Source organism: Antedon bifida, chromosome 6 (assembly GCF_963402885.1).
Source record: "Antedon bifida chromosome 6, ecAntBifi1.1, whole genome shotgun sequence".
Lineage (NCBI taxonomy): Eukaryota > Metazoa > Echinodermata > Crinoidea > Comatulida > Antedonidae > Antedon > Antedon bifida.
This window is the reverse complement of record NC_136231.1, coordinates 7,121,332-7,346,645: the sequence shown is the minus strand read 5'-3', so window position 1 is coordinate 7,346,645 and position 225,314 is coordinate 7,121,332. Positions and strand designations below refer to the sequence as shown.

Below are 225,314 nucleotides of genomic sequence, written 5' to 3'. Positions count from 1 at the left end.
TACCGGTGTATAAGGAGATATATTACGTAATTTACACGTTTGCAACTGTAGGCCTAATTATTAAAGAACGTTATTGGGCATAGCAAAGCATGTACTGTTTCTTTGCTTTTATGGTAGTAATATAAACTAAGACATAGGCCTACCTGCTGACATCAGCGTAAAATAATTTATATGATTTAGTATAGCCTGGTTGTAATCTATTATATAACATAATGTTCGAAATTGTGTCTTCAAAACTTGATAGCTAGAGTTGGGCCCTTGGACAGTAACATTAGAAAATGAGTATTCGAAATCAGATATTCTGTTTATAATCTTTCAAAATTTTTGATGTTATGTTTATATTATTATTTATTAAACAAATAATATATATATAATAATAAATTATTAACTTTATAGGCCTAAGAATTATATAATTATAATCAAATTAATTACATTTGTCTACCAATATAAGTTCTTTCTGTAATACCCATGGCACTGTATGAACAAAGTGACAATAAATAAGTGCTCTCTTCTGATTGGCTAAATCAATTTCCGGTTGAAGTTCATGGTATAAATAGTAGTGAAAAACTAATGCAATCACTATAATACGTTTGACAAAGACTGTATAGGTCTATATCATTTATTACGAAGTTGAAGATAAATTAATTAATTAACTATGTTTCGATATATCCAACTATGTATGTGTTTAACATTGTATCTGAGTGTAACCAGTATGCCTACTAATACTAGGCGTATTACTAAAAATAAATGTTCGGAAGATATACGACTGGACAATATTACGCGGAACAGTTTAATAGTAAAAGCAGCCGTACGAAAAGTCGAAAATAACATTTTAAAAGTCAAAGTCCAAAAGGAATTCACAACCAAAGGATTGAAATCGTTTAGCATAGAAGTATTTTCGCAAGAACCAATTTTGGATGCATGTGGATCTAACATAATGCCAGACAAGGCGTATTTATTTTTTATAGAAGCGATAAATAATTCGAACACAGAATTTGAACTTCGAGGACCCGTGTACCATGCTTCAAAGCAGATTTTGCGCAAAATTCGCAAGATAGCCGCTGAATTAGAAGGTAAGATACACTGATGTTATTCACTTTTATAACCCAGTCACATTGACATTGCTGATTAAATAGTGGTAGGCTCAATGTGTCTGAAAATGAGGATCGAAGGTGAAGTGTCATAATATGTATTATAAATAAACACACCAGGGGAGAATGTAAATATGTAATGTTTTGCTTTAATCGATGTGGTTTTGCTGTTAGCTTTAAAAATGTTTGAGAGTTTACCGCCTTACGCGGTTTAAGTAGTTTTATGTTGTCGCGAGGGCATAGTGCCTTTTACTCTATATTGTACCTGCTTAATCTAAGTACATAGAATGCTTGTGTGAAGGTAAATAAAAGAATCCCCTATTATCAACATAACATTCCATAACCATTAGCTGTATCGATTAGTTTAGTCCTACCTTAATAGTTTGATATCTTTAACGCCGCATGATCTGTATTACGTATACCTCAAGGTTGAGTCGAATGCGTTACCATAAACGCAGTACGCGTTTACTGTGCGTGTAGACTATAAAACACATAAAGTAACTGGTGTGTGCGCAACGCGCACTATCATTATTTCGTCATACCTGAACAACTTCCGAAATTGCAATATAACTGTATTATAATGCAATACCAGCCAGGATTGGTCTAATACAAACAGATAGCATGACGATAGCCTTTTCAATAGCTTAATCAAACCTTATTAGGGACGACCTTCTCGCGAGCTTTCAATTGAACAAACCTACGATTAACTGTCACGAAATGATAATATGCATATTTACCTACGCCATAAAATATATTTATTTTTATTTTTGTAGTCCTATAAAATAATGGATTCATTATATTTAACTCTACATGTCATCTTCTTGAATATATCGGTTACTATGGGTACACAGTATGTACACTATGATATGTTCCTGAACCATCTAGAAACACAATTTATAACAATAGCATGATATTTTAAAGAAGCCCATATCCAAGGCAATCAAACACTTAGTACAACCACCATTGATAGTAATTGACTACAAATTCAATTCAAGGCGCTGGTCTTATAATATACAATGATAGTAATAAATGTATTTCATGTTGTACGTTTACACATGCCCCGATAGGTCAGAATGTCCCGTGGGGGTTATTTTCCAAATCTATGGCAGGGGATGCATACTGGACTTTCCACGTGATTCTTAAATTAAGAAAATGATTGTAAATAGTGACTAATAATGATGTTTTTGCTATAATGTTTAAATTAATGAATTACGTATTTCTTTTCATGCTAATCGTGCAACCGAGGCTATCAACTTTGTTTGACAACAAAGACTAGGCAGGGGCGTCCCTCAAGTTTTAGCCTAGCATTATTGTTTTCTTTTGAAAACTTCACGCTTGTGACTATGGTGAAGTTACAGTAAAGACCGGGGACTTTCCTTAAGTTTAATATAGCATAGGAATATTATTATTACTTTAATTAATCAACGGCTGGTGGTAGGGGCTTTACAAAATTGTAGTAATTAATGAATTTAAATCCATCTCAGCATAATCACTATTCACACTTAGGTAGGGAACACTTAACACACTTTAAAAGTAACACAAATACGGTCAATCTATAAGAGAAATACTTTATATTTACTACTACTACTTTACTACTGTACTATATTTATTGACTTAAAGTTAAATACTTAAAAGTTGAGTGAAATATCTCATATGTGATTAGTGGATACGGCCACGTGATTGATTAAATGGGGAAGCATTAGCATATTTTAAAAAATAGATATTCATTAATTGATATTGTTTAATTTTAGCTGTCAAAAGTGGTGTATCACGCGGGGTACTGTATGTAATACTTTAAATGGTCATGCATAAGAGTTCATGTGTTATAGATAGTTTTACACTTAAATTAACTACTATCACGAAACAGAAAATCACATCAATTAAAAATAGTAGGCCTAATAATAAATATTGTTTTTAAAATGTATTAAATATGCATTTTTTTCTAAATGATCTAAAAAATCGTTAGAGTAAAATATAGAATAAAACCAGAAACGGTATTTAAAAAAAAACAAGAATAACAATGTAAACTAGCACATAAACTAGTGCCTACGTGCTTAAATTCAAATATTTTTAGAAAAAAAGCTTTAACAAGTACCTAATAAAACTAACTAAGGTACACTAACAATGTGCATTACTCTTTTAAAGGTTTACTTTAACTTATATATGGTATTATTTAAGACTTTTTATACATCTTCGGGAATGTATGTACGATTTGATGTCCTTTCATTCGGCAGACTAATAAAATTTGTTTTGATGAATTTTGAATAAAATGTGCCGTTTGGCCGGCGTCAATAGGAAAAACTATTGATACTATTCCGTGGAGGAAATTCAAAATTATCTAAAGTTATTGTATTTTATTGATACTTCAAGAAAAGGAATTACGATTGGAATTTATCTTTTAAAAACATAATAACCTCGTTAACGGGTTATTTGTGTGTTCAAGTGTTTGTAATAATGATTTTTAAAATGGACAGGAACAAGATTGTAACGTGTAAACAACATTTTCATTAAAAAATCCTCATGAACTCGCGTGGCAAAGTGTGTCTGATGAGCTCAAAGACCACCGGGTTCAGTTTCAGACAAGTAGTGTATTGCGCATGACTGAGCGTAAAGTTATAACATAAATAGCCAATCACAAACGGCTTCTCGGTGAAAAGTTGACGTGCACATAGAAAAGTCCTGTCTTTTGTATTCATCCGCATTTCGACGTGCGCGTTGTATTGCCTCATGACGTCAACTGGTTACTTAAGAACATACTTAAAATTGTTTTTCGTTGTTGTTGTTTTCATTTTGTATTTATATTCGTTGACCTTAGTAATAATTAGCATAACATTACGCAGGTGTCATAGCTCGCTGTGAATTAGAGACACCTGTAAACTGCATACAACACATTCATTCATATTTTGACAATTATGGTAATTATTAAATATCAGTTAAAGTGAATTATGACGTCAGAAAAAAGATTATTTTGAAATTATAATAAAGAAATAATGCTGGTCTTGCTAATAACATGTGTAGGTAATCGCATTACTGTGTTTTCCAGTATGTTTTCGATCAGTTTCCTAAGTTTGAAATCACAATGTATTTTGTGCAATATAACTTCGTAGATTTACGAATACCGATGGATACTAGACATTTGGAGGTACGGTGTCGGTGTAGTGTAAAGGTGTAGTAGACAGTGATGCAATGACTGTGTATTTTTTAATTTGTAAATATCAATTAGCAATATATCTGCATATCAAGCAGAATGTCCGAGTTCGAATCTCGGTTAGGGCGAATTTTTCTCATTGTCACAGATTTTCTCATCTTATCGTTTCAAATTAATTAATTAAATTTCAGTATATCACCGGGCGGTTTATAATTAATGTTCTATGCCTAATGTGTGTATTTATATGTTTATTTTACGGCATTAGTCAAACCAGCCAGTAACATTGAATACAAAACTTGTAATATTAATTTCTAATCTAATTAAACGATTACATATTAAAAAATATATATTATTAGCTTCGTAATTTTTAAATAATTATTGTCGGTTGTTTCGTAATAATATTTACATCATCTTCAGCAATAAATTAACCCTACGTCATGTATCGCTGGTTGCATTTTTTTCAAACAAAAGAGAGTAATTTTTCCCTTTCAAACGTGTCTCCCACTATTATTCCTCTCGCATACCGATGTTATTACTATTATACTATTTAAAATTATATACTTGTAATTTCCCATAAGATTGCAAGATCATTATTTTGTTGTAGTACAAACGATTTTAGTGTTTAAATAATAGATGAGATAATAGAGGCTTAAAGAATTATAGGATTTCTGTCTTTATTTTTAGTAATGCGCATGATTATTTTTACTTATCAAAATATACTAAACATAGCCTTTTGGTATAGGTTTTATTATTATGGGTTTTTCTAGAAATTCCAGCGTGGAAGGCTCTTGGAAGGTGGTGGCGCTGTTGCTGCTTTAACTAAGCCAGAGCTCTGAAGAGTTTTAACTTTAGGACTTAATGATTTGCATTAAAAAGGCAACTTACTAAGGTTGGATCATAATACCTCCATGGTTTGATAAACTTAATTCTATATTGTATTATTATCATTATTATACTATAATCCTCAGTTCTTTTCGGAAAAACAATTTACACGACACTCATATCGAGTAAAAAAGAAAAACTTTTACACGACAAGATTGGCTCATCCTTCTCACTTTGAGGGATTCATTCTTTGCTATTTATAAATCAAATGATTTCCCTTATCCCACGGTGCAAATGCAAACATTATATCTAGGTCTATTTCTAATAATCACACCACACTTAATTCTGTATCTGATCCGTATCGATTTGTATTGGATATAATACTTTCATTATTATGATGGTTAAAACGGTTAAATATGGTGTAATGGTAATTATTTTCACACGGTGGTTTCTTTGTATGCGCGTACTTGTACCCTGTATGTCTAATAGCAATGTCAATCTTTACTTCCTCTCTTTTTGTTTCTTTAATCAAAAGTTTATTATTATCGAATTATTTTAATAAAAGTAAAATATTTCCAATGATGACTTGTAACAAAGTGACAGACTGTCGTTGTCTACATTCCGATAGCGTTTTGTCCTTTTTTTATTCATACTATTGTTTAAATTCAAAGGGTCTTAACCCCTTTTTTCAGTAAGATAAGCTGATATAATGTTATATGTGGGAATTTTTGTTAAGTCTATAATGAAATCGATTGCTCAGTATGATTAAATGTGTTCTTTGTCACTTAAGGTTGTCACCAACAGACGATTATTCTGCCAACTAAAATGCCAAAAACCGTTACTTTTGTCATCATAACTTTACGATTGTGGAACCAAAGAATAATAATATAAAACAATAAAACAATTCTACCCCGGCGGCCAGAAGCTGTCAGGTTGATTGGTGTAAGCTATAACAAACTTCTGAAAAATAAAAATTATCATTTTTAGGTAAAATTATATATGAATTTTTAGGTAAATTTCAGGGCATGATAAACTCAAAATGGAAACCAACAAAACTATTTTCACAACCTCTTAATTTGCATTAATAAAATAGCTGTTAAAATCAAATAATCATACATTTTAGGACGTTAGGTCTATAATTTTTCCAAAATGGCCGACTTATGACTTTTCAAAGCTAAGTGGCCGCAATCTACTAATATGTGCACCACGTTTTAAGGACGACTCTAGCTGTGTACTTTGTAACAGGTAAGGTATATAAAGGTATTAGAAAATCATGGTATACAATTTAAAAGAACAAAATGTATACGGATTTGGGTTCTTCTTGATTCTAAGCTTACATAATACCACCTTGCTCAGATGAAAAAAATTCTGATGTCACACTATTGACTGCGCCCTAATTAATTAGAGGTACCATTCAATAGCGCTAATTTCGCACATTCCAAATATTTTCTTAAAATCCCTGTTCTTAAACAATATATTATTTTTAGAATGTTTGTATACTAGGTTTATGTATTTAGAATATTTATAGAGTAATTTCGATTCTATTGTTCATATAAGTAAGGGTTTATTCTGTTCGACATGTTCTTTCGTTCTCTTTATTAAATTGGTATGTGAGGTCTGAATACAAGGTCTGTTTTCGTCATATTTTGATGTGTCAGTTATTTGGGATTTGTTGGTGTTATAATTTCTCACGGTACATTAAAAGTAAACAAACAATTACATTGCGTAACACTCCTACTAGGTCTACTTTGGCGCGCTACATTACGTATGGCGTGCTGCTGTATATCGTAAACGCATGTCATAGAATACATTTCATTGATGGTCTTCGGTTCCGGACGACAGTTACAGTCTGTCTATTTATGGTTTACACGAATGCTTACTGAACCGTCCCACCTGGGCGCAATGCAAAGACGAAGAGCAACGTTAGTGATTTGACCAATCACAAGCGATAAATTATTTGAACTGTTGCTTGTCATTGGTCAACTCGTTTGCGTTGCGTATACGTCGTTTTGCATGGTGTATTTAGCGGCTACGGATACGTAGCCTATAGCACTAGAAATTTTACCTAATATACAGTATCAAATTTCAAAGTAGTTTCGTCCAATGATGCGTTGGCGTTAGTCTTTTTGTTCTGGCGACAGTCTGTCCCGGGAGTTTCAACATCATCATCTAATGCAAACTTGTACTTCCTAGTAAAGTATACACAATCTAATACAACAAACCACACAAACAAAGCGAATCCTAACATTATTATATCGGTAAACATTACTACAGATAAATCGAAGCCGAGACACTCAGATTTAAGTCATTCTTTTGTTAAATTTTGTAAAGATTGTTGAATATATTGAGTAGAGTGACATTTGAGGTGGTAAGTATGTGTTGCAATAACGCTTCAGATAAAACAAGTTCGGGCTTGAAAGGATAGAGACGTCCTTTTGGAAATTACAAAAATAAATCTATTGCGTAATTCAGGAAGCATCGCATGTGTATCACAAGTGGTACCTGTATCATAAGAGGCTAGATTAAAGGTTGGTCTACGATACAGGCGTTATATATGAAACACATGCGATGCTGTATCACGGGATTTGCCTATGATACTGGACACATTAGATACGATAATCGGCTACAAATCTTTACTTATTATCATCACTTATGTCTAATAATAGTCTGCGATATCCTCCTAAATGTTATGTTGACGTGTCACTGATACGGTAGACGGGATATGGTGCCAACAACATAACATAATAAAATCATTTAATTTTTGTGATACAAATATCATGACGTCATGCCTAATGTGAGAGTTCCCATTTTCGACGTCATCACTCAGAGCAATGCCTAATAGGCCTAATGATAGTGGTACCTCATAAAATAATTTAACATATTTGTTAATGTGGTATTATCACAAATATGATAAAAACATTGTCTGCACATGAGATGACGTAGTCCTAATGTGGGAGTTCCCCCTTTTTGGCGCCATCTCTCTCAAAGCAAAACCCGTCACTCTAAAAGAACCTAAATTATAATAGCAAACAACAGATGTTGATTTTTACATGCATATTCAAACATTATTTTATCGTTTTTGTTTTTCCCGGATGTGGAAGTAAGTTTCCGTTTTAACGCAATGAATGTAAATAATATAATAGTATAAACAATTAAATGTATTAATAGAGTATACATCAGTTGGTTGTACGCATGCGTGGGTGGCAAACTGAGCTTATATTTGGAGGTGTAATGCGGTTTGAAGCATTATCACCTGAAGTAAGCTGAACGTGTCAACTATTTAACTACAACATTTTAGTCTTTTGATATATCTCGTGAGCATTATGAATATTATATGTAAGTTGTGTAAAATTTAACATGTTTTCTGCTATTCATTTAAAGTGTTCATTCGTTTTTAAACAATATTGAGACTCTGAAATAGGAAAACCTATACTGTTAGGAAGGAAAGAATGTGACATGGAATGATACATTCTGATACTTTATATACTTGACGAATCTAATTGTTTAAAAAATGTTTCTTTCTCAAGTTTAACAGAAAATATTCTTTCTTTACAGCTACAACACTAGCTGCTTCAGCAAAAACTATCGTCCAAACCACAGCAACAACGTTATTAGAAACGGCAACCAGTGCAACCACCGATATCTTGCCTACAACTACGATAGCTGCCATTGAAACTGTACTAAATCCGATGTCCCGTCCCTGTGTGAAAAACTTGCTAACGTGCTACAATGGTGGCACATGCTACGAAGTGGCAGACAGGCCACATTGCATGTAAGTATTATTGGGGCCTACGCTTTTCTCTCAATAAATAGAAGAGATTTGTTACGGTATACCGGTACTAGAGCTCGCTTAATAATAATTGTCTTGAATGCGTTAAGCAATGGCATTATTAGAATGTATATAACCTCCAGACTTGAACCTAGTAGGCTTACTATATATAATAAAATATCTTTTGTTTTTCATAGATGTACAACAGGTCGTAAGGGTCACCAGTGCGAGCTATTCGACGTAACGTTAACGTTTGAATCAACGTCAACGGATGGTGAGTAAACCTTTGTTGATCATTAACGCATTTTTACATTATTTCGATGAATCCAGTTTGCAATACGTTGAGAGCACGCCATTTTTGTCCAACTACATCTTCACACTGCTTGCCTTCCCTCGTCGATCATTGCATTGTATTTCACCATTTCAGAGATCATCATCATCAAGAAACATGAATGCAATTTGTTACCCGAGTTAACAACCCCCTCTTTTAAACCAAATTCAAAGATGATGAACCTCCACGTGACCCTTCAAGTTGATCCAAGTAAGGTCGTCTGGGTCCTCTTCTTGCTATAAGTGTCCACACTCGTATATCCATGGGTGCAGATTATGTCAAGCAGAAAAGAACGGTGCACACACCTATGCGTGGGACTTTGATACAAAACATGGCTTAAACAAATCGCAGTTTTGTCGGCGTTTTAGTGGGTGTAGATCTTTTCTTCTTGAAAGCATCCAATCTGCACCCATGCATGCACAATGTGATCTCTGCTGCTTTCCGTCAAATCTTAGTTTACTAACCATTATCCATTAATACCATTATCATTGCTGCGTTTTGTGAAAGATGTTGTCTGTTACCGTCAGTATGTCACGTGATGAATTGTTTTCATTATAACTAATTATAACATCTTCTCTCATAATTTCATCTATCTGAAATCTAGTGATACTTTTATTATATAAAATTGCAACCAAATGCATTCATTCATAATAAACACTATTTATGTTTTTTTTAAAAAATATATTATTTATTTTGTATTATTAAACTGTAAAACCTCAAAAATAACCCTTTAATTGAATATACTTGATAATTGTTAATCTCGAAAAAAGGGTAGGCCCTGTGTATCATAAAGCGGATTTGTTTGTAATCCAGTTATGTTTACATCGAATATTAGCCCCATTCAGTTGTAGTTGTTTGAAAATAAGCCCATCTTTTGAGGTTTTACGGTATCGGTTTATGTTAATCCATGCAACTAGCCCGACTATATTCTTTCACTTCTACACTCTCCTTTTCAATACAGATTCCTTCTTGGATTTTACCGAAGCAATGATTGCTATCGGAGTTATTTTCGTTATAACTCTCCTATTAATTGTTCTTGGCGTGTATATCTACTTGAAACATAGGTCAGTACCTGTTGTGTTATAACAGTATACGGTATTATACAATATATGAACTATATAACAGTGATATATTGTTATATAGTACGTCTGTCATATATATGTATATATTGTACACTGTAACATTATACGATTTTAATATTATTTTAACATTGAACTAAAGGCATGGTTATTGCATGTACCCGATTGCATTGCTATTTTATTTTGTGGTTTATGCATTGTGTACATTATTTCTTGAAACAACAAAGTAGAAAATAGTTAATAATAGTTTATTATTATAATATAGAAATAAAGGTGGGTTTTGCAATAACATTTGATGAAATAGTTGCTTAAAGCTAATGCACCTATCAACGTATTGCAATCTGAGATTGCGAGTAGATTGCGAGTAGGTCTAAGCAATAAGGCAGTCTAACAACAATTGTCTTTTTTAACACTGTTTTACTTTATCTGTATACAAATATGTTTAATAAATTACCATCAAACAACAACCTTTATTAAATTATACACTCAATAAATAATATTCAATCTCCAAAATACACGGATTAAGTTGGTACGTTGTGTCAGCTAAAATTCATATGCATTTTATGATTGATTTCAGTATTGCTAAGCAGCCTATTTTCCCTCTGCCGTTAAATCATGGAGAAATATTATTATTTCTCCATGGTTATGTAATTTATAAATATATACCAGTAGACTAATTTTACTAAATGTAGAGTATAATTATTACTAAATTATATTATAATTATGGGTGTACGAAAATATGGCTTTTGTAAAAAAAGATCACATTGTTGTTGTGCGAAATCTTTATTGTTTTTCTATTTTGTTGTTTTGTACAGAAAATCTATTGAACAAAGTCAGATAACAAAGCCCGAAGCCGATCATATGCTTTCCCATACGACGCAAGTATGACATGCTAATGATGACAAATAGTTGGTACTGAAGCAGCGTATAATCATCGTCAAAAACGCATTTTGAAAGTACAATCCACTATTTGTATACGGAGAAAAGGGGGATTTAATGTAGACGTGGAGACAGTGCAATATTTATTAAAGTAGTGGAAGACATGAAGTGTACTTTGAAGAAGAAGAAGGAATGCTGCTTGATGACGCATTGTGTGTTAATCGTTAGAACAATGCGTTGTATAGCGTCAACAAAAACACCTTGATTTCAGTTAGATCTATTATACTTCTTTCTAAATATTAAACTGAAATATTTATTATTTGCTAAGTATATTTAATTTATAAATTTGTACGTATATAATATACATGTTTAAGTATTATACTATGTATATTATTGTTGTTTGTTAAATTGTTTAAAACAATAACTAAGAAGACTTAAAAACAACGATGATGATACTCCAGAAATAGTGTTTGACATTTCCTAAGTTAATTACCGGTTGTTGATTGACTAATTTAGACTGAATTAATAAATTCATACGATCAAGTTCAAACATTCAGTGGGTTGTCCATTGATGGTAGATTATAAGAAAAATGATATTTAAAAGGTATAAATGTGTAAAAGCTGGTAGCGAGAGTAGCTACGTACGCTCGACTTTCGTGAACCAGGTTCTATTGTGAAACATTCGAACACAAAAATGGATAGCTATACCAGTTTATTATTATAAGTCACATTATTTTTCCCTTTATTATAACAGGGTGTTTGTTCATCATTATAAAGCACAATAAAATACAAAAAAATCAGCATTCATTGAACTTCGAAAAGCGAAAGTAGAAGATAGTATTCAACAACAAAATGGTTCATTTCATAAACGTTTTATTTTTAGTATGTTTAGGCTTATACATTTCCCGAATTTCTATTTGATCAATTTAGATATGTGGACAAATTCATAGAAATTATTGATATTGTGTATTTCACCATTAAAAATAAATTTCTTTATAAAGTTCTATCTACACTATCAAACTTTGTGACAAAAAAAAGTTATGTGCCCATATATGGACATGACACATCACTACCATATTTTGGTATATCACTATGATATATGGGCACATCAAACTTCTTTTGCGAAAGTTTGATAGTGTAGATAGAGATTATTATATTACTTGGAGTGAGATTTTAATCTTTTCTGTTTCACTAAATTATAATCATAATTAAAAATTTGAAAGAATTTGTAGACCAATAATTGATTGATTTCAATTATGATGAATTTAAATTTAATTTTCTTTATATTATTATTATTTATTATATTTGTATTATATGTTGACATTTATTTCCAATCAGGGACTATATTAATTGTAGAATCAAATATGCCACAATAGTCCATTTTGAAATTGTATTAAATTGTACCGATAGTCGTTTGTAAAGGCATATATAACGTTGATTGAATAACTTACCAAATGATAAATTTAATATATTTATATATATTTTTGAGTTTTATTAGAATAAAAGTGTGATGTTTTTTAATAAAAAATTCCACTAAATAATATGTTGTTGTTTCTTCAGTTGAATTAAGGCTGTCTAAAAAAAGTAGAAGTTTGGCCGATTTTTGAGAAAAACATTCCTGTACTGTAGGGCAGGGATTTTCTCTTGGAAATATTGTCAATACATATTATATCAATACATAAGTGTTCCTGTACTATAGAATGGGAATGTGTTTTCAAAAAGGGGCTAAATTTCAATTATTACCTATGCGATATTATATATTGCTTTATTGTGTTATCATCAGCTTGAGTCAGTATAGTAACCAGTTATGTCAAAAGATAAAAGGACCGAAATTTGCCTATTTTGTGAAGAAAAAAAATCCATTTACTATATGGTAGTAGTACTTACAGGGATTTTGTTTAAAAAAAACTATCTGTTGAAAATGTAATTATTATGCCATAATATTGTCATGGGCCTATACGCATCATCATCTTATAACGTTATAGTAACCAGTTATGTCAAAAAATAAAAACATCGAAATTTGGTGTTTTTGTGAATAAAAATCCCTGTACTATAAACAGAGACATTTTTAATGGCCAAAATATCGAATTAAAAGTTTCAAATAATGCGATATTATTTCTATATGCGCATATTGCGTTAGCATCATCATCATGCATACTTATATCGAAAAATTAAAACGTAGAAATTTGGTGCATTTGTGATCAAAATCCTTGTACTACAGAAATTTTGTTTCTCAAAAAATGACCAAAATATCGACGTTTTAAAATTCAGTTATACGATAATATTGCAATATGTGCATATTATTGCGTCATCATCATACAAAATGTATGTCAAAATAATAATAATAACAAAAAATTGACATTTTGTGAAAAAAAATTACCTGTATTTTAGTAGGGGGATTTTTTTTCTTCAAAAAAATTGCTAAAATATCGACAGTTATGCGATAATATTATTAATTAATATACGTATTATTGTTATTATTATCATTTTAGACTCATAGCAACCAGTTATATCAAAAAATAAAAACGTTGATATTTGACCTTTTGTGAAAAACCACTATACTGTAAGTACAGGGACTTTTTTTAATGCCAATATCAACTTTTTAAAATAAAATAATTATTAAAACAATAGTATTTTAATAAAATGCGTACATATTGTGTTATCGTCCTCATCATATTCATAACCAGTTAATGTAGGCCTATGTCGAAGAATTGTTATGAAAAATGGCCGAGCGGATGACAGAGGCGCCGTTTACCGTACCTAAGAGCCAACAACATCGGCAAGGGTTCGATGCCGACTCGCGCCTAGTTCTGGTGGTGGAACAAGTCTTCTCGGATAAGGACTATAAACCGTAGGTCCAGTGTACACAGTTATAACCTGTGTGCACTTTAAAGAACCCAGTTTATTATTCGAGAAGAGTAGGGGGGTTACCCTGGTGAACTGGTTCACAAAATAGCCCTGTATCAGGGGGATTACCACCTATCTGATAGGAGAGTGAATAATTTACTATTGGTAATTCTTGGCCACATGTACAAAATATAAAATAAAATAAAAATAAATAAAATGAACTTATAAGTAACTGTAATTGGCCAATTTGTAGTAAAATTCCCTTATATTAATTTAATACAGGAATAAATAAAATAAATAACATTATTTTAAAATTTAATTTTAGAATTATATTAATAGAAATAGTACTTATCTTATGAATGCCTTTTTATTAATGCCTTTTTATTTATAATACATATTTTCCTATTTTACATTTCGTCCTATTAATTACCAGGGAAGTATTTTATGACTATTAATATGCAATTGTTATAGGTACAATGTTCTATTGAAATTTTGAATTGATTCATGGGATTTCCCTCTTGCAACGCAACACGAGCGAATACAATGGACACAAAGATGTTTATTTTTATATCGTTTTATATTTCAGGAGGGTTATTGTTTTATTCACTGACTAATGTATAAAACCTATTACACTATTCCCTTCCCTCCTATGTTATATAGAGTCCCTGATTATTACCAACATACATACAATTACTCTATTGTGGATGGTATGCATATTTAACAGTGACGTAATAATGTGGTCTTCCCCACTTTCAGTGTCACCCAAGCAACTTTTTTTGTTTTGAAATTGGAGACAATAGATGTTTATTTACTGTTTTACATCTATTGTGATGCTGAAATTTGCTTTTTTGTTTTTTAACCGGACTTCACAAGTTAATTTTCACTTGATACCACACCGAATATGCCAAATATAAATATGGGCCTACACTTTTTATTATAATTAGAAAACACGTCAGTTTACGTTGGTTTGCACATGCGTGGAACATAACATATATACTGGCGTATTAGCAGTGAACAGCATACTTGAAGTAAGCAGTTAATGTGTCACCAGCAACCATTTGTATTTAATTGGACCACAGAGTTTTATTTTAACATAAGAATTATGAATAATATAAGTAAGTTATGCATTAATTATTATCACAATTAGGCCTATTATTAATTCATTATTCTTTTATATGTAATTTTATGAACTTAAGATTCCAACATAATTATCAACAATTAGGTTTTAAACAGATTATCATATAGGCCTAATTGAAATATATGTTATAGACTTCGCCGACCTGCACTAATTAATTGATAATGTAGCACATAGCGATGATACTCATAGGTATGACGGGCATACCAAACTAGTTACCGTAAACTGAGGTAACATTGGCATGCAGGGGTAACTTTGGCAGGTCGCACATGCAAACTTTGTCGGCTCGTTCGGAATCTTTCTATTCAATTGATTGGCGAATGATTGGTATTAACTTGTTAAGAAATAACTAATTTGATTATATCATGCTTGACCTTAAAAAAAAATTGATAGGTTTTAGAAAAATATAGAAAAGGCTTTAGGGGCGTGTCCTAATTTTAGGGGTCATTAAAAAGAAATTCGAATAAATAAAAGAAAAAAAGAATCGAAGACAGGTCTTATGATAACGCCCTCTAGTTGTGTCTAATGTAAAGAAAATCGTGTGCAAAAGTCTTTACCGATCGAACATTTTTCGCCAAACACTTTAGAAAAATCAAAATAATTCACAAAATTTGTGCCTTTGTTATAGCAATTTTGCTTGACCTTGAACGGTAAGTCAGCTATACATGAGTTAAAGAACATATTAAGTGTGTGATTACCAAAGAATATAGTGTAATTATGTTTTAAAAACATGTTTAAGCTTCTAAGCATCTAGCAATGTAGCTAGGCCTAGGCCACGACATACACATGAGGCATCAACTACCTGAATTTCCCAACTAGGCCTAGGCCTAGGCCTACCTGGCCTCTCTGTGCCTGACCTTACACTCCTAGGCCTAGTCAACTCTCGCTAGCCTAGGCTAGACCAGATAGGAGAGAATATTTAGCCTAATTTATGGTTCTGAATACCCACCAAAGTGTATACAAATAATTTACAAAATTAATAAGCCTAAAAAAATAAAAATAATAAAAAGATAGGTAAGCCACCATTAATTTAAAGGCCTAAAACCCGGAAGTAAAACCCGGAAGTAAAATGAAAAAAGTTTTGTTGGGGTAGGTAATATCAATGTAAATTTAAATAGTAGACATGGTTTTGGTTTTTTTTCAAATGTACTTCATCATCCATCACCTCACAGTACATATATGAAGGCATACAGATAATTATCAAGTTAGCTTTCATGTAATTACTGTATCCCCCCACCAACAATTTAAAAGTGTTTGATAATAAACGGTTTCAATTTATATTGCAGTTCCACCATGGTTCGTAATTACAAGAGAGGAAATGGAAAGAGGAAGTATAAATCGTTCAGTGATGATGATTTAAAACAAGCAGTAGATGCAGTCCAAAATGGAATGTCCCAAGCTGCAGCCAGCCGAACTTTCGGCATTACTAGGTCCACTCTACAGAACAAGCTGGACCACAAGCATAAGAAAGATGTAGGACGACCTACAGTTCTGAGTGAAGCAGAGGAGAAGATTCTTGTGCAAACGCTCTCAGAGGTGGCAAAATGGGGATACCCATTAACCCCTCACGATATGAAAATTATTATTCAGACATATTTGAACAACCAAGGGAGAGAGGTCAAGGTATTCAAGAACAATATTGCCGGAGACGAATTTATTCGTTCCTTTGCTACAAGAAACAAAATGAGTTTAAGGGCTGCCGGTAATATAAAGCGAGCCCGTGCAAGAGTTAGTAGAACTGATGTGCAAGAGTATTTTGACAACCTTAGTGACATTTTAAGTACAGTTGACCCAGCACACATATTCAACTATGATGAAACCAATGTGACAGATGACCCCGGATCCAAGAAGGTGATTGTACCACGTGGAACGAGAAGAGTTGAAAGAGTTCAGGAGCACTCGAAAGTGGCAACCTCAATCATGGTGTGTGGGAGCGCTTCTGGGGAATTGTTGCCCCCATTTGTGGTATATAAAGCTTTGAACTATTATGAAAATTGGACTAAGGATGGTCCTGACGGTACCAAGTATGATGCCACCAAAAGTGGATGGTTCGATATGGCCACCTTTCATCGGTGGTTTTTTGAGGTCTTCATCGTCCATATAGCAGATATGGAAGGGCCAAAGCTATTAATTGGCGACAATTTGGCATCGCACTTCTCACCGGAAGTGGTCACTGCTGCCAAGGAGAATAATGTTTATTTCACTGCTTTGCCGCCTAATTCCACTCACCTGACACAACCACTTGATGTTGCGGTATTCCGACCAATGAAAGTGGTTTGGAGGAATATCCTGGACAACTGGAGGAAGACTTCTCGTCGCCAGGGTACTATTCCAAAGGAAGTATTTCCCACCCTTCTGAATAGACTTTGGAATAAAGTAAAGGAAAATGTGGCCTCAAACCTGAAGGGTGGATTTCGTGAAGCAGGACTGTACCCTTTCAATCCCCAGGAAGTTTTAAAGAACCTACCTGGTGCGGAAGAACGGGACCATGACGAAATTGGTCGAGATTTGGATGCATCCCTTATTGAGCTTCTGATGGAGAACCGTGGGCAGGACAAGGCTCCAAAACGAAAACGTGGTAAAAAAATCAGGCCAGGTGTCCAGATACAAATAGAAGACTGCCCATCAACGAGCCGTGTTGGTAATGAGCCCGGTACTGAACAGACCATTACAGAAGTTTATGACGAAAATAAATGTGCTACCTGTCACATAGACTATGACACATATAGTGGAACAGAATGGTTACAATGTGTCTATTGTTTAAAGTGGGTTTGTGGACAATGCAATGGTGGTGAATATAAGCCTGAATTTAGTTGCGATGAATGTGACTAATGGGATTGTAGCGAATATGATTGTGTATTACTATACAATACCTGTAATACTGTATAAATATGATTTTTTTGTATGATTTCAGACTGCTTTTAACTTCTGTAGGTGCTATTAAAGTTGATATTTGCTTGCCAATACAATTCAGCGTATGTTTGTCTATTTTATTCTCAACATTTATATAATTTCATTGAAAATATCTCGAGTGCCAATGTTGCCCCAAACATCGGGTAACTTTGGCAGCACCTGTATGGCCCCCCAGGGAAGAATTGTATGTAGATTTTTAATTTTCTCCGACATCAGTGGCAACAGTAACCCTCGCGTGTATATAATATGGTAGGAAGAAAAAAAAATGCAGTTGTTTTGGTGGAGACATTGCCATTATAATGTAAAAACCTGCCAAAGTTACCCCATTTTACGGTACTAGAATTAAGAAAAAGTGCTGTACGTACGCGCAACGCATGTTGCAAATTTGGACCAATCACAAACGTAGTTAGGATGATCCGTCACTTGTAAATTATTTTAAAGTTCCGTGTACTAGTTGGAACTAGCTTTTGATTGGTATTTTGGGTCGATCCGCCATACGTGACTGTGTGGGAACCCGACTTTAGATTAAATGGTTTTCCGTTTCATTACAGCCACAACCCTATCGACAGCACTAGTGAATGCGACAACGACATTATTGGACACGGTGACAGCTGGAACCGATGTCTTTACAGAAATTGGAACGGTAACGGAGCTGACGGAAATCGTATTAAACTCGACGACGACGACAGCCTGTCGTCTTTGCAGTGTGGACAACCTAATTACATGCCATTTCGGTACATGTTGCGAAACGAATGGACTAGCACACTGCGTGTAAGTATGATATTTTACTAATGCACCTTCATAAGGTATATTGTAGTATCAGTATAAATATTAATGTGTTGTTAATTGATTAGTGTTAAGTTCTGTCTACATTATCAAGCATTATGTGACACAAAAAAAATGTGATGTGACCATATGGACGATGACGTCATTTGAATACAAATTTTGGGCACATTATTATTTTGATAGTGTAGACAGAGCATTAGAAAAGCCCTGTCTACACTATCAAACTTTATGCGACAAAAAAATGTGATGTAGCCGTATGGACATGATGATGTCATATCACTACCATGGGCATATCACTACCATATTTGGACACATCACACTTTTTTGTAAAACTATTTTGATAGTGTAGACAGAGCTTTAGTTAGACAAATTTGTGTAGAGTGTAGCTACCTATAAATGCTTTCTAATATTCTTGGTAATATGTTTAATATACACATTTCTTGACCGACAGATTACACCGGTGCAGATTAACCGATGTGTTGTTGTTAATACTTTAATCATCTGTTTTTTTTAAGGTGTGAAGACAATTATACGGGTAAACATTGCGAGTTGTATGATCTTACAGGCATATTTTTTCATTCTAAGTCATTAGGTGAGTACAAATGTATAGCTGTTGATAGAGTAAAACTATAATTGTTATAATAGTCCCCATCGTTCGCTGTCCCATTGATTGAATTGGCTTGCCCATTCGTAGCTAATACATTTCCTTTTGTATTTTGTATACCCTGCTAACATATTCGGTCTGCACACTGTATAATCTGTTTAGTTTATTAGACAAATGCCGTGACATGACATCAGTGACAGGAACATGTCAATATAATGCTATATAGGTCTTATCCCTCTCACAATACTATCTTTCCACAGATTCGTTGCAGAATGTTAACAAGACAATGGTTTTTATTGGAATTATTTTCGTTGCATCTCTCCTGATAACTGTTCTTGGTGTTTATGCCCATTTAAAATATAGGTAGGTCCATTATCAAATTATACTTATTGTATAAAAAATGGGACCAAAAATGACATTATGTTATATTCATAGGAAACCAGATAATTATAGCCTATGATATAGGTCTATGTTATTATTAAACCTCGACAAACTCTCTGTCACTAAATGAAAATAACAACGTTACTCTTTATTTTAATTTTACAGAAAATCTATTCGAAATAGAATAGTAGAGCTTGGCACAGTTGAAAGAAGTCACGTAGTCTTTGAAATGCTTCCCAGTGATGAACAGAGGGCGTCAAGCAAGCCTACAACCCGTAAGCATGCACCCCGCATGCATGCACCCCGTAGACCTATTTATGCTCCCCGTATGCACGCACCCAGTATGCCAACGCAAGTATGACACGGGTACGATTGTTGCTGCATCGTTGAAAACGCGTTAGAATCAACGAATGTATGAGAAGTTTCCAAGCTAATTTTATCTTCGAATAGTGCAATTTAACTTATTTATTATAGTAGTGCAGGGTAAAGCGATATTTGTGAAGAATAGGCCTAGCTATATGAGGCCAGGGTACGACGACATAATTCAAGTAATCTAAACGATCGATCGTGTTTTGTGTTTATACAGGCTTCATTTTTTCAGGCCTATATTATTATATTCTATTAAAGAAAAACTAAATTTAGGTCGGCTATACACGAGACAAAACATAGAAAATAGAATATATTTGTTAATGTTAAACATTTTATTTAAAATATATATATCATATTATTTAACATGTTCATGCTATTATATGAATAAATTGGAAGTATAAAAATAATTTAAATTTGTTTTTCAACGAGACTGAAGCATTTTAAATAACATTTATTTGAAAAAAGAAAACCCTATTTTTTAAATATAAAGTGGCGAAATAAAATAATAAACAATATCTGCACTGATGTTAGAAATCAGTAATATTTGTTATATTGCTCATACTTGTATTTGAGCACATAGCCTGTATTATTATTATTATTATGACCGGAGTGGACCTTCCGATTGCTGCAAACACCATAGTTAAAAAAGTTATATACAAGGGCCTAAAATCCAATAAGCTCCATTCCAGTACAGTACTGTTAAAAAAAATAGGCTTTACATACTCTTATGCCTAGACCTATAATGAATAAATTCAACATAAAATCTCAAATGTATGTAATAAACATATAGTTGTAATAAATAAATACCTCTCTATTCATTTAAAAGTTTCGTTTTGTATTGTATTATTTTGGATAAAAATATTTGTAAACATTCTTTGCATTATGATGTACAAGAAAAACCCAGCGAAAATATTATTTGTATCCGCGTCAAAACGAAACTTTACACCACCGAAAATTAGCGTAAACTATTTAAATCATGCAAATCGTAATCTCTCTTGAATTAAAAAACAGAAACTTGTAGCATGACGACAGCAAAAAATAATGAAAACAATATCGACTGGAAGTTGGCTTATGTTTGCTTCAGTAGTATTATGTTCTACTGCAGTAAAAAAAACATTATTATGGTGGCCTGTGTCAATACAGAAAACCTTCATAACTTTGTATTGATAACATACATACGGTGTATGGCCTTTAAGTGCCAACAAAACAACAACTTTGAATTCATATTTGCCGTGGTATTTCAAAAGTATTGCCGTGACCACGTTTGCATCAGATAGTAATGTTGTATTGAGAACATACATACGGTGACCTGTAAGTGCCAACACGATAACACATTTGAAACTTTGCCGTGGCTTTTTGTGAAGAAATTTGTAAAAATGTTGCCGTGGCATTTTGAAATTTTGCCATGGCGTTTGAAAGTTTTGCTTTGACACGTGTAGGCCACAGTACAAACATTTTGGAAGTTCTGATACAGTCTATAAAATCACACATTGTGAGATAAAAATCAGGGATGGTCGGCTGTCTGTCAGTTTCTGTTTCCGCCAATGTTATCACAATGTTACTGCGAGACAAAATCACAAAAATAGTCTGTCAGGTGATGATTTAACTGCAACCATCTACATATTTGTCATTTCAGCTGAAAAAAAATGCAATAAAGTTCATGAAAACATATGAATTAAAAGATTACATTTATAATTGAATAATTCACATCAATTTCTTGAATAATATATAATCATAATAAAAACATACAATAATGGAATGAAGAGGTTCGCCCTTGAGGTTTCTAAAAATGTCATCATACAACTTTTACCATTATTTATTTATGGGTAAAATCAGGTGACCGGTCATGTGCGAGAGAGCGTTAGAGTGGATAGTGCTTTTATGACGACGCGATTGTTACCACTTCGTGGGAATAAAGTTGATTGCATTATTAAACATCGCTGATTGCGGTGCTAAGTAAATAATTGCTATTCGGAAGAGTTTTTTTTTTTGTATAATGATTTGGTATTTCCATGTTGTACGGTATGACGTCAAATTAAAACATAAAACTACAGCTTATGAATTGAATGATATTGATGGACAGGTGAAAGTCAAATATAAAGTCTAAATGTCGTGTTCAATGCACTCGCTGCTAATTAGAGGTCATCTCCCACATTCATCAAGATGCTCTATATAGGCCTAAACTATCTTGGAAATAGTGAAAAGAAATATTAAGTGTAGATTGGACCACAGACCCAACACATTTTTTCCTTAATAGAAGTGTCGCCTGATAGGGGTTTGCCGGTGGTAAAACATTTAATTCGTTTCATGGGAAAGTGTCCCTTTAATAGAGGTGTCCCTGAGTAGTGGTGTCGCAAAGGAGGCATTCGACTGTATACACTACAATTAATCGTATAAACTCTAATTTTAGATCTTAACAGGTATACTGTTAAATTAACCGGTGCCTAACATAGCCTCAAGCATGGCTCTAACTATACCAGAAATAGGCTTGACAAATTTTTCACAGTCAATTTCTATCATTGTAGTGCTATTAATATCAATATCAACACTTCATCACGTTCACACTTGCCTTGTTATTTCGTCTTTTGTGTTTAGAGTTGGTTGACCGTAATTTGGATCTGTCTACACTCTTTTCATGGTCTATGTATTATACTTATTATTTCTATTGTACTGTCACATATATAGTTTCCGGTAGCATTGTGTCTGTACTCACATTCTATACTGGAAGATGGCACTGCGGGGAAGTCTTCTTTTTGTTTCACATTTTGTGCTTCATCTGAACTTTGTACCTGCCGGTGTTTCTATTAAAAGTATTGATTTTATAAAACCCTGATGACAATAATATAAAAGTAGGTACTTGTGACCTGTCTCGCCTACTTGGAACTCCTCTATGATATAAAGTAATAAATGTCTGCAGGTTGAATGTCTTTAGAGGGCGGATTATAATAGGATGTGGGTGCTTCACCTCTACAAGAACCCTATATTCTAAAATTGTTGTTTATTTTAACCTACCATTTATAATCAAATTATGCTACCCGGCATTTTCTTTTACTTTACTGTTATTGTTGTATTTTGTGTATTGTATCTATTCTGAGGTCCCAAATGATCAGCAATTGCTGGATGGATCACCCTCATTAAATATGGTTCAAATAAAAAAAAATAAATAAAAAGCAAATTAGAGATCTAGGCCTATACAACACATTGTTTATTTATGTCAGGCGCAGAGGGAAATGTGAAAGAATGGGTGGGATTTCCAACTTACAAATTTAAACTACACCATGACCCTATAAAAGCAAAAAATCATTTTGGTGAATATTTTTTGCCGTACTAAGTATGTGGCTATACACATTTTTTGAAGAAATCGATATTTTACAATCTTTAGCAAAAGATATAGGACTCTAAGTATTTACTCTTAACGTGGAATACCATTTGAATGAATTGGGATTCAACCTAGGCTAAACGCCAATTGACCAGTTACTTACGTGATATCGATCAAGAAAAAATCGCATTAAGAGAAAAACTACGGGAAGACAGACTTGAATCTAAAAAAAAATAATTTGAAATCAATCATTCATACAAATATTGTATTTCATTTCATACTTTTTAATTTTAAGAGTGTTGTAACAATATGAAAAAACGAAAATATGAAAAAATGAAAATTTGCTATAACAGAACGAAAAAATTATCATACAACAGGGCATGTGTTATTTATCATGAACTATTATTCTATACATGCACTGTATAATTTGATTTTATTTGCAACATCGGTAAAGGATTATCTTGTCTCACATTTAATAAATAGCAGGCACTTAGAAACATAAGTTGAATTACTGATAAATATATAATTATAAACCTAATTGCGTGTTATGAATTACCTGTTTACGAATTGTATATTATGAAAATATAGAGCTTTCGGTTCGTCACGAAGTGACATACTAGTAATCAGAAGTTCATTGTGCGGACATTGGTGTATATGGGGTGGAGCGGGGGTGGGGATTTGAGCGTGTGCTTTCTCACTCAATAAGCTTAGATCCGTACGAAAGCTCAATAATAATAAAATAAACAAAATGTATTTACTATTAACGTTTTTAGATCTTTACTTTGCAAATTTTAGAGTGAGCTTAATTTACATAAATTAGGAAAATTAAAATATCATTAGTTTGAATAGCCTCCAATGTATAAGTATAAATCTTTAACTTCAAATATAGGCCTAACTTACTCTTGTGATTTGTGTCCTTTTTAAATTAATGCATAATCCTCGATTTTAGTATCTTTAATTTTGTAAAAACCTATAACGACGATTTAAAGATGTATTGTCCCCCTGATAAAATAATTCTTTTTTTGTTGAATATGCAAATCCGAAGTCAAACTCAATCGTTAATTAGTTATTATATGCTAAAATATTAGAAAGTCGAACATAAAAAATAGACGATTATATGATCAAAAATATATACTGTATGCATAATACAATTGTACCTTTCAAATGACGCATATAATATAAATTGATTCAATATATAATTAATTTAAATGTGTACTAGATTTATACAAAAAGATGGAACATGAGTCACACTTACGATTTCAAATGTAACAGCATCGAAGGTCCCGGCTTTAAATCCGCACAGAAATGTTAATAAACTGAAACATAGATATTTATATATGTAAACAATTCAATTCCAATTTAGCTTTAAAAAACCTAAAGAAGTTTTTTCAAACTTTTTTTTTCTCCAACATAACGGGAATGATCATTAAAGATGTATTGTCTCCATGAAAAAATAGTTTTTTTGTTGTTGAATATGCCATTTTAATGTCACATAATAGTTATCCACTTTGAACAAAAATTGAATCGAAACAAATTTATTTACCTTAAAAAAATGTAATTTAAAGCAAAAAATAGTCAAATTGGCTACCAGTCAAGAGGTTTTTGGTTGACTTTAACCATTTATTTTGTCATTTTATATGAGAAAACATTATTTATTTCTTTTTTTACGGAAGTGATTAACTTTATTAAAACTACAAAATAACCTATTTAATTAATCATTTTTCATGTTTTTTGGGGACAATACATCTTTAAGTAAATTGTTTTTGTTTTTATTGTTGCGTCAATGAATGAGGGACATTAAAAATAATGGCCTCGGTACATACAGCGCCCAAGACTTTCAGTGGTTTTGGCACCACGAATCACAACCCACACAATCTCAATCCCCCGCGTACGGCCCTGAGCGATAAACTTGTTTTCTATTATCATAGGCCTAGATTTAATGTTTTACTTTGAAGCACATTCACAACAAATTCTAAAGACAAGCTTCTTAACTGTATTACCTGTACTTTTTTAATATTTTGTACATACTTTACATACTGCATGGAAGGCGTTTTCAAATAAATTATAATTATTATTCATGGGCCTAAAGGCTTGTATAACCTATCAAACTTTATGTGACAAAATAGTGCGATGTGTCCAAATGGTAGTGGTATGCCCAAAGATGGTTGTGATATGACATCATGTTCATATGGTTCTTTGTACTGGGCCAGATCCAGAATTTATGTCCTGGAATGGATGTGTATTTTCGTGCTAGTAATATGTCACTAAAGAACAATGAATTTCATAGTATCATATTTTACACAATAGTCGGCGAACCGAGTGATACTAATCAAATTATGATAGGGAGATAACATTCTCCATTTTCTTTTAACTTACCTTACAACTGGGTATATGGAGAGAATAATAAGTGTACGCGTGAAGAAAAACTTTTGATTTTGTTGCAACTTACGAGCACATCTAAAAAAAACAATAACACTTTCAAAGCAAACTATTTTAAACCGTGGGCGCTTGATGGATTTAATTATTTTGAATTAATATTTTCAATTAAAAGGACAGATGTATATAAACCGCAATAGCTGCACTAACTACTTACCCATTTAAATGTGCAACTCCCCACGTACAAAGTAACGACACGGTTGAGATAAATAGTAAAAGACAGCTTATTTGAACTGCTACATTTTCATTCCTTTCAAACGTCTTTAAATATATAAAGAAATAATATAAAGTTTTAGTAAAAACTACTGAGACTATTGGTTGACCCAACACAGGGATCTACGCGTACCGCAAGTAATTTGACCTTGCGTCCAAGTGAGAACCAACTGTGAGTAGGCCTCATTTTAATTGATAAAATTAGTCTGTTAGTCTCCTTATTATTCGTTTAAGTACTTAATTTGCATTCTCATTTTGTTGTTAAATGACTTTATTTTAAAAGTAAATGTTGAATGAACTAATAATTATACCATAACAAAACCATAGCCTCCTTAAGCGCTAAGAAAGTGGAAAGAGATTTGAGAAAGTGGCAACAGTTTTGCACGTTGTGTATCGTCTTTTTGACAAACAAAAGGAAAGAGTGATATTTCAATCTCACTCTTTTTATCAATATTAATCTTTTCAATCTTAATTATCATAATTATCATAATCATCAATTAGTTATCGCATGGCCTGATCGGTAGCAGGTTAAAATGTTTGCAGTTATATAAAAGCCCAGACAAGTTAATTCTTCGGAATGCAATCTATAAAGCACCATTAAAACCCGCAATTGTTCAATCCCACAGTACACTATTGAAATGTCATGGATCAAGCCTAAGAACACAAGTGACAATCAGAACTATCGGCATTTCCTGTATAACAATGTCACTTAAGCTGCGGTAAAAATAATGACAATTCATTTCTACACTTGATATGCCGCCAGAGTCCCCTTGAGGATAACTCGTGTACATAGGTAACATAAAGAATGCTGGTTGACAACAAAGGTGTTGGTGGTGATCTGTGCAGACCACTGTTGACACCATGCCCCCGATTCAATCACAGTCGATGCAAAAGAACCATTTGGTTTCCTCTTTCCCATGGTTTCCTCTTTCCCATGGTTTCCTCTTTCCCATGGTTTCCTCTGTCCCATGGTTTTCTCTTTCCCTGATTTTCTCTTTCTCCGATTTCCTCTTTCACTGGTTTCCTCTTTCCCTGGTTTTATCTTTCCCTGGTTTTCTGTTTCTCTGGTTTCCTCTTCTCATCTTTATATTAGGATCTTACTTCTCATAGAACGTTATCAAATAAAAAGGATGTATTGAGAGGTCGAAATTGTTTAATTAATATAGGCCTAGTTAATAGGACGTGTATTTCAGTTTTTGCCCATTTGGCGTTCCATACAAAAACAAACTGGTGTGCGTGGGCCAACATTCGTAACATATCTCATCTTATTCATCATTTGGGCTTAAAAGTTTATTATGTTTTCATAAATAGAATTGATTTACTAACGGAAATTAAACCATTCTTTACACACAATAAAATCAATTTATGTAGGCCTCATAACTATAGAATTTTCGGAAATTAAGTAAAGTAAAGTCTCCTAAAACCCAGTTTCTTCCGTTGCCAAGAGGGTTTTTATATTATTCACTAAATTTAGATAGACAACGGTAACTCGAGGGCAAACCTAAACATAGCGTTTATATATATAAAATAAATATTTATATTGTGTTGTTCATTAAATTAATATTCGGATGAGAGAAAATACGGAATGGCAAATCTTGTTATACATTCTGCAACCAAGCAAAATGATATAATGTTAATAATTTCCAATAGGCTGATTATCAAAAGAAATGTAATCAATAGTAAATAACGTTGCATGTATCTTCAAGCAATGATAACATAACTTATAATTCGGATAAAAGTTTGAAAGTTTTCAATTAAGTGCTATAATTTATACACAATTGAAAGAAAACAATAATAACAAAAACGGTGTTAAAAGGTTATGTTGTGGTTGAGCAATCGTTGACTTAACCGATCACCGTCTTCCTCACACCATTTCTTTCATATAAATAACTACAAAATATTCAAATTGCCTAACTACCTTATTACCCTAATTGATTTATTATTCTATAGCAAAGAAATTTATAAAATTCTCGAGAGAATTATTAAGCTACTAAGTTAATACGAAGTTAATTCGGCGTAAAAATTGACAAGAAAGGCTAGCGGAAACGTTAACTCCTGATCAAATGCCGAAATAATTAGAGATTAAGTTTTTTTATGAATCTTAAATAGAAATTATAAAGGCGTGGACTTGGATGGTGACCTGTCATTATTCATCAAATTTCAAACATAAATGCAATAATTATTTTGTTTTATTGTATAAATAATCAATTATATTATAAGTAAAAGGTAGATTTGAATTTTTTACTTTTGACGAATTATACAATTATTTGACGAATTATTAAACAATTTTTTCAGGCAATAATTTATAAATATATAACAATAAGTAAATAATATCAGTAACGATTTTAATTTAGAGAAAACGAGGAAGAATTTCGAGCTGTAAATGAATGTAGACCTCTGTCTACACTATCAAACGTTATGTGACAACAAAAATGTGATGTGCCCATATATGGACTCAATGATGTCATATCAGTACCCTATTTGGGCATATCGGGTACCATATTTGGGCATATCACTACCATATTTAGGCACATCACACTACAAACTATGAGAAATCCATTTAAAAAAATGATAAATCATGATGACGGTGAAATTCATTCATATCTCAATTCAATTCAATTTCAATAACATGTATTCAATATTGGTAAGACAAATAATACAAGAATAACAAACAATAAGAAATATTAATACAAAACAAAAACAAGAAAAGGTAAATAAGAGAAAGGAATGCCATCATTGGGGTCATGATTAGTAGTAAAAAGAGAGAAAAAAAAGATATAAAAGCTACCTTAATGAATGCTATATAAAATTATTGTTGGTACAAAATGAATGGCTTCCAATAAGGTGGCGGAGGTGTGGTAGTGTTCATAAGGGTCTATAACAATTTACAGTACGCCTAATTTGCATGCACGTTTGTTGTACGTTTGATGTTATGTCACATTCATAACAATATCACCTAACAAAGATTTCGATACAATAACCGAACAATAACGGTGGACAAGTAACAAAGCTCAGATCATCATAACTATCATCTTTAATAAACTTCGAAGTAAAATATGGGTATAGATAACATTGTATAGTTTCCAATAATGTTAAGCTCCTTTTGAGAAAACTGAAAATGCAAAACGAAAGTTTTAAGCTGCTGGCCCAGATATAGTTTGTGATTGATAAGCCCATTATTTAAATAATAGGGTCTAATCTTAATGACATTCCTATATATTACTTTATGAATAGGTTAATATTTAGGCCTATCTATCATTCATTTTAAATGCTTAACCAATGATCTGTATCATGCCATAACACGACTTTTAAGTATTCTTTTATGTGTAATCAATGATTGTGACAAAGTCTGTCATTCCATTTCGTATTTTTATTGTAATTATATATACATTATTAAAAAATGACTAGGCCTAAATGGCGAAAATGTCCTTACTCAATAATCATTATCATATCATTATCATACCATTAGGAAACTTTCAGAAGACATTTTTGCAAATTAAACGAAATTTTATAATAGAATTTTATAATAACGTATCTTCAAAACCAGATGAACATTTTCAATCATAAACGAAATTCGATTATATTTCAAAACAAATTATTATTTTTTTGTTACGGTTGAGACATCCCTGGAACCGGCACTGAGAATATGCGTTGTGTTTCGTTTTAAAATGGTTGATTTATTCACCGCTTATACGCCTTTTGATATTGCTTTCTTTTTTGGAGACTTATGTTTGAAAGTGCAACCTTTCTACTGTAGGCCTATGTTTGTCAAGCTGTTGTGTTCCTAGGCCCAAGGGATAGGTGCACGTTCAGGTGAAGAATAGAGCGTGTGCTGGTCGGGTGGCATTGTTTGTCACTCCAGCTCTGGAATGTTAGCAAATACTGCTTTCTTTAGGCTGAAGAAAATTGTCATTGCTTTAAACACAATGTAAATAATGTATAATGTATACTAGCTGTATTGTGACCTATGACGACATTCCTCAGAACTAGGACTTATTATTAATCTAGTAATTTCCAACGTCTGTGACACTCTATAGTGGACGGAGGCCTCATGTATATATTTTTAATTCTGTAAATTTCCGGTTTACCTTCTAACCATGGGCCTCTATATTTCCGGTTTCACACGGTATAATGAAAGAAACGCATATCTAGTCTTTTTGTGACAACAAAAATCACGTGGGTATGTGAACCATTGCAGGTATTCTAAAAATTCATTTTTGCTTTTTGTTTAATTTGAACAAGATTATCATTTCTATTTATGTTGTAAGTAAAACTTTACTAAAATTAAAACAAGATTGCGCAATAGTTACGTCACATTGTCGGAATTGAAAGTTAGATAAAATAGGCCTAATGCGTATGCGTAAATAAATTGCACCAGGGAAGAGTAAAGTATGTTTACACTTCCATGCAAATTTGTTGGAACTCCAACAGATAGAAGACAATTATAATATCGTACCGTTGATGGCAGTATATCACACAACGTTGGATATTACAGTAAATCTTCTAATAGTAACCCACACTCTAATAGTAACCCCCCTTCTAATAGCAACCCACACTCTAATAGTAACCCCCTTCTAATAGTAACCCACACTCTAATAGTAACCCACACTCTAATAGTAACCCCACTTCTAATAGTAACCCACACTCTAATAGTAACTCCCCTTCTAATAGTAACCCCCTTCTAATAGTAACCCACATTCTAATAGTAACCCCCCTTCTAATAGAAACCCACACATTCTAATAGTAACCCCCTTCTAATAGTAACCCACACTCTAATAGTAACCCCCTTCTAATAGAAACCCACACTCTAATAGTAACCCTCCTTCTAATAGTAACCCACCTTATAAGTCAAAACAACCCACAAAAAAATTTGGATGCAGCCGTATTTTGAAAATAAGGAGATAATGTTGATCTCGAGAGTGGGGGAGGATTGAGTGTTTTTGAGTTTATAAAATAAAGCTAGAGTTCAACCAAATTTGTTTATTCGTACTGTTTTATTATTTTGCTACGAGTTGCTGACCGAAAAAGTCAGCAACTCATTAGTAATAGTAACTCACTACTCTAATAGTAACCCCCTTCTAATAGTAACCCACCCTAAAACACAATCAAAGAATAATAATACAGGGTTACAATTAGAAAATTTACGGTGGATAGATAAAATATTTATCACTCTATTTGATTTGTACGTTGTAATGGCGCTATAGAATAAATCATTATGAAACAGTGGCGGTGGGCACGAGTCCTCCAACAATATCACCTAATAAAGATTTCGATACAATAACCGAACAATAACGGTGAACAAGTGACAAAGCTCAGATCATCATAACTATCATCTTTAATAAACTTCGAAGTAAAATATGGGTATAGATAACATAGTAACCCCCTTCTAATAGTAACCCACACTCTAATAGTAACCTCCTTCTAATAGAAACCCACACTCTAATAGTAACCCTCCTTCTAATAGTAACCCACCTTATAAGTCAAAACAACCCACAAAAAAATTATGATGCAGCCGTATTTTGAAAATAAGGAGATAATGTTGATCTCGGGAGTGGGGGAGGATTGAGTGTTTTTGAGTTTATAAAATAAAGCTAGAGTTCAACCAAATTTGTTTATTCGTACTGTTTTATTATTTTGCTACGAGTTGCTGACCGAAAAAGTCAGCAACTCATTAGTAATAGTAACTCACTACTCTAATAGTAACCCCCTTCTAATAGTAACCCACCCTAAAACACAATCAAAGAATAATAATACAGGGTTACAATTAGAAAATTTACGGTGGATAGATAAAATATTTATCACTCTATTTGATTTGTACGTTGTAATGGCGCTATAGAATAAAATCATTATGAAACAGTGGCGGTGGGCACGAGTCCTCCCTAAATCATTTTATGGGCACACTTTATCGTATAATAGGCCTATACGTACCGTTAACTTGTACACATACTTATTTGTCACACTTTGTAAAAGCGATATAGATAAAGCTCGACTCATTCAATGGTTATGCTTTTTATGTTATTTTAAGCCTATTTATTTATTCTATCGAATTCCATGAATTTATCAAATATATTAGGCTATAATATTTTATTGAAGTTAAAGGGTATTTCCCGAAAAAATACTTTTATAAATCCGATAGTTAAAAAAACACCATACGATACAAACGACACCTTATTTTCTTCAACGAGTCGTGCACATAACCAATACTATACTTAAATCGAAACTCAAGGAATGGAATGATTTTTATTAGCTTTTTTGTTCTTATACTCACCGAATTCCTTCTAGACAATACATGGAATAGTGAACGTATTAGAAATATTATATGCATATTACAGAGAGGCCCTTAAATGTCTGCCAGTTTAACCCATATATGTCAAGTGTCGTTGACTTGATTGGTTGGTATTGCATCACGTGTCGTGCATTATTTTCTTCCATTTCAACTACTAATATTGCATGGTCAGCTTGTTTTAAACTGCTCTGCCCCACCGAATGTTTGCATGGCATATTAGTCTTCTACATGAGATTATTTCAATTGAATTGAACAGTAATATTTTTTTTTTAATTCGTTGAATTGAGTGACTACCTTCAACTCATGAAAACATCCTCAGCAATCAACTCTTTCTAACTATTTACTATTTCTATATCTAAACTTGTATTTTGTATACGCTGCAGAGAGGGGCAAATTGTTTTCAAATTGCTTACGTACGTAATTAAATAATCACGTCACGAAATGAAATGATTTCACTTCAGCACTATTTCACACTAGTTATATACACATTACTGAGTTATTGTAAAATAGGCATGCAGTATGATCGATTTCGCTAAATAGAAAAAGAAAAGGCTGGAATTTTTGTATAACAATAACAAAAGGGAGCTTCTTTCGATTTGCGATGACCAACGATCAAACTACGTCATGTTAATTCATTGTGCGCATTCGGGGATATTGGGACGTGAATCCTTGTTCCCCACCTCGACACAGATTTGATGGTTTCTAGGCCCAGGCGACGACCGACCACATATTGATTGACCTGACCCCCGACCTGACCTAGGTCGTAAGTCGTCGGTCATCGAAAGCTACCAATGGAATGTAAAATGACTTACACTTTTACTATAAAGAGAGACGAGTTTGAAATTAAACGGGTACACTCCAACGCACAGCAGAGTCTGAAAATAACCAAACAATTAGATATTTTATATATTATTTTAAATATAGATCAATCATGGAGTTATAAATTACCTCCATGGATCAATATAGATAACAAGTATGTTTTTTTAATTGTGAAACTTTCTCACGTCCTATTATTACACCGTACAATACCTGAAATACCAGTATCAATAGTAATTAATGCATACAGATCAATATCTCAGAGACCATAAATCATACTAGGCCCGTTATTTCACAGTTTAGGGTTTTCGCACTCCCACGAACATTCCGCTTCATTTGTTATATTTGTAGTTCATGGTATTAACTTGTTTTAAGCGATTATATAAACAATTTAATGTAGGTACAGGAGGTTTTAAGAGTTTAATAAAGCTCATTTTTCAACCTCAAAATTACGATAATTGACATTTTTTGTTTATTCTATTTATTGGCATTATCATCATTATTCATAATCATTCTATTATTTTCTTCAATCTTTATAAGCAAACTAACCATCACCATAAATACATCAATCATAAGCACTCTTCACGAGTCAATCTGCGCATGCCCCCGTGATTGTTTAATGACTTTTTGACTGGAAAGCTGCGTAGTCATGTGGCGCGTCATTTACAATCAAGCTTGGTTTGCACTATAGGACGCGACGTAACGACGACGTAAGCACAACGCAATTAAGCGTGGTTCCCAACGCAGTTACGTATCGACGCAACGTGCTGCATTGCGTAATCACAAGTGGGAACCGACGATGCAACAGTGCTGCAAACATCGAAGGTTTGATTTCACGCAGGCGGGGGCAAACACAATTATTGGAAGGGCATTTGCTTACGTTGCGTAGATTGCGTTACGTTGCGTCGCTAGTGGTAACCACGCTTTAATCTGATTAACAAATTACTTTCGTTGCGCTTCCGTCTTTGCGTTAGGTCCAGGTGCGAACCAATTTTTACCAGGTCGCATGTCTGTTATTGGTGCCGCAATCTTTTCCGCCTGGTCGTCATCATCGTTATAAGTCAGTCACCGTCATAATTACTTTCATCCACTTCTGGTGTTATCATTCTCATTCGCACTCTCCTCATCGTTACCGTCGTCGTTTTCCTCGTTGTCGGCATTATCATTTATATCATAGTTTTATTACATCATGTGTTTTGCAATGGCCGTCATTCAAATTGAGGGGGTAGTTTGTTAATCAGTATAGTTCCTGTGTGAAACCGTGGAAACTTTACACTCAAGTTTACCTTAAGTTTATAGCTAAGAAAGGTATGCTAAAATGATTATGTTAAGAAATGAATATGTTTGAGAAAATGAATACGTTAAGAACTTAACATTTAAAGAGATGTACTGTATATGTTAAGTTATGAATATTATGAAATGAATGTTTTTAGTAATTTAGAAAAGAACATTTTCTGTGGTTGTACATCGTGACGAGAAATTTGGTATTGTTACGTGTTAGTGCAGCTTGTAGTGTATCTTCGTTATCTCATCAAGGAACGATCATCATCAATGCCGTTATGGTATCCGTCAAAGGTTCGTTCGTTATTTCTGTTTGCATCGTCAAACGCTCAATCAGTATATCATAACATTCTCTATTTCTATAACATTAAATCGTAATATAAATCTTACCAACTTATTGAACATATTCATTGCACGAGAAACCGCCACCACTAACTGAAAATGAATGATGAAATGAACATTATACCAAAGATCGCCTAATTGACAACTTATACACAATCCGCAATCAAGAGGGAGTTTTTGGCATAATAGGTAAAAAACCTCATTTGAGGACACGTTGTTGTTGGCATTGACATATACACAACTTTATTTAAACTGAATAAATGCACTGGTTAGGAAACGTTTGTGGTCCTGTCCAGGCATTTACTTACCCGAGTAAGTTGGTGCAACTCACCAAAGTTAGAGATGTACCCGGTTAAATAATTTTGAACGGGTCATATTATATAGTATTATCAATGTGGTATATAATAAGGTGAATATTAGTACACTGTAAAAGTACTTACATGGTTAAAGATGGTGTAATGGACATACCAAATCATTCCTGAAAGTTGAATAGAAAAAATTAGCTTTAAGTTTGCCGTGTAGGCTATTACTGATCTAGTAGAACAGAAAATAAATGCACTTGCACCGCACATAGTACTACTGAATTAACCATAGAACCTGGTTAAACATTTACAATATTGCAAAATGGTAAGCCTGCGCGCAAAGAAGTTCGTTAATATTTTTTATTTATTTCAAAATCATTAATTTTAAAAAAAAACAACAATATTTAAATGTTTATCTGATGACGTAATCAACTTACCTATTGTTATGTAAGTGGCCGCGTATGATAGTAGTAGCTCCGAGTCGTCCTTCAGTGTTGTCCTCAGGTCAACTTGTAAAGTTTCAGAATTTGGCACAACGGCAGTACTACAGAAAACATGCAGTTCAATTAGTAGCCTTTAGAGCAACGAGATAAATGTCAAGGCTCCTAACGAGAAATATTGAAGTACACGTGCTTCTTACGTTTATAGGTACAAGGCTATGCGGCATAACTATTGCCAATAATAATAATAATAATATAGTACGATTTAAAAAATAACTCACGTGACATCAAGGATAATTAGAGTTGCAACTATGGCAAAAACACCGTCAGAAAAGTCTGAAATAAGAATGAAAATTAGTAAATCCAAGAAGAACCGCCATGATTAAATCTAAAATTAATAAAGGTCAAAGCTTTGAATTGTTCTTGTTGGTGTTGTTCTTGTCTGTTGTTTAAAATGCATTAAATTATATTAGTGACGGGCTCCCCGCTGTCGAATGAAAATTAAACAACTGGGGAAAAGAAACAAGATTATGTTAAGGAAATCTTCAACTACCTAGACTGAGCATGGAGGAATTTTCTCCATTGACTGATAACAGCAGTAATAATGCAGTACGGTAACGGATTATGAATAAGTTTGGAAAGTTTTGTACGGAGAGGGCAGTATTCAAAATAATACGTATATCAGGGTAAACGCACACTTGGTTAACTTTCATACGTAATCTATTGGATGTGAGATGTGAAAATGTAGACCTACAACTCAATATTACGTAACGCCACATTACAACTAGTCGAAGCTATGAGAATACCCGTAAAATTCAAAGCTGTACGTATACCTGTTATAGGGAATAGGTCTATGAGATAGCGTTTTGTACGATTAGACACATTGATCTTATAAAGTATTTGCTTTCTTTTCATGGGTTTCGGTTAGTCCAAGTTCTAGATCGAAATTATTAAACAGATTTTGCCACACATGGCGTTTGGTACGTAAAAAACATGAGCTCGTATTTTTTTATTTTTTTTTTCATTTTAGGCAAATTGCCAAGGATAACCACAAGTGAATTCATTCACTATCCTTCTCAAATGTGGAAATCCCTTTTCACAAGACAAACATATACACAAGATGCTCTACATAAACAAAGACTTATTATTACAAGTCTTTGGGTGTGGAGTTGCAAATTGTCATGAGAAAAAATCCTGACATATGACAGGACTTGAACCCAGGACCCTTGTATTGGTAGCCAAGCATCATAACCACCAAGCCAAAACATTTTTGGACAAAAATCGAAACGGCAACTGCCTGGTGAAATAAAATTTTAAAAAAAACACAATAAATACAGACTGGGGGAAAGTCTATGGTTCCGTTATGTGGTCTACTACTAAACGGTATACACCTCCCTCACAAAAAGTATAGGCCTACGTAAATGTATCCCTAATAATGTTGTTATACTCACTGTGTACGCGTTCACTTGGGAGATGTTCACGGATGCGTTTATCCATCAGATAAGACAAACATGATTTAAACCTAGACTCCTCGTCGTCTCGTCCTTCAACTGAAACAAAAAGAAAAGGCCTCCTGTAAATTACACGAACAAAAATCAACATCCGAGAAACTTACGTACGTATGAAACAGCTATGGATTTTTTTCGTCTCCACAATCTACTTAAAGTACAGTAAATTATGTATAAATTTCTGCTGTATTACAGGAATCGAATCGTGTTTTTAGCCAATTACCGTTACCGTTATCTAAATTTGCAAATTCCGTTATACATTGTTTCACATACGACACCTGTATCATAGACACTAAACTCCCATCTTTCATGACACAGGCACCATGTGATATACATGAGATGCTGTATTACGGACGTTTCAGATACAGTACAGTGAATTAGAATTAAGATGCCAGTTGAACAAAGAGTTAAGTTTAACATTTTAGTTCAAGTTTATAATTGCGTAAATGGGCAAGCACCGGTTTACATGTGTGACTTAATTAGTAGGTACAATTGTCAAAGAGCAGGTCTTAGGTCAGAACACGATCCGGCTAAACTCAATGTTCCTCGTGTTCACCGATCATCTGGTGAACATTCATTTTCAAAGCTAGGCCCAGACCTTTGGAATAACCTTTCAAGCACAATTCGTGACTCATCTTCAATTATAATTTTCAAAAAACTCTTGAAAACCCATCTTTTCCCGAAATAATTATGTTCACCAGATGATCGGTCATTGTAAAGCGCTTTGATCCTTGTAAAGGCGCTATATAAATTGAAATGTTAATGTTAATGTTAAAGATGACTTACATTTTCTACAACAGATACATAAACCTATAATGAAGTCAGCGATGAACCCACAGAACAGCATCAGAACGAGAAATACCCATGCCTATAAGTAGAACAACAATTATTAAAGTAGAAGTTATAGCATCTTCCCTAAATTTTCAATTAACATAATATTACCATACCGTATAATTTCATATTACAGTACCGGCATTTGTGAAAACAAGCTAACGAGAAAGTGCGAATATTCGGAAATTGAATCTCAAGATATAAATTGCTTTAAAATGGCCATGTTCTCCCGATAGTGATCGTTCACACTATCTTTAGTACAAACGTGTGGACAAGTGCTCTTAGTTCTTTCACACGTTGAAGATAAACCACATGTATCAAGGGTCGATAAAATCGTGTACTGTATTGAGGGTACCGATCGTATCGACTGAATTTGGTGTAGTAGGTCTACCGAAATTAATATCGTGTAGGCCTACTGCTTTGGGCCCGTACCAATATTATTACCGTTTAGGCCTACCGCATTGGGCCCGTACCGATATCATTATCGTGTAGGCCTACCGCATTGGGTGTACCGATATTATTATCGTGTACCGATCGTGCACGAATACATTGAGATTTGTTATCGTGTACTGAATTTTGTATAGCGATTTTTTTCGAATACGAATACTACATCGGATATCGCGTATCACATCGGTAATATGGATATCGTGCATTGGGGATACTACCGACACTACCGATGTTATCGCGTACTCTGCATTTGAGACCAATCATGTAGTACACTGAATTACGGACGCTAAATGCTACATATTTGTCATCATACTTACTGCGGGAGGTGAAGCTTGTGCACAGCTAATGGCTAATATAGCACATGATGCTTGCAACGTAAAGGTAAAATAGTAACGAGTTCGGATGCTTGGCTAAATTAATAAAGAATAATACATGTTACTACCATGGTATTGAGTACTAACACGATTCATCATCATTGTCATCAACATTTTCATTGTAAACGTCATTGATGCCTTCAACGACAATAACACTAGGTAGGCTATAATTATCTGAATTGTCATAAATATACCATGATCTTTATGATATCGATATGTGATTTCATTCGCCTTTGTCGTTGTTGCCGTCAATTTAGAAGAGTAATTGAGTATCCACCGCTAGTTGGACCAAAACATATATTTTAATTTATATAATGAATAGATATCTAGACCGCTAAATGAATACTTGTACTGTCTAATAATAGCACAATTCAGAGTTTACAATCAACTTCTTAATGTTATAGTAATGTTGCAGTATTCGATTTATTAATAGCATACTTACTTGTTCAGATGATGATATATACTCAGGCTCAATCATTTTAGGCCGACTAAACGCTACAATAACAGTCAGTGCCTAGAAGAACGAGAGGAATATTTAATTTATTGGTAGAAAGTTATACTGTCCCTAATCGGATTGTGTTAATTAAACAGTATCAACTAATTACCGGAAAATTCTGTTTCTTCTATTGTATGTGAATAATGTACAACTAAATTTCAACTAAGTTAGCCTATATACATTAGCCCTGACGAAGAAATTGTGCTTTTTTACACATAAGTACAGTATAATATGCAATTTGTCATTTTGATAGACACGTCACCGGAATGAATGGCTACATAGATGTACAACGCAAACCAAATGCCGATATAACTAACTAAACTTAACATTGACATTTCTTAATTTTGTTTGTATTACGCTCGTGATTAATGTTTGTAGTGGCAATCATATCAAAGAGTATTGAGAGACACAACCGGAAAGACAAGTAGACCTACATAATATTTATAAATCGGATAAAAGAGAGGACGCAAGGGGAGAAAAGTTTGATTCCTAAAGCAACGCAATGGGTGGTGATTTTGACCTCCCACGTAACGCAAGGACGGACGTAAGCGCAACGCAAGTGAGTAGACAAGACAAGCGACAGTTCGAATAATCCATCGTTTGATTGGTCAAATTACTTGCGTTGCGTTTACGTCCTTGCGTCATAGTGACCCACTGGCCCAGTCAATAATGTCACACACGATGGATCATCCAAATCGGCGCTTGCTATTGGTCAGCATACTTGTGTTGTACGTATGTAGGGCCTATGGAGAACTGAGCGTATATTGGGTTTCCCCTTCCCCACCCACAGCAAGCCGAACTCGAACCATTTTAAAGTGATACTGCATGCTATTCAATACAAATACCTATAATGTAGTCTATACACAATTCTCAGATATATAAACAATGATTGTTTCACATGATTCTGTTGTACTGTATTATCTTCACATTACTCACAGAAAGCGAATTATATCGATTTTTAACAAATATGTAAAGAATATTGTACTCACTTCAAGGATGATAATAAGTAGAAAACAACACCCTTGTAAGATGAGTGCCAAGGGTTCAAGTGGAAATTCACCAAGAAGTGTTGACTGAAAAGAAATCGTTTATCAACATCCGTAAAACACCTTTTAAATTGAAGGAGAACTTATATAGATTGATGAACTGTCAAGTTTTCGTGGCAAAATTAACACATCTATCATCGATCTTGAAGTTGCTGTTTTGGTCCTGCAGTTTGATTAATTAATTATCTATGTATTACCATATGTAATGAAGGTGGACTGTCTGTTGAACCCACAAATTTGGTTGTTTTTACATTTGTAGGCGTTTTCACATTTTGTGGGCGTTTTCACATTTTGTGGGTTCAATACTGTCCTGTTTCAGTGAAGAGACTTATCATTTAGGCCCTTGATAAACAGACAAAATATTATAAAATACTGAATATTAGGCCTACAAATACTATTATATAAGATATAACAATCTTGGTATTTTTACAGTCATTTCATAATTGGATAGTTACGTACAGGTTCTGTGATGTGCTAATTAGTCCCATTAGCATCCCCATTAATTCGATGGAATTTAACACCAAATGAGATGCACTGATAAACAGACAACTGCTTAACTACGGGGTTTGTCATACACATCCTTCAATTCAGCAAGCAAATGACCAATTATACAATGTATAAACTATATCTCGTGCTTATAAACCAAGTCTCATTTGAGGCTAGGGAATGAAGAAACAGTCGTAAGCTTGGATTAGAAGCCAAGCACGTAACCATCAAGCCACAGATCCACTATTAAAACAAGGTTAAATACTTACAAAGAAAGGTATAAGGCTCACAACAAGAAGTAGAATCTGAAAATAATAGATACAAAATAAGATGATAAAACATGATTTACTTTAATGTACCATACATTCGATTATTCGAAAAACCTTGGAATTTCTCACCTGCTACTTTTTAAAGTCTATTTTTTCTACCTCAAACATTCACGGCAATTAAATTAGGGAGTATCGTACATCGTTTTAAAAGTAGGGAATGTGCTTTTAGGAGCTCTTGACACTAGTGGTAGGGTGGCCAGTTCCTTTTCACACTTTTCACACAGCCCCTGTTTTTTAACCATGTACTCATTTACAGATGAGTGCACTGGAAGTTGCGACAGAAAGATGGTATTGGGGGAGAAAAAAAGAGGATAAAAAAAGAGATAGACCTCGCCACTGATATCTACGTTATTGTTGCCCTTTCTGCATATGCCTTTCGTTTATGATTAGCAAATAATTTATAACCATCAAAACACTTATGATATTTGTGTTCAGGTAACTTAAGGGCACGTTAATTAAAGTTAATGAAGGATTTGTTGAACGTAAAAAAATGACTCGTAAATTTAACAATTTATTTGATATTGTTTACAATAAGTAATTGTGAAATGGTTCACTAATCAACGACAGTATATATTACATAGTAAATTATACTTGTTAACACATGTAAACATAACCCCTGTTATAGGGATGTTCTAAAGTAGGATTGCTAATTTGGGGAACTATTTTTGTTTGAAAGGATCTATGCCTTAACCACGTCCATTCGTCATAGTACATTAAACAATAATTTAATTGAAGAGTTATTGTAAATTATTTGATTTGGATTGTGCAATATTATTATATAGGCATAGAGACAATATACTTACAACATTTAGTACAATCGCAGTATCTCCAATATTCCTCATTGTACTAAATATACTGAAAAAGGTAGAAATCGAAAATAATAATCAGCATTAATGTTATCACAGGTTAAAACACATTGAAGGGACACCTTCGGGAACCAATAAAGTATCCTCTTAATAGGGGTATCTTCATCCTCCTCTTTTTAGTCGCGTGGACGCGACTCTATAGTTCACTATGTCGGTCGGTCTGTCGGTCTGTCTGTCGGTCCGGTATCACTATGCGTTTTAGCACGCGACTTATGGCTGTTTATTTGATGGCCAATAAAGTATGGCATGCCTTTACTAGGCTGTTGGAGGATGGGTGGGTGTGGTGTTGGAGGATGGGTGGGTGTGGTGTTGGAGAATGGGTGGGTGTGGTGTTGGAGGATGGGTGGGTGTGGTGTTGGAGGATGGGTGGGTGTGGTGTTGGAGGATGGGTGGGTGTGGTGTTGGAGGATGGGTGGGTGTGGTGTTGGAGGATGGGTGGGTGTGGTGTTGGAGGATGGGTGGGTGTGGTGTTGGAGGATGGATGGGTGTGGTTTTGGAGGATGGGTGGGTGTGGTGTTGGAGGATGGGTGGGTGTGGTGTTGGAGGATGGGTGGGTGTGGTGTTGGAGGATGGGTGGGTGTGGTGTTGGAAAATGGGTGGGTGTGGTGTTGGAGAAGGAGTGGGTGTGGTGTTGGAAGATGGATGGGAGTGGTTTTGAAGAAGGGATGGGTGTGGTGTTGGAGGATGGATGGGTGTGGTGTTGGAGGATGGATGGGTGTGGTTTTGAAGAAGGGATGGGTGTGGTGAAGGAGAAAAAAATGGGTGTGGTGTTGGAGCAGAAATGGGTGTGGTGTTGGAGAAGGGGTGCGTGTGGTGTTGGAGAAGGAGTGGGTGTGGTGTTGGAGGATGGGTGAGTGTGGTGTTGGAGGATGGGTGGGTGTGGCGTTTGAGAGGGGTGGGTGTGGTGTTGGAGAAGGAGTGGGTGTGGTGTTGGAGAATGGGTGGGTGTGGTATTGGAGAAGGGGAGGATGTGGTATTGGAGAAGTGGTGGGTGTGGAGTTGGAGAATAGATGGGTGTGGTGTTGGAGAATGGGTGGGTGTGGTGTTAGAGAATTGGTGGGTGTGGAGTTGTAGAATGGATGGGTGTGGTGTTGGAGAATGGGTGGGTGTGGTGTTAGAGAATTGGTGGGTGTGGTGTTGTAGAATGGATGGGTGTGGAGTTGTAGAATGGATGGGTGTGGTGTTGGAGAATGGGTGGGTATGTTGTTGATGGTCAACTTACATTGCGTGTTCCTCCCATATCTTCACAACTATCATGAACGTTATCATATAGATAATGAAGTTGTACACGTCATCATTGAAGCTTTGCCATACTTTCTAATATAGTAATTAAAAAGAGTAGGTAGCATAAATCGACAACATAACAATGCAGTATTATCTTTTTGATTAGAATCCCGACAAGAAACGATCCACACAAAAAATAAAGAAAAAAAAATAAAGAAAACCATTGAAATGAGTGGACGCGTCGAATAAAACACTTTTTTATTTGGCGCCATGTAATCTCTAACTATATTGAAATGAAGATTATTACTAATATGAAATAAAAAGTGCAATTGTAATATTCGATATAGGCCTATCCCAATAATATCAACGGAATCTGTCGGCATTATAACAAATTATATAAATGTAAATCGTTATACAGTAATTTAAGAAACACAGGGCCTTGTTGTCTCCATGGAAACCATTATAGAAACAGAAATATGCAAATTAGTTGTGCTAACAAATAAAGGTATATGTTCTTACCACGTTTGGGTCATAGTCATCTACAGATGCAGACAACGGTACAATCTAAAAAAAAGAGATACACAATTAAATTCGTACGCTAGCTAGGTTCATAAAACGGGTCTAGGGCCGATCGCAACATCGCCTTTTGCCACCCGGTCATTGCCACTTATATAAAAGGTGCACTTTTGTCAACCTTAGGCAGCAGTTGCCACTTTTCTTCTTTTTCATTTTACCACCTATGTCTTAATAATTAATAAACCCAACATATTTTTTTTAATGTGTGTCAATTAAAGTTTATGTTGAAAACAAAAATGAGGCAGGGTATGAGGGGTATGGAGGATATTGAAACTTTGCCGGGAGTCCGTGACTTGCCGGGAGTCCGTGACTTGCCGGGAGTCCGTGACGAACCGGGGAACTTCGTCAAAGACGCATAGCGTCCCTGAAACCAGGCTTTTTTTAGGCCTAAAACTTTGTTTTAATTCAATTACTAAACTTTATTTACGGAAGCCTATATCAAGTCTTGTCGTGCGCTTGCTACAAATATACAAATACATTTTTCAGTAAATCAGTTTATTTATAAATTATATATACCGATGGACGAAATACGGGTTACATTTTAGACATTTGTTTTCCAATTAAGTTTGTTACAGTAGTTTGTTACAATCAATTTAGACAGGCGCAAAATCGCTTCACGAGAAAACGGAAATATAGTAGGCCTTACAAATAATTTGAGCGAAAAAGCGATTTATAGGGTATGACGCTGAGTAAACTGTAAACATTTAATAATTCGACGTAGGATCAAGTTTAAATTATACAGTACAAAGATTAATCACATTATCCCGCGACCTTCGGCTTGGATATGAAGCGGTTGATACTTAAGGATTAACCTATTAACATTAATGTGTAATTATTGTAATGTAATTAATACTTATGTTTTTAATTGTAATTCACTAAAGTCGAAAATAAACACCAAGACAGTCGGCTCACTATGATCTGACAAGGTAAACTAACTTGTTTTGATAGCTGAGTGTCAATAGACAATGATAAATATACAATGTTAATGGTTGCTAAGCTGTTATAGCCCCAGAGCAAAATCAAATATTTTAATGCATTTTGATCAACCAATCAAATGAGATCAACTTTAATTAAAATGTAACACAATATAACCTCCATTAGGAAAGCTTCAGATTTCCTGATATAATAGACAAACATTATTATTTTGGTAAAACGAAATAGGGCATTAAAACGTTATGTCATTTAGTGAAATCAGTTTCATAATAAGAGAGTCATTTGAGACGAAGGCAATTACATGCAGTATACATTATATTTACTTTAAAAAATCACAAATAAACTCATTTAATCAATGAGTAAAACTAAGGTAAGCTCTGGACATTGAATAAAGATTGGAACTCATGGTCTGGCTGGCCGAACTGAACCGAGCTTGCCAGATTGCTGGCCGAATTGATCTGAGCTTGCCAGATTTCTGGACGAATTGATCCGAGCTTGCCAGATTTCTGACCGAATTGATCCGAGCAAGGAGAAATTAGTTAATTCTCAATGATCCGAGCTTGCAAGAACGTTGGCCGAATTGATCCGAGCTTGCCAGATTTCTGGCCGAATTGATCCGAGCAAGGAGAAATACGTTAATTCTCCATGATCCGAGCTTGCAAGAACGTTGGCCGAATTGATCCGAGCTTAACATACTTCTGGCCGAATTTACATTATTAAATAAATTTAAATTATTAGATAAATTTAAAGAGGATTGGTGGTGGGGTAGTGCTATGGTTTGATTAATTTTATGTTATTGATTATCTTGCTTCTTCGCAATTTTACCTACTTGTGTTAATTTTTCTTTTCATTTGTATTGTTATTTTGAAGGATGCACCTTTGTATTTGAAGTGTGCCACCGATGTAAAGGTGTAAATCCAAATAAATATGAGGTTAGGCTCACTAGTGATCGAGGTTAGGCTCACTAGTGATCGAGGTTAGGCTCACTAGTGATCGAGGTTAGGCTCACTAGTGATCGAGGTTAGGCTCACTAGTGATCGAGGTTTATATTACCTACTTCGTTTAAACATTATATCATTTGACCAAACGACTTTCCCACGTTGAAAGCATTTACTTGTGGAACAGGTAAATGCATATCGATCAGAACTGTTTAACATTTAGATTTAATATATATTTAATATATTACATTTTAGATAAGGTATCAAATATTGCACACAGATAAGCGGCCGATCCGATAATTCTTTCTAGGTCAAGAAAGTGACCGTGTTCTATTGATAACATTATGATAGTGTTTAATTAAATAATAATGAAAGATGTCATGATAAATAAATAAATAATTAATACAATAATACTGTATTTGTCCATAGTTATGAGACAAGTATACAGACTTCATTCACATTTATCCATGTGACGTATACTCTAGTACAAAAGATTACAATACGATCATACCTAGTCGCTTTAGGCCATGATCAATACAATTATTAGGTTTAATTAACGTTGGTTTTTCATTTTTATTCTTATGATTTGGAAAACACTATTCGAGAAAAAACAGTCTGCATGATAGAAACGACGATATGAAAAATTCGAAAGAAATTTGAAAAAAAATAACATAATTACAATAAATCGAGGTAGCGTTTCTTTTTAGGCTATACCGGTTATAACTCATAGGCCTATATGTATTTTTTATACCTTTTGTATGTATTTGCTATGCATTTTATTTGCGAAATAAAGTTTTTATATTATTAATGTGTAATACTGCCTTTATTAGTATTTTGAAAACAATTTTTAAAACCATCCGGCCTTAACCAGTACATTACGTTAAGCCGGTCTGGGCGCATTACATATCCTCGTTGGAACACTGAACGCCTACGTAGATCCTTTCTCCCATCTGCTATGAGGCATTTTAATTTAAGGTGGAAACGATAACTGCAACAAGTATTTTAAATCTGTATTTTTTAAACCTGCCATGAGGCATTTTAATTTAAGGTGGAAATGATAACTGCAATAATTATTTTAAATCTGTATTTTTTAAATCTGTATTTTTAACTCAATTTGTACTTTTTGTGTCCTCTTTTAACTTTTTTATAACATCTTGTTCTCTGTTTATTTGATTTTATTCTTTTTTACTGTTTGTGCGACAATGTTTTTAGACAATTTTAATGTGTGTACTTTCAGCCAAAGTTTCAAGCCATTTATGAGTTTGACAATAAAGTTTATTGAATTGAATTGAATTGAATTAATAAAAGTGCGTCCTCTGCATATAAACAGCATATACCTATTGATGTTGTCTTGTTACGTGCATCTTATAATATAAATTATGTACATATTTATTAGCGACTCAATGTGTTACAAAAACATTTGTATTCTTTATGTTTATGCAAACAAATGTTTAAAATAGGTCTAATGTTTTCATAGACGCTACAACACAAAGGTAATACCTCAATCCATCAATATTAATAGGATACTGGGGTATGACCGTGTCTCCAGGGCAGGCGGTTGCAAGGCAGTGGGCCAAATGAGTGGTTCCGGGGGTCTGAAGGCTCCAGAAGCATTACATCGTAATATCAGGAAATAAATATAATTTTATGTTATTGAAGAATAGTGAATCATCGTTAGGGTCACTTTCATCACATCGAATACCGGTATTGTATAAACCAATTGTAAATCGTTTAAAAGGTATATTCTTATTATACAAATGAGAAGGCTAGTGGTTATAACTCCTGTAAAACATACTGTGAACCAATTGAAGGAATTGTAACTTAAGTGACCAACCACTTTATTCTCCGTCATTTCATTTGGATAAGGAGTCAACAACAGATGATAATATCAACATGTTAATTTTCCTCGGAAATCATAAAAGACAAATATGTCAAATATTACGAGTAAATAATGGATTGGACTATTAACGTGCGAAATATAATCAAAGAAAATGGTATTAGTCAGATACAGGTAAGGTGATCACATCTCATACAATAAACATAACCGTTCTCGACTTTTTATCTACTAAACCAATGCTCTACGTATAAACGGCTACCGCTGGTCTATATTTTAGTAGTGACATTGACGCGTGGTGGTTGATATATGCTTGTTTATATACCAATCGAATCTCGGAGCTTTCACAGTGCCTGCCTTGTCTTGCGGGTGGGTAGGCCTGTACGCTTGATTCCCATCAGAGGACGCACTGCGTCGTTATGTTGAGTATCGGCAGGCAGTTCCCTTCGTTGCGGCATGATTTAGATGTAATCTTCGATAGACATAGCGTGCGGATGTAAATATTTATATTAATATAATGAATATAAATATAAACTGGTACGAGAGAAAAATTAACACAACAATAATACAATGGTAACTGGTCATATTGAGGACAGCAGGACTACACGCGTTAACGATAAACGATCGGACGGCTGATGTAAAATATAGGAGAAGTGATAAAGACCAGGTTGCAGGCAAACCGTTTCAAAATGTATCATGTAGTTTTCCCTATGTTAAACAATATTGTGTCACACGACACAAAAAGGTGAGTTTGGGGAGATTAGTGTCTAAAGTCCCTATTCTTTCACAAGTGTGTTTAAACATTATTTCTCCATGGTTTAAACAAAGAGGCATTTAAAAAATGGAAAATAAACGTCGTGGCAATATTTTGTTATCAGATTAATAAGTAATAACTTATATAAAATATTATTAAATAAAAAACGTAACATTTTAAAATTTACATTTTTATCTATTTTTTATTCAACTTTATATTTCTATTTTTGCGCTATATTAAAAATCATCTTCCATATCCCCAACATGTATTGTTTTCTGGGGATTCACCATATCAGGTTGTACAAACTATTTAAATATTAGAAATTACTGTTGTTTTTTCTTTAATTTGTGTACATTTAGGTCTAACCAAATGCGTTATTTAAACTCATGCCTAGTAGTAGCCGAGCTTTATATTGAGCACGTCATAATGTTGTTTAATGTAATGAGTAATATTTATACAGGCCATACGATAATGTTTGTCCAGACTCCTATATTCGCTTGTTCGATCCTACTGTCAAGGTCCTTGATGTTTTATGTATGATGGTTAACATTCGCGCCCGATAATCTGTATCATGTGACATCATCTGTCCAGTATTAGGAACATTTCTTAATACAGTGTCACACATCAGAGGTCACACTAGGACGCAACGCAAAGGCGCCAAGCGCAACGCAAGCAAGTTTACAAATGACTGTCGCTTTTTATTGGTCATTGCGTTGCGTAATGCGTTTACGTCTTTGCGTTGCGTTCTCTGTGGGAACCAAGCTTTGGGCCTATGGCCTATGAAATAGTGGTCACATATGATACACATGTGACCAAATTTGCCTATGATTGGACAAATTATAGATACAGCAGCAACGAGATCGACTAACATGTTAGCCTGCCTTTATTACAAATTGGTAACAAAGCCTAGACATTATTACAAACGTTTGATAACTGCTAATTGTATCAAATGTATTCATTTTATTTTATTTAATCTAAACCAACAGTGATAAAAACCGCCACTAACAGGTTTGATAAACCACCATAAAACATAAATATTATATCTAATGTAGAAACATGCAAAACAATAAACCAAAAATAAATCAAACATTAGCATGACATAGACAAATTGATTATGCATTCATTTGTGAACAATGAACTGCATTTTAAAAGAAACAAGCTAATTACAGAACATATCAATGTTATTGCAGTTTAAATTATTAAATGTACAGTAGGCCTATACGGTAAAAATAAATGTAAAAACATTCGCATCCTGGTACATTCAACAAGGCTACATGCGCGTGCGACCTGGTACGTTATAGGTCGTGTTTCCGCAGCCAATTAACCGATAATTAATCGATAAAAATTAACCGATAATTTAACAGATAAACTGCCTGTGGAAACGGGGTTTAACCGATCCTACTCGATAAAAATTAACTGATGATTATCTCATTCAAATCAGATAATTGTCGGATAAATGCGATAATTGTTAACCTTTGACCTGAAGGACAAATTGTTGCGATGTGATTGGGTTGTTTGGTAATTACTGATCATGGGCACATTATTGGTTAAAAAATTAACCGATAATTTTTGTTTTGGCTGCGGAAACACCGCCTAAGTTAAACAAGGCCATATACATGCGAAAATTTGAGTTAGTGTTTACCGACCGACCAACCGACCGACCAACCGACCGAGCGAGCTGTAGAGTCGCGACTAATAACGAAACGACATCAACGACAATAATAATCAGAATTCAAGACATGGTATGAAACGGACATCCTTCGGCGCATAGACTTAGATTAAATAAATAAATAAAGAATCTAGGACAATTATAAGACAAAACCGTAAAATCTTTCGTTGTACCGCGTCGATGCAATCGGCCTGACCATGGAGGAATTATTTAAATAAATCATTTCTCCATATAATATTTTAATATGGCCTTCAACCTGATTTGTATTTTGAGTTAATTAGTTGTATTAATATATAGATAACTAATATAGTGGTACCAGGGAAGAGTTAAGTTACTCCCCTGGTAACATTCATTTGGTATTCGTTAAAGGAAAACGTTTTTAAAAGAAAAAAAATCAAATCGATATTATATTTTGGGGTCACGCCCGCTAGTGACCCATTGAAACATCATGTATGTAAAAATGGATACAGATGGAAATGTTTGTCTTATATATTTCAAATGATATGTCTGAAGTATAATTATACATTTATTTGGAATGTACTGGTAGGAAAAACTGTAAAATAGCATAACCTATTGCCCTCCGTGCAATCATACATAAGGGCACTTTGGTTTAAAAAAAAAACCCGATTAGCCTTTGTCCAGAGTAATTTCCATCTATTATTCAAATTTAAACTAGGCCTACTGTATTGCCATTTGGTGCAATCATAAGGGCCCTTTCGGTTGAAAAGACCATCGGTCTCATAAACGGGGTTTTACCTCCAAAATGGAATATGATATACACTGAGATGGGAGGCTGGATGCAGGATGCATATGGTAACCACAATTAACAAAAGAAAAAAGAACTTATTTTAATAATAACACAATAGATCAAAACAAAGTAAAGTAAGATCATACCATTTAGTTTAAGAAAACAAATTGTTGTTCGAGACTGAAATTATCTACTATGGCACAAAACATATCTCAAAATTGTAAAATTTTGACAATAAAGTAGACTTGTATCTTGTAATTCTGTTACATGCATATTCATAATTTTTAATTTGATATTTAACTTCAAGAGAGAGAGAGAGGGAGGGATAACTTCCAAATCAATTTACATCATGTATAATACGTATATCTATTTTCTTTTGTAAACACATTTTGTAAATACAGATAGTAAGTGAATAGTTTATTTACAACTTTATTTAATAATGTTTTAATGTTTTTTGTATTTCAGGAAAATATTTTTTTTTGCAATTCGTTTGTTAAATCGTATCCATACTGGTTGGACAACAGTACATAATAGTAACATGTTGCTCATCATTCTCAATACTTATACCACAATTGTCACATATAAAACTCCTTGCAAGTTTCCAGATTTGTAATCGTTTATTACAAGGTAGAATTCGATGCAACAACTTATAATTAAACTGGGCAATTTTTGTGTTATATTTCATACAACTCACACGGTTATTCCAAACTTCATCCCAGTTTATATCATTGACATTTATCTCCAAACCCCATTTCATTTCTTATACTGGAGAAATACGTTTGCTAATGATCAAATGATTATAATAGAAAATTGCTTTAACAAGAAATCACTATTGCTTCTATTATTGGGGCCATAAGAATATGTACAATATTTTGTCTCTTTTAGGAAATAGGTGTTTTAGTTCTATTATACTTGCATTACATATCAGCTTAGATATTGCTAAAGGTTTTTTTTACAATTATCTTTTCCAAAAAATATAAAAATCTTCTTTCCCAGAAATGTAAATTGTTTTCTAAATGGGTAATCTTTTCAACACAGTTCTTTTTTACACACGATTTTTTCATCGTATCCTACATATTCCGAGAAATTTAATTTAATAATAAAATGTCTATTGTCCAGGTGATATTCAAAAGTTTAGAAATTGTATTTTTATTCGAACCTATCCACATGCATTTGGTTTAACCTTAAACCAGATTGAAGCATCACAAAATGCTTCAATTTCATCAAAGAATCAGTGGTAATTTTTTTAAGGGTTGGTTATTAGTTGCCCCAAGAGGGATACTTTACTGGGGGGAGATGGGGGTGGAGGGGGGATGGGGGTGGATGGGTGGAAGGTAATGAATAATCTATTCATTTTGTTATACTGCACTCACTGAGTCTAGTTTCAGTTTCAATTTATTTTTTGCAATCAGTCTCTCTCTCATCTTGGTTTTACACGCCCTACGTTTCTCTGAAATCATTACGGTAAATTGATACATGCAATTATTTAAAACGAATAAATCTGTTCATGCTTAAATCATAGGACTAAATTAACCTATTTAATTAGGTATAATATTATCAATATTATTATAATTAGTAACATCTAATTAAACCATCCTCATTACTATATTACTGTATGCATTATGAATTGGCATGTCTTAACAGCAAGATTTAACCCGGGGCGTATACAAATCTGTCAGGTATAGAGACAGTAACGTGCGTTATATTGTTTAATAACAAACAACGTAGATTGACCTGTTGCGTATATACTATAGGATAAATAAGACTTGTGTTTACGTTATCAGTTCCTCTCATTTTAAAACCTGTCCTTTCTCAAACATATAAACTGTGTTAAATACATATATTTAATTATTAATAAGGACTGTTTACACGCGATATGAATTATCTTTAGAACTCAGTCACTGTGAACTTTGGTTAAATAATTATACTATTAAATATGAATGACAGATCAACGAAGCGTGCTTCACCGCAATCTTAATTATTGATATATTATATTATATGCCTATTATAATATCAGTTAAAACATTAGGTGTTGATTGACTAGACTTTTTCATGCAGTACACAATTTTTCATGTGTAGAGTACCGTATGTTAAACCCATATCAATCCTTATACAAATTAGTATACTCATTAGTACTCTGTATCAATATGGGTGGTAGCTAAAAGCATAGTTCATGTAGGCCTGTTTATGGTTGTACGAACATTTTGTACGAAATTTAGGCCTACAGGTATACATCCTTTCTCCCGTTTAGAGTAGGTTAAACATGAGAAACCAACACCTATCAATCCTTATACAAAGTATACTCAATACTATTGCTAATCAATATGGGTGTTAGCTAAAAGCATGGTTCATATAATAGACCTGTTTATGGTTGTGTTGTACGAAATTTAGGCAAATACAGTACATACTTTCTCCCATTTCATGTGAGGGTAGGTTAACATGAGAAACCAACATATCAATCCTTATACAAATTGGTATACTCAATACTAATCAATATGGGAGTAACTAAAATGCTGTTTACAGATCACGAAGGTTGGTACACACTGGTGTAGAGTGATGTGTGCGGAAAGAGGTGCACTTCACAATAGCAGAATGCTCTTAGGAAGCTGTATAGTCACCTAGTTGGGTGGGATCGAAGGCACAGCATTCGTGATCTCGTTTTAAAATCCAATGATAATTATTTATTAGCCTTAAAGTTGGCAAGTTTTTTTATTTTAAGTATGTGATTCATACTGACTATGTTGCCAGGTCAACCCACTTTTCAATGGCCCGAAAAACTTTTCTTAATAGAAAGTTCTGCTTTTTTAGTTGATTGAAAGATAGTAGCCTGTCACTCTGTAATTTCTTTAAAAATACAGTAGCTTGGTGAGTTAGATAGGGAGTCAAGAGAGTTGGGAATATATTTAATTACTCTATGTAAATGTCAACCCCTGTTTAAAATGGTTAAGTCAAATACATGATGGCCTATACAACATCCGACTGATATAATTAAATTATATACATAACTGTTTGATTATTTGCTGCAGTGCTGGGTATATATTTCGGGTTTTGTTACTAAACGGGTTTTCTAATTTGGATTAAAATTAAGGATCTGGGCCTTTTTGTTTATAGTTAAATATAGCATGCCATATCACGAATTATTATGTACTTAAATTACTAAAATTATAATTTGATTTTCATCAAATCATACTGTTTTGACCTAGTAAATCAAGGTACCACTCTAGTAATATTAGTAATACGTAGATCATGGTCGAATAAGCTAAATGTTCGGTTTATTTATTTTTGTTGATTTGATCAGGTGGCAGCCGATCTGTAATCTGAATGTTTTGTTCGACCTATCGATTATATGCTACACATTAGCATTGTGCTTTGACAACACGTCGGACGTACATCCATCGTTAATCGGAATGGTATAATATACAATACGATCTAATTCCTTCATGATAATATTGTAGTTCCAAAATCTGCAATATTTCAATCAACGTAAGTTTCATCTAATCAAAATACATAAATTAGGCAATCACTATAAAGAATAGCCTACAATTCCAAGTGCTTCATTCAGGAGGATTGATTACTTATTCATTAACCCTTTTGTAAATGAAACACTGTGGTGACCTAGAAGTCCCTAAAGCAAGCAACTAACTATAAGAAGTTAATTCTCCTTCAAACATTATGAATAGCAAGAACAAAATCCATGTACTATAGGTATCAATAACTTCAACTACAACTAAGTCATACATCCACCGTCCGCCTCTAAAAGTTAATTAATTAGATTCAAATTCAGCAAACAGTAGGCCTAACTGCAGCACCTGTACTGAAACAAAATGAGCATTCCTTTGCGCAATAGTTTTACAAACTTACCATAATAGTAATGATGATAGTAAAGACTGCGTCGCTGAATGCACATAGCCGATCTGGTGATAAGAACCTATGAAACGCATTCTCAACATTTTTAGGTTCTCCACATGGGTCTATAGTCTCTATGTTAACTTCATCCATAGCGGTGGTGTTTTCATTCAGTTCGAAGGCTGGATTATTTTTTCCTATTTCTTTTGTTGCCTCTCCTTCTTCTATATCATCTGTTTTAGTTTCTTGGGTAGACGTCATACCGATTGTTTGTTTATGTGTAGCGCAGCTGGGACTTTGACCAATGGTTGGTTTAGTATACGCTAGACTGACTAACTGAAACTTAAACGTTCTGGATGTGTAAACATTTACTGTGCGAATTACTATGCAGTGATTATATAAAAGAAAAGGAAGGCCGGTAAAAGTAATAGTGTAGAGGGCGCCATAAATGAATAAGCTCGCGTAAGGCTGATTAGTGATTACCAACCAATAGGAGGCCGGCCTTCCGAACAGTATTTACCCGTACAGTCTAGTAATCCCGTTGTTTTATTTCTGTAATCTCACAGCATTACATTTGCCATGGTAGGTAAAGTAAGTTTGATACTGGTCCTCTTTGAAAATGTTCATAAATACTCCAGAAATCATATTAAAACCACCCCGCGTAAATATAGGAAAAATAGCGCCACCAACGGTTTATTATGATTCTATACCAACTAAATCTGAGATGTTTTGCCATAAATCCTTGTAATGAACAGCAGAATTGTACTCACTTATACTGTAATTGTCATTATTAATAAGTTTACAAAAAAATATTGGTTAATTTTAAGTTTAAACTGAACAAATAAATTGTTTTAATACATCACATTCGTAAGATAATAATACATTTTTGTATTTTCTCGGAGCCATATTTGAAACCATCGTTTGAAAATGAAAAATTGAACTTCTAATGTTAGTTAGATACCTAATATCGAATAGTTTTTAGACTAGGTAAATATACTGTATTTAAATGATGAAAGTATTTCTCCGGCAACTTTCAGCCTTCCTGTGTAAATGAAGGGATACACGCAATGGGCACACATAAAAGTAAACGCGTGCCATAGTGTTTTCTTCGTCACAAAACAAGGAAGTGCAGTGACTCCACATGACGAACGTGTGCGTAATACCGTTTACGTGTATTACTACAGTATTATCTAGATTGAGGAAATTACGGTACGAGACGATAACTGTTCAGTTGTGCATACGTGAACAGTTTATCGGCACTGTATTTGGTTGATTTTAACGTTCATCCTTCGTAACCAACCGTCACAAAAAGACATAACGTGTGCATAAATGTTTTAACACGAGCTGAAACTGCATACTCGTTCAATATCATAAATCAAACTCAAATTATATCGCTTGAATGAATTGTTTTATTCTATAATTTCATTTGAAACATTCCAGCCATTCGTCCATATGTATGTATCCGTCTTCATTAGTATCGCAAGACTTAAGGAAAGGGATAACACAAGGCTGGACGGCAACTAACGGAGCACGGACCGGGATTAGTTCTGAATCACTTAACATTCTGCAAAATAATAATAAAAAAGTACAATTTACTTACAGCTTTTAAACTACCACATTGCGTACCGAGAAGCCTTTTCACTTCGCAAAAATCTTGCCAAGTATTTGTATATTACTTGCTTTGTATGTTTATCTGTTTGTTTGTTTGTTTGTTTGCACGATAATATCCACAATTTTCAATTTCTTCCTAAATTTTCTTTTTCCAAATAGTCACATACCATGCCTATTGATTTTCATAAAAATCTAAATATTGGTGACGTCACAGAAGCTGATTAAAATCTCGAGTTATATTTACCTTTAACATTAGCTGAAATAATAAATAGCACGCCCTCTGTCGCTTTGCCGAAGATTTGATCCTGCCAATTATTATTTTGTACGAAAAACGGACTGATGCGTTTTCCTTGAACAACTATCATTGTAGGCCTACTCACTATAATAATCTTATTCTTAATACCTTTCTGTACGATCCTGTAAATGCTTACGGTACTGTACGTTATAAAGTAAATTCATTGATTTACCTGTTTGGGGGCGAATCATCCAACATATTAAATCGGTATCTCAGAAACTTCATCATTCGCTTAGGTGTTTTCTTCTGTGACTGGGGTGAATCGAGTAAAGATACCGTTGTCAGCTCTAAAGAGTCCCGTTGAGTTAGCTCTCCCATACCCATGTAGAACCATTGTTGCAGCAGAGAGGGCATCGCCAGTAGATCGGAAGGAGAGCACATCTGCTCAACATCTGTAGGGGTCAGTTAATAAACAGAACAACAATAATATGGGTTGGTGAAAAAAGGGCGATCAAAGCGCATGAAACAGAGTTACCAGTGTCTTTTTAGTGTAAAAATAAGTCATCTAACCTATGGACCTATGTTTAAAACCATTCAAATTTAGGCTAATAATTAACATTTAAAATGCTCCTGTCTGATACCTCATATTTTAGAGAAATTCAATATGTATTGACTGAAATATTAGTATTTTACGACATACAAATTTACTAAAAACAAAATTATTATTTAAGGGGAAATACAGTATCTCACAAAATAACTTTTAACGTCGGGCGTGTAGATTACGAACGTCTGGCAGTTCAATGAAAATATAGGCAATACAAACCTAAACAAGAACCATAATAGTCCAAGTCAACGTCAGCTAGTATCTTTGGAGTCAAACATTTTCTACGATAGAACTCGCATTCGCTTGGGTACGTTACGTTGGCGCTGTCACAGATGTTAGTCTCTATTTCCGACCCAGTACAGAATTCTGCGCATGTGCACGTTGGTTCGAAGTTTTCGTTTAATGCGCAAATCTGTCCTTGGTTACATTTCATGGTACTGCAAGGATCTGAAATAAAAAAAAAATCATAATCAACAAACATTGGTGGTCAGTTCAACTTCCTGGTCAGTCCATCGTTTAAGTAGACTGTTTAAATAAATCAACTATTAATCGATAATAATCAATTAATATCAATGAGAAATAATCCGAAGCACTTACTTTTGATGAAATTCTTAACCTGCCTCTGTGCTTCTTTCGTGATTTCCTTTCCAAGTTGCTGGTCATTAATATCATTTATGTTGTATATTTGCTGTTCCTTTGTATACGTTAACTCATCAAGAACTGCTTTTGCCTGTTCAGACGATAATTTACGCGGCCTTTGCTTCTAAACAATGAAACATACACAATGTTGTTATTTTTTTTGGGTGGGGGGGGGGGATCACCAAATAGCCTACATTTTCAAGCTTTCTCCGAAAAAACAAATGTTTCAGAGTGTTGTTATTTACAATATCGGTGTAAACTTAAGTATGGTTTCTCACTTGGACAAACCGTGCGGATTTAGGCGCAACGCAAGTGAGTTGACCAACACGACGCGATGGATCCACGTTTGTGATTGGTCAACTCGCATGCATTGCGCTAATTACATCTCAGGGAAAATTTTCATTTAAAAATTTTGTTTAGCAATATTGCTAATCAAACTGATTTTTAAGTCGAGAAACATAGTTTTGTATTGTATTTTTTGCTACACAATTTTCAAAATGTGTAGCATTAAGGTTGTTTTGTATAGCTTTTTGCTACGCTACACTGGCGAAAATGTTCCTTGCATCCTTGCATTAAAATGCATATAACCATTCTTTACCATTGCGGCCTTTAATTTAATTTGACCCATGTTAAGGGCAATTGGAGGGCCTACAATAATATAAACCTGTAGCAATGTGTTGACGTATATGCATTCATTATAGGCCTATTATTAGTACCTATTTATTAGTACTTATTTCTCCACCGTATGCACAACATTTAGAGATATTTGAAAATAAAATAAGGTAATCCACATAGAGAGAAAGAATGCATCATTGAGCTTTCCTCTTTTTTTTAACTCACGCAGTTATTTTATTTCTGATATTGATTTACACCATGATAATGGCATTACTGCTACAATATAATTATTTTGATTATTAATTATGATTCATACGATACTTGGCCATGCGGAAAAACTTACACATAACCACAGCATGAGTTAGTTATCAACACATAACACACTAATAACAAGTTTTCATATTAGTTTGTTTTAGCACCTAGTGTAGTATATCGCAGCGTGTTAACTTCTGTGTAAATTAACACCACAATTATCACCCACTAGGCCCGGTTGGACAATAAAAGCTTATTTTAAAGCTAATTAATGTTTATAAAATGACCTCAAGTTACCAATTGGTATATGGTACTTGATTAATCATGAGCTTTATACACTCAATTTTATGTACTGTATCCATTTTATATTTGTATGTACTGTATTTTGAAAAGGCCAACAGAGTTTCCCCATGGGGATAATAAAGTTTTAATTGAATTCAATTGAATTCAATTGAAAATAAACACGAATTGCTTTATATAGGCCTAGTATTTGTATCTAGGCCTAGATAATTCTTATTTTGTTACATATCTATTTTTTGTTATCATCTTCTGAGACGGTTACCGGCCTGAGTGTCAAAGTTTTATTTTAAACTGTGGTCATTCCATGCCATCTTGGACTATGTATTTTTGTATTTATATGGCTAATAAAGAAATGAAAAAAATGAAATGAAGGTAAAAAATAAATTACAGTTTTTCCAATGATACAGATAACCTTATGTGCAAATCTATAACGAAGACAAACGCAGCCTATGTGAGAAGTGAATATTTTTAGACATCACACGTAGTTTAAAACCTCCCCATTTTTATACATGTGTAAATGGATATACGTATACACAATATAATAGCCTAAACTGTAACGTAATAAACTACACTCTCTAAATATAGATTTTAACGCATTATTTACAGTCAATGTAGCTTTTAAATAGGATATTTTATTTATTAAGGTTCTGTGAATAGGATACTCATTTCTAATTCAATAATTAAGATTTATATTCAAATCCTAATTTTTAATTTTACATAAATTGTTATCATAGAAAAATAAACCACATCGTGACGTTTTTAACATATCATGAATCATAACGAGTCTTATCGGGCTTGGCATTGAGGGAACATAAAGTAGGCCAACATGAAAGGGTTAAATTTAAGGTTAATTAATAACAGCGCCTGATTTGTTAATTATCGTAAACTTTCAAAGGCACAAATCTCTAGGCGATTGAACAAGGGGGAGTTCCTTTAATATCAATTACAAGGAGATGAATAGTTCTAAGATTACAACAACAAATGCGAGGTTTTAATGGGTATAATTAAAAGCACAAGTCAAGCTAGACAAAATATGATTATTGAAAACATTAGCCAAAGTTTATATATAAAATCCCCCACGTGTATGACGTATACTAACGAATAACACGTCGCGCCTGTATCTTTGACAAGAATCATATGTTATTTTATAAATTTTGTTTGATGGGCCTATGATAAAAAAAAAAGTTTTCAGTCAGAATGGTTACATATAAAAATACATTATTAATTTGGATGGTGTGACACGCTGTCTACATTCAGTTCATTGACCCAACTGTCGATGTATTGTAAAGTAAACTCGAGGATCAGCCTGATTTTGTGTCTAATGTCAAACCTTCATCATAATTATACACGGTAGAGAGCATCGTATATGTATACAATTGGTATTATTTATTCTTAGAAAGAATCAGTTATCTGTTGCACCATGATAGTCAACCTCGAAATGCACAGTAGGCTACTTATATCAGGCCTATTAAAAGTGATTGGAAAGTGCCAGACAGCCAAATTAAGTCTTTTGTTACACATTGACGGGCACTATTCGCAATTCTGATAAACAATACGTCTTGTATAACAACTAAAAAGCACGTTTATCGTTCATTGTTTACGCTAATACGATTTACGATGATGTAAAGTGGCCTAATATTATAGAGTACTTATATACCATGCTTCACTATTTATAAACAACTTTACACTTTAAGGTAAGGGGTGGTAACGCACGTACGCCTTTGTTATGGGGTGGGTGGGGGGGGGGGGGGATCATTGATAATTGAATGTTCAGTCTAAATTACAAAAATAAACCGAATTTATATTTCAGATTTCTGATATTTTAGAATTTTAATAACGATAGTTAAGCTAATTTAACAATGATAAAACTACTCGTGGAAGCTCGTTGATTTCACATTAATTGTCTACGCATTCGTCGGTATGTTTTTTATTGTAGCACGCAGATAATATAACCTATCTCCTTGAAAAAAAAGCGGAAAATACTTACTTTTGCAGATGCTAGGCAGATAAAGAATAGCACAGTAATTAGTTTCATTATGATAACTATAACTCCTTAATACTTGTATTTAGTTAATTCAAAATCGATTCCAAATTACAGTAATCTGTGAAAGATGTACGATGGTCGTTACACGAGTGAATCGAAAGATCCTGCAAGTTATATGTTTTACCCCCTCAAGAGTTTTAAGTTTCAAGACTAATTTTGATTGGTCGATACTGTACTTAAGTTCTAGATAAAACCATTATTGAGTAGGTAAGTTTATTTTTAGTAAAATACGGTCCTGTATATTAAAATATGAACGAATATTACTTAAGTGATTGTTTTGGTGATATTATGTTTTGATTTGTTTCAAAGTTTTACTGGACAACTTACTGTGTTGCCACTGATCTAAAGCTGAGTAAATTAATTAAGTCAGGTAAATATTGACAAGGTACGGTATATACAGTACACTAGTACTTTGTTTGATTACTTTATATATCGTTCATATGTATATGTTATATCATTTATTTCAATTAAAATCGGTATTGATCTCAAACCAATACAGAGTGACATTAAAACTTAGTGTTACAAATTTATTTTAAAAAGCAGAACATTTTAATCGTAAGAATTTATTAGGTTAATGTATGTGTTTTGTGTATATTTTAATTGGGCCTATGTAGGCCTACACTAAACCAGTTTATTACAATCTGAACGTTGAAATTAAACTATGCGCTTGGGCCTTATGCCTATGTATGATATGATTAATATTTGTTTTTGGTTACAAAAGTCATTAATTCATTGCTATGTAGACCTTTTAATTGATCAGAAATGTATCAAGATGTATAATTATATTTATATTTGTCAAAAGTTATACTATATTATGTTATTGAATTCCTACGGAATTTAAATATTAAAATTGAATATTTTATTTCTAACAATGTAATAACTCAATATCTAATTTAGAAATTGAGGTACTAGGTACTACTACGCTTATTAATTAATTAATATTTACATAAATGAATATACAGTAGTTCAATGTTTTATTATTAACCATGAACTTTATATTGTGACGAAGTCGACCGAACTGCTGAGCTAACAACAACAGGTGAATTTCGATCCGTCACGAATCACCACACCTACTATACACCACTTCCGTTCCGCTTGATAGCTTTGTACCAGGCTAAGAATATGGACAATTGTTGTAGTACTGTAGTTCTATTTCTAGGCCCGTGCTAAGAAGCATACAATTTGTAGATCGAGTCATGAATACAAAGCACACAAAATGTACCACGGATTAACGAGCATACACAATCATGACATACGAAGATAATTTGAGTACGTATAAAGGAATTCCGTTCCAAAAGGTATGTTACCGTATTAAGGGTTCGTTTAAAGAGCTAACCCCTTCTACTTCCTCAACGAAGGCCTGGTGGTGGTGTATGTTGAGGCATGGAGAAATAAGTTAGGAAGGAGTAACATCGAGAATACATCAAACGAATAGGCCACCCCGCCGCTAATTGGATTATCTGACTGTTACGTAACATTTAATTGCCGTTGATCTGTCGCTTGTTAGATTTGAGCATGCGCATATCCATTGCTTTCATGTGACGCGTCATCAAGCGAGACTCGTTGTTGATGCTGATCTACACACGCGGCGACCATACACACAGCAGAAGAATAATTATACCACACTCGATACATTTTATTTACGCGTTTTATTTATCATTATGGATTTTTATGAATTGGAGGACGAATTGGAACCCGGAATTCTCGAGGAATTGAAGTTTGCCAGCGAACATGAAGACCTGGAAAATGGTATGCTAGGTTAAAACTAGGCATTGCATTTAAGTTTAGTAGCTAGGCCTAGGCCTAGTTACCTGAACCTCTTCTCTTTTAAAGAGGCCTCGTCTGCCCCGGCCCACTCTAGGCTGTCTACACGACCGGGTTGATTGTAACAACGATAATTCTGAATTCGTTCGTCCTCTCTAGGCTAGGTAGTATTTTTGTAGTTTTTCTTTCTGTACGCCAAAAATTAGCCGCCCGATTTATTGATAGGTCTAGCTAGGCTAGGCCCTATAATCTATCCATCCATGGATTTCCCCCTATAGGAGGCCTAGGCCTAATATATCATTAATTTTATTGCACAATCATCAATAATGCATCATTCATATTATTATATTAATTATGAAGGCACGATTATCATCTGATGCAACCAACTCATCTATGACCTTGTCAAGACCTCAAACCATTAGTATTAGTATTAGTCTGTATTTTTTAGATAAATTATTATTTTTCATTCTTATAGGACAACATGAGTTAATTTTCAATTTTATTATGCTATTTAGGTATGGATGTTAGTGTAGGCCTACATCCAACTACTATTACCGCAACCCATCAGAAGAAGGAAGTGTCAACAAACCCAGCCAAAAACCAATCAAGGAAAAAGAGTAAGGATTTTGAACGAATGATAACATTTTATTTTGAACATTTCATCTTTACTATATTAAATGCATTCTCATCATTTATTAAAACTGTTGTATGCTCAATAATCTTTCTTTTCTGTATTTTCAGGCATCAGCCGACCCTCCAATAAGTTTAGTGAAGATGAAGCTGTCAGCAGGGTTAATGAATACGTTGATGCTGCTTTTACCATGTTAGCGAACGATCCAGTATACAGCAATGACTTGTATCCAATAGCTCGTCAAGTGAAAAAATTGGCAAATGATCTGCAGAAGCACTCAAATACAGTCATTATAAAAACATTTTGGGAAGACAGTACAAAATTACTTTGGAAGGTAATAACATCAGGAAACACAAAGAAAATGAAACCAGAAGCTGATGAGATGATGTGCCGGGCATTTCACCAACACATGTGTACAAGTTTGGGAAGGTGGGTCACCCTGTTAAAGGAGCTAAATGTCAACTCTGATGGGCAGCATGTAAAAACACTGAACCTATTTTTGCAACGTACAATGTTAAGGTTAATTCTAAATGATAAGCATAAAATAGATTTGCCACATGAGGAAACGGTAACTGACATCCCACAGTTGGATGTTCACACAGAAAAGATAATTCGGTACGTTGCCGGTTATGTGCCTTATGCGCTTGTGAAAAGATTTCGAAAGGGTAAAAGTAGTACTGCCAGAGCCTACTGTGATGTGCTCACTAAGTGGCAAGTGTGTAGTACCAACGTAACCCATTCCTTCTACGACTATTCCAAAGAATGGATCGACAAACAAAATAGATCAGGTTTGTTTGTTGTTGATGACGATGTATATCTGTTTTTTAGAAGCGTTGAAATAGAAACAAGGCAGCATTTAGCTACAAATAAACTTAATACGATGTTAAATAGTAACTATCTGGCTGATTTGTATGACCGTATTATCAATAAGGAGAATGTTCAAACTTTCTGGTGCAGAATAACCAGAGATACACTAGGTGACAATGCTTCTGCTCAATTATTACAAATTGTAGTTAGATACTGGTTGAAAATCAGAGCTAATGCATTCCTCAAGGTATACTTGAATTTAAAGAAGGAAAGCGGCAAAGTTTCAAAAAAGGGTGAAAAATCTCTCAGAAAAGAATTGTTGTAATATATACTATTTTGTATTTTGTGTGTGTGATGAAATAAATAACGACAATAGCTAACTTAAATCTCAATTGTATTTTGGTTGGTTCTGAAAAGAACCGTTTGGTTTGAAAAAGTTTGCTGATCATAAATATCATTTATGCATTTGGTGTCTTCTTCCTTTGAAGAGGTGAGTCATCAATAGTTTGGTCAACAATTTGGCTGCGGCAGTTGCCTCTCCTGGATGCCTTGGAACAGTTCGCAGCTACATACAGTGCATGCATATTGTGGCCAAACTGCATTGATGTTGGGTTTGTGTTACTTCCACCACATCCTCTCTGTTTACTGAAGTACTGTTCCAACGGATCTTGATTATACTTCGCACTTAGAACACACTCTACCCCTGGCAGGTCCAGTAGTTTTTTAGTCAACTCTACAAACGAATTAACTGTTGATGGCAAAGAATAAAAATTAATATACTTATTATTAATTCATTTTTAATATACTTTGTCACTCTTGTGATGTCAGAACTTTTGATTAATTATTAAACAAAGTCAGCTGTAAAAAAAAAACGAAATGTACTTGCTTGTTATCTCAAGTCCATCAAGTGTTGCGGTGCTTAATAACATCCTCTTTTTTACACTCTTCTCTACATCTTCAAGCGCATTCACCTCGTCTTGCCATTCTTTAAAGAAACCCAGGAAGTCATCTTGCAACCACTTAAAAACATCAGAACAAAAAATAGTGGCAATTATTCCTTCGATTAATACAAAAATTATAGATATTTCTCAATGTATATCCAAATGCTAATTGAAATTGAACAAAAACAATAATAAGCCCAATCATTTCCCATGTTCAATTTTTTTTAAATTTTCTATTTAAAAAAAATGTACCTTAAAACGCCAGTCATCTTTTGTCCTGTATGGCTCCATAGCTGGTTTTCTGGATCGTTTGCCTTGGAAAAAACTAGAGACATTAAGGCAATCAAAAAATTGGTCTACCATTCTAACAAATTTGATAGTGGATGTCATGTCATGTCGATCCATAATCTCCATTGCATTTGCTGTCGAATTGCTTAACACCTGAAAATATGAAGAAAATAAAAAACATTCATGAAAAATTAAATTACAGAATTGTTTGCAAAAGAACAAGGGCTGAACACAAAACTTGCAAGTAATTACCTGTGCAGCCAAGTATACCCGCATTCTCAATGATGGAGTAAGGTGGAGGTGTTCATGCGTCAACTTGTGGAGCATCCTCAGCCCTGGACATGTGTTCTGCAATTTCACATCCCATTCATAGGTGTCAAGAAAATGACTCCACTTGATGTCTTGTTTGTTATACTTTAAATGAAGAACATTTTTAGATTTAGAAATAAGTAAATATCATTTTCAACATGCTATAATGAAATTGGTATTTTCAATGTGGTGTATGATCATACAGTACTTACATGAAGATTCCGTGTCTTGTTATTGTAGCCAGAGTTCTCTACATTGTTTCGAAGCGTCTTTATTAGATGCGGCACATCACTGTAGAAAAAAACACTGCGATCTGGGTCTCCCTGATGCGATGTCTTGAAGACAATGGATGAAGTGGTAGATGATGGTGAATGCAGTCTGTAAAACTTCCTGTTCGGAGTGGCACCATCAGAAACCATCGCATGAACTACAAACCCAGCTACTTCGATCATCTCAACAGCTTCCCACATTGCCATGAACAGATCACAACTAGAAGCTCCAGTTGTTGGATAGTAGGCAATTGGAACATGCAGGTTAGAAAACAAACCCCGGATCATCAACACCAGAACATGTGAGGCAACTGGGATTTCTTCTTCACCTCGACATCGCCGCTCAAATGAATGCATCTCATTGGCTAAGCTGCCTACATCTGTTGATCCAACAACTTTGCCAGAGCTTTGTGAAAAAACCAATCCTGATTTTATCTTCATTTCATCAAATAATAGCACAACATGTTTTTGCAATTCATTACCTTCTTCATATAATTTGAGGTCTGTTACAACTCTACTTAACATCTCATGGCAAAAACCAGTTGTCACACCAGCAAAGTGGCTGTAGGGTTGGAGTGTGTTTGGATGAGGCAGCGTCATGAATCCACTTTCGCGAATTAAATTATAAGCTGACGGAGACTTGCTTTGGATAGCAATGCACCAACGTAAAATTGCCGGGTGCCAACGCATCTGCTTTCCCTTGCCCATAGATGCCAGTTGCTGCTCCCACAAAAGCTTTGCTGACGGATATTTACATAATAAACTCTCAATTTCAGGTTTTCCCATTTCCATTGTGTCTTCCATTAAGTGAGCTGCATTTTCAGAAATTAATTTGCTTTCTAGCATGTACATCTTGGAAACTTTATTCTCAAGGGAACCACTCTTTCTTTTCAACCGTCTGTAATTACATTGTAATGTTGCTGCTTTGTTCTGCAGTTGAGAATTTGATAAATACTTGTTGGCTACCGTCAGTGAAGACTTTTCCTTGCAGGAAGCACTTCGCATTGATGATAAATCCCCACGATAAATTCGGCAAACTGCGCACCGCTTCAGATCCTCAGCAATTAGCAATTCACAGTCATTATGTCTAATGGTGTTGCATAAATAGACATCTTTTGGTGTTATCCTTATAGGAATCTGCCCTTCTGGTCCTTTTCGTCTCTCTATCAAATCTAAATAATCTTCATTGCCTGCACAGATTTTAGCACTCCTCAATATATCACACAGCTTGGTGAACTGATGTAATGGTAATTTTTTGTTAAAGACTTCTCCTAGAATAGGCTGTGCTTGCAATACAACACCAGCAATGACAACTCCCCATGTCGAATCACTGTTGACTGTTAACTTGATGACAGCATCACCAGTTGGTGAAAGTCTAATTATTAGTAATTCATCTTCATGTGGAAACAAAGAGACAAGGCTACATTTTTCTGCTTCCTTTCTGTAATCGTGAAGATTGGTAGGAATCTCCCCATCAGTTATACAAGACGCACATTGAGAATCATTGAATTTTGCAATTACAATATTGCACACTTTACTGCGGTCCTTGCTGTGGCCTTTCTTCCACCTTTTCAGTTTTTGCACACAGGAATAACAAATAAATGGTGGGTGGATTTCTGGATCATCATTATCAATATCTAAGCAAAAACATGACTTGATTACAGACTTGAACGCGTCCTTTGTATAAGGTGAACGATCTGAAGGAATCGCCCTGGAAATTCCACAAAGTCGACAAGTAGGTTTCAAACAAACACTGTGTCCTGTCATCGTTCTCTGAAAACAAGAGCAATTTAATTTAAATGGCGAATGATGACCTAGAGTTGTTGTCCTAGTAGTAGTACTATCTAGGCTAGCTAACTAAAAATAAATACCTGCTTTTTTTTATTGTTAATGTTATTGAACATAGTCTAATTAGGCCGGCCCTAGATAGTAGTATTGGTATTTTTGGCATAACCCTAGGTGGTAGATTAACATTACCTCTATGATAAATAGTACATAGAACAATAGGTAGGTCTAGCCTAGTAGGACTAGACCCTAGCTAGGAGTCGAGTACTTTAGTCCTAGCCTAGCTAGTAGTAGTAGTAGGCCTACGAAAGTAATTATTTTATGGCTAATGTTAGTTATTATTTATTGGTTTAAAATTTAAATCTAAGACCTAGCCTAAATTAAACATCGAAACAATAACTGCCCTAGACCTAGGCCTAAGTAATACAACGACCGGTGGACCAAAATAACTACGACCGGTGGAACTAACTCCGGCTATTCGGTTCGGCGGTCGGACAGATTCGATGCTTTTCAATTCGTTGTATGTCAGCCGGACACCATCGGAAACTGTCATGCAAGGCATCAAATGAAAGCTACAGCTTTCCTTTATTCATATAACTAAAACTTAAAACTCCAGTACAAAGGGAAACTATTAAAATACGTGTTTGTTTCGTTGTTATATTCAAAATAATGGAATACTTACAATTGAAGAAACAAGTAGTTATTTTTGGTTGATTTTAATGATTTAATGACTGGTACGTTCGCAAAAAAATTCGGAATCCGAATACATAAAACACGCATGTGAATCCTTGTTGACAATTAACTGCGCATATGCAATGTGTTTTTTGTTCGTATTTATGTACTCCACTGTTAGTTAGACAGGGTATAGGGGTTGCTACTTAGCGGCGAGGAGCCTTGTGTGTAAGGAGATCGAACCGAGATAACGCGGCGGGCGGTCGCAGTGCAATTTAATAGGAGTCATTTGACCATGTAATGTGCTTAATTGGATTAAAATCCATGCATTACATCGATGTTACTCCTTCCTAACTTATTTCTCCATGGTTGAGGTGACTTCATCTACGTACTGGTTGTGCTGGCAAACCTGTTCGGTATGGTGATACATGTAGGCTGCATGGATTGATTTGACTTTAGGCTTGTTTATAGGGAAATTCTGTTAATGGTCAAGGTACGGTGGTCTGCCAGCTATTGTATTTAAAATTACAAAATTCGTTCTATCTTTATTACTCAAGAAATCTTGTGTCATGAGCATGAAGGAATTATTTAGAATTTATTATTATTGTATTGGTCTGAGCTTTTCCATGCTTTAATTGGTATGTTCTGGGTGGTATTAATTGTAAGGTAGGCCTACTGTACTTTAAGATGTACAGACAGACAATATTATTAAATTTTAATAAATAGAATTTAATGTACATGTAGCGGTTACCCATGTAGCCTACCCTTATTTGTATACCTCCCTGGCCCTACTAACTCTTTTAACTATTTTTCTAGTGTTCGAGATGATGGCGTTGAACGAGACAGTAGATCATAATAGGTTTATTCGATTGGCCACTCACGATGAGTCGTCGCGATGAGTGTGAGGATAGCTAGATCTGCTCAGAACAGCCCAATTGAATATGGCTAATGTCAAAACCTCTAGAAATTGTCAATAAACAAGTTTAGCCTTTATACTTCCGCATTTGATACCTATATTTGTATAAGACTGCCTAAGCATTTGTTATGATAAAAATTCTTTAAACTGTGTAAATACTGTAGCAAATATAGCATGATAAAAAAGTTACGTGTAGACAGTACATGGCAGTATCATGTTATGAAATAGGTTGAAGGGAGGCAGGTGGGTGTGTGTTGGGCAGAGCAAACATTATGAAATACATACTAAGCTTAACTTAATTTTCTGTCTTTTACATTCCCCCCATTCCCCCCCCCCCCCCCACACACCAACAAAAATTTGTATACATCTGGGAAAGGGCAAGTTGTAGTTGTATGTATTCTAAATGTATACCCTATGCAAGATACAGTACAACATGTGATGTGAAGTAGTACAATTATTAGAGATTAATATCTTTTCAATTTAAGTTATCTCCACTTTTTCTTCTTTTTAATCATGTACTAAAAAGTCTTTTATTCGATAGAATGCAGTAATGCACTGTGATTTTTTTTGTTATCAAAGTCTCGACTACTAACTAACTCTTGTGCATGACAATGAAAATATTGTTTACACAGTGAGTGATATTTACGTTGCATATAATTAGTATAAACAGTATACAGTATGGTCTGTTCATTTGAACCTTAGAACGAGCTACATTACTTAGAACCCAACATTATTTAATTGCTATCTGTGGTTTTCATGGTCACAAACTGCTGATCATTTTTTTCCTGTTATTTTTTTCTCAAAGGTCTGATTATTTTACAGACCAGTGAGTCTTGTCTTTTTGTGACAATTCTATATCCGTAATCAGATAAATATATTTAAATATTATGTCATATATCTTTTTGCAAACAAATATCTTGTTTACAATACAGTAGACCTACCATTTAATTTCACAAACACATTCTTGTTCACAATTGTGTTGTTCGTATGAATATTTGTCTATCTCATACAATATATTTTACTACAAGATTGAAATTATTGATAATCGTATTATTTTTGCTCGACAGAAATTGTGAATATTGTAGCGGACCAAAGGACTGTGTGAAGCTGATGAGGCTTGTTGAATGTCTAAAAATATTTATTACATCACTAGATATTAAAGAATATTTAATTTATTAAACGGTTCAAGAATAAAAGTCAATATGCTACAACAAATTTTAAAGGACATGTACATTGAGCCTGAGCTCCTAGCTGAGTTATCCGATGAACAGAAACAGATTTTGTTTTTCAAGATGCGGGAGGAGCAGGTTCGTAGATGGAAGGAATGGAACATTAAAGTTGAAAAACAAAAAATTATACCTGCAAAGAAAAATGGTTAGTAATGTACTTACAGTAAATGTATTTAAAGCTCAGGTACAGGCATGAATTTTAAATATATCATCTTGTTAATTGTACATAAATAAAAATATTTGTAATAGAAATCAAGGCTAAAAAACATGAATTTCTCTTAAAATGGTCAAATACAAAATTAGACAAAATTCTGCTATAAAAACCAGACTTTTTTTCAGTAGTGGGGGGATAGCTATGCAAACAAGTAACAAGTAAAGTAGCCACCAGTACGGTTGGTAAGGTTTCAACCTGACCACTTTTTCACAGAGGCCTTTGACAATCCAGAATTGTTCCCTTTCTTGCGAAAACTGGACCACTGTATCTCTCATGGCTAACAGTACATCCCTGCTACAGTATTAAACTGTTCCTTTGAAATTAAATTAAAAAATATGTTAATGCTTAACTACTTGCAAATTGTTTTATTTTTGTAGGAAGAAATGTTAATTTTAAACTAGATATTGGAGGTAACCCATGGGTATGGATAATGGGTGAACATAAAGATGATAAATCCATTGAACAGATTCTTGAAGAAGAGAGTTTAGAAGTGGCTAGGAAAGAAGCTCACAAAGAAGCAGAACTCAAAAGGTTTCTATAACTGACATAATTCAGTTTTGATTAGAGGCATTATGCAGTAAATTATACTAAATATAATATTTAATCACTTCCTATGAAAGGTAACATGACATACTAGCAGATGTAATAAAAACAAAGTAGGCAGTTGTATAAAAAGATAAGAAATGTAACTATATTCTATATATATCAGTGATATATAATCACAGTATATACTGTATAGTAGACAACTGGGGAGAATAGGGAATTACCCCCTTCCTTCCCCTGATCACAATCACACCATTAGACAACTCTCTAATACTTTTTACAGAACATGTTCCTTTTGTGCAGTTAAGGGTTTTATGCTTGGCCATTTAAAAACTATTAAATACTGTGTTTTTATTTATAATTTTTAGACTCAAAGAAATTGAGGAACGAAAAAGAATAGATGAAGAAGAGAGAAAAAAACAAAAGGAGTTGAAAGAAGAAAGAGAGAAAATAGCAAGAGAGAAAGCTGCATTGGAAGAAAAGGCAAGGAAAATAAAAGAAGAGGAAGACCAAAGAAAAAGGGAAGAAGAAAGGAGGAGAAGAGAAGAAGAGGAGGTTGAAAGACGAAGGAAAGCAAAGGAAGAAAAAGAAAGGAAGGAAAGAGAAAGGGTTAAACAGTTAGAACAGAAAAGGAAGGAGTTACTTCTAAAACGAGAGAAAGAGGAACAAGATAAGATAAGACATGAAAAGGAACAGGAAGCCCTGCTGAAGAAACTAGAAGAAGAACGGTTACAGAAGGAAAAACAAGCAAAGGAAATCAAAGAACAGGAGAGGCAGCTACAGTTACAAATCGTATGTCAATAGTACCTTTCAAAAGTACCTTTTAATTTTCAATAGACTGTAAAAATAATACTATAATAATGGTCCTATTGCGTTAACTTTTTTCGTCGGTTAAAAATGTGAAAAATAAGTTGATTCTAATAATTATAGCGGCCCGCTATAAATCCCAAAATGCATTGCGCGCGGATTGATATTTTTGTTTTTCTTCTGTAATTCACCCACGTTTCAATTGATCGTGAGGCCAAAACAAATGGAAGACTCCTAACTTTTTAGCGAAAATAACGGGTTTTCCCCAATTTGTATCAATGGAGTCTGGCAAAAATAGAAAGACAATTAATGCAGCAATTATACAACGTCAGGCTAGGTATATAGCTAGCGTACTATATTCGTACTTTACCGATGTTTACCAGCTAGGCCTACAAAACTAAGCCTAGCTAGGCTAGGCCGAAAGACCGTCCACGAGGTCATTCGCCGCGAGCTACTTAGGTACTGCATTGTTTCTCACTTTTTATCATAATTTACCATAAAACGTACATTTAAGACAAGGAATGACCTGGTTTAATGTTTTTAAAGTAATATATATGTATTATTTTTACAAAACATCACAAATTGTAGGGAATGTGTCTTTAACTGAAAACTGAAGAAATTTGGAAATTGGAAGATAAACCCCTACAATTTTGGAATAAAGTTCTTTAACATGCACTATAGTAGACCGGACCAACAGCTTGACATCCCATCGTAAGAACAAGAAATCGTAGTTTATGTGCTGAAAATGCTTTTAACAATTTAACGTACTATTTTCTCTTTGTAGGAAAGAGAAAAGAAAGAAAACAAACAGCGGGATGCCAAGTATGAAATTGAGGAAAAAGAACGAACGCAAGAAATATTTTCCACATTGCAGAAAAAACGAAGAGAAAGCAAGTTGGAGGCGGAAAAGAACAGAGACAGAATTGAACAAATTTGGAATGTTCAACGTAAGTAATGGTTTAGTTGTTTTGATTAATATAAAGCAATTGATTGTTATGCTTTTTACATTCATCAAATCATGTGATTAATGGTTTTCCTTTGTGATGTCATCAAAGTATTGGATTGGATACAATCCCAAATTACATCAGTGACTGATATGCTACACATTAAAACATGTCAGTGTTGGATGATTCCTTAATGTGCCTCAATACACTAATACACTTAGTATCTAATAATTTTATTAAAATGGCCTAAAAATATCTTATCCAGCCGTCCAACCAACTAAATTTCCCAAATTGTAATTAATTAAGCTCAGCCCTTCATTTCACCATTTTTAGGCCCTGCCCCCACCCCCTCCTATTTCAAAATCATGGAACAGCCACTGAGGGGTGTTATTAAACAACAATACTAGGGCCTAGTGTATGCTGAAAATAGGAAAAAATAACAATGACATATTAATTATAGCAGACTTCGCCTTCACGGTTCAGTGCACAACTGTCAGACAGGAAATTTATTTTCTGTTTTAACAATGAAAACCTGAATATTATCTTGTTTGTGCAGTCTTTGAATCATTTCTAAACTGACAACAGTAGATCTAATGTCATATCAAACCCTTTCTGTCCAGGAACCATATGTTTATTTACACTTTTACAGGATATGATGAGAAATTTGTGTAGTAAGTTTTAAGGAAGAATGAAGATATATTTAGAACATAATGGCTTTTAAGTGAATTTCACTATACTATATTAACTGCTAAACATTCTTACACAGAAAATAAGGAAAAATAAAGCACAAATTTAGTATAACCTGATCTAGTATCCACGCTTAGAAATTATTATTTAGGAAATAAAGACAAAACTTGTAAGACAGGTTGGCATGGCCTCCTTCAATTTCTCAGCCAAATTTAATCCAGGTCGCCCAGAGGTCATCTAAAATAAAAACAATTTTGTTGTTTTTAGAATTCTGGTGTTATTGAATTGTTTTTCAAAATTTGAATTCTGGTATTCACAAATAAGGTGGCAAATGATAACTTTCTTTGTAAACACTTTAATTATTATTAACAAAGTTGTTTTCTTTCAAACAGTGAGGAAGTCAAAGGTCGCTGACCAAGACAGAAGCAGTTGGGCCCAGTTTGCTCGAGACACTGTCCGAAGGTCACGTATGTCCAGAGATTTTGAACATTTTAATGTATCGGACATGATGAATCACACGTAAGTATGAATTACATAGAACTAATGTAGAACCTTTGGGACACCCTTATCCCGGTGGGTCACTTGTATACAAACCAAACGAGGCGGTGCAGCAGCCACTTCGAGACATGAGGCACTTGTGCTACCTGTTTTACTGAAAAATACTATGGACTTGAACTATCAAGACTACAAGAAAAAGGCCACGCCAGAGAGGGTGCAATATTTGTAGCAAAAGGGGAACCGTTCGTGACAGGGTTTGCAAAAACATAGGCCGCTAGTTTTCATTGATTCAAAGGTAGGATCAATTTAGCGATGCATCCAGTATAGCTAAATTCCCTGCAAAAAATTGTGCGATAAATTGTGACATTTTGACACTGGGACGGGCCATGGACTTAAACTAGTTTTTTCTGTAAAACGAATGAAGGGAAATTTATGCTTAACACTATGACCAAAGCAACACTTTTTTTGGGGTATCAAAGGTTAATATGCGTTCTGTAGGGTTGCATCAATTTGTGAGGTTGTCTAAATTCCCTTTATTCGAATTATTTAAAAAATATAATAGCACCCTCTATTGATCAATTACGTCAATAGCACAGTAGAGTATGTTGTAAAGTCTATCATAAAATCCTGTAATTTGAAGGGAAACATCAACCCATGTGCAGTATGACTAAAATAATATTTTATGTTTTTCTGTACCTTTATTATACAGAAGAGATCGTGGGCCTCAACCAAAGAATAGAATGGATGCAATTGATTGGTATAGAGACGTTGAGCTGCCTAAGAAGGCTGGCTTTGACCTCATCACTAATAGACCAGATACTTGGATGCACGGTAAGTACAGTATTCCACTCCCTAAGCCTCAACTGATCGAGACTTAAAGTGTTTGTTTTATTCGTTTACCTCTCACATTTTAATGCAAAGTAGGACAAATAATTGAAAGATATAACTATTTAAGTAGTAATACAGTGTGTGGTAGGTCACCAAAAAAAGATTGCAAAGTGTGATAGTTTATCCCTCCTGCATTTGACGAATTACTTGATGTTGGATGTGTTTGGCCAAAAATTATCATACAGTCAAAACTCCTAATATTGGAAACCCATGGGCTGGCCTAATATGAAGTGGCGTAGCGGCTATAAGCACTCACTGGCTAAACCCAAAGGCCCCGTAGCTTACAGAGCCCTTGAGTAGGTCCCAGATGAAGCAACAGGCATTAAAATATGTTGAAAAAGTGCCCAAGACCTCCAGCATTAGGACCACTCAGGGTCCTAAACCAGTGGCCTCAGGTCTCTGAATTACACCATTGTCTGGTTTTCTAGATTTATGGTATTCCAAATGTGATCTTAATGGACCTCAAGAAAAATCTGGTTTTGGGAGAGTTTTTGGTTTTCATAGTGTCTGGTATATAGTACAGTACCATGATCAATTCATATTCGTGATCATAATATAATCAAGTAAATTCCAACTTTTGGTTTGTTAGGTCCAATGTCAAGGATAGAGGTTGAATCGTTGTTGATAAACAAGGACGAAGGTACCTATCTGGTGAGGCTTAGTGAACGAATCTGGGGTTACACATTATCAGTAAAGAACAAAGAAAAAACCAAACATTTTCTCATTGACGCATCTTTGGCAGGCTACCAGTTCTTCGGTACAGACCAGATTATTCATCGGAAGTTAAAGGATTTGGTTGAATATCATACAGTGAGTAGATTGTGCCTATGGCTAGCTCATTCAGTCACTCCTGATAAATATCTTTACCGTAAATCTTCTAATAGTAACCCACACTCTAATAGTAACCCCCCTTCTAATAGTAACCCCCCTTATAAGTCAATCTATAATAATAACCCACTACTCTAGTAGAGTCACAAAAACTTATGATGCAGCCATATTTTGAAAATAATATCAATATGTTGATCTCGGGAGTGGGGGAGGATTGAGTGTTTTTTAGTTTGTTGTTTATTCGTACTGTTTTATTATTTTGCTATGAGTTGCTGACCGGAAAAAGTTGGGTGGGTTACTATTTACAGATGCCTGATTTAAGATTATCAATAGTAACCCACTACTCTAACAGTAACCCACCCTAAAATCAATCAAAGAATACTAATCGAGGGTTACAATTGGAAGATTTACGGTATCTAGACATTTTTTCAAAATGCTATAGTTGTATATCTAGGCAAGCAGGCCTACAATTGACTTGACCTGGTGTAAGCAAGTTTTTTGCAATATCTGCATGGGTTCCGGCATGGGCTGAAAAAATAAATTCTTAGGCCTGAAATATAACCAAATAAATAAACTCTTAACATACCTATAATGTTCATTTCTTTCACAGATGACACCGATTTCCGAGTTAGGCAAAGAGATATTAAAGTTTCCGCAAGGCCAAACATCATCTAAACCTGATTACGATATACTTCTTTGATATAATTAATTTAAAAATACATCAGATGAGGATTTAAAGCCTACAGTATACTTATTTTGTATATAAGCAGTCATATCCATCGGTCAACTTCCCTCAAGCTGGACTTCCTCAACCAAAATTTTTCCAATAGGTAGGTTCGTGTCATGTTTCCACTGATCATGATAAAGCCAGTAATTTTTAAAATGAACCTAAAATGATCAAATATCATGATCAGCTGAATTCAACCAATTAGCATATGGTCATTATTCCACACAACCTTTGACCCAGCTTTCATGCAGCAATCAATCAATCAATCTCTTTTATTCATCTCAATACACATAACAAAAAAAATGTGTAAACAAAATTTATACCACAATAATTTAGCAATATAAACCACAATAAATCATAACATTTTCTATGTGAATGGTTTCTCCTTATTTTACTAAACTTATCACGATGATAATTAAGTGACGATATTTTAATATCAACCTGCCCAATGATCCCAAATGTGTTCCTGCACTATTTAAAATGTATTCAGAAGGCCAGATTTTCCAGACGTTTTTTGGGAGATTTAAAGGTCAAATTGCTTGCTAACTAAAAAGTGCAGCACACAAGACTCATATAGTAATCATAATGCTTGATAGACATTGATCCTCACAACCTACGTATACCTCTCTGCTGTTAATGTAAACAGATTTTGCACATATTCATACGTTTTTCAGTTAAAATTCTTACATTAAATATTAAAATTAATGGGAGGCGAAGTGAACTTTAGTTTGGAAAGGGTATTTCATGAAAACAGGGGCTGTCATTTGAACCTTCGAACCCCTGACTACTTCTTGCTTTATTTTGATTATTTAAATTGTATTCTCTAGTATACATAAATTCAAATAATTTTTTTCAGTAACATTTGTAAACTTGTTAACTTTACCATGATCAATCACCATATAGTAGAGTTTGCTAACTTATTATGTAAAAGATGTATATATACACCAATAAATAAAAAAGGCAGCTTTGATTCCTAAAAATGTGCATTTAAATTTTATATCGGATATTTGGCATTAACAATTTATTTTTAACTAATAATTTAATATTATAATTAAATAAATTTATAGATGAAGAATTGCATAGTAAAGAATATATAAAATAAGAGGCGTTATTACAATCAAAAAGCACAAACAATTAATAATATTAAGCATTCCTCATAGAGCATTCCCTCCTATGTTTAGTCTTTCTGTTTTGATCATAATTGATGAGCTTTCATATTACAGATAGTTTTAAAAATAATAACTTAATAGTACCATGAGGTGTGGGTTTTTTCCTACCACAGTCCCAAAGTGGACCTAGTCTTGTAGCAAATTAACAGGTTTAGATTTACATTATTACGGTATATTAGTACAGTTTTAGCTCTTTATATTTAAAGTGGACCTGATCTTAAAACATTTTCAATTTGTTGCTGTAACCATATTGCTGTACAATTTAAAGTAGAATACTGCCCTCTATGGTTGCTACATAGGCTATTTCATCCAGGGATCATGTCAAATTATTCTACTGCAGTTCTGTAGTAAAAACTACATCTTTTTTTGTGATTTTACTTTGTTCATAATTAAGTTGATAATTGCAATAATCATTGTGTATAATTACAATTGCATAAACCTGTTAACAAGAAAACAAAAGGATAGTACTGCAGTAACTGCAGTAGAAAAATGTTGACATGGTCTCTCTAAAGCCTTGTCTACACTATCAAAGTTCCCAAATATGGTAGTTATATTCCCAAATATGGTAGTGATATGACATCATCATGTCCATATATAGGCAGATCACATTTTTTTGTCACAGTTTGATAGTGTAGACAAGGCTTAACAGATTTAGATTTGGTTTCGTACACTGATTTAGACTTTTGTTTACAACTCAATTTAATATATAACTAAAACGGGTGCTAATCTGAAAAATTATGGTTTAAATTTTCACTTCAGGAACATTTGCATCATTTAATCAAGATGTTTGTTAGGTGCTGTAGGATTCTTCCACTTTTATTGGTATCAACAAAATTAATGTCCACAAACAAGTACCATATATGATCAAATATAGTCCCAGGGGGTATGAAATTTGGGAAACATTAGGGGGTGGGATTATAGGCTGATTATACTACCAATGGATTTACCAAAGTTTTCTTATCTGAATTTAAGCCTAAATTTAGATGGAGGGATTATATACTTGGTCATATGGTAATTGTTAATTCTAAAGCTCTGTCTACACTATCAAACTAGTTTGACAAAAAATAGTGTGATGTGCCCAAATATGATGGTGTTATGACATCATCGTGGCCATACAGTATATGAGCACATTTTTTTGTCACATAAAGTTTGATAGTGTAGATAGGCCTATTTATAACAGTATACTGTTATGTAGATGCTGTCTATTGTATACACGTATTCCACCTTGAATGAATTTTTGTACGTTTCTAAGCAAAATAGTGATTTATATTTGATATATGCTTTCTATCAAATTCATAGTTTTATATATAATATAATTACAAAATAAAATAAACATTCCGCATTTCAATTCATTATATGAAATAATCATGGTGTATAATATGTTATCTGTATAGTTTCATTTATCTAATCATTCTCCTATTGTACAGATTTATAACAAATTGTTTTAATTTAATCAATAATTTCTAACAGTATTGAATATAGATTATTCAATTATTAATATTAATCTACCATTCCATTCACTAACTGTAAATCTCGGTATTTGTATGCCCTTAACAAATTTTGATTATAAACGAAACACTGCACCTTTTAATTTGTTTTTGTTGCAATGTACTGTAGCATTTATTTCACTACCAGTCACAGTGGTTGTATGATACAGAGTACAGTAATGGAATTGATAAACTATGTACTTTATACTGTGTCACTTTATGTAAAATTTAAAAATAAGAAGCATTATTTATAATAATACTAACAAAGTAAATAGAGTATAGTTTTAACTTTAAGAACAGTAAAGTGCCTTGAATTGGGCCTGACACATTGTCACAACTAAACAAGATTGTTAAATATATATCAAAAGGCAAATTAATGACAATGTTGTGGGTGTTATTGGTTGGATCTCAATGAAGTTTCAAATAAAATAAGCAAAAAACTAAAACAAAACCATTATATAATGTAAAACAGCCATAAAGAAATTGCCAGCTTTCGAGTAAAACTAATAAGCCTCGGTGCAAGGTTGTTAAATGCAGTGTGAATTTAAGGAGTTTTAGTTGCAATTGCTAGCAAAGGACCCAAGTGCACAATCAACTTTTCATTTGGTGTAAAATATAATTTAGGCTAATTAATAAAAATGAAATCTTTACAGGAAATTTCATTTAATATGTATACTATTCAAATTGTTTATTTATTAAAATGTTTTTGGAATATGTATGATGTATAATAAAGCATTATTATTATTAATGAATTTTGTTAGCAGTGTTTTTTGTTTTGGTTCAATAATAAGAGAGCATATTTCTTTCAAATATTCCAGTTGATATTGCCTTAAAAGAAATGGTTATAGAAGGTTGGTATTTGAGCAATTTTTTTGTACCATACAAATGGGAATAGGGGTTCAAGCATACACAATTAATTGACGAAGACAAGACTGCAAATATGTCAAGATATATTGTACAGTATCTTCACATTTTTATACCTATTTAAGTCTATTATAGGCCTACTAGTGAACTGTGGATTACATTCCCTCATGAGGTATGCTTACAAGAGCTGCCAGCTGCCTGGCCAAGCGGTTAAGGCAGTGGAACCGTACCATAATATCGGCAAGGGTTTGAGCCTCACTTGCTCTATGGTTTTGGTGTTAGAACAAGTCCTCTCGGATAAGGATTATAAATCGTAGGTCCAGTGTACACATCTGGCTCATGTGCACTTTAAAGAACCCAGTACATCTTTCTGTTTAGGGTTACCCACCTCTATAAATAAGGTTTAATAAAAAAATTGATTTAGCCCATACCGTTTGCGGCACTCTAAAACATATGGCCTCTCAAAAAAACAGTATGTTTGCCTAAATGAATAACAACCAGTCACATGAAATTTCATTCATTTGCATTTATTAAACCAGGTGGATATTTTCAATTACATATACATAGGATATTCCTTACCTTAACTCCTAGTTTATCAGAAAAGAAAATACATATTTTATTTACATATTTAGCTCATATAAAATAAAACCTTGGTGCAAAAATAAAATATAGGATTTCAAACATCTTTTGTAAGTAATATAAATAAAAATAGATTCAATGTTGTGTGTGATATTGTTTTTAAAAACTACAGTACCACAATCGAGTGTCCTCTTAATAGAGATGTCCCCTTATCCCTGGTTGCCAAAGTGTTAAAATATATATTTCCCCTCAATCTCGTTTCATAGGAAAGTGTCCCCTCAATAGAGGGTGTGTATTTACTGTAGATGTTGAATTTCTTTTGCAACACAAGCAAGCAGTAGTCTAAAATACAGGTTTTTCCATTTCATGATAGCTCCATATATTTTTAAGCAATTATTTATTTTGTAGGTATTTAAAAATAAATTGTAAAAGGTTTCCATAATACTTTTCATTACAAAAAAACTGCAATCAAATTGTTTTTGTAAATTCTCTTAATTTGGTTGCTTTAAGTGCCTATAATAATTATTAGTCTAAGGATAACTTGTTTAAAAAATGAGCTAGCATATATAATGCCTTTAACCCCCCTAATTGTCAATCCATTAATATGATAAATTAATCAACCTTTTAATAATTAGACACTACTTGTACTGCAATTACAAAATGTTCAGCCATAAATCATGAAGCTTAGAATATTTATACAAAGCTTGTCACACAAATCTAAAATAACTACGGTTATAACAAAATTGCACACATTATGGAGATATAGGTTTCATTATAAATGCCCATACACACATCAATCAGAATTTGTTGCGAATAAAAATAAAGAGCGCCAACACGTCTGTACATGTTTATTTGTAATGTATTTCATCATTACACATGTTAATGATATGCCATAAGATTAATTGTATTAATACAACTTCCGTGTTATTTTTAGCTTAACTTGTTCATATGCTGTACAAGCGCGATAGTATAACTTTCACAAACAAACCCTGTTTAAATACCCCATCCATCCAATAACAGTTTCCCTATGATGAGCCATACTCTTTTATTGTTTCATTTACTGCAGGTGGTATATATTTCAATAATCATTAATAAACATAATACAACAGGTGTCTCAAGTGTATTCTACAGAACAGAATGCAATTTTGAAAACAATCATTTATCCTAAATAATAAATGTTTAAGGGATTATAAAGATAAAATCATTGCAAGACATAATTTAGTCATATCCTAACAGCAATCAGAATACACAACGGGCAGTTCATAGAACCATCAGGTCATGTGACCCTTCGAACATGTGACCTAGGTCAGGACATAATGTGACCCTTAGCGGAGGAACATTGAATGTCAATATCTAACCCCAATGTTACTAATGATTTTCAAACCAACGTGTACATACTACATGACTGCAATTATAAATTTCTGTAAAGTAACAAAATTCCAGCTGACTACAGAATAAAAAATATTGCGCAAAAATAATATGCTAGTAAATTCATTGCTTGCATTAAATCACACTGTGTGTAAATATTAAGTTCATTCAAACAAACAGAACACATTTTTGTTGTAGAAAAGTTTCACAATAGTACATTGTATGAATATTCTTCCCTTCCCTATTTTTATAGTAGGAATTGTTTAGGCTATTCCAGTATTACAACAAATTGTACAAAATACAAAAAAAAAATACATATTACATATAAAGTATTGCCAAAAATAAATTCTAGAAATAACCCAATGTGTACATGTCACACGTAAATATATCAATATCAATGTAAAATTGCAAATTTATTTTAAATATTCAAAAAACTAATTTCTTCACATCATAAGAAAAAAACCAAAATAATGGTTTTCACAATTTTAAAAAGTAAAATTGTCTTATTTATGATGAGCTACAGACATTTAATAGGGAACTTTCAATTTGCGATGACCTACCTAAGTCAGGTCAATTGATGTGTCGTCGGTCATAAATTGGACATATAATCCATCAAAATTTGTGTTGAGATGGGAAGCTGGGAAACGTGTTCTAAAATCCTTGCATACGCACATTGAATAAGTATGAGGTACTTTGATCATCGACCGTTGCAAATTCATAGCTCCCTAGTGATTTCATGCTACCATACAATCTATCTACTACTTTCTATTTCCCTCAATCATTCACATAGTTTTCTTCTATACTTTTATCATTTTGGTCTCTTTCTGACACACAATTGCTAAATCTGAAATGCTTATCATTAGTTTATCAATTTGTTCTTGTCTTCGTGCCATCCATCAATCAAGGTACTCCTCTTAATAGCTTCCACTATTAGAAACAATCACTTAACTCTCTCAGGAACATGAACCTCAAGTCCATATTCCAAGTTATATTACCTTTGTATTTTTAACACTTAACTCTATTGTATGAATCCAGAATGTCGAAGTATGCACCTAAAAATAATACTGTATAGGGATGAATTAAATAATTGGGGGATAAAGAGCTGGGGTGGGGGGTTGGGGATACTATCTAACTAACGATAACATTATTGTAAAACCCTAACATTCATGTTATTCTTCTTGTTCTAGCCATATAGATAAATAAAACGTCGTATTAAAAAATATATAATGTACATAAATTTCACAACAAATAGTAAACAACAACATTATTTAGTAAGTATGTACATTTAATACAATGTAGCACAGTTAAATGAGGATTGTGTTATCTGTTCAGTGGGATGGATGATTCTAAACCGCCGGAAGGTTTGACTTATATCTTTCATCTGAGGCATTAGGTGATCTGCTATCATGGCGTTGGTCCATCAAGGCTATGGAAGGCATTGTGGTGGCGTGTTGGCTTTTACTTGGTTTGGCTTTCTTCTCTGGTTTGTCTGTGTAGTGGAAAACAAGGGAGTTAATTATAATTTAGGTTTATACAGTGTATTAAGAGAAAACATCAATGTGCTTAACATTGAAAATGCCAGAAAAATACAAATTAAAAAGCGTTTAAAGCTGCCTTAAAATGAGTAAGTTGTCTGACGGATAGATATAGGCACACAATTCTAAAGGAACACAGGGGCCAAGAAAAAGAATGATATAACAAATAAACAATATATTGTTTGAAGGTTTGCATGGAGAAATCAAATCTTGATATAAAGTTCTCACTCTTGAGGACGATCAAAGCATATTGATTGGAACGTCGATAATACTTTTCAACGTCAAAAGGTTTAATTAAAACTTAAAATGAAAACAAACTTACATGTTTCAGCGCCCTTTAGGTTTGGCAAGTGCGTATAATTATCTTGGCGTGGTGACGAGTTACCCTTCTTGCGCTGACCAAAGGGAATTTTTTCTAGCTGCATAGTTTTCTCATGGAGGGCGCTTTTCTCTGTCTGTACTTGTGTGGTCATGCTGGTACTATGGTGTGTTACTCCTGCTGGAGATTTCTTGTACACAGAGTTGTTGTTGGGCTTCTTCAACTTTTCATTTATCCTAAAATAAAAACAGTTAGTTATTTTAAGTATATTATTACAGTAGGTCGAAAAATATAACATAGGTATAAGGTAGAATATGAATAAGATGTACAGGAAAAAGGAATTTGAAGGGGAATATCAACTGATGTGTAGGAATTTGAAGAGATCATAATTACTAAATGTGCACAAAACTTTTACAATGATTTTTTATGGTAAAACGTATATTGTCATATAAGATTAAAAAGTGAAGTCATACACAAAAGCAAACAATATAATAATATTCGTTCTTATATAGCGCTTATTGCACAATACTTCTAAGCTGATTATTACCCCGGCCATTTTTTTTTTTCAAACGCGTATGGAAACATACTCCCATAATAATGCAGATAGTAATCAGCGCAAAATTGTGTCCTGATCTAATGTCTCCTCACGATCAGTAATCCAACGTCACACCCTGCACCACCTTATACTTGAGAAAACTTACCTCAATGGAGGTGGTCCAGTACTGTTAGAATAGGAAACTCCTCGTGACACAGAGCCCATACTCAGTGTATTGACTGTTGCTAGGCTAGGTCCTTGCGATACATGGTTGGTGGGACCATTGTGACTAATTGGTGGGATGGGAGAACCTCCCTTGTTGTTGCTGGTGGAATTGGTGCCATTCAGGTGGAGAGTTGTACTGGACTTGCGATCATTCTGTGACTCACTCATATTAACCTCCTAAATAAAGAAACATTTTTAAAATTAGATAAAAATACATTGTATATTCTACTACTTAATATATTTTACTGTACTGAGTACATTTTTCACCAGTAAAAACTGTTCAATATACATTTTTTATTTGAAAATTAGGTGAATAAGCATAACATCAGCAGAAAAAATAGATATTTTGATGTGTTGATCTGTGCATAAATCACTTTTTTATTAGAATGTACAACTAATAATCATTGCTACTTAATTGGTTAATTTTGTATCACATGACATTCAATGTTAGTTATATTGCATGGTAAAATAGTTCTATCTAATTGTTCTATTATATGTTGTGTTATAAAAAATTGTCAGAGAGTGCTGCCTTTTGAGCTGCGTGCTTCTACCCTTCGGCATTGATTCCAAGATGAAAGCAGCGTATTAATTGAATACAAGTTTTCTTTACCAGTAGGTAGGTAAATAATATACTGTATGTGAATTTGAGAGAATCCTTATTCTCTCCATTTAATCCATAAACACTCATTATTTGATGATATTACATAGCCTATGTAAATACGTGAACGTGATTGGTTGAAACTGCGTCACATGACTACCGCTGCGAGGATCGTAAATCGTATATATCCTCGAGAACGATGATATTGACCGATTAATTTTCGCGTAATTATCGTGTCCCCTGTCATTAAACATATACATTCTCGAGTTCGATGATATTGACTGTGTAATTTTCGTGTGGCAACACTCGCGTTTGCCGATAAATAAACAAAAGTCATCTACTGGATTTGAACTCGGGTGGAATTGTCACTCCATCGCAAGACAACGCTTCCACCGTGGCGCCACGCAGCTTGCTTGAAGAAATTATTCATCTAAACTATTTAAACTATGCATACATAGCGCCCTCATTTGTTATTAGTCCTCCCTAAATGTGATGAAACACCGTTTGTGATTGGTCAATACTCACGGTAGTAACCTAGTAACTAGTACGCGCTGAACATCCGGAGATTCGGCTCCTCGCGAGAGAAGACGATGAATTGTTTATTCGGCCTACCTGATTATAATATTATTATTAATAGGCTTATTGATGGAAATTCTTCTGTTAATTTAAACGACCTAGGCCTAAGTGAATATTTTATTGCCAAGGAATCATTAATTAGTAATTATCTGTATATTATTCTTCGCAAGGTAAGGTGTCTTTCTAGGCAGGAGGCTTGTTTACATACAATACAAATACTATAGAATAGGAGGCCTAGCCTAGCTTCACCCAACCCAGCAGACTTGTTCTTGGCTATATAATATAACAGATATCGCCTTTTATATCGGTAAAATATAAGATTTAACATCCCCTCGGGATGATATTATGTTCTCGGGGAATTATATATCCCTCAGCTGCCGCTTCGGGATATATATATTCCCTCGAACATAATATCATTCCCTCGGGGATGTCAAATCTTATATTTCACCTCTAAGCAGGCAATATCTGTATAATAATGAAGATTTATATAGCGCCATATCTGCTAAAGCGCTCATGGCACTGTGGACTTAAGATGATAAACCTTTTCAACAACATTCTTCTCCCCCATGTCACTGGCTGCCAACTATGGCGTTTATCTGAATTAGTTCTCACCTTTAATTTCTCGGGAGAAGACTTTGTTTGCCGGTCTTCCACAACAACAGTATCTACAGACATCTTTCTTGTTTTCTCCGTGTCAGCATGTTTTTTACGATGCTTTTCTTGAAAGGCATCATGCTACAGAAAACAAACTCTTGTTATAGTTATACAGTAGGACACTATGTTTAATTACAGTAGAGCCACTCCTTTGAATGTATAATTGAAAACAGTAGTCACTTTTACTATATTAATCGTCATTTTCTTGTTTTTTGAGGGACAAAACATTGTTAACTGCTCCTACTTTTGTATGCAAAAACATAAATTCACTCAATTTAATGATAAACAGCTTATTTACTTTTTTACTTCTCTTTGGTTTCTTCTTCTCATCGGCACTGTGACCACCGCTATGACCTTCTCGTAGTAACGGATTTTCGTGCATCTCTTTCTGAATTTTAGCCCGTAACTCAGCTGGATAACGTTCAGAGAACCCATCCTTCTTGAAAAACTCATGCTTCAGTAGCTGGTTGCAGGTAGGCCTATTGTCTGGCTCCAGTTGCAGACTACTCTGCTCAGATATAAAGGATTTTAATTTATTAATAATTTATTAACAATGAAATTGTGTCAGGGAGTTGAGTAATTGGTCAGATGTTTTGCCCTACTCTGACGTAAACTCTATACTAAGTACATTGAGAACACTTGCAATAACAAATTCTCGGGTGGAACTCAAACCCAAGACCTCCAGATCACTAGCCTGCCGTTCATATCTCTAGACCACCAAGCTTACACTGATAGCTAGATTTTTTCCGCAGGTGTTCTCAGTGTACTCAGTATAGAGTACTAATTACATCGGAGTAGGGCAAAACATCTGACCAATTATTAATAATGTGTAGAGAGGGGGTGGGGGAGAGATTGAGAATCCATATCCAGGGCGTATTGAACAGACCACAGAAATGCTTTAATATACACCTGTATTGCAGTGAAAGAGACACCTGCTGTCAAGGTAAATTGCGAGAAAAAAAAACCACAAGCAAAAAACTCTGAGATTTTATTGGATCAGAATTTATCATCTCAATACAGAGTAAGTAAATCTCGGTATCATAAGGTCAGAATAGTAAGATGAATAAACGATACAAAAAAGTATATAATAGAAACACCTGTATTGTATTTAAACATTACTAAGAAATATTCATTACTATAAAAAAATAGAATAATACAAAAATCAATCAAAGATTGTAGTTTTTTTAAAAACGGAAATAATTATATTCTATTGAGAATTGAAATGATTAGATGCAGAGTAATAACCAGTTGAAGGACATATAACACATTCATAGACAAAACTAGGTTGTCATGTTTGGCCAGGTATGTGTTCACACGTATCATGGTTAACTCTGTACTATGCAAGCTTAAGCTGATCCGAACCATATCAGAGTAATACACCGGAGGTAAGACGCCCTGTGTCATCACTGCGACATAACGCAGGTGTATTTTTTTAGGCATACAGTACTGTATTTCCAAGGATAACGGTGATTTCATTCACTGTTCTCTAAAGGGTCTTTTACACCTGTTCCAGCGGAGTTCCGGTCCGGCAAATCAAACATCAATGTTTCATTTTCACGATGCTCTACACTGCTATGTGCCAATCGATATGCACTTGGCCATGTGAAAACGAAACATTGGCACCCAATTTGATTTGCCAGCGCCTGTTCACTAAACAGATACACAAGATTCTGTACACAAACAAAGTCTTATTTACAAGTCTTTGTTTTATGTCCCGAGAAATCAATTTATTTAAACCAACGATCCTGTGATCGATATGTGAGTATCTTTAGTTACAACTCCACTCTGAATCTCCAATTATAATAGGTTTCAGGGTACTCTTATAGGAAAGTAACAACCCATTGAGCCTATGGTAATAGGTATAGTGTATGAGTAGATAAGTGGTTATGTGAATAGCATTTTTAAAAGGTTCTCTTTCAACAAGTGTGTGAACTAGTCAAGTACCACTTACAGTGAAACATTTGAGTGAAACATATTTGCATACATGTTTTATTTCATTAAAAAACATGTCTCATTGTCCCTATACTTAAAAAGTGCATACCACAATGTTACACAAATATTGTCACAGTACAATGATAAAGTAGAAAATGTTTTGTGACATACTGTATGAGACAAGATAAATATTTGAGATAAAAACATTGGGAATCAAAGGAATGTAAAATAAAACAAGTCACTGTAAAGAAAATATAAATTACACAATAAAAAAATATAAATTACAAAATAGTGCTGTTAGTAGTCTGTGAGTGCTAGCTTACCTTGATAAGCCGACAATAGCCTATGCTCTCCAGAGGGAGGACTTAGATACGAAAGTTCAACTGTAACACTGTCATCATTTTCCGCTTACTTGACTAAAGCCCCTTTCGCACAGATGTGCCTGCAATATACCGGTACAGTGCTGGCGTCGTGCCGGTATCGTTACCGGCATATACCCATTCTCATCGGACTATCGTGCCGGAAATATAACCGGTATATACCGGCTTTCTGTGAGAAAGGAGTCGGGCATATTCGGCCAATAAAAAGTCTCTGACAAAATAATTATTTAGGGCGTCCTTTATTGTTATTATTTTTGTCTAGCGATATGGCGGCGAATGTTAAGTTACAGATTATTTATCTTCCTTTATAGCATATTTATGCAATACATGCTATGTACAGTATATTGTGCATATATTATACAGGTACAGCAATTAATTAGCCGTCATCGGCAATCTGTAAAACACCTTAGAAGGCTGTAGGCCTACAATTTACAAGGCGACGAAAGGTCAGGCACCTGCAACAAAGAGCTATGGCCTAGGCCTATAGATTATGCTACAAATTTCTTCTTGTCCCCTTATTTTAAGCAGCTCTCTTATCTCATTATCCCTCCAGTTCGACATTATTATTGTTAATTGAATTGAATCGGCACCAAAGTGATACACTTGACCACGCAAGGTGTCAAAGCCTCGACGGGGAACCCCGGAATATAACGGTGTTACGTTCTCACAGAATGCCCGTCTGGCATTGCGGGGAATATCCCTAGAATATTACTAGGTCTAAAGCAGGTCATGTCGATGCCGGCATGATGCCGGCATGATGCCAAGACGACCCGTTCGCACAGAAAACCATACCGGCATGGTAATGGTATTCCCGCAATATTCCTGGCACACAGCTCTGTGAGAAAGGGGCTTAAGGAGGACGCTGTTGTGGACTAGTCCATTATGATACATGGGTGTTCTTTTGTATCTAAGCCCTCCCTCTGAAGAGCACTGGCTATTGTCGGTTTATCCAGGTAAGCTAGGCACGAAATAGACAAATAAAATATATTACCTTCATAATACTAATAGATAAAGATGACAACTTGGGAAACCTTTTTTCTAGTGGTTCCATCGTCTTTACTTCTGGTATTCGCATACCAACAAAAAGAGGATTCTTCAAAAACACTTCTTTATGTCTATTTGTTAAATTGCCTACAAAAATATAAAATGACAATGATTGTGAAATACAAAATACATGAAGTTGTCAAGGTAAGAAAAGGTTATTATGGGATAGCGATATACAATGGTTTGATTGAGTCAGTCAGGATTTGAACTCAGGACTCTGGAATAAGTAAGCATTGCATATATGACTACCAAGTGTATAATCGTGTGAATGCTATTTTAATTAATTTACTAACTAATTAATTATTCATTTTCAATGTAATTTTGATTTTATTGTAATACAGATGAAATTCTATTAAGTGTTCCCTGAATAGAGACTGGTCCTTGTTTTAACTCCTGAATAGGGATGTTCCAAATCTGATCTTGTCAAGGAAGATAATTTCATGTATTTTCTAAATTGACAAATAATGTTTATTTTTATCTATGTTTCTATACAATTAATAAACACTATTCATAACAAAATGTAATTTAAATTAGCTTACCAAAACATTTAATAATGTGGAATAACTGATCAATATCACTATCGCCTGGAAACAGAGGCTCACCAGTTAGCATCTCGGCTTGCAAACACCCCACAGCCCAAATATCTACCGCTCTAGATTATCAAAAAATGAATCATATCAATATAATAATCATTTAAGATACTAATCAATCAATACAAATCAATCAATATGTAATTAATTAATCATATTTGTTCAAACAATATTACTTATCAATATCATCAGACATATAAATTGATTAAGCCCTGTACTACACTGTTAAACTAGTTTGACAAAAAAGTGTGATGTACCCAAATATGGCAGTGATATGCCTAAATATGGTAGTGATATGAAATCATCATGTCCATATATGGCACATCACATGTTTTTATCACATAAAGTTTGATAGTGTAGACAGAGCTTTAGTCAATCTGAAAGCTAGAATTTGAACATTCATGTAGAACTTTCATCAAAACTTACTTTCCATATTTTGTGTCTCCAACCAAAAGTTCCGGTGACCGATACCACCTAGTAGCTACATAATCCGTATAAACTTCACCGGGAGCTGCTAATGTCCGTGCAAACCCAAAATCACATAATTTGACAACACCAGACTTTGAAACGAGAATATTTTCTGGTTTTATATCTCGATGAATAATCTAAAGAAACAGATCAAAATGAATTTAATAATTTTGGTTTTTTTTCGGTGTACCTGGCCATATTTTGTTTAAGTAATTATTTCATCTCAGTAAAGTGATTTACTTCATATATGATATTTCTTTCCATAAATAATGCTTCTTTTTTTTATAATTGTATGTGTATAAATACAGCGGTTTAGAAATGTAATAATAACACGGATGAACAATACCTTTGTTGAAATAAGGACATTTTCATTAGTACAGAGACTAACATTATTATTAATAATACAGTGCAATAACTAATAACTATCTACTGTAGGTGGAATTATAAATATGTTTTATTACTGTTCAGTATTATAAAGATCTAATGAACCTTTTCTTGAATTTCTATTTTTATTCAATAATACAAACAAACCAAAACCGGAAATGTTAAAGAAATCATCTACAGTACACTGTAGCATAGGACATTAGTGTCACAGGTGAAAACCGTTAAAGTATTCGCCTCCCAAAATGTCTACTGAATTTTACCACACCAATTCCAGGTATACTATTTTCTTTGGCATGTTTTCAGGTTGTATATCAATATCATTATCTTCATCATGTTTGATACAGAGCAAACCAGACAAGATTTTTAAAAATAATACTGACATAGTATTATTAGCTAATCATAGTCATGAATATGTTATAAATCGTTTCAACTAATTTAAAAGCATGGCTATAATTAATTAAGGGCCACACAGGATCTTTGAAAAATATGGTGACGTAGTTATGTATGACAAACAAAAATGATTGTGTTTGTACCTGTGGCTGTCATACGTTTCAGTTATCAATGCAATTAAAGAACACAATTCAAATTAATACTTCAGAATCGCTTTCCGCTTGGCCAACTAGAGCCAGATAACATCAAAAGAACGTGTTTGATCTTTTAATTAAGTCGATAAAATTTACTTTCAATTATAGCAAACTCTTCAGTTACTTTTCATCAATAGATTTTATTAGAGAAACACACTTCAGCCATGGTCAATAACATCTCACTGTTGTAGCTTTCTCAGCATGACAACAAAAATATGTCATCGTCTAAGTCTAAAAATAAATACATCTGTGGGTGTGAGTGTACCTTCACTGCTCCTATACCCCCAGGATATATGCAGTAGCAATATACTATTACAATTTCATTTTATTTAATTTCCTTTCTCTAACAAACAAAAGGAATTGGTTTGCTTGGTGTTTAGCGATACATTTATTAGTTTGAATTGGTGTTGGCTGACAGCAACGGACCACACAGGGTTTTTGTTATGTAGCTAAGGGCGTAATAGTATTGATGGTGTCCACTCTATTTCTTTAGGCAATACACTGAAAATGGAATCACCCAAGTGTTGTAACCAAACACTACATTTATCTTTTTCTCAAACCAAAAAAAAAAATTATAAGGAAGAGAACAATTTATTGAAACAAAACCTTTAATTAAGGAAGATATCATAATTCACTTTAAAAGCTTTTGTACCAATTTCACAAGTATGTTAAAATGCTTCATAATCATACGAACAATAGACCAATTGACAGTAGCACTTTTTGGTCGCACACTGATCAACATCAAATGAGTGGCAATGCTAGCAGGCTTACTGTACATGAAGATGAACCAAAGAAGAGATCTTGGCATTTAGAAGTTGGAGGTAGAAGAGAAAGAGGATGGCCAAAGGTGACATGTAAAGATATGGTAAAGAAAGAAAGAGGAAGTGATGGTTTGGAGTGAACATGATGCGCAAGACAGGAAGAAGTGGAGAGATGGTGTAGCAGCCTGGAACGAGAGACAGGTAGTAACCCCTTGGAAGAGGGAGAACGCTGACTCAAATACAAAGATAATGATACATTGCATTAAATAAATGTGTGCAAAGTTGAAAAATAAATTTTAAATGTCATTATTACTGCAATTCAAGTATAATCCCACCACATAAATTTCTACAAATTTCATAACCCAGGCCCCCTGGGACTACTAGTCAAATGGTTGTACTGTATTAAAATGTATACTGTGTATTGTAGTAAATTAACTTTAACAGTATGTCAATAATTATGTTTAAATGTGTGGTGTAAAGTAATGTATTAAGATTATTATTAACAATTTTAATAAGCCTCACAACGTACAAGTCTGTCTTTGTGTTTCTGGTAGTAGGCTTGTTTAACGCAACTTAATAAATAAATAATTTACAGCATTGAAAAGAACAAGTATAATTAAAAAACAACAATAGTTCAAAGGGTTGTGTTTGTGAATCTTTATACAGTTAATTATTTATTAATGTTTTTTTGTCAACAAGGTCAAGATGTACTCTTTTGTGTCAAAAGATGGACAATCTGGTCAAACTGTAAGGGTAATCACAATCACTGTACATGATACTATAGAAAGAATTACTTAATTTTTCAATTAACAGAATGGTGTTTAATTAAATTTACATAATTAAGAACATAACTACAGTAACCCTTATTAAGAGGAGACCTTGACATCCATTTTTTAAGGGGTATGTCCTAAATAGGGATTGGCTGTAATGTTAAAAAATTATATATCTTAATAAATAATATTAATATTCCACTTGTTTGTTCTTTTTCCTTATAAGGAATATCCCTGAATAGGGGTGTCCCAAAGGAGGGAATGGTATTCTTTTATTGCACACAATGAGATAAAATTAAAAACTGTACAGTAAAGTATGAATATGGGTTCACAATAAAGTAGCCTGATAGTGATAGTTTTCATAAACACCACACATTCTTTCAAGTGGTTTATTTGAAAATGCACTTTCCAGCTTTTCTTTAAAAACTGTAAGCACAGTAAACAGTAATACCTGATATATTTTTTTTGTCTTTTGTTGAATGTCGTTAAAAAAGCATAATATACTTACAGTAGGAATTTATACTTACATTATGATTGTGACAAAAATCAATTCCTTTTAAAATCTGCCATAAACACTTTTTAACCATTATCTCATCAAGACCAGTTGGGTATCTTTCTAACTCATCAAGGACGGTATGATCAACAAATTCAAAGACTAAATATAAACGTTTTTTACGTCGAAAAACTTCAATTAAGTTCACTAGATTTTCATGCCGTAATTGCTGAAAAAAACAAAATTTATTTGATTGTTAGATACAGTAACGCATTATTGTTAGATAACACTTGTTGTTTTAGATTTAACGCTTTATTGTTAGGTAACCCTTTGTTTTAGATAACACTTTCTTGTTAGATAACGCTTTGTTGTTAAGGGCAAACATAATTGGCATTTATATATTTTCATATAACATTAAGTAAATCAAGATCAAATATGGAAACATTTTTACAAGATAATCCTTAATCATTGTACTTGATCATAAACAGAAATAAAACATACTATTTTAGTATAAAAGTTAACTATGTATTTGTTCTCACTAGCCCATTTATACTGTATGTACTGCATATTCTACTAGCCCTACTATTTTTCTTGCCCAAAATAATGCCATAAACTTTATACTTGTCAAGTAAATAAATATGTTTGAAAATACTATAGGCGCATTCAACTGGTCACTTGCAAACCCCTCGCACTTTAACTACTCACAGAAGAAAGTGACATGTTTGAGGAGCTATCTGCCATGATTATCTGCTCAGAACAGCTGTCTGGTGCGCCAACTGGTAGCTTTACTAGCCAAACAGCTAGTAAAGAAATATAATTAATTATCCCAATGGTTTTGGGACTAAAGTCAGCTTACCATCCAAATGACAAATTAGTATAAAAGTTAGTATACAAAGTTACTTTAAGTAGGTTACCAATTCTGTATGGTAAAGTAAACCTAAGGGTTAATTTTGATAAATTTATAAATATTTATTAAAATTTACCGTATATTATATTTGATTAAAATTAAAATTTAATTTATGATAAATTTAACAAATATACAAAAATATATCAACAAATAATTCTTATTCCTTCTATCAATATCCTCTTAGATCAAAAAATGTACTGTATTTTGTTTCACATTATATTAGTATGTATGGTATACAGCATGTAGAGCATGACACAAATCCCTTAGGACAGTACATTGGGCCTCCTGCATTTTCAAAAGGTGCTAAAAGTGGTGACCTTTCATCTACCTAAGCACCATGAAAAAAATGGTGATGAAATAAACAACTGTACTGTACCAACCTATTATTAATATTCTTATATTACATATTTAACCAATACATTCTATCTGACACAAACACACATGAACATTACTTTATACGATTTTAAAATTGTAATTTACAAATTACATAAAAATAGAATGTGATGAAGAAAAAAAGACATTCAAAACTTAACTCTTTTTTAAATTAATATGTAAGATGTTAAATATTAATTAAAATAAATAATGCTTAATGTCTTACTTTTAACAAAGATACTACTGTAGATCAAAAGAATTGTTGAAAACTCTAATTATTAATATAAAAATAGTCCTCAAAGAAATTAAATTAAAAAATAAATTTGTTTTTAAAATGATTGATTAAAATAAATTTTAAAAATATATTAATGTTTTAAATTCTAAAATAACCTGATACTACAGGTACATATAAATATAGGTAATATTAAATATAACAAATATTCAAGGCTAAAATGCATTTTAAAAATGTCAAATTTAATTAAAATATAAATAAAAAAAAAAAATATTGATCAAAAATGATACAGTAATGTTTTAATTTCTTAAAAAATGACACTAGCTACTGTCAAAAGGAAGGTTAAAAATGACGAAAAACCATAATACGTGCAAAGTCAATGTCAATGTTCATTGAGCTACAATAAAAGTTTTTTCAATGTCATTTTATACAATTTTATTAATATATTTTTGTGAGGTTTTGAGTTGAATACGAAGGATATTTTCATTAGTTTAAAAATTGACTGTTGACGTTCGATAATAATATTCTCCATAAATACTGTTCAAATAATCATATTTTTGTTTTATAACACTATAAACTTTTATTAAATAAATAGATGGCGCACATTACAGGTTGTTGTCTGTAGTCCATTATAAATGCCTGCATTAAATGCATTACACAACAATCTCACAATGTAATCACGTTAAAAAAAAACATTTTTTGTTAAATGCTTTTTATAGCAAGAATTATATCAGATTATACAGTATATTTAACCTGGTGTGCTCTTTTAAAGGGATTGAACTAAATATATTTTAATGTTCGTATAATTCTATATGAAGCTATTGCCATAAAATTCAAAGGTGAATAGACTAAATAGTATTAATTGATGACAAAAGAACTGTTACTAAGGAGGGTGCATTATACTATAGTAGGTGTTCATAACAATAACAATAAGCCATTAAAAGAAGCTCCACCACTCTTTATTAAAACAACCAAAATCAATAATGTGCAAGCCACACAACAACAACACAAACAGCAAAATCTATAACTGTACAGTAGCTCATTTGTTTGAAGCTACTGTACCTATACTAAAATATTATTAGACAAGCTTTAGTTCATATTCCTTTTAAAAAAGTTACAGTAGGCCTACTAACTGTAGCTTTTGAAATTGTCCAACATGGAATGAATATGAAGAACTTGACTTTTAGATTTAGATTAGAGCAACAACATTTCAAAACGTTTTTCCTAGAATGCTTTTGTTTTTCTTGCCAACAGAAATCAGTCCCGGGAACATTTTTCACCAGTGTACTGTAGCATAGCCAACTGCTACATATTAATACCACATTTTGAATTGAATTGAAATATTTGATTTATACTGGGAAACCTTATCAGTCGGAGACTGGTCTCCCAGAGGGCCCAGTTATGATCAGTGGCTATGTGTGTACTATGTACACCGGGATAACCCCCTACTCGTCTCAAAAGATGTACTGTACTAGGTTCTAGTGCACATGAGCTAGATGTGTACACTGGACCTATGGTTTATAGTCCTTACCCGAGAAGACTCGTTCTACTGTACCACCAGAACCATGGAGTGAGTGAGCCTTTATTATTATCAAATGGTCTAGATAGCCAAAACTCAATGCAAATATATGTTTTTTCTTTCTGAACAAGACATAAAAAAAAACCAATCATGAAAAAAAAATGAATAATAGGCACCAATTGAATCTGTTGACCTGTTCTCAAACCAGTTTCAGTGGACAAATTTTCAACTAACAGTCTAAAATATGACTTCTAGTCATTATCATGTCAGTTTGCTGATACGCAATTGACTTTAAGATCGAGGCACCGAGGCCATTTATAAGCTTCACAGCCTCTGTCTAACAAATTTACAAGCAGACGCATTATTACACAATAGATCAGTGAATAAGTAAATGTATTATTATTGCTAAGTAGGCAAACATTGAGGGTAAACATTAGCTGTCATCTGAGATTTGGTACACATCTCATTGAAGTGCTACTAGTCTTATTCAGTTTACTATTAGAACAAGACTACTATTATTTCTATTTCAGATCCTATAAAAGGAATGAAACAACCATTGTATATAAATCGTGAAGTAAAATTTAAAGTAATTTAGTCCTAAAGATGACAGTAACATTGGCTGCAGTGTCTGTACTACTACCCTAATATTGACCTCACTGTTTTGTATGTTTATTGAGATGCTCAAATCTAGGTTAAGTAGTTGACATAATAACAGTCTAGTCTATGTACACTACAGACAAGCGTGGGAAGGATAATAATTATAATAAAAACTAAATTAATATGAAATTGGTTGATCAAATATTTACGAATCTACGGAACAACTGTAGAATCTAAATATTTTTAAGTGCACTGTATTATATTGTACAAGGGTTAGGTCGACAATAATAAGCTACTTAAACAATAAAAGGAGAATCAGATAAAAATATGAGAAGAAATGACATCGAGATAGGTCTGTACTGCCTTGTTTGTATTCTTAGGCAAGAATAAGATACTGTACTCTCATTGTCTCGTCCTTCGGATGGGACATTAAGTCACAGTTTTTCCAGCTGAATTAATACTAATGTAATATTAGGATCATGCAAGTAACTTCATTTTATTCACTGTAAAAATACTAGAGTTTACTAGGGTGCCTGATAAATTACCCGTTTTAAGAATGCCAATTGAGTGAGATTGTCATTTTTGACGCCAGCAGTATCATAATGCCTCAAATAAATCATGGTAGCTACTGTCAGTAGGACTTACCACTGTACACGCCTCCATTCTGACAATCTGGGGTTTTTTTTTAGTGCAATTTTTGTACCAATGAACTATTACATGAAAGGTCATAGACTGCCTAGCAACAATGAGAAAGTTCGTTTGTGATACAGTACGCTGGGGGTAAAATTATTATTAATATTCAGTAGTAAACCTTCAGCTTTGATGGTGGCAGATGAAAGCAACAAGACTGCAGTTCTTGCAATATGAACAAATATTGATTATTTTCGCTCTAGGAAAAAAAACCACCTGAATAAACTGAAAAGAGTAGCCAGTCTTTTGGGACAGAGTAGCCGATGGACCTTAGGCTAGCCTAGGCTACCTGTATTGTATTTATAGATTGATTAAATATTATAAAAATTAAGAGGTAAATTGTTATACAGAGGTCAGTGTTATTTTTAGATTGTATTGCCCAGGGATAAAAATAATATAATAAGGAATAACCATGGAGATTGCATTGTCGGGTACGGCATCCTGAGAATACATTTCAATTATTATACTTGGTTGATAACTTTTGAAGTTATATTATCACTTGATTGTTAGGCTTTTGTTTGTCCAGTGAAATAGCTAGAGGTGTCTATACAGTATTCTACTATATTATCAAATGTGGTATTCAAAAAAATACCAGAATAATAAAAAGACTTAATTAATTTTAATATGTTGCATTTGTGTATCTTCTTTTCATTATGCAATGAATGTTGAAACACATTCACATATCAACAAAGTTGCTTCAAAGTACAGGTTTGCTTTGAATGTAACAACTAACATGTTCATGGTAAAAATGGCAAAATTGATAAATAATGACACCATTGAACTAGTATCATCACTACGAAATGCATCCAACAGCAAGCACAAACGCGCCAATTACATGATAGATAAACTATTTTATAATGATCGTGCTTATAAACTAAGTCTCATTTGAGGCTTAGGGAGTGGAGTTGAAAGAGTCGTAAGTTACAACCCTGGCACTAGGTCAGAACCCTGGACGTTGACATTGGAAGGCAAGCACGTAATAACCGGCAAGCACGTTAACCACCAAGCTACAGCTCCACTACATTAAGAAAATACTCTTATCATCTACATATCAAGCAAGATAAATACCGTAAAGATAATTGTGATAATAACAGATAGTAGTCAATCAGCAACTGAGAGACTAAACTATTTAAGTAGGCATTTAAGTAAAATGTATTCACAGAACAATTACTGTATGTACTGTAAATCCTACAGTGCGATTGAATAGAAACACTGAGATCCTAATTCAAACAACACTATAATATCTTGCTGCTTTAGTAGACAACTTAAGCATGTGACCCAATGGCTTTAACCCCCTATTTACACCCACATAATTTGATAAAATCTATTTATAGTTCAAGCATGCTAGATACAAATGCCACTCTATCCACCCCCACAATTTTACATTATACTGTATTTAAATACACTGCCTAGAAAACACATGCACGAATCATAGGACCAGCTCCTATTTTCAAGAATTCAACAATTGTCACGCACCACTACAGCAGAATACCTTTAATGAGAAAGATTCCCATGAAAAAAACTAGATAGAGGTGGACAATACTGTATCTGTTTTACAAAAGGTCACCCCCATGCAGGGGACACTCCTATTAAGGGGACACTTTATCATGAAATGATACCCAAGGGGCTGGCAATATACATTTAACAAAAGACCAACTCATATTAAAGGGACACTTTGTTGTCCTAAAGGTTTTCAGTGCAAGGATTTAATGACACCCTTTCATTTTAAGATCAATCAACACATCATTGGATGTAATTTGGTGGTTTTGCTAAGAACAAGCAAGAAAGGTTCATTTATATAATCCTACTGTTTGTACATGTATGAGATAAAAATAAATCATTCAAAGAAATATGTGCCTCATTTTGTATGACTGCGAATCAGATTCTGTTCTTGGACTCAGAGATTAAATCACGTAACATTAACAAGTGACAAATTGAGATTGAGCTCACTTATCATAATCATGTGTGAATGGTTACAATAGCTTTAGGATCGTAATTACTACTAACGATCGCAATGTACTGTAATGCACTAAAACATTATAAACAACATACCTTTAACATCCTAACTTCTCTCATGGCAATTTTTTTCACCATTTTATCGTCTTCACTTTCAAGAAATTTCTTGATAGCGACGGTTTGGTTTGTTTCTTTGTGTTTACATTTTAGCACCATTCCATAACTCCCTTCTCCGACTAGACCCAAGTTTTCGTATTTCTCCATATTCATGACGCCTTTGGAGAATCAAACTGGTAACTATGGAAGAGAATAATACAAATGTTCACAAAAAATACACAACAATCAAACTACAGTACAGTACAATAATACTATATATTATAACATTCATCATACTTGACCCAATCTGACAAAGGAAAAAAAACTTGGTGTTTTTTAAAAATTTCTGTTACATCTTTTATAAAGATGTTTGTACACAAAATGAGAGCTCCACGTAATTATAAATTACAGTATCACCATTCATGAAATACTGAAAAAAAAGTACTGTTTTCAGTTAAAATTTAACTTTTAATCTCAAATATTCCTAAAATCTATGAAATCAAGTTTTAAAAAACATTGAATTTGCAATAAATAGTTTAAAACATCATTCCAAACTTACTAATGATCACCTAAAATTCCTTGACTGATAGAGACACAGGCTCTGCAGTACAGTACATGACAAGGTTTGAATAATATGCTAATAAAACAGAACCTTAAATTACCTGTCTAGAATCATAGAATTATTTTAGTCTAGCTACGCAAGACCGTCTAATTTTAAAGAAAAGCCGACAATAACGAGTGCTATATAGCCATTGTTTATTTTTTCCATATTAAAAGCCAACATGATGGGACTACCATAGTAGAAAAATAGAGACTCACTGCTGGATACCCTTTCTTATGCTTTAACAGAGTGTATGCGTCAAGGAGATAAAAGCTAATTGGACAAGAAAGGGCCTCTCTGAAGTTTTCCAAGAACCTGTCTGGTAGGCCAAATGCTGATTCCAAGCCCCACAGGTGGAAATTACCTGAGAAGAAAAAATGCTGACCTGGCCTAGTTAAGTCTACTCAGGTACTGAAATACCTATCTGAAGATGAATATCTTGTTACGAAATGAAAGAAATGGCCTCTGGCAGTGGCAGCACTCTCTATTATATTGGTGGATAAAAGTCCATGAATGTTATATTAACATTCAATTGCAGCATAAGAGGATGTGTGACATAATGTTTACATCACCTTTAGTGCATGTTATGTAAACTTCCACTTCACATGAGGTGGAAAATTGATAAAATAACAAAAAAGGTTTGCTTGTTTTGAGCATGGAATTGTGAGCGATTACAGCATTTCAATACCATTTTATTTACACCCAGTCAGATGTCAGGATTTTCTCTTATAAAAAAAATTCAACTTTTATGTTTTTCCTGTAGGATTGCCACCTTGATGATAGTGAATGATTTTGCTTAGGCCAATAAAAAAATATAATTATTATATTATACAAACAAAAAGAATAAAAGAAAAAACTCAACCACTGTAATCATTCACTTTTATTCAGTTTTTTAAGAATGTTAAATGGTCTTAATTTTAGAAAACTATCTAGGATATGTTGTATTTTTAGGATCGGTCAGGTTATACGCCAACATACTGTAAGGTGGGGTTTTTTTTGGCCTTATTGAAATCCTTGGCAAATTTCCTAAGTATAAAAAACCAAAATTTCAATAAAAATATTTACTATTGTACAGTTTATTATCTAATATCCAGGTAGGCAAACACATTTAAGTACATTTACAATGTCACTTCATTTGATGGATTACTATTTGATGATTCTATACATACAGTAGGCTATTGACTTGCTACAGAGTATTTACTATATAAACTCTCTGCAGAGAGGAATACAGTTACTAAATTCACTGTATATCCTTGGGTATAAACCCATTTCAGGTTTAACCCCACCCACTTCTTATGTGATTTCACAAACATGTATATCCCCGGGGGGTTTAGTCCCAGCATTGACTTTTGGTCTGATGTACAGTAGGCCTCTCTCTAGCCAGTTCAGATGAGTTTTTACAAGAAATGCTTACCAATCATTTTTTTCCTGAACCAGGTTTTCTCTGGGTATAGTCTCCCCTCCCCCTCCCCAATTTTGTGTTCTATGGAAGGGAAAGGATGTTGGTGGTTGATTATACTAGAGGATATACAGTACTATTGCCAAGAAGTATATTCAAATATTTATCAAAGATAATATTTACTTGAATTTCTGAAGCTTAAATCAAGTTCAAAATGACTATGTCATGTCCAAACAGGACATACTGTTACTACTTATCAAAATGTAAACATTTACGTACAAACCCTGCAAACATTAATCATTAATATTGTATTGAGGTTATTAACATTCACCATAAATCAGAAATGATCAGGTGATAATAACAAAAACACAATTTAATTTGTTGGTACACAGGTAGTTTTCTAGATTTTAAGTGTTTTGTTGAATGAAATAACAATCAAAAGCAGACGACATAATTCAAAGATCATGAAACACTGCATGTGCCAATGTTTTATTGAAGTCAACACACTTTTCTTAAAGACCAGTTAAAATATTCACTGTTACTCACACACAAAAACATACTGTATGATTTAGCTTACACAGTACTATACTCTAGGAAGAAAATGACAATACTTTGGCCATTTACTGTACATTGTTTTTGGTTTATACTGAGCATACAGTTACAATTACTGATTTATTTTTGTTTGTTTTCCAAGCACTTATTACTTTTCAAGTCTTATTTTGATCAGAATATTTTTCATAATGAGTTGTCTCTTGAACCATAAAGTTTTTTTTTTTCATCAGTGATTTTATGCACCATAAAGGACTGTGAGGTAAATCAACAGGTTGTTTTGTAATACAGTTGCAATTGGCATCATCAGAATTTGTAATTTATTGTACCCAGTACAGTATGTCATGTACAGTAGTTAAAAAACATACTATAAAACATACTGTAAGTAATTCAGAAATTATGATTAATGTTTATGATGGTCAACAGTAGGCCTACTGATTAGCAATAATTGGTGATCGATCTAGGTAAGAAACATAGTTTATACTGCATTTTTGCTATAACCAATTAATGTGGAGCATTGGGCAGTTTTATTAGCATTTGCTGTAGCTACTACAATACAACAATGGCTAAAATATTCCCTGATTAAATAGTTAAAGCATGCATAGAAATGACGATTTTTACTAGCTCATGTCCATGCACATTTTAGCAGCTGAAAAGTGCCTGGCAGTTGCCATGCTAACCATTTGTTATTTAGAGCTCCCCCAGAGACAATTATTACTTTCATGAATATTAATTGAATTGTTATCATCTGGTAATGCTGTCTGTATTTTGTCAATAAATGGACATCTGCTTAAATGCTAAAAATAAAACCAGAGTTAAGGCCAAATAAAAATGTTAGTTTTATATTTATTCCATCATCAACTTTTGGAGTTGCATGCATTTTAAAATAAAAAATTATGTCTACTGTAAACAGTTGTTTATATTTTTTTAATGGTTGCATTCAGTAAAAATATTGAGAATCATTCAATTTGCATGATTGAAAAGCGTTCCGAGGTGTGTAAATGGCGACTAAACATTTACATGTTCATGTGATAACTAAACAGTAACTGTAGTTAGTGTAAAGTAAAGTCCCTTTTAAAAAACAATTTAAAAACTTAAAGCTCTGTCTACACTATCAAACTACAGTAGTTTGACAAAAAAAGTATTTGATGTGCTAAAATATGGTAGTGATATAACATCATCATATCTATGGGCACATCACATTTTGTTGTCACATAAACTTTGATAGTGTAGACAGACAGATAGTGTCTCATGTCTTGTCTTTTGAAAATTATTGCTACAAATTACATTCCTCATACATTCAGGGATGCTAGCTGTAGGTGTGCTGTTTGTATTTTGGTGTGTAGAAATTTAAGTGTGTTGTAAATCGCACTCCTCAAGGAGTGTGTTAGCTGAGCACTCGCTCGCCTTCAAAGGCAAAGCCTGGTGTCTGTGTCTGGCAACTTAATTTTTTATTTAACATCCTTTCTAAATGAATACTGACAGTTTTCCATTGCTGATCTTGAGTTTTGACATCTATGCCAAACTTCAGCTGCTTTCTTGTCTTTTTGATAGTGGAGTGCGATAATAACATCCAAAGGTACTAATAAATGACATGCCATCTTTGGAATCTTTTTACTTTATCCAACAATATAAAAGTCAGAACACAATTCAATGAAAAATCATAATCGCAATCTCAGAGTAAACCACATTTCTTTGTTATAATTCCATACAGAATAACTTTAAACTAGATAATAATGCATATTTTTTTATTATGATAAAAAAAAATATTCTCCTTTTTTGTACATTTTTTAAATGTTATTTTTATAAGATTTCAAAGATAAATTTTCCAAAGTAGTACTTGCAGATCAAATGATCACTTATCTTATCTCTTAACAATTTAATTATATTTTTTTCTTACAAAGTTTATTGCCAAGATAATTTTTATAAATTTATAATTTATGACACTGAAAATGTTTATATAATTTACAGTACAATATATTATATCACTTATGATCATATTCCAACATACAGTATTTCTAAAAACAACAAATGCCGATAAATTATTAATATAAATGTAACCAGGCCATGGGAGAGAAAAATATGCTATGATCATAAAAGTACATCCCAATCTATAGAAAGCCACCACTGAGTTGTCAACCACATACTGTATGACACTACTGTATCATTTTGTTTGTAACAAACATTAATCCAACTGTACAGTAAAAAATTACAATTCAATTTCAATTGAAAGAAGTAAAAAAATCTCCATAAATAATTCAAATTCTTACCTACCAAATTGCAATGATCTTCTATTTTAACTGAAGTCAAGTCTCCAAATTCCTTGGCATTCTATTTCCCACATATTTGCGGTCAATACTCAGAGAAAAAAAGTTTCAGAATGCTCAGGAAAAAAATACTGGAAACTGAAATGATCTACATAATTGAGACATCAAATATCTTGACAGCTGTTCTTTGTGTTCATTCTTGTTCAGATAAAATTTAAGATGTCGAATTGATTGAATTTTGTAATATTAAATCCAATATATTCTTTAAGACTGAATTATTGATTCGTTTCTTTCAGCTGATTTCCTGTCACATAAAAAAATGTATTAAATTAACAAGTGTACTTACAGTATACTGTTATACTTTAAGTGTTGCTTATAACGCAAGTAGTTAATATCATAAATGATGTTATTTTACGGTTAAAGCTCTGTCTATCAAACTAGGCCTAGTTTGACAAAAAAAAGTGTGATGTGACTAAATATGGATTGGTATTGATGCTAGGCCTATGGAGTTTATACATAATTATAATAATATACATGACAACATCTGAAGCTTGAAAAAAACAAGAGTTGTCAGTGTTGGAAAAGAGTGCTCAATCTGCAGGCTCAATGACAATGCACTCCCCCAACAAAAACACTGCCTGCCTAGCCTGGGCGCGGAGCAACTGCTTAAAAAATCGCGAACCCCAAAAAAAGCCAGCTGACGATCACAACAAACTTACCATAAAACAGAACTTAATAATTAGAATTGGCATAGCCTAGAAAAGTTTGTACTTTATATAAGTGATTCTATACAAAAGAGTAATCAACTTACATACCGAAACAAACAAATGCAAAAAGTATTTACCAGTAAAAACTTAAGAAAAACTTCGTACCCACACCACGGCTAGCTAGAACAACTGCAAACCAACACACACGACGATATATACAGTACACACATTCAGGTCATCACCATCGGATTCCGAGGTCATGCATATTCAGCCAAGCTCTTTTCGTGTGTTGCCTGGGCAACAGTAATCAATGTGTGTTGTGAATTGGCGCGTGTTGCATGCTGATTGGTATTATAATACAAAAAGTACTGATAAATGATTTGGATTTTTCTTTCAAACTATTCATTGTAAACATCAATAAAGCCGACGGATATTTAGTATACGTATTGTACTATGTAATAATACATTGTGTTTTTAGGGACGTTTCATTTCGTATTCAACCGTTCAACTGTTTCAATTGGTACAAGTGTAACATTCCGGGTTTATTCTAATACCATTTGTTTTTACTTTTAACGCAAATTTTAATGGTAAACTTGGTCTTATCAGGTTAGAGTGAAATTAAATTTAAATTTCACTCTTTCCTGGTATTACATAGCACTCCATTGCATTCTTTGGGAAAATTAATCGGGCTAGACTAAATAAATCAACTCGACGGCGCTCTTTCAATATCGTAAAAAAACATAAATATAGTAAAACATTGGCACAAGGATTCCTAACAGTATTGTTATTCATACAGCATGAGTGTCGCTTGCTTGATCCATTAATTGTATTCAAAGCATGTAGTTATAAATTATTTATTTTTATACCTCCATATTCAAAGCTAAGAGAAGAATCAAACTCTTGACGTATTTTGACATTTTCAGCTCTTATTCAACAGACTATTAGGCAGATTACCTTGGTATTGTATAGCAAGCATCGGCAACTCTTCTCTGTGCCGGCTGCGCCGAACAAATGTTTTTAATAATTTAATTACGTCATATTATTTCTCTCAAAAAAGACAAAAGAAAACAATGCTACTACACTTTTACAGTACCTTTGCATTTTTTATTTACAAGTGGGTGTGCGGAATAAACATAACGGATATAATTATAAAGTTAGGTCTAAATGTTATTACTAAATATGTTCCCCCACCCCCGACGAAACACCCTAATTTGGACAAACTTTTTTTAATATTTCAAATCACACAAAAAAACGTATGCTTACTCATTAATTTATTTAGCCTAGGCATATTTGCATTTTTTTAAAAATAATTAGTCATTCAAATAACAAAAAAATTCCCATGCGGTTGGCCTTCTCTAAACCTCTACTACGTAGGATCGAGTGGGGAAAGACTACTTATTTGGCGTGTCTTTACAAAACATGTTTAGCTAGCTCTCGTGGTGACGTCGTTTCTATATTATCACTCAGTCTTAGGCATATTGTGGGTCAATAAAAAACTTAGGATCGCCTCTATAGATTCCGTGATCACGTAGCACCTTAGACTTATGTTTGTGATCTCTCATCATATCTGTATAAATATCTTGTCTTTCTTTCTTGTCCATGTGTCTTATCATCTCGTCGTGCCATTCTCGTTCCTCCTGAAGCCTCTGTATTGTCCTAAAAAAGTTGTTAAAAAAGTTTGTAAATAGAGGGCGCTACACATAAAAATCATTAAAATCTTTTCTGAAATCTGAATTCGACAAACTTGTTGCGGTTCCATTTTGAAAATGGTATACTTGTTTCATTTTAATAGAGATACTGATGCCATGGTTCATATATATTCTTACTAATCTCGGTAATAATAAAATACAGTCATCATATTCAGTTTATTTCGTTTATTAAAATACTGTACATTTTAACACACACGTTTCACAGCAAAATAAAACTATAAGTTTCATTAAATCGAACTTCAACAAAACTAGAGTCATATTTTATTATCTGTTTCTAGCCAGAAGCTCAGTTTTTTGTCTTGTTTCTTTAGGCCTAAGTGATCCTAGCTTGATTCTAGTCTGACTTTCCAACTTCCTAAAGCTGTATTTTCAGTGACCGATGCCCTTGTTTGTAGTGACGGATTCCATTGTCATGTTTCCTAACACAATGAATGTGTGAAAAGATGTGACATGTTATTCATTCATTCTTTAAACACAGTGTAATTATGCTTACACTACAATCGCTTGTGTTATTTCTATTGTATTAAATTGTATATCTTCGTAGTATCTCCACATGTGGCTCGGGTCACTGCATTATACTAAACCAGAGGGGACCGGAGGAGGTGGAGGGGGAAATGCCTAATTAAAATTACCATAGAAATAAATGATAAAGACAAAAAATTACCAATTGAACATTTTATTGCACTGCAGGCTGTTTCATGAGTTCCTCAATCTTCAGGTGCTTGGTCAGAAGAAAGCCAAGAATATTGAGTTCATACTCATGACAGCCTGTAGTGCAATATAATGTTCAATTGGTAATTATTTACAAGTGTCTTTATTATTTATTTCTATTTGGCTCTACATCCTGTATCGATCACTTTCGTTTATATGTTCTTTTTAAAATTCACCACGAGTTATAATTAAAATTATATGTTTTATTTATTATTTTGCCTAGTTTACATATTTCATTTTTAACGAACCTTTCTCTGTCTCTGTATGATTTCTTTATAGCTGTTTTTGATCCGGATTTTATTTGATTTGAAAGTTCCTGTTTTCTTTGATCTTCTTGTTCTTTTAAAATGCATGCTCTTCTGTATTCTTCTTCAGCAAATTCTCTTTCTTGTCTTTCCTTAAAAACACACACGAATAAAAAATACAAACAATTATTCTTCTTTTATGATATAAAAAAAAACATTTGTCGTACAGCAGAAATTATCGCACTTGTGTGTGCTTACCCACGCATAAAAGTATAAATAGACCAGAAGGCCTGTCTGCAAGAATACACACAGTCGGTAGGGTAACCAAAAAAGAGTAAGCACCCAGATGTAAGAACCCACTTAGATATTCACTGTATTTGTATACAGTAGGCCTACTTTATAAACTCACCTTTTCTTCTTTCATTCGTTTCAACGCAGCATGTTTTCTATCAATTACACGTTGTTTTCTTAGTGCTTCCCAATGCGATGCAAGTTCACTCATTTTGATAGGAAATATAGCCTAGGTCGTCGATTAAGTTCGTGTACTTTATTCTGTCGCTTTGATTTTGTTTACCATTAGGCAATACACTAAATTGTACTTCCGCAATTTGTAGCTATAGCAACCCAAACAAAGTAACTTAATAGAGGGGGCTATCTACTTTTCTAGCACCGTCGTAATTGATTGAGATCCGCTATTTTTTAAATTTCATGGTGATACTGTATGTCTCTATGGTAATTTCAAACAAATAAGAATTTTCTATAGGAAAAAGTACAGTAGGCACAACAAACTTAAACCCGGGCTAAGAATGAATATTACACCAAAGTAAAACAACAAAATGCAATTTAAAAATAATTTATTGCCTCGATTTGTTCAAATACAATTTAACTGTTTATAATTCAAAATCAAATGCATGCAGCATTATATTTCAGAAAATTATTTCTATAATAAAAGACCACAATTTTCAGAATATTAATATTATTGATTAATATAATAAAATATTGATATCTTTAGTGTACACATAGACAACAAAAAGTATATATTATTTCTCCATAGGCCTACGGTAAGTTTTCCCAGTTTTCACCAGGAGTGACTTATCTAGCCTGGAAGATCTATCGGATCACTCTCTAGCATTTCTAAGGAATCTAAAAAATATCCTAAGTGAGATTTTAACACAGGCTTCAATATTTCAGGTTAATCTGTAACATTTGCTTTTTTTGTAATCATATTTTAAAATCAAATACTGTCAACTGACAAAAAGTTTATTTGTAATTGCAACAATTGCCATTAGAATAATTAAAATACACGGCACTTATTAAGTAAACACAGCAGCTAAAGCCTGTTTTCCTGTCGACGTTATTTGACGCTATCGTTAACAATAATCAGCAATCTTCTACGTAAACATTGAAATGTTAACGATTTACAGGAAAAGGTACTCGCTATCGTTATTATTTCAACTTGATCGTTGTCAAACGATCAAGTCGTTGATCGTTAACAGTTCAACGACGGTAGCGTCGAATAACATCAACAGGAAAAAAGGCTTTAGTGAGTTAATTCCTCATTCTCAAACCCGTCAGTAACAAACTTTTATAAACATATATATTAATATCAATAAAAATGATTATAAATAATTTATTTTTTTTATACAAAATATGATTAAATTTAGATAATCACGTTAAGCTGCACTATATTGCATTTTTAATAGTTACCTTTGCAAATATACAAAAATAATTGAAAGAAATAATTTTGATATTTTTTTTCTGTCAAAATATAAGAATATATTATCTGAGACAATCTCAGGTAGGCAGGCCCATTATTATTTACTTATAAAGACACAGAAAAAAATTTGTAATTGACTGTAGAATTTTACTAAAATATAATTGTATATATGTCATTTCATACAAAACAGCCTAGTCGAACACGCCTACGGCGGAAATATCCAACCCCTGGAAAGAGCGCAAAATGTAAATGTTTTTTTTGTTTACATTAATTATTTAATAATACTGTATATTCTTATTCTGATAGATTTGATTTGTTTAATTTTCTGTGCTGTATAAATTTCGTTAACAGAAAAAGCAGTAACAGCGCGATTACTTCCTTTTTGTTAACTTTACAACTATTCCAGCCGATGGACGTAGAATAATTTCTCCATGTATTTTGAGGTCGTCAAACTCTTGAACAGATTCAACATTGAACCTTCGGAATATGTGTGCAAGGATCACTTTCTCTTCAAAGACTGCAAAACGTTGACCTGAAAAATAGTACAACCGGTTTATGCAAATGACATAGAATAGACATAATTTGATTCTAAATATTAATAGCATTATTCTGGCAGGTATCCTAATTAAATACCTCAAGCAATTATAATGATCACAATTTGTTCAAGAAAAATCAGTTTTAAAAAGTTATGTAAGTTCTTGTCATCGCAAATGGAGAGCTCGCTCTCAACACAGGATTAATTGGAAACATACTGTACAGTATGGCATACTAAAAGGCAGACTATAAGATGCAACAAAAAATACATTTAGGGTGTGTTTATGAAATGCTTCGGTAATGTCTTCAGATAACTCTGCCATTCATCATTCCTTAAATTTTAATGGCTATCCATTTTTTTGTTTAGCTGGACTATTAGAGGACGGAGAAGCCTGAAAATTTTAAGGGTACGTACGCACAAATCTTTTGGGACCGTGTAGTGACCTTACATATATAAACAAGGATTTTATTCTTATTTATTTATTAACATTGTACGCCAATCACACTACATTCTATTAGCACATGGGGCATTTGGCCTAGCGACCAGGATACTTAAGTTATCTGGTGGCAATTTCTGCGTGTTTAAACTTGTTAGCAAACACAGTCTAAAGCTCTGTCTACACTATCAAACTTTATGTGACAACAAAATTTGATGTGCCCATATATGAACATGATGATGTCAAAACTAGTTTGATAGTGTAGACAGAGATTTAGAAAATGCTCACAAACAGTCTCACAATTGTACCTATGCAATTCCTTGGTCCGGCAGAGAATGGCACATAAGCAAATGGATGTCTGTCAACACAGTTTTCCGGCAAGAACCTATCCGGTCTGAACTCTTCAGGTTCTGGGAAATGGTGTTCATCTCGATGCAAGCCATAGGTGAGAATAATGGCTTGCGTTCCTTCTGGAACTTTTTTCCCCCCTAGAAAGAAGAATCACAGTATTTAGATAATAAGCAATAATTAATTATTACTATCAGTTTTGAATGGTACACAAACTCCTAGAAAAATTACAAAAACTATGGAAATGGTGAATGTCAATTTTCAAATGTGAAATAATTCAAAATATTTATTTAAAACCAAAATTGTATTTATTTATTCTTATTCTTTATACTTTACTTCATTACTTCTGTAATATATGTTTTGTCAAGATAGGAGTTCTTGAAAGAATAGTGACGATATAGTAAACCTTTTTGTCACCTTCTACTAACTATTAGTTAGTAGAAGAACTACTTAATTATACAATTAGTATAGAAACACATATGAAAGAAAAAGGTATCATATCACCAAATATTCATTAATTATTTTTACAGTAAGCTACTTTTTTATTTCAATATGACATGAATACAGAAAAAGTTTACATAATAATAAATAAGAAAATAAAGCATCTAGAATCCTATTGAGGATCTATACTAGAAGAATAAATTATTCTTGTCACGTATAAAGACACTTTGCAAACTAAAATAATATAATTAACTAAGTAAACAGGTAAAGTAAATGAGACAATAAATCACTATCGAATAAATGAAAAAAAAAACAAAATAATAATAATAAAGAGAAACAGCAGTATGACATTAAATCAATCATTATATAAAGAAATTAAGTATTTTTTAACATTGGCCTGAAATACAATAATAGATTTTTTTTAACTTACCAATTGATATAGGTTCTTCTATAGTACGTCCAAATATGGGAACAGAAGGATACATACGAAGTGTTTCTTTGATAACACAGTCAAGATATTTGAGTTCTTTAAAGTCATCTGTGGTCACTGGTCGATTGCTATCTCCTATCAAACAAGAAGATGTACAGTTAATGAATGACTATTGCATTTAGCTATCATTGTACGTAAAGTATAATTATTGACAGTGGCACTTTGCATCAAGGCACAACAGGAAATCTATGATGGTATTTGACATAAGTGACATATTAAATGTAATAAACAAAATAATTGCACAAAAGTATACAGTTATCAACAGCTTCATAATGTGACTGAGCATGGAATAATAATATAATATCGGCAAGAGGTCGAGGCTAACACTCTCCATGGTTTCGGTGATAGAACAAATCTTCTCGGATAAGGACTACAAACCGTAGGTCCAGTGTACACATAATGCTGATGTGCACTTTTTTAAAGAAACTAGTACATTTTTCGAGATGAGTAGGGGATTGTCACAGTGTACTAGTACACACACTGCCACTCATCATAACTGGACTCTCTGGGGGAAAAGTAAGAGGTCACTCAATATAAAGAATAAATAATAAATAAATACAAACAAAATCCCTTCACTACTTACCAAATACTTGATCCAATTCCTCTTGCAGATGTTTCTGTGCTTTTGGATTCCTGCCTAGCAAATACACAGCCCAGTTTGAAGCTGCAGCAGTTGTGTCATGGCCCTGGTTAAAAATAAATAACAACTAATTGCTAGTTTTAATTAAACAATTCACATTGAACAGATTTGTGTGAGAAATTATGACATTTGGTTGAGTCCAGTGGCCAAGCAGTTCAGGAACCATAATATCGGTACAGGTTGAAGACTCGCCTTTGGTAGTAGAACATTAAGTCTTCTTGGATGAGGACAAATGTTGTCCCCTGACGTTTTTAATTTATAAAGTACTGTTGTAATATGTATGGTATCAATTGGTATTTGTATTTTTTGCATTGTATTGTATTATCTCTTGTGTGCCACAGAAACAAAGTATATAATAGTTAATTACTGTATATTATTGTTATTATTTATATTTTTGTATTTGGGCCAATGACTTATGTATATAATAAATGTTCTAGACACTGTTCCTAGGGGAAAAAAGTTCTATGTTTAGATATATACAGTACTGTACCTCAAACATGAAAGTATCAACTTCTTCACGTATGTCATCGATGGTAAAACTTGGATTTTCATTTTGCATGTACAAAAGCAAGTCAAGAAACGCAAGTCTTTTTCTTTTGCCAATAGTTTGTGGTTCTTCTGATGCCACAGCACCTTGTTCTTTCTGTTTCTTAAGCTGTTCCTTTAGTTCTGATCCATGATTGTTAATTACCTGGAATTATTGTTCAAAAATAAAAATTTGGAATTGAGGAATCTGTGTGACATATCAGAAGAGGTAGAAGTTAAAAAAAGGACCGTAACAGATACAAAGTTTTCGCTAACAAAGAGTATATATAGAAGAACCCCTCCTTTGGAAGATCCCTATTCAGGGAACAGCATCCCCAAGGTGGGACACTTTCCTGAAAAAAACAAGAGGCAAAATATGTTTTAACAGTACAGCGATTTTGTTGTTGTTGGGTTCTCTAAAGTATACCATTAATAGTTTCAGAGGAACACCTGTTTATATTTTTTTATTTTATTCATTTCGGCATCACACCTTTAGTGTCATGTCGTGAAGAATACGTAAACTTTCTGAAAATTGTTTTCCTGACGACAAACGGAAGTAGATGAAGTCTGGCCAAAGCCATGGATATTTCTGTCTGTCTTGAAGCAACTCGGACATCCTGTGAAACAAAAAAAACATAAATCATACAAAATGCTATATCTAAAATACATTTGTGTAAAAAAGTTTTCAGAAACAATATTGATATAGAAATATTAACAAGGATAGGTCCAGGATTTTTTAAAAAGAATACGGTAATAAAACTTAATAGAAGAGCATCTACAGGGCTAGGGAGTGCACCCTTGGGTACACAGCTGATTTGACCAACTGTGTTTATATTCTGAGCTACTATTATAGTCTGTCAAAAAATGACATGAAAAGCTAGCGTTCCTCCTTCAACCTCCCAACCATTATCATAACTTACTTTAACACTGCTTGGACATACTCATTTTGAAGATCATTTTGTGCATGTACAGACTCTCCCATAGCTGCCTCTGTAAAATCGATATAAATCAATTTATTGCCTTCTTTATTCTTCTTATAGTTATTTATTTACAAAGAAATTGACTGACATACGTCAAAATAATGGCAGGTTAAATATCTTACTAAGTTCAACATCTGATATCAACATCATCAATACAATGATAACTTGAAGGTTTTACACACATGAATGCACTCAAAATAAAACATAGATACATCGGTCTATATTCATGAAAGGGGTCTATATTCATGAGAGGGGTCTATATTCATGAGAGGGGACTATCTTCTGGACTAACTTTATTAAACCTACCCCTTGGGTGGATTATCTTTTGCCAGTTTTACTACAGGTTTAGTCCAGGACTAAAGATGTTTCTTTTCATGAATACCAATTTAGAATAGTCAGGACCCAGAGAATACAGATATGTCCCCTTTTCATGAATATGGACTATTCAAATTCAAATTCAATCTTTTATTAATCCTTTTGGAAATTCATTGCTCATTTTACAAATATATAAAAATATGGAACAATACAAAAGGTAAAAAATTACAAAACAGGAAGAAAACGGCATAAAACATGAGTAAAACAATAAATAAAAACTTATTGTAAATCATCAGTTACGTTTATAATTTTTATTAAAAAAATAGTTCTTACCGCATATAATATCCAGCACACATGCTGTCAGTAAGAAAAAAATATTGAATGGCTTGCCATCAGCTTTTTTCTCTAAATTTTGGACAAGAATTTCTGCTTGCTCGTTAAAAACTTGCATAAAATCATTCAAAATTTTGAAGTGAAATGTCGGCGTTAACATTTTGCGTCGTGTGTGCCATTTTGATCCAGTGCTAAAGAGTATAAAAAAAAAAACATTCACAAAGAAAATGTCTACTTTCTCAACATTATTTATAGGGTCTGTTTCTCCTAAACAATGGATTTAAAATACCGGATTTTAAAAGAATGGTATTTTCTTGCCAGCCCGGTCCACATCAAATGACTCTGAGAGGGTGAGATTACACTGTAATCATATGTGACATTTGTCCAAAAACAATATACATAACAAGATAACAGAAAAAAAAAGTGATTTAAAAAAAAAAAACACACACACCTGGTAAGTAGGCCTGTGCCAAGCCAAGGGTGGAGAAATGTATACACAAATGATTTCTTTATATTCTTGCTGTTTTTAAGTATTTCCTACAATATAAAGTTTAAAATATTAACCTACATGTTGAAAGGCATGAACAAAAGTACAAAAACAGAGCAAAAACATATATAAATAAAAGGTTAAAATAAACATTTTATTTTTAACAATAAACAATAGACTGTCACAAAGGTGCTTATGTCCATGGACGAGCTCTGAAACAACTAAAATTCATTGTTTATTTAAAGGCGTAAACTTAAACGCCCTGTTTTTGTATTTGTCATTTCCTGTTACTTAACTTTAAAAGCATTTTTCTCAAAACACTGATTGTAACAACCAAAACTTTAGACTTAGTACTAAATGTACTTCCGACTTATGTCTGATTTCCCTTGCATGTGCCACATATATAATATGTTGTGTAATTTGAAACGATAGGATGAGGAAATGATAGGACATCTGCATATCAAGCAGAAGGTTCCGGGCCCGACTTGTTATCATTCTCACAGATTTCCTCATCTTATCATTTCAAATTAATAAATAAATTTTCAGTATATCGCCGGGCGGTTTAGAATTAATGTTCTTTGCCTGTTGTGTTTAAAATATATTATACCTTGAAAGCCCCAGTGGTCTAATGGTTATGGACATCTGCATATCAAGCAGAAGGTTCCGGGTTCGAATCTCGGTTGGGGCGACTTTTTAGAACTTGTTTTGTGGTGTTTATAATAATATGTTGTGTGAAATAAACTGATACTGAACTGATTCATTTAAGTTGCAATTGACAGGAAGCAATAACGTAATATTGTTCATTTCACGAGTCTATAGTGTTACAAATGTAATAATTTAGCCTCGCTCATAATGAAATTCCTCCCACGTGGTGCCGTGGGAGGATTGATCGCTAAAATAATGTTCGAATTGGAATAAAAAAACCATACAACATTTCTTAGGTAATATTTTATGAAATGTATAGTGTACTATCCTTTGTCCATTAAATCATATAATAAGTTGTAATGTGTCCATAAATTAATTATTCTACATGCATAAGCCTAGCTTGTGGTATGTCGCAAATGACAAAATCTTCATGCTCTCCACCACCACAGGAGAGATCCATCCGGCCGGCGTCGCGTCCGCCCGTTCGTTGTTTTGAAGAAACAAGAATAATTTGGTAGAGTGCAATAATTATGGGGGTGTTCACTATCTAAGAGCCTATTAAACATGTGCGTCACACCACTGTGTAGCCAAAACTTTTATTATTTACATCCCTTAAAATTTACAATCACATATTCTGTAATTTTACTCTACGCTATTCAATTGTTGTTTGACGTTCATCGCGGAGGCGAAATACATTCTCCAATTTGGTTCAACAAATTACACAAGAAACTCAAACCGCGAAAATAAAAGGTCACAAAATAGTAAAAAATGTAAAATCGCGAAAATTTAGTGTCCGCGAAATTTTTTCTCATAATTCAAGTCAATTATTCAGCTTATTCTACGGGTCCATACTGTAGCTCTGTCTGTGTTTCTGCAAAACAATTAAACAACAGGACACTGAGCTCGCCTTACCAAGATAGGAACTTGTTTGTAACAGTCCTTTGATCTTATGTCTGAATGCGAAAAATACTAACAGTACTGTAATATGTACATATTCTCTGCAGCATGTGGTGTCTGATATGGGGCGTGGAACTGATTGTGTTGCTTGCAGCCACAGATAAACACTCGTATCTCTGGGGCTCAGCCTCCTGATGTTAGATTGCCTTGGTTTTTGCTAGGTGGAAGTCTGGAGGAGTAGTTTATGTCAAACACAATCAATCAGTTTGATATAGATAGTTATTACTTCTGGTTTGAAGGAGGACAGGGATTGGGGTTTAGGGAATTATAAGATCAGTAACATTTAAAAAGAATGTTATCGATTGTGTAAAACACTATTTTAAATGAAATAACACACTGTAAAATAGTTTATGTCAAACACAACCAATCAGTTTGATATAGATAGTTATTACTTCTGGTTTGAAGGAGGACAGGGATTGGGGTTTAGGGAATTAAAAGATCAGTAACATTTAAAAAGAATGTTATCGATTGTGTACAAACACTATTTTAAAAATGAAATAACACACTGTGTAGCTTGATGGTTTAGTTGAATCCTGGGGTGTATGGTTCATAATATGTCTATTATTTTTCTAATACCATTTCACTAAAAGGCCTGTTATAATTAAATTTGTCCTATATCAGATTGCTACCTATTTGAACAGTTGATTAAATTTGATGATATTGGCAATATGCCTTAGACAAAATATATTAGTAAAGATAGGAATATTATTTAAATCTGTACTTTGTACACATACAACAGGGTGAGTATAAAATATATTTGATTGGTTGTTGTCTGTGTAGCGTATGGGTTACTGGAATTAGTAATACATCATGAAAAACTATTTAGTATTATAAAATCATAACAGAATGTAAAGTCATGACAAAGTTCATAAATATGATACTCAAAAAAAATGTTAAAAACATATTATATATTTTTTTCTTTTCTGTATGATTTAACCATTCTTTATTCCACACTTTAGGTCACAATCATCAAGGGAATGGGCCATATATAATAACTTCATTAACTTGGAAAATCAACTTTTTAACCAATATATTTTGGCCTAAAAATTATCCAATTTGTAGTGTTATGATAGGGTGCAATAAAACAAATTGTATCAACACAACTGAATTTGACTTTCACAGTCAAAGTCAAATTAAACATCACACTGTCATACTACTAGTTCAACCAGCCATAAACAACCAAACCAAACAACTTCTCAGAAAAGTGTCAATGGAGGTGGCTGACACAGAATACTTCAATTGAACAATTAACAGTTTTATTAAATTCATGGTCTGGAGCACATACCTCAACATCTTCTGCTTTATACACTATAACAAATGGCACAATCCCAAGCCACATTCGAAAAAATCCTTTTTTGAAATCTTCTGTACACCATTTTCTAATCTGTTTAAAGAAAGCTGCAACAAAAAGAACTTGCTATTAGGCCTAAACAAAACTATTTGTTTGCTGTCAAGTTTTAAATTTTATGAATTTTTTTATATGGTCAATTAAATAAGATACACAGGACCTAGTGATTACGGCCCTCTAGGCTTAAGCATAGCTTACCTATTAATTTCAACCAAGTCATGAATGGCAGCGACCAGAAATTCCAAAAAAAAACCGTACCATCGTTTTCAGGTTTTTTTTTCATTCATTTGCGAGTTTCATTTTTCTTTGAATTTTATTGATGCAATGAAGCATGACTAAATGACCTAAGGGATCATATTAAAATTTATACAATACTCTCTAACTAAAATCATACATTTATATTGAAATAAAACAGTAGTACTGGTAACATATAAATTAAATCTAAAAGGTATTTAATAATTTCAGTAATTCTCATAAATTTATATCATGTTTTTTAAAATTGTTATTAATAAATAATTCTACCTATTGTTGCTTTCTTTTATTTTTATAAGTTGCATTGCAACAAGGAAATTATTGATTCGTAACTCTATCATTTATCAATATCATGAGCCTGAAGTGGGTGTGTGCAATTTTAAATTATGCAAGGATTTCCAAGAAAAAAAAAAATTTGAAATTTGCGGAAGTATTTTCTTGTGCAATTCAAATTGCAATTTGTTGATATAAAATATAATAACTTGAAACGTAGTAGGTATAAAAGGGTCCAGCCGTTGTTTTACTCATCGGCACCCCTCGGTGACGTTAGCTCAACACCCAACCTACAACGTGGCGGGGAAAGGATCAGTCTTAAAATCAGCGTCTAAATTATCGTCTCTCTTACAAAAAAATAGGCCTATAGACATAGATAAATCCTTTTAAAATTGTATACTTACCCATTATCTAATCTAAGAGCTTGTTCACACGTATGGCGTACTGTAAGCCATGGCGTACGCCTTGCGTAGCCTACGTCTTGCGTGTGAACTAGGCAGTGGAGTTATTAACGCAACTCACTATGGCACGTCCGTGGCGTTATTAACGACAGCTACAGTACATACACCAACTTAACTAATGCCACGGAGCTAACAGACTCCAGCGACGCTTGAATGATTTTGACCTTATTTCAAGAATTCACCAATCAATTCTTGTTTTTTACTGTAAATTTTATTGCGGATATTTAGCTGCTCTCTGCTCTTCGATCTAAAGGCGCATGAATGGTTTAGGGTGAAATATAAGCAAATAATGGCCAAAAGCAGAGTGTTTTTCGGGAAAGAATTGATTTAGAAATCAAGTGCTGACTATATTTCAAGAAATGGTTTAAAAAAACCCAAAAGATTGTCATCAAGACAAGTGTAAAATCTAAAGGAACTAAGGATTTAACTTTTAAAACGTATGGTAAACGATCCTTAGACTTCTTTGTTTAACGCCATTCATTAATATAACGAACACTGTACGCGTGAACACCTGGGCATTTTAATCCGTGGATTACCTTACCGCTTGCGTAATCCATTTAGTGAACGTACCCTAAACTCAAAAAGTTTATTCTGTTAAGTTGTTAATAAATAATACACATAAATTATAAATTGTATTATAATTACTAGCATTATTTATCATGGTAGGATATTATGGATATATCGAGATTTTGGTTTTATCAAATAATAATTTAAGTACTGAAATACTTTGGGCAATTAAATATTCTGCTAAATTTGAATTTAGTATTTTGATTCAAATTGGGCAAGGAAATCCTTTAATCAATTTGAAATTGCACAAATCATTCAAATTGTGCATAACAATAACAGTCGTGGAACCTTTACCAGGTCAGGTTAGCAGAGTACAACCAGTCATTAACCTAAGGCAAGGACATCATTACAATTCTTCATAATGAATCTTTTGTTCATTGTGTACAAACATCTAATTCATTTGACTGAGAAAAAGGTGAACTTTTTCTTTTAATGGTCATTGCTCAGAATTTATGCGTCATTTCAACAAAACAATGATTTTTTATTATTTGCATTAAACATTTTCCCACCGTTTAAATAAAGATTGGATTTTCATACACCTTTAAATAAAAATACAAAGACAAACTATAGTTTGTCTATAATAAAAAACAAACAATAGTTTGCCTTTGATAAAATGGCAGAGTTTGTCTTTTCAAACGGATGAACAATGATTTGAAAAAACAAACTGTTATGTGGTTTGTCTTTCGATATAAAAGACAAACCACATAGTATTAGTAATAGTAGGTCTAGCCTAGTTTGTCTTTTAAACACACACCATACATCATACTCATATCATAGGCATATAGAGGTCACAGTGCATTTCGGCCGCCAATCATTTCGGCCGCCGGTTATGGAACGACCAAATTCATGAAACTCCAAAAAGGACAAAATATGGCATGATCATTTCGGCCGCCAGGTATGGCACGCCAAATTGAAATAGCCAGAAATAACTGTACAGTATTACAGTGAAAAAAAAAACTTTACCAAGTCTATGGAACGCCACAGAGAACTATGGTCATTTAAACCAGAGATCAGTTGTGCAATGGGCTAAATACATTTTGTTTTTGCCGTAGATTTAAAGTTATATTACGGTATTTTACCGTCTGAATATTTTGGTCAAAATGAATATTGATTTTTTATTTTACAGGTCTCGAAGATGCTTGTGCTTTGTAAAAATGTGTTTCTTTATGAATATAATAAATGTAAAACATACGAATAAAAGTGTTTTTGACTGGCACATATAGTAGTAGTGTAGTGATGGAAATGTGCACGCCATAAATATTGCTGCTGTTTCTGGAATTGAAGACCGCCGATTGGGCTTAATAATACAGTCTTTAGTAAAATTTTAACACACATGGCGTGTCATGCATATTCAAGAAAAATTACAATTCTGGCGGCCGAAATGAACAATACATATTTTGTCCTTTTTGGCGTTTCATGAATTTGGCAATTCCATAACCAGCGGCCGAAATGACTGGCGGCCGAAATGATCAGACACCCATAGATACTGTAGGCCTTATAGCATAGGCCTAGTATAAGTTTGTCTTTAAAAACCATGGCTTAAATTCTTTTTTTTACAAAAAATAATTTGTCTTTTACAAAGCACAGTTTTTTTTTAAATTATTATTTAAATTTTTATACATAGGCCTAGCTACAATAAATAAGACAGAATGGGTGGATAAACTAGTCACTTGTGTGTCGGACGGCGCCCCGTAGTAGTAGCAGAAGTAGGTCTACAACTAGACCTACCTAGGCTAGGCCCTTCCTGAGCCTACTACTACACTACTACTACTAGCTAGGCCTATTTATTAATAATATAGGCCTAGGTCTACATACGAACTACAGTAGGCCTAGTCTCTAGAGTACTGTAGTAGTAGGCTAGGCTAGATAATATGATGGCACTTACCATGTGGATCACTTTCAAGAGTTAGAGCATTGCCGACCAATGGATACGCTTTAGGTCCAGGAAATTTCCTAACATGTTGCCATGTTTTAAATAAAGGTTGTAAAAGGAATAAACTTCCAATAATAAAACAGAATATTAAACTTATTGAAACAATACCAAGTCCCAACATCTCGCCTCTGCTTCCCGTCACTGCTGACAGCTGTTTAATAGTGTGTCTCAATTGTGTGTGGTGATGTTGTGGATGATATGCTTGAATGGTCGCGAAGGCGCTCTCTGTGACGTGTGTGAAATATTTTTCCAGGCACGCCAAATAAAAAAAAGGCATACAATCTGAACATTTTTTCACAAGAAGCATAGGCCTAGTATCTAATAATTTATACAGTAGTATTGACATATCTAGCATCCATGCTAGGCATATGAAACAATACAAAAAGAACAAAATTAATATCACCAGTAATTTAACAATTAATTGCTATTGTTAAAAGTGTCATTTTAAATCTATTTCATTTTGTATGAAGGTGTTCCATAGGGGGCATGGTAAAAACAAATATTAATTGTTTTACAATTTATTTATTTAAAAAAATATTTATATACAGGATAAAAACAGGTATAGATGTAGCACCAGTTTTACATATTTGGTCCTGTTTTTTAAATAAAAAAATGATACAAATTTACTAATAAAAGTTAAAACTGTATGTAACAAAGAAAAATTATACAAGGTTTATGAATATGGCAAAGCCAAATGCATGGTTGAAACATAGATACCTCCATGGTTGAAGTAACTATAAGAAGACTCACAGTATTGCAAGACGGAGATAGAGTGATCTTGCAAAATGTGGAGAGCAGCCCTGCACTTCAATCTCAAAGAAAGTGTAGGGCTACATAGTGGAAAGGAAAAGTGATTATGCTCCAGTGTATTAGGTTTAACCTGATCTATTCTATCAGACTGATGCACTGTTCAAGAAGTGGAAAGTGAGAAACAACAATTATGTTACTCAATTCTGGAGATGCCACAGATTTCTCCGATAGGTTTCATTCTTAACCGAAATGCACCACCAATTTGTTCGCATAATTGGGTAACTTAACCCAGATGCTGAAAACCTTACACATGGCTCACTCTTCTGAGACAGAAGTTGATCATTACAATACAGAAAGACAAATCAAATCAAATCAAAATAACATTTATTTCCAAATAATGGTGGCGTCACCAAGAAAGTAAATTCTTGTGTCAGGAACGCTAAACCAAAACAGACAAAAAACAAACAAAAATATATATATATATTTTTTATAAAAAAAATCACAGAAATGAATCGAGTGTTCAAACTACAACGCAACCAACAAAAATAGCGATGTCGCTAAACAGCACTCACATGTACCTGAACGACAAAACACAAAGCATGTCCACACTTAGGTACCCAACTAAAATAAAGAACCTTCCAAGTGTGCTGACCTATTTATTTATTCAGGTTTGAAGGAAATATATTGCAAGTTGGCAGCCGAAGCTAAATGAGTTGTATTACAAAGTTTAAAAAAACATGAAAACACTGAATTCACAAGAAAAACATGAGAATTGCTAAATGAACCTATGATCCGTTAGGATGACCTATTACACAGAATATACAGTTTAATCTTGTGAATGTACCACCGATGTATACACCACCAGTAGAGAACCGTACAACCAATTGTTTGAGATGTTTGCAGAATTTATGCGACTTTTACAGCATTAAGACACCTTAGTTATGACTATGGCCAAAGTGCTAGCTGACAGTAAAAAACTTTATACAGTATTTTTAAAGAACAATTGCATGAGTAAATATAACAACATATAACAGTACAATTATCTTCTTTTTGTTAACTTTACAACTATTCCAGCCGATGGACGTAGAATAACTTCTCCATGTATCTTGAGGTCGTCAAACTCCTGAACGGATTCAGCATTGAATCTTCGAAATATGTGTGCAAGGATTACTTTCTCCTCAAAAACAGCAAAACGTTGACCTGAAAAATATTACAACAAGTTTAAGCAAATGATGCTATCATAGAAGAATACATATAATTTGATTTTCATCATTATTTTATAGCGTTAATCCCAGCCGGTGGGATGTAAATGTAAATACCTCAAAATGTAACACATGTCATCACAAATGAAGCTTCCTCTCTACACCAGATTATTTGGAAAAACATTGGGATTCAATAGAGACTATGCAACATTTTGGTGTTTACCCTTGGAATTTAAGACAGAGTTTACTCTGCTAAGTCTCACAAATGTACCTATGCAATTCCTTGGTCCGGCAGAGAATGGCACGTAAGCAAATGGATGTCTGTCAACACAGTTTTCCGGTAGGAACCTATCCGGTCTGAACTCTTCAGGTTCTGGGAAATAGCGTTCATCTCGATGCAAGTTGTAGGCGAGAACAAATGCTTGCATTCCTTCAGGTATTTTTTTTCCACCTGGAACAAAGAACCGCAGCATTTAGAAATTAAGCGATGAGTTATATATTGTTTGCATGGCGAAATCAAAATGTACGTACATAACTTCTGAAAAGAACTGTTGAGTTTCTCGACATTTCGATCAATATACTTTGATCATCCTAACATTTATTTAGGTGTTATATAATAATTAATATACCTTCTATAATAACCAAAAAACATAGGTATAATATCACAATATATTACTTACCAATTGATATAGATTCTTCTATAGTACGTCCAAATATGGGAACAGAAGGGTACATACGAAGTGTTTCTTTGAGAACACAGTCAAGATATTTGAGTTCTTTAAAGTCATCTGTGGTGACTGGTCGATTACTATCTCCTATCAAACAAGATATACAGTAAATGAATGACTATTTCGTTATTATTGAATAGGCACTTTGTATCAAGACACAACAAATGATTTGTTTGAGGATGACGATGGTATTTGGAACACTAACTGTAATAAACACAATCCTTTCACTATTTATAAATTGTTTAGCCATTGTTACACAAAAAGTATGCAATTATTAACAGTGGCGCTTTGCATCATAAAGTGTAACAAACAAAATCCTTTCACTCTACTTACCAAATACTTGATCCAATTCTTCTTGCAGATGTTTCTGTGCTTTTGGATTCCTGCCTAGCAAATACACAGCCCAGTATGCAGCTGCAGCAGTTGTGTCATGGCCCTGGTTTGTACAATCATATATTTTAATGTTTAAAATAAATAAAATGTCTGCTTGCTTGTTTCAATTAAACCATTAACATTGAATAGATTTGTGTGAGAAATTATGGCGTTTGGTTGAGTCGAGAGGCCAAGCAGTTAAGGAAGGGATACCATGAACCGTAGCAAAAATGTCGACCATAGTTTGGTCTTCTTGTATGAGGACAAATTAATTCGACTCCTGACGTTTTTTTGTTAGTATAATGTTAAATTAAATATGTATGGTAATTTATTAAGTCCTAATAAGTATTAAGTGCCACTGAAACAAAGTATATCTTCTATGTTATAAATATATGCAGTACTGTACCTCAAACATGAAAGTATCAACTTCTTCACGTATGTCATTGATGGTAAAACTTGGATTTTCATTTTGCATGTACAAAAGCAAGTCTAGAAATGCAAGTCTTTTTCTTTTGCCAATAGTTTGTGGTTCTTCTGACGTCACAGCACCTTGTTCTTTCTGTTTCTTAAGCTGTTCCTTTAGTTCTGACCCATGTTTGTTAATAATCTAGGATTTTTGTTAAAAAATAAAAATGCTAGTTCCTTAAGGTGTTCTCTTAATAGTTCTAAAGGATAGACCGTGGATACTGCTTTTTAGGGGACACTTTCCTGAAGAGGACAAAATATGTTTTAAACTACAGCCAAGGTGGACAGCACTTTGTTGGGTCTCAAAGGTGTCAGACTCCTCTTAATAGAGGATACGCTGTGGACACTACTTTTAAGAGGACACTTTCCTGAAGAGGACAAAATATGTTTTAAACTACAGCCAAGGCAGACAGCACTATTATGGGTCTCAAAGGTGTCCTCTTAATAGTTTCAGAGGATACCCAGTGGACACTGCTTTTTAGGGGACACTTTCCTGAAGAATACATAATATGTTTTAAACTACAGACAAAGGGGACATCACTTCATTGGGTCTCTAAAGTGTCCTCTTACTTGCTGTTATCATACCTTGAGTGTCATGTCATGGAGAATGTGTAAACTTTCTGAAAATTGCTTTCCTGATGACAAACGAAAGTAGATGAGGTCTGGCCAAAGCCATAGAGATTTCTGTCTCTCATGAAGTAATTCGGACATCCTGTGTAACACAACCCCAAATAATAAATTATTATTAATAGAAAAATAATGCTTTAAAAAATAACGATTAAAAAAAAACGATGTTTCGACTCCATAATGGTGTCATTATCAAGTCCAATAAAATGCAACTAATTTTATACACAAATCAAGGGTCAAAGTTTAATAATAACAAAATACATAATGTCTACTACCCTGTTAAATGAAAAGAAGCTTTTCATTTAAAGTCGTTCTTTTTTAAGTGTTATTTTTCTATTTATTATTTACATATTGTACCGTCATTCGTAATTATAAAAACAAAACCTAATATTAATTATTAATAGCCTGTCAAAATGATATGGATATTTTGTTTTTCAAAAAGAGGAGAAGTATTATTAGTCAACCCTATCATCCCCATTGGACCTGCACCTGATTAATAACTTACTTTAACACTGCTTGGACATACTCATTCTGAATGTCACGTTGTGCATGTACAGACTCTCCCATAGCCGTCTCTGTAAAGTAAAAATAAATCAATTTATTTCCATCTCTTTCTCTTCATTTCCTCACCAAGGAATTGATTAACATATAGGTCAATAAGATTGGTTAAAACACATCTGTCTACACTATCAAATTTTATGTGAAAAAAAAATGATATGCCCATATATGGACATAATGATGTCATATCACTACCATATTTAAGCATATCACTACCATATTTTGACACATCACACTTTTTTGTCAAACAGTTTGATAGTGTAGACAGAGCTTTACTTGTTATTCTACGCATGAATGCACTAAAAATAGAACATAGATACATAAGTTCTTACCGCATATAATATCCAGCACACACGCTGTCACTAAGAAGACAATATTGAATGGCTTGCCATCAGCTTTTTTCTCTAAATTTTGGACAAGAATTTCTGCTTGCTCGTTAAAAACTTGCATAAAATCATTCAAAATTTTGAAGTGAAATGTCGGCGTTAACATTTTCCGTCGTGTGTGCCATTTTGAACCAGTGCTAAAGAGGTGTAGAAAAAAAAAATTCACAAAAAGAAAATGTCTGCTTTTCTCAGATACTTAGTTACAACTAGAGGGTACTCCGAGAGTACAAACCTCCGCCTACTGTAAAATTCCCCTACATAAAATGTCCCCTGAATTATTTTTTTATTTCTTTTTTGTTTGTTTTTTGTGGACCTTGATCTTTGACCCTGACCCTTCAAAATTTAACCACAATTATATGATGTGTCATTGATCATTGTGGCTAAGTTTGGTGAGAATCGGATAAAAACTGTGGTCTCTAGGCAGTAAAATAGTTTTTTGTTAGTTGTGACCTTGAACTATGACCTTTTCCCCTCAAATTCGAACTCGTCCGAGCTTTTGGGGCATAGATCATTGTTGCCAAATTTGGTGAGAATCGGATAAAAACTGTGGCCTCCAGGCTGTTCACAGACAGACACACACACACAAACATACAGGGGTGAAAACATAACCTCCTTGGCGGAGGTAATAAGAATATAAGTTCCATACAAATATATATTCTGTCTAAACTATCAAACTAGTTTGACAAAAAAAGTGTGATGTGCCCAAATATGGTAGTGATATGCTTAAATATGGTAGTGATATAACATCATCATGTCCATATATGGGCACATCACAGTTTTTTTGTCATATAAACTTTGATCTTTAGTTTTTACTTTTTTATTAACTGTATGCATATGACTAAGTTTAGTCCCAGGGGGCTTGGATATGAAATATGGCAAAATTATACAATGGGATTATGCTCATTTATTATATCCAAATAATTGACACATACCTGGTAAGTAGGCCTGTACCAAGCCAAGGGTGAAAAAATGTATAAATATACGATTTTTTTAGATTCTTGCTGTTTTTAAGTATTTCCTAAAAAATTAAGAATAAACATTAAATAATTATCTTAATAATAGTTAAGTTAAAAAGTGTTATGTTGTAATTGAAAAACTAACGTAAACTAATAATATATATATTTTTGTTATGTCTAATATCCAATTTTTCTACTGGCACTAATGTGTTTTGAGATTCATGCTAAAGTAAATTCACAGTTTTGAACATTTTAAATGTATCCCTTTAGTTTTTTTCACTCCTTTATATAACATTGTATCTATATCTTTGTCTTATTATATATGGTCTTATCCTAATTTGATTTGAAAGAAATTAATGTTGAACTGATTGATATTAACCAATCAGATGCCATGAATTAAAAAGTGTGGTTTATATACTACATTTAATATATTAATCCAAAGGCAAAATACTGAAAAAATGACAATGCTGTGGGTATCAGTGGCTGGATCTCAATGGAGATACAAAAAAAAGAGAAAAGCTAAATCAAATCGATAAAGTAAAACAGCCAGAAAAGTTAGCAGAGCTTTCGGGCAACACTAGCCCTTCATCAGTGCAAGCAAGTGAAGGTACTTGGACAAGATAGATATATCAGGCAAGCGGTGCCTGAGTGGACAGGAATAAAAGAAATAAAACAAAAAAGGCACAAGGCTGGTGAATAGAGGGTGGAGATAGTATTGGGTAGAAAACAAAGAAGATAGCTTGGTAGATATAAACAATTTTGGAATAAAACTAAAAAACAGCTTAAATGGTGGTTAATATTGAAACTTAAATTTAGGTAGTCAATGGAGTAATTTTACCGATCCAGGAGTATGTTCCTAATGTTAAGTCCAAAAGGTTTTGTGGTTTAAAAAAAGTAAAGTAACTTACCTACATCAACTACTACTACAGTGGCATAACAGCTTTGACCGCTCCCTGGATTAATAAGGGGCCCCACAGCATGAGCAGCCCCAATGTAACCATCCAGTGTTGGAGGACCCCAGGGGCCTTTGCCGCTTGAGCTACACCAGTGCTAATGTATGTGTTATGCGCGATTTGAACGATTTGCGCAATTTAAAATTGCGCAAAAAATTCCTTGCGCAATTTGAATTGAAACATCTGTTTCAAATTGCGCAAGCAACGTATTAAATTGCGCAAGTAATCTGCAAATTGCGCAAGGTTTTTCGACAAATTGTGAAATCATGCACACCCATATTTTTATAGTAATTTCTAAGAATGATTCAAAATTAAAGATAATATCGCATTTCCTTATTTTAGTAGTGAAAATATTGTTAGCATACCAACGAAGGCCCGACAAAGGAAAACGAAGCGGTGGTGTTCCCGGCGGGCACCTACTAATACTATCTAGCCTACTACACACTGGCTGCTATGTTTTGATAGCAAGTCTAAACGTTGGTGGCGGTAGACTACGTTGTGTATTACTACCTTAATTTTTTGTTATTTTCACATTTATTTTGATTTATTTCAAGTTACAATGAGTGATTTTATTATTTAATTGTGCATGCCACTTATGTTGTGTATATTATACACATGTTATCTTCGCATTTATTATGTTTCATTTTGAGTTATTAGTTTCCAATAAATTATTGTTAACCGATCGTCGACGTTAGCACGCATTCTGGTAGAATTCTGTTGCGCAATTTGACAATTTTACAAATTGTGCAGCGCAATTTGAAATTGCGCAAGGATTTTCTTGCGCAATTTGATATTGCGCAAGTTGATTGCGCAATTTAATATTGCGCAAGAAAATCCTTGCGCAATTTCAAATTGCGCAAGAATTCTTTGCGCAATTTCAAATTGCGCAAATTGTTCAAATCGCGCATAACATATGCATACTGTATAAAATAACCTACCTCAGCATCTTCTGCTTTATACACTACTATAAATGGCACAATCCCAAGCCATATTCGAAACAACCCATAGTCTTTGAAATCTTCTGTACACCATTTTCGAACTTGATTAAATAAATCTACAACAAAAAGAACTTGCTATAGTATTAGTTAGGCCTAAAAAGAAATTGATTAATTGTTAAATGTTAGTTGTAAAGTTTTAGATTTTGAGTAAATTTATTTAGGCCTATAAAGCCAAATTAAACAAGCTATCAGATCAGAATTTACTTGGCTACGACTCCCTCATATCAAACGCCTAGATCACGCCTACTAGGCCTAGTATAGTAGCTAGGCCTCATGATATGATAGGCCTACAATACAATACAATACATACAAGGCCTCCTACTAGTAGTACTAGTAGGCCTATACTATACTATATAGGCCTAGAGTAGGCCTACTTACTCACCGTGTGGATCTCTTTCAAGACTTAGGGCATTGCCGACCAATGGATACGCTTTAGGTCCAGGAAATTTGCTAACATGTTGCCATGTTTTAAATAGAGGTTGTAAAAGGAATAAACTTCCAATAATGAAACAGAATATTAAACTTATTGAAACAATACCAAGTCCCAACATATCGTCTGCTGCTGCTGCTGTGTTGATGTTGTTGTATAGCCTAGTTGTAGAGATATGCATGAATCGCTCTGTGTGTGAAATATTTTCCCAGGCACGTCCATAATAATAACAAAGTAAAATCATCCAGGTACGCGCCTCTTGTTTCTAACCCTTTTTCATTAGTCGAAGGCCAAGTCTAATTGAAAAATACTGAAAAGCTTTGTCCATTATCATAATAAAATAACAATAGAAATTCTTCTTAAGATTGGCAAATATTAGTACGAATTTTAAATTAAAATATAGACTCACACAATTGCACAAAAACTTAAGTTAAAATATGATAAAATGCTTAAAAAGTTGTTATAATTTAGTATTTTATCGATTGTAAGATGGATGGCATTTGCAACAAAGGCATATTAATTTTTGTTCTGTTTGTCTATTGGAACTAAAATCCACGTTGGGTTTTTGAAACAGTCTAAAAATTTACACCACAAACGACCATTACAGTAACACGCGTGTAATTGTTACGTCCGAACGGGCTCTAGCATATTACTGAATTATGCTTAGCATATTTTTTATCATAATTTCTATAACATCAAAGTTGATATATTAAAAAATGTATCTATATCAAGGTACAGTACTAATAAATATACAAAAGCAAAAAAAAATTAACATCATATATTGAATAAATTGACTATGCTAAAACATATTAATTGAAAGTTAGCCGAGCTCACGAAAGAACAAACATTCTGACACAGTGATGATTCACTTTGGTTGGTTAGGTCTAGCGTCCCAATTTAATATTTCTGTTTGTGCATTAGAAAAAAAATTAGATAGTATTATCAAAAGGATAAATTGATTTTTACGCTGCTGCTCTAGCCCGATACGTCACAAGAGATGACTGATTTATTAGATGAAAGCAAGCAGCAGTTATAGTACTAGACACTGACATTTTTGCGAAAAACGATTCTCGACTATAATTTATAGGTACCAGCTGCTGGACCCAAAAAACGTCTGGGATAAAAGAGTCTAACGGTTGAACGACAAATCCCAAAGCATTTCTGGTATTTATGAGTCCCCTGATATAATACTGTAATTCGCTGTCATTCATTGCATTATTATCAAAACAGTCCATGATTGAAGTATCTAGGCGTGATGAAGTGACCCCCAGACTTGACCTTAACAATAAAATAAACTAAATTGAGTCTGTGTTTCATATCAAAGTTATTCACTTCTGTAACAAAATTCACATATAAAAAGAGAAAAGAAACGTTTAATCATAACTCAAAATCCATTGTCTGACAGACAATTTAAGTATTTTTTGCTTTAAATTACATTTTTTCAGGTAAAATAACTATGTGACAATAAAATGACACATTCAAAAACAAATTTGAAGTAAAAAATATTTTTCAGAGGGACAATTATATCTTTAAAACTGTTACGTCAATAATTAAGCGAGCAGCGTTTTTTTGTAAGAAATATTTCTTGTTATTCATTCCTCCACTTTCTTTTTTAATCAAATATTATCAAATTATAGGTGGCGTTCTTTAAGAAAATTAATATCAAAGATGTAAACAAAGTTTATAAGGGAAATCAGCAGGAACGGAGGACATCCAACAGATTGGTTCAATTCAACGTCTGCAATTTACTACTTTTTAAGGCGTAACTAATTAAAAATGTTTACTAGAATAAATCTAAATAACATTATTTGCATTAAATGTCTTTCAAATATTTATTTATCAAGGTTTAAAGTTCATGGAATAGCTGCAATAATGAGCACCGGAGTTAGGCCTTTACCAGGAGCAAGGAACCGGTTGGCCGCGCCGACTGCGAGGCTGTCCAGTTCTGTGCAAGATACCAATTCCGGGCCTAGCACTTCCCCAAAAAGAAACCAAGATCGGACAAAATTCTCAGGCTTTAAGGTTATTGATGGTGAAATAGATCAATCGAACAGCTCTTTTGTAAAGAATAGAGAAAATAGCAATATGCTAGAAGAATCGTATCGTAACATTTTGTCTGTGGTTTATGGAGGAGGTGGAGCAAGAGGAATGAAACAACACACTGAAGTAAATAAGAAGATGTTTGTTAGAGACAGGTTAAGATGTTTATTAGATGATGAAGACTTTCTTGAACTTTCACCTTTAGCTGGACAAGGAATGATCTATGGGGATATACCAGCTTCTGGAATGGTCAATGGTAATTTTTCAACTAACTAATCCCTTTTTTTGTTAGGCACGACATGCGCTGCAAAAAAAGATGTAATTTTTAGGGGTTTTTTTAGGTATGGTCATTATTTAGCGTGATGACTATCAGCATCGTGATTGATTCTTTTTTCTTTCCTCACAGCCAACTGTGTGTCTAAGGTTGACCATGCCCAAGGTTCACCATGCCCATAGAAAACTGTACACTGAATGTAAAAAAAATGTACTAATTAAAATGCACAAGAAGCTGAGCATGCAATAGTATAGAAATAGGAGTGCACATCCCATGATATAAAGTCAATCAATCAGTCAATTAAATGGCAAGGATATACTTAGGAATGTTATATTAACATTGCTTTTTTTTTTCAGTAATTGGCAAAATAAATGGACACTGGTGTGTAGTGAACGCAAATGATGCAACTGTAAAAGGAGGAACTGTTTACCCAATTGGAGTGAAGAAGCAACTACGCACACAAGAGATTGCAGTGCACAATAGACTGCCTTCAGTTTATGTTGTTGACAGTGGAGGTGCATTTCTACCTCTTCAGGTAAATGGAAACTTGAAGACAAAATCTATTATAGTTTATATGTATTGAAGAATATTGTTAACTAGATATAAAAAAAAAACACCCATCACACAACCATACCATTTAATATTGATCGTACACATTTGTATATTATTCATATATTTCTTATGAATTTTTACTTTTGTATTGTTTCAGCCTTCCGGCTATTTGTGGAATTATTGTTTCGTCTTTTTTCTTGGCAATATACCTGAAATATACATTGTCGGGCAAACTTTTGCTCTTTCGATAAGTACGTACAGTAGTAGGCATGGAGTAAAAATATGATTTTAAGTAAATTTATACAAATTAGAAGATTATTAAAAATGTGTTGAACATCAGCATGTTACTGAATATCAACTGATATTTTCATAGATATTTTGTACAATTGTTCTTCATACAAAATTTGTTACTGTACACATCCATACACATACAGTAGAGTATCAAAATCATCGCAATTTTACTAAGAATCTTTTATAAAATGTGAAAATTATCCGCCTTCTTGGATCAAAGATCACAGCCAAAATAAGAGCTAAATGCGCCTCTTTTCCCCACTTAGTTCATTTGTTCTTTTTACAAAAGTTTGTTATACACACATATACACATGGGATACTGTATCAAAATCACCATTGTACTGGGAAATATTCATATATATTGGACCCTCTATGTTTGTTTCTTTACTCAAAACAAAACAAGTTATTATTTGAAATTTAAAATTGTCTTATTTCTAGGATGAAATATTTCCAGACAAAGAACATGGAGGAAAGACCTTTTATAATGAAGCTGTTATGTCATCATTAAAAATTCCACAGGTATTTTATGTAGATTTGCATTTGGATACATTTTCTTTTGTTTACTTTTTCACACCAACATAATAAAAGTTCATTCATTTTAAAAGAGGAAAGTATGTGCCCCAACTCACTAGATCTGTCCCTAAAATAAAAACAGAGAAAAAGAAGAAGAAAAAAAATCACATAATTAAAAAATGCATCAACTTGCATTGGAATGGTTAATTATGAATGAACATATTTTCTTTTTGATTTTTATTTTTTAAACAAATTTAGTATTTGGTAGTGTTTGTTTTTATTACTGTATATGATTTAATTATATGATATTAAAATATTAGTGTTTAGATGAACTGTATAGTAATCTATTAAATGAAAGCTCATAAAATATGCTATCCATTATTCAACATGAAAATGTTAAGATGCAGCTATTATATTACAAAATGTGCATATTTTATTACTTTTTTTTTTCAATTTTATTCACAAATGCATTCAGTAATGTTGGGTTATTTATAACATTCAATAACAATATGCTATCCATATGCTACCAAAATATGCATATTTTTCTATTATTATTGTTAACGAAAAATTATTACTGGTAGTGTATTTGTTTTGAGTATTTATTAATGACCCCTGTGACTTTTCAGTGTTATTTTATTACGACACTTAAACTTTTAATGTAACAGAAAACAAATAAACTGAATAAGAAATCATATATTGGAACACGCAATTTTGGTAAAAATACACATTTTTGTGTTCTCTACATAGGTGGCAATAGTCTGTGGTTCGTGCACTGCTGGTGGAGCGTATGTACCTTGTATGGCTGATGAAACAGTCATGGTACATCGTATCGGTACAATCTTTCTAGGAGGGCCACCTCTTGTGTACGCTGCCATTGGTGAGAAAGTGACTTCCGAAGACCTTGGTGGTGCCACTGTACATTGCACGTAAGGGGTGTTTTACTTCCTATCTGATAGGACAGTGATTAATTTACTATTGATAATCCTTGGCCGCATTATATATCCAGGATATTATTATTATTATTATTATATAATTCTATATATAACGAAATTGATTAACTTTCAGAGTGAGTGGTGTTGCAGACCATTTTGCAGAAACTGAAATAGAAGCATTTGAAATGGGAAGGAACATTGTGGATACCTTGAATGAGCCATATCCTGACAAGCCTACCGAGTTCACCGAACCAATGTACTCTACGGATGACCTAGCTGGCCTAGCACCACGTCATAGTTTGGACTTGGATTACAATCCTTACAAAGTTAATAACATTTTCATATCCTAATAAATAATATTTTGGGTGAATTTTAATTCTAATAGTGAGAGTGAGTGAGTGGCCAAGCAGTTAAGACAGTGGAACCGTAATACGTTGCCATATTTAACATCGGCAAGGGTTCAAGACTCACTCGCTCCATGGTTCTGGTGGCAGAACAAGTCTTCTTGGATAAGGACTATAAACTGTATGTCCAGTCTACACATGTGGCTCATGTACATCTTTCAAATCGAGTAGGGTATTTAACCCTGGTGTACTATTTCACACACAGCCACTGTCACAAACTCATATATATATACTCTTTAAGGCATCCTGTAATTGGCAATATCGCTGTTGGATATATGTGAAATAAAATGAAATAAATGAAATGCCCTTTTTTTCACTTTTGGGCCTTGAGGATACCATTCCTTGTTTTCCTTTAATATTTCACTAAATAACTCCTTATATGGCACCTTATATTTTTAGAGGTTATTAAAAAAAGTCGCCAGTGAGTTAAGCACAAAAAATGTGCTTCAGAATTAAAAAACTCTGAGTTTGTGTATAAAGTTTTCAGTTAACCAAAATGTTTATTTGATTTGTTTTTCTTCTATGAATAGATTCTAGCAAGAATAGTAGATGGGAGTAGATTTCAAGAGTTTAAACAAAAGTTTGGCATTTCTTTGGTCACTGGATTTGCCACTATTAAAGGGTAAGGGGGTTAATAATAGTGTGATTTCGTTTCATCGCTATTACCATGACTTTTACAGTATTTCAGGCCTTTTCTTTTGAGGTGAGCGAGTGCGATCACTCACCTAACACACTTAAATTTGGTAAACTTCTACACACCAAAATACAAACAGCACACCTACAGCACCCCTGAATGTATTGAGGAGTGCAATTTGTAGCACACCTATAATTTTAAAAAGACAAGGCCTGGTATTTGTTCATGTTTCAAGAGTTTATTTGTGTGCCAGGTACAGCAATTTAAACGTCTTACTTCTCTGATAGTATATCATTTAAATAAAATCATTAGACATATATTCATGAGCCCATTGTGGCTACATCTAATAATTCACTTTGTATCAAAATATTGCCAAATATTACAAATACTGTAGCCTAAAACATTGACAATCTTTCATAAATAAACAAATGAAACCTAATATGGCCGACTTCTGTCGTAAACGACAATGTCAATTAGTCTTACATTCATCTGAATGATGAATAAGCCAGGACTGTTTAAAGCACCTTTGGCTGGTCCCAACATTGACCAAGGGCTTCCCTCGTCCAGTGCCCACCTTAACCAAAGGAGAGGCATAAGCCAATATGTCTGAGGCAGCAGATACTAGATGCAGGGGCTGCTATAAGAGTCAGCAGTGCTGATTTCAAATGCCTAATGGGACCCCAGCTCCATATACAGCACCCGGTATTCCCAGAGGGTCTCTCATCCAAGCTCTAACTGGGCCCAACCTTGCTTAACTTCGGTGATCTGACGAGAACCGGTGTTTCAACATGGTAAGGCCTAATAGTGTACATGATATATATGAGTTTTCTCTCTTTTTTTCAAGAACATTGGTGGGAATAATTGCAAACAACGGACATTTAAGCTATGAGGGTGCTCTCAAAGGAGCACATTTCGTTGAAATCTGCAGTCAGCGAAACATACCAATCATATTTTTACAAAACACGCTTCCTGAGGATCCAGATATTGATGGAAAACTGGACAGCGAGGCTCTCGGTGATCTGCTCCGGGCACGAGCAAAGATGGTTGCAGTTGTAGCGTGCACATCAGTGCCAAAGATATCAGTTGTTGTTGGTGGCTGTTTTGGACCAAGCAGCTTTGCTATGGTATGCTATGATTGTTTCAAATTGTCTATTTTTATGTGAAAGTAAAGTAATGTGGTTGATGGTGTGTAGTTAATGTGAGTGGAAATGTTTTATTGTTACAAGCATATAGATAACTATAATATATCTATGTTAAAAGTAAAAGTTAAATTCTGAAATCACTTTCTGTTTTATATCAATTTTTTCTTGTAGTGTGGAAGATCTTTTGATCCAAGATTTCATTTTCTCTGGCCGAACGCACAGATAGGTCTAGCAAATCAAAATGATGTTACCAGTGCTATACTACAGGTGAGATTTAATAGGTTAAACAATAATCATAAATGTATACTAATCCTCAATATAATTATTATCTATAAACAGGCATGTACTGTATAAGCGATTAAAACAAATCAATGCCGGCTTTGTATAGAATTAATGACAAAAAGTTGTTTTTGTATGAATAAATTTACATTACAATTTGCATTATAATGATTACCAAGTCAGAGTGTAACAAAAATGCCTGTAAATGTTTTACAATAGTTGTGATAGTTCCATGACAACCCCAAATTCAGAGCCTGTACATTAATAGTCATAAACTATAAAAAAAATAAAACTACATTACCGGTATTATTATTTATTACAATCATGATTTTTCAAAATATTATAAATGAATTTCTTTTCTTTTTCTAGGAAAAACTATCCAAAAAAGGAGATTCAATGTCAAGTGAAGACAGAGAAACATTGTCAAAAGAAACTGCAGGTTTAGTTCATCAAAAGATGTCTGCATTTTATTCTTCATCTAGAATGTATGATGATGGCATAGTGCTTCCAAAGGATACTAGAAACGTAAGTTAAATTAGTAATATTTATTTGATCCGACTGGATATCCTGTTTAGATACCACAGCTGCTGAGGCGATTAACTGACTGTATTTCAAAATTTACTTTGCCAAGATATTCATGAGTCATAAACTTCTTGCATTTTAAAAGTCTAATTATTGTTTTTGTTCACAGGTTCTTGGCAAGTGTTTGAACATAATATCTCAAAAAAAAGGTGAAAGCAATACAAAGTTTGGAGTACTTCGAATGTAAATTGTTATCTACTTAGATTCTTTACTGCCAAACTGACGCATTCGTTTTTCACTTGCACTACCGGATTCACAACTATATCTTCCGGATTCACAACTATATCTTCCGGATTCACAACTATCTCTTCCGGATTCACAACTATCTCTTCCGGATTCACAACTATCTCTTCTTCAGCGTGCTCAGAACACTGCTGCCAGAATCATCACTTGTACTAGACAAAATGAACACATCACACCAGTACTTCGGAACTTGAATTGGCTGCCCGTTCAATTCCGCATTAAATTCATACTGCTTCTCATAATATACAAAGCTTTAAATGGATTTGCACCTCAGTATATTGCTGATCTTCTTGTACATTACACATCGTCTCGTACATTGCGTTCATCTAATAAACTTCTCCTTCATGTTCCTAAATGGAAACTTCAGTCGTATGGCCATCATGCATTTTCCTGTGCAGCACCCATTTTGTTGAATACACTACCAATAGACATAAAGACATCAGAAAACGTCAAGACCTTCAAAATATGACTGAAAACCCACTTGTACACAGAAGCATTTCCTGTTTAACTTTGTCAAGCGCCTTTGAACATTATTTTTATGGATACTGGTGCTATATAAGTCTGATTGATTGATTGATTGCACATAGATCCATGCTTGTAAAATTTACTATGGAAGTTTGCCGTTAACTCACATCATTAAAGATGTATTGTCCCTTTGACTCATTCCAAAATAATAAAAAATAACAGATTTCGAAAAAAGGTGGGTCATTTTGAAGTATCATAATAGTTATTAACTATCACCAAAAATTTGTCGAAAAAAAAATCATTTAACTGAAATACAGACGTTTTTTTGTTAAAAAAATAACTTTGACTTCCAGTCAAAGTTTTCGATCAAAACATATCCCATAATGAAACGCGCTTGTTTGGCTACTCTGTATGCATAATCATAAAACTTCCTCACGATCTGTGTGAAAATACCTTCTCAACCGTGATGAGTTGTAAACAATCCTAATTAGCATATGCATAATGCGTACTCTCATGGTTTGAAATATTTGTTTACTTTCGCTCGCGACGATTTTCCAGACGAAATGTAATCAAACTAATTTACCTGTTAATTACGTAAACTTGTTGCTTTTGGCTCGAATTTTCGACTTAAAGTGAATAACTTTAATATTACTTTGATATGGCGATTTTAAATTTAGAATATTTTGACCTTCATTTTTTTGTGTTTCAAGGGACAATACATCTTTAATGTTAAGACCAGGGTTCGTTTTGGGTCTCTTTCTCACTAATGTACCAGCAATGAATGTCATAATCATATCTGGCATATACTGTAACCACTGTCTTTATGAAGGAATATAAAACCATCTGACAGTATGAAAGGGTGTGATTAATGACTCCTCTACATATACTGGTGTGATACGTATTGTTTTTTCTCACACAGCAGGATGGTGAAAAATAACTGTGGCCATGCACATAATAGGGTTGCAACAACAATTCCAATATTAGGTTCCCAGGTATCCCGGCTGACCCTTTCAGATAGGAAACCTTACTGACATGGTTAGGAGTGATAAGGCCAATTTATACGGACGAGTGGCATCGGTTAATGGAAAACCGTGTAGCTAATGTCCCACGTAGAATCTGTATCTATCCTGATCAGAGACTGTTTGCTCTGTGTTGTATGTAAATGGTCATATAGGAATAACATAGATTCTATATTATTATTACCGTTACCTCTCGTCTGTGTAAATTTGACTTTATTGTGTTCTGTCAGAAATTGACTTTAGAGTTCAGTGAAGGTTATATTATACTTTAGAAGTACTTTATAATTTTAGCACACATTTTCTGTAGGATTTGAAAAACCATTGATTTATTTCCTATCTATTTTGTCATAATAATTCAGTAAATGTAAGATAGAAAATGCATGTAGCAAATGCACTTTCAATGCAATATAAAAATAAAATTGTAAATATAGATAGTGTGTGATGAGAATAGTGTGTGATGAGAATAGTGTGTGCTGAGAATAGTGTAAAAGTAAAATGTCATTATGGTTATAAAAATCTCAGGATAATGGAAATGATTTAAAAAAAAAAAAACATATCTTAATATGATAGAATATTTGTACTATTTCAAAGGATACATAATATTGTAGTCTCAAAGATGCTATTATCTACAGTATGGAGAAATTAAAGACTTTGATTAACGAAATATTGATAATTTGATTATATTTGATGGGTGTTCTTTTATGGGAAAACAATGGCACTTATGTATCCAAGTAAGAGTTTATTAATTCAGAGACAGGCTATCAAAGAAATTACAATAATCTACAATCTCTTAAATTGAATAATGGTACAGGATTTATATTGTGGCCTTATGGGACACTCGGCCCAAAAAGGATAGGTAAGTAAGGTAACACTGGATTTATATACAGAAAGAGCTGTTTTTCGGAGTGCAGGAGTTTTGAGAAAATGAGGTGGTTAATTATAATAATAATAATAATTGTGGTTGTTTGCCTTCCAGAAAATAAAAAAAAAATTTGAAGCAAATGAATTCATACATCAAAAAACTGAGTAGTTTATTGCATTCAAGGTTACAGCACAATATAATGAAACTACAAAATACTTCCAATGATTTACTTAAAAATTATTTAAAAAACATTTCTGACCTAAAACATGCATTAATACCCAAGTAATAAAAGCTTTGGTAAAATGGTAATGTTTTATGTTGCATGCATTTCAAAATTAGTATACACTTTTACTTTTAAAATACCCCAGGGGTGTCATCAACAGGGGTACCACTATACGCAATGTATTGGTACATTCATACTACATTAAACATACATATATGTTTGACCCTTTTTTGTCATGGACATTGAAAAATGCTGCCACCACCACTTAAATATGACAGTAAAATGGAATGATTAACAAATTAAAGGTACATTATTGAAATACTATCTCACATTTGGAAGAATATATAATGTTGAATATGATTGAGAATATAGTATATATACAGCCTCTTATTGTCAATAAGCACTCAGTTTATTATACTATTTTCTCTATTTTTATTTGTACAATACCTGTATTCCCCAACCTTTTGATACCTAGAGGCTATACAATGAAAAGAACATTTATTATTAATTAACAATTCTAGATGCTTAAATACCTTCTTTAGTAGATTCTTCACTGCATAATAAACCGTGTATATATTATTTTCATGCAATTTTAATTTCTTTTTAGTGTACCGAAATTATATTGAATTGAATATAAGGGAATGATAATCTTGTTTCTAGAATAATTATAGGACAGCCATCAACCATTTTGTGATGCAAATAGATGGTCATGATTATTGGCAGCCACTACAGAGGTAAGGCCACTCCAAGCTGACTCCATAACCCTTTCATTCAGTTTATACAAAATGCCTGGTAATTTCATCAAGCGTAAAACCATTGGGTTGTAGAGCTACTCTAGTTTGTTGCATATTATCTTTGTGTCAAATTTTCATCCTAGAATCTTTGCTTGAATATAATGTCTATATATACTGTACATAATACATAGTTAGCTTTCACTTTAGGACAATAGGTGATAGATGTATGCATATAAACCCACTATTTATTCCCATGAATGTTTTGAATTGAATTGAATTTTTATTTAAGCGCTTTGGGACAATCCGCTGATTGTTAAAAGCGCTATATAAATTTGACATCAATAACATTTCGTTCATTAACAGGATTGTATTGGATTTAAGGTTTGTTAATCATCTACTGTCCTAAAATGAGAGTTTGCTAATATGGTGACAACACCATGACTAAAAAGGTATAAAAAACTATAACCTACATAAAATAATACAAAATCTACCTATCACATATAAAAAACAATATATTTATACTTTGTTTTACACTAATACTATTTTTGTACTCTAAAAAACAACTATTAATTTACTCATATTAAAAAACAACAGTGCATTTTAGTGGCAATATAAGTAAAGTTAAAAGTTTCTTCAAAAAATATTTGCAATTCTTTCTTTCAAAAATATATGCCACACTGTGGCCTTTCTAGTAAGTGCTTTCTTATCATAATTAAAACTAAAAACATATCATAAAATGGCTAAGTGTGAAGTATATTAAACGGCACCTAGCCAAATATCAATTTGTGCCCTCAAATCAAATCTAAGCTAGTTACCTCTGTTGACTATTACATTACACACAGAATCATGATTAAGTTTATTGTGTATACAGCATACTCATTGTTAAAAGTATGAACAGAAAATATCAGAAATTGAGTTTTTTTTTCTATAAAGCAGAAAATTCTTAGTAAAATTCAAAACAAACTGTAATATTTCACAACTGTGTTAATAAGATAATATATTGATATTAAACTATCAAACAAGTTTAGATTGTTAAGTATTTAAGGCTAGTAAGTTTAAGAAAAATAATAAATTTATACATTTGCTCATAGAGATATTATAGTGAACTATATTATCTCTATGATTTGCTCAACTAGTTTGTTTTTCCACAAATTGATAAAACCATCAGCCATATAATATGTTTTTAATAATTTCTTTCATTATACTTAAAATAAAAATAAAACGTTTATAATAAACAATAATTCTTCAGCATTTGGAATGACAACATCTGCATTGCAACTTGGATTATATTTACTTTGATAGGAAATTAGAAATATTTACATCTATATTTTCAAGTTATGGCTATATTTACTATTTTAGCACACAAAATGGTACAAAAAACCTAGTAGAAAGATATTTCAGAAAAAATTGAAATTACACTCTTAATTTCAATCTTCCCTGATAATACAAGTTTGTTCTCACAGCACTTATATAGAAATATATTTAAACATTTAAATTTAGTACATAATTTACTTTCTAACTTTGCCATAGACATGAACACATTTTTTCAATTATCATATCATCTACTGGACATTTTCTTTAATCTTGTTTTTCTTTCTCTTTATGAGTACAATATCATTTCTATGACAATTTTCTTGATTCATAATTTCAGTAATAAATATCTTTCTGATTATTAATTTCTATTTAATTTAACCATAGTTTTAATTTGTAAGTATCTTTTTGGTCATACATGCCAAGACCATTTTAAATATTAAATTAATGAAAACAATTTAATTCAAAAGATCTTTTAAAACTTCTTTTAAAAAGTCAAACATACATGCACAGTCGACCATGTCTATAGAAAACACAGAACCATGAATGATCATGATTTTCTGTTAGGCATCTTACATCAAATTGTAGATATACAAACAATTTCTCATAAAACTATTTACGGTAAACCTAAAATATTTGTGTGCATATTCAGTATATTGCACACGATTAAAGATATATTACCATGTAAAAGATACAAAAAATACTAAAGTTCTAATTAAAAGATTACATTTTCTATGAGTTTACCAAGCAAATGTAGACTTTCCTAAAGCTATAAAGCATCAACTATATCCTAAAGGTATTTAAAAATTAATAAGAATATGTTACCAATATAAATGTTGGTATCATATTCTTATGTATAATTATTAATTTAATACATAAAATATATATTTCTAAAAAAAATTATATTTTGTCTATCTCTGTCATTACTTGACTTAATTCTTATGTCCCTGTATTTAGTTATCGACGGAAAAATGTATTAACTGACCAGTTTGAGAGTACTTCAACGTTTGATTTCCCCTTTTTAGCCCTCCATATATACATGCAGTAATCCTCTCACTCTTGTTTACTGAAGCCGTGAGGGTTCCTAGGCATTTCAGTTGCCGGTATTACCCCAACACTCAGCATTCTGATGAGTCATTTCTACCTTGGTTACCTATTGCATACAATGGGTTACTGAAACCGTGAGGGTTCCTAGGCCTTTCAGCTGCTGGTGTTACCCTACCCCTCAGCATTCTGATGAGTGATTTCTACCTTGGTTACCTATTGCATACAATGGGTTACTGAAGCTGTGAGGGTTCCTAGGCCGTTCAGTTGCCGGTATTACCCCACCACTCAGCATTCTGATGAGTCATTTTTTGTTTGGTTGCCAACTGCATACAATGGGTTACTGAAGCCGTGAGGGTTTCTAGGCCGTTCAGCTGCTGGTATGGTCTGACTGTATAATGGGTTGGAATACCCACTGTAGTCCTCTACTGACACTTGTCGATTGTGAAATCGTACTCCATCTGAAAAGAGAACACAAAATAATGTAGATAATTCGTGATAATTTTATAGGATTTCTTTTTTTGATGATCCAACAATAAATTGAATAAAATGAAAAACTTATGTTTCATTCTCTACATTCCGCTGGTTGACCAGCGAAAGCTAGAGAATGAAACATCACCAAACCCTGAATGCAATCATGAATAACAACCAAGCTACAGTTTGAGTACATTTTACAGAACAAGAATAACACAGCAATCTACTGTTCATAAATGGCAGTACAAATTAGGCCTAGATCATACAGTATGTTAGCTAGACAGCTTACCTGAGGTGAGTTGTATTTGATTTGATACAGGTTCATCATGTGTTGTATTATCTGCATTAAACGCTAATTCATCTCCTGTTTTCTGTTGCTTAGCAAAGCTTATAAAAACCTGTAAAACAATCAAGTATTTGCATAATGATGATAGATTGAGATACAAATAAGTTTATAACTTTCGTTCATTCAATACCAATAGCTTTAGAAAATTGGAGTGTACTACAGAGAGCAATATATAGCATAATGGGACGGGATATCGGACTAGAATACAAGAGGCAAGGGTTCAAGACCTGCTTGTAGCCTTAGGCAGGATACTTTACTCTCATTACATTGTCCTTCAGATTGGATGTAAAGCTGTTGGTCCTGTGACAATGCACATATAGAACTTGGGGACATAATCTGAATTCTAGGATGATTAATATTATATTTTTAACAACAGGACACAATAATTGGTATGTAAATACCTGATCTAGAGTTGTCTGACTGACTGAGTAGTCTTCAATGTTCAACTGCTCCTTGTAAGCCTCTAACTTGCCAAAGAGTTTTGAAAGGAATGTTTTTGGTGAGGGTATCTGGAATTCCATCATGTTATGATGAAACTCTTTGAGTACAGCCTGCGGAAAGGCCTGGGTCATAAAGTCTATCACTGGTCGTAGTTGCGGTTGATCTCCTCCAACTCTTATTGTAATTGTGTAACCATCCCCAAACCTAGAATAACAATTTTTAGTGAGATTAATCATTCGAGGTGGAAATATTTAATGTGTATTCCATCCTTTAGGATACCACTATTACTATCCAGAGGGGTTTTTAACACTAGTCAATTTGTTGGGTTCTATTTCATCATGTTATTAACAAAAAATTTACATACATATTTGAATGAACAAATAAAATAGTCAATGAACGTTTACTACTTTAATTATAACATGAGAAATGCCAATTTTATAATTTACAATGTCAATTTCCATACACAAATCAATCTTATTCAGCACTTTATGATTTTTGTGTCTGGAAAACAAATTAAGAGTTTTAAAGTATTGTAATAAATAATGTAATTCCTATATAAGATTTAGGTAAAGATACTTACTTATTCTTAAGATGTTGTATACTACCCAAGCATTTAAATCTACCATTGACCATGATAGCAATACGAGTACATAACGCCTCACATTCTTCCATACTATGAGACGTTAGGATGACTGAACGACCATCTTTCACCATACGCGTGATACAGTTCCACAAGAAACGACGGGCCTTTGGGTCCATACCGGTCGTCGGCTCGTCCAAGAAGACAATTGCAGGGTCACCAATGAGGGCAATAGCTGTTGAGAGTTTGCGTTTGTTTCCTCCACTGTAGCTGCCAGCTGATTTATCGGCATATTGGATAAGACCAAGATTCTTGATTCCGTTTTCAGCCTCCTAAAAGGCAAGGTTAAAAAACAAAATTTAACAGGAACAACCATGGGGCGTGTGGCGCAGTGTGTTGGACTACTGATCGTGAGATCGAGGTTCGAATCCAACTTTCACTGCATTGCTTGTATCCTTAGGCAAGATACTTTACTTACGTTTGCCTCTCTCCACCCAGGTGTATGGGTACCTGGTTAAATCAAGACACAACTTTGCGCTGATTACTAGCTGCATTATGGGAGTATGTTTCCATACGTGTTTGATCCAAAAAAATGACTGGGGTAATAATGTTCAGCACTTGGAGGTTTCACAACACAACACGCTATATAAATCCAGGATATTATTATTATTTATAATGCAGTACTTTACTTACCTTTTTAATATCCTCTTCAGGTACCCCTCGTAATCTTGCATAGAATTCTAAATGTTCCCTCCCAGTGAGAAGTTGATCAAGCGCATCAAACTGAGGGCAGTAACCCATATTTTGATTGACTTTGCGCATTTCGGTTAAGATGCTGTAAGAATTGACAAATGCTGTGCCACTGGTCACATCTGTGTCTCCTGTTAACATCTTAAATGTAGTAGTTTTACCTGCTCCATTCACACCCAGTAGGCCAAAACACTGAAATACAATAAAATACACTTTTACATTTTAATCTATTCTATTTTTTATTTTTATTTTATGTATTTAGGCACATGTGGCCACGAATTAGCAATAGTCAATTAATTACTGCCCTATCAGTGTAATCCCCCTGAATCAGGGCTATTTTGTGAACCAGTGCACCGGGGTAACTCCTTACTCATCTAGAATAATAAACTGGGTTCTTTAAAGTGCACATGGACAAACTGTGTAAACTGGACCTACGATTTATAGTCCTTATTTTAGAAGACTTGTTCCATCACCAGAACTAGGAGTGAATCGGCCTCGAACCCATGCCGATGGCTCTTTAGGTACGGTAATGGCGCCTCTACCATAATCGCATAGCTATTTGACTAGGCACTTTAATTAAAATAATTTTTGATGTAAATACGAAAAATAAAAATGAGAAAAAGATATATTGTTCATGTGTAATACCTCTCCTTTTGGAATTCCAAATGTTATACCATCAACGGCGAGATTGTAAGAACCCCTGGACACACGGTATACCTTGAAAAAGAAATAAATGTTAGTTCTATTGATTTCACTAAAACTAAATAATTTAATATCAATGTATATATGACAATATTGTAGTTTCCATTGTGGTTTTGGTACAATACCAAAAGACAAAAGCCCAAAGGTGACTGGTAATGGGAGAGTTGACTATATTAGCAAAGCACAAAGGTGTCCGGTATTGGGAGAGTTGACTGTATACAATAATGTACTAAAACAGTTATGCCTAAAGACATTCAAACCAAATGATACATTGTAATGATTTACCATACATAGAGATCTAATTATTACCTTAGTAAGGTTTTCTAATCTCATTAGATCACCAGAAGCCTGCCCTGAAAGGACTCTTTGTCTTTCTCTTGCAACATCTATGTCTTCCTCTTCCTCTTTGTTTTTCTTTGGAGGTTCAATATGTCTGAAGACAAATTAGCCAGTTAAATATATATTTTGAAGATCAACTTGAAACCAACTATACTTTCAAGTATTTTTAATTGAACACCTCTACTCGAAAGTACTGTATTCTATTGTATTTATTCCTTACATCATGTAGAAAACAAAAATAGTTAAATTCAAGGAAGAACAGAGCAGACAAGAGCAATTAAAACAAACTGGTATCATGAGTGATTCTCTCCTATTCGTACTTTCTAAAGGCCCATTTACACCAAGACGATAACGATAAATAGACAAATATGCATTTTTCATACATAAAACAAAAGAAATATAAAAACTTTTCATTCTAAAACTATAGAATAACCATCTATGCTTCCTTTGATGAAAATGATATTTTCACATGTCCAATCAAATGATGTCATGATTGGTAATAGCAATAATATCATGACAATACAACAATTTTATTGTTTTTATTTATCATGACGTCATTTGATTGGAATTTCAAAAATACTATTTTTATCAAAGACAGCATAAATGATTATCATATAGTTCTAGAACGAAAACATTTCTAATTTCTTTTGTTTTATGTAAAAAAAATGGATGCTTATATATTTATCATTGATCGTTATCGTCCTAGTGTATTTATGACATGGCATAATTTTCTGTTAAATCCACCTTCATCTTAAGAAGTGAATTTTAATTTAAGAAGAAAAAAACAAAAAGTGTTTACCTTGGTTTGATGAAAAAGTTGTACTGAATGAGTAAAGTAAATGCAAAGAAGACAAAACCCTGGATTAACAATGCAAACAAGTTGCGTCCGACTAGATCCCATTCAAGCGGACTGTTGAAGTTATAGAAACCAGCTATAAAAATGTCAAAACAATTCAAGTTAATGTCAATTCAAAACAGTTGTTTTCTCAATACATATTAGGCCAATTTTGTTTTCTATTAATCATAAAATGAGTAGTAGAAATGCATAAGTATGTGCATTTTCTAACAACCTTTATATACTTGTATTTATATTTTGATCCTGTAGTAATTTTTAGCAAGACTACAACATTAAAGATGTATTGTCCCCCTGAAAAAATAATTCTTAAACAAATTTTTGTTGAATATTCCATTTTAATGCAACATAATAGTTATCAACTTTGACCAAAAATTGGATCGATAAAAAATGTATTTACATGAAAAAAATTTAACTTAAAGCAAAAAATGGTCAAACTGGCTGCCAGCCAATGGATTTTTGGTTGAATTTAACCATTTATTTTGTCATTTTATAAGTGAAAACATTATTATTATTTTTTTTTCCTATGGAAGTGATTAACTTTATTGAAACTACAAAATAATATATTCAAAGTCTGATTTAATTAATCTCATTTTTCATGTTTTTGGGGGACAACAATACATCTTTAAATATTTATTTCATTACACAAAATCTTAATTTTCAAATGCTCATAACTCAGATATAATTATCCAAATGAATCCATTCATATTATTATTTCATTTTGTGGAAAGTGATTCACTTTATGGAGATAAAAAAAAAGTTGTTGGTTTACTCACTATATTTGGAAAATGTTTCTGCATACAGCTGATTGGTTGCCATGTCTATTAAGCCCCTTCCAAGACAGTATTGAGGTAATACCAAGAATATCGACTTCAAAATGTTGTTAACATTTTGTAAATGCTTTATATATAATAAAAGAAAAGTATTATTGTAATCAAATACTCACAGCCTTACATATCATTCCAAGCAATGAAATTGTTGTATCGTCACAATATTATTTTATTGAGACGTTTAGACGGTTAGGGGTTAAGGCTGCGACACTAGTACGGTAAATGGATAAACATACATTTGTCTTACATACAACAAAAAAATTTAAAAAGCTATCATACTAGAACTTTGATAAAAATAATGTTTTTCAAATCCAATCAAATGACGTTGTTGCATCGTCTTACTAATGCTCTTACTAATTATGATGTTATTTCATTGGACATATGAAAATATAATTTTCATTAAAGGCAGCATAGATGGTTATCATATAGTTATCTTTATTTATGTAGGAAAAATGCATACAGTATTTATCTATTTATCGTTGATTGTTATCATCCTAATGTAAATGGGCCTTTACTACAATGTTTCCTATACTACTCACCTCATCATCTGATAAAAATTCCAGAATGAATGTTGCAGACATAGTAACAATGCCAATGACAACATTGGTACATGCAAGAGCAACGTAGGCTGTACTAGGCACACTGAACACAAAGGTAGCAGGGTACATAAGGGGTGTTATAGCCCAACTACAAGATAAAGAAAGAAAGGATTTTTATGACAGTAAAGAAATGCAACAATATGTGAATAGTGGTGTTAAATTAGGCTAAATAACTACATTTCTTATTGTTTAGTGCTGGCTATTTAAAAAAAACATTTTAATATGAGTTTTCAACAATTCAAATTATCCATGGAGGCCCAGATCAACACATGGTTGTTCTTTCCTAGGGCCATACACATACAAATACAAATTCAACAATGTTTTAACAATATTATGTATTTTGACTGGACTTGAACTGAACTTACCCGTATAACATTAATAGTAGAACTAAGCATGGGAAATTTTTAGGTCCAACATAGGAGTCTTGTTGAAATATGAGGAACACACAGATCACTAAGCAAGCTGGAACGGCATAATTTATCTACAAAATGTAAACAGTATTTATTAATATTGACAGGAAGACAATATTAAAGGTGGTAAACCTTTTTTAAAAAAGTAGAGGATAATTGGAATGGCTTACGTATACAGTAGACGCCTTCGGGTCACCCTTATAAAGGGGACAGTTTCATGTGAAATGAATGAGGGGCAATATATTTTTTAACACTATGGTCAACCCCTATTTAGGGGACACATCTATGTTGGGTCCTGAAGGTGTCCTCTTGATACGGATTCTACTGTATATAATCAGAGTACAGTATTAAAGGCAGAAAAAATAAACTTTATTGAGCTTATCTACATGGTCTTGAGTACAGGAATCCAAACATTCAAGAAAGTAGTTCATTTACAGTATAAGCGAGTTCATTCACCCAGTAAGCTAAAGTACTATAATCATTTTTATCATCCTTGTTACATCATTAGTGTTGAAAAGGATAGATTACTACTGTATTATTTAACCATTGGTATATAATTAAAACAAAAATATAACCACCTTGTCGGAGGTAATAAGAAGAAAGATAACTCACCAAATCCCAGCAGAAGTTTGCAACCCAATAGATGGTAGGATTGATGCCACTGACCAGCTGCAGATGTTTGGCTTTGCTCGTTCGTTCACCAATCAAGAACACAATAAAGCTGGACGGAATAAATGCCATTGCAAAGACCACAAAGGTCGCTACTAACACTTCTATTGAACTACGTAGCCTGAAAAAAAAGAAGTATGAATTTATTGTACACTTTATCGCTGCCATAACCTAACAAACCCACAAATAAAGGATCCATTCTTGATTGCGATATTTCTTTTTGTAAATAAGTTAGGGGTCCCCAAATTATGTATGAAAAAATATTGCTTCCTGATTAGATATCACCAGCAACCTCAACTAGCCTTGAAATCATCAATACTACTTACAATGCTTTTTCATTCAGCTGTAGCTGTGTGTAGTTGAGTGGATGGTTATATACTGTAATTCCATGTGAACTACGCTGGGACGTATTTAATTTTGCTCTGTACAACATGTTACTCATCACATTGATGTATGTAGGTAGTGCATGCCAACCGTTATTATTCCACCAAACCTTTAAAAAAACAACATTACAAATAGAGTTAAAAATATATTAACATTAGCTTGTATCGGTATTGAGCTGTTGTGACAGGGGCACACCACAAACCACAGCCATAATAAGGACTTTAAGAAACACAACGGTTAGGGGAGGACGACAAATATCCTGTGTTCACTAGAGCGTAAAATCATATACAGTCAACATAGCCGTTTTATTATTTACGCACCCTTGCGCGAAGACTACGACCGGCAATATCTCTCTCTCCGATCCCTCCCGTGTCTCGTGGCGTGGGGCCCTTCTGAATCGCTTGGCTCTGGTGATACAGCATAGGCCTATAGCCTTCCTAGCTAGTTATATGGGCCTCGTATTCAAACATCGCTTTTAACACACCCATTTTAACCCAATATAAATGTTATTTCGCACAATTAAATTAGAAGTTCAAATATTCTTTACAGTTTTGCAACTTACACGTTTAAGTGTAACTTGAACTGTATATTTAAGGTTATATGTAAATTATTTCTAGTCTACTCCATAAACAGGAAAATGGCAACTTTATTGTCTTCAAACAGTTAAGATGACAGAATTTCACACTAAGCTCCGCCCACTTTGTTGAAGCTTATGCATAAATTATTCATGAGCACCGTCCAGTGGCTTCCCGTCATGTTTCGTAAGGTCTCTATTATCTGCAAAGGTGCAAAGCTCTCCTCGCTTCTGGTGACTGTGACAATGAAAATGCCTCGTGTGCACTTATAAGAACCCAGTTCATTTTCCAAAAAGAATAGGAAGGAATACCCTGTGTTTTGATCCATATAAACCCCTGTCATTAATCACTGTGAAACGACCCTACCAGATCAATAACTTTATTATAGAGGAGTCTTATATGTTCTAATGAGATTAAACATGATTAAATAACTATAACTGTAAACCACAGTGCAGTTAACCACAGGTTTAAAACACAGTTCTATATCTACCATGACAAAACTAGTCACAATTACCTTTGCATTGTAACGTTCTGTTAATTCTTCTAAGACATCATATATCTCTTTTACTGTGTCAACAGATGGTATTAGCTCAGGGTCCTGAAATAAAGACAAATATAATTGATACCAATAATACATTTGAATCTAGTAGTTAAATTCATTGCTAATGAAGTGGCATTGAAACAGGCTGTTATAAGATTTTAATAAGTTAGAATTTTTGTATACAAATCACAATTTAGAACTTAAGCACTGACAAGGTATGCTTGATACCAATTTCTAGTTGACTTAAGCTCTGTCTACACTATCAAACTAGTTTGACAGAACAAGTGTGCCCAAATATGATAGTGATATGCCCACATATGGTAGTGATATGACATCATCATGTTTATATATGGGCATTTAAACTTTGATATTGTAGACAGAGCTTAAGAATTCATTTAGAATACTTACAGCTTCTGGAAACAATGTCTTGAAATCTGTTTCAGATATGTTGGCAATGATCTCATTGCTAACATTCCTAGTTAGATTTGAGAAATCAGCAATTTCCAGAAAACTAAACCCACCAAACCTGAAAAAATGTTTAGAAATTTATAATATTAAGTTGACCTAAAGAATCAGAATTTAAATTAATTTGGACTGGATTACTGGACAAAAAACCCCATAAAATTTACACTTGCAGAGCAGTAGTGAAATGCCTACTGACCTGTCAACAAATGACTAATTAAAGATAATCGGTTTAAACTATATCACTGGGAATTAAATATGTCATTTTTTAGTTCTTTACACTTCCAGCAAAAATGTGTATTTGATCTGGATTTGTGTAGTCTGAAACAGGGATGCAAAAATACGTTGTTGTTTGGCAGTGTATATGGGGTGTTTTTGTTTTGTTTTTTAGGCAAATTGCCAAGGATATCCATAAAGCGAATTGATTCACTATCCTTCTTAAAGGTGGCAATCCCGTTCACAAGACTAACATATACACAAGATGCTCTACATAAAGTGGAGTGGAAGTGGAATTGTCATTTGTCATTAGAAAAAAATCCTGACATATGACAGCCACAACTCCACTATTTACTGTAATATCTATATCTAAACATTTAACCCAAACCTATGATTCACCTTTTTAATATGAACTCTTCCATTGTCTTGACTAGATAATCACTGATGTTTCTACTTGTAAGGTTATATAGGGTGTCTGTTGTTTCAGTCACACGGTGAGGTGGTTCTGGACCTTCAGCTCCAGAGGGGCACATCTGATAACCAGATTCACAGTTGCATTCTTGTGACGTGTCTTTTGACTGATTGGATCTTTTCCACATGCTAGAAGTTTCTCGATCACATGGTTTATCTCTAAAAATGAAAAATACATTTTTGAATATTATTATTATTTAAAGGTTTGTTTGACGAAAAAACACTTGTAAAGTCAGGTTTGCTTGGTTTTCAAACAGTAAACTGTCTTCAGTATTAAATATTAGTATCAATGCACCTGTTTCTAATAGAGACCATTAACAAGAACAAGTAAGGGTGTGTGGCGCAGTGTGTTTGACGTTGGACTACTGATTGTGAGATCGTGGTTCGAATCCAACTCTAGCCGCATTGCTTGTATCCTTAGGCAAGATACTTTACTTACGTTTGCCTCTCTGCACACAGGTGTATAAATGGGTACTCGGTTAGATCAAGACACAACTTTGTGCTGATTACTAGCTGCATTATGGGAGTTTTCATACGTGTTTGATTCAAAAAATGATTGGGGTAATAATGCTTAAAGTTGTATAAATCCAGGATATTATTATTATTATTATTTAATTACTAACTATAAATAATCAGTGAAAGTGAAAACAAAATATGATCTCCCCTTTTCTTGGTAATTTCAATTATTTTTGCCACCACAGGCAATGACTAGCTGTAATGCTATTTTTATAAAAAAAACAATCATCTGTATCACCACTATGTGTGTACAGTATTTTTTACCAGTATTTATCACTATCCACACATCAAAATATACAAAAACTTACGGCACAGGATCTCCATCCATACACCTAGATCCAATTCCTGGATAGTTGATAAGATTGTCCTCCATTTCGACCGAGAACGAGTTGGCTGGCGCATCATTGCTGTAGAAGACGTTATTTGGCTCATAGTTCCATGGCACTAAAGCAAGAGGTTGTGGTTGAGTAAGCGGAGGAACGATGAATGCAAATAACATGGAGATACAGACAAAAGCCACTGGCAGTACAACCTGAGAAATAAATACATTTTTATAACAGACTAAAGTTTTGCGACTCAACTCTATTACATTTGTGTACATGTCAAATATTTCCCACAACCGTAAACACGTTAAGACGATGTGTGAGGTACAACACAAGCAAGATTTTTGGGGTTGATGTTACTGGAGTGAACCAGAACTTGGTGGTTAAAGCTTAGTTCTCACTAGCGACGCAACGTAACACAATCTACACAACGTAAGAAAATGCCCTTCCAGTCATTGTGTTTGCCCCTGCATGCGTGAAATCAAACCTACGATGTTTGCAGCACTATTGCGTTGTCGGTTCCCACTTGTGATTACTCAATACAGCACTTTGCGTCGATACGTCACTGCGTCTCGTTCTAGTGGGAACCACGCATTATGATCTTGACTCGCAATCCCAAGGAACAGGGTACAATCCTGACCTAGTGCCAGGGTAACTCACAACTCTATTTACTTTTCCTAAGCTTCAAATGAGACTTAATTTTAAAGCATGATGTAGTGTAACCATACCTTGGTTTCAGTACTTTTTGTATTATTATATAGGAGTGAATAAACATTATCATTATTATTAAATAAGATTTAATACTATACATTCAACTTACCTGTGCACAAACACCTTTCTTACTTCTTCTCGCATTATGGAAGCGCTTAATAAAAAGAGCCCAGAACTGTCTACGTACAAGATTTAAACCTTTAACTCTGCGCTCTTCCCCGCTGACCGAGCGGTTGTCTTGAGTAGACACTGACATATATTCTACAAGTTAATAAAAAATGTCATAATTTGTAAACATGGCAGGAATTTGTCAAGTGTTCTAGAAGGTGATTTGGCTTAACATTTTGGCTCAGATGGCGTGTCATACCTATACTTAAGCTGGAATCACTCTAGTTAACTTTGGCGAGTGGGACTATATACCCAGGAAAAACCTGGTTCAGGAAAGCATTTCTTGTAAAAACTCATCTGAACTGGCTAGAGAGAGGCCTACATCTAGACCAAAAGTCAATACTGGGACTATACCCAGGGATAAGGGGTGGGATTAGACCAGAAGTATATATCCGAGGATGGTAGAATACAATTTCATACACAATTTTAATTGTAAAACTTTAAGTTAACTAGCAATACAGTCATCTTATTTTGTACTTTTAAGATGAATACAGTCTATATCTATAACAGACATTTAAAGAGAAGAATTTAAAACATTTTATTGCAAGATATAGTAAACAATTATAGCAATTATAAAGATATTAGAAATTAGAAGTTATGTACATAATGTGATTAAAAAGAATAACCTGTCATTAATATTGTAATTGTCAGTAACCTTTAATAACTTGTAATTATGTCATTGAATTAGTCAGTATGCAATTTTTGTATTGTTATTTAATTGAAACCATAAGAATAAATTAACATACCATTTTGATTTAGGATTAAAACATTACATTACATAAATAATTAAAAAAAATTAAAATATAACAATTAATCAACATGATGTTTTTAGAAAAAAAGCATAATTATTTAACAATCAATTTGATTTTTTTTTATTTGAGTAAATATTAAGTGAACTGATTTATAAACAAAAACAAGATGCAAAGAAAGAAAAATTACAAAGAACTACATGCAGTAGAATTTAAGCCTAAACAAAATTCTTAAAAGTAACACATTTCATGTTGAACAAATTAAAATTAGCATGTAGCAAAGCATGTTAAAAAAACTATAAACTACAAAAGTTAAATAACTTAATATCCTATGTTAGTAAAGGTTAAAGTTCATGTACAACCAAGCATTAATGCACTAATTTTTAAATTCTAAGGAAGCAGTGAGTCAAAAGAAAAGAGCGACAGCGTGTGGAAGTTGCAAGCTTTCAAAACTGATGCCATACCGGAAGCATGTCCTGATGGTACGTTGTTGTCGAGCTGGAACGAGACCTTAGAAGCAGATCGTTGATGAAAAGCAGCTTTTGCCTTCTCTTTATCGCTCACTACATTGTCACCTGCGCCCCCAACTGTGGGCAGGCCATCTGTGCTGTTCATGCCTATTAGGTTTGGAGGTGATTAAAGGTATGCAGTTTTTTTTTATTCATTTCTCCAACAATCTTTAGATTGATGTTTTAGAACTAATATAAACTAATGATTTGGGATCGATCCATGATTTGCACTAATTTTTAGGTTACTGTATAATCGATGAAGAAACTAATCTGGACTGTTCTATGAATTTTTGTTTAGGGAGTTAGGGAGGCAGAGGGTTGTTCACTCTACTAGAAATAATGGCATTTCAGTTCTATAACGGGTAAGGATTCTAAAGGTGAATTTTATGCATTTTGATTATCATCAGACGCTAAGTACATTTTGTGCAGATTTAATAGAGACTCTCTATTTTATTTTTTTTTTATTTTTTTTTTTTAATCATTTTGATTAAAAAAAATCTTCTATAGTAGTTTAAAAACAGTAGAAACAGTATCATTCATGCATATCACACAAATTACAAAATTCAAATAAAAAAAGTATTTGTGACAACACCAATATCAAAGATAAGAATTATAAAACTATATATTAACTGTATATTATCATCAAAGAGCATGTTTTTGTAAATGTTAGTGTACCTTTGTCAACCTGCAGCCACACACATTGCATTATTAGGTTACTTTTGGGTTTGCATAGTGGAAAATACTTATACACAACATAAATATTCCATGCATCTATACATTTATAATTTTACCATTTCAAATTTGAATCACAGCCTAGATTAAATATTGATTGGGAACTAAAAGCATTTTCTTTAAAAAACAAAAGAAAGAAGCACGATAGAGATGGCACTCACTGTGTTGTTTCCTCGTGCCAAACGACACGGCAACCTCATCCAGAATGTCAACCTCGTCTGGAGATGGTGTTGTTGCTTCACCTGCCGTTTCCTTTTTGTCTGTTGTAGTAGCGAAGACATCCTCATCTTGTTCATCATGATCAGCCAGAGTTTCATGATGGACTTTATCACATTCTGCAATCAAATTTCATAACATTTATTTACATAAAAGATTATAACATACAAAGCAATAACAAAATGATAAGAATTTGAAGGAAGATGAAAAAAAAAACATCTTACCTTTAAAAAAAATTATTTAAAAAAGAATAAATGAATAAAAGAATAAATAAAAAAGTGGGTTCAAGACATGACTGGATAGTATTTAGACAAGATATAATTTTTTATTTAAAAAAAAAGACATTCTGAGAGACAGAGTTTGAAATGGCGGATGGAAGATTATTCCACAGTTAAGGTCTTATATTGTGTTGGAATGAGTTGGTTTTATGGATGGGTACAGAGATGTTTTGAAATCGAGTGTGGTGGTGATGGAGAGACGAATTGAAGGTAAAAGGAAAACAGAGATGAAATATAATTATTATTTTTATTAGTTATTATTAGTAATTAATTATGTGTTAACAATGATTGACAATACAATCCCTTTCTTTATAGATGATAATCAGTTCACAGGAAAAACACACACGCACACACAAAAAAGCTCTACAAATACTTTAGCTTATAACTGGGTATGTTTATGTATTACTTTTACACATTTAAATACATTTTACATTAGAAATGAATAAATCAATACATTAAACATAATTTATTAAAACAAATAAACATACCAACTTAAGAAGAAATGTATGTAACATGTGCAAATAAAAATAAAAAGAAATCATGATAAAGAGATTAAGAGTTTAATCTATCAGAAATTATATATATTTTAGCAGCATAGCAAATAAGGTCTTGATGATTCATGAAATTTAACTTTTCCCAAAACTGTGTATTTTTTATTTTGTATTTATTTATTATTTTCATTACCACCCAATACACTTGCTTGGTATTTTTCTTTTCCAATCAAAAATATTAATATTAAAAAATTAAGGTAAAATAAAAAACAATTATCTTTACCATCATCATCCAATAAATTCTGCTGATCATCGGAACAACTCAAATTAGGCATACGATAACTTTGCCGGCGTAAGCTTCCACGGCCAAGGAAGGGGCGTGGAAGGCGTCCACTGTCTGTCAGAATCTCACCTTCAGCGGAGTCAACGCCTGTCTCTTCAGCAACTTTCAAGAACACCTAGCATAACAGTGTGATATAAAAATAAGATTTTTTTATATTTTGTATATGTGGGGTTTTTTCAAGTTACAGTTTTGCTTCAGGTGTTGGGTAAGAACATTTTCTGACAACCAAACTCCAGTGGCCGTATTCACCATTTAAGGAAAAAACTTACCATTCAAATTCTCCTAAATAGAATAGCACTTAAGGGAAATTCTTAAATATCTATTTGATTTAAAGTGAAATACTAATATTTATTTGTCAATACAGCCAGAGAAATTCTTCAAATGCCTGAATTTGCTTAAGCCTAATCTACACTAGCGAACTTGCTGTTTGCAAACAAAAGTTTGATGACATTTCATTCATCATTTCATCATTATATTTCAAATTATCAGTTAATTTTCTAACCAATAAAGTTTGCATGATCAGTCATTATCAAACAACCAGATGCCAAATCACAACGCAACAATTTGTCCTTCAGGTCAAAGGTTAAAAATTATCACCTTTATCCGATAATTATCCAATTTGAATGAGATAATTATCGGTTAATTTTTCACGAGTGGAATCAGTTAAACCCTGTTTTAATTTTTATCGGTTAATTATCGCTTGAATTTTGGCTGCAGAAACACAGCCTTATTTTTAAGGTCTTAGTCTTAAAAGCCATTTTGGGAACAACCCGCAGGTTTTAAGAGAGCTGATGGTAAAATCACAATAATAAATCACACTGCAACACAACAATGTATTCCACATTAATGAAATAGCAACTATACCTCTTCAAGTGTTGTGTCTGAAATGCCATAACTATTGATATGTAGCAAGTCCAGATTACTCTCAAGATCTTTAAACAGAGCTTCAAACGCTCCACCCTCTGCTGCATCCGTTGGCAGGACGTATGACACCTCCGTGCCAAACGCCTCGTTCACCTTTGCATCAGGAATGTGTCGTTGAATGAATTTTGTCAGTTCTGATACAGAGCACTGTCCGTGATCTGATAACAAAATAACATATATAGATTACTAACTAAAACAAAAAATGAATGTGAGTATAACTTTGTTATTCGACAAAGAAAAAAAACAATCATTGTGAAAATTTTACAGTAATGTTTCTCAATATGAACATTAGTCAAATACACTTTTAGAAAATACAGTAGAACCCCTATTAAGGGGACATCTTCAAGACCCAACAATGTATCCACTTAATAGGTGTCCCGAAGGAGAGGATCTATTGTAATTGGATTTTTGAGGTCATCACTTTGTCTTTTGTGCCAAATTATATAGTTAGATGATTTCCATTTCCATTTTTTCTTTACTTTACCTGTTATATCTGTACCTCCACATGCTCCAGCATTTTCTGGCTTCACTGCGTATTCCGTGGCAGAATCAGAAGCAGTTTCTGATCCAACACCTTCATCTTTATCTAGGTCTTCAAGACTTAGCTGGAAAAAAAATCCAATACAATACAGTCACCTCAACAATGAAAAACATTCAGCTGGCCTTAAAGTCAAATTTCCCAGAAACTATACTTTTAAGAATGTATTTCAAAGAGAGAATTTCCGATTTTCTTTCTGAGTGTGTTTGTATAAGAAGATGTGTATTAAATTTTTTTTTTAATTTGTTGATAGTTATATAAAGTTACTTGACCTTGAAGATCACAGAGATCCCAAATGACAAATATGTACCTTACAAGTAACCTCAGTGTAGAATTCTATACAAATAAGTACACTCACCGTTATTTCATTCAATGGTGGTATATCCATGACTCCTTTCACTTTCATTTCCATGTCTGCAATCTTTGGGTTACCTTTACCAACTTTTTTTGCCAGGACTAAGTAGTAACCCTGTCCGAAACGACTCTTCAGAAACAATGATGTACCGCAGCAACATAATTTACCCTGGGAGATGATTGCGATGCGATCACCTAGAATATCCGCCTCATCCATATGATGAGTGGACATAATAATAGTGCGGCCTAGAATAAAAGAATTACAAATTCCACTTGGTTAATTCAATATTTAAAATTCTTTAGTGGATAACTAAATCTCTATGCACTTATGTGTATAAAAATAAATTTACAAACAAGAAAAAGAAGAATCGTCTTCATTAGCTGGAAACTGAAGAAATTTGGATGAGGGCCTCTACAAACACACAGCAGCAAGCAGTACAATAACTACCTAGATCAATGGGAGACAATCCCCTACTCTTTAAGAAATGTACACAGCTTTAGCCAATCAAAAGGACAAGGCAATGCCAGTAAAGCACCAAAATCAATATAGCACATATAGTGAGCAAAATTAACTAATTTTTTCAATTAATCTTTCCATTACTTACCTCGTCGATATTTACTCAGCAAATCCCAAATTTCTCTTCGGGCATACGGGTCAACACCTGCAGTTGGTTCATCTAAGACCACTGTACGTGATCCAGCAACAAAAGCCATAGCAATGGAAAGCTTACGCTTCATACCACCTATTAAAGTAACAATAAATACTTTCACAGTTTCATAAGACTTTGTCTAAGTCTCTGTCTACACTATCAAACTAGTCAAATGTGATGTGGCCAAATATGGTAGTGATATGCTTAAATATGGACTTGCTATTGACATCATTGTGTCCATATATGGGCACATCACATTTTTTTGTCACATAAAGTTTGATAGTGTAGACAGAGCTTAAGAAAGTAGGAAATGATCAGACACAAAATGGAATGAATTCTGGGATTTTAAAATAAATATTCAATTTGAACTTAGAAACTGAATACAAATATAAAAAAATTTTACCCGACAGATTTTTAGATAATTCATTTCGTTTGTGCGGCAGACCGATGTCTTGTAAAATCTGTTCCATCTCGATGCGGACGTCATTCTGTGCTCCTTTCAGACGGGCATAAAACCACAGATGTTCAATAACAGACATGCTGTGAAAAAGAAATGAATACAATACAAATTATTAAAAAGGAACATTTGTTTTTATACTGAAAGACAAGGTACTCATTTTGGAACATTATGTTGTAAACATAGGTTTATCAACAGTAGTTCTAATATTTGTTTACAGTACGAAAAAGGTTTCTGGCAGGATTCAAACCTAAGACTCTCTCTTACAGGTTGAGTGTTATACCATCAGACCACAGCACTATATTATTATCAATTTTCAGATACAGATATATTCCAATTTTTTAAAATGTTTAGGCAATAATGTTAATATATAAAGAGTGCAAGCATTAAACATCTTTTATCAACAAAGATTTTACACAGGAACTGAACTGAACAAAATTATTATTATTATAAGATTGTTCATACTTATCAAAAAGCACATTATGTTGAGGGCATGTGCCAAGACTTCGTCGAATCTCTGTGATGTCTTTACGGATATCTTTGCCGTAAATATATGCCGATCCACTTGTAGGAGGAAACAGACCTGTTAGGATCGACCTGAAAATAAGACAATTTAAATTACATCAACATTAATTATCTGACTATTATTATAGAGACAGAAGACAGAATATTATGATTTCCATTGGTTTATTTTAAATAAAGGTTTTAATAATACAGGTTATGGACTGAGTCTTATCACTAGGACGGCAGTCTTTGTTCAGAAAATTAAAGATCTAGACTAGGTCAAAGCTACACACTTAGCCTGGCCTAAACCTGTGTACTTTCACCGGCCCAGATCGGTGGAATATCTCCATGGATGAGTGCTACTAAAGTTTACAAGGTTACATGATCCCAGGGTCATTATGTTCACTGGCATACCAACGTTCCCTTAATCTAAACGTTCATACATTTGTCGACAAGTAACAGTCGACTACGACCTATGTGGACGTGGACTTTGTTCATGTTGACTCAAATCTAAGAGTCCCTATTGTCAATCGTTAAAGTTACAGGGATCAACAGACTTGTCTAATTGGAAATAAAAATATGTCTCAACAAGTTGTAAACATATTTATGCCATGTGAAAAGGGAATTAGCTAATTGTTAAATTAATTACAGTAGATAGTTGCCCAATCACATTATTTCCGTACATATAACTTACATTGTTGTTGTTTTACCAGCACCATTGTGGCCCAGGAATGATGTGATTTGACCTTCATAGAAATTCAGATTCAAGCCATCTACAGCCACCTTCTTGCCTAGCTTGTAGACCTTGACAAGGTTTCTGATAGAAACGCCTAAAGTAAGATGCTCTGGGTCACGTTCAAACTTTGTGGGGTCATCTACAAACAACCAACAAATATTTTAAAATGATAAGTTATACAATAAAAATTAAACAATAGCCATAAAAAAAGTATGTAAATGTAACCATTTGGATTTCTTAACATATTTATATTGCTCTATGTCTGTATTGAGAACCTCCTTATCAGGTTTAAGCCAAAAACGCAGAATGACAATTCAAAATACTCACTTAAACAAACAGTAAATATGTAAATGTAACCAAATGTGTTCATATCACTTAAATGTATATGTATATATTTATATTGCTCTATGTCTGTATTGAGAACTTCTTTATCAGGTTTTAGCCAAAAACGCAGAAAAAAATAAAATAAAATAAATAAAATACTCACTGTCTGACAATGTTCCAAGTTCACATGACTCACTAGTGTCCACATTTTCACTTATTCCAAACCAGTAGTGTTTAGTGAAAGGAAAGTACCATTCACGAGGCATGCCATACTGACCTTTATTGAAAAACAGACAATAACACAATGAAAGCACTCAGAAACTGAGTGAAGTACTTGGCAAAATATTACCACAGAGGGCACATGTTGATATTTCAGCCCATGTTAAAAGAATGCAAATTTTTCTATTTTTTATTTGTGAAGTTATTAATGAACCGATTTTCTTGAATTTCAATAGGCATGTTCTGTAAGTATATACCTATTTACATTGAAAAATTCAGAATGATAACTTGAAAATTGTAGGCACTATCATGCTAAAAAAACAAACAAATCAAGTACTTATACTTTGCAAAACAAAATGTATGGCTATAAACTAATAGCAATTTATTTTATGCTAAAATTGGGCACAAAGTGAAAACTAACCTGGAAACACAGCTTCGATATACCAGACGAGAAGCAAGTAGATGCCAGTGTCCACCCACATCATGATGATAGACTGTAGGAAGCCATATCCACCCTCACCAGTTATTGGGCTCTCAGCAATGTTAGACCACTGCACACCAGTACCTTGGATCTCATAATAAGCTAAGTAAGTTGTTCCATAACCAAATGCAATGGTATTACAAAGAGACTGTAATAAAGGTAAAGAAAGTCAATGAAAAATAATTAATGATTTACGACTATTAAAGGAATAATATATATTGGTATCTTTTATTTAAAAATTAATATTTAGTATAAAAACATATGAAATAAATGTGATTTGGATCTAAAATATTACATTAAATTAGGAATAGACCACTCAACCATTATTCAATAGTTCGTATATAACAATATCTCTTCTTAAAAGTTAGAAGACTGACTGCTATGAAAACAAGTATGGAGGTGCATTAAAATTTCTCATATAAGTACGAAGGGGGTAATCTGTAGATGTCATAATCGGAACAGTCTTAGTAATTTATTGTTTATAACGTTTATGTGTAATTTGTATAGTGTGTATAATGTTCTCATATATTTATTTGTTTCTTAAAATAATGTACAAAAAATGAATTCACGATATGTTTTTTTGGGCCAAATAAATACTGTGAGAGCAGCGCATTATTATTATTATTGTTATTAATAAAACATCAAAATAATAGAAACATAAGGCATCACTTACAACAGCGTACTTGGCTCCTGTTGACATGTACTCATCCCACGAGTACGCCATGCTATATGGTACATACGTAAAGAAGTAAATGACTGCACCGCACGCAGCTGCTAGGTTGGCACGTGAAAAGAACACGCTTATGAGAAAGCATAGTGATATAGTTGAAATACTGAAGGATGAGAAAAAGAACAGCAGAACTGTTGGGTCACTGTAGAGCAATAGTTGTCCTTGCTGTAGACAAAAAAAATTATTTTTTTATTATTAAAAATTTAATTCAATAAAACATTTAAAATTAACACATATAAAGATTTGAAACCATTATGGGGTCCTCAAGCTCAATTATCAAGATTCTACAATAATAATGGACTACATATTTCTATGGCATGAATAGGATAATATAATACAATGTGTTTGTAAGCTTAAGGCAGCTGTGGCTTGCCATAGTCAAAATAACATTACAGTATACAGATTTCTATGGCATAGGATAATATAATACGATGTGTTTGAGAGCTTTAAAGGCAGTTGTGGTTTGCCATAGTCAAAATAACAACACTTACACAGATTTCTATGGCATGAATAGGATAATATAATACAATGTGTTTGAGAGCTTTAAAGGCAGCTGTGGCTTGCCATAGTCAAAATAACATTACACTATACAGATTTATATGGCATGAATAGGATAATAAGCTGTGGCTTACCATAGTCAAAAAAACATTTAATATTTCTTAATTGTGAAATATAGATTTTTTTTAAATTAACATTAACAAACATAGCTATCAAAGTCATCTACAACTAGTATTACTAAAATCATTAAAACTTTTCATTTTTTTAATAATCCAAGATGTGAATAAAAACAAAATCATACTATACCTTGATTACAAAAATAAGTAAGAGAGAACTGATAAACATGATACTGAAAGCATTGATCATCCACGCCACCCAGTGAACCCCGTTGCTCAGACCCATCACTTTCATAACCTCCTTCAAGCGATTCTCTTTCTCATACACGATGCTCTTTATGATCATGGCAACCGAATAAACCCATGAGATGATCATCCACAGTGGGAGGGCGCCCGACAGTTCAAACACGAACCTGTGAACAAAATAAACATGTTTTGTATTTAAATATTAGTCACTAATAACGGTTCATTTCAAGTGTATTTTAATGCATACATTAACTATTTCCTATTTAGTGCATATTTATTTTGTATCTTAACTTTTTATTTCAACCTTTTTGAAGTTAAGAAATCAAATGATATTTGACATAAAATAAATAAGTGATATAATATACCGGGTACTGTATACATAATTTCATATTTTCATTTTAATATAGACAACCCAACCATAAACTGGATCAAAATGTCTAGCTTTCATAAAGGTATGTTTGAAATCATTTGAAGAATATTATGGTTTCCAAGAGAAAATTTAATGGAACTCAAAATAGCGGAATCTTGTATAAACGACTACTATACATTTTGGAAACACATCAAACGTTTGCAATTTTTTAAGTAGTTTGCAAAAATGTTTTTTATCAAACTCAAGTTTATTTTAATTTTATTATTCTGTCATAAGTTTGGCAACATTATTCACAACATCACCTGAACACTTCGGTGTCAATCAAGGACTTACGAAAGTTAAAAAAAGCGCTCTAAAAAATCCGTAAAAGCAGCAATTGATATAAACTGCTTAAAAATTCAACTATACTTACAAATCATCAATGTAACAGGGATAAGGGAACTGTTGTATATATATGCCTGCACCGGTTTCTTCAACACCTGTAGATGCCTTAATGATACCATGTTCAACCATGTCCTGAATATACACAAAGCCACTCTGAATATACTTCAAGTCAAATGATATACCACCTCTTGGACCGGGTGACCAATACCTTAAAATAATATATTAATTCATATTTGTATTAAGATTTTAAATTCACTTTGCACAATGGAAATGAGGATAAATGTGGGTGATACTGTACCTACAAAAGATAATATAATAATTTGATTAATTCAAATTATTATATGCAGAATAATTTCAAAATGCCTGATAAATTAATATGAAATCATATAACTGTACGTAATAAGTCACAGGTCTAAACAAATCTAAAAATCAAATTTGTAGATATCCATTTCACCTGCAACCAGAACGTACAGTATGAACCTTTCTAACACAAGTCTGCAGTATATCTATGTATCTAATCAATCAAAATTCCTCTCTCCATTATTTGTTGATGGTTGTTTAAAATAATCCAATGTTTTCTTTTCTTTTATTTGTACTAATATGTTTCTTATGGACAGTTTATCCGAAATAAAAAATGACTAATTCTCCATGATTAAAGGCCAATTTACACAGACGAGCAGTAACGGTAAGCACAAAACCGCATAGATTGTCTCACATAGAATCAGTATCTATCCTTAGCGGAAACCGCCCGTCCGTTCCGCGTTATGTTTAAATGGTCTTAAGGAATAACATTCTATATTTTAATTATCGTTTCCGCTCATCTGTGTAAATTGGCATTTAACACAGGATGGCATGGTTGACATATTTTGCTGCACTATTCAATTTTCGTTTTACAACTTTCTATATTCTTTCTTTATACAGTACACATGTTCCTGTTATTGTCGATTAAATTTTAGATTTACCTGTCCATAAGGTACTTAGTTTTTTCAACTCTATCCGAGTCCATTCTTATTTTGTATTTTACATGTTTTGGTATTGTGTTACCAGCATCTTCCATTTCTAAAAATATAATGCCTAAAAAAAAGAAAAAGTACATAAATTAAATAACAGACTTTCTTCCTCATTCCATAAAAAGAACCTTTTTTAAAACTAAAAAAAGTATCATTCCTTTCATGGTATCTTTTATTTCCAAAAACATTAAAATTTAGTGGCAGACAAAGGCTGAAATAAAGTGTCTTTTACAATTACAATTAAAAATTAGATAAATAAACAAAAGCAATACTATGGCACGTACTAATACAAAATAAAAATATATAAAAAAAAACATAATAATACAAATCAAGAAACTTTACAAACCAATGAAATTCGCTAAAACTTTTTTTTTTATGGCTGACTTCTGTCGGAAACGACAATGTCAATTAGTCTTACATTCATCTGAATGATGACTAAGCCAGGACTGTTTTAAGCACCTGCTGCTTAACTTCGGTGATCTGACGAGAACCGGTGTTTCAACGTGGTAAGGCTAAAACTATATGTAAAATATAATTATCATATTCACAATTTATGAATTAAAAAGTAAATAAAAACATCATACTTCTTAAATAAAAAGTGGGGAACATACACACCTGCCCAGAATGACTGGTTTGTCAATAGCTCTGTTGCAATGTTAACCAACTTTTCTTCAGATTCAACAGCTTTGAATCGGTCAATGTTAATACACTGTCGAATTAAAAAAATATAGATTTAATAGAAAATATTCTTCTAAATACTTAGAAGAGTATAGATTTGTCTAAACCTTCAGGGCCACAGTTGGCATTATTGTCATTGGTATATGTAGGTTACAAAAACTGTTATTGGTCATTGATGGACAAGGACGTGTGGCGCATTGTTAATAATGTTCAGCGCTTAGAGGTTTCACAACATTAGGCGCTATATAATTCCAGGATATTATTATTATTATTACTCATGCAGTAATTCATCCAAAAAGTATATATTTTTCTCCATTTTTTTGGGGGGCCATGGTTAACAGTTTTTAAGAAGAATCTAAAGTGGCATGGCATCTTTAGGTCAAAAAAGTGTTATGATTATTTTCATTATATTATCATTATTTTTCATTGGTTGAATACCTGTATATTACAACCTTTCGTTTTCAATATGTGCCACTGAAAGTTATTCTGACCATGTTCAAAAAAATGTTTTCATGCATCCGTCGTAAAACAATTTAGATCACAGTAACCATACAGCTCCCTATTGGGTTTTGTACTAATACATTACAACAGTACTTGAGAAGCTTTCGAAGAAATGAAAAAGCTCTATAGGGGGTTAACAGAAGGGGTGTAATTTATTAGACCTTGAAGAAATTAAATTCTGATTACTTTCAAGAATTCAATACTCAAAAAGCTACAATGTAATACAATGCCTTACTTTTAGAATCTTGATTGTAGTATTTGCAGCATAATCCAATTCATCTAGTATTTGTTCCCACTCAGTAGTGTTAAATGATTCAATTTCACTTATTGTTGATGCTATGTCTCCATCCGTCTGATTGGCTACATTTTTGTATGCCTCTTCTAGAGCAGTTCTCACGACAGGATTTTGCAATTGTTTCTAAATTCATAAATTAAAAAAAACCAAATCATTACACTATGTCTAACAAGGCCATATACATGGATGCAGTCGCGTGCTCAAGTTAGTGTTTACCAACCAACCGACCTACATAGTGAGCTGTAGAGTCGCGACTAAAAAGAAGTTTTCCTAAAACCTGTTTAACATCTGTTTAACACATGTTTAATTAATTAATTTAATTTAAAGTGTTTGATTTCGAGAAAGTTAAAAATATCAATCTATTGATTGGCTGTGAAACTAACCTCAAGCTGGCCTAACTGACCATCAGGGCTAATAAGGTTGTGTAAGGTCGGTGAATAAGCTAGCCATTTCTCTGCAAGATCATTCACCATCCATAGTGTATCAAATGGTTCCTGAGCCTAAATCAAAACAATAGCAAGGAAATTATATTTTTTTTAAAAAATAATCTTTTTAGATTTGCTACAAAAAGAGTAACTATGATTAAATTGTTATCTGTAAGTCAGGGCCATAGCCACAAACACCAAACCTCACCACTTTTTCACATGGTCTTTGAGAACCCTGTTGCTTTGTCTTTTTATTGATGCAACCACCATACCACTTTATTTCTCGTGGCTACAGCACTGTGAGTACATTAGTGTGAGATATTAAAAAAGTTTTTCCAGAAGAAATACCAGTTAATTGACAATAGTTGTAGTTGTTAGGGGTGGAATCTACCATGTAAATTATTATACCATTATGTTTTGTTAAGAATTGTTTATATATTCTATATCTAAAAGAAAAGAAAAGCTCAAATATACCTTCTTTATAATCGATTTTGTGGCATTATTATCAGGGGTATACAAAACCTCTCCAACCAAGAGTGGTTTCAACATCCTCATCAGTATCACAACACAAGGATCAGATGAATCCTCAAGCAGATCCAATGGGCACCCATCTATGAAGAAAATACAGCATTAATAAACTCATCAACCATTCAGTATTAAGTTCTGTCCACACTATCAAACTAGTTTGACAAAAAAGGTGTGATGTGCCCAAATATGGTAGTGATATGAAATCATTGTGTCCATTTTCCACTTGTTTTGAAATAAAGTTATCTTATCTTAATGGGCATATCACATTTGTTTGTCATACAAATGTAGAAATAATATAATATAAACATATAATAATAATGTAGACAGAGCTTTACCTTACTCTTAATTTTACCATATTTTTAATATATAATTTATATACTGTACAAATGTTTATACATATGTTAAGCGTGCATTTCTTTCTGTCTCTACTATTTACATATTTATTTGTGTTGATCATATAGACATATTTAAACAAATACTATTTTAAAAATGTATACAGTACACTTGTTGACTTTATCGGAGCCTAACTCTAAAAACAATACCACTATAATACTATAGAAACATTGAAAATGATAATGAACACCAAATTTAAATACAGATGTACATTGTACAGGTTGAAATATCTAAATATCTTTTATAGATCAAATCAATAGTGTTTGAGATACATTCACCACATCAACTACAACTAGATTTTAAAAAGTAGAATCTAGTTATTAAATACACAGCAAGACCCGGAGGCTAAATTCTCATATTTCCTCCTTCGAGGGCGGGTAAGATAATTACCATAATTATCAAGGGCATTGCTGAAGTTGAATGAGCTTAAACTGCAGCTATCTTCCGGAGATTGCGCATTGGCTGACACTCTGCTCTCGCCACCATCCAGTCCCCCTTCATGTTGGGCGTCCACTTTACCCTTCAACAGATCGTTGTCACCACTTACACCGCACACAAGTGTCTGTACATCTTTGTTGCTCAGCTGGTCTTGTATGTCTTGGATGTAGCTTTCTATACTTTTAAGATCTTGAATCTAACCAACAATAAAAGGCAAAAATTAGGGAGGCAAAATGTATTAAGCAAGCCATGAAGAAGCTACGATGTTGATTAGGATGATATGTTGATGGTATGTGTTTGGGTGTCCTCCATTTACAAAAAATAATCAGGGTGTCCCCGGTTTTCCGTAGTGTTTAAACATATATTACACTATTACTTGTTAGTTTTATGGGAATATGGCCCTGAATAGGTGTGTCACAAAGGAATTTTACTGTATACACTAAAAATTTTAATTAAAATGGCACAATATCCCCGGTTTTCCATAGTGTTTCAACATATATTTGTTGTGTACTAACACCATATAAGGTAGAATATCCAAACAATAAAGGTACAACAAGTAAACACACGTGAGTCGAGGTTTAGTCGTTCTCCATCTTCCCCGCATCCGGGGCTTTATTCATTCTCCACAACACTATGTATATAGAGGGCGTACCATCGGTTACAATTACAGTACAAGTAATGTACAGTATATGACAATATTACACTATTAGTATTACTTGTTTTAACAGGAATATGGGCCCTGAATAGGTGTCACAAAGTAGTAAAAATGCACTGATAATTTAAATACATCATATACTAAAACGGCACAATTTACTGAATCTGAAACTGTTTAAAATTTAAATAAGACAAACCTCTCTTGCGACGTCTGTAAGTTCATCAATAAGCCGACGAGCAGATTCGGTATCCGTAACATTAAACTATAAAAAAATGTAAAAGGATATAGAATTAGAAATGTATATGTGTGGATTATACAATTTCCTATCAAATGTGTAAATAGATATGGTTTTGAATTTGAATAACACATTTACGCCCAACCCTTTATCTCTAGGGAAAAAATGTTTACAGAAAAAACCAATAGATTGGAAAATGAAATTTTGTATTCAGAGTAAAAATTTGGAATTTATGTTTTCAATGTCGTAGACACGCTATATATTCAAATTATTCTACTTAAAATTATTATTAACAAACATTAATATAAAAAACTGCACTGTAGATTTAAGTACATTAAAATTTAACCACAAGTAACTACAATTCAAGTTAATAGCTTTGTGATTAATCTTATGTTCCTGGTTAAATTGTTATCTTAGCCACGATTGATTCAAAAGATTACATAGGAAATGCAGAACAACAGGATATGTTTATCTTGTGAATCTCAATCATCTATGCTATTTTGTCAATAATTTGTATATAAAATGTAAGAAATAAATTTGTATATGAAATGAAATAAATTGTGGAGTAGCTTTGCATCAGGGTGTTGAGTAATTGGTCAGATGTTTTGCCCTACTCTGACCAAATGAAATGAAAACAATGGTAGTTTATTCATTGCACATGATGGCAATATACCGTCTTTCATTTTGGGATAGTATAAACCAAATTTCATTTGTACCTTGTACAAATGACAATAAATACTATCGTATTGTAAAAGATGGTAATTTAACAGACCGTGACGGTTGTGGAATGTGTACAACGTCACAGTCTGGTAATTACCGTCTACTAGCCTTGAAAGAAAAGCTTACTACTGTAATTGGGCCAGAATAGGTCCATGGATGTACTATGAAAATAAAGATTACAATTTGAGTGAGAATTTATCTTAATCAGGATTGCCAGTACATTACACACAAAATCTAAACCCCTTACAGGTCTATTAAAGATATACTGTAGTATGATGGGCTCAGCAACAGCATTCAGCTTTTTCTTTAAAATAATTAGACATTGTAAAACTAAACTTACAAGTTTCAGCAGAGTGGTTGCATTAACCTGTTCGCTAACTGCTCGAGAAAGCTCATCTAACTGAGCGTCCGTCAAATTACACAATGAGTCACTGAGCGTCTCCAAAGATGCGGGATCAGTAACGTCCACATAATTACCCAGCGCGGTTGTATTGCACACGATAGGCCTCATTAGACTGCCCTCAGACAGAAGTTGCAACTAGAGAAAAAAACAAGTATATTATTATTAAATATAAGACCATGTTTAATGGTTTTAATTGTTGTTATTATTGTTATTTAAAAAACATTTTGATGGAATAAACAATTCTGAGTGAATCTTACCTCTTGCAAAGAGGTTGTTGAATCTAGCAAAGTGTTGGTTGCTCCTTCAGACAGTGAAATGTTTTGGTCTAAAAATGTTTTCAACTTTGTAGGATCATTGATAACACTGCTTAAAGGAAAATCACCTGAAAACAAAGAGATTCAATAAAACACATATCACACTCTTGTATTATTGTATTCCTGAAAAAATGGTTTGAACTGTATTGTAACATCCATAGGGTTATTATTACAACTAGAGAGGCAACTAGACTGTAGACAACAGAGAGAGAGGTGGTGTGAATTGGCAGGGACTACTCAAAATGGACACCGAATCTGCATTAAATAATTCTATAAAACATATTAAAAAAAATAATAATTTAATAATTTAAAATATTACAAAAACCAAATAAAATACAGTGCAGTTTTAATAAAATGATGTATACTCATTGATAGCAATGAATTTTTTGTAAATATCTTATTTTCACAGAAATGGGAGACCCCTATTAAGAGGAATATATTAAATATGCCTCCTTAATACAAGTTCTACTGTATATATTTACCTATGTCAGTTACTCCAGCATCCTGTAATTGTTTGGTTATTTTTTCTAACTGTTCAGGATCAAGGCTTGAATATGATGACGGATCAAAGTTAGATGGACTTAAATTCCCAGCCTGCAAGAAAGCAATGAATGTTATCATTATTTTGAGCATTAGTGAGACTCTAAACTGTATATTTCAAGGTTCAATTTCAATTCAATTTAATTTATTTCCAAAATATAATAACATACATACATGATAATAAATGCAATGAAGTAATCATGTGGGAGGAGAGTCATATAAGTCAGAAAGACTTTAAGTTTGACCCACCCCAGAAGGTGTTCAGGGTACTTGTGATAATAAATATATAAAATGTATTAGTAGTGCCCTAATTAAAAGATACACCTTCAGTAGCCAATAAAGTGTCCTCTATTAAGGGGGTGGGGTGGTGTCCCCAAGGCAATTGGGATTCTAATGTATTATACAATATGGGATACATATTCAAAGTTTGCAATATTAGAACTGTAATATTTCAAATTTAAACAATGGAAATTCCCATTACTTTTATTGTTTATGCTTATGTTTCGTAATATTTATTCAACCAAAAAATAGTACATATTTTATTTAACATACATTTTAACATAATATATTCCTCTTTTTTGGTTAGGATCTGGTTTAGAAGTAATAAACTCTTGTCTCAATCAGACCCCTCAATATAAACTTTTCTATAAGAAATTCAGTTGGATTTTGAAATTCAAAGAAAAAAGAATGTACAGAAGAGAGACAAAGTATAGTACTTGTTCTATTCTGGTATTGAATAAATTTAATTGATTTAATTGTATGAGTAAATTGTGACGGAAACCGGAACCAAGGCAATAAACAACTACATTCTCAATTCATTATTAACTAATCCTCTATTATTTACATTGGCTATTGTTAATATTTTAATACTCTATTTATAAGCTGCCAATATGCATACTTACTCCACCAATAATTTGACTCCAATCAAGATTTTGAACAATATCTTCTCCGAGTTTATTCCAATCGTCGGTAGTAAGAACACAGAGTTCATCTTTTGTTTCCGCCAGGAGAGTAGGATCAGAAATATCCAACAGAGTCTGAAGAGCAGTAGCATTGCATGCTATAGTTTTGTATTCACCACTCCCAATTATATCAATCATCTGCACAAAATAAAAATTGGAAAAAGAATGGAAAAAATATACAACTATTATCATCTCTGGTTTATAAAGCCAAGTCTCCTTGTGGGCGGGTCTAGATATTATTTTTAATAATTTAGGGCAAAGGAGAAAAGCAGAGAGTAGGGAAAAAGGTTTATTGTATATAACATATATAAAATAACATGAGACATATACAAATGCATAATATTATTGTAAAGTCTTTTAACTATTCTAGTAGAACTGAACACCTTGTGTAGGTTACAGTACATATTCTATTCTAGCCCTTTATGACCCATCTCCCACTAAATTCCTTCCCCAACTGTTCATGTAAAAAAAAATTGGGTCATGTTTCCTGTACACCTCAATGCACTAAATGTAGTAAATCGACCTATGTAGCTAGGTGAATCCCTCCAGATTTGGTTTCTGATATAGTCAAACATATTAATAGTATGCATCTCTTGTTTGCACTTCCTTCTAGTATGCTGGTCTTTTTCAGTTTTTCTCTCAAGGGTATAATAGTCTATATTCAATATGTATTTGTATTGTAAAGCTCTGTCTACACTATCAAACTTTATGTGACAAAAAAATGTGATGTATCTGTGTAGATGTGAGGGTCTATTTTAGTCATTAATCGCGATTAATCAGATGTCAGATATTAAACGCAATCAATAAAACGATCAACTTGATTCAACCAAAGCTATTTTAAAATACTATTTAGGCCTATCAATCAATATTATTAAGGAAACAAATCAGAAGTTAAAATGTAAATTAATTAAACCAACACAGCCCCTCTACAGTAGTGAGATTAAAAGCGGCTCAGACCCCTTTAGAATATGAAAGTTTTTATGACAAATAAACATGAGACTAGATGAGTGATATCGGAGGATTAATTCGTCGATGGTAACGGCATGGACGACAGGACTATCACTGCCTTCTTACGTACCCCAAATGTAACATGAGTAAGTAAGTATGAGGGTGCGATTAATGACTAAAATAGACCCTCACACAGACATAGCTTTATCTACTGTGAATTGTTTGTGTAGGTTTATTGAACTACAACTTTACTTTATGGTACAATAAATTTTTTTTTTAATTATACAAGCACCATGTAAACTATCTTATCACAAATGCAATCAAAGGAAACTAGATAACGCCAATTGACATATAGGAGATGGCAAATACACATGCCAGGTAATGTTGTATAAACAGTACAAGAGTGATAATAGGGACTTTACGAAACACGAAGGGAAGCGATAGGACGGTGCTCATGAATAATTTATGCACGAGCTTTAACAAAGTGGGTGGAGCTTAGCGTGAAATTCCGTCGTCCTTTTTGTTTCCATTTTCCCGTTTACAGAAAACGACTAGAAATAATATATATATACAGTATAACCTTAAATATACAGTTCAAATGACACTTAAACATGGAATTTTCAAAACTCTAAATAATACTTCAAACTTCTACTTTTAATTGTTTAATGAAATAACATTTTTATTGGGTTAAAATGGCTGTGTTAAAAGCGGCGTTTGCATGCCCGAGATAGTAAGACTAGGCCTATGCTGTAACACCAGAGCCCAAGTGATTCAGAAGGGCCTCGCGCCACGAGACAGTAAAGGGATTGGAGAGATATACTGGTCGTTGTCTTTTCGCAAAAAGTGTGCGTAACTAATGGCTATGTTGACTGTATATGATTTTACGCTCTAGCGAACACAAGATATTCGTCGTCCTCCCCTAACCGTTGTGTTTTGTAAAGTACCTATTATAAAAAATGGCTCTAAAAAAATAAGGCCAGCCATTGACTCAAAATTACCCCATCATATCGCCTAGCAATATTCCAGTGTTTACAATTACACACTGTGGTGTCAACACATGCTTGGTACAATATGCTCCCCAGTGCATGTAAGCTCTGCTAATAGATGTGAAAGGTTTATATTTCAAACTTTATTTGTTCTTATGAAATGCTTACAGCATCTTATTTGAGTGGAAATATGACTATCTGCACTAGTCTATTAATCTTTACGATAATCATAAAATAAAATTTGAAATACAGTAAATTGTATAATGGCTTGCCTCATTTATTGGGGATATGTTTGATATCATTATTCAAACTTATCAGTAGACACTGCAGTAAAAGATTATTTGTATAGTCTATAAAATTATGTACACAAGTACCTGAAATCAGAGTATACACGTAGACAAACAGGATTTGACTGCCATCAGTATTAAATAAGTATTTATTCAGAAAGATAAGCTATCTCTGGATAAATAATATCAAACATCAATCAAAGTTATTGATAAACTGTATCAAGATAATAATTTAAATGACAACTGAATTTCAAAATTTGATATATTATTGTACTGTATGTTTATTCTTTCATTCATTTTAATCATCATTTTCATTTATTAGCCGATTCTCGGTAATGTATCCACAAACTGTCCAGTAATGAATTCTCGCAATCTGTATCCATAGGCCATACCTTTTATAATACAGACTCATACAGATGTGACACTATAACAGAATTTGCCTGATACCGGACAGATAATGCCAGTTCAAATGTATTATTGTACTGTATGTTTATTCATTCATTTTTATCATCATTCTCATTTATTAGCCAATTCTTGGGTACAGTATCTATAAATTGTCCAGTAATAAATTCTCGCAATCTGTATCCATAGGCCATAAGCCAAATCTTAACCTAATAAAGTACTCCGCATGTGACACGATACTATTACAAAATTTGCCTGATGCCGGACAGAATGCCAGTTCAAGTGTATTTTTTAATTTTTAATAGCAATCATAACAATTAAAGTGAAAGTTATCTTAGTATCACATGTATTAAGGCAAATTTTTAAACTGTTTTACCATGGAGAAATAAGTTATAACTTATTTCTCCATGGTTTTACATATTGCGTTACATCCTGTTTCACATTTATTTTAACGGCTATTAAGTGGACACCTTCAAGGCTGAACAAAGTGTCCTCTTAACAGAAGTGTCTCCAGAATATTGGTTGTAAAAACATATATTTCCCTTTATCATTTCAAGGGTTCAATTAGACCGATCCCTGGTTAGCGACGAAGGCGTATGCCCTTTCTTCGGTTTGGGTTTTTTGGCATGGTTGGAATTCCCTTTTTAGTATTAGTTTATGTACAGCGCTTAGAGGTTTCACAACATTAGGCGCTATATAAATCCAGGATATTATTATTATTATTAAGCAAAAGTATACACTGAATAGGGGTGTCTCAAAAAAGGGTTCTACTGCAATAATTATCTTATAAAAAACATAACAATGGCAACATTGAAGACCTATGTATTATTATTATAAACAACCTTTTTATAGAGATAACCTAACTGTATTGTGTTGATATCATATTTCTAATTGTATGTGCCTTGAATTTAATGAATATTTTAGCTCTATAAATTATTTATGTGTAGAGCTACACACCAGATTAATAACTACTTGCGTTCAATGTGGATTACAGTGCATATCAGGATTGAAATATTAATGTTAATACAAGAATCAGATTGAACATTATGCTGAGTTAATTGTCATTAATATTCTGAAATAAAAACAACTTTAAGCTCTGTCTAGACTATAGTTTGACAAAAAAAGTGTGATATGCCAAAATATGGTAGTGATATGACATCATCATGTCCATATATGGGCACATCACATTTTTTTTTGTTAAGTTTGATAGTGTAGACAGAGCTTTATGGCAACTATCATAACATGCAGTTTTACAAGTTGTCACAAATAAGGAATTTTGAGGATTGTATGTTTCTGTATTATTTTTATTTTGAATAAATTTAGGACGACCCAATTAATTCTTACACAAAAGAATTAGTTTCCATTGGGATCGAACACTATTTAAGATCGTATTGCAAATCGTCATCAGAAACTTTTTATTTCATGACGCGGCATAAACTAATAGCTGTTGTGTCAAGATGTCATACATTAAAACTATTTTTGTTGGGTTGACTGACTCTTGTCCTTTTCGAAATATGAAACGACCAAATTATTAAAATATTCATCAAAACAAAATGATTTCATAAAGTTGTTATTCATTAATTTGTCAGCTGTTAAAATGGAATTATACTAAAGCCCTAATTATCTGACGAGGGAATTAAGAAATAAATTGGGTAAGACACGAAAGTCAAATGTATCTGTCTACACTATCAAACGTTATGTGACAAAAAAGTGTGATGTGCCCAAATATGGTAGTGATATGCACAAATATGGTAGTGATATCAAATCATCATGTCAATATATGGGCACATTACATTTTGTTGTCACATAAAGTTTGCTATTGTAGACAGAGCTTAAGAAATTACAGATTGCACCCTAAATTAATACAGTACTCTAATGTAAAAGATAGTATGAACTTACCTGTTGAGGGGTTATGGGAGAATTTAACAGTGCATCAGCTACTTCAGGTGTTAGGTTCAAATCTGACATTAGTTGGTTTTTGACATCAGTTGGGTCCTTTAAGTACTCGGCCAAAGATTTGTCTGCAATGATAGAAGAGAAGGAAATATGCTTTAAGTACAGTACAGTATTTATTAAACAGAATAACTGCAATGTTATCAGGTAATATTGCACACTGTATTTGAGGCCTTATCGGCAACAGAAGCTCTACAGTAGGACTCATTTGCAGAATCAAGCTGTGTGTTGTTATTTGTGTGGCAAACTTAATAAAATAACTGAAATAAAACAGTAAAAATAATGTTTTTGTAGTTTTATAATAGCTAATGTGAGATAAAAAAGACTGGAATTTTACTACAAAGGTTTTTACTACACTTGAACTGCCCCTGTGGAAAAGGTGGGGGATTGGATGTAATGGTATATCAAAATGACTGGAATTACTGTACAGTATCTGGGATGATCTAAATCCCCCCTCACCCCTACACAACCTTGATACTAGTTTTCAATAAAAGCAAAACAAACATAATATTTGTGTGATGTATCAGACATGCATGATACTTATTATTTCAACTTGCAGTATATGTCATATCTTGTTATTGTTGGTCAGTGTTGACTTATAAAATACATTCCATGGCAGACAAAGTCTATATGAATGCCAATCGTTTTGGCGAATCGATGAACGCTTCAAATGTTATGCTGACTTCAGGAAATCAATTTTATTGTGAAATCAGAAACTTGGCAAATTTTGCCAAAGATCCTAGGATGATAGCCAAAAACCAGACATGATTAATTTAGAAAAATCACTGTTTTATCCTCCAAAATCAGAAAAACTGAATTTGTAGACTTTGTGGCAACTTATATTGTATTTTAAGTGTAAACAAAAGACGTATGATATTTTTATGTTGTGATTAAAGGGACCATATTTATTAAGAGACCATAATAAATATTCTACTGCAGGAATACAATACCAGTTCTAAGCCCTTTACACACAAAAATGATTCATAAAATATCATAAAATAGCCAAAAACAAAAAGTAAAGCAGAGGAACCATTTACAACATTCCGTTCTCAAGCAGTTTACTGCAGTAACTATTTTGTTTACTCTTTTAACCTTTTTGCATTATAATATTATACACTGTTGATTGTAGTGACTATACCTCATAAACTATAATACTATTATACTATTACAGTAAAAACTGTAGTTTACTGCAGTAACTGTAGAATTTTGACATGGTCCCTAAAGTATTCCCATAATGAAATTCATCTTTTGTCAGAGTAAGGCAAACATATGACGAAATTCATCTAATTTGCACAGTATAATTTTTCACAAATTGAATTGTAAAATTGTATTTGTTAACCATGTATGGTTAACAAATACATTGATGATGATTTTCGTCAGATGTACTGTATATTAGGCCAAAAAAAAAAAATTATTGTGTTGGCCACGCCCGACCGACCCTAAACTGCCGAAAATGAAGGTCGGCTTTTTTTTTTTTTTTTTTTTTTGAAAACGGCAATTTTGAAACCGATTGGTGAAAAAATATTGTCTTATTTGCCAAATTGGCGAACATATTTCACCTCCGCCGGATTGTAAAAAAGAAGCGTGCAACCAATCGTGAATCATTCACGTGATAACCGGAATACGCGATTATTAATTTTTGGGGGATCCAAGTTTAAATTAAATAAACACTTTAATTACACAGTGGTTGAGACAGGTTTTTAATAGTTATCACATTTTTAAACACCCTCATAATTAATGGACTCTACCAATTTTGATCTGCAGTAAAAGAACAACAGATCGTACATCGCACAAGGTTGTTGATGCAGTGTTTTTTGGTTTTACTTTACAGTACTACGATCCGATTACGGACTTGTTAAATGATTTAAAAGGCATGGGTTCGCCAAGCAAGTGTAGGCCTATATACGTTTAATAAAAATGTACCTAAGATTGTCGTAAGCTCTTTTGTTCAAACTTGTTATTTATATAGCGATAATCCATCCGTTCCGGCATGCACACTAGGCTTCTAGCCGGACCTCTAGTCTCGATCGATCGATGTCGCTGGTGGGGAATTTCCCCGCGATAAGAAATCGGCGAAATATGGCTCATAAAATGGCCTACATTTTAATGTTATATCTTTAATGCCAGTGTAATTACGTATGGATAAAACAATATAAAACTCAATATTTTTCATCTAGTTAGAATAATATGTTAACTTGCGTAATGTATCATTAACACGGAAATAGTTTATTTCGATCTTGATTGTTTTTGTTGGCTTTAAAAATGGTAGCTAGGGCTAGCCTAAGCATTTTTGCCTAAAAAATCTAGGCCTACGTTTATTTGATAAACCTTTTTAAAACTTTTGTTGAAACAATTATAGCTAGCGTGAGCCTAGGGTGCTATGAAAAGTGTTTAAAAGTCTTTTTGTATCAATTGTGTAAATTGTTTATTATTTTGCCGGCAACACATTTTTGGTCTAAAAAAAAAAAAAAAAAAAAACTTTTCCTACCGACCTACCCATTTTTAGGATTTACCCAAAACGTGGCCAACACAATAATTTTTTTTTTTTGGCCTTATAATCATACTGTAATTACTATTAAACTGTATACAGGTAGTATTATATATAAAATAAATACCACAGACACAAAACAAATTCTAAACTGCCTGGTGATATACTGAAAATGTATTCATTAATTTGAAACGATAAGATGAGGAAATCTGTTAGTGTTAGAATCTTTGTTAGGGCAACATTTCTTATTCTCACAGATTTCCTCATCTTATCGTTTCAAATTATTATATTAAAAGGCAAAGAACATTAATTCTAAACCACCCAGTGATATACTAAAAATTTAATAATTATTTTATATTCAGAAATATTCTCACAATACAGGAAAAGTGATCCATCACTTGACGACTCTTAAATTCAGAAAATGCAAACATTAACTGTAAATTCAGTAATGTTCATCAAAACTAATTCCTCAGTGCGTATATTATTCAACAATCGTTTGTTTCGCAATAACACAAAAGTAATTAGAGTACTGTAAATGTCAGCAGTTTTTTAATTGGAATATCTTGTTTAATGGGATACTGTACAAAACAAACACAAGTATATATTCACTATTCTTAACCTTTGATGTAATTTAAATAATACAATCATTTCATTCTACTGTACAGTATATCACTATTTCAGATTATAATAAACAACATAAAAAATAGATTACTATATTTTATAATTTTTGTTTCTTGGAGATATTATTTTGAATTATTATTTAGATGCTCTTTTGTTTATTTGATATGATATTACAGTAACTTGGAGGTATAAAAATAGATTACTATTTTTATAATTCTTGGACATTTTATTTTGCATCAATATTTATTTGCTCTTCTGTTTATTTGTGATATAATTAATAATAATATGAGACAGATATTATGAGAATATGACAGTAACGTGTGGTAAATTGGATGATATAAAAATAGATTACTATTTTTATAATTCTTAGAGATTTTATTTTTAATGATTGCTAGTTGCTCTTATGTTTATTTAATTTAACCACGACACAAAAATATTACAAAAATAATGCACATGGCAAAAACGAATAATAAAAGAATCTTTATGGATCAGAAAAAACAAAAATACCATGAATAGGGATGATGGTGGGTTCTTGCTTTCTCACATACAGTATGACCAACTCATTTTACCTGAAGAACTTCGGCAAATCGCAGACCAAGGTTACTAACAGGGGCGCTGCTACTGTAGCAAAGCTACTCCTAGCAACCACTAACATCTAGTTTTTGCCAGATGAAGATTTGTTGAAAACAAGCCGAAACGTCGCACACGTACGTATTCATGAATGGTTTAACGTAAAGAATTATATGAAGATAATATGAGACAGATATTATTAGAATGATATTACAGTACCTTGTGGAAGGTTGGACGGTATATTTCGCCATTCATCTTGGTTTAGTCGATTGTTGATATCAGAGATTTGCAACCACAATTTACTGCCTTCTTCTATTACTGTTGCATTCGAAAAGATTTGTTCAATGTCAAATAAAACTTGATTTAACCTGAAAAAAAAAAAAATAATTATATTTATAGTGTAGAAAAATTTATTTTACAAATAACATACTGTATGGTTTATTTAAAAGTAAATGAAATATATTATACAATATAATTAGTAATAAGTTGCTCATGTTTATGGGTCACATCTTAGAATATGGTGTAAATACATACCATATTTATTCGAATAAAAGCCCCGCTTTGAAAAATTGGCCACCTCAAATAAATTCCCCCATCCCCATAGAACATCGTTTGGAATATATTCCCCCCTCGAATAAACGCCCCGGTACCTTTATTTTTTCTTTAGAAAACCCGGGGCGTTTATTCGAATAAATAAGGCAATAAATAAATGTAAATAAATGTTTATTCTATTCTCAATATAATAAAAAACAACTTTTAAAAAGAAATAATAAAGTACCATTATAAAAATGTCAATTGCATTGAGGACATACTAATTGTAATTTCTGCTAATTAGTTTACCATAGAAATAATGGGTAGATTAAAAGATTTTAATAGTGAATATTTAATGAATGAAATTGGATTGGGCCATAATGTCATTTTTCTGGAAAATCTAGTTTTCCAATGCAATCTCCACAATTTTTTATTTTATTCATTTTTTTTCGGTATACTGTATAAAAACACAAACAGCGGCTGAAAACACTTGTTAATATATTGTATTATTATATATTGTATTTCACTTAAATTGTATTCACTTTGATAGCAGATTTTTTTTAATTTTAAGGGTAACTGTTTCCCTTAGAAAGTGTGAATGGTGAATATGGCCACAGGGTTCTAGTAGTAGTATTGTACTGTAGTACTAGTAATGGTATCTACAGAATGCGGCCCAAATGTGGCCCAAATACGGACACACGGAAATGGAGATAAATACTTTAGAAATACACAAACAAGAGTATGTAAAATTATGCGAAACCCTGTAATGATGCATACAATATTATATTTACTACAGAAATTTGTTAACAAGATACTTAATTAACAAATCTGAGAGTTGACTGTACCAAATGAAGTTCATTGTGGTTTTGTTCTATTGTCTGAATATAACATTATGCAATATTTTTTTTGCTTTGTGAATTACCTTAATGTAAAAAAAATATGTAGTAAACAGGTAAAGATTGGAAACGGATACAAACACTAAACAATAGGAAACAGGAAACAGGAAGACAAAACAGCTCAATACTGTGTCTCTTTAAATATAAAAGCAAATATTGTATAATATTAATAACTCCCATTCTACTTCTTCTGTTTGGCCGATGATAATACTCATAAACTGAACAATATATTATAAATATGATAAAGTACAGTAGTTTCAAATTGCAAGAGAATCCCTCATACAGTAGAACAACAATACTGAGAAACTTTGTTTTCATCTTGAAGGTGTCCCCTTAATAGGGTTCTGCTTTATAACAAGACAGAAAATGCCTAGCAATAAAGCTACAAAAATAATGTTTTTACAACAAGTTTCTGAATTCAAGATTATGTTCTTTTTAAAGACACTCCAGAATTGTAATGTTTTGTGTCATATAAAGTTGGAAAGATTATACAGTACACTAAAGTAGTAGTATTCAAATCCAAATACATGTCTATGTTTACAATATTCAAGTTTTACAGTCAATCTACAAAAACTAATTAATAGATATAGTAGATCAATAGATAGATAAGGTGGGAAGACTAACTGATTGAAAAATGCTTAATTCGAGAAGGCAATCAACATAATTTGAGATGAGCTTTCTTGTACTTTAGCAAGTGGGCGTAAAGAATTATAATATTAAGGATGCTAAAAATAAAAGAGTATACATAGTATATATAAAAAAACAGCTAATAACACTAACTGCATGGAGTCAAAATAAATATGTGATAAAAAAAATTGCAAAATACTTTAGAATTATATTATTAATTGTATAGTAAACAATTTATTTTTGTTGTTGTAAAAGTTGAGCTGCAATTCAGTTCCTTCTGCTATGGCCAATTATTATAAATATGTATATTTTATGTACAGTAATTCTTTATGTGAATAAAAAAACCAGAATAAAATTATGACAGTAACACCATAAAATAACAATAATAAAGTTACTCTGTATGTAGTAGTTAAACCTGCTTGTTAGCAAAATTGTTATCACATACAGGTATCGTATTTGTTGCATTGACAATTGAATATATATATATGAATATATATATTGACTTTATATATTTACATATCTTTGTTTTTGTTCTATGAGCTGTTAGATTAAGATTTTTTTTTCTCTCTTTTGCTATGGATATAATATTATGTCACCATGATATTCCGAAATAAAAAGATAAATGAAATGAACATACAGGTATCGTATGCCCATGATAAGATTTTCAGCGATTTTTAAACTTATCTTATTTTTTCTAAACGGAATTTGGAACATTAGTATAATAGTTGCAGACTAATACTCCAATTTGGAACATGAACACCATTGATAATGCTTGATTTTACCAATCGTTTTGAAATATATTGTTTCACGCCCAAGACTCAACACTTTTAACGAACATATGCCTCACACGTAAAAACTATGAGAGGAGGCAACCTATACAAGTAATACTCTTTGTGTCCTTATTTCACTTAAAGATGGATTGTCCCCCTGAAAAAATAATTCTTAACAAAATTTTGTTGAATATGCCATTTTTATGTAACATAATAGTTTAATATCCACTTTGACTAAAAATTGGATCGGAAAAAAAATGTATTTACCTGAAAAAACTGTAATTTAAAGCAAAAAATTGCCAAATTGGCTGCCAGTCAGTGGGTTTTTGATTGAATTAAACCATTTATTTTGTCAATTTATAGGTGAAAATATTATTTTTTTTTCTATAGAAGTGATTAACTTTATTAAAACTACAAAATAACATAGTCAAAGTCTGATTTAATTAATCTTCATTTTTAATGTTGTTGGTCACAATACATCTTTAAGGTAAACATCACTTTAAGGTAAGCATAGTTTTATACAGACCTAGTGTAGGAACAAAACTATAAAAAAATTAGATTTCTTCTTACCCGGATGATTGAAAGTCATTGATGTTGCCTGCCTCCTCACCCGATGTTACGTTGCTGTGGCATGCATGCTGACTATCGCATACAAAAGACTGTAGTGTAGGTACCCATCCGGCCGAAAACAAAGCTCGGCTATAGAAATGACCTAAAACAGACACAGACTTTTTGTAAAACAATCGTAATAATTTACAAGGATGAGAATAAAATTGGTAACTTTTTATCTAGATTTAGTTGGCATTAAACTAATATTTTTACTAGTCAATCTTCCACAAACTGTAAAGCTCTGTCTACACTATCAAATTTTATGTGACAAAAAAATGTGATTTGCCCATATGGACATGATGATATCACTACCATATTTGGGAATATCACTACCATATTTGGGCACATCACACTTTTTTTTGTGTCAAACTAGTTCCTATTCTGTAAGTAAATCGAGTTTCAATAAAGTATATCAACTGTAATATGATATTATCATGTGTCATATTTTTACTATTTGGAAGAATTAAAATAATAAATAATATTTCACGATTGTTGTTCTTTTAATCCTTCAACAAGGTTGTCTACTGTGTGACTTGCATTTTTTTTCAAATAAACATACGAATATTGACAAAACCTGTAGAAAAAGGTACTTGAACCAAACCTATTGTATTGTTTGACTACTTGTTGACAAAATGTCTTTTGTACAGACAAGTTAAGTAGACTAGTACCAATGTCTTGTGGGTATACTGTACTACAGGCTTTATAATGTACCTTTCCATACTTTTAACTAGAAATTTTTCATATAATCATAACCAATCTGGAGTAGATTCAGATTCATTTATTTTGTCATACAGTATGTATTGTTAAAATATTTAAATCATGTAATTTGTTTCCAGGGACAAAAATTTATTTAAAAATAAATCAACAATTTTTACAAAATGAGGTTAAAATCTTTAAAAGTTTTCAAAGTTTAAAATACAAATAAAATTGTTTGAAAAACGGTGAGCGGAAAAACCGTGCAGCTGAATTGTCCCACAAAGAATGTGTCTATCCTGAGCGGAAACCGCCCATCCTCTCCGCGTTGTACAGTATGTAAATGGTCATACTGTATACTGTAGGAATAACATAGATTCTATATTTTAATACCGTTACCGCTCAACTGTGAAAATTGGTCAAAAGATGGATACTTACATTCTTTTTTAAACTCAGGCAGTTCAAATTTTCTTATAATTACGAGAATTATAAAAATAAGGAGTGGCCAACAGATTTCTACCAACAGTCGGAACTGTAAAAACAATAGGAAAAAATATATATAAACACATAAAAACAATAAACATAACTTAATGAATTACAGTAGGCTTAATTTGAACGTTCAGCTTATTGTTTAGTTTAGAGCTGTAGGTACTGTATCTTATAAAACAAATTCAATTCTTTAGTTTAGTTTTAAAAACCCAAATTGATTCTGGTCAGAAATACAAAAAAAACCCATTTAACAAAAATAATTTCTGTGGAGAAATGATTGACTTCAACACAATCTCAGATGGTCACTAAACAGTGCAAACATTTGATACTGATGAAATGGCTCACTTACTAACATACAAGTTTGTATTGTAAGTTCTGTCTACACAATCAAACTTTATGCTGACAAAAAATGTGATGTGCCCATGGACATGATGATATCACTACCATATTAAGGCATATCACTACCATATTAAGGCATATCACTACCATATTTTGGCACATAATACTTTTTTTGCCATAGTTGAAGTGTAGACATAGCTTTAGTCTAAATTTATTCTTCTGTTAAAAAGTATTCACAAAAACATAAATGTGTAACTATTGACTTTACCCGTTGTCTTTTACGATGAACAAAATTCTTCCACGTCAGAAGGTATAGCTGATTGGTGAATCCCATTTTTCACAGCTTCCCTTTCACTGGCTTTGTGAGCTTCTGAAGAATTTCGTTGTCCTTTGTGTGTCCTTGTCAGTTTCAAATGAAATTAACTGTTTGTTGTCTAGATATTTAAACAATCTAGAGATACAGTTTCCCTTAATAAGTTATATTTCACTGATTTTCTAACACCATATTGAACAAATTTCCTGAAAAGAAACAAATAAATTAGACTAGCAATTTGCATAAAATCGCTCACAAAAAGGAACACATTGGCTAGCAGCCAATCAGTACTTTATTCAACAAGGCCATATACATGACTGCAGTCGCGTGCGTAAATTTTAGTTAGTGTTTACCGACCGACCGACCAACCGACATACAGTAGTGAGCTGTAAAGTCTAAAGACTAAAACTTGGAATACTGTTTGAAATGCAAATACTTTTAATACAGTAAGCGAACTATTATTAGCAAGTTTTAGTATAAAAATCATTCATTAATGTCATTCAAGCAATTGTATTATTTAGATTTTAATATTTTTATTGACATTTTATAAATAGTATATTTTTCTATGCATTTTTTTATTCATATTTTTAAATTTTACGGTTGTATTATATCGTCTTTTGACATGGGCTCGTTAAAGCACATCACAAGATAACAGTTTTATTGCTTTTGCTTTTCCGCTACACCCCTCTTACTTTTTTTCTGCTATGTAGAAAGATTAAAGAAAAATAATAAATTTACATTCAAAGATATTATATACCATAAGCAAAACTAAGAGTGAATAAAAATTGTCCCAAAAAGATTCAAACATATCGGTATGACAGTAAGGCAGTTTGCCCTTTATTTACAGTATTTGTCAGATCTTTCATTACGATGTTCATTATATGTACCAAAACATACTCACATAGTTCAATCTGTTTGTATGTCTGATATTACAGTATAAACAAGCTGTTTGTGCGTACTTAAAATAATTGGATACTACATGTAGGCATCGACATCAATCCATATGAATTATGTATAGTTCAGAGAAAATGTCATGCTCCAATGAACTCTGCTTATGTAAGGATACAGTATGTAAAACTGTAGTGCATATGGAATCATTAATTATTAATAGTTTTGTATTCATATTTTAAAGAGAAACAATGTAAGAATTTTTGATCATATACTAGCTCTAGCACATACCAATTTGACACATACTGTACATTTTGCCTTTGATAATTATTATCTAGCTGCAACTACCACTGGTCTATGGTACAGTAACATGCCTCGAGTATAAGATTGAATTAATAATGGTAGGGTTTCTGCTACAGAATTGTGCATTGGCCATTAATTAGTCTAAAAAATTGTTCTGAACTCTTGGCATGTTTTGACTTTTTTTAATCTACGCAGGCCGTGCCTCAATTACGTAGCCATAACATGGGCAGGAGTTCGAGGCCGACTCACTCCATGGTTCTGGTGGTAGAACAAGTCTTCTCGGATAAGGACTATAAACCGTAGGTCCAGTGTACACAACTAGCTCGTGTGCACTTTAAAGAACCTAGTACATCTTTCGAGATGAGTAGGGGGTTACCCCGGTGTATTAGTACATCACAGCCACTGATCACCAACTGGGCCCTCTGGGAGACCAGTCTTTGACTGAAGAGGTTACCCAGTATAAATATATATTTCAATCAATCAATCAATTAATAACGTTAAATGCTCCAATCTTGTTTAGATATGCAGGGTCTGTACTGTAAAAACCAAATAGGCCTTAGGTTTATATATCGATAGTGGTTACTACATAGCAATATAACTAAATAGGCCTTTTATTTAAAAATGGACCTGATCATCTTGTCCTGATTGTGCGTGGTCTCGACCATCTGTAGTGTTAGCCTCCTCCACATATAGGCCTCTATCTAGAGCCAGGCCTATACAACTGACAGGAATAACAATCACAGTGTGCACCTGACAATTTGTGAGGAATTGGCCACACATGACAGTGAGGGAAATATTCTATCATGTCTAATATTTTGTGTTATTTTCCTCACAGTTTGTGCCGAATGTGAGCTAACAGCTCACTAAAAAAATCCATGACATTTATTATAGCCTATTCCGCTCGCGTGCCATATTATGTAGTTAAGTAATTATTATCCAATCAGATTGTTTGAAAGCACTCGATCGCAGACTGCGTCCGATATACAGTAGAATGTGATCAGTTTTTTAGTGAGCAAAGTGTTTATTTGTGCCAGTTAGATAGGGCCAGGCGAGCTTATTATGTTACTGGGGTAGCACTAACATTTCATTTTCTTTAGCCATTTGGCGAAAGTCAAAATATTTTTTTTAGTCAAATCAGTTTATCTATAGCCAAGATGGCTAAAGTTCAATTTTTTTATTTAGCCATATGAATCGGTAATTAGCCAAAATTAAAAATTGTTGAAATATAATAGTAAAAACGTTTTAGTTAATTTATCTATGTCAATAGGTCTATACACTGTTCCCTGAACGTTTTTGTAAGGCATTTGGGGAAAGAGAGCCATGCCTAAATCACTGTATATTTGATTTAAAAAAATAATTGTTGTATTTTATATGATATATGATCAAAACAATTGTTCAAATTGTTTTTAATCATACAGCATTCATGGAGTTATCAATTTAATAAGAAACATTTTACAGTTTTCTGAAATCCCCTGAACGCTATGTTATTTTTGTTTTTTACGCTTGGCTGGTGGCTTCCGTACCACGCGAAAATCGTGTCCTAAGACTTTCACGGTCACCCACCGTCACCGCCGCGCAGCGGGTGAATGTTTTTAAATTGGGTATGCTCAAGAGGTGCGAAAGTGCAGTAGGGGCCTAGGGGCCTAGGCCTACAAAATTATGTACGACGGTACGTCGTAGGCCTAGATGCTAAAAATATTTCTAGCAAACGAACACTCGTATCGTTGTTGAACGTGCAGATAATATAGGCCAAAGCACAGGGAAAAGGCGTTTCTGTCGGGGGAGAAATTTATACCATCCCGGCTCGATTATTTATTACCCAACAACACAGAAGCCGCCGGCGGCCGGCCTTGCTGTTTATATAGTCCGCAATAAATGCACGTGTGTGTTTAGCTAAATCCCCGTTAGACTCTACCATTTCCCGAATGTTGTTTTGTTTACTCTACTGACGCACTGCACGCACAAGGAAACTTTATTAAGGGTAAAATATGAAACTACATTATTGGAGCCTAAAATGCATAACGCATAAATATTGATTTCGATAAGATCATTCATTGAAGATACTATGTTTTTTTTAATCTGAAAAGAACACCCTTATCGAAAAATAGACAATCCCGGTAAATAGCCGACCGTCGGCTGTCGAGTCGTCGATCGTTTGTGCAGCGCAACACGTGATAGTTTGGGTAGACTCCATCATCCATGTGTCGTGTAACGTCTGTCTCTCTGTGCAGTCTACCTCTGCTATCTCCATCATATTGAAATAACAAAGAGACGCCTGGTACAACGAAACAAGTTGACGCAAATGGAGCTCGAAGTAAACAACATGATAACGAACGAAATAAATGCTTGAAGATCGACAAATGGACCTTTTAGTTGGACTTTATGCTTTCGCCAAAATGATTATTTTATTATCTATTTTATCATATGTCATAGCCAAAATGGCTAAAGTAGCCGTTTTATTTTTCGCCAATCTGGAAACGTTTTCGCCCATGGCGACTTGGCGATCGGCCAGTGCGAGCCCAGTGTTACTGATGTTACTACCTACTGTAGCTAGGGCCGGTTTATGATGAAATCGGTTGCGTCTGAAATCGGTCGTTTGAAATCGGTCGCGATAAAATCAACTTCCGGTATTTTGTATGGCGCGCCGCTAGAGCTATACTTTTGATGAAAGCGGTCGTGTTTGAAATCGGTCGCGCTATTTTGTATGGATCGAGCGGGATGCATGCTAGAGCGGGATAAACATTTTTCGTTTATATAGATTTAATTGATATTTTTTAGGAACTACATTATTTATGTGGATATTTTTTACTTTGTTTACTTTTTACGTAATTGTTTGCATAATAAAAGACACGACAGACGTATATTCTCTATATAATATATTAATTACAGTACATATAAATAGAGGTAAATTATTATATGCCTTATATAATATTATGCCTAATGTAATATTTAAATGTGTTTAGAAATGGCCATTTTGAACAGACACAGTCCTTCTCCGAGACCTGTGAAATACAACAAAAAAAATTTATTTCATGATTGACAATAAATATTTATTAACCAAATAAAAAATATCCACATAAATAATCTAGTTCCTAAATAATATCAATTAAATACATATAAACGAAAAATGTATATCCCGCTCTAGCATGCATCCAGCTCTATCCATACAAAATAGCGCGACCGATTTCAAACGCGACCAATTTCAAACGCAACCGATATAATCAAAAGTATAGCTCTAGCGGCATGCCATACAAAATACCGGAAGTTGATTTTATCGCGACCGATTTCAAACGCGACCGATTTCAAGCGCGACCAATTTCATCTAACACCCACCCAAGGGCCTAGCCTAGGCCTAGTCCGGGCTAGATTAATAAGTAGGCCCTTACAGGCCTACTAGCTAGGCCTAGCCTACTCCTAACACGCAAAAGCCTAAGGTACTAGGGGCCTAGCCTACTACTACTAGCCTAGCTAGAGAGAGAGGGCCTACTGTAGGCCCTCCTCCTAGGTAGGCTACCTAAACTTGGCTAGGCCTATGCTAGGCTAGGCCTAGTTAGTAGTTAGGCCTAACTTTAAACTCATCCTGGCTAAAATACTGAAAAAGTTAACAACAGCTAGGCCTAGTGTATTATGATCTGTATAAATTACTTATACTCACTTTAATTTCCTAGATTCATTATGAAAAAACAAATAGAAAGCCTGGTGTTTTTATAGAAATGTTGCACAACTTCGTTCATATGTTTTTTGCAAGTTCATGGAAAAATAACAAATCATATGACGTAATAGCTTAAGTCGTGAGAGGGCGCACTCTACAAAAGTCTTGGCATGAAACGCCGTTTTCGCAAAAAATATTTGATTACAGTATACTTCTCTTTGATTGAATATAAGAAATTGACTAACCATTATGAATATAATTGTGGCGTTCAGGTACACTACGTATGTATGTACTTTATCATTCAAGAACAACGATGACGTCATGTTTAAAAAAAGCACATATATACGCCGAACATTATTGAAATCTCGTCATACTATACGTTAGAACGCAACGCAACGACGTATCGACGCAAAGTGCTGCATTGCGCAATCACAAGTGGGAACCGACGACGCAATAGTGCTGCAAACATCGTAGGTTTGATTTCACGCAGGCGGGGGCAAACACAATGAGTGGAAGGGCATTTTCTTACATTGCGTAGGTTGCGTTGCGTTGCGTCGCTAGTGAGAACCAAGCTTTAATCATGCATAACGAAGAGTAACTAGCGCCATCACATAACTTCTTCTTTATGTGGCATGTTTTTATGACATTCCTATTAGTTCGATCCTCATACTCTTCTTTTTCAACATGTCAGTAATGAAAGCTTAATTCGACCAGGTCTAATTTATAATTTAAAAAAAATATTATTTTAAAAAACATCAAACATCGCACACATCATTCATGATCATCTTTGGGGTGTTTTATTTTCATTAGCTGCTTTTGTATTTTAAACTTTCTAATAAACTTGTTTTCACTACTAAACATTGAGGAGCTATTTTATAATTCTCTTTCTTAATTACAGTATCACATACGAATATATCATGAGTGCATCCAAAACAGCCTTTACATAACATCATAATGAAATTATTTTCTTTACACAGTCTGTGCTCTCATGCTGTCTTTGTCTAGCGGCTTTTGGAGCGTTATAATACTTGTTTTATATAAAATCTATTCGCCCAATCTCTGTCTGCACTATCAAACTAGTTTGAGAAAAAAAGTGTGATGTGGCCAAATAATAGTATAGAGTGATATGCCTAAATGGTAGTGATATGACACACATGTTTTCACATAAAGGTTGATAGTGTAGACAGAGCTTTACATGTCTAAAACCTCTTTTGCATGTTATATTAAGTATAGTTAGGTCTGTTTATTCTATTATCATGTCTTTGTTGGAACAAAAACTGTTATCAATGTGCTTAATGTATATATTTAAATCGAAGAATAGATCAGTTACTATATTGTTCAGTGGATAATTCTATTTAGTGGTTTATTCAAAATGTTCCCACGATATAGAAATAGCTCCAATAGAATAGCATTTAATTTGCGGCTTAGCGTTCGAGTTGTTCCATGCCACTTGGTTGGTAAAGGAATAATACGAGCACTTCGACGCTGCGTATCTGCAACTTTTCTCCTTGCAACTTTGTGTTTTACAACAAACCAGCGGTCCAACGTCAGCTTCATCAATCTCCACCGCATAATTAAGAGTTGTTTCGACTACTCCTTTTTGAATGAAGTCGTTACTCGATGTACATGTAACCCAGCTGTTTGCAACGACGTTACACTGGTCTTTTTCGGCAAGTGATGCTGTGATAACTGCCAGAATAATTGGAATGATAACGAGAACCTGTAAATAAATAGAAACGTTAAAGAAGATAATCTATGATCTAACAATTCTTAACTTAACTCTACTTTTTTTTCTCTCCAATATTCTGAGTAATAATGTTCCTAAACGCAATGTAGTTGTAAAATCATCCTTTATTTCTAATTTTTCAAAAATGAACAAGAGTGTAACAAACATCCCAGGTTACAGCTTGGAGGACCAAGCATAATATGCAGGGCAAAGCGTAGACAACAAATTCAAAACAATAAATAAGAAGAAGGTAAAAATGGTAGAAAACACATCCAGAGCATAACATTCAGATTGCTAAAAAAAAGTTATCAAATGGAAGGTTGTGAGACGGAGGGGTTGGAGTGATTGATCAACGAAATGGTTGTAATAACCATTTTTTATGTAGATTGTTTTTTATATAATTATTAATTTTGTTTCGGTAATTCCGAAGCGACTAATATTCAACATAATTCCTCGCTGGGTTTCCATCGAGTCCTTGTGGGAGTTATAATTTCAACATTTGAAACATACCTTCATTTTGCACTGAAACTATAAGCTGTATGTAAGCCTTAACTGATATTTTAAGCAATCTGAGGGGAAAAAAGGATTAATATTAATTATGGTAAAATGGTGAGATGAATTCCCGGTGATGTGTCCTGTGGTCAATGACAGACCTGATTGTTTGTTTCTATTTTTAGGTGTTTTGGGATTTAGGTGCTTTGTTAAAAGCACAATAGAAATGAAAAAAAAAAATGGTGATCGACATAACTGTAGGGCCGCTATTTTTAAACTGGAAATAGTATAACATAATGTATTCTCAAATGTACTTACATTAAAGATATACTGCCCCCTGAAAAAAATAATTTTTACAGTTGGATCGATAAAAATATTATTTACCTGAAAAAACTGTAAGTTAAAGCAACAAATAGTCAAATTGGTTGCCAGTCAATGTGTTTTTGACTAAATTTAACCGTTTATTTTGTCATTTTATAAGTGGAAAACATTTTTTCGTGTTTTTTTTTTCTACGGAAGTGATTCACTTTGTTAAAATTACAAAGTCGGATATTCAAAGTCTGACTTTATTAATCTTAATTTTTCATGTTTTTTGGGGGGACAGTACATCTTTAAGTAGACCCTACAAGTACACAGAGTAGGGCAAAACGTCTGACCAATTAAGTTAGCTTACGGACGCTAAGCTTTTCGAAGTAGTGCAGCTGGACCCACTGCTTTCTTGTGAATCTTAGATAGATACCGGTATAGGCTTGGCTTTTGTCTATATGAATATAAGATACAGTTTGTACATGAATTAGCTTTTTAATTATACCGATAATTATTGTTAAGATTAATGTTCATAACAAGGTCGATCGATAAGGCATACATAACCCTTAATTAAGGTGTCTTACAAAAGACCTTCCTGTGTCAGTAGGCCTAAATAGACAGAATAAATATATGAAAACCAAAGAAAGAAAACCATATAGGCCTACCTTCACAATGTCCAATTCCCGTCTGGCGCGTTGCTGCTATACCTTGGTTTTTAAGTTTCTAACAATGTTTATATAAGAACACAAATAAAGTAAGCCATAGGCCTACGTGAACATTTTGTATGATTATAACATTACTTTATTTATTCTATTTCATCAAGTTGCGGATGTTGTCATAATATCGTAGCAACGTAAATACCTTCGGCAAAGAAAACATCATTTGTGATAAAAATCACTTCACTTCTTTGGATAAAGGAAATAAATAATCATCATCACACGAGCTTCTGATAGAAAACAAATTAATCAATGATAACAAACCATTGTTACATTGTATGCATATATTATAAATGGGTTTGAAGTCCAAGGGACTAGAGTATTTTAAACACATTTTGACTATCAATTTTAGAATAAAACAATGTGTGCAAAGACCAGCACATCCAAGATCCGTAACCGTAAACAAATATCTTGTGTTTCAATTCCCTCATTATCATTTTTTTTAAACAGATCGTTTGACAACACTAACAGACCTGAACACACTTCATTAATTTTGAAATGACAATTCCAATTTACGCCGATTCGAAAATGTATGTACAGATATGATTGGCGATGCATTGTATTTGCATGGACATTGTCAGAAAACATCGTTATTATCACAATGTTCATCTGGATCTCTGTAGATTACATGCACTTGATTTTATGATCGAATAAACTATTTGAATAAAATCGTTATACTTACGTTTTATTCTAGAGCACACGCTGTGTTCAGTGACCAGTGAAAGCTTGAGAATAAAACGTTTTAGTTAACAGTAGAAATTTAATATTTTTTTACATGGACATACCCAGTGGGTCGTACACTCCATGATTCAATCACTTTTATGTTGGTTTGGTGGGGTTTGCTATGGTTTTTTTTAGGTTTGCAGGGGTTTGCGGGGGTTTAGCTTTTGTTTTTCCCGCCAAATTGGACGCCACATTGGATTCTGGCATGATGATGTCATCGTATCGACTTGATTCATCAACTACTATGAGAAGTAGTTATTAAAGTAAGCCTCTACTAATTTTAATCATTAAAACACAACTGCAAGTAACAAAAACCGTTAATTGATTTTCCCTATCCCCTATATATAGGTATTTGTGTGTGTTAATAGGAATTTGTGTGTGTTATTATAGGCCAAAATTTAAAAGTACCATAAAAAATTTTCCCCAAGACCCTGGGATGGGGATTCTATATGGTATACTCTATCAGAAAAACAAACAAAAAAATTTCCTATACTTTTTTCCCGCAAATGTGTATATTAATTGTTCTGCACCCAGGCTAATACCGTATTTTGTTCACTTTATAAATTCGATCATCAAAAGAAATCCTAAAGACAAGTGACAAGACCTATATTCAAATCTATTGAATTAAATCTTGTTCAAAAAATCTAGGTTACTTCCAAGAAAGACAAACAATCACAGTCAGCTTTGACACTTTTTTTTAAAATATTTTCATCATCAAAAGTAAATCCTTAACAAAAAAATAAATAAATGACAGATCTAATGAATGACCAAAATACTAGATTATGTAAACAAGAAACAAACGTGAAGGACCATTCAATCAGGGACTTGTTAATTAGCAAATTAGTTAACTAATTAATAACTCCCTGATTAAATCACAATAGGTTTATATTGTTAAATGTCAGGGCTTTTGAAAAATCAATTTATGCCTTAGGCCCATAGTTTTGCTTTTAAAAATATTTCATCACTGTATGAGTTATCAATGCAAATTGTAATCGATTGAAATAATTATTAAATGCGAGTTCTTGTTTTAGATCAAATAAAGTACAATCAGCATAATATTGTTTTATATTTTAAGATTATTTTTTCTCCGGAAAACAGAGTTCCAGAGTGATTGTTTAAATGAATGATTTTAAATTAGCAAATTATTTTAACCAAATAATAAGGTCCTTAGTTATTACAAAGTATTATCAAACTACTGTCAATAATCAATATCAGTTTTACTTTTTAGAATTTTAGTCACTTTACGCTGATTGTACAAAAATGTATGAGTTATCGGTCAATAAAAACACATCTGCCCTCTACGGTAGATAATCTTATTCTCTCATCTGAAATCCGAAAAAGAAACCATTTGGATGGGAAAAAAGAAATAAATAAAAGATCAGTTTTAAACTAGGAGACACGGATCAGAGAGCTCAGTTTTGTACTAACGATTAGTGGGGAAAACGTTACGGATAATGGAGGGAAAGCCTATAGTGAAAGCAAGGAAGAGTGATCGAGGCACTCTTCATTGGCAACATTCATTGGTTTCGGTGACGTGATAAAAGGGGGAAATGTAAAGGTATAGGCCTACTATATATGTATGATTAATTTATACTTCGCTTTGAGAGTGTCTGGTTAAAGATGTATTGTCCCTCAAAACCATGAAAAATGAAGATTAATTAAATCAGACTTTAAATAGGCCATTTTGTAGTTTTAACTTATAAAATGACAAAATAGTTAAATTCAACCAAAAACCTACTGGCTGGCAGCCAATTTGACTAATTTTTGCTTTAAATTACAGTTTTTTCAAGTAAATCAAATCAATAGCTATCATGTGACATTAAATGACATATTCAACAAAAAAAATATTTCCGAGGGACAATACATCTTTAAAACCACGACGGGCAGAGGTACTTGAAATAGTAGACCATATTCCTATTCCTGAATTCTATGACAAGTCAGGCACAATACACATTGTCTGGACTCTTTAATATTATTACGATTGTCTATATAAAAAAAAAACTATATTTCATATCTATAATATTGAAATCTGCTGAGCCATTAAAAAAGTCATACACATGTCATTTTATATCTGTCAATATATCTGTAGATTATGTGTTTTTTCTTATGCTAGATTACAAACCTGGAATGACGACGAATAGTCACCACTGCACAATCGCAGATTTTCCAGACTAATTCACCATATTTTCCCTTGGGAATGGAAAAAAATAGAAAGGGAATTATTTCAGGAAACTGAGAGAGAACACTGAGATCGCCAATTGTCGATAATTTCTGGTGGAGCAAGCCCGTCTTTGATTCTAATAAGCATCAACCATATGACGAGATATGTTCTGCTGCTATAATATGAGTCTGCCCTCCCCCCCCCCCCCCCCCCTAGCTGGTAACTCTTAAGCTTGGTTCCCACTGGTGACGTAACGTAACGCAATCTACGCAACGTAAGAAAATGCCCTTCCAATCATTGCGTTTGCCCCCGCCTGCGTGAAATCAAATATGCGATATTTGGAGCACTGTTGCGTCGTCGGTTCCCACTTGTGTGATTACGCAATACAGCACTTTACGTCAAAACGTCGCAACGTTGCGTTACGTTGCGTCGCTAGTAGGAACCACGCTTTAAGCTTGGTTCCCACTAGCGAGGTAACGTAACGCAATCTACGCAACGTAAGAAAATGCCCTTCCAATCATTGCGTTTGCCTGCGTGAAGTCAAACCTGCGATGTTTGCAGCACTATTGCGTCGTCGGTTCCTACTTGAGATTACGCAATACAGCACTTTGCGTCGATACGTTGCTGATGATGTAGAACGTACGCGACTTCTTTTTTATAGGGATATGCGCATCTAATTTGTGACAGGTACGTCTAATATGACGTAACGGGCACAAGCTGCATGCATTGATAGACACAGTGTGCGCCTTGCTCTGGACGCTTCGTAGACGCACGAGTCTTATTATACGTGCACAAACTTCCTTGCATTGTGAGAATAGATATAGAAACAAAGCTTTTTAAGGCTCTGCATTGTAAGAAGAATAGTAGGCCTAAGTAGGCCTATGTAGACTCATGGCATTGTGAGAGAGAGACAATCATGTTATCCGCCTAACTGAGTACCGTCCTCCAGCATGGTGACATAGACGGAAAGCGTCTAGTTTTGTGCGAGAGGAATAACCGTAAACCATTCATACATTGTCAAATGCCCTCCAAATAAAATTAAAATTCCTCAATATCCAGGGTTGACGCTGGCGATAACATATTACCAAACCTACAGGCATGGGCCATAAAGGTGTTCTGACAAAATTTGAAATAACGCAAAGTTAACGTTTTACGAAACAAAGTTTATTCACAATATTAACACACATTATATTACAGAAAAAAGCGAATGAACAATCCACTTTTATAGGTGCACTTACGGTACTAAACGGTACTTGAGGAAAACCATATAATACGTACTGTCGAAAACATAATCATAACTTTACAAAAGCAATCATAACAAAACAAGAACTATTAATACGTATCATAATTAAATCACATGCTGTTACAATTATAGTAAAAGGCATCAGAACGTGTTAATACATTGAAATAGCATTTTACATACGCATGAGTCTCTATTGTCTTTTTTATGTTGCATTTTAGTATACATATGACACGCAATATATGCCAAAATGTTGCCTTTAAAAAAAATCAAGCCGAATTGCCGCCGTAGCATCGACTAAGCGTATAGGGTACATATATTGAGGAATGATCACTTTATACTATTTTTCTATAATAAATACGAAATTAAAAACTTTCTTTTTTGTGTTTGCAGGGGGTAAAATACAATCATAAATAAAAAGAAATAAGGTAATAATATCATTATTCAATAACACTGGAATAACAAACACAATCCAATCCGATCTCAACACAATCTATATAGAATGATCGAATCTTAAGCATATGCTTATTGTCCTACCATGCTAACATCTGTCAAATTACTTTCTATAATACAGTTCGTATAATATCATACTGTGATTTAATTGCATGTCCGTCGTTATGTATTAATGTTGCTGTTATTGGGCCTACAAAGCGCCACCAGCTGTTAAAGTAAACGTGAAGGTGGATAGCCCTGTGTACCGGGTGGATCGAGCCGTTCAAGGACCCTGGCATTGATCCCATGATCAACCTAGTAAAAATATATCTATTAAAGCGACCGTAGGCTACTATTCGGAACCTAACAGTTTTCCCATGAATAGGGGTTGGATTTTCAAGGGAAAGTGTCTCCCGAATAGGGGCGTCCCAAAAAAAGGAATTCTTCTTGTTGGTGGTTGCATTAGTGAGGATTTCTGTAGTAAAATTTATTTTTATTTTTATTTTTATTTTATTTCATGTCTTTAGGCAATGTGGCCAAGGATTACCAATAGTAAATTAGTTACTGTCCTATCAGATAGGTGGTAACCCGCCTGATACAGGGCTATTTTGTGAACCAGTTCACCGGGGTAACCCATACTCTTGTGACGACAGGCATACTTTTAATCAATTACAGATAATGACGAACTGATGATGGCAATATAATATACGATGACGATAGTTTAAAAAGTGAATAAAGAAAACACATACAATACGGTAGTTAACGTTAACCTATCATGTACATAATTAAATTGAATATAGAGTATTATTTTGTTATATTATTAGTATTTGTATCGATATAGGCGTTTGCAGTAACTTTGATGTTATACACGAGCGCATTTAAAACGTTTTCAGAATCTGCTGAAATTGATTTAATCATGAAGGTAATCGAAATAAGTAACGTGGGTAGATAAGTACCTGAAGTTTCAACATGAATTAATGGATATATAATTGAAACAGTGACTTAAAATGGCATTTTGAATAATAAATATTATTCTTAAATATCAAGTGAATCGGAGTGCAAATTCGTTCCTGTAACTGACATTCAGAATAATGTTCCGCTTCTCAATTTCACCCTACCACTATACCACTGGGGCCTTATGATGTTCGAATCCTGTTATATAAAGACACTTATACCCCTTTGGTGTGGAAGGGGTATTATTTAACCCTCATTAACCACTATTTATCAAGTCACACGTGTTCTATGATATTATTTTGTGGGGTAAAGCTTTTGACCTTTTAATAATACTACACATGAAATATAAAAGCCAAAATGAATTTTGCAGATATTTTTGTATTCTTTTAAACTTCCGTTAAACGGAAGGATTGCGGATATGTTGTACCTTGATTAACAAATGCCCTTCAGTTTGACGATGTAACTGAAAAAAAAACTAGCACAATATATTCTAAACATCAATTCATGGCAACGTATTGTGACGTCATGCACGCACAGATTCGATGAAAACACTGTGTTCATAATATATAATAGCTGATGTCCTTACTGTACGATTTCGGGCATTTGACCGTTACATCCATGTTAAATTACATTTCTGAACAGTAAACTTCTGTTGTGTATTATTGATCTGATAATAGTAGGCCTATTCCAGCTAACGGCTATTTCTGTTTAATAAGAAATCACGAAATGCCCGTTCCCGTACGCTGTCTGCAGCTGCTCGGCTGTTCCTTACATTCTCGTCAGATATCTGACGTGGTTTCCGATAAGCGTAGTAACGTCGGCTACCTGAAAAAGAATTCAATTCAATTTTATTTTCGAAAGATACATCATTATGTAATAACATGAGAGTTTTTTTTAAAGAATTGATCATCTTATTATTGAAAATGCATTGTAATCTTACTCATTGAAATGTTTATTATCATTTTTAATATTTATTTTTTAATTATCTCAAAAACCTTCCGACGGAGAAACATATGCATGATAGTTCAAAAGATAATAAATTAATAAATTAATGTTGACATTAATATACGGGACCATATTATTACTGATACGAGTGAATAAATCTACGAAGAAAGTAAAAGCAGTACAACCATGGGCCATGCTCAAACATCAGTAAGAAAATCACAATTGATAAAGAAAAGTTAAATGTTTATTTAAAATAACTCATTAGTTAATCATTCCCTTTGCTCGGAGCAGCCCGACTCAATGTCACAGTTTCTTTCTCATCATGATCCTAGTGTTACATTAATTCATTCATCCTTAGATATCTTCTTCATCACCATAACGTTCTCGCTTTCACCATAATTGTTATCGTTCAAATTGTAAATAATTCTCATCAGAATGAATATCATAATTATCACCCACATCAATCACTTTCCTCATCAGACTACGGCTTAACTTAATGAATGCGCATGCGCTGATACCTTTAGGCAAATCAATAGGAAATACTTTTCGTTTGAATTATGTAATCATCTACTACCGTCGTACACATTGTATTAATTACGATTCAAAATTTCCATTTTAATTACTTACAATAGTAACAAAATATTAGTGTTGTTTTTAAACAAATTCAAAGCAATCAGTTCGTCCGTTTCTTACTTTAATTAAATCTCCGCGGGCTATGATATTTTCCAAAATAAAATCCTTTTAAAACGAGTCCGCTTTCTTAACGGTATACATTTGCTTTTGTTATGAATTAAATTTCCATTTTTATTAATAAATAACATATTTATTTACATTAATTTATTGGTTTTCATTTTTTGAGGATTTACAAGTTATTTTATTGGACATTGTATGGGTCTATCTAAGGACATTTGATTTAGATTAATATTTCTGGATTGAACAGATTCATCTGTAACATAAATCATTATTATTGAACATAAGCGGCCATGGCCTTCACTTTTGAAAGGTTAAACACGAATAAGGGGCATCCTACGGAAAGCTTTATTTTTAGTAAAGTTGAGTGGCCGAGCGGTTAACGCAGGAGCTATAATGTACGCAAACCATGCCATAACATCGGTGCGTTAAGACTTGTACTTCTGGGGGTAGGAAAAGTGTTCTTGTAAAGAAATTAAACTTAGTGCATGTTTGGTGGGGCATGGTATCCGACAGGCATACCTTGTACGACCCCTTTTTCCAACCTTACGGACTCCCTCCACCCCCCCCACCCCTACCTCCGTTGACATACGTAAAGAGAAAGCACAGTGTTTTTTAGGCTTTTAAGTTTAGCTATCTGGATGAAGAATTATTAAAAGAAAGATATGGATCGCTACCTAGCTTTTATTTCTATATACTGTAATGTTAACACAATATTGATTACATAAATTCGAAAAGGCATACATAAGCAACTTGTCACGTGCAATAAATAAATAATTGACATTAAAATAGTTATTATAGGCCTACTATCGAAATGAAACTTCATACGAAAAAATAATGTTGTTGACATGTTTATTTGTGTATCTATTATGAAAGGCAAACACCGCCTATAACTTAAAGATATATTGTTCCCCAAAAACATGAAAAATGAAGATTAATTAAATCAGACTTTGAATAGGTTATTTTGTAGTTTTAATAAAGTTAATCCCCTCCCGTAAAAAAAAACCGAAAAAAAAATCATGTTTTACTATATAAAATGACAAAATAAATGGTCAAATTCAACCAAAAACCCATTGGCTGGCAGCCAATTTTTTGTTTTAAATTACAGTTTTTTCAGGTAAATAGATTTTTTTTAATCCAATTTTTTGTCAAAGTGGACAACTATTATGTTATATTAAAATGGCATATTCAACAAAAATTGTGTTCAGAATTATTTTTTCAGGGGGACAATACATCTTTAACCCCATTATATCTAAACTAAACTAAACTATATGTAGCTAATTTCCTATGGTATCATATCAGTACTTAATACAGTAATACCATCTCGTAACAAATTTAACCTGATTATATTACGGCAACCATGTGTAGGCGTGTAAGTAAGTAATAATGGTATAAAAGGCATCATATATTGGGGGCATAATTGGTAAAGATTTTGTAAGTTTATAATAGTAACCAGATAATGATTACACATCTATTATTACATGTTTTCAACCATTTTCGTATTGGTAATAAACGTTATACAATGCGGGCGTGTAGGCGTTTTTACTTATTAATATATAGTGAAAGCCATACTATTATATCCATGGATGTTAGTGAAAATAAGGTAATCTGTACTGCATAATAAACGAATAATAACTAAGATATTTTTTAATAGTATTGTTTGCTTTATAATTCGTGTTATGGTTATAACGTCGATGGTAAGCTTTGCCAAACAATAAGACATTGCAGTATGAATATGTGATTAACACATCTGGTATAGTCTATAGAAATAAAAGATCTCGATATAGAAAATAACCAAACTGTTCATTTCAAAGTGAATTCAGCGGGTTTATCTAATCTATCATTTTATGTTAATATTTATTTATTATGTTTGTATCAGTAAATATGTTTAGGCATACCTTACAACAATATAGCCTACATGATTCATTTTTAAGCATGAGGAAACCACATTTCATGTGCTTCTCTATGTTTATGCTTGGTAATATTAATAAGAAGCAGTAGTGCCAGTATGATGTTTATTGAACATGGTGTCCCTTCCTTTAATGAGTATATGCGAAAATCTATCTATGGTTTCATGCAACGTATGTTGAATATTCTTGTTGTTTTTGTTTGCAAACATATGCTCCATAACTAAAAATGTATTGTAGATGGAGAAGTATCCTATATATTTAAGCTTAGAATTTGCGAATTTTCTTTTTCTGTTTGTACGTTTGTTTATATGGATGAAATTTCCGAAATAAAAGAAATTGAAATTGAAACAAACTTTATTTGATAAAGATCTATATCCGGGAAAGGAGAATGGAGAGGTGCGGGAGAGGGATGACGGTAATAACGACGTCTAGAATAAAACAATGATGTCTTTATAGTCTAATTTCCTACCGTGATTGCCATAACGATGATATTTCATTCGACGAGGAACAATCACCCTCTGGAAGTAGTTAATCGCCCAACATTCATCCGAAAACACCGTCAGACATATGACGAAAATACAAGCATAGACCGAAAGTGTATTACGCATCATGAATAACCTAAAAATAAAAACAAATGTAGAAATATCATGACATATGAAATTCTGCAGACACTCAAGACACGTTGATTGGACGTCACACTTTCTTTAATCTGAATGAATTAATTGATACATTAATTGAAGTTAATTGGCTGTTGGTTGCCAATGGTACTGGATATCCGCTCTGCAAGATGGGTGCCGGAAATGTATTTATAGTTTAAAACTAACTCATTTTCAATATTCAGGTTGGCTTCCGATTATCGAATATGACCCTCAGGGTAAATGCAAAAGTAGGTCTAAAATCCTTTAAAACAGACATAGTTCATTTGAAAATAATGGCCTACAGTTTAACAATGACAAGGCTACGCATCTACGAACTTTTAATAATATTTATTATGTGATAAAACACGCATGTAGGAAACGATACAAGGGTTGTTTTAAATCTATTCTATCTATCTAAGTATTTGTAGATTTAATTATATTTTAATGATAATATTATACGTTTCCGTTAAGATCCACAAAGTGTTCAGCAACATTTAGGCCTAAATACATTCTTATTTGGGCCTAAAAACATTTTCATATATATATAGGCCTATATAATTATAAGAAACAATATAACAAAGTATGAATATCAATAATGAAACAAAAATAATATTAAAAAAATATGTGGTAGAATAATTAGATTGAAAAATATGATTACAAATAAATATAGTAAATATTACCTTTATAATTAATCTGCTAGAAACAAGAACACCAACAGTATTCCACTAACAAAAACTTGGCATAAAATGTTATTAGTTTCCTCTACCAGAGCGCTTTAAATGTTGTTCAAGTTAAGTTTTTCTCGTTATTATATACTAGTCAAAGATTGAAAGGAAGGGCAAATCAGTATCTCAAGGCACTTCCTATTTGGCACTGTTCCGACCAACCGAGGAGACAAAAATAAAATAGCCAATTTAATTTCACTTGCTTTCCAAATTTTGCGAACAGTTCATCGTTGCCCAGACGACTGAGATCAATTTGTACGAGTGTTTTATTCTATCATTGGAAAATACACACTTTCCTAACAAGCCCAACACTTTTGTAAATGTTAACAATTTCAATTTAAAACGATCGATTTTAAGAGACATTTTAGACATGCGCAATTGACTGCGTCGGGAATCTGGCTAGATTATTTTAACATCTCAATTTATACAGAAATCAAATATCATCAAATGTGAAATATGTTAAAAATCACTTAAACAGCCCACACAGGAATTGATATTTATTATTACATACGCAGTCGTAAATCATAGAAAATATTAAAGAAATCAAATCAGGTGTATTTAGTTAAATTTTACTTGCCTGATTTGAACAAAAAAATAAATAAATAAGAATGCCAATATTGTTCCTGCATATACCCTATATTTGTTTCTGACCGTTTCAAACCAAGTATGTATTTCTGTATACTGCCTTAGGCCTATTCAGATTAAGGTTAAATGTATTTTAATATGTATGTACATGTAAACATACAGTTAGTAACGTAAGTAGTGCAATAAAGGTATTTCTAGATAATAACACATTATTAGTCTTAAATCTTGGTTCCCACGAGAGAGCCGAAAAGTTAAGGACGTAAACGCAACGCTGACGAGTTAACCAATGACAAGCGACAATTCGAATAATCCATCGTTTGCGATTGGTAAAATCCAGAGTTGATATTAAGCCGACGTAGGACGTAACGCAAGGCCGTAAACGCAACGCAAGCATGTTGACCAATGAAAAGCGACAGTTCGAATACTTCATCGCTTGTGATCGGCAGCTAACTTACGTTGCGTCACATCCTAGCGGTGCGTCACTAGTGGGAACCAAGCCTTGTTGCGCGTACTGTACGTCCCTTCGTTGCGTTCTTTGGGAACCAAGCTTTAGTTGACCAATCACCAGCGAAATTTAGGATAATTTATCGCGTTGGGATTGGTCAAATTACTTGTGAGGTACTTACACCCATGCGTTGTGTTCAAATGGGAACCAAGCTTAATCACGAACGAAGAGAATGAACCTCTTGATCTGGTGTATAGATTTATATAGCGTATGGTATAATGACATGACATGATGTTAAAGTGGGAATTACCGGTTTGCTGATTTATAAAACTGACCCATGTGACAAATGAGCGTAGTCTGCTTAAAAAAATTGGCGCGCTCTAGGCCCTCACTTCATATTAATCATCTGATTATTGTTAAAATTACATTGATTACCACTATGCTTCAGTATATTAAAAGTAAACAACGCAACCCTCAAACGGAGGTCTTCGGAAAATTAAACTGAATTTCTTACAAGCATTCTCAAGATTGAATGTATGACTTAAATACATAAATAAGGGAATACAGATTCACACACTTGTGACCTTATATATTTATTTAATCAATAGTTAATTTATTTTGTTTAATGCAACAACATTGTACTTTTATCGATAATTCTGCATGTACATTATTCAATAGGAAAATTAAAACATTGGCATTCTCGGTTTAAGCTATGTAGGCCTAATTGAAGATGTCTGCTTTTATACATTATTATATTGTTTCGTTTTCTTTCGTAGCTTATGTTGTCCACTTTGGGCCTCCCATTCGTTTATCAATTCGTTTATAAATTAGTAGGCTTACTCTGTTTGATTCATTTTTTTTCGCAAAAGGTCGTGACATTTAACTGTTGCAATGTCCTTCAATTAAAACAAATTCAATTTGTTTTTTTTTTGTGATTTTGTATTGTACATTGACGTATTGACTTGCTTATATCATGTATCAATACTTTAAAGCATATCAGCATTTTGGCAATGTTGGGAATACAGAAAATGTTTTAACCCACGCTTCCTCGGAATTGATGTCGTGTCAGACATGTGGTGAAAATGAATATATAACGAATGTTGAACAAAAGCTGGAAATTCATCAACGAGCTATTTTTTTATGTCTGTGGTATGAGTTCAGATTCAACATGTTACTTTAACTAAGGCAATCAATCTACTTACTGAAACTAGTACTTTATGCCTTGTTACATAAGCAGTGCATACAGACCATCAACACACTCCATCTCGCACGGTTCTGGGCGATTCCTTCTGACTCTGTCCAGCCACATTTTTCACCACCTCCTTAGTTCTCTTCTTTCTTGGGCGTTCTATGTTTATTTTGCCCGTGTGTTCCATGTCAAGGCGTACTGCCAAGTAATGTGTTTGTTTCCTCAGTGTGTGCCAGTCTAATTCCTTCTACCAATCTCTGTTTTTGGTCCCTGTCCAGTTCTTTCACATACTAATTCATTCTACCAATCTCTGTTTTTGGTCCCTGTCCAGGTCTTTCACATACCAATTCATTCTACCAATCTTTGTTTTTGATCCCTGTCCAGGTCTTTCACATACCAATTCATTCTACCAATCTCTGTTTTGGTCCCTGTCCAGTCCTTTCATAAGATCGTCATTTCTTATATCTCGGTAAATTTATTCAAAAAGTTCACATATAAACATACAGCAAGCATTGAGCATGAATAACAAAAAATGCATATAAAACTCAACTCACAAGCACAAATATAAAAAATACAACAATCATGAAAGATACCAATGATAGGACACCATCCTGAGAATCATTGATAAAAACTAATTTTCGTTATTTATTTCTCACTCCTGAGGACGATCAAAGCATATTGATCGAAACGTCGAGAGACTCAGTTCTTCTCACAACTAATATACGTGGGTTACCGCGAACTTTATATCAACATTTGATTTCGCCATGCAAACCTTTAAATATTAATATTTGATTAGTAAAAATTCACTATGTTTCTGATTCAAGATTTGACATTTAGTTGAATATTTTGATCTTTATTGCTGCACCAAATTTTTGAAAGGCCATTGTGCCTTTACAACTCCTTCTGGTGAACCACATAGAAATGAATAAAACAGTCTTGTATCAGTTTCTCACACATAAGTAACATTTGAAATGTATTAGGTTGAATAAATTTTAGGGAACCAACAGAATTTAGCTTCTTTCGCATTTGACATTATAATTCTTTTATGACTTAAGACGCATCTCGAAAGTGATTCTTTACTACGAAGTACATCTTTTGTATTCTACACTTCGATCTAAGATGTTTTATTTGAGATTATATGTTAGGAAAATCTCAGAAGTTAAGCTAAGTTTAAAGTTAATTTAATATCATATAGTATTATACTTGACGAACAGAACTCATATTGTAGGCCCAGTGTATAATTATTACAAAATTAAATTTTGAATTTTCCTATTTTTTATTAGGCCTAAGATTAATAGTTTCGGTCCTCATTTAGATATTATTCGGATTTAATTACAATATGTTTCTTTCTCATTATCGATTTTGTTCATGAATTTATATAGGATTTAATATGAATGAAATTATTCTCATATTAAACGAATACAACATTAGTTGTTTTATGCGATTTTCATGGTTTATGGTCTAAGGTAAACTTTTATTCAATTAATCTTTTTCCTCCATTTTTAGTCGCGTGGACGCGACTCTATAGTTCACTATGTCGGTCGGTCGGTCTGTCGGTCTGTCTGTCGGTCCGGTATCACTATGCGTTTTAGCACGCGACTTATGGCTGTTAGCCTTGTTAATTATTGTCGAAATTGTTGAAGGATTTTTTTCGTTCATAATCATAAATAGATAAATGGAATAATGAATAAAAGTGGGCTAAACCCACGAAAGAGAGAAAAAAAAATCATAAATAGAAAATTGATTAAATACATTTTTATAAAAAATACCGACGTGATAATAATGTTTATTTATAATATTTCAAAAGTAAACTGATAAATAATCGGTCCTAATCCGAAGCTCAGTCTACTCTATCAAAGTTTATGAGACAAAACATTGTGATGTGCCCATATATGGACATGATGATGTCATATCACTACCATATTTGGACATATCACTACCATATTTGGGCACATCATTAGTTTGATATTGTAGACTGAGCTTAAAAGAAACACGATAAGTAGTTCCAAGACGCGGAACGATATATTTATCTGCGTGGGTGTGAAAATACCACGATTAAATTAAATGTTGATTTGTCTGTTATTTACAGTCGCAATTAAACGTGAACGTTTCAAATAGCTTAGTGGATGAAGATTGCGCCTTGTGGTAATATCATGATACACACAGAAAAATTAATATTACCATAAATTATATTACATTTGACTAGTTTCTTCAATCATTGCGATACTCAGCGATTTAAGAATATCAAGTACTCTAATATTTACATTTTTTAGAATGTCTAAATTATATTGGTTTGTAGAATTCATATGTTAGTTATTGTTGCAATATAATAGTATGCAGCTAAATTGTTCGTTTTTTTAATATACCGGGTAGGCCTAACTGTACATCTTTTACCAGACAGATCTTTTACCAGATATAAATGTTGACATGAAGATGGTTTCTACAATGTCAGAAAGTTAGATTTGTGATGATATTAGCCATTTACACCTAACATTTACAGTATAGAGATATCCAATGTTTTCACCACCCTCACAACCTAACGGTGGTTGTACGGTATTAGCAACAAGATGATGTTGATAATTTGAAATAACTCTGTGAAGTAGCTTGGAGTTGGAGTCCAAAGTGTTATAAGATCTGGAAAATCAATATTTTTTATGAGCTATAAATATTGTTAATATTGCTTGTCGAAACACCTCTTTCGTTGAAGCTGTCTCTTGGATATTCAGTGACCTGCTAGTGGTAAAAGATAGGAGACATTTTTCAAAAGCCTGTGAGCAGTCTTAACGTAAACAAGTAAACTGGAATTGCATTTTCTCGACAACTACTTGTCCAAAAAAAAATCATTTTTTTGTACAAGAGTTATAATTTGTGATTTGTAATTTTAAAACATAATTTGATTTAATGTACGCATTTTTTCATACGAGCAATTTTAAAACCCCCCATTTTTTGTTCAAATTTCCCGCTTGTTTATGGTGTTTTGACAGGATCGTCCATTAAATTAAAGGGAACAGACCCCCTTTGACTTTCTTCTTACAATATTAACGTCCACGTGTTTTATTGTTAGTCAATGAAACTATTGTCAGTTGATACAATTAATGTTATTCTGTTACTATTTGCAGCATTTTTAGTACCAGCATATATCATTGTTTATTTTATTCTGTAAAACTCACATCTCAGTAAAGTGGTACGGCCCTGCATGGTTAATCAGGGAAGAGTTAAATTACACTTATTTAACTCTTCCCTTGGTTAATTAAGCACCACTGTCTTAGGATGATCAATCAGCTGATAATAACACAACGCACTAATACATTAACAATAATAATTTATTTGAACATACACTTTTGTAACAGTGACACACTTCGATATGAAGGTGGGTTCTACATCAACATTTACTAAAACCACATTGCAATGCTAACTATACAATTTACAACAATAATAATGAAAATGTAATAATAATGAAAACCAGTACCCTGATATTTACAAAACCCACCCGTTCCCCACCCCAAATCTAGTCTCTACAAATCCCCATTTTTCTTTAATCAACATAACCTTAATACAAATACTATACAGTAATAATCAACATTTTACACACCAACACATTAATGTTTTAATTTAAGAGATATAAATAGGTAGAAGTAAGAAGTGAATTATTATGAAGAAAACAATTAACAGACAATTTTGTTGTAAATAATATTAAATAGGCAAAAAACTCAAACACCTGGTGGCGATGTTTCGTCATTAGAAATTGCAACTTCATCCTCCTTCTTGTACTACTATAGACTATATTATGATGTACGGTTAATATAAATGTGATAATAATTTACACAAGACCACGATAACATCAAACCATATACTGTATTATCATTTAATGAATAAGCTAATTTTGTATTTCTTAAATTCTTATTTATTTCGTCAAGCACACTTGCTCGAAAATTGTCTTGCTTGTCACTTATATATATGAACATAGTAAAAATATGATAAAATGGGTAAAATACAAACAGTACGACACCAAAAAAAAATGTAAATGCAAAAAATACTAATTTCAAGAAAGATTAAACATGGCAAGTAGTCATATAAAAATTATATAAAAAACATTTTCAGAAAGTTTGCATTAAAAAGCCTCATAGCAGATGGGAGAAAATAATTACGTAATCTATTTGTTTTCTATAGGCCTAATAATAATAAACCAAATTTTGGTAACATCTTCTGTGGCAAATGTATTAACCTTGATACCAATTATTTTATTTGCTACTCTATTTTCTCTAATTAATTTATGTTCGTCATAGTAAACCACAGCAACATTGCAAAACAGATTGATTAACAGGTTGATAAAATAAATATAAAATAATTTCTCTATTGACATTAAATTTGTCTGATAAACTGTAACCTTTGATTATATTAAGAAAACGGATAAATTGTTTAAACAACGGAGAAAGAACAGTCCACTATAACATTCGTATTTGATACTATCTGAGGCTTGGATTAGTTTAAACCACCATACACCATGTTTAATGTCTAGCACAGCACAATGTCTTCATACCTGACCGGAAACTTCTTGACATAAACACATATAAGAATGGATTCATACAACTATTCCCTATATAAAACATCCTCAGTAATGTGTGTGCAAGCCTCATGCGTGTTTCATATGTTACGTTGATGACGTCAAACCTTCCCAGAAGTTGAAATGTCATGTAAGGACCCCATGTTAAAACGTACAGCAATACTACGATGAAGAGCATTAGGATTGCCTGAGTTTAAAAAACAAAACAAGAAACGTTGTTAAGTCAGTGACATAATAGTTTATGTTGATATTCTAAATATTTTAATTCTAAATTGCAAGATTTATCAAGAAATGATGGGATATAAACAGGATTGGGGCAGTAGAGGGAGGTAGTCATTTTTCAGTTTTATGTGTGTGTGTGTTTCAAGAACACTCGAATACGATTATAGCCTAAAAAAGAATAATATATAACATCCAAACTATACGTCCAGTATATTTTTGATTTTTTTAGATGTAAAAGCTATAAATTAAATCGTTTAGTTGCTTAGTACTATTGTTTTTGCGTAGGCCTACTGGAATTATATATTATTTTTTCCATAGTTTCAGTATCATGCAAGCAAAGACTGGAAGAGGTGTTGAAGAACACCACATAATTCCTATAATTTGTTTTAACTACGCGAATGGCACGTTCATTAATTTTTCATATTTATTTCCGGTAAAAAATAGACGCATCTTTTTGTTAATATCCTAGTATGTTATTGATAAAATAAATAAACAATCTCCGCTTCGCTGATGACATAGTCCTTATAGCTGAAACAGAAGAAAACCTACAACAGCTGGCAGACAACGTTCATCTGTGGAGCTCAAAACCTTGGTCTAAAAATAAACATGGCAAAACAGAAGTGCACATTATCAGTAAATCACATCAGGACATCAACATCAACATTGGAGTCGCAAAACTAAAGCAGGTGGAAAAAATTGTGTACTTAGGAGGAACCATTACCGAGTCAGGTCGCTGTACAGAAGATATCAGAAACAGAAATGGGAAAGCTCTTGGCGCAGTTCAAAAGCTCAACAAAATATGGGCAGCCAAAGATATCACCAGTTCCACAAAACTTGAACTCTATAAGGTCCTCATACTATCAATTCTCATGTATGAATCTGAAACATGGACATTGCGAAAAGATGGCGAAAACAGGCTACTCACTTTTGAGATGATCTGTCTCAGAAAGATCTTGGGCATAACCAGACTTGACAAGATCAGAAACACCAAAATCAGAGAAACACTTGGGCTGAACGACACCATAATTAAAAGGATAGCCATAAAGAGGCTCCGGTATTTTGGACATGTCAATAGGATGCCCTCCACAAGATATCCAAATCTACTCTTGGGCGCAATTGTCCAAGGAACTAGACCACGAGTGAGACCAGCCAAGAAATGGTTAGACTGTGTAAAGGCAGACTGCACATCAAGAAACCAAGGATCCCTAACGAGTGCAACTAGAATGTCACAAGATAGGAGGATCTGGCAAGAGGTCATGAAACAGAAGCCATCAAAATTCTCCCAGACGGTGTGGACGGCTTAGGTCAAGGGTAGGTCATGTTATTGATCTTGTTGGAAAATACAGTATTTGTTTCGATGGAATTACTTGTTCAACACAGTTAAATAGGCCTACGAGAGGATTTCATAATGAAATCACTTCAAAAGTCTCATAGCAAAGAAGTTTTAGGTGGGGCTCTGTACTTTAAAAATTCTGCTTCATATGCCTAGCCTAGCCCGACGGCGGATTAGTCTAATTTCGAAGTTGGTCTAGACATCTGCATCTTTGCACATGTTCTATAATATTTTTTCATACTTTTCTGACGTAACAACGCAGGTGTTCTAAAATTGAAGGCGCTAAACATACAATTTACGAGATCGAAGGAGGTGGCATAAGCAAAAAAAAAAGATGTTATGGTGTGCTGTCCCTGCCTCAGCACTAAGGCCCTGCCACAGCATTTGGGTCGTTTCCATGACATCAGACAGATGCATTGATGTTGCTGCCTCATGTGGTGGAAAGGGAGACGTATACTTCTGTGAACCCCAAACACTAGCTCGCATAGCCTTATCTCTATTCCAAAACAAGCGTGGGATTCGAACTCACGACATTGAGCTAACTGGTCACCTTGTTTTTAAATAGGTTAATACAATAAGCTTCGTTCTCTCAAGATGACGCTACATTAATAAATGCCTCAGTCACTTCTCGCCTTGACTATTTCAACTCTCTTTTCTTTGCCCTACCGAAATCTTTGATGAATCGACTTCAACGTCTCCAGAACACTGCTGCGCGCATTCTAACACTTACTAGAAGATCTTCATACATATCTCCTATTATATATAACCTCCATTGGCTACTTATTGACTCCCGTATAACATATAAGATTCTTTTACTAACATTTAAAGCGCTACTTAAACAACCTACTTATCTTCTTGATCTTCTTCCCTTCTACACCCCTCTTGCTTGTCTTCGTTCGGCTGATCAAAACCTACTAGTGGTTCCTAGAAAAACCATCTATGGACAAAGGTTGTTTATGTTCTCTGCGGCTTCTCTCTATTTTCTAAAAAGAGCATCTTTTTAACATCTAGGGCCTAATACAAGCGCCTTTGATTTTTACTTGAACGGTTTAGTTGATACTGGTGCTATACAAATACCTAAATTATTATGAACTAGATGATTCTCGAGTACACAGTAATTTCAGCGTAAAAAAAAGCTGACGATTTCAAATGTACGTTCCGCAGGATTATAATACATTGTCGTTTACAGAAACGAATAAATAGACACGATGATTTATGTACTCAACTAAAATTAGCACCGAAAATGAAACTTGTCACAAAATGAGTCCAAATTCTGACTCATTTAAACAAACCCAATGTGTGTTTTGTATGTAACATTAGGGTTGAGGGATGGAGAAGAGGATGTGTAGAGGAACAATGTTTAAATAGGCCTATATTCTTTAGCCACTCAACGAAATATGTTTTCATGTTTTATAGGCCTATAAATAATATACCACTAAATACAGTGCAACACTTGCGATATATACTTTGTGTTAAAACTGTCACTGTCATAGTCGATTGAAATAGTAAAGTACATGTAAACGATACACCACTACGAAGTTTATATTTTGTGTAATTAATAATAATTAATATAAACGTTGAGAAGCAACTGTCAGTAATAAAGTTGTATATTATGTGTTTTATCTAACAGTACCCCAGTGGCGGATCTAGCCACCCTGTATCACACCTGTAACTCATCCCGATGATATACAAATTAGCTTAAATATGCAAATTAGGGTGAAATTACAGGGTTACCATATCTCAAAAACTACTAGTTCGAGAGAGTTGATTTTTTGACTGATTTATTCAAAATGTATATATTTATATTTAATCTAATGAAACATTTTATGAAAAAATGACCGGAAGTACAACATTCGACCCCATTTCTCAATATTTGCATACACAATGTGACTAAAATGTTTGTAGAGACTTTATTTTGCCCTCAAATGAGGTTCCTAATAGCCAGCATAGGACTACTTTGCAATTCCCAAAATCACACCTTTGTCACACACCTCGAAAATATGCAAATGAGTAGTACAATTTAAATAAAATATGCAAACAAGGGGAAAAATACAGTTGTTCTATATCTCGAAAACCACTAATGCTAGAGAGTTGTTTTTCACAGCTGTATTCAGAATGTACATTATTTCTATTTGTTCCAATGAAACATTTTACAAAAAAATGACCAGAAGTATGACATTTGACCTTCGACCCCATTTCTTTATAATGAAAATGTCTGTAGGTCTAGAGACTGTGTTTTACTCCTCAAATGACTCAGATACAGGTTTCTAATAGCCAACATCGGACTGTTTAATAAATCTGAAAATCACACCTGTTTCACTCACCTTCAAAGTATGCAAATTATTAGTACAAGTTTACATGAAATATGCAAATTAGGAGGTGAAATTAAAGGTTCCTATATATCGAAAACCACTAAAGCTAGAGAGTTGATTTTTTCAAAAACTTGTTCAGAATGTACATATTTATATTTGCTCTAATGAAACATTTTACGAAAAATGACCGGAAATACAACAATTTATCAATGTTTGCATACATAATGCGACTAAAATGTCTGTAGAAACTTTGTTTTGAGCGTCACCTTGTCTAGCTCGATCCTCGTGTGAATGCTGACGTCATCATTCTCCAAAAATACACCATTTTCCATTTCAGTTAATTACCGCCCTGGTCCGTGTGCGCAAGCAATAGCGTGGAGTGTTACGTAATATCGTAAACTATTTTCTCGCGTATGAAGTTTTTTTTATAATATTGGTAGGGCCTATGCCGTATAAACGATAAAAATAAACGAGAAACATGGTGTTCTTTTATTATTTCATAGGCATAAAATAAACAAGAAATTTCTTTTATGTACACGGCCGAAAAAAAGTGTGTGGCGTATTTGGCGTTTTATTGATTTGTGTTATAGACACGGCGATTACTGCAATCATTGTATACTAAATTACATTGAGTTATTCACCCGGCTGTAGGGTACATATCTGAGGGTTACAGACCACCAAAACACAGTACACAACACATGCATTATCGAGGCATTTTCGGAGTACCGCATTACCAAATGTTCATTTCGTAGTATTTTTCGATCAAAGTTTATTATTAGTTCGTCGAAAAAGATACGTACAGTATTTAGGAAGGATTTATTTAAATTTCCATTATGTAACATTTGTTATTAAATGTGATGGAAACAGTTCTTCTGGTTTCGATTCGTATATTGATATGTAGTTCTTTGATAGTAAACCAGTTATGTAAACTTAGGTTTGCATGACTGTTTCGTCTAGCTGTCAGCTTGACTTCTTCAGTTGCTATGCGTTATGACGCCGATTGGTCTCCTTTCCAGCCCCTGGATGTTTTTGGTGTGTAGCCTAGGGGACCAGTCGTCGTCAGTAGCTGATCATAAATATGAGATAGTTGGTGCGCGCCTTCTCTTTTCATCTTTTTATTTTTATTTTGCTTTCTTATGCTGATGCTTTCTTTAATTTTACGTTTAAGCCAAACTTGTTCTTTATGTAGTACATCTATATTATCCCAGTTAGGTATGTGATTATGTGTGGTCATATGGCCCGTGATCGCTGATTTATGTAAAATAGAGGACGAAACTTTCCGCGAAGCGCGCGTCTGTATGTTCTGTGTTTTGTCCTCAACATCTTTCTTGTGTTCTTTAATTCTGGTTTTAAGTGCCCTACCAGTTTCTCCAATGTACACCATCTCACAGTTGGAGCAACCCACTTTGTAAACAACACCGTAGGAATCCTCTTTGCATGCTTTATCTTTCGGTCGGACGATTAAGTTTTTGATTTTGTTAGATGGTTTAGATGGTTTTCGTATGTTATATTTTTTTAATGTTCTCTTGATTTTCTCTGAAAGGCCTTGAACATGCAGTGGCGGATCCAGGTGGGGGGTGGGGGGGCGTACCCTCCGCACGCCCCCCCCCCCCTATAAATCTGGAGGAAAAAAAAATTATCCTACCATAAGGGAAAAAAAATGGGAAAAAAAGCGTAAAAAAGAGTAAAGTACTTTCACTTTTGGTTAAAACACATTCAGCGCCGTGCTAATTTACTTTTTATTAGAGGTCTCCATTGCCGTTGCTGTCTGTAAATTTCTAAGAGTTGCGAAATGAATAGCCTATTTTCACCTGAAACGCATTTTGGTCCATGGATGTAACATGATATTGACGCGTGTATCGTACCCATACTCGGGGCACGAACGATTCGTACAAAGGACACCGCCATACAACCGCGTAGGCCTACCCATTGTTTATATCGCTGGCAGTAAGCAAGCATAAATAAAAGTGTATATACGTCAAAATTGGCACGGCGTGGTTACCTACAGATCATCATTATAGAGGATAATAATGTTAATAATAATATAGTACACTAACTGTGGTAACTGTGTACTGTGGTAGTATACATTAGCAACCGATTTTTTTTCCTAGGCCACCCACTGTATCAGTACCTATTATATTTATATATTTGATTTCTTTAACAAATTGATGTAAATAAATATTGATCTAAAATAAGCATTAAATTTTCGCCTTTTTTCGGGGCTTCCCTAGATGTACGTTCGAATTGAACTTGAACGCAATGCAATCAAAACTAAATACTGAGTGAATGAAATCGGCAACAAAATGTTATATCGTCCTGTAATTAGTCACGTGTGTTTATTGGAGGGAAAAGTATGATCGTTTTGCTCATTGGTAGCATGCTACATATGAGTGTCTTTTCCTGCAAATTAGAGGTGCCATTTATCATGAATTTTATGTGCGAGAGTACCATTTTCCGGCCATCTGGGGCGTCATTTAATAACATGTTCTGTCGACGGCCCTGGACAGACACCTTTTTCCGCCATGTACGCTGACTTGCGCGAAACGCCCTGTTGTGACGCTTTTACTCAAAATAAGCCTATTGGGAAAATGTCACTCTTTAATAGGCTAGTACCTCAGTTTTCATATTTTAAAATATCAATTTTTAATACATTTATTTAACGTGAGAGTGCCATTTCCGACCATCTAGAGGTGTTACATTTTCAAAATCTCCTCAACTCAGCCCTAACCATGCTGGGGCTGAGTTGGTGTGGACTCTCTACAGTTGCGCCCCCTCCCCCTTTCACAAAATCCTGGATCCGCCCCTGAATAGGATGGATATCGACCCTCTTATGTCTTCCGTTTCGGGTTGTGTGTCCGTTTTTTGTTTATCTAAGTTACGTTGTACCTTTCTAATCGTCCATGTAGGGTAGTTACACTGTTTTAGTGAAGTATGTCTTAGTTTCGTTCTGTTTGTCTGCATTATTTGTGATTATCGTGTTACACCTGTGTAGAAGTGTGCGGATAACGGATAACTTGTGTTGATGTGAGTTAAAATCCAAGTATTGATTTGTGTTGGTGGCTTTCCTGAAAACTTTAGTGTTGATGTTGCCTTTCTCATCATTTCCCAGCCATTCCATAAATAAATTCGCAACAATCGGAGAACATGGACTACCCATGGCCATACCTGAATTTTGCTGGTAGATATCCCCTCCGAAGCTGAAATATGTGGTGGTGAGAACCAATTGAAGCAATTCCATAATGTCGTTGATATGTAAACATTTTCTGAGGCTCGAGAGGGGGACACCACCTCCCAAACCTACCCCCGCTCGGTGCTACGCACCTCGTTTGCCACTTTCATGCCCAAACCCCGTCAGATCCTAGATCCGCCACTGTACCCACACTCACAGTAATACATTTATTTGTATATGTGTTTATATCAGAGACATTTTAAGCCGAAGGCTAGAGGGCGTACTCCAGACTGAAAATTGATTCCAACAGGAAGGAGAACCAACAAGATGGCATAGACATAGACATAAATGTGTTCAAAAACATTATTTAATATAAACAATAATAATCTAATATAATACATTAAGACCAGATAAATTACAACACATATTCTTGCCAAAGAACAGTGAAGTTTTTATAAAATTAAATATATTGTAATCGCAATGGAATTAATAATTTCTTGGTAATCTAGCATTTTTTGTATACGAGGATCATATAGAATGCCTCACAGTAAGAACAGTAAGAAATTTGCGATGGCGACCAAAAATGGTTAATTAAATACGTATTTACAATATCGTCAAAGTATTGCAATACTATATCAAAAGGTTTTAAGTTGATCTCCCAAAGGCCCATAAATTTACCTATTTGTGTTAAACCAAACAATTATACTGGGAGAGAATGAGAGATTGGAATGTTCTATTCATGGCAAATAAATACATTTGTATAAATGTATAAATCTATATCAATTTCGCAAAGTATTCTTGATTCGGTACAAAGAATAAGACACGAGGGTAGGCCTATCCCTACGAATCTGCCAAAATCGTCACCTAAATCATCAAAATCAATGACGCCCAAGTCTATATTATCCAGTCAAAGCCAAAAATCAATCACTCGGAATGAATCTAACGTTACAGCAGCTAAGATAACCTGCATTAAAGAGTGTAAATGTCTACACCAGGACAAGGGTAAAGCCATAGCATGTACTCTATGCTCTACTCAATTTCACCGTATCTGCGTTGAATTGAAGTCATCTGCGAGACCTAGTTTTTGGCAATGTAACTCATGCAAAGAAATACCAAGTATGGTTCTCCAACTTAAAGAAACTGTCTTAATTCTGTCGGAAGAAAATAAGGAATTGAAATCGATGATCGTTCGTAGCGCAGAAATCACTTATCGATGATTTAGTAAAAAACAGCGTTGCTAAGATCACATCTACGCCTGCACCAACCGCACAACATAGCCATACTACCTATTCAACTAGCAGTAAGTCTCATCAAACTAAATTTGACACTCTAGTTACTGGCGATTCAATGATACGGGACCTGAATGAGAATGGCCTCTCACGCACTAAAGTATAATGTTTACGGGGTGCAGAAATACATAAAGTCTATGAAACCATTGTCAACCTTGACGTACGTGAATACAAGACCATCATAACTCATGTTGGAACTAACAGTTGCACCACAGACCTTAAACAGCAAGCAGCAGAGAAGGATCTATGTGATTTAATAGAAAGCATCCATAAACGTTCTCCTGATACCAAAATCGTTTTGTCAAGTGTATGTCCAAGGAGTGATAACATTTGCCACCAAGAACGAATTGCGAGAATGAACTCTTTCATACGTGATATAGCCGTTCTCAAAGGGTGTGCTCTGGTTGATCACGATAAGAACTTCATGAATAATGGCATTGCAGAGACCTCCCTGCTGAACTCTGGAGGACTTCATCTTAATAAACTCGGCACACGACAACTTTTAAGGAATATCAACGCCGTGCACACAATTGTCAAACGGAACGAACGTAGACAGAGGAAGAACAGTAGCAACCACAAGAGACATCCAGCACCACACGCTCCATCGCCAATGAAACGACATTCACTAGGACGCACCTCTAGTAGATGGCAGTATCAACCTCCGCTTATCACTCGGCACTCTAGATGCCAAAAATGCGGCCTACAAAACCACGAAACTAATGACTGCCACCATCATAATGCAGTGAGATGTAATGATTGTCATGAATTCGGACATAAAGCCTTCAATGGTTCGCGACATTTCTTGTGCCAAATGACATTAGATAATTCGCTTAGTAGCCAACGAAATCTGAGTCAGATGACATTTGACAATTCGCATAGCCAACAAGGATGGAGGCGAAACACCTACCAAGACTTGCGTCAAAGATAGGATTCAGCCAACAACAATGTAAGCTTAACCAACTATTTAAGCCCTAAATTTTCAAAAGATCTTAATTTTGTCAAAGATATTAATTATACTACTAGGTCTACAAGTTTAGATAACGAATATGAAACTATTACTACTGATTTACCAACTCAACACAATTCTGTTGCAAAAACTAAATTTAAACGTCACAGACGCGGACATGGCAATAGGCCAAGGCGCAAAGTATCATGCGACCAAAATGTAAGCATAAATATTGCGTTTAATAATGTTAATAGACTGCGTACTAAATTGCATGAAATTTCAAAGTTTTTACACGATTGTAATATACATGTTTTTGGCGTGGCAGAAACATTTCTAAAAGGAAATGTAAATAGGCCTATTGATTATGTCAACGGATTTCGTTGGATTGGTAAAAATAGGAAAATTAAAGGAGGTGGTGGTATTGGTGCATTCATCTCTGATTGTATAACTGTTCTTGATGATGATGTTTTTAATTCAATGTCTGATGTTTACGAAAGGTTTTGGTTAAAATTATGCTATAAGGGTAACCAAAACGAAACGTTATTCGTTGCCGTTGCATATTTCCCTGTTGAAGGTTCTGACAGTAATCTGACTGACGAATTATACAACCAGCTTCTCGCTGAAATTTTACGTATTGAAGATGATAATACTGATCCCAAAATTATTGTGATGTCGGATATGAATGCCAGAATCGGTAGGGAAATATCCAATGGTGATCCTGTTTAAACTCTAATGGTGTACGGCTATTGAATTTTCGTGATAATTCAAACTTAGCTATTTTAAATTGTAGTGATCATTGCACGGGGAAATGTACATGGTTCAGGAATAACTTGCAAAGTACAATTTATTACATGTTATGCTCTAATAGTGTACTCAATTGTGTAAATGAATTTATTATTGATGACGACAGGGTGATGGGTCTTGGGAGTGACCACAATGTCCTTCTCCTTAAATTATATATTAATAATAACTATCATAAAAATATTAATTATCAAAATAGCAAAATATGTTGGAATATCCAAAGGAATCAAGATTTTTCTTTGTTTAAGCAACACATTCGGATATTGTTTCGCGAATGGGATGCAGATTCCTTTAATGACGTTAATTGTCTATAGGATATATGGAAAAATAACCTTATATTGGCCGCGACAAAGGGTATAGGAATTAAGAAAAATAATGTTAACATTAAATGCAACTCTTGGTTTGATAAAAATGTCGATGCGGCTATTAAAGATAGAAGGGAAGCATCGCGTCTTCATCGTAGATGGGCCAAGAGTCTCGACCCCAATAAGAATGGTGATGATTTATGGAAATCTTACCAAGAGAAACGGTCTTATGCTAAAGAACTGATTAAAACTAAAATAACTGAAATGCGTGTGAATAAGTCTATTGAATTGGCAAACAAAGGTGGACGTAACTGTAGCGATTTTTGGAAACTGTTAAAAGGCAGTAATCGTAACCAGCCTGTTAGTTGTATCAAAAGACCAGATTCTAGTGAAATAGTCTCCGACGAAAAGGAAATGAACCAAATAGCCCTTGCTTACTGGCAAACATTAGGTAAAACTAATTTTGCCGAAATTGATGAACGAACTAAACAAATTAATACCTTTATTAATAACATTAGAACCACAAAAAAGGCCCACGACGACAATGATGAATTTCTCTCAGATGTTGAATTGAATTTAGATATTGTTGAAAACGCAATTTTAAGGTCAAAGAACAATAAATCACCCGGAATTGACACGATCACTAATGAAATTTAAAAAAATGGTGGTAAATGTTTGAATATGTCAATCCTTTCTTTATTTAATAGAATAATTGCTTTAGAAAAAGTTCCAAATGACTGGAATAAAAGTATTATTGTACCCGTTCATAAAAAGGGGGACCGCAGGGATCTTAATAACTACAGGGAGATTTCCCTTACTCCATGTATCTCGAAAATATTTAACCGAATCATTTCAAACAATATTTCTGACTTTCTGGAAGATAAAAATGTGTTGTCAGAAGTACAGGGAGGGTTTAGACCTTCGCGACGATGTGAGGATCGCATATTTACCCTCAAAAGCATAGCTTCCTGTCGTCTGCTTGAAGGGAAAAAAACCTTCATGGCTTTCTTAGATTTTAAAAAAGCATTCGATACAGTTTGGAGGGAAGGAATGCTAATGGCAGCATGAAATATTGGGATTAGAGGTAGGCTATGGAAATTAATCGATAGTTTATATCACGATGTGCAAGGTAAAGTAAGATTTGGTAAAATAAACACTAAATTCTTTAATATTGATGGAGGAGTTAAATAGGGATGTGTTTTATCACCGACTTTGTTTTGTATTCTTATGCACGAGTTTACCAAATTACTCAAAAACATGATCTAGGTGTTCTTATTTATAATGTATGCATGGGTAGCCTTTTTTGGGCAGACGACGTTGTACTTATGGCAAACAATGAAAATGATCTGAGTGAGATGCTCAATCTAGCATCTAAATTTGCAAAGTCATGGAAATTAAATTTTAATCATGAAAAGTCGAAGGTCCTTATTGTTGGACAGCGCATAAACAATAAGATGTGGAAATTGGGCGATCAATATATTTCTGAGGTTGAAACCTATCTTGGTACTTACATATCAAGAAATATCTCAGATCATTTTCACATCGACCAAATCATCAATAAAGGCAATAGTCATTGCTTATATTAAGTCAATTATAGACCGATTTGATAATTTTAGTAGAATTTTCTATGGTGACATTCTATGGAAAACAATTGCTCTTCCTACAATAAATTATGCTTGTTCAGTGTGGGTCAGCCAAAGCAGGAAAGATATTGATAAAATTGAGTCACTTCAATTACAAATGGCGCGGTACATCTTAAA

General features: G+C 33.4%; 13 protein-coding genes across 20 annotated transcripts; 5 read left to right on the top strand and 8 right to left on the bottom strand.

Annotated features, from left to right (window-relative positions):
• The first annotated feature begins 600 nt into the window (after positions 1-600).
• Positions 601-11,245, top strand: LOC144845588 (uncharacterized). 3 transcript variants are annotated; one of them, XM_078703019.1, is made up of 6 exons: positions 601-1,073; positions 8,617-8,833; positions 9,028-9,104; positions 9,258-9,371; positions 10,123-10,225; positions 11,056-11,245. In XM_078703019.1, exons 1-6 carry the CDS (start codon positions 656-658, stop codon positions 11,126-11,128), a joined length of 1,002 nt encoding a protein of 333 aa, XP_078559145.1. In that variant the 5' UTR covers positions 601-655; the 3' UTR covers positions 11,129-11,245. The 3 variants fall into 3 exon arrangements, with proteins under 3 accessions (XP_078559145.1, XP_078559146.1, XP_078559147.1); XM_078703021.1 differs by lacking the exon at positions 601-1,073 and adding an exon at positions 8,253-8,397; XM_078703020.1 differs by lacking the exon at positions 9,258-9,371.
• A 3,757-nt stretch (positions 11,246-15,002) lies between these two features.
• Positions 15,003-20,518, top strand: LOC144845590 (uncharacterized). The gene is made up of 5 exons (XM_078703023.1): positions 15,003-15,081; positions 18,566-18,785; positions 19,316-19,392; positions 19,665-19,767; positions 19,951-20,518. Exons 1-5 carry the CDS (start codon positions 15,006-15,008, stop codon positions 20,144-20,146), a joined length of 672 nt encoding a protein of 223 aa, XP_078559149.1. The 5' UTR covers positions 15,003-15,005; the 3' UTR covers positions 20,147-20,518.
• Positions 20,519-20,538: 20 nt separating this feature from the next.
• LOC144845578 (endosomal/lysosomal proton channel TMEM175-like) lies at positions 20,539-54,842 on the bottom strand. Its single transcript, XM_078703007.1, has 21 exons — positions 54,510-54,842; positions 43,716-43,760; positions 43,195-43,289; positions 41,910-41,961; positions 41,047-41,082; positions 40,235-40,318; positions 39,192-39,263; positions 38,693-38,785; positions 37,884-37,965; positions 37,041-37,139; positions 35,871-35,925; positions 35,587-35,693; positions 35,288-35,325; positions 34,896-34,940; positions 33,221-33,283; positions 26,067-26,170; positions 25,850-25,930; positions 24,729-24,789; positions 23,637-23,696; positions 22,868-22,955; positions 20,539-21,790 (listed from the first exon to the last, which is right to left on the bottom strand). Exons 1-21 carry the CDS (start codon positions 54,753-54,755, stop codon positions 21,771-21,773), a joined length of 1,626 nt encoding a protein of 541 aa, XP_078559133.1. The 5' UTR covers positions 54,756-54,842; the 3' UTR covers positions 20,539-21,770.
• Positions 54,843-55,459: 617 nt separating this feature from the next.
• On the bottom strand, positions 55,460-60,861 carry LOC144844907 (SPARC-like). The gene is made up of 5 exons (XM_078702015.1): positions 60,738-60,861; positions 57,542-57,707; positions 57,164-57,391; positions 56,573-56,792; positions 55,460-56,058 (listed from the first exon to the last, which is right to left on the bottom strand). Exons 1-5 carry the CDS (start codon positions 60,783-60,785, stop codon positions 55,917-55,919), a joined length of 804 nt encoding a protein of 267 aa, XP_078558141.1. The 5' UTR covers positions 60,786-60,861; the 3' UTR covers positions 55,460-55,916.
• Positions 60,862-61,892: 1,031 nt separating this feature from the next.
• Positions 61,893-79,949, top strand: LOC144844538 (SH2 domain-containing protein 4B-like). 3 transcript variants are annotated; one of them, XM_078701487.1, is made up of 9 exons: positions 61,893-62,092; positions 70,244-70,550; positions 70,997-71,150; positions 71,531-71,954; positions 72,754-72,916; positions 73,993-74,119; positions 74,808-74,929; positions 75,576-75,796; positions 76,425-79,949. In XM_078701487.1, exons 2-9 carry the CDS (start codon positions 70,379-70,381, stop codon positions 76,512-76,514), a joined length of 1,473 nt encoding a protein of 490 aa, XP_078557613.1. In that variant the 5' UTR covers positions 61,893-62,092; positions 70,244-70,378; the 3' UTR covers positions 76,515-79,949. The 3 variants fall into 3 exon arrangements, with proteins under 3 accessions (XP_078557613.1, XP_078557616.1, XP_078557614.1); XM_078701490.1 differs by lacking the exon at positions 61,893-62,092 and adding an exon at positions 68,040-68,322; XM_078701488.1 differs by lacking the exon at positions 61,893-62,092 and adding an exon at positions 68,366-68,753.
• LOC144845215 (uncharacterized) lies at positions 62,233-64,382 on the top strand. The gene is made up of 3 exons (XM_078702397.1): positions 62,233-62,543; positions 63,074-63,175; positions 63,300-64,382. Exons 1-3 carry the CDS (start codon positions 62,456-62,458, stop codon positions 64,319-64,321), a joined length of 1,212 nt encoding a protein of 403 aa, XP_078558523.1. The 5' UTR covers positions 62,233-62,455; the 3' UTR covers positions 64,322-64,382.
• A 636-nt stretch (positions 79,950-80,585) lies between the features above and the next one.
• On the bottom strand, positions 80,586-105,916 carry LOC144844420 (cyclin-dependent kinase-like 4). Its single transcript, XM_078701320.1, has 12 exons — positions 105,886-105,916; positions 105,049-105,345; positions 100,226-100,426; positions 93,891-94,085; positions 90,823-91,001; positions 90,346-90,458; positions 89,754-89,893; positions 86,749-86,958; positions 86,409-86,531; positions 84,564-84,799; positions 83,866-84,098; positions 80,586-83,497 (listed from the first exon to the last, which is right to left on the bottom strand). The coding sequence occupies exons 3-12, from the start codon at positions 100,397-100,399 to the stop codon at positions 83,355-83,357; spliced, it is 1,746 nt and encodes a 581-aa protein (XP_078557446.1). The 5' UTR covers positions 100,400-100,426; positions 105,049-105,345; positions 105,886-105,916; the 3' UTR covers positions 80,586-83,354.
• A 964-nt stretch (positions 105,917-106,880) lies between these two features.
• On the bottom strand, positions 106,881-109,002 carry LOC144845593 (uncharacterized). Its single transcript, XM_078703028.1, has 3 exons — positions 108,823-109,002; positions 108,417-108,565; positions 106,881-107,404 (listed from the first exon to the last, which is right to left on the bottom strand). Exons 1-3 carry the CDS (start codon positions 108,913-108,915, stop codon positions 107,218-107,220), a joined length of 429 nt encoding a protein of 142 aa, XP_078559154.1. The 5' UTR covers positions 108,916-109,002; the 3' UTR covers positions 106,881-107,217.
• A 254-nt stretch (positions 109,003-109,256) lies between these two features.
• On the bottom strand, positions 109,257-122,233 carry LOC144845822 (cytochrome P450 4V2-like). The gene is made up of 11 exons (XM_078703270.1): positions 122,049-122,233; positions 118,548-118,660; positions 115,625-115,710; positions 115,174-115,364; positions 114,466-114,535; positions 114,036-114,162; positions 113,511-113,711; positions 112,964-113,066; positions 112,321-112,455; positions 111,410-111,589; positions 109,257-110,662 (listed from the first exon to the last, which is right to left on the bottom strand). Exons 1-11 carry the CDS (start codon positions 122,215-122,217, stop codon positions 110,502-110,504), a joined length of 1,536 nt encoding a protein of 511 aa, XP_078559396.1. The 5' UTR covers positions 122,218-122,233; the 3' UTR covers positions 109,257-110,501.
• Positions 122,234-123,213: 980 nt separating this feature from the next.
• Positions 123,214-130,668, bottom strand: LOC144845821 (cytochrome P450 4V2-like). The gene is made up of 11 exons (XM_078703268.1): positions 130,474-130,668; positions 130,032-130,147; positions 128,117-128,202; positions 127,131-127,321; positions 126,746-126,815; positions 126,199-126,325; positions 125,555-125,755; positions 125,110-125,212; positions 124,729-124,863; positions 124,320-124,499; positions 123,214-124,046 (listed from the first exon to the last, which is right to left on the bottom strand). The coding sequence occupies exons 1-11, from the start codon at positions 130,640-130,642 to the stop codon at positions 123,886-123,888; spliced, it is 1,539 nt and encodes a 512-aa protein (XP_078559394.1). The 5' UTR covers positions 130,643-130,668; the 3' UTR covers positions 123,214-123,885.
• Positions 130,669-132,235: 1,567 nt separating this feature from the next.
• On the top strand, positions 132,236-140,742 carry LOC144844759 (uncharacterized). The gene is made up of 10 exons (XM_078701813.1): positions 132,236-132,817; positions 133,192-133,370; positions 134,117-134,197; positions 134,939-135,117; positions 135,257-135,449; positions 136,058-136,149; positions 137,006-137,285; positions 137,475-137,570; positions 137,952-138,107; positions 138,274-140,742. The coding sequence occupies exons 1-10, from the start codon at positions 132,298-132,300 to the stop codon at positions 138,349-138,351; spliced, it is 1,854 nt and encodes a 617-aa protein (XP_078557939.1). The 5' UTR covers positions 132,236-132,297; the 3' UTR covers positions 138,352-140,742.
• A 155-nt stretch (positions 140,743-140,897) lies between these two features.
• LOC144845259 (phospholipid-transporting ATPase ABCA1-like) lies at positions 140,898-192,829 on the bottom strand. Of its 2 annotated transcripts, XM_078702447.1 has the most exons (50): positions 192,740-192,829; positions 187,849-188,099; positions 187,191-187,284; positions 186,021-186,162; positions 182,846-182,994; positions 178,894-179,015; positions 174,312-174,509; positions 173,352-173,463; positions 172,813-172,937; positions 172,493-172,690; positions 171,394-171,459; positions 170,495-170,738; positions 169,658-169,794; positions 169,142-169,258; positions 168,699-168,881; positions 167,900-167,993; positions 167,237-167,348; positions 166,303-166,482; positions 165,465-165,687; positions 164,604-164,825; positions 163,871-164,078; positions 163,394-163,507; positions 162,865-163,045; positions 162,132-162,263; positions 161,613-161,749; positions 161,165-161,302; positions 160,564-160,805; positions 160,152-160,272; positions 159,608-159,825; positions 158,684-158,858; positions 157,577-157,750; positions 156,639-156,791; positions 155,367-155,518; positions 154,532-154,755; positions 153,636-153,866; positions 152,967-153,084; positions 152,532-152,615; positions 151,385-151,551; positions 151,002-151,179; positions 150,345-150,460; positions 149,920-150,067; positions 149,327-149,450; positions 148,497-148,629; positions 147,668-147,791; positions 147,302-147,373; positions 146,600-146,848; positions 145,907-146,238; positions 145,287-145,530; positions 144,829-144,937; positions 140,898-144,526 (listed from the first exon to the last, which is right to left on the bottom strand). In XM_078702447.1, exons 2-50 carry the CDS (start codon positions 187,912-187,914, stop codon positions 144,354-144,356), a joined length of 7,755 nt encoding a protein of 2,584 aa, XP_078558573.1. In that variant the 5' UTR covers positions 187,915-188,099; positions 192,740-192,829; the 3' UTR covers positions 140,898-144,353. The 2 variants fall into 2 exon arrangements, with proteins under 2 accessions (XP_078558573.1, XP_078558574.1); XM_078702448.1 differs by lacking the exon at positions 156,639-156,791.
• A 1,012-nt stretch (positions 192,830-193,841) lies between these two features.
• Positions 193,842-206,715, bottom strand: LOC144845260 (uncharacterized). 3 transcript variants are annotated; one of them, XM_078702449.1, is made up of 4 exons: positions 206,350-206,715; positions 205,501-205,649; positions 194,973-195,031; positions 193,842-194,456 (listed from the first exon to the last, which is right to left on the bottom strand). In XM_078702449.1, exons 3-4 carry the CDS (start codon positions 194,976-194,978, stop codon positions 194,100-194,102), a joined length of 363 nt encoding a protein of 120 aa, XP_078558575.1. In that variant the 5' UTR covers positions 194,979-195,031; positions 205,501-205,649; positions 206,350-206,715; the 3' UTR covers positions 193,842-194,099. The 3 variants fall into 3 exon arrangements, 2 of the variants coding, with proteins under 2 accessions (XP_078558575.1, XP_078558576.1); XM_078702450.1 differs by lacking the exons at positions 205,501-205,649; positions 206,350-206,715 and adding an exon at positions 195,926-195,965; XR_013612525.1 differs by lacking the exons at positions 193,842-194,456; positions 194,973-195,031 and adding an exon at positions 200,003-202,311 and having other exon boundaries at positions 206,350-206,714.
• Between the last annotated feature and the right edge of the window lie 18,599 nt (positions 206,716-225,314).

What these genes read in the sequence shown, in the direction of transcription:
- LOC144845588 (XM_078703019.1), top strand. Translation starts at nt 656, where the DNA reads ATGTTTCGATATATCCAACTATGTATGTGTTTAACATTGTATCTGAGT. An exon ending in GCAGACAGGCCACATTGCAT is followed by an intron (nt 8,834 to 9,027) that starts GTAAGTATTATT and finishes TGTTTTTCATAG; the next exon opens with ATGTACAACAGGTCGTAAGG. An exon ending in TATATCTACTTGAAACATAG is followed by an intron (nt 10,226 to 11,055) that starts GTCAGTACCTGT and finishes TGTTTTGTACAG; the next exon opens with AAAATCTATTGAACAAAGTC.
- LOC144845590 (XM_078703023.1), top strand. Translation starts at nt 15,006, where the DNA reads ATGTGTCACCAGCAACCATTTGTATTTAATTGGACCACAGAGTTTTAT. An exon ending in AATGGACTAGCACACTGCGT is followed by an intron (nt 18,786 to 19,315) that starts GTAAGTATGATA and finishes GTTTTTTTTAAG; the next exon opens with GTGTGAAGACAATTATACGG. An exon ending in TTTTCATTCTAAGTCATTAG is followed by an intron (nt 19,393 to 19,664) that starts GTGAGTACAAAT and finishes ATCTTTCCACAG; the next exon opens with ATTCGTTGCAGAATGTTAAC.
- LOC144845578 (XM_078703007.1), bottom strand. Translation starts at nt 54,755, where the DNA reads ATGACGTCTACCCAAGAAACTAAAACAGATGATATAGAAGAAGGAGAG. An exon ending in TACTTATTATCATCCTTGAA is followed by an intron (nt 39,264 to 40,234) that starts GTGAGTACAATA and finishes TCGTTCTTCTAG; the next exon opens with GCACTGACTGTTATTGTAGC. An exon ending in ATTACACCATCTTTAACCAT is followed by an intron (nt 34,941 to 35,287) that starts GTAAGTACTTTT and finishes ATTCATTTTCAG; the next exon opens with TTAGTGGTGGCGGTTTCTCG.
- LOC144844907 (XM_078702015.1), bottom strand. Translation starts at nt 60,785, where the DNA reads ATGAAACTAATTACTGTGCTATTCTTTATCTGCCTAGCATCTGCAAAA. An exon ending in CTATTATGGTTCTTGTTTAG is followed by an intron (nt 56,793 to 57,163) that starts GTTTGTATTGCC and finishes TGACCCCTACAG; the next exon opens with ATGTTGAGCAGATGTGCTCT. An exon ending in GATGATTCGCCCCCAAACAG is followed by an intron (nt 56,059 to 56,572) that starts GTAAATCAATGA and finishes ATTATTTTGCAG; the next exon opens with AATGTTAAGTGATTCAGAAC.
- LOC144845215 (XM_078702397.1), top strand. Translation starts at nt 62,456, where the DNA reads ATGGATTTTTATGAATTGGAGGACGAATTGGAACCCGGAATTCTCGAG. An exon ending in ACATGAAGACCTGGAAAATG is followed by an intron (nt 62,544 to 63,073) that starts GTATGCTAGGTT and finishes TATGCTATTTAG; the next exon opens with GTATGGATGTTAGTGTAGGC. An exon ending in AAACCAATCAAGGAAAAAGA is followed by an intron (nt 63,176 to 63,299) that starts GTAAGGATTTTG and finishes CTGTATTTTCAG; the next exon opens with GCATCAGCCGACCCTCCAAT.
- LOC144844538 (XM_078701487.1), top strand. Translation starts at nt 70,379, where the DNA reads ATGCTACAACAAATTTTAAAGGACATGTACATTGAGCCTGAGCTCCTA. An exon ending in TCGGACATGATGAATCACAC is followed by an intron (nt 74,120 to 74,807) that starts GTAAGTATGAAT and finishes TTTATTATACAG; the next exon opens with AAGAGATCGTGGGCCTCAAC. An exon ending in ATTTGGTTGAATATCATACA is followed by an intron (nt 75,797 to 76,424) that starts GTGAGTAGATTG and finishes TTTCTTTCACAG; the next exon opens with ATGACACCGATTTCCGAGTT.
- LOC144844420 (XM_078701320.1), bottom strand. Translation starts at nt 100,399, where the DNA reads ATGAATATGGAGAAATACGAAAACTTGGGTCTAGTCGGAGAAGGGAGT. An exon ending in GAGAAGTTAGGATGTTAAAG is followed by an intron (nt 94,086 to 100,225) that starts GTATGTTGTTTA and finishes TGTTTTTTTCAG; the next exon opens with CAATTACGGCATGAAAATCT. An exon ending in TATCTATTAGTATTATGAAG is followed by an intron (nt 86,959 to 89,753) that starts GTAATATATTTT and finishes ATATCTGAGCAG; the next exon opens with AGTAGTCTGCAACTGGAGCC.
- LOC144845593 (XM_078703028.1), bottom strand. Translation starts at nt 108,915, where the DNA reads ATGAGTGAACTTGCATCGCATTGGGAAGCACTAAGAAAACAACGTGTA. An exon ending in AACGAATGAAAGAAGAAAAG is followed by an intron (nt 108,566 to 108,822) that starts GTGAGTTTATAA and finishes TGTGTTTTTAAG; the next exon opens with GAAAGACAAGAAAGAGAATT. An exon ending in TCATACAGAGACAGAGAAAG is followed by an intron (nt 107,405 to 108,416) that starts GTTCGTTAAAAA and finishes CAACTTTTTTAG; the next exon opens with GACAATACAGAGGCTTCAGG.
- LOC144845822 (XM_078703270.1), bottom strand. Translation starts at nt 122,217, where the DNA reads ATGTTGGGACTTGGTATTGTTTCAATAAGTTTAATATTCTGTTTTATT. An exon ending in TATGTCCAAGCAGTGTTAAA is followed by an intron (nt 114,163 to 114,465) that starts GTAAGTTATGAT and finishes TTTGTTTCACAG; the next exon opens with GATGTCCGAGTTGCTTCAAG. An exon ending in AGAAGAACCTATATCAATTG is followed by an intron (nt 111,590 to 112,320) that starts GTAAGTTAAAAA and finishes TCTTCTTTCTAG; the next exon opens with GGGGGAAAAAAGTTCCAGAA.
- LOC144845821 (XM_078703268.1), bottom strand. Translation starts at nt 130,642, where the DNA reads ATGTTGGGACTTGGTATTGTTTCAATAAGTTTAATATTCTGTTTCATT. An exon ending in TGTGCTGGATATTATATGCG is followed by an intron (nt 126,816 to 127,130) that starts GTAAGAACTTAT and finishes TTTACTTTACAG; the next exon opens with AGACGGCTATGGGAGAGTCT. An exon ending in TTGATACTTTCATGTTTGAG is followed by an intron (nt 125,213 to 125,554) that starts GTACAGTACTGC and finishes TGTACAAACCAG; the next exon opens with GGCCATGACACAACTGCTGC.
- LOC144844759 (XM_078701813.1), top strand. Translation starts at nt 132,298, where the DNA reads ATGTTTACTAGAATAAATCTAAATAACATTATTTGCATTAAATGTCTT. An exon ending in AGCTTCTGGAATGGTCAATG is followed by an intron (nt 132,818 to 133,191) that starts GTAATTTTTCAA and finishes TTTTTTTTTCAG; the next exon opens with TAATTGGCAAAATAAATGGA. An exon ending in GGTGCCACTGTACATTGCAC is followed by an intron (nt 135,118 to 135,256) that starts GTAAGGGGTGTT and finishes ATTAACTTTCAG; the next exon opens with AGTGAGTGGTGTTGCAGACC.
- LOC144845259 (XM_078702447.1), bottom strand. Translation starts at nt 187,914, where the DNA reads ATGGGATTCACCAATCAGCTATACCTTCTGACGTGGAAGAATTTTGTT. An exon ending in CTCCCATAACCCCTCAACAG is followed by an intron (nt 174,510 to 178,893) that starts GTAAGTTCATAC and finishes TATTTTGTGCAG; the next exon opens with ATGATTGATATAATTGGGAG. An exon ending in TCAAATACAACTCACCTCAG is followed by an intron (nt 144,527 to 144,828) that starts GTAAGCTGTCTA and finishes TTCTCTTTTCAG; the next exon opens with ATGGAGTACGATTTCACAAT.